Here is a 241,292-nt window from a genome sequence, read left to right as displayed (position 1 = left end):
TAAAATGAACAAAGGTTTCTTGTTTCTAGGAGAGAATGGGCACAGCATGAATAGTTCCTATGATCATTGCTCACATTCCAGTGTGTGTCAAATTTGTAGAATACTGCGTCTAGTCATCGTCCTGTGATGATATAAGCACAGCGATGATTTTCGGCCCTATGGATCAATAGATTTCAAAAAGCAAAGGCTATATAACATGGAAGCAGAACTACCCTCCTGTTAGCCTCCATTGCCGTACATTGATTAATATTTCATTTCTGTTTTTGAATGCAGTTTTGCACCCTCGTCTCCCCAAAAACAGATGGCCACTTTTTTAGACGTAAAACTAATATGGCTGAATTTTATGCCAAAAAAAAAATGCAGGGACAGTGTTAAAGTTAGCACACATATTTGGAATAGAAAACAGAAAATGCAAATGTAAACCTTTTTTGTTAGGGTGGTTATTTATTTAAAAGCACGAGAGAGGTATGTAGCACGTGCTGCATATGAGGCAGTATTTGGAGTAGGTGTTAAGTTGTTTGTTGCATAATATGTTCATTCAGTGTTGGCGGTGGGCACTGGCTTGGAACTCGCCATTATTATTATTTGTGAGGGTGACACAATGCAGCCGTTGGTGTTAGTATGTTCTTAGCGCATACCGCATAGCTTTCTGCATTCAAGTACACCTTTTTAAAAGTTGTCAATGTAGCTTCAGTTCACACAATGTGCTTTATCTTCGATTAGCATCTCATGGCGTTGGTTTCATGAAGCGTAAAGAAGCTTATACTGTATTAATGGATAATCTGAAGTACAGCACAGATTTTTTTTTAACTGCCATCAAGTTCTGAATGTAGCCTGACTTCACTCCCACCTGACCAAAATCACTGACATGCACTGTTTGTAATATTTACACATGCACTTCAAATATTGTTCTTTTTCTCAACTGCAACAATGATAATGGAAATAAAGTGCTAGATTTGTGTCTTGAGGGGTCATATGGATTGTCACAGGGGCTACTTGGATTGAGCTATAGCCTCAAGAGTACATCTGATGATCAGAAATGATCTGAACTTGTATTTTCTACTGAGTATCATGCTTATTATAACCAGTTTATTATAGCTGACTGGGACCACATTCACCCCTTATGGGCAATTTAGAATTTTCAGTTAAAATGGCGCATGTTTTTTATTATGAGGGAGGCAGCCCAAGTACCTATAATAAAACATTCCTAAAAGCACGAGAATAACATTCCACAGAATTTGACCCAAAATTCATACACAGAACACCTGACTCAAGATTATTAATCTTTCGACCCATTTATCCTTGCTAGGGTTATGAGGGGTGCTACAGCCTATCCCACCTGAATTGGTCGCCGGCCAATCGCAGGATTCTAAATTACTGCCCTGTAAATTGTTCCTCAGAAGTGTAGCACAGTTATTAATTCTCCAGGTCTTGGAGCAGATTCCGCAAAGAAAACCAGTCCCTCTAATGCTGCCCACAGATGACCTTGTGTGCAATGGTTTCAAATTACACACACACACGCACACACAGTATTACAGCACAGCTCTGTTGCCATTCCCAAAGGAGAGCTTGTTCCTATTTTAAGCAGTAGGCAGGATATAATGCTGGAAGAGCTCAAGAGGGAGAGAATCAGTATTGTAAAATAGAGAGTCAATTGCATAGCTATGCTGACGACTATTCTATTGAGCGTGAGGGGAAATGCCAGTAAGAATTATAAATCAATGAACTTTGGAATGTGACACATCCTAAATTTGAAAGGAATAAATACACGTTTGCTTGGGAAGGTTAGATCTATTGACACTGGTCGTTGGTCAACAAATTGAGAGGACACAGCTTAAAGTAAACATACTAAACATACCAAAAAAAAACATTTACCTGCACTTAGGCTCACACAAAGTATAAACTTGGCATTAGTGTTGACCTATGTGACCTATTATTTGTATGTGTTCTTTAAAAAACATATTGAATTGCAGGCAAAAGTGGAAGAATAATTATGGAAACAAACAGAGAATCAAAATACACAAATCTTGATTTGCTCAAAATATACAACGACAACTTTATTTCCCGGCATGTTTGCTTTCCTTTGTTTGTGGATTTAATTGCTGAATTATTTCCGAAGGGTTGCCTTCAGGTTTTTGTTGGTGCAAACTCGACTACAATTATTTTGCATAAAATCTGCCTTCATCTGTGCTGTGTGGTGGATGTTTATGATGCTAAGGGCAGTTTAACATTCCTGTGACCTGGTGCATGGTTTTTTATTAAATTAAGCTGTGAAAAAGCATGGAGTACATTTTGAGGAAAAATAGTCTCTACTACTAATGTCTGTTGAGCTTTTTGCTACGATATTATATTAAATAGAATAAATGGTGGGAAACAAAGAAAAGACAAAATGAAAGAAAAAGCCAACAAATGAGGTCAACGAAGCACAGAAAAAAAACAATAGATGAAGACTCAAAAGACGAGTTACAGGAGTGCTGCAGTTCTAGCGTTAGAGACAAATCCCCCTCTTTTTTGTTCCCCCTCATGCTGCTGGTGCTGCATCCACGTGAGGGAACATGCAAATGCAGAGGAAGAGAGGGAGGAAGTGAAGATGTTGGGATGAAGAAGAGGATGGCGATCAGCAGAGGATATTTGACAAAAAGATTACTTCCTCAACTCTGTCATAGCTTTGATTATTTACACATGGATTATAACTGTAATTAAAATACTGTATATCTATGTGGTCATATGAGCACATCCTCATACTAAATTTCAATGTACATGACAGCTCATTGAGGGTTTTATTCAGAACCAGGATAAGCTGGTTTGATGATCTTCGGTTTTATTGAGGAGGCGTTAGAAATAAATCTGTTATGTGACAGTTTCGGCAAGAGGTAATGGGGAGTCAGTCTAGTATTCCATCATCTCACTAAAAATGAGGTCTCATCACTCTTTCATGCTCGGAATAATTCAGCTACTACATCAGTATCATTTTAAACAGGACATGGCGTGCCCTAAAAAGTATTTGCCCTCTTCATAAATACTTAATTTTGTGCATAGTTTCCCTACTAATGATCATCAACAAACATAAATATCCACTGTAGCTACAGTAATGGCACATAATTACATATTCAGTAAGTTCTATGCAAACTATTTCAGAACTTGCCATAAATATGACAAGTTGTCAAATCTGGTGAGGTAGAAAGAATATCTTGTTAAACAGAATAAGACACTTTGTAAAGGGGATGAAGACGTTGCAAAGTAGGCCTTTTTCTGATTCCCATCACCCTTAACATTATATTACTGAAAGTGTTACACAGGCGCTTAAAAATGACTCCTGTTCTTTCTGTGAAAACAAGAATAGAAATACTATACTGTGGCGACATCTACTGGACATTATGTGGAATTACTCACAGCTGTGACAAAAGAGCTGGTCAATTTGACCATCATCGTATTCTCAAACTGCATATTTTATTGCTTAGGTTGACTTCATGAAAATCTAGAAAATTTCATAAAGACGACATTCAACAAATAGCTGCAGATGTAAAGATGCTTGACTAAATTCGTTAAAGTTGGATGATTACGGCAGAAATAATAATAATAATAATAATAATAATAATAATAATAATAATAATAATAATAATAATAATAATAATAATAATAATAATAATAATAATAATAATAATATTCAACAAAACTAGAACATAATGACAAATTTCAACATTGAAGGCTCCCTGTGTCCCAATCTTGTCAGCTAATTTAGACCAAATGCCTGCAGAGGTTTTTCTCAGCCTTACGTGCTCTTTTAATAGACTTGCCCTCTAGTTTCTTGGCACCCACCTGCACGAAGACGAACGTGCCTTGCCTTGTCCAAATAATGTGCTTAAGCAGTGACCTCTAGTGAGTAAAAAGAATAATAAAATGCAATGGTTCATGAATGGTGCATGAGACGCTCAAGTGACAGCACAAGCCCTGACTTTGCAATGCTCCACTACTGCATGGTTCTACTAAAGTCCTTTGTAAACATAAAATTATGAGGTGTTTAAGCTGCTTAAGGTGTTAAATGCTGTTTGACAATTTTCTTTCCCTTTCATTAACAGTTGATAGTGGCAACAAACAAATAAATTCAATATGACTGAAATCAATAAATATTGAACAAAAAAAAACTCATTACCCATTATGCACACTCAACTCAGAGTGGGAAACCTTTTCTGACAGTTTGACAGCAGGCAGTCAACAATATTTGCAGCGAAATGCAACATGAAAAAGAAACTTGTGCCTCAAAAAGGAACGTGCTCAACCATATTCACACTCACTATGGAGCAATGTTACTCAACTTTTACTGAGCCAAGGCATCATTTTACACAAGCAGAATCTCATGACACGGTTCCATCAATCACAATTAGTCATCCAGGTGCTGAAGTAGTAAAGCATCCCCAGACCATCACACTACCACGGCCATGTCGTACTGTTGGTATGATCCTCTTTTAAGGAAATGTTTTGTTTCATGTACACCAGATGGTCTGAAGCAATTCCTGAAATAGTGATGTTTTTATTTACACCGTCAGCTAACACTTAAATTCTGATCAAGGGATTAAGCATCCATCCCAAACACAGTATAATTCCGAAGGCTGCTGCTGAGCACATTTATTGTTCTCGCAACCCACCCCAAAACTCCCTCAACAGTTAGCAAAGCCTGCAATGGATTCTGTGGCACTAAAATGGAAGCTACTGTGACACCACACAAAGACATGCATGTGCATGCACACACACAGACGCATGTAAACAAAGAAAAAAAAATTGTGACTATTCAGAGCCTCTCCTCCTGCTGCTTTGTCCTTAATTGGTTGGCCTGTCTTGTTCTTCCCACATATCTCAGTATTTTTCCTGCTGTGTGTCCTGTTTTCATCCATATTTGAACTCATAGAACAGATTTTGTGTTATGCCGACAAAGACATTTGAGCAAGAAAAACAAGCTGCGTGTTTTAATTATTTTCATTCTGACAATTATGGCAAATAAGTATCTTGTCCTTGGAAATATTTAAACACAAAACTTCTGAATCCTAACTCTGGCTTGTGTTATAATACTGCACTAATGCATACTCTAAAAGTCTCTTCTCATTTATTCATTTTCATTTTTTTTTTTTTTTTAAATCAACACTGAAATCTAATTTACTTTCTAGCTCAATGTGCTTTTATATCCCTACACCACTTGGGGGAATTTTGAAAATGTAGTTGAGCAATTGGTTTTGTTATCAGTCCTCAAGGTCAGAGGTGATTAAAGATGTCTGGGCCACAAAATGACTAAAAAGCAGAAAATCATGTTCGTTAATTTAACGATAGACATTTTTAATTAAGATGACTCGATTAGCTGATTGGTAATTTCAATTTATTTTGGTCCTGACCTTGTCAATTTACTCATTTCTTTTAAGCTCATCCTTCCTCCGAATGTGTTGACGGTTTAAAAAAAAAAGAAAAAAGAAAAAATAACTACGGCAAAAGGGTAATTATAGTGCTGACATGCTGACAGATGCTGAGGGTACAGCATATTTGTAGAACTGATTATTCTAGAATTCCTCCCATTGATCATTCAACTGATTGGCTAAAAAAGGATTTTGCATGATTACACAAGATGCCAAACAAAGTATCCACGTGAGAGTCTGGTACTGTTTTTGCCCACTAGGGGCTGCCATCTACACATGCTACACTTTTGTATCGGTGGATATAAAAGAAGCTTTTGAAAGGTTGGATTGGTGAGTGACATGGGCGTCAGCAAAGTGTAGAGTTGGCTGTTCTAAGATCATGTCAGCAACGGGCTGTTAACTGGCTAATGGTTAGACAGTGTGTGCATTGTCAGTTGTGGCTGTGCAGCAATTGTGTGAATGTGTTTATTACGTTTGGTTGTTATTGTTGTTGCTGAGTAAAGCCATGGAAAATACAATTGTGACTGTCTACCATTGACCAAAGGCTACACTAGAAGATGCAAAGAGCAAAGAATCTGAGAGTATCCAAGTCAATCTCCAGAGTTAAGGCCTAGACAATGTGCTTCATGCCTTTTAGAGAAGAGACAGTAGATTACGACCCAATATAACTTGATATATTTTAATGTAAGTGCATGTCATCCATCTCATTTCGTAAAGTTCACATAAGGTAATAGGTTCAAATCTACTGGAAACGTTGAACTGATCTCTTTTTTAAATTTCATTTGTTAACGTTGACAATGAATATTTCAAGTGAACTTTATAAGCAATTCACTTCTTATCATTACAAGCCTAACCTAAGTTAAATGACTCAGTCATTTAGTGACTCACAAAGTGACTCATGGTTTATTATGCTAAAAAAGTTGGATAATCCTGAGGGAAAAAGTTGGATAATAACAATCAACGTTCTGGAAACGTTCTAATTATATAATAAGTCATTTTGAAATACACCAAATCTTTTATTCAGTCAAACTAGAGAGATGAGTGCACATGAAATGAGAACACATGGAATTTATGATCTGAGGACCATATGATATGCATACTACCCCTAATACCTTCACTATCCTTCTTTCAATTATCCTTTCTAACATCATTAACTTTCAGCCTTGATTTGGAGCGATCTAAAATATTCATAGCATTCCAGCAGGTAATCCCAGTCAAGCAAGTGCGCACAGGAGGGCATGCATACACACATGCATGTGCACACACACAGGTTAACATCTGCTGTGTATTGGGATGTTCAATATTTCAGCAGTACACACATCTCTCCACCAACAGACCTCTGCTGTCAGCAATCAGGGGATGTGTCAAGGCCAAAAAGCACATTCTTGACTTATTAATGCAACAGCAAAAGATGCTGCATGATGGATGACAGAAGAAAATAAGATTTTGGTCTTATGATGAAGGTGGAAATGCATGAGTGGTATATTATTCATGTTTGCTCCATTGTACTAATTATGATAGTTGGGTTAAACTATTTAGGGGGAATGAACTTGATCTTTTTCACTTTTCTTTCAAAGACTCTTGTCTCACAGTGTTTCCATGCGTGAATGTTCCACTTAGGAATGATTTGGAGGAAGCCATCTTGCCAACATAAAAGCAAAATTGTAACATGAGCAGGCAATAAATTTTCAATATATTCTCTTCATACTTTACGACCAAGAGTCAGACAAGCATTTGTGTTGCATAACAGAAATGGTTTCCACTTTTTTGTTACTATTTAAAAAAAACAAAGCAATCCAGGATGAGTAAACAGCACTTTTCAGATCATATACAATATGGAATTGTCAAATTGATACGATGCGCCATTACATTCACTGTGAAGGTGAGGTACGAGCAGATATTTGATATCTGTGGATGCTATGAGTCTCAAATATGATTTCAGCCTGTTCTACAAGTCCGAAGCGAATCCAAAGTCACTTTCCTGATTTAATATTGCCGCTCTCTTGATCTATTCATACAGTACAGTGCGTCTCCATCAATCACACCACAATATATCATCATCATCATGCATCACTGAAAGGAAATGAGAGGCTTGCATATACACCCTCAAGAAGTAGGTAAAGAATAGAGGTAAAACAATTTCAGCTGCTCTTAAAACTTGAGAAACTTTGTGATGAAAAGCGATGAATCAGTCAGGCATTGAAAGGGGATACATTCATTTTAGTGTGTCACTTCAAACGCTGCCAGGAATGCCAAAGGACTGTGGGAAAACAAACAACTGCGTCAAGATAAAATGAGTTTCTCAGTAGGAAGAACAAACAGGAAAAACAGGGAGGGGAGTGGGGATGGGAGGAAAAGGTAACATGGAGGGAAATGTGACTTTTATCCCTCATTCAAAGTGGCAGTGTCATAATTTAATGTGAGCAACAATTTCAACTCAATTTACTTTGCCATTAAAAATGTAATTGCACGACAAGTTGCGATAGTATTTTAAATCAAAACTTTTAATTCAAATTATAGGAAATAATGTAAGGGAGTATAGTAGGGTGTTTATTCTTATGGCCATGGCAATTCATTTGATCTCACTGTTGTAAAATGGGTTTATTTTTTGCAGATAATTTCCAGGACTGCTGTTATACTGACAGGTACATCGCCGAAAAGTTGTGATTTGAAAAAGGAAAACAAAAAACAAACAAATATAAAGCATGGCTTGTTATGTGCATCATTCTTTTTGCCGAACTTGTTAAAAGTTACAGAAATGAACTTTATTTCAAAACTTCAACACAGCTCAGTACAGTAACAAGGATACCTTCAATATACAAATCTACCTCATTTCAGTGCAGGCAGTGTGTGTTTAGTTCTCACAGTCACTGTGTGAATGTGAGTGTGAATGGTGGAATGTCTCTACTGTATATGTGCCCTGTGGTTGATTGATGACCAATCCAAGGTCTGGTCTACCTTTCGCCCAAAGTGATCTGTGGTAGACACCATCTACCCTCACCCTAAGCGCTGTAAGCGGTATATGAAATGGATGGATGGTTTAAATAAAGAGTTCGAAGAAAGAAAACAGTCAGCATGCTCTCCGAGGTTGAACAGAAAGTGCCATCTAGAAGGGTAAAAAAAAAAAATCCAACAACTGGTTCATGAACCTAATGTAAAACTTCATTTTTCCATGACCACTGTTTACTAAACTGCTTGTCCTCATTTGGGTAACAGTAAGCTGTCACTGTAAATATATGCATCTATAAATACAAATATTAAATTAAACATTTTTTTCAGTCGACAGTATAATTAATACATTTTGTGCAAAGCCGCCACCCATCTGCAGCCAGTTGACTATTTTGATAGTTAACACTGCAATATACAAGTTCAGCAATATGCAGCTTCAAAGTAAAAGATTCTGTTATAAAACATGTTTAGGACTTAGGGCTATTGTTTCTATTTATTCTGACCATTACTAATACCTACAGCCACCTACAACCACTTTATGACCTTTACAACACAAGCTGACTTTTGCAATCTGCAGACTATAAACTATGCAGTGTGGCCCACACTGCAAGCCACAGGAGCCACAATTCGAATATAGACACTACAAACCAATTGATTTTAAGAACACGAGACAGCTCCTGGTGGAGGAAGCAACGTATGCTGATTTACTTTAGAGCAGAGGCTATTAGTTTGAGGAGTGTGCTCATATAAACATTCCGCTGCATCTCGTTCAGAGCAGAAATTGGTATCCGGAAAGCAAGAAGGGATGTTGACGTGCAGTACACATCCAATCAACTCAAACCACAAAACATCCCCTTTTGTGTTAATTGAACCACAACGGTCAAGCTCAATTACCATTCTGAAATGAACCTGTTTATTCACGGACATAATTGGCATCCCTTCACATTTACAACTAGCCCTAAATGTTCAAAGTTAAAAGTATAGTCCAGGTGCATGGATGCATTGTCCTTTGAAAGATATCATTAAAAGGAGGTCTAAATGTTTTGTTGCTTCTCATCCTGACCCCGGGTCAGGTACATGCCTGTGTGGACTTTATGTGACTAACAATCTGCCTGTAATTGGCGTTCAAACTTTTGATGAGGCCCCCTCTCCTTCATGTCATTCTCTTTTCTCCTTTTTAAATCATCTTCATCCTCACGCATTTTCAAAGCCTTTATTTCTAGATTTGCATTAGATTTGCATTTATGCTGCGTGCTCGTTTTTGTTTCAAAGGTTGAGGTACTGCATGTTCAATTGGCAAGAATAGAAAAGGGATATCTTGGTGGATCCAAGAACATCTTTACATTTTGGTCTGGCTGCTATTCAGATTGTTTGGCGATAGTTCACAGTGGCTGTAGAGTAATGGAACCTGCGTTTTCGTACAAGACCTAGAAGTAAATTTGATTAGAAAATCTGAGCGTGACAGTGAGAAAAAGCAAGTAAGGAAGACAGAGTGAGTTTACTTCTGGAATGAGCTGTCAAAATGACACAATGTGAACAACATTTGAATATTTTGTTTCAACCTAATTCACTAGTCTTTCTCTTAGGACTTGAGGAAAAATTCAAAACGCAACCTCCAGAGTAGCTTGAATCCATCCATCTGTATTAAATCTTTAGTTTGTATAAATGCATGGCTGTGATGAACAGATAATATACGCCTGTGCCTAATTCATTTATGCAATTTCTTAGAAAATTAATTTACATGTAGCTTGGAAAACCATTCTCCATACTTTGTAAAGAAAGTGCAGCACCCTATTCACCATTACTCTTAAGTAAAATTTTTATTACTATACGTCAACAGAAAATTACATGGAGAAAGAATCTGAAGGGATAAAAAACCTTTGAAATTAGAATTTTCAGGCTGCTTCTTTTAAGAAGAGAGACACGAGAGCAGGAGCACAGACACACGACATCAGCATGTGAACAGAATGAAAATCTTAGTCTAATCAAAAATGGCTGCATCAGGGAAGTTCTTTTCCATCACCATCCAGTCTTGCCCGATGACCACTCCGATGACACAACTCAAAGGTTAGACTAATGTTTGTATGTGTAATATTTGAATATTTAAGCCGAGTAAAGTAATTCATTTATGCAGGATGAATAATATTGACTTTTATTCATGTGCTGAGGAATAAACTGTGCAGACTGTTGAAGATAAACTAGCTTGTTTATGATTGGTTTTTGGCTCTATTGTGCAAATTGATGACCTCTAACTTGTCTTAGTCTTTCATATTTGATTGAGTCTGTGGCTAGAGAGTCTATTCCATCATTACCTTTAGAATCAAGATAAATGGGATGGCATTGCTCCAGAAACTAGAAGAGCTACAACAAACATCGCCCTACATCAATGAGTAATATAATGGGCAAATAGTGGGGAGTGAAGATGTCAATGCCATGCGAAGGTGTTTTTGCTATATTAATTTTACTTTTCATCTTTTGTCAGAGTGCAATAAGTCATGGGAACCCCAAACCTCCTTTAAAAATCTTTTTTTGTCTGTATTTTCTTCTAACAGATGACTGCACTGTGGGCTCTGCTAAATAAACCCTGGACAAGCTGATTTGTATGCTTCCATGAACTTCATAAGCATGCAGCCCACAACACACAGGAAACGCCGCTCACAGTCACTGTGAAGCAACACGGCGGTAAATCTAACGCCGTCACATTCACTCCACGACAGTAGCTTACTTGGGTATGCAAAGGTGCAGGCTGAATGATCTTGGGGGCAATAAATAAAATAAAGGAGCCAGCAGCATCATTATTAACGCCATATCTCATATTCAAAACAACTTCATAATGCATCACTCCTTTGTTTTCTTGTCAAGTGGCTCTCTCATCTGCGCACCCCCAAGTGCTTGTATGTGTTTTATGGTCTGTTTTTTTTCTTACTTTCCATGTGTGGTGTTACCTGAGCTTCTGCTTACTTGTTTGGATGGATATGATCAGAAATATAGTTTTCTGCATGGTGACAGTTTGATCCTTCAACAGATTTATTCAAGTCGTCATTCATTATTTAGAACAATTTTGCAATCGCAATGATGAAAAAGGCTGGAAATAAAGATGATTCAATGTTTTTCTTTGAAACTACAAGATGCTTTAGGGTGTTGTCAGCCTTTTGTCAGATGGGATAAACTCAAGAAAACTTGGCCACCCTGCACGGGATGTTGAAAATGGATGGATGGATGGATGAAACTACAAGATGAAAAATACAACAGTACCAATAGGACCTATGGTCAAGACTCACAAAATGGATACACACTAATTCATTTGTGACTCACCAAATAATACATAGACTAAATAGACAACAATCAATAAAATAAAAATGAATTATAGAACAAAGAGGCAAAACTAATCTGCGCTAATCCATTTTAGTCTCGTTATTGTTTTTCCTCCTCCAGCACCACGTCTCCTTGAGACAATTAGAGGACTGCAGCAATGAGGAAACTAGTCAAGCGTGAAGATATGCATGGACACACACGCTCACACACAAACACACAGTGGACATCAGTGCAGTCTGGTGGGGAGGACAATGGGAGAACAAGAACATTAGCTATCTACCAAAGGGCCCACAAGGCACTTTGAACTGCATTACTATTTCAAGATAATTACTGCACAGTATTCACATCTATTGTCCTTTGTAATGACCCCTGCAACTCACATTTCCCTTCTTCCCAACCTTCTCATAAATCTTCTTACCCTTTCTGTTCCATGTCGTCCTTTTGGTCCATCCCTACTCTTAATATTTGGGCACTAATTTCCCTTCATCTCTTCTACCTGCATAGTGAAACAAGATCCAAGTACCCTGAAAATACTTTGCAGTAATGTATTTTGGTGACTTTAGTTAACTCCTTTTTAGAACTTCTCACAATATGTCGCAGTAGAGTCATACAACACAAAGCAACAATAGGGGAAAAAGCCTCTGACAATCAATACAGGACCAAGCAAATATTCAGGGTGTGACTTAGTACCGAAGGAAAAATAGCATCACACTATTACTCACTCTGTCTTATGTCTTATTAAGTCCACAACCCAGCAATTCTAGAAGAATCAATAATATACAGTACAGTATATAGCGTCTACAAATGAGGTCCCTCATTTCCCTTATTAATAGCATCAAATGTCCTCAAAAGTCCCCACTGTATAATAAAGTTGATTGAACATCACCATTCTCATCAAGGTGACATTTTCAAGATGAGTTGTACGTGGCCCAGGGCCAGTGTTGGAATGGGGCCCCGTGTCCTGGATGTGATGGTCTGTGTGAAGACTTAGCACAAGAGCATTTATCTCAATAAAGACACGATGCCTGAGAGCAGGGCATATTTTTTATCGAGGGAAATTACAATAAATGATAGATTGGGTGGGTAATTAGCTCTTTTTTTAATGGCTCCAGTGATACAAAAGGCGGAACAGTAGGAGAGGACAAGTTTGACACCGGTGAATGGGGGATTTCATGAACATTTTGTGCACTGCTAGACATGTTCGAGGGATCAGAGAATGAAATATGCTAATACCCTAAATGTCAACAGTCTCCAACTTTGAAGGACCTGCTTCAACTTTTCACCTCTGCATAGTAAAATGAATACAAGTCACATTGTATAAAGAAGTGACTGAGCATTTTGTCCTTGTGGTAAAGCAGTTTTAAGACATCATGAACTCTTCGTATTGCCATTACACGGAAAGGACATACAGAGTAGGAAATTATACAATAGTAAAATAGATTTTTTTTTTTTAAATTCCCTTCATCTGAAAAATAATCATGATTATGTTTATAAATTAAGGAGTAAGACCTTTCAGTTTTTGAAACTAGTATTTTTTTTTATGGTGCGGGCGTCTTGTAAGAAATCCCATCAGCATTCACGGGTTGGTCTTTTGATGTGAAGTATGTGACGGAACTTCCTTGGTGTAAGAATTAGTAATACGACTTATTTCTCACTCTACTCATAGGCTTTCGACAGTGTTGAAATGTTGCTGTGGGATTGAAGTGTCAGAAATAACGCCCGAGTTAACCTCATGCTGATTTCAGACATCTGAATATAATGTTCATGAAAAAGGCGTCCCCAGCCAACCTTTCCCTCTCATCACAATCAAGCGGAAGAGAAAGTGACTCTCTCTTGGTTTGCTGTTATCTCTGACGGGATGTCTTTGGTGCACGCAGAGAACATCTATAAAACGCTGCAGCGGTTATAGAGACATAAAGTTGAGGAAAGCAGGATGGGGAAAAGCATAACTTTAAGGCACTTGAACCAGTTTGGGGAGACTGCTACAGTACATGTCGAGCAAAACACATTACAAAAGTATGACATGCAATTGTAGGTCCTTTTTCCAACAAACAAACTAGAGTAAAGGGCTTTGCACAGTCCTAAAGACTTAAAAATCAAAGAGACTTTTATAACACTTGAGGTTTAGTAAGCATCTCCAGATGAGTCTCAAAGATAAAGTAAAGTATATTATTTTTATATTTTAGAGTGGTTAACATGTTTTTGAAGTTGAACACATTAATATTAAAACATGAGTGATGAGTCATACATTTGTCATGTATCATTAATGTCAAGGCCACGTGTATTAATTTTACTTGTGGTGAGAATTGATTACTAAAATATAAACAAATAAAGATCTTATGGTTAATTTAATAAAATGAGAATCATTTTGTTGTGGTTGTCAGATTTCAATACCATGGATTTTACTCAACAGATAGAGTCAACCCCAAAGTTTTATTTTCATTCAAAATACTACAAACATACATTGGAAAAGTATTTTTATGTTTGATTTTGGGAATATCATTTTAAAATGCTTCTTGAGCTGCTCTAACACATGAAATCAAGTTGAATTCATGAGTTTAAAGAACATTTTGTAACCTCAAGCTATTCTTAAAAACCTAATTGTTCTACTTTCAAGTACACTCATAAGCAGAGGAAACCTTCAAATATACATGCACTTGGTCAACAACAGTTAATAGAAAGTTGCATTTCTAACATCTGAAAGGGCCAATCAACATAAAAAGAAACACTCCCTTGACTGACCTAAATCCCTTCATTCTGCCCGATCAATAATTGCTGTTGCAAAATAGGCCATAACAGTTTGATAAACACCTTAGTGTGATTTAATAACAACAAACCCACTGGTTTCACAGTATCTCTGTTTATCTCTTTCCGACAGTTCCTGGAACAAAGTAGCAATGTTCACACTAGAGCGGTTGGTTTTAACTTGAGCTTTAGTGTTGTCCTTGTTTGCTGACACAAACGTTGGACTAATTGTGCTTTTGCATGAGAAGCTAAGTGTTTGTTGCATACATGCTCTTTCTTTCTTTCTGCAGTGCTTTCTGCAGATACCAACCAGCTCTTATACAAGAACAGGTAGACTTTTTTTTTTTTCGTGCTTGTTTCTTCACCGAGCTCTTTTCCTGAGCTAGACTGTCTCCCTAAGCTTTGCTTCTGTGTGTAGTGATGTACCCATTATTTCTTGTCCTCATTTCCAAAACAAATGAGCGACAGTTGTCTGATTAACTTGCTACCCATTGCGGCCATCAGGTGGCAACACAAATCCAGATATGAAATCACAACAAAACAACCCCCCCAACCCAATCTTAAATATGACACCTTCTCCCTGTATCTGGCTCAGTCACTGAATTCCAATTAATTTCTTTTCTCCAGCAAAACTGTTTTTCCACCAACGATAATATCAGTGCAAATAAACAAATAATGTTTCTGTGAGCGATTCAAATGAGACAAAACTGATTCAAAATGAGATTTTTTTTCTGTTGTTTTCATCTATAAATATGTTATCATCTCTAATACATTTTGCATACAGTGCTGTTGATTTTAAGATGAGATGTACACTATATGAATAAAGATGTTTCACAAAAAATGCATTAAGAAACATTTTATGACTTTTAGTAGAGAATGCCTTATATTTTGTTCGGTATTAGTAACTAGTAAATTTTGTACACACGCACACTCTTAGATATTTGTTACTAGTTTGCGTGTCCGTGCATGTGCTCTGCAATGTCCAATGTGGTGAGGTGGAAAAAAAAACCCAATAAATCCAAGGATCATTACTTATTATATAATACAGTAGATCAAATAATATGAGTCCTTTTAAGGTAATGGAATGTGGTGATGAGGCAGTAGTGTGTATTAAACCATAAAAAAGCAAAACTATATATAACATTGAAATGCTTTTAAAAGGAAGAACTTAACTATAAAAAGTTAGAGAAATATCAAGTATGTACTGTATGAGAAGTAATGTAATTCACAAGTTTTTTTTTTGTTATGCAGTCATAAAGTGAATTCAATGAAAGGGGTGGTTTTGAATGGCACATTCAACAGACCCAATTCCACCAAAATTAGATACAGGAATAAAAAGTGAGATGACCTTTCTAGCCACTAATTGTGGCTTATTTGTGTAGTACCTGAGGATTTCTTCAGTCGACTAACAGGAACCAACATTTTAGTCCACAATTCATTTTCTCCCTTCATCCTTTACTTTTTTATTTTTATTTTTAAATACTGCTTGTCATGAAGATCTAGGATAAAGTAGAGCCTTTCCCAGCTGACTTTGATCAAGAAGTCCATTGTAGTGCTCATATAGACAAACAACCATTCACCATGGACACTTTCAAGTCTTCAATACACTTAATGCATGTTTTTAAAATGTAGGGATAATCAAACATAATCGGAGAAACAAGCATGGGGAAAATATGAAAACTCCGCCCAGAAATGCCTAAACCAAAATTTTAATTGCCAAAGCTCGTTACGGTAATGTAGTCCTAATCACTCTATGAGGCCCAATTCATTTGTTTTTTTTTGGTTTATCAACAGCTGTTCCCACCATAGATTACAGACAATTTCTGAAATAATTTTCAGTAGACTTGATTTGGTACTAATGCACATATCCACAATATGTCTTTTTTTTTGTGCCACAGGTCCACTTGTGGTTATATAAAAGCCCATCTCCAGCGAGATTTTATTGAGCCTTCTTGATGAAACGAGGCTTGCGCTGAATACTGAACACGACTTCTGAGTCTGTCAAATACAATAACAATCTGATGTTAAAAGCAGAAATATGCGCTTTTATTGGACTTTAAACGATGCAAGTGATTGCCCTATGGAATTACTTTGCCACCATTCTATGATTGTCATTCTCCTTCCTTACTTGAAACATTACAATCACCGCCCTAGAAACCATACAAAAGGGAAAAAAGGAACTATCCTTCCAAGTCACCACACTTGGATAGTAATCGGCTATATTAAGTCGCTACTGTCCTCCGAAAAATTACTAGAAGGAGCCAGAAATGAATTCTTTAAATAAAGTTCTCAGTCTAAAATGCAAAGGATTTGTGCATAATGGTGAAGAGATTGCATGCTAGCAAATCCGTTAATTTCCCACGAACAGTTAAAGCCTTTGATATTAAAAATCCAGACTTCCAGATGAGAGAAAAATAAGATCATCTCAGCAATGAAAGGGGAGCTAACATGGTATTAGCACCATTATTATTATTATTATTATTATTTTTTGTAAATCAAGGTCAGGTTGATGAATAGTTCTACCAAACTGGGTGGGCCGGACGCTCAGGTTCTGCATGACAATTGGATGAAGTGTCTGAGGCCGAGTCCCTCTTTGATCAACAACCTTGTGGTATAACGCTTTACTCATTTTCAAAGTTTATTCTGTTGTTTGGAACTCATCCAGAGACTTTACCAAGCAATGTTGCATTTGTTAAAAAAACAAAACAAAAACAAAAGACAGACAGACTACCTCATCGATTCGATGTTGCAATAGTTATCTATAGTTAATTTAATAAAAATAATAGCACTATTTTCCATTGAGGGCAACATTAAACTAATCATCACAATAATAAGTCATAATATTTGACAACAGTGGTCTTACGTCCTTTAACTATATAATTAATAAATATGACTACTTTTATTATTTTTGTGGGTTGACCAGCACACAAGCGGATAAAACCAAACAGACGGCAAAGCAATTGCATTTTATAAGAAACACCCACTCATAACCATGCATGTATTTGCAGGCTGACAGAAACTTTAAACATACATCTAAACAATAAGGCAATTAATAAGCGCTTTTGGCTTCAAAACAGAAACACCACATTTTTTTAGACAAACAGGGCAAACATTAATGCAGAAAACATTTTAATGAGGAGCAGTAATAATGCTGGCTAAAAGTCTGACATGTTTGCAAACAGTTGCCACCAAGGTTTGCAGTGGAACATTGATGATAAAAATTCTTGGTTTATGTAGAATGTTCTTGTTAGTGGGTCACGATCTCCTGGCCAAACACCGGTTCGCGACATAATAAATTGGGAATAGGATTTCAACGGTGACCTAAAAAGTGTTAGAAGGAAGGGATATTCTAGCAAGCAGGACAAGGTGCTCCTGTTAATTTCACACAACTTTCAGTGGCTGAATGTATAACACACCATCCATCGTGGTATGTGCGCTGGCAAGCAAAAGAAAATTGATGCACGGTGGGAGTGCAGCCTTATTAAAGCTCGGCTCATCTCGCAGGTTTGAGGCCACTTTATGGCAAGAGGTGGCCAAGTGTCGCTCATGCTGACAGCTAGCCCACCCAATCAAATATTCTGTCAACTTGTCAGTACGACATAGTCACCACTGGGGAGACAGAAAAAAAAAAAAACCAGTGTTCATCCAGACACCTACAGTGCATTAGAAGATCAGGGGGCACTGCAGCTAAAGATGTCACAAGTTGAACGTCAAAGTTGAACACCTTTACATTTTGAACTTGGATTGTGTCAGAATCTGAACAATCATGAAATCTATTTGTTTTCCTTTGAGAATGAAACTTATTACAAATGTCTTTTTTTTGTATGTATGCATGTATGCTATTTGTTTAAGTGAAAGATTAATGAAATATTTGGAATATTTATTTTGGCTAGTTCACTTTTTACTTTTTCAAAAGCAATGTTTCAGCGTTAACATAAAACTAAGCACCTTATAAAGACTATTGAATCAAAGCCTCCTTTTCTCCATAATTAAGCTCATTGTTGGCCTGCACCATTATGAAAGCTTTTTATGCAGACATGGCATATTAATTTTTTGCTGAGCCTTTCCAACGTTAATTTTAATTGGAGGGGAGGATGCAGGTTGTCAGCTCGAGTGCTAATTTGTCTTCTTGTCCACCTCTTGTGTCTCAATATCAGCGGTACAAAGGTCTCGAATGCTCATGTTCTAACACAGCTGAATACAAATACATGTAGAAATGGACTTAATCAAAAGAGGATAAGAAATGGTACCGTCAGTACGTGTGCATTTGGAGGTATCATTTTGTTTCATCTCACACGGCTCCCCGTCTGTGTGCAATTTCAAGGGCTCAGCTGGATGTATGCGTCCTTGCTTTTGAGGAAGGCACCCTACCTGTTGGGGGAATTTGTCGAAACACGGACACCATATGGCATAGACCATGATTAATTCTTATCTGTCATGGGCCAAAACGTCGCACATGCATCGTACACACACGCACTTAAATATAGGGTTGGCGATAAGAACAATCACAAGTATATTGGCTGAACAAAATTCCATGAAGCAAAAAAATTATTTCACAAACGTCATTAAGAATCTCTACTGTATAGTTGGCATAGAAAGATAAAAAAATATACGTGGAAATGGAAAGAGAATAACTATAATTGTTGTCAACTCTAAAATAAAAATAGAGAGTTCTTAACATGAGGTACTGAACAGCCTCATGTCACTGTTGTGAGTAATGACGAGGACTCTCCTGATCAAAAAATTTGGTTTACCACAAGGGCACATTTAAATTATTCAGATATTAAATAGGATTTTAAAAATACAAAGTTCCCCTCAATGACATCTTTTACATCTGTTAAACAAATGTGCGTGTGCGCATGACCTGGCCTCTGTCATACACAAAAAACTACAAGAGCGATGATGCTTGCTTGGAAAGCAGTAGGGGATTCAATTCTCGAGTATTTTTTTAACAAAAGAGCAGCGTGATTGAGTGTGTCTACCTCCTGAATTCAGTATTTAATTTCCTTGCAGTCCCAAGAGCAATGTCTCTGTTTCCAATTTGTCTTCCTCGTGAGATCAGGATCAGGTACATAATGAAGGACTTTGGCTCCATCTTTGCCCTTTTAGTAAATCCCTCATTTTATTTCTTTATAAATTTATAGGTGAATTAGGCATAAATTAAATCAAATACTTTCATAACAGTTCAGTATTGGCAAATATTATTTCAAAAAAGTATAATGATATATTGTATTACCTTGATCTGTTGACACATTTTCCTCTTAGCTGTCAAAGTAAAATAATGGCTGCAAATCCGATCGCAATTTAGTCACTTTTCCATTGCGTCATCCTCTTGAAAGTCCCACGTATCGAGTACGGTAATTGCTCTACAGTGCATTGTGCCATAAACTACGGTGACCAAATGACAATATCTTGGTATTTTCAAAAACAAGAAACATTGCAAGTGGTTTTTGTCACGCGCCTGCACCACCTGCCTCCCAACCGGTAACATTTTTGCAAATCATTCTCAGCCCCAACCCTGCAATCACCGGCATCTGTCCCTGATTGTTAACGGCACTACTTAAACCCTGCACTTCCAGCAAACTGTCAGTTTTGGGTTTCTTGAGGGTGGCAGGGTTATATGAGAAAAGAAAAATGTATGTGTGCCCCCTGGCTTTATTTTGTGTCCCCACTCTTAAAATATGTGTTTAATAGCTAGTGGTAGGTAGATTTTTAGATTGTGAGTTTATGCTCTGACCCAGTATCTGGAACAGTAGGTGGCGGTAATGCCCTGATAGGTGGCCAACCGCCGGACAATCCAAAAAGAAGAAGAATCTCTGTCAGTTTGTCCATGATGCCATCCCTGTGCTCACTGTTCTCTGCCCGGCTGACTCCTGTTGCCAACCTTAACCATATACTGACCTGATTGGCTCAGAACGCCACCCATCCTGACCATGATTCTACGACCTGCTACCAGCTACCCCAGCAATCCAGCCTCCCATTTCCCCAAACATGGTTGTTCAGCCATGTTTGTCACAGTTTTGGCATTTCATTCTGGACATATGAGATTTTCTAATGCAATTTGAAATGATTGAAGTATTAAGGAAATGTATATCAAAAAACTTTTACAAACAATTCCGACAGATGTCAATTGTGCAGATACCTAACATGATCCATTTACCAATACATGCACAAATAATTGGTTCTAAATTTCAAAAGAAGAGTTACAAGCAATAGGGAAAATTATACCTGCATTAAAAAACATGCAGAGGGCCATAAATCCTGTAGAAAGTGAGTAATTAAATAAGAACAGACTGTTTCACTATCGCCTTTATGTCCGTGCTACTTTGATACCTCTGACAGCGGGATTAACTCCCACTATAACAGGCCTCCTGAGGGTCGTTTGCTTAAAATAATCCCCACTTTTTCTTTTATAACACCTCCTGCAGAGAAAAAAGATAAAAGGAGGTGTGGGTGTTAGTGCGGCAATCTATTCTACAGCCCCATTGTGAGAAGCCTAGATTGCGTAGTTATCATGAATGGATGACAGACCAAATTAATTATCCCAATAATATCACATGGTCTACAGTTTTACTGGGATTACTTAGTATAATGTAAAAGAACTATATGACATTGTCTTTCTTAAAAAAAAAAAGAAAAAAAAAAGAAAAATGTTGTACTGGGATAATTCAATGACATACTATATCCATTAGGCCACTGGAGCACATATTAGAACATTGAAATAAATTAACACCCGACGGGATTTACCAAACCTCAAAGAACACGCCAGATGGGACTTGAACCGAGAATCCCTGTTTAAGGAGGCCAGTGTCTTATCCATTACGTACGCCCACTGGGGCACATAAGACTAGGAAAACATTATAGGAATTCAATACAAGCACCCAAAGTACTTTACCAATCAGGGAAGAGATGACACCGCAGTGCCTTATCCGAGAAAGGAAAACATCCCAGACCGTATTTGATCCCGGAGTCTCTAGTTTGGGCCACATTGTACCATATTGACACCCAACTGACTTTACCAATAAAGAACACCCCAGATGGGACTTGAATCCACAATCCCTGGCTTAGGAGGCCAGTGCCTTGTCCATTAGGCCACTGGGGTACACAAAGCCCCAAAATGGATATTAGCAATTCAATAGAAACACCCGATGAAATTTTGTTATTTTTTTAAGGCAAATAAAAACCTGTACACATTTGAAATAATTAAGTTGGATTCATCACATCGTATATGAAAAATCCTTTTGAAAACCCCCCAATATTTTTTTTTGTAGTGAAGGGAAAATAAAGCCTCATATTTGCTTCAAGAACCAGTTGATTTGTTGATTGAGTTTTTTTTACTCCCCTAGATGGCACTGATGGTTTAAAAAGGGGTTTGAGAAATGGCAAGTCAGTGTGCTTTCAGTGCAATGTTGAAGAAGGTGCCGTCTAGAAGTGAAGAAAAACAATTTGTCCATGAATTAAGTTTGAAGTTTCATTTTTCCATCACTAACTGTATGTAAACTCAATTTGCACAATAGAACAATTTAAGTTACAATTCTAATTTGTTTCTAAAATTTAAAATTGTCAGCTGAATTTTTCAAAATTGTTTCGAATGAATCGGAATGATAGGCAAAGCAAAGTTATTCAAACAGCACAGCAAGTAACAAATTAATACTTAAAAACAAAACATTAAACAGCTGTTATATACTTTTTTCAATGTATATAGGTTAGTGCTTGATTTGCTAGCAACATGGTCATGATCACCACCTTACCTATTTATTTCTTACTAGCAGGATATTTTAAATTGCCTGACAGTTTCCATGAAAACCGGCACTTTGGGCTCCTCGAGCATCTTTTATGTGTTATCTTGCTCCACTTGTCATGGTGAATGGCACTTAGAGCTGGAGGGACCCACATTTGACTTTTGATTAAAAAGTGAACTATTTCAAACATTTCATAATATTGTACTGTATGTGGTACTGTGAGAGATGTCTAAAAAAAAAAAAAAAAGATATTAGCAATACAAATTGAATGGCAGTCCCGGAGTGAGGAAACAAGAAGAATCAAACTCACATGCACAAGACTATTTTTAAAAAGAATATCTTTATTTATTGTGTTATTTTATTGGTATTCGTACGTATATACATGGCATCGTTTGTGCTTTTTTTATCAAGAGTAAAATCAAGTCAGAAAACAAACAACTTAAAACCAGGATTGGATAGTTCTCTTTTTTCATTGGATATACTGCAACGACAAACCCGAGTAGGAAAGTTGGTTGGGTGGTGTGTGTGTGTGTTGTCAGGGGGTGGGGGCAAAATAGGAAGTAGGTACGTAGGTAGGTAGGTCGAAAAATAGGTTGACACTTGCAGATGTCCACTAAGCGGAGTGTGAACGTCCAGACTGCGATGTGCTTTTACCAACAGCAGCAAAGGCACCTGTGTATCGCTTTGTAAAAAAACAGAGTCAGTCAGCCTTGGGGCCTTAATCCTACCGAGCACATACTTATTCAGCTCATTGCCCTTCAGGGGTTGGGGGATGACACCTAGATTACGCATCAGTCACATCACACATTTTCATTAAAAATCATTAAATCATGAAAAGCAAACAAAAAAATTCACTAAATATTGTTGTGGAATCTTTAAAGTTGTTTTCTTTTAGTTTGCAGAACTGTTCAAAGGTCAGCGAAGATGGATGTAACATGTTCCAAAAGCAACAATGAAGACGTAAATATTGGGACACAGACTCGAAGGAGCCGCCACACAATTTATCCAAACGGGGTTTGATGTGTTGAATTTTTCCACATGAAGATTGCTTGACCATGACGTGCCGCTACAGAAAAGGGTTTTTCTCAAATAGTCCCACAACGTCGGCATAGAACTGTGTTGGTAAGATGAAGAATTAAGATTCAGGTATGAAGTCCTACCACCAAGTAAAAGATTTTTGGTGGAGTCCCAAGACTTTTAGAAGAAAAGAAATAGTCAGTACTGAGAGATGGCAATATAATGATTTCACACTGGTCGATATTAAGTAAAACACTGAAATTAAGAAGGCTTAAAATTGTAACTGAAAATAACAAAAAATTGTTAAAAAATAACAGGGAATTAAATCAGTGGAAAAGGGGAATACAGGATGACTCTTGGGTTGTGTTCACACTGTACTTAAGGTTGCTTGGTAACAAGCTATATTTTTGGTTAAGACACTCACATTTCCAAAACATTTATTTGTCTATTATAATTCACAAACATGACTTGATAAGTATATTGGGTCAGTATAGTCATCATCATTTTCTATGTTTATTCTTGCCGGTGTGAACGTGAAATCAATCAGTATCATATTATGTGTCTTTTTCCACGTTTGTCCAGACCAGAAAACCAAATGACAAGAGTAAACACAACCTTAAAGTCCATTATGAGACCTGAACTAGTTGTACTGTTGCCCCAGTGTGGTGGTCAAACCAACACCATAACTCTATTTGTCTGCTGCTGGTAACCTGAACCTGGTCATTTAAAAAAAGAAAGATTCGTTTTCTTGAAGACATTTTAAATATAAACCTAAATAATAAATAATGAATGAAAAGGGTCTAGTTTTGTTGTGACATTATTTTGCGACTGAAAGGGGCGAGCGTGGGGTTCAGTCGTACTATAACAATTGGGTGAAAATACCAGGTGGGTAGGAAAGGGAAGGCCTTTCTGGTTTAGCTTGGTCCAGTCGCTAGCCTCAGCTTCCCACGAGATGAAACCAAAAGTGGGAGCTACCTACAGCTTGAACACATGATCCTCAGTTGAGGTTGACCCACGGTCCTTATCTGTGTTCCTGCTGGTGAGGTTGCAGTTAATACCGTTCGCTTTTTAATCATTCGATGAGCACTACACTTTCTTTCAACATTTGTTTTTGTCTGATGACCATTTTTGTCGCACTTAAAACACAACAGCCACACGAGCATTGTATCAGATAGTCCGACTTAGTACGGTTGTGACATCCATGTCCTTAGTGTGACACCTTTGTCAGTTCCACCAAATTCTTCCATTCTTCTGACTAACATGTTGTACTGGCATACTCCAATTTGGTGGGGTAACTGAGCTGATAGTCGATTCTCTCTCATCCCTGATGCAGTTCTTCAGTTGGGACTGTCTTGAAACAAATCCACAGGCCATGGTGGTTGGTGCTGCCAAGATGTTTTCCATTTTATACGACTTGCCAGATTACAGACAACTGGTCTCTTGGCTTGCAATAGCTTGACCACCATTTATGATCCGTGTTGATTCAGTTTGTTGGCTAGCATTAGCTTCTCTCCTGTGGTCCATTGTTTTTCACTTTCCGGTCCGCCTTCTGCTTTCAGCTCCAGAGGCAAAAGTTACTTGTTGTTTGGCAGGTCGAGCCTTTCTCAGCGGGTGATAGGTAGAGCTTGCCGTTGGCGCAGGCACACAGTTCGTACACGCCTGTCTGTTTGGTGTAGGTGGTACCTGCTGCAGCACCTTCCAGTGGGTCCACCGCACTGCCAAGGGGAATGTTGCCCAGCCGGATGGTGTTTGCGTCTAGAAAGATCTGGGAACACAAGGAATTTAAGAAGATGGTTTGAGCTCATAACATTAATTGTCTGGCGGAGCCAACAAAAGAAATAAATTACAGATTAGAACAGATTGACAGTAAGAATGACGAAAATACCAAAAGTGATCACTTAAACCCATATCCCCCTGAGGAGCAAAGATTTGCGAGTGTTTGTGAACGCAGTGAAGGTTGATTTTTCATCAGGGTGTCGCAAACAATCGCAAAGATGTTCATCAGATGTTCGGCAACGGTTTTTCTTGTCAGCAAACATTTTTGACACGTCAAAATGTCTTAGTGACCATACAATTTCTTTTGCTAACCTCGTTGAGCTAAATAAATCTGAGTCTATATTTATAAAGTACCTACTGGTCAAATTGAAGAGATGAAAATATTTTAAGTCAGTAAAGAGACACATGAGCATATTGGAGTCATTGGGTGGACATAAATGAAACGTATTCCCTGGATTATCTTGATATCATGTTCAGCTCATGAAAACAAAAGCATTTTTTGAAAACAATAATACATTTCAATCATATACTGAGAAACCTGCTAGTTCATCTTTTTGAGTGTATGCAGTAGGAGGTGGGAAATACAAAGAGAGGCCGACAACTTGATGGAGAGAGATTGGACAAGTGAGGAATCACATTTGAGAAGCAATTAGTTTAACTAATGATTTCACTCTGGCTGACGGGGCACATCTTGATCTGTTTAAAAAACACACACATCTACGTACATCTGCACTGTCTCACTGTTTCTGCAAGATGAAGTGAAGCAAAATTGCAGTTCCAATTGCATTTTAAATATCAGTGTAGCTAAAAGCAGAACATCCATCAGCTATTAACCAGGATCAAGATACGCGGGTAACCAGAACATTTCAAATGGTCTCAAAGGTTTTAAATTATTAACATCCCCTTTGCAACAATCCCTGTATAATTACATGGGATTCCGCAAACTACATACTCCTTAAGCACTTGTAGATACAGTAATGACCAAGGAAAGGCTTGGGCCACAACTAATTATCATTTATTAATATTATTATTACCATTATTATTATTATTATTATTATTTTTGACCACACTTTTGTCCACTGATCACTGTTTTCCCACCATCCATCCATCATCCATCCATCTATCCGTCCATCCGTCCGTCCATCCAACCATCCGACAAGGATCATTGGGGGCTGTTCTCTTTGCACACCGCAATGACAAAAATTCTGCACACAATGTTCAAACTTTGCCTTTGCAGACCATCAGGTCAAGTTGCCACAAAATGTCATACCCACAAGCACAAAGCTTTCAACAACACAAACATGTGGGAGGTGGTGACACCATCTGAGTTTATTACACAGACCATTTGGCCAACTGAATGTACAGACAGTGAATTGAAGCTGACAACAAACTAAATGATTGGCACACTAAAGGACAGAAATAATGGCCAGTCTGCTTGACCACATATGCACACACACTTCACATACACAAAGAACAATGCTATACTGCACGCACGCACACACACACACGCGCGCACACACACTCAGGACTAAGACGTCGAGTGTGCATGCTCTGTGTTGTATCCAAAAAGAAAGTTGTCTTTGGAAACTAGAAGTTACAAAAGTTGGCCATCACCACAAGGAAGCTTCTCCTTAAGATGACAAATAAGAAAGACCGCCAACGGTTTACTGAAGACAAGCAGACTAAGGACATGGATTAGTGGAACCATCAATACCAACATGTACTGTGACACACTGAAGCAAAACCAGGCATCTGCCAAAATATCAAAACCCAGTCAGTCTATGTACAGATATACGTATATATATACAGTGACTTGCACTGGGCATTCAAATAGAGTCAACAAACTTCACATAGACATGTTCCACCGGAGATTTGATGCCAACTCTCCTGGCTGTGTGGCAGAAACTCTAACCACCATTGAGCCAAGACTATAAATCTATTTGCTCTATTATTTTGTGTGAGCCAGTTCAATTTGAACGAGTCATTGCCATTGGGAGCCCCAGTGACTGTGTACAAAACCTTCCAGCATTTTAATTCACTCAACATTCTGCTGCTTTGCTCACAGGTTAATGGACAAACAGAAGCGGAGCAGCCAAAACACAACACCTCTGTCGAGCAAACACCTCCAAGCTAGTCTTGATAAGCCTTGACATTGTTCCACCAAGCCCTACAGTAACATGAATAAAATATTTCCATTATTAACCTCTCAAACAGCACAAGGAGGAAAACATGTCATCATGTAGTAATGATATGATGTAGCGATAAAGAATGTTTAATTTCTCTTCTATGATTGTTATAAAATGTTACTTAAATTCCCATACAGTTAATACATGATTTTATCAGGATATTAGTTTGAGCCTTGAACAAATTAATTACGTGTATTTACAATTTTTCAATGTAAAGACCGTTTTCAATTTAGAACAACCCACATCTCAGAATGGACTCGGTATATATTTTTCAAAACATCAATTTAAACATTGAATAATAATAATAATAACAATAATAATAACAATAATAATAATTATTATTTTCACCACTGTATGATAGGATGGTAATGAATTAATCAATGAGACAATTGGAGTTGGTGAGAGTAAGACATATTAAGCACAAAATAACAAAAGTGAAGGAAAATAATGAGGACCCGCCAGCTCCAATTTTAATGGAACCCATTGCTCTCTACCTTTAGCCCATTTGGCCCTAATTCCAGCACTGCGTTTCCAAACTTTCTAAACTTTAATGGTCCCTTCTTAAATGCCAGCTGCTGACAACATTGATTTGGCTTTAAGCCTTGCCGTCCCACACACTTTTATTTTGTCCCACAAAATCGACAGAAACATCTATTTGCTGCCATCCTCCTCCACCCCCCACTCATTCCATCCGCCCCTTACATTCTTTCATCATCAGCTTGCCACTGTTCATTTGACAGGGTTAGCAGTCAGTCCAAATTAATATTGGAACATGTAAAAAGGAATTGTAAATTATGGATGCCCTTTTACGGAATCTGTGTGCTGTATGCTTACACGAAAAATGGCTTTGATTAACACACAGTCGTGATTCCAATTTGGGTGAGCCGATTTGACGATGAGGCAACACATGTAATGGTGTGCCGGTGCCGCTTCCCGTAAACTGTAGCTTGAGATTCTAAGTCATTCAGGTTTCATTAAACCAACACAATAAAACCATTAAATTGAAGCCAACTTGATTTCCACCACACTCAATGTCTTCACCACAAAGAAACTATCCGGTTGCCCTTATTTCTACCTTCTTAGATTACTATTTACGGCCCATTCTCATCACATCATCAGCCGCTGACTCATCCCGCCCAGCTAATTGTTGGTTTCATTTGCTAAAATTAGCCAAATAGTTAAAACAGAGCCTCAGAAGAATCTCCCCCTGGCTGTAAGACACTCTTTCAAATCAAATTTTACATGTTTTCAATGGGCAAATTGACACAGAACTATAACAGCAGTTTGATATGCTCTAATCAGACCTCAATGCCTAAAATATTTCGAAGTCTCAGCATATTGTTCATGTCATTTTGAGATCTGGAGTTATTGCATCAAACTGTGCTCATATTTTGGCATATGGCGGTGTTCCCCAAAAAAAAAAAAAAATTACCACGTGCCAACGCTTCTTGACTGATTTATATGGCCAACCCCTTTCACATAACTGCCGTAAAGATTGACAAGTTCAAGTGGCATCATACAGTATGTCCTTCATGCTGGGATTCATTCATTCATTTATAGAGCCTTGGTGTCAAACTTTGCTCCAATCCTTGCGTAAGCCAGCTTTATCATTCATGTTATTGTTCACTTCCTGGGAGACATCCATTAATGCATGCACGACAGGGAGACGGAAAGAAAGAGAATGAGAGACAGAGATAATGGATGAGAGGGGAACAGAGGACAAAAGAATGCATGAAATGCAAAGACAGAGAGAACTGACACAAAAGAGGCGAAAAAAGTCCCCTCCTTCTTCCTATAAAGTGACAGTCATGCTGATGTACAACCCTGGCAGAGGAAAGTTAATTAGATAGGCTGGGTTACTCCGATATGACAGACTGAGAGGATGGAGGAGGAGAACACGTAAAAGAGGTTTTTCCAAACTGTGGGCTGAGCATCTCTAGCAGTGCATTGTTTCTCCTGCAGCCTAAAAATACATCATCAGTCTGAATTTGTTCAAGTCAACTGGGATTGGCTCCACTACCGTGACACCCCTCGGGTCAACGATCTAAAAAAACAACAACAGATCAATGGGTGCTCTCACCGCATGCTAAATTTAAGTCTCACACTTTGTTGTGTACATATAGCGATGAGTTGGTGTACTCTTCCTGATTAAGGGTCAGAGGGTAGAGACAAGAGGTGTGAGAAGCGCATGTGAGGGGAGATGAAAGGATTCCAAGAGGTTGGTAGGAAGGAGGAAATGAGAAATGCGCTTTGGAGAGGATAATCATGCTTGTTTTCTAAGACTTGATATGATGTGCATGTGTGCACAAGCGTGTGCTTGTGTGTGTGTGTGTGTGCACGTGTGTGTAGGAGAGAGCAAGAAACAGGGAGAAAGTGTCTTCCATGTATGATGGAACCTGACAGTGTGTCCAAATGATGAGGCATTCTTCTGTTAATTACAGAACTAATGACACACTGTGCTCGAGTGGACACATGCACGAATGCTCGTGCACACGCACACACATACACTGACAATGGCGGAGCATGAGCTCTTGCTCCCATGTGGCAGGCTGTTATTCAAAGAGACAGACAGTAAGATAGCAAGCTAATAGAACACACACACACATGACGGCAGCAGATGACAGCGAAGCTCATCAGAGCAGCTTTAATGAAGTCACTTTCCCAAATACAAGAGAGGAGGGGAGAAGAAAAGGACAAGGTCACTAGATTGATGATGCTCATTAGCCCAGCAAGGTACTTTAATGAAGGGGGGGCCCTATACTGTCTCGTATTTAAAAGCACACAAACCAGACGAGATAAACACAGACATCACACATAAATTTCATGACATTGTAGAAAGGCTGATCGATTGCACACTGGGTCATGCAAATCCTCTGTGAGGATCAATAAAGGATTATCTCATCTTAAATACTGTATACTCACCTCTCCTTCGGAGGACTGCAGCAGGAGGTCTTTCCTGCATGATGCTGTTAAGTCTCCAACCCCAGCATTGATCTCCACACCTCGAGGTGCCTCCAGGGTTAGCGTCCGAGTTGGAGACTCAAGCCTGGGAAGAAAAAAAAAACACTCCTGCAAATAGTGGATTGGATTATCACCATGGTTGAGTTCACAATGTGAAGGTGCATTAAGCAATGACAGCCAACTATTACAGTCATTGGTGAGGTCATTCATAGTATGCTGAACCTGAGCGAGAGAGAGAGTGTATGAGAGAGAGACAGAGAGAGACAGAGAGACAGAGACAGAAAGAGAGAGAGATGGAGAGAGAAAGAGAGACAGACAGACAGACAGACAGACAGAGACAGAGACAGAGACAGAGACAGAGAGAGAGAGAGAGAGCAAGGCTACCAGGAACCCATGAAATCGTTTGCTGTTTTGTCCTTCTAATATTTAGAGCAGCAATAGGTAAACAATCACATAAAGGTTGTATTGACGATTTTAAGTGTGCTTCAAGTAGCTAACTTTGATAAACAGCATATACCCAGTAATTACAGTGCTAGAAAAAAGGCTTTCAGAGAATAACTTCATACACCGAGTGCAAAAGTAAAAACACAGCATCCTTGTATTGGCGTTTGAGAGCGTAAAGTGTTTTAAAAGACTGTCTCCGTAACTCGATGTGAACGCCGAATACGGAAAAAAAACCAAAACATTCTGAAGTGCTCAAAAGAGCAAAGAATGCAGTTGGTGTTGCTCTCCTTGAAGCGTGCAAGGTCAGTAGCGCTTGACACAAAGTTGAAAACAATATGGGAAGATTAAACGGCGTAGTGGCATTAGATAAGTGCTGCTGTTTCGCTCAAGGGTAAGCTGGCAAATGAAATTGAATAAAAGGTCTTTTTGGCAAAGCAGAGGGAATTACAATTGATGACGGGGGAGTACAATAAATTAAACAGCACATTCACAATAAAATCAAATCGGAAAAACGCTTTGCTACTGGGACACTTGTCGAGATACATTTTGCTCTGAGACACTTTCTCTGGTTCCTTAAACTCTACTCAGTGATTGAGGAGGGAAATAAAACAAGGCAACAAGCAGATTAACCTAATGCATTGTGTCCAATCCGTGGCCATAAGGGGGATTGCTGGCATTATCATCCTAATGTTCATCAATAGTTAAGGTCCCCGGAGTCGACAAATTGTTTATCCTCAGGCTCAGTCGGAAAGGTAGGGTTTCTGCTTTATCTGGACAATTTGCACCATAAGCAGAGAAGCAAGAAGATTCCCTAGGAGAGGTTTTCATTTTGTTTTCCAACGCAAGTACAAAACAAAAAATGGAAATGGGTCTTTCTTGGTCATCAGGTTTGAGAGGTTATTATTATGAAAGCATTCTTCTTTTGATTAGTTGGTGGAAAACACTTAATGTTTCGTTCCTCTTGCCAACATCAATAATCTGACATAACTATGAGTTGTATAATCATAATCGTGTGATGCACAACTTCTGACACGGTGGGCGTGCAGCAACAAGTGTGGGCAAGAATGAAAAAATGCACAGTAAAAATGAAACAAGCATACGAACTATGACAACTGTAGACACATATACTCAAGTTAATAAGACTGGTGAGATGAGCGGCAAAACACAAGGGAAGGCTCAAAAGCAATTGCCTGGCACAAGAAGAAAAACGCAGAAGAGGCCGTAGCTCACGAGACAAGGAGACATCCCCGAAGTCAAACAAAAAGGAGCATAATGCAGTCAATAGAAAACTGCTCATTGAAAGGACCTAAAAATAACTTTAAAGAGGGACAAAGGAGGTAAATGTTCCACAAATCAAAACAGATGTCTTAATAAAATGTCTGACCCGTCCGTCCTTTGTTAAAAATCCCAGAAGAATACAAAATTATATCGTGCGGTGTCTGAAAGAGCATTGGGTTCTTGTAGGCATTTCTGTCTCATGCAAATGAGCCAGTGCTCACCATGCGCTGTTCTGCGGCGAGGTGTGTGCGCAGCATGTCTTTGCGTTATATGATGACTACCGAGTGCGAATCAGAAGAAAAACATCACAGATATGTTTGAACCGGTGTTGAACCCAGAGGAAGACGAACGAGACTTCTGAGCAAGTTCGGTAGTCACGGTACAACACAATGGAGGCTGTCTTTGACATAATAGTGGTTCCAGAGGTGGCAAAAAAAAAAGTTTAGCGAATCAAATAAATTGACCGCAAAAGTTTGTCGACATGAAGTTTTTGCCCTGAGGCGTTGCCATGTAAGCCATCCACACAGCGTTTCTACATAAAACTCCATTCCACTAGCCTATCAGCATATTGTGTTGGTGGAATGTTGCCATGACGACTCTTCTTCAGCTTTCATTTGTTCTTATACTGTCTTTTGGCAGGTGGCAAGTACAGTTGGTGCAATGCCGCCACTTTTTTTTTTTTCTTCTATCATGCTGTAAAGAGGTTGCCACCGGCAGTAATGCATAACTACTTGTACTGCCTTTAGGCGGATAGATAAAATAATTCAAATACAGGACCGGCTAAACTATGAAAACAAAAACTGACTTACTGACCTCCCCCCCCCTAAAAAAAGGTAAATGTATTATAATTAAATGAATACAGCCTTTATTCAGCCTTCTACGTCAACACAAATATGGAGTAAAATGAATTCAATTTATTTAGTTTGGAAGCAGGTGAGAGCAGTGGAGGCGTAGATGAGTCATGAGAAGGTTTATTGGCGGGCCACGGTTCAGCTGCTGTGCAGCGGGGCGCTTCAGAGTGTTATAAAAAGTTTTGGAAGTAAGCACTCCACATTGAGTTTGACTTATTGATCGGTGAAAGATAATAGGGGAAAAAGCAGTCGGGTTATGAAGAAGAGAAACAAAAATACACACGGATCAAATCTTATATGTTAACAGAGAAGAGAGTACCTGTGGACTACCAATTAAAGCTAGTAACCACACTATCATTCACACTCGCATGACTTAAAACATTGTCATGGCAACAGTTTGATTGAGAACAAATGGTTTCTATTTCTATAGTTCTCTGTAGGAAAATGGTGGCGTCATCAAAACTAATTATAGATCAAGCAGAGTTCAGGAAAATGTATCTACTGTGATGTATTGAGAGGGGGTTATAACCCCAACTTAATTTTCTTCTTCAACAGCTATAGGCTCAGAGAAGAAACGTACCAGCAGGCACACACAGGGAAGAGCAATTTTGAGTATCAAACAATTGCATTTGGTTTTCATCCTGTACTCATGCATTCATGGACAAAGAAGGTGTAGATGATAGCTGATTTGATAACTAAGCCATAGAGAGGCTCTGATGAGCATATGCATTTTTACGGCCGAACTATCAAGCGTCTCATCCCTAAGGTGTCACCTTGACACCCTCGCCTCCCGTTCCTTTAAATACCTACACATTATCATGCTCAGCGTTAGATTGGGCATGTTATGAAAATTAACAAATCTCCATTTTGTTAGTGCTTCATTCCCACCAGTAAAGTATTCAGACTACTTTGATGCATAGGTCTTTTGATCAACAAAGAAAAAAAGTATTGGTTTGCAGTATGACAGGTTTAAATATATCCTTGAGCTACTTTTGTATATAAAAAAAAAAAACAAAAAAAAAAAACGCAGCGCATTGGAGAAAAAAAAGAAGAAATAAATTGAAAACCTTAAGAATAAGTATATGTGTGAGTCTGATTGTGTGGACAGCTCACTGTGGACGTTGACCAGAAGAGAGACGAGTTGTTTCAATAAAACGCTTAATTTTGATTGTCGTTATCAGAGAATATAACATTAGTATGGTGTTTGTTAAAGTGCTTGCTAGTAGTGTACAACTGGACTGCACCATTTTGAGGAAAAGTAATGGCACCATTTGGAATAGAGCTAATGCAGGTGTCCATTATGTTGTGACCGGTGAATGTATAAAAAAGGTTCCTCCTAATGGCATTTTATTGCTTTTTAATGGCTCTCAGTGATCAAGGTCTCAGTTCATTAATGTACACTATTAAGGCAGCATGTGAACTTATGGTGTGGACGTGCTACTTTTAAATGCACAAAGCAAAAAAAGATGAGTCTGATATTTCTGTTTATGAATTGGAATGAGATATTCATGAAAACAATTCCTCTCCGTGAATCATGATCTTCACCATCTAAAATATGTCTGAACAATACTGGCCAAGGCAGCGATTGTTTATATTGGATCTTGGTACAGTCAGTCGTCATCCATACTTTTATGGATAACTGCTTATCCTAAAGGCTTTTGAGATGTACAGGGTCTCCCAGAAACGGAAACACTTAAAGCACCCTCGTGGTTGGCAATGATTACTGTGCTTGACACCCAAAAGCCGCATTATCGTTCTTGAATATAAGATGAATCTCTTTTGTATTCATTGTGGTGTGTTTCTATGTAACATTGAAGTGGATGGAGCAGTACAGCGCCCAAAGTAATCAGACTCAGCAAATCCACTGCAAAGTCTGCAGCAGCTCTCCTGAAGGGGCAGTCATAAGAGAAGAAGAGCAACAGAAAGAATTCCAGCAGGTTTCAGACTGACTACTGTGCGTACGTGAAACATTTTACCATTGCTTATATTCAGCAAAGGAAATATAAACAAAAGGACTCTACACTTATTGGGTTTAAATTTAATAGGACGAGACATACCAGAACGTAGGATACACAAAGAATCCATATTTTACTGATAAACCCAAGCAAAACTGGACATTTGTTCAGTCTGCAGTCTGCTCAGCCTACCTCTTTGTGTGTTTTGACACAGGTGTGCTGGAGCCACTTGGCAGCTTTCAAAGCTGGCTTTAGTCTCCACCATGCCGTCAGAACATCTTCACTCGATATAGAGTAAGTTTTGTCCAGCGATTCTTGAGAAACTTTTGGAGCTCTTGATTGTAATACTTCCTGTCTGTTTCCAGTTTCAGATAACTGCCAGCCCTTGTTTGATGCACAGCAGACTTCAGCACTAAATCTGAACCCCTAAACTCATTTCATCCTGCTAAGTTGCTATGCAACTCATAGGTTGTGAGTGGCTCTAACAGCAGTGGAATGTTGTGCGAGAGAGCTTACAGTATTGTTCAGAAATGTTCCAAAAAATACTTTTAAGTGCGAGACTTGGGTAACATCCTTTTTGCCCTTTCGTCTTCAGATCCATTGAAGGCCTCACCACCTTACCATTTGGGACACAAACCTTATAACCTTTTCATGCTAAATGCACTGTCATCTGCCTCAGTGCCTCTGCCACATCCACAAAGGATGTAAAACATATTCAATCTTTTCAAAAAAGCTCTGAATGAGAGCTAGAAAGGCCAGGAATTTGAAGGATCCATCTTCAGATAGATCAAAACCAAATGTAGAAATACGGCATTCCAAAAGCCTCATGATTTGCTCTCGTCACCTGCAAGAAGAAAAGGTTGATGCGCTGCCCCATGAATCTTTCAGGTATACAAAAAAAGAGAGAAGAAAAAACCTCTAGCTGTTTTAAAAGGTTATACAATCCCTTTTTCAGTTAGTGAAGTGACTTGCGGACATTACGGAGAAAACGTGTATTTGTGTGTCTGCCTTGAAAGAGGCAGAGGTAATAATGAAAGTGAAAGCCATCCACTTGAATAATTGCATTACATTTATTGTAACTGGTAATGTGTTAAGCGCATGTCTTAATCTGCGGCCACAGATTATTTTTATAATATGCTGACAGAGTGGTGTTTTGTCTCCTTTTACACAACAAACCTCAACTTTGAAAATGTTTTCTAAATGTGAAATGAATAACTGCGAGAAAACAAAACAAAAAAGGCAATTTCATGCTTTTGCCTCTGATGGGGCACCAAGCTGATAATTTAATCAGTAGTGAAAGACTAGCCACACTCCTCTGCAGGTTCAAGCAATCTAACCGTGGTTCATTTAGTTCACATATTCATTTATTGGTAAAACAGTTTGCAGCTGAACTCTTGTTAATCAACTGCAACAAAAGTGAAGGGAAGTAGAAAGAATGTGACAATAAATTAGATCCTGTGATGCATCCATGAAAATGGTAGCAATGAGTAAGCCTTGGAGTGGAGTGAAGACATGAATACGTGTTTTCCGTTTTCACAAAATGATCAACTTACATTGCACATCACCATAGGGCCTGTACAATATGAGAGTTATGTGATGTAGGGGGAAAAAAAAAAAAAAGAGGCCGCCTGATATATAATGATGGATGACATTTGGACTGAGGTAATAATTACCAATCCATGTATATGCTTAAAATTGAGTTTTTATGTCATTTGTAATTTGCCATGATTGGATGTCCACACGCTAGAGATGAAATGAAATGAAAACTCCACCCATGAGAACATTACACTGCCACAACCCGCTGGGAATGAAAATAGGCCCCTTTAAGGTAGTTTCAAATAATACCACTGAAGTTGGGAGTTGTGTAAAATATATATAAATATATATGTATATAAATATGTATAAACACTATTAACCTACACTACAACCATAAAAATAACATTTTTATTTTCATATAACAGCATATTTCCTTAGACACAACTCTTGAGAATATTTCCCCAAAGACAGAGTTCAAAGAGAAAGTGGCGCATTGTAAAATTTAATGATATCCAATTACTTTGACATGAACCTCACTTTTTAATAAAAAAAAAAAACAAAACAGCCAGGGGCAGCCTTATTCACTGAGTTTTTAAGAGCTAATTAGGTGGCGCTCTTTGCCACCCCACACTACATTCCTTCATCAAGTTCTTCATTGAAAAACCTGCTTAAATTAACGCTTCAACAATCATGTGGAAAATACTTTCCCTCAGATCCTACTATTTAAATAAAAGAAAGGCGAGGGCTCAGACACATTTTAGACACATAATTTGTTAGACCTATGAGTTTGGCCCATTTGAATGTTCCAAGTCACTTGCCGAGAATCTCATTATACGCTACTCATCTCACGAGTTCCCACTGTTCGAAGCTATAAAATGTTTATTAATTGAATATATCTTCCAACCTTGAAATAAGCTTTTGTTGTTTTTCAATCCAGAGGTTGAGAGAGTGGAGGTAGACTGAGTTTCAGTGATGACTCATCTCCCTACTCCCTCTTTTGAAACGATACATTTCTTAATTGGGCCGGTTTGAAAATAGGCCGCCAGGACGCAGGGCCATTAAGTCAAATCGCTTCTGTCCTTAAGAGACCTACCGCAGGAAAACAACTTCAAACATCAAAGAAGAATATTCATTTTGTAATGCGGAGGTCTCAGGGACCTACTACCTATGTGGGATGGAGAGATAGATGGAGGGCAAAAATGAGGTCAGTGCTAGGTGTCTTCAATTTGCTTTTAACAGTATCTCTTGCCATTTGCGAAGGACGTCGAGCCTCGCTGAAGGCTCAACACTTAATAAGTTAATGCATCACAAGTGGGACGCTCGGTGACAGTAATTAGCAGTAATTACGCATCCGCCAGCACCACTCCAGGACTATGAATGAAAAGGCTGAGGGATAAAACAAGATCACTTGCTAGGTTCAAGAGACATATCAAAAAGACAGTAACTCAGAATATAGAAAAAAGGCCCCAAGGGTTTTGTCTACCCATGCAAATGCTCTTCACCAAGGACTGTATACTTATTCCGGATAAATCACATGAGAAAAAGAAAGAGCTATTTAGTTTATGAACTAAGAATATGTAGTCCATTTCTTATGTTTCCATGTGGGAAAATTGCATACATTTTGTATCAACTCTCTCCTGGTTCATGTTAGCACAGATCACTTGATTAAAAATGAAAAAATATATATATTGTGCGGTCATCTAAGATTTCCCATGAGCATAGTCTGAATGGAAATAAAAAAAGAGGGAGTGAGCATGACAATTTACATGGCATTAGTTCATGCTATACACTGGAACCTCAAAAAATGAATGAAGTATAACCTTATGCAATATCTTTTTCTTTTTTCAATTCAGCATTTTGCATCAAATACCTCAAAGGATAAATTTGTTGATAAACTTACAGATGTTTAGCTGATCTTAAAAGGAGCTGGCTGACTTGAGATTTCTATCAAGATGAAACACTGCTTTATAAACTTGAATAAGACTGGATTAATCAACTAAATGTGTTTTTTCACTACCATCAGATTTTTAATGAACGGCCTCAACTATGGGCATCTGCAAGAATACGACGATCAATTTGTTTCAGTGTGATGTTGGAAAATGTGAGCTGCGCCAAATCATAACTAAATCATGTTCAAAATGACTTTGTAAATAATCCCTAACAGCAACGAAAGAACACAATGAGCAATACTATGTCATCTGAAAGCCTCAATTTGAAAGTGAGCACGGAATGTTTTTAGTCAACAAACACGAAGCTGCACTTTGATACTTTTAAACTTTTTTTTTTCTTTAGAAGTATGTTAGCTCTGTTGAATTTGAGTCCCGCTACAGTATTTTCTCGTGTTGACAGACTGAATGCTCTCCGATGCCCTTGAGAAACACGACATATTTAAAATAGAAGAACTGCAAATGGAAGGTTACAGTCTTGGGGATAAGGGCAAAATGGCAAAGAGCTAACTCAAATCAGCGGCTTTGCCTACAGAAGAGTTACATCTCCCTCAAGGGCCTTCTCAGATGCCATCAAGGGTTTAAATGAGAGGAGGAGGAGGAGAAGAAGCAGCAGGACGAGAATGAGGATGGAAGTGTGGATCGCGCTGGGGAGAAACTGACTCAGCAACAGCTTGCTTCTCTCTGATGTGGATCCAAGCATTAGATAGTCACAGACCTGTCTCGCATGTCTCCGAGCATAGCGATGCAGTGGCGTGAGACTACTCAGCTATTGATTTCACTCTCCTCGCTCGGGCAAAGTATTGCTTTCCCCATCCCATGCAGTTGCTTATTTAATGTCCGTACTCTCGAGACCCAGGGCTTTTCCTTTCCAATGAAAACTCTGGTGTCACTTAATGATTTCAATATGATCATTGCTTTAGCAAAGTGATGACTGCTTTATTTATGCTTGTTTGTGCTCCTCTGAGATACCGGCCTTCAAAACCAACAAGCTGGAAGAAAATGATCCTTAGTTTGTGGTGCAAACCATAGTTGATGAATTCAGCAGACAATCAAGTCTGAGCTTTTTAATCAATGAGACATCTAAGAGTAAAGCTTCTCGGCTTAGTTGAATAACAATTTGACTGTCTGTGTTATATGGAAATGAGAAGATTCGTATTTCATTGCTGCTCAGTGAATACCGTAAATTGCATCCCTGCTTCAGAATAGATCATATTTGTAACTAAGTTGTTTACCTGAAGGAAATCCTGCTAAGGGGTGGACATTTGTTATGGCTTTTCACAGGATACTTGTTTACTATAATGATGAGCCACAATTGTTGATGTCCTTAATATAAAACACAAGCATTTTTTTATCCATCTATAAAATGGAGATGGATTTGGCGCAGGGTAGCAACAAAACAATTTCTCATTAATTTTTATTTTTTTTACATTTTCAATACTTTATCAGTCCATATTAAGATGATTTCTTTTGAAGATCTCAAACCATCACACATAATGCACTTTAGTCTCCCTCCCCATATACTTTTGAGGAAGCGGAATATTACGAAAACAAATTACAGTGGTTATCATCACAGCAGAAACTGTGACAATCTTGTGATAGTGGGCTATTTGGAAAAGAGCATTTGGTTGCCACGAGCAGCAACTAAGCTCAAGCACTCTGCGCTTCACTTTTAAGTGTCTGAAACGTCCATCACAGCTGCTATCCTTGGGAGAACTCATTTAACGTTTCAAGTGACAAAGTGATCTGAGCTGCCTCCAGCTCCCTGGTCACTGTGATTGGCAGTCAACACAGTTAAAAGCAGCTAAAAGTCACGCAGAGGAAGGATGGAAATAAAGAGAACCTTTTACTTGAGTTTGTGTCCTATAGTAGCTTAAATGCGGGAGTGGTGGTAGAATTTAGTTTGTATTTTGTACTATGTAAATATCAATTGACATAACAATAACAAAGTGATAAATGTAACAAGTCCTCCTCCCAATGTTTAACATAGTGGAGCAATGTTCATCGTAGCTTCCCTCTCCCATTCTTTGCGCTCACCTTTTTAGCTTGTTTTAAAAAAAAGAACATTAGTCCTTCTACACCTCTTTTTGTCCCTACATATTTTTTGAATATTGAATATTTTATATTTCCTCTGAAATGCATTTGTTTGCTCATTGTCAGGAACATGGAACATGTTCCAATGGGGTTGTGCAAGTTAAAAATCAATTTCAGAAGATGAGGTATACATTGGAGAGCTGCAGGAGAGTGACCCGTATATTATCTATGTTCCTTATTCATAGCAGAGCACTTACTTTAAATCCTGGAATGGCTCTGCCCTCACGTGTGACGTCTGTACGGAATGGCTAAACACAACTCCTTCTGACCCTATGAAACAATACAAGAGACATATTGTGGTTAAAAGAAAAGAAAAATAATTTCCTTCTTTCTGCGTAAGACACCGACTCCATTTTCCAAAATTACAATATGGGTGAAAGTATAATTTGTATTTGAAAAGATTGATATGTGTGCATGGTGAGTATTTTTTGACCCAATAATAAAAAGAACAATGCCAAGAAGAACAATTCCAGCTTGAATGGATAAAAGCACCTGTCACTCTGAGTTTCTCAGTGCCGATGCTGATCTCCTCTTCATCTGCAGAGAACAGAACTCTCTCTCCATCAGGAGTCTTCACCTCAAACCTCTGACACTGGACCTCCACCATCTCTGAGCCTGATCAGGCAGAAAGGAAAATGGGATCTGAGTCAAAGATTTGGAGCACAGGAACTTTCAAAGCGTAAATAATGTACCATGTGGATGGTTTCATGTAAAGTGTCCAAGAGAACCACATAGCGTAAAGGGTTAGCTTAAATGACCCTAGAAAAATGTGAATTCTGAACTGCAATGTGCTAAAAAAAAAGGTTCAGATGCTCATGCCTTGTGTGCTATTGGCGGGTTTATAGCACATCTGCTAAAATTGTAATATTTTACTAATATTTTACGGAATGGTGCTAAATGGTGTGTTCATACATCATAACAGATTGCACTTGCTTTTGGCACTCACTCACCCATCCCTACGAGCCAAGTTACTTCTGCCCCCCCACACTTAAGGCGCACATCTCTAAAAGCTAACCATCATTAAACATGTAGAAAGAAAAAAAATACTCAAGATCTTATTTCATTTCATCATCGTAGCGATTTTTCGGGTTGGAAATAATTGTGTTGAGTTTTTTATCACTTAGATATGAAAGATTTAAAGAAAAAAATGGTCTGATCTTGTTTGATTGATGCCAGAATATTATTTTCCACCACTTCGGTTTTTGTGCGTTGAGCAAGATTGTGAGAGGTCTCTGAAGCCAGACATGATTGATATGATGGTGTTTCTCTCAAATAATCTGTAAATGTTGGAGTATTGCATTCGATCTATGGTTGAGAGTGTGCTATGGATATCACACCCACCCACCACACACATAGACACTTGCTTTTTGTTTTTGCTCGACTAGACTTGCGCTGGCACGACTTTCAAGTTAGATGGAGAAAGAGAGGCTGCTTCAAATTGGAGATGTGCTGTCTCAGACATCCAGCGAGTAGTGTTTCACTGCTCAGCTCTGTCACATAATATAGCTTCCAGAGCGGCTTTCCTTGCATTGGAATGGGTCAGCACATTTTCAAGGGTGTTTTATTCACATCACTTATTTCTTGAGGGTGGATAAAAGATTTTAAGAAAAGCTAAGAAATCCACGAGAGTGGAAAATGGATAAATATATTATGCTTGGAGATGAATGGGGTGAAAGTTTGCAAACAATACACAATGGGGACACATCCTCTCCATCCTCAGTACCAAAGCAATTTTTTCTGCGGCCTCTAATTTGCTGATGTTTAAAAAGAAACAAAAAATAATCGGAATAGAAATAATATCTTTCAAGCCTATCCCAGCTGACTTTGGACGAGAGGCAGGACACACATTGAACTGGTTATTAGCCAATCACAGGGCACCGATAGACGACTAAACAGCCGTTCACACTCATGCCAGTGCTCGGATTTCAACATACAGCTTGAGGGGATTTGCCTTGGTGCCACCACTGCGACACATCTATGTGGAGGAAAAACAATGCTGCTGGTTTGTGGTGATGAGTTGATACGTGTTCACACTTATGATGGGAGCAAAGAGTAGACATAAACAAAATGGTGTCTGTGTGTGTGGGGGGGGGGGGGGGGGACACTGAAGCACAATTGATGTTTGCTCATCTTGTAGTCACCTAATGTCAACTCTGAATTATAAGCAAATCAAAGTGTGACTAGTCATTTTTTTTTACTTCCCTCAGCTACACTAATAGATGGACTAAAGAATTTAATCACTGAAAGAATAGTCCAATTTAAATTTATGATGCACAGTATCTGAATAATTCTGTTGACCAATTTCGATTTTGTAATTAAATTAAAGGGGGCATTAAAATGGTCGCCAAGTAACTTTTCTTTTACTAGTGTACATTAAAGCATTAAGGCCATAATAAAATTATACAGCTTGGCTATGCTGGATTTTTAATTCCAGGCGTTAAATTTGTGTTTGTAGCCATAAAGACATATTATGTGAGAAAAACTTCAGACGATTCAAGAATTCAAAACACAAATAACTGTCTGAAGTGTTAATCATGCAAATAAACACAAAAGCTATCCTACCAAACAGGCACTAATCAACTCCAATTAAAATTGTCTTTACAGTGCTTCATTATGCGATCATTTTACGTTTTCCTTGATTTCTTAATAATTGCTTCTGCCATTGCGTGCCACTCAAGTAAATAAAGAGCCAAATAGCTTTCACCATGTTGAACGCAACACTAAGCGTGTTTATTAAACTTCAGCTGCCTGTCACTGGTTTATAGCATCTTCTATTCAAATCTGTGGCTGCTGCATTCCCGCTAAATTTGAAGAGTTGGCGGCAAACAAAACTCAATGAAATGACTTTAAACTAGTGAGTCAATAGTGGAGTTACTTACTAATTGACTGGTGAAGTGGCTTGTTCTGGAGTGTTTTTAAAACTATATATATTAAAAACAGTGACAGATTTAGTGTAAAAATAAGAATAATCTGCCATTATTTGGAATTATTATGGATTTTTTCTAAAATTGTTAGAGGTCCTGTTTTCAAATCAGACATGATTATTAAACTAGTCATTCTCTCAAATAATCTGTAGAGGCTGCACTGAGCCACACACACAGTTGTTTTGAAGTAAAAATAATAATTGGCCTTTTTTCCATGCATTACAAATGCCACCCTAAAACTGCGGCCTGGGGACGGATCTGTTGTGAATATTTACACTACATCAAGTCATAAATAGCAGTGAAAACACCTTGAAGAGTCAAACAGATCACACTCATTATCTTGTGAAAATGCTTTAAGGTACGAGTGGATTTGAAAACTAACCATCCTGATGACTTATTCAAATGTGTCTGATTTTATCTGTGGATTCATTTAATCATTTATAGAGTAAGTCGAGATGATATGCTTGCCATTTTCGTTGCTGTCAAAAGTATTACATTTCATGAATATTCAGTGACCCTACTGGCTGTATTTGCAAGGTAAGAATTAGTGGTGTGATGAGCATGGCGGCTTGCATATGACGTGCAGCGATGATTTGTGTTTTGTACTGACAAAGGCAGATTGCAGTTATGCGAGTTGTTCACACTAGGCAGCAATGCTGCATACAGTTTAGAATATTTCGGAATCATCTGCTTATGACAAGTTTAAGAGGATTATTTTATCGATTATGTGAGAGAGCTTTATATATTCATACATACTGCATTTGGTAAAAGACTGACCTGGTATTTTCTTTGTGGATGAAATGTTTTTACAAAACTATGTAAAATGGTTTATGTGCAGTGTTTCAAAACATTACTGCTTAAATTCCAGTAAAAATACACTTGAATCAAAAGTTTTTGTTTTTTAACTGTCAAAGTAAAAAGGATATCAATGCCTAGCAGGACTTTTGAAGCATAAAATAAATCGTATTTCATAAAGCAAAAAGTGTAACAATTTAATGGTTTAACAGAGATGCTGAGTTTGTTTTTATTTCACCTCCTCCCAATAACAACAACTAAAGAAAACGTTCTCTAGTGGTGTGAGCAAACACAACTCCTAACTATTCAAGATAAGTGAGGCCAGCCACCGAGTGGATGTCTGAAATTGGAGTGATGAAAGGCAAAACCAATTGCATTATTTTGCCACATCTATGAGGCAACAACATGAAACCATAGGGTCACCACCAGCACCACCGCTTTAATGGAACATTTTTTACTTGTCAAAAAGCAGGGCCAGACCTTTAATCTTTCTGAGTGTTTCTTCAACAAGCCTTAGGAAAGAAACATTCAGATTTTGACCAATTGCAGAGTGTGTGGATGTGTGCGTGTGTGCGTGCGTGTGTGTGTGTGGTGGTGGTGTTATTTAAAATGCTCATAATGTTCAGTAAATCAACAAAAAACCTGAGAGGGGAAGACAAATTAGTGCTGTTACCGGCTTCATTTGTCAATCTGAACTTGAGTCTGCAATGATACAATATGATTTGTTTTTTTTAACAATCTAGTGCTCACAGCATAATCAAGGTACTTAATACGTATACGACACATAACATTTGGTTTTGCTTTGCTATTCTTATTTGTGTTGTTAAACCAACAGCCAACAACGAGATGTAGTTTTACTGCACCAATCGTGCTGTTTTTTTTTTGGTGTCTTGTTTTAGAATCTGTAATTTCTGCATTTGCAAAAACAGTCAATATCAATAAGCTTCTTTTGTCTGAAAAGAATATAAAAAATGTATGGAAATTTAGGGTGCTGTGCAGTCTGGTGTGTTCTGGATGTGACATACAGTAAGTTCAGTTGTAAAGTAATTAAGTGTCATATCTGTCAAGAGGTTGCTTTGTTTTGGAGGAGGTTTGTACAGTAAAAATATTGCATAACCTACAAATTTATTCAAACTACCTACCACATGTGGGCAGTTATTCAACAGAGCCAGCACAAATGTAATGAAGGGAAATTGCTATAAACAGCAGGATTCATTTAGTATTTCCGCACGACTTACTGAGGTCTTGCAATAATAGATAATGACAGCTTACATGTACTTCATTAATTCTGATAAATCATTTTAATATCTGACATATTGCCTCCGTGGAGGTTGATTGCACTTTCACATTTTTATTTTTTTGCTGTTTGCTTTGTGCAATATTATTCCAAGGTTCATAAGAGCATAAGAAATGTGAACCTGAAATATTTTATTTACCATCAAACAGACAATGCACACATGTTATAAAAAAGGTAACTAAGAATCTAAGTGAAATAATAAGTTAAATACTCTGAATATGGCCACTAAAGAGGTCTGATCATTGGTAGTATATTTGGATCATGTCTGATAGAAACAAAGAGAAATTGAACACCGTTTTCCAACAACCTCCTTTGACTGTCATGCGGATTAAGTGTAAAGATGAATCTTGAAAAAAAGAGTCAGTACACTATGCTGTAACTTTATGGCAGTCAATAAAATATTCATTCTCTGACACATTCCAAGCTCATAAAAAAAAAAAATGAAGAAGAAAAAAAAGATGTCTCCCTTTCCCCTTTGTCCTTTAGCTTGATTGATATTGAACAAAGGGAAGCCTTAATACCGAGCTAAAGATTGCATCTTTAAAATGATGAGGTGGCTCTCGACTTTTTCACATAACTATAAAATACGGTATATTTCCATAGGCAGGTCTGGTGGTATAAGTCAGTGGCATTTCATCACTGGTGTATGTGGAGAGAGTGGGCATGTTGTTCCTCTTAAAAATAAATAAATCATTTGTTAGTTTTTTTTTACAGAACGGACATTCTATGAAAACACTAAAGGATTCAATATTATCTACAAACAAATAGAAAGGAATGATTAGGCAATCACCATAACCATTTGTCTTTATTTTCTCAAAATAATAATAATTATAGTTTTTGTTGAAGGACATGTCAGACTGAAAATAAAAACGAACCTAACTGCACAGTATATAACAACCGATGTGAGGATAAGCAAGGTCACGCCTCAAGCGTTATACAGTCGATCGTCCAAACAAGGTTGCAATGTCAGGTCTGCAACTCACTATCAAGCTGAAGGATGTCTCCATGTAGCTGTAGCAGTTAGCTCCTTTCCCACACTTATGGACAACTGATGAAAATATAGTATGGCGTCTAGCAAGGCAGGGTAGTCAATTGACCTCTGCATAATATAAACAGAATGAAAGCTATAGGATCAACAACGGCAGTACATCCACGTCTTTATCGAGTCCTTGGCAGCCTCTTAAAATGTATTTCAGTTCATTAATGCTCCAAGCTATGTATTATTAAATGGCTCATTAAAATGATTGACTTGATCAAGGGCTGGCTTTATAAAATGGGCAAGTTGGGCTGTTTGATGTATTGATTAGATGAGGCAGTGACACAGTATCATACTAATTTCAGCATTATCTTTTTTTCTGCCGCCAATTAAAGGCAGAAAGACCTCACTCTTGCTGAAAATGAGATCGCTGTGAAACATGATTGTTATGTACACCATTTGTTTCTCAGAGGGGGATTTGCAAAGATGTAGATTCATAATTAGAATGTGTGTAATGGAACAATTGAATTTTATGCAAGGCTTTGCAAGTGTTCACTCTCCGCACACTAATCAGAAAGCAATTTTCGCCGACATTCAGCTGCTTAACTGCGACGGCAACCTCATGTTTCAAAAACACAATTGCATTCATTAGGTTCGCTGAATTCTTTATTTTGCACTTACAAATCTGCAAATCTTAACTACAACGGCACATTAAAGCTTTTGCCTTGGGACCATCAATATACTTTTACCACATAGCGCCCATTAACCTTTTGCCTTTCAGTCCCTTAATTTCAGCAATTTTATAATCCTAATTTCCAAGCAACAGCATCGGAGAAATGATCTGAGTAATTCCACCCTGATAAAAGAGAATGTAATTAGTGTGAGAAGTTAAAGATGATGATAGCGATAAAATGGAGTTTAGAAGGCAGTAACAAAGTCGATGGGAAATTAATGCGTTGCATGAAGAGATGAGATCCACATGTGATTAAAAACCATGAACGGTACAAATGACAATCAAGGGAGGGAGCACTTAGACCTTAAAAAGATGGAAATCAAAAACCTACGCTCATTATCAAGAATTATACTTCTTTTTCATACACACAATTTGAAATGAAAAAAAAAAAAAAAGTACTTTTGCAAGTACAGAATGATATATGCACCTTGAATCACAGTATAGACCTCCGCCAAGGTCGATTGCAGTTTTTGCAGTCAGCAGAACGGACTCCGGAAAGAACAAGGCAGTAGATGGCAATGAATAGCCTTTGTTGCAAACTCTCATACAAACACAAAATGGTGAATTTCCACCCTGGTAATAGCGAGCTGACGTGTGGTGGAGCACACACATCGTTATGAATGACAATGTGAGATGAGAAAATGAGCACTGCTTCACAAAACTGCAGGAAAATCATGTGTAGCTTCTTGCAGTCGTGCAAAGTGTCAAACAAAGAAACAGTAATCAAGTACGTTCATGGACATTTGTTACTTTGTTTTTCGTAGTGGACAACACAGACCACGGGTGGCCACACGTGTTCTTCCTCTCCTGACGGTGAGTCATACGTGTTTGTTTCTCCCATGTTTCATGTAAATGAATCATTTTGAAAACTGTGGATGGATCTCAAGTCTCTTGATTGTATATTAAGGAGCTTTCATTTGTTTTGAATGTACATCAAGGTGGATTGAACACTGAAGAGGTTTCTTTGAATAGCTCAAATCAGAGGATCACTAATGTTTCTTTTGTAGTCTTTGACAGCAATGTATTCGAAGTAGCCCTGTACGCCTTATCAATTTTAATTCATATATGTGCATTTGTTTTATGTTGAACAGTATTTAATGCTTGAATAATTTAATTACACTGGCTCATAGTTTCTGTGCAATAAAAGTCTCTAGAATGTCATTATGTCAAATGTAACAGGCCATATCAAGATTTGTAAAATGAAGTTTTAGTGATTCACCGCTATTTATGCATGTCACATACTGTAACAAATAACCAACATATCAACACGGTGTACTTGTGTATGGATATATATTTCAAATAGATAAATGTTAGAATCAATAAAAATAATTGAATGATGGTCAACAAGTTATCAATGCCAATATGACATTCTGGTAGAATTTCTCTCACTTGCAAACGGAAAACAAAACTATCACACATCACAGCGCAAGCCGGCAAAATAATTGGTTCACCACAATCGACACTGTCCCATCTGTTCGAGCGCCCTGTTATCAGGAAAGCCACCTTGATCACAGAGGTGCCCACTCATCCCCTCCATCATCCCCTTGCCATAAAAATACCAAGTTCCCCCGACCAGAAAAATATTCCCGGGAAAAAACAAAAAAATAATCTGCAAATTAAAAAAACAAGTCACACGTCAACCATATGAGATGTTTTGGTCCTGCTGTAAGTGGGCACTGGCAAGTTTGCATTCAGTTGAAGGGTCACTTGTTTGGAGCAAAAAAAAAAAAAGTGTTAGATTCCTCTCCACTTCCCCTTACTTTCCCAGATATTGATGTTGCACAGTCCACTCTTGAGTGGACTATAAGCACTATATAAGCATGGTGTGCTCACCAAGGTGGCGTTCACTGAATGCCTTAAGTATATTTGCTTAAACAAGTCTATTAGTCTTCATGACAATAAGCATTTTATGTAACTTGTCTTGATGAATTTTATTAAATCTAATTCTCACACTTTGTATACATGCACTATAGGAGTCATTGCATAAAGTCAATCTAAACAAAGCAAATCCAAAAGTGTTGGACCCTAATGAGTTGAGGGGCTTTGCTCCAGGGCACGTCAATAGTGCTCCCGCATTACCGCTTACAACTTGCACATTTTTTCAGGTGCAAAGTAATACTGCATTATTTGTGGATGAAACGTGGAGCTGCACGGGCTTGTCCTAACTAAACTCATGTGGCCTGTCGAGCCAAAGAAAAATTAACCACTCTACATGTTTAAGCCCTTCCAGTATTTCTCCTAGTTCCAGAACGTGGGCATTCATTAGCGGTACATGCACTTAAGGAAATGAAAATTCAATAAGACCGGCATGGCATAACACTTAGACACTCACATACATTTTGCTGTTATGATTAACAACCTTGCCAAGATAACAGCGCACAAAAAGCAGAATAAACCTGAGGAATAACCGCTCCGGTCAAATAAAAATACTATTACCGTTTTTTTCCGAGTATAGTGCGCAAAATTTAACGAATTTATTGTCATAAAATCTGGGGTGCGCATTATACATGGGTACACAAAAATTTTAAAAATTTTTTTTTTAAATTTTTTTTTTTAAATTTTTTTTTTTTTTTTTCTTAGAAAACAAAACCAACAACAGGACTGACCGACAAAGTCGTGGAACAAAAAGACAGGGTGACATTACCAAAGACAGGAACAGAAAGCAAACAGACATCATGACAGTAACACATGCAATGATCCGACAGTGAGCGAGGGGCAGACAGGACTTAAATACAAAACACGTTACATCGATTGAGGTGACACAGGAAGAGAGGGGCGACGCGAACAGAAACTATGGCAACCTAGACACAACCGAGACGTGACAAATGTCCCTCGAAATGAAACTTGAAATCACCAAGTTTTGGTTTCCAAGGGTGTTTTTATTCCTCTTCAACGTCTCTCCCATACAGAGCCGCCTTTTTCACGGCCGCACGCCTCTTTCCCGTGCGCGCACGGAGCGCGGTGGTGCGTTTATGGGCAGTCGGAGAAATCAACGCCAACAAAAAAAATTACATCCAGCCTAGTTAAGACCATACCAAAGACTATAAAAATGGGACCCATTGCCTCCCTGCGTGTGTGACGATCATTGGGACTTAAAAAAAAAAAAAAAAAAAATCATAAAAAAAATTTCATAAAAATTGGGTGCGTATTATACATGGGTACAGGCTTTTTTCCAGCCTCAGCATGCCATTTTTAGGGTGCGTATTATACATGGGGGCGCACTATACACGGAAAAAACGGTAATGCTGCACTACAACCGTTTCACTCAACAGTCGAACAACTTGACACATGCTAAGAATATGAATAAGCAAGAGACTAATCAATCAGTGTCCCCCGGAATTTCATCATAAGACTTTTTTTTCCCCCCCAAGAACTTGAGAATCCAAACCTAGAGCCTATCAAAATGTTTGGGATGACCTAGAACAGAGATGGTGAGCAAGTTCATCAGTGATATTATTCGAAACTTAAAGACAATGGACGACAACTGCAAAGCTGTTTTAAATTGAGACATCATGGGGAATGGTCACAGAATAAGCAGAACTTAAACTTGTAATGCTTATGTGATTAGTAGTCCACGATAGTTCATGTCAGTGTTTTATAGTCTCCAACTGTACTCAACTCAATGGGATCTGACCAGGAATACATTTGTCTATTCCTTTTTGATGGCCAGGATTCAACTGCTCATGCTGTAACATCACTACCTAGGTGGGTGAAAGGGTCGGGCTTCAAAAACTCAAAATCCACACATCATCTTTATGGTTGCCTATTAAGAACACAAAAATGAAAGGTTCTCACTCACATAAATGAGCTGACAGGGACGGAGGGAAAGAAGAGAAAGTCGGATGAAAGGAAGTGAGTGAGTGCAATAAAAAATGAGATAAAGTGCCCAAGGCCAACAAGCGTACTCGGAATCTCTTCTGCAGCAGATGCATGCTCAAGGGAGCTCACTTGTTAAGTGTGTTTAACTTACGTTAAGGCACTTAGAAAGTAAACTGTTTCTTTCATCACAAGGAAAACACATCAAATCCATAAAAGCTCCAACAGGACAGCTTCAGCTGTGTTGACAGTACATACTGTATGTACATTAATTGGTTTGGTGGCATAGTGTAGTAACTCTAAACTTTGGTCGCTATAGGTCTGGTGATGTTTAAAGATTGAGGGGAAAAAAAATTAAATATCACAAATTCCTCAGGAATTTCCCCGTGTGGGACAAATAAAGGAATGTCTAATGTAATCTATGTGTTTAAAACAGTTTGCCCACTTTGTCAGCAGATGTCATTTTATAAGATATTTTATATAGAATAAAATTATTATATATATATATATATTCATTTATATGTAATTAATAATTATATTGAAGATTTACTACTGTTATGGTACAGTTCATTATTTTCCATTTGTGTTTGACTTAATCCATCTATAGAGTGATGGACTTAAATGTGGTAAGTGGTTTTGTGAAGAGGAAAAAATGCTGTTTTTGGCTGGGTAATTCCTAAGGGGAACCATTCTCTATATGTTTTTGTTTTTCCATGTGTGAGGGACAGAAACATAAACGTGTTGGCGAGTCAGCAGAAAGGAAGCGAGAAGCAGTGGCAGGCCAAGACCAAGGGGTTTCCAGATAATCCTCCGAAGAATACATTTTTTCCATTCTGTCTTATCAAGGAGCCACTTAGACGTTTAAAGTAATCATGTGTGTGTGTGTGTGTTTTTGTGTCTGAACTCAGAGTATCTGTGTGAAGACAGTTGTCACGAGGCATGTGCAATGCATTTTAATATGGTAGGTCATGCAACACAGTTCATGTCATCCTCTGGCGACCTGACGAAATTGACTGCAGCCTGTCGCGCCAACCAATTTTACAGACTGATTCTGCCTACTCCAAGATAGGCATGCAGACACACTCACATACATCAGCATTAAAGTGGGTTTCTTGGTGAGGAAAGCTGCTTTGGGGAGCTTTAACAGTAGGAAGGGAGCTGTCAGGGATTTCCTACCTTCAAAGTCCAAGAGAAGGTAAGGCTGTACATGTGTGGATGTGGGAGTGCCTGGTCAGCTTATGAAAAGAGATGACTTATAAATACACTCGAGTAGCATTGCACAAGATAAGGGAAATGAAAAAAAAACAACACCTGAATTGCACTTTAAATATGATGTGATTTGGGATGGCATTAATCTTCATGTTATTAAAAACAACAATAAGAATTGTTTGATGGACGGAGATAGATGGATAGATGATAGATAGATGATAGATAGATGATAGATAGATGATAGATAGATAGATAGATGATAGATAGATGATAGATAGATAGATGATAGATAGATGATAGATAGATAATAGATGATAGATAGATAATAGATGATAGATAGATAATAGAAGATAGATAGATAATAGAAGATAGATAGATGATAGATGATAGATGATAGATGATAGATGATAGATGATAGATGATAGATGATAGATGATAGATGATAGATGATAGATGATAGATGATAGATAGATAGATAATATTATTGGCACAAGATCTATAGATTATTCCTGACTATCGAGCACTCGCAAATTTATTTTAAATGTCTCAATTTCTCAAAGGTGTCAAATCCAGGTCCAGAAAGTAAAAACTCAGTCACGGTTTGTGTCCCGGAGCTCCAGCGGGTTGAGAAGAAGCACCTGTAGACTTAGTCAAAGTGTTCCAGGGCTTTTACTTTCTGGGTCTGGATTTGATACTTCTGTAATTGTTTCATCTTCATTTCAGTCTCAATCAGAATAAACTCACTGGCTTGTTAAAGCACTCCAAACAAAATGGTTGGTCTGTATCTTAACTAGCATTGTGAACGAATTCTTTTTAGTGGAGCTTCACATTTGCTTGATGAATCTGTTGCATTTTTTTTTTTTTTACTCCTCAAGATGGAATTGTTGGGGCGGTTAAGAAATGATATTTTATTGTGCTTTCAGCTCAACGTTGAACAGAGAGTACAATCTAAAAAGGACTTGCTTGAAACGTAAAAGTTAAGACTTGAAACTGAGCAATATCACTGTACAAATGGGACTTACTCCACCTCTGGCTTGTTTCAACTTGCTGGTATGATATAAAAAATAGTAAATAGTCATCTTTGGAGATACCCAAGGGTTGGCCCCCAAGGTGCGAATGCAAGTGTCAAAAGTACAAAAGCAAGAGCTCTGAGACTACTAACACACTGACAGCTCATTCTAACCCTTAAGACTTTCTTTAATGTTTTTTGTGTGTGTGTGCGACAGACCTATTAATGCTCTGACTTGTAACCTGTTCTTACTGGGAAACTGAAACTGAACGATAAGCGCAGCAGGGAAGGTGTGGGAGGCAAAATCCACAGCCGCTAGTCAGCAGCCCAATGTGCTAAGAAGAATTCAACGACACTTCTACATCGGGAGTACTATAATTCGTTCTTAAAATAACACTATACACTGTACACTATATGTATTTAATGTCCCATAAAATTAAAACAAATCTACATTATAAAAGTTAGCCCTTTTTTTAAGCCTCAATAAAACAAATACTGTGATTCAAATATTTAAATTTGTTTGTTAAAACTAATCTATACACTATAAAAGTTAGCCTTGTCTTCAAGCCTCCACAAATACTGAGATTCAAATATTTATGTGCCAAATGATCGATGAACTGAATAGTTATTTTCTCATTGCTCATTTTCACTCACACAAACACGCACTCTCACACACGCACACGGCTTAATAGTCATAAACAACACAAATGGCGGCACATCAATCATAACTCTACTGTTGTTGCAGTCTCCTAATTAGCTCATCTCTGTGTACCTTGTTCGTACGACATTATGAGGCTAACCTTTCTAAGTCATTAAACTCTAATACTACTGGTTACTTTAATTTACTTCTCACCAATCTATCAACCAGACAAATGTGCAGGCATGAGCTAGCAAATTCCCATCGAGAAGGGAGACATTTGAACATATCACACTGATCTCTCCCTACAGCTGGATGAATGAAAATGAGTCATACATTGGGCAGACACATTTGTCATTCAACACATTACAGCATACAACTTTCATAACAGATTTGTTCAAAGTCTTTGCATGCTTGCCTGAGTTATTAAATTCTATAGGAAGACGTCATACACGCCACACAAGCTCAGAATTATATCTTCTGAAGAACAATAGGCTTTCACTAATCCAATTAGAGCTGATAAAAATGATTCGGTCAAAGAAAAAAAATTGCTTTCAAGGCTCAGTGAGAAAGCCTAATGGAAACAGATAGTATTTAGTTTAGTAAACAGAGGGGGGTAAATGCATTTAGGAAGTCAAGCAAAAACAAAGCAATATAACTTAATGTCCTTTGAGAAATGATCTATTTTCTTTTATGTGTTTTTGCACACTCTTCGCGTAGTGCGTGTGTGCGCGCGTGTATGTATGTGTGTGTGTTTGCGCGCCTTACCCACTGTGAGTTGACCAGTCAGTTGTCCGTCATCAGTCCTAGCATTGATAGTCACATTTCTATCCGACTGCATGATCAATGGACTGTCCTGCAAAAAGACACAGAGGGGTGTGGTGTCATTAAAATAATTGCTCCACTAATGTTAATTATCGACCTAGATACACATACCACAACACAGATGACCAAATGCATAAGCTCCACCATTTGTTATGCTTCCATCAAGAGCAAAAGTGACAAGTACTGCTTTTGTTTATACTGTGAGGCCCAGGTGGAAGCAGTGACCCATGTGACCTTTTTTCTGATCCCACGGCCGGATTGAGACACTCAAATTCACACTTTTCATCACTCTCTTGATTCTCTTCCATTTGCTCCCTAAAGTTACATGATTTTCTGTTTTGGCTTAGTGATATAGATAAACGTATCTTCCATAAATGTTCCCTTCAGGTTTAAGAAATAAAATACTGGGTACCAGCAATTAGACTACATGTCAGAACACACCATCCAGCATCATAAAGATGACTGAGGAGTTTCAAACTGAAAACATGTTTTTGTAACCAAAAAGTAGTCTAAAATAGCTCATTATTAGCTACCTATTAATCAATTAAATACACTTTGCATGTTATTTTCTATATACCAGTGAATTAAACATCACGGAAAATGATTTTGGTGGATGCAGATGTTTATCCAAAGCATTTTTACATCGGCTGGTGAATTAAATGTGATAATCTTTGTACATCATCTTTCGCTCTGTTTTCAACTTCTTTTTTTTTTTTTTTATCTTTTTACTTTATTTCTTATGATACTCAAATTGCTCCTGAAACACAATAACAGCACATACTTACACCTAAGTGGATGAGGCTGATTGTGCTCCTGACACCACATGAAGCAAAGACACACAAGCATGCAAAGAAAGGATGCCACATTTGACACACGCACGCACACACACACACGCACTAATTAGAGAGGTTTTAATTAAGGTCATGTACATGGTCAAACAGATCATTGCATACACACACAAATGCGCACACAACAGCCACTCAGGCAGACAATAAAATGGTTTGATGCATATAGTGCTTATATGCTCCCAAAAAAAGCATGCACACTGGATTAATTATTTTCAGGAAGGCTTGGGATAAGCTTCACTATATTATCTTTCCACTCTGTTTAAAGCGTATGGCTGCTTTGTGCAGCTTGGCAGATGTAATGTTCTCAACATCATTCCAGCTCAACGGGCAGTGCATATGAGCGGCCCTGATGCCATTCACTAAGTGCATTGCTCAGTCATCTAAAACCATGACTGTATATGGAAAGTCTTATTTCATTAAGCAACCATATGCAAATGAATGGAAATTGTAGTTGTAAATAATGAATATTAAGCAGAAGCTAATTGCTATTTATGCAACACCTGGTTGACACCGAACAATATGACGAATACGAGGATAGAGTCACCATAATTAAATCTACTGTATTGGAAAATGAGGTAGCTGCAATTAATGCCTTTAAAATGTCAGGTATCAGTTATGATTTTTATAGCCCTTATCATTACAGGAACATGTATACCAATATATCATCACTACAAATCAGGGACGCAATGGCCATGGCCTGTGCTTGTTATGTTTACTTCCACTGGGTTAAGGTTAGGGTTAGTTTGGAGTCAATCAGACTTTCATCAAGTATCTCCAGTTGGTTCAAAGTGCTGCAGCACACCTCCTAGAACTCGTAAGAGGGGGTACATAACGACTACTCTGATGTCCCTTTCATTGGCTCCATGTACATTTTAGAGTTCTCAGCATGAGACTTTCTTTTTTTTTTTTACTGTCTTTGTTCTCTATTTTACCCGTGTTTGTTGTTGTATGACTTAATTCCGACATACATTGCTTTAAAGTGCTCTAGATATAAAGTTGAGTGTAAGTTCCTCACTTTCTCTTCTTTTCTTAGTTTTGCCCCAGGAACAGCAATTTGTTTTATGTAACCCCAAGTAAGTAAGTATAACATTGGATTACGGTTTAGGCATTGGTCTGGGCATTCCATCTTAATCAAGCTGATCTGCTTGCTTTTTATTTATTTGGAATTCTTGTTGGAGCATCCATTCCAAGGGCGTTTTCTCGTTGACATAAGTCAACATGACTTTCTGATCCATGGTCCCTGCAATGTAACAAAAAGGCTTGACACCATAATATGGGAAGCGTCCCTTGTATCATGTTTGTGCCATCATGCGTCACTATCTTACATTTGGGGGGGGGGGGGGGGGTGAAAAGCATGGCCTGAGACCCAAAAAGAAAAATCATGCTTTCATCGGTTCATAAAATGTAGCCCCATTTCTCTTCAGGCTGATGTTTTTGACAAATTGTCACCTCTTCAGAACATTTCATCCTTTTTCCAGCAATGGAACTCGGTCGGGGTGGCTTTACATACACGTCTTGAAGTAATACAGACCAATCTTTTTGCTTTAATCAGCTCTTTTCACGCTGCTATTATCGTGAACACAAATGTAAGACCATACCAACCTTTGAAACGAGAAAAAAAATCTATAAAACAAATAAATCCCACATTTTCTTGTCATTGATAGTAGAAGCAATTTGAGGAATCACAAAGACTCAAAGAATCTGACTGTCAACAGATCTGGGGCACTTTTAGCTCAGCTTCACAATGAATATAGATGAGTCTGCCTCAGATAAACCTCGACACAATCCAATGCCATGTTGACAAACAATCCTTTCGAGTAAAAGAGCACTGATTAAAAAACACAAGTATAGACTATCAGACGAACCTGCAGCATTTCTTCATAAAACATGTGGTGATAAGAGGTTGGGTTTTATATTATGATTCAAGACAGAAATATCCTACAGCAGCTACAACCAAACACACGCATGTACGCACATGCACAAATTCACGCACAAACTCTCCCATTGCTTTTTTTTTGCAAAAATGTTTGAAAATACATTGAAAACCCTCACACCTCCATCCAACATTTCATCTCCAGTTTTATCAATAGTAATATGTATGCAGCGTTTTTATTTTTTAAGAATGTAATGTTTTATTTGAAACATTTTTTAATGCCGGTACTATAAAGCAAAAGTACTCACCAGATAAACAATAAAATACAACTTTATTTATACAGGTGGAGCTTGGTTTCCATATAACAATGGGCTTACCAAAAAGATGTAAATGAACATTTGATTTTGAGACATGCGATAAAATATGGCAGAAGAAAGTACTATAATATAAACATAAACACATTACCTGACATGCACTAACTAACATATGGAGTGGAATATAAAACTAACATGTTAAACACCTGAAGTTAACGGCGTTTCCAAAGTAATTATTGCGGAATTGGTCCACCTCTTTGCAGCCATAATTGCTTCCACTCTTCTGGGAAAATTTCTACCAAATGTTGTTGGCATGTGTGTCTGTGGGAATTTAATAGCGCATTTGTGAGGTCAGAGGTCATTGATATTGTTGGTCCTGAGAGAGGACCTGGATCACAATCTGTACTCTGGTTCATCCCAAAGGTGTTTGATGAGGTTGTTCAGTCAAGTTCTTCCAAATGAAAGTCATCCAAGCATGCTTTTATGGCTCTTGCTTTGTGCACTGGGGCACATGCTGTCTTGCTGGAACATAAAAGGCCATCGCTAAACTGTTCCTACAAAGTTGGAAGCATTCCATGATAAAATTGACCAACCCCTTTCCTGACCCCCGCTTGCCTGCACTCGCATATTGTTTAGTAGATGTGTGTCATTACTTTATTTAGCCTACTGCAAGTTTTCCTCATTTTATGAATTGTTACTTGTCATACTACTCCATTATACGGTCGTCATGAATAACTGTGAAGAAACGATAACATCACAGTACCAATCTACATTGCACTTAAATGCATGATTGTGTTTTTGCAAGATTCCCATTCATCATTTGCATAATTTAACATTATTTAAATCTTTTTTTAATCAATCTGCTAAATAGTACTGTTATTCATGCATTTTGCATGTTTAGAGGTTTTGCTCCAATACACCTAACTCAAAGGATCAGAATCATAATCAGAGCTTCCTTGTTTGTGGAGTACAGTTGAAAATATTTGCCTGTTTGGATAGTGAACAGAGGCTGCTAGTGAATACTTCACAAACATACAATAATTGGTGAATACAATATCATTTAACAAAAATATTTTTGCCTGGGAATAGTTTACTGCTATGAATGATTTATTATCAGGCCTCTTTGCATAATCGCCACACATTGTGGCTTCTCGTCTTGTCCATTTTGTTGCTCGTTTGAGCTCAGAATTCTCACTGTATGTTCCGAATTGGATATGTTCTTCCACCGTCATTCTTGAATGCAGCATTGTGGAAAATGTCAGGAAGAAGCAATTTCACAGACTCGCTTCCAAGGTGGCATTCTCACACTTACACATTATGACCCGTATTTTTGTGTGTTTATAAATGCATTGCCAAGTGTGGAAATGGGAGAGACTGAATTACAATAAAAATATATATTTTTTCCATGCTTACTTCACTTTTTATTGTTTTCTTCTCACTCACCTCTCCCTCATTATCCTTCCTTGTTGTTTACACGAAAGAAGAAAAGCAGTATTAACATAAAAATGTTACAAGCACTTGTGAGCTACCATAACATCAGCTCAGTTAATAATTTGATTTGACATTGATTATAGTTGCAGGCATAAGGCTAGGGGCCTCAGGCACTTACTGTAATTAGCGCATGAACAGTGAGATGTGGAGTGTAGGTTCATCGTCATAGCCTCAGGGCACGAGTACAGATGAGCCCAATAACAGCATTCAGCCTGTCCGTCACACTCACTGCTAGAATGCTTCCTGGTTCTAAGCAGACGCACTTGGTTGTGTTGTGTGTAAGCTACATGTTTATCCACATGCTTATTTGTCGTCAAGCCTTGATTAATTTTGCCATTATGGTGAATGACTGTCGTGATTATTGGAAGAACTGAGACTGGTTTTCTTCAATATCCCATCTTGGGGTAATGACAGACAAGGACATCTCTTATAATATCTATGTCCAGTCTACTCTGTACTTTAGTTCACGAAGATAAGAGGTTGGATATGGAAGCAAGGTATTAAGTGTTTTTTTTGGAAGGCTTTGTTGTCTCATTTCCCAAAAGCTGTCGCCACATATTACAATAGGACGTCATGGAAAAAAGGTTTGACTGCAGATCAATATCTGCATCCTCTTGATCTCTTAGGCTCTTCTTCTGACTCCCTTTTTAAGGCATATTTGGTATCAAAGTAGTCTAAAACTATTTAAAAGTAATCAAGTGACACATTTGATGGTACTTGAATTACGTTACCATTATTTCCATAAGCATGAAAAAAAAAAAAAACTTCCATAGAACTGTGATTCATGCCAACTCATTGTCCACTGTGCTTCTCTAGAAAACATGCTTGACAAATATTGCAATTAATGCCAGTCTAAGTTCAGATTCTACCACAACCTGCAGTGATGCCTTTAATTGCATAATTTATCTTTAAAAGAATCGTTGCACCCAATGTTTTTCAAAGCCCATCTCTCCCGCTCCAATCACATCTGCTTGTGTTCTAAATAATGTAACAACAAGTAATAAATGAGTTGGGTGAATCGAGACAGGCAGGGAGGCTGGTTTAAATTGATCTGTTTGGACTTGTAGCTACATAGTTCTCGCTGTAGTTAGACTTAAAAAACAGAATACCAATCAAACAGTGAGTGATTAAACAGCCTGCGGTGTCCCTCTATTCCTCTTTTATTTATTCAGCTAAATTTGCAAGCACTATTAAATAAGTAATGGGCTTGTTGTCGGGTAGCACTAATGTCTTATTTTGGTACCCAATGGCCATATAACTGCAGAAGTAGAGAGAAACATTCCCACATGCTTAATACCCAATAGGAAAAAGTATTTACAATTCCGAAGTTCAGATGCCCTGTCAAACTAATTTCCCAATCTCTGTCTGTCACATCCTAAAAATATTTTAAACTGTACAAAGTTTTGAAAACAATTTTAACATTGCTTATCACCATACAATCTGATTTTTATTCAATGTCAGCTGGTCTGTCTCATTCGAACAATAATGTGACATTTTAAAGACCATTTAAAAGGTGTATTCTCAGGATTTATTTGATAATTAAGGCCCTAATTTGGAAAAGTTTAAATTGACGACAGTGGTTAACAGTTCATCTGTTCTCATAAGTAGGATGAGGTTCATTGAGATTCTACTGTAGTTTGCAATAAATGGAAAGTCTAGGGAGGAAGAAGCAACGAGAAGCAGGGGCCATTTGCTTTTACGCAACATCTTGAACTACAGATGAAGATGCATAAGGATAAAAGACCAACAAGTCCACAATGCAGGAAAAACAGGAGATAAACAACAAGGTGTTTGTCTCAGAAATGAAAAATGCAAACCTCTATGGAAAAAGAAGCATCACCACAGAGCATCTCATGGAAAATAAATTGAAATAGATAGACAACTGCTCATCAGAAATTTGGAGGATGAAATAAAATAAATCTAGCGAGGGAGTCAAACCAAATGCTTTCGGTCTGCAGCAGAAATTAATATTCATATATATTTGATGTGGAGGGTACATCTTTATGACAGTCGCTAATCCTTTAAGATGTTTCCATGCGAAAAGTTGAACCTCGGCAATAGTAGTAGAGACAGTGATATAAAATAGGGTTGACAGCCATTTGATGAATCACTGACAAAATCAACTCTTAGGCTGTGTTATGACAGCAGACGTGTGTTAAATGGTCTGTATCTATACTTAAAAATCAATGCTCATGGAGAACATTTGAGCTTACATTTAAGCTGTCAAAGCTCAAAGCACTTGCTCTACTGGAAGCATTATGATTTTCTGTGTCATTGTGTTGGATCTCACATTACCTTTTTATATCAGGCAATCCAGGACATAATACCTCCTTATAATAACTATGAAAAAAACTAAAATTGTTGAAGACGAGTTGCAATTTCTCCGATTCTTTGTTTTGACTTTATATATTCATTGCTGAAGTCTAAAAAAGTGAGTGACAAACTATGGGACGAGGTCAGCAAAAGGTTAGGTGCATGTGGAGTCCTGTTCACACAGTGAATACAAAAAAGGATCAACAATATGTAAGAAGTGCTGTGGGCAATTATGGTATTAATTTGGCATAACGGTCTCAGAACATTCCATCAGGGTCACCTCTTCCCTCAAACCATCACAGATCAACCAACTACCATTACTATTTCAGTACAGCATGTATTTCTTCAAACAGTACCGGGGGTAAGTGAGTACTAGGCGTTAATTTGAAGGTGATGCTTGGGTACAGGTGATGACACACACACACACATAGACGCTACTGCTCATTGATTGGTTGATATCTCATTGCAATACATCTTCAATATTGTTATTCCATTGGCATGACTGTGATTTCTTTGCTTCAGAGATCGAAGCCAGAACGGATAGAAATGAATACCCACCCAAAGGGGATTTGTTTTTATTTACACTGCATATATTTCATATACCTGCACCTAAGCTGAATAAAGTATCAGTAACATGCACAATTGTGCACTTGGTATAGAAGTCATGAATGAAATAACTCAGTGGCAACAAGGACCGGATTGTCCCATCATGTAAATAAGTTATTATCGATGCGGGGGAAAAAATGACCTTTTGACCTAAATTTGTATCTTGCTGCTGGTCCGGTAATGAATATCTATCCAACAACCAATAGAAACTCATTTTATAATGCTTATCTCCATGTGCTATTCGTACTGTCATTCAACAGTATTTCTACGTAAGGCGATTTCTCCATTTAGTTTGTATTGGACCAGTAAACATAATAGGCACAAAAGCCCGCTACATTGGATTATGAAAAATATGCTGGAAGCAGATAATTTACAATGAAGGCAATCGTGTTAATTTAATTTGCTTGCAAGTCACAATCATGTGGTTAAATTAATAATTGAACTACGTACTATATGTAGTCTGTATCTTTGTGGAAACAGCTCACATGAAATGTGGGCAGGAAGCAGATACTGACTTTCTACCGGTCTTCAAAAAAGTAACCAGTTTAAGAACCTGCTCTACAGCAATGTGCAGTTCATGGGATTTCTTTTAATGTCACATTCTTTTCATCAGATAGTTATTTTTAAAACAAGTCACATTTACTAGGTACACCAATTGGTTCAACTAGTATTGCATTGCACAAAACTAATCGAGATGTTTTTTTTTAAACTTGTTTTGTTATTAAAATTGTATCCCAGCAACATTTGGTGCAGCAGTTGCTTCATTTGTATTTAATCTCCCATCTCAGGTTGTCAATAAACATCGGCCTGGGCATTTTACATCCCCACATCTTCAATATTCTTAGGCTGATTCATGTGCTCCGTTAGATTTCTTGACATTGGCATCCCTGCAGATGAAATCACAGAGTCGTTACCACCGTAATTGTTGGAGGGTGGTTTACAAGTAAGAGACAACAACAAAAGTGGTTCTGTGATGGCCATCATTTGCATGAAAATAGATATGAGCAAATTTCAATCCCTTAGCCCGTATGAACACGCTAGAAATTAAAAATAAAATCTGGTTTATACAAAAATATAGGATTTAGCTGCAGTTCTGTAGAGTCGACAGATTGAACAGTCCGTCAAAGTATTGCAGTATTAGTCTACAGTAGCTAACAAATCACATAGGATAATGAGAGATGGTGTGAAAATAATACAAAGCAATGAATATAATCTGCATCAACATAAGGGAAGGACATAAAGAGATAACGACTAAAAATATTTTATAGTGGATCTGTCTAGTGTTGAATATTATTTTCCTAATATTACAGCTACTGTACATCACTGCATTTTTTCGCAGTAGAACAGCAGGTCACAAACCCATTATAGTTTGGTAGGGAGTTTAATACTCAAAAGAGTTTGCAATACAAGAAATTAAGGGTATCAGAAACTGCACAGAAGTCAACAGAGGACAGAGTACAACCTTTTAAACTGAGGACAGACCGCATCCTTGGAGTGAGACATTCTTTTCAATCAACTTTTCTCAAGCCTCAGTGAACATTTTTTTTACATAATTAAACACAACAATTAGCTAAATACAAGTTGATGAAATGAATGTAACCTTGAAAGATACATATTCCACAGAAGACTGCACAGGTAAATATATATTAAAGGAAGGGACCAGCGATGATGGCCCATTGTTTCCCTTATTATATTATCTCTTTTTGCCTATTCTTTGATCAGAAACATTTTATTAGCTTGCATTTTTAATTATATCAATTTGTTTTGAGAAATGAGTAAAAAACTACTCTTGTAATGCCTCTTTCTGGGTAGTAATATGGCCCCGTCCCCTTCACAATCCATCAAAGATGATACCTTTGAGTGGTGTTAGTTTTGTTTTCACTTTAATTTGTATTTCCCACCTTCTTTGTCATTTAATGTTTACTGTATGTCATGTGGACCCATTATTGCGTGTTGTAGCATACTTGGCCATGACATTTATTAAAGGAGAATAACAGTGCTTGATGGTTATACTATTTCGGCAGCGCATGCTTGCATTATTACCATTTCCAATGAGGGAAATGTCGGCACTATTTGGCCGTTACCGCGTTATGACCACAGGGATCTTGTTTTTTGCGCCTAAATGCGCAGCGTTTTTGTAAGAGACCCATGTGGTTCAACTAAAATGTTTGTGCTCTTGGACTGTCTGCAGTGGTACGGCTGGATGGATGACTGGAGGAGGTGAGGATGTGGACTGAAGAGAGTCATCAACATAGGGGCCCGGAGGAGATGTGGAGTTTGAAAACTAAAGTAAAGGGAATCAAATTAGAACAGGAGATCTGAACCATTCTTTCTGTATGTGTCTACGGTATGTTATTCACCAACGGATACTACGGTTTATTGTTTGGGGTGCTTTGGGTTGAAGAAAAGAGAAAAGACAAGTACATTTTTTATATTTTGTCAATTCATTGTCATTGATATATGTCATTGATTTGTATCCCTTTTTATGATAAATATCCTTTTGCCTTTCCACAATCTGATTTCCCAGAATCTTTAATGTGGAAGATTTCTGGAAAGCCACTTATTTCACGGACACTCATATTAATCACAATTCTTGGAATTAACAAGGTCAGAGCATTTTCTCCGGACAAGATTTAAGATTACAGTATTTTTTTTATGGTGATTGAAGGATGTGAGTGACCTCTGAGACTGTGCCGGGCAGGAGCAGACCATAAATATTCTTCTTCACTTGATCTCTTTTTCTCCTCTCTGAAAGGCTAATATTGCTTCCACTCTGGTGACATTCCAAAAAATCTTGTTAAAAGATAATGAAGGCTATTTTATTTATGTATTTATTTATTTAAAGCTATATTTAATATATTTTATACAAAGCCTATTTAATCAAACCTGGAGTCGGAATCAAATTTTTTAAACTTTATATTTAATTTATCAAGAGTGGAAGAGTCACCGTCTTGTTTGATAAATTCTTAATGTTGTGGGGGATGTGGAAACCCTGGGACATTTGTCAAGCTATCCACGGATATCTGCGTGGAGCAGCCCTCTTGACGTCTGACAACATCTCGCTTATTCTCACAGTGTATTGTAGTACCGTATTTTCCGGACTATAAGATGCACCTGATTATAAACCGCACCAGATAAAATTGGGGGAAAATCTTGTTTTGTTCATATATGAAGTAGTGGCTTATAGTCCGGAAAAAACGGTAATTTCTGTGTTAAGGTTGCAGAAAGAAAACGTCGTGTGAAGAGTGCAAGGTTGACACACTGTTTCATTTAATTAAATTGTATATCTGTTGAACAGATGGAGGAAAGACTTGATATATTGAATAATTTCATGGGATCTAATTAAAAGGTTAACAGAATTTAGGCTTCCCTCAGAGACTAAATTTAAATACAGAGATGGTGCTGCCATGCCAAATTATTAAATAAATGTTGGATTTGAATGAGAGTCAATATTATATCTAACAGAGCGTCCTGAATTGCAATCATTTAGTGCTCCTAGATTTTGTGAGTGGCAGAGGTATGATATGAGAGCCACCTGATTGGATATTAAGGTGGTTCTAATGGTCAAACGGCATTCATTGTAAACATTTAAGGAATCACTGTTAGATATGGCAAAAATCACACGTGATAATTTTAGTTTACCATGTTTCTGCACCTAAGCTGTGGTATTACACTCAACAGTTTTCACTTCACTGCAACAATCCATTTTGAAACTGCTGCCACTCTCCTCTCCGCCAACTGCTACATGCTGAAAAGTAAATACGGGAAGCCCTTGATCTCCTCTATTGTTGTTTCCGTTGTTTGTGTCTTGTACCAATTGATGGGTTCAACGCAACTTGCACTTGCAGCTTGCTGTAGAACAAGTAGAAAATCAACCACCGCACAATAAGGGTGGTGTTGGAATTTTTGCCACAAAGTTCTACCTTGGTTTCATCGGACCATTGTTTGGTATATTTTATCATGATTTGAAACGAGCTGAGAATACATATTTGTCTCTGTGTGTGTGTGACTGACAGGCAAGTAAATAAAGGAAGCATGACACTTTCCACGGGACAAATTGTATCAATAATTTCGAAATAATATTCCGAGATAACGCTTATTGGCAATGCACACTACACAGGGAAGAATAGGCTTTTAAAAAAGTGAAACAAAAAACAATAATCTGCCAAAACAAATTACACACACCATGTGAAAGTCAGAGTTGCTTGACCTGTGGTCTTTGAAAATATTGTACATTTCCTGTTCCAAAAAAGACAACTAAAATAACTTTAAAACAAATAGTCAGCCTGCTGCAATTCCGCTGAGAGAAAGTGCGGATAATGGACGATTAAAGCCAAACAAACTCACAATAACAGCCACACGGTCACAGTGTAACAACTTTAACAGCTCCAAAATGTCCTCCTAAACTGAGGTCTGCATCTGTCTGCTCACATCTACCTAAAATTGTTGACAATATTTCAAAGTCAAAATCAATAGAGACTGGCAAGACGGGAGCCACCTAATTTTTTCTATTAGAAACCTCCAGCATTCAATTAGAGCGGCGGAGTTGGAGAAGTTTCAGCAAGTTCATGTCCCTAGGGAAGAACACTGAAAAGTATAGAGTGGAAAAAGAGTGAATAATAAATCCATTCTTGACAAGGAGAAATGAAGTTATCTCGCCACTATCATCCAACAGCAATCTGTTCCAGGACACTGCATGGGCCGAGGTTCTTTTAATTACAGTTTGAAAAATTTTCCAATCTTACCTATCTTTGTATGTTTAGCATATTGTGTTACATCCCTAGAGAGACACACACTTTTATAAATTACCTCCTTCCATAGCATACTAACATCTATCCCATCGGATCTGTCTGTGACAGCGATTTCCCCCAAGAAAGCAAAGCCCTTATCCAGGCAGTCGACTCCACGTAAATAGGACAGTCTCTCGGGAGGCTGTATGACTACATGGATGAGAAAGGACCCTGAAACTCAAACCAAAAGACATAAGACAGGTGGAGTTTGTGCAGGGGAAAAAATAGTCGTAGATCATTGATAGAAGAAAAGTCTAATAAAAAGCAACAAACAAAGAAAAGCATTGAAGTTGTGTCTTGTGTCAGTTAAGGTTGTTATGTGGTCCCTTTGGGGACAATTACAGACCTGGCGACATGAGTCTGTCTTAGTGAATGTATAGCGAGGATGGGCAATTACTACAGGACCACTGTACACGTTCAGGTCAAGTATTGGGAGAGTCAAGGATTTCGTGATGGTCTGCTCACGTCTTATGGCGCTCCGTGCTAGAGCACTTAAGTCTTATTCAAGTCAGGGGTGTCAAACTCATTTTGTTCGTGGGCCCCATTGTAGTCAGTTTCTTTCGGAGGGCCATTATGACTGTCAACCCAAATAAATGTATGAGCACCTCATATTATATGCAGTAAAAGCTACAAAACAAACTGACAAATACGTAACTCGTTTTCAAATCAGACTAGTAAAAACTGGTCAAATATTTAATAAAAATAATAATAATTAAATGTGAGGACAATTTGCAATTCTAGTAATGACACACAAATTTGATGCACAATTTGTCTTTGTGGGCCACATAAAATTATGTGGTGGGTTGTATCTGGCCCCCGGGCCTTGAGTTTGACACCTGTGCTTTAAGTGATCATTTTTTGATTTTGTACTTGGAACACTTTCTTAGTACGTACCTTCCAGCAATCAGTTCTATTTGATCAAATGTCTTCATTTGTCTCTCCACCAAGATCTTTGTATTGGTTGAGGGATGTCTTTTCAAACTTATCTGTAAGATCTAATGAGGGCAAAGACAAGGTAATAGAGCTAGTACAGGACTCAAACTAGATAGAGAATAACTCGCACATACACATTTAAAATTGGTGTTATTATCTGACTGAATCTCCCAGTTTAGCAATTTCTCCTCTTCTTACCTTGAAAGTGGTCAAGGACTGCAGCTTTAATGATCCTGCCAGCTATTTCCCTCCTCCCGAACTGTTATTGTCACAGAACACATGCCTTTTGTGAGAGGCTCCAAGCGCTGGTTTGAGATGAGTTTCTCAAAGCTGGCAGAAATGTTGGCAACTGAACAGCTTTATTCTCTGTTCACATCATCCTTGCTTCAGGACTTCCAAAGCTTCACCGGTGCCTTTAAATGCCTTCCCAACAGCCCGCTGATTCGAGTTTCCGGCCAAAGTACCATTGTTCTTGGTTCAAAGTTCTGCCTAGCTCTCCATTCATGCAACACAAATACACACTTTAGTGCCAAAGGTGTCACTGCATTTGTCACAGTAGCAGGTGTATAATGACAGAATATAACAAGTATGTATGTCACTCGGAAGAGTGCAGGCCTCAGCCAAGGCTCATTTCTTAAGAAAGTGAAAAAAACGTGGTGCTGTATGACTTCCCTGTGTTTGTTGATCTGTTCATTGACAGAAGTTGGTGAACAGTTGGGCATTTCCAGGACTATATTGGAGGGTAAACAGTACCATCGGTGCCTTCCTCAAATAATGGCAAATGGGTTATACTTGTATAGCGCTTCACATCCCATTCACCTACTGATGACATGCCATTAGGAGCAACTGGGGGTTCTGTGTCTTGCTCAAGGACACTTTGGCATGAAGATTAAACCCCCAACATCTGGATTGTGAGGCAACCACTCTACCACTGAGCCATATCCCCCAAATAATAAAATGAAAAAGAATACCCGCACTCAAATATAATTATTCGCTGAAAAGACCCATCTCAGCCCTTTTAACAGTCTTGATTTTTTTTTTTTTTATTCATTTAGGCTATGTGAACATTATTTTCCAACTTGCACCTGGACTCATTGGAGCCATCTCACCCAACTCCAGCGCTCTGCACAAGAGGCTCCTGCCTGTGCCAGTGTTACAATGATTGATAGTATTATATAAAAATATATATTGTACTGTATAACCTTATACATACCTAGTTTTTTATAGCCTGTTTTTATTTTGATATGTGGGTTTGGTATTGATGTAAGGGTGGTGACTCCTGTGCAGTCCGAGCTACACCAACCAAATCAGTGCCCAGCACTTTCCTGTGAAGGTTCGGAGGATGGAGTTTTTACGAACATACACTCTTTATAGTCACTGACGGCGAAGTGGTACTCTAAATTTGCCTTTGTTGCAGGCAGCATGGATTCACTTCCCACTCAGTGAAGGTGTGAATGGATTCTGTCTCTGTGCTGGACAGTATATGTGTGCCCTGCAACTGATTGGCAACCAGTTGAGGTTGCCTTTCGCCTGAAGTCAGCTGGGATAGATAAAAAGTCAATTAGAACTACATGGACAGTGGTGGCGTAGAACATTCGCACAGTATTGTAAATCCAGTATATCATCTCTTCTTTTACAGAAGCCATCTGTTCCAATTGCACTCATGCTGATGTGTTTCACCTTACATACGTACATATATCTGTCGTCATCTCCCTGCATACTGGGTGTCTAAAGATAATGTAATTGAAAAATGTCCCTCCTAGCAGAATTGGAAATTAGGTGCACTGTGTAGAACACAAGCATGACATAATAATATCCACACATGGACAAAATTGTTGCTACCCTTCTGTTAATAATAAGGAAAAAAAACCAATAGTAATAAAAACAAAGAGAGTTTTAATGAACATTAACCAGTAAAAATCTGATATTGCTTTTGAGTTGCAGTACAGCAGAATTACTTTAAAAAAACAAACGAATGAAAAAGGCACGGACAAACATGATGGTATCTTCAATTTAGTATTGTGTTATTATCCACCATTTTTCCTCCTGTGGCCAGATCCACGGATCCTGGCACCAGTCCCGTGGATCTTAGCTTTCGGAATAATATGTGCAATTGTGTAAAAGGCAATAAACATGCTTCCTATTGGCGCCACCATTTACCCGTATTCATTCATTTCATTCTTCCCATTTGGAGTGGTTGCTTCATTATGCTTTTATTATCCTGTCTTTCATCACCACTCAGGAATCACATTCCTACATGTGTCGCGCTGAGAAATATGCCGTTCTCTGAGTGGACTTGTCACTGTTAGCCATTGTGTGATTGTGTGCACGCGGACTCGTGTGTGAATTACTGTGTAAGTATTTGTACCGTATATCGGCTTTCAACTTATTATAGGTTATAAAAGATCTCCTTCCTTTTAAGGCGTCATTATTAATGTATGATTGTTAGTAAAAGGGATGCATGAATGCCCAATGGAAATGAATCCAATTTGACATCTCTGGGTTAAGTGGACATGTACAAGACAAGTATACCATATCAACACAATGCTTTCCCTAAGTGTTCATTGTTATGTAACTTTGCATTATCAAGGAAGATAAAAATAATTTACCTGTTGATTCTTATTTACACACTAACGGATCTGTTAAAGGGCCTTTTATCATTTTAGGCTGAGGCATAGTTAGGGTACGTGTACAGGAAATTTCAGGATGAGCAGTTATTGGTTTGATTGGGAAAAGAAAATTGAAATAATTCCACTAACAAAGCTTCAACAATAATTAACCTCAGTTTCCAAATCATTTTTTGAGTTTTGTTAAAAGGAGAAGTCACGTATACTACAAAAAGTCAACATGAAACTGTCCCAGCTTTTTTAGAATGTGTTGCAGGCATTACATTTAAATAGAGTGAACATTTGCAAAAAGAAAATCTATCTCAGTTAGATTTGCGGCATCAACCCATTGTACAGTCATTGATTTGTGGTCACTCATTTATCTGCAGCTATCTCTTCCCAGCTTGTCATCTTCATTTCACCCCTTCTTTCTGCCTTTTAAGTGCCTATCTCTCAGTATATCTTCTCATAAAGTAGATTATTGGGTCCTCCAGGAGTTTCATATACTTCCGATTCAGCAAGTTTCCCCTTAACCAGTGCAACCGCTGCATCCTTTATGGTCAATTGTGATAGCTGTTAATGTCCAAATAGGAGACAGTCCATATACTGAAAATGAGGTCATTATCATACAGGAGGTCAATTCTGGTTTCTTTTTTACCTACATATGACATGTACATGAACATACAATTTAGATTTGGTCAAAACTGACCTCGGCCTCTTTTGTGTAAGGAAATTGGACAAGCATCTGATGAGACTGGATATCATGCTAACAATCTAAAAGTTTAATATTTATGATCCATCACTTTATCTACTGTACATGAAGCAAAATAATCTGCTGCCTATTCGGAAAATAGAAAACAATATTCAATCAATATTCAAAGAATTCATCATAGTAATTAGGTTAGAATAGTTTTACAACTTTAACTGGTACTGATTCCTCTCATTTATCTTATAAAGTTGTCATTTATCATATACAAAACTTGTTAAAAAGCAGGTTGATACTTTATAATATTCAACCATATATTTAAGATGGCGACATACACACCAAAACATTTTTAGGCATGTCAAGCAAGTACCAAAACATTAAATTCACATTGTCGTACTGAGTGCAGTAGTCGGCCAAGTTTTGCCACGTCTTTTACACCCAATGTCTGGGTTCTTTGAAAGGACATCGAATTCAATTACATCCTCCAAACTCTCCAATCGATGTTCCACAGCTCCATCTTTTTCTGAAGCCACTCGCACCGATAAACGGCGCAATGGATAAATGGTGTAATGATATCCTAGAGCTGCAATGATCTCATGGCTGGAGCAATGGGAAGAGGTTTGGATTGAAAGACTGATTCTTTTTTTAACTTTTTTACTTTTCCCTCTATTTTCCCGTCCCATCGCACTATAAATGTACAAAACCTGTGTCATTCGTGTAGCTGCCCTAATAACACGAACACACACTTTTACACACTTACCCATTTCAAGGATGCGCTAAGTGCGCACCCATTGTCTATGTTGCCTTCACTAGCAGCATCAATGACAATTCTGGGTGGGTTTGATGGATGGAGGCATTTTGAAACAAATGTCAGAACATGTTGTTGTGCGATACAAAAACCCGCACATGCATCCACAGGCGCACACTTTGGATAGATACCTTCTTGGGAAAGCCTGAATATTTCGTTAAGATTCATTTTTATGACCTATGTATTATTTACATTGACAAACCGAGTCAAAGTAAACTAAATAAGGCTAGTAGTATCAATGTGATAAGAAAAAACGGGGTAACTAAAAAAAAAATATATACACAACACAAACAATATGGTTCCAGATAATCTGAAACAACACTCAGTGCTCATCAAAAATTTAGAAAATAAAAAAAACTGTATTTAAAAAAAGAAAAAAACCCACAGCTTTTAGAATCAAAATAAGAATCTGTTTTATTTCATTAACAATATCTCTGTAAGCACAACCATTTCGATGACAATTTGACTTAGATTGAATTGTGTTGAACTACAACTATACTACTTTAGTGTTTTTAAAAATTAAATACATACATTTGTCAGGAAATGAGTGTGAAAGTCTCATTTGTATTTAGTAGCCTTTTTTGGCAGCATAATTGTATAGTGTAGTATTCGGTACTTGAACTGTATAAGTCTTTTGAAAGATGTTGCATTTGTTTTTTTGACAGATGTGGAGATCAAATTATATTAAACAGAATCCAAATAAAAAAACATCACCAGTGTTCTTCACCCCAAAAAATTAATCATGTACGTGTACTGGGCTCCTCTGGTGGGATCCAGAATTGATTTGAGTCTTTCTTTTCATATGTGCTACCTTTGTGATGTCGTGAAATTGCAATGATGTCACAAACAGAGCAAGTGTATGGACTTGTAACTACTTGAAAATATTAGTATTATACAATTAAGAAAACCTACATTAAACATTAAAGAAAACAATTAAAACCATGCGATAGAAGCACTTTACACTTGTAGGCAAAACCTTACGTTTTCACACTTACCCTTCGGGACTGGATCTCTTTGACGTATAACGGCAAAAGGAATTCAGACACCCCCTCCAGTCTCACCCCTTCTTTAGTCACTCGCAGATTGCCCATTCCTTCCTACAACCAGAGAGAGGGTGATGGTGGTCAGTGCTTGCTTGTGAGAACAGCCACAGGATAATAATAATAACAGAAGAAGAGTGTATGTTTTTCAAGGACATTTTTGGCATGAAGGATCACGTTTGAGGATATGACAATGCGTCAAGTCAAAATACGACTTAAAATTTTTAGGATGGTACGACACATTGAGTGTGTAATAAACTCAATGGAATAGATTGGTGGGAAATTTGAGTGTGACAGTGATGAGTCTAAAGCACCTGGTACAAAAACAATCTTGTTTACTCTCATTTGACATTAGAAAAATCTCTAAAAATGTCTTCAACAAGGACAGAAGCATTGACATCAGTACAGAGAATGACTTTGCTGTCAATATTTGAGCTCACTCTTGTCTCAATTACACGATGAGGCGATAATGACTGACCTGCCACTGTGGCTACGATGAATACAAATGAGTTTGACTTGCTGGGCAATTGACTTTTTTTCCCTCTATAATCACGTTTATTTATTGATGGAAATGACAGATATTTTTTAAAGGAACTGAATGTGGAAAGGTGCTATTGTTAATTATCCTTAATTGCCGGTGCAACAGACCAAAACATCTTTTCAAATTGGAAACTTTAGGCGTGAGAAAGATTAAATGGGAGAATTAAGGGCGAGGAGCTAAAGAAAATTTTAAAGAGAGACAGGCTCAAGAGATGCTTCTATCAAAACAAAATCCTAAGAAAAAAGTTATTGATGGATGGAAAAACGAACCCCCCAAAACGAACGATTTACACGCGTATAGAGTGCTATATAATGCACTATACAATACACTCATGAGCTTCCGTGTTCCACATAAATTTAAGGGTTAAGTTAAGAATAGACCTGACTACTTCGAGTGAATGCTAAACAGCCAAAATAAAATATGACAAAGAAATTATTGAGTGACAGAAGATTCCTTATGCAGTTTAAATTCCATGCACATCAACAACCCGGTCACTTCTCTGACTAGGACTGATATGACCTGAATACTAAGCAGTGTATAAAATATATGACTGGCTATGTTGTTGATGGATGTGTTGGAGCTAATGTTAGGTGATGTGTGCTGGTCTGTGTTAATTTGAAGCTGCATAGTGTGTCTGTGCAGGATGCACTCTGTGTTCTTGACTAAAGTGCATAAGACTTTGTGGAAATGAATTAATAAGCAGCACAGCAGACACAGTAGACAGTAGTCAGTGCCTGCCTGTGGAAGGCATTAAACTAGATGTTCGACCTGCTGTAACTTGTGGATTGTGTCACGGTGTGGGATAACATGCGTGTCATTTTGGAATGGGCAATTTTCAACAAATGGGCTCCAAAACAAATAAACTTCTGTGGCCTTATAGGTCACCGGAGATAACTCAATTAGACATGAAATGTGACAGAGGTTTTGTTCATAGAGGGACGGCAGGTGAAATAAAACATTGTGGGGAGTGATTTCTTAGTTTGTGTGTGTGTGTCCTTGAACATGGCATTATTGGACAGATGGCATTACTCTAGTAAATGACAAAAAATGCAAATGTTAGTGCAATACGCCTACATCGACACTAGCTAATTCAGCATTGTCCCCCCATAGCAAATTAAACAATGGGAGGTAAATGATTCCCAATGTGAAATGAATTACCAATTTTATGACAGAGTGATTCCAGTCCTATTAGAATATATTCCTTTTAAAAAAAAATAACGGTAAAGCCAAAGAAATCTTTTCGTTCCAGAATAAACTGTGGTTCCACTTTACTTAGGATCAAACTAGCAAAGGAGTTTACAAAACTGCATTAGAGATTTTTTTTTTTTTTAAGGTTGACAGCAAAGCAAAGAGTCAAGACTGTGCTGCGTTGAAAGAGGAACACAATACGTCAAAAATGTGCCTCCACTGTAACAGTGTGAATATATGCGAGTTAGTAAACATAGTCATCCTCAAAAATATGTTCAAGAGACCTTTCGACACACCGCGAGGAAGCACTATGTGCAAATAGGAATAGCGTGGGTTTGTTTCAGCTTGTCTGCACACAAAACTGCATGTGATTTATGCATGGAACCCTTTCAGTTTGTGGGTGTGTTTGTTTATGTGACAGTGTGTGTATGCCTCTAGCCAATCCATCAGTGCACTGTACACATGGCAGCATGTAGACAGATGGTGAAGTGTGTGTGCTGAGAGTTTTTGTTTGTGTAAAGAGCTGACAAGGCTGTGGTATTGACATGCATATTTGAAAGTGATTGCCTGCATGTGCTCAACTTTCCTGTATATTTATTTTTTATCTTCACCCACAAGATTAAATGAGTGCATATTAGGCAAGGGTCTTTCATGTGCTGTCAGTCACTGCAGATATATTGGCTAAACATACTGGCTGGGAGAGATGGAGAGTGAAATGTAGAAGAGAAGGGATAAAAGAAAGTGGTCAAATGAACATTTGAGGGGAGCAAACAAACAAAACAGTGAGAGATCTAAAACTCAATGGGAGAGGCACTGACAGATTGAAAATATGAAGGATAGAGCATGATCACTAAAACAAAACAACTTGAAGTACAAGCTTTTCCCAAAGGAAGTGAGCTTCACTGAAACAAGGTCAAGGTAGCTTTTACATCTCAATATAGAAACCTGTTATTCCAAAATGATTTCAGTGACTTCAGTTTGGCTTATTGGCCTTACATTAGTCCTTTTGATTTAAAAGAAGTTACAAATGCTTCCAGCTTGGTAGAAACCGGTCTGCTATATTGGTATTTGCGCTGGCAAAGAAATAAAATATCCCTGGCATTTGGCAAAGTTGAGACCTATAGTATGAAGTATGAGATGCCACAACAATGACAGAAACGTTTTTCCCATCAAAACTAGCTCAATGTCAAACAATGCATTATTTAAAGTTTAAGTAAAAAGGTCATGCCCTCCTCACAGAGTGGAATTGGTTTATAATGTTTATGGTCTGATGCTCTTGTATTTCAATAGATAATGGCAAATGAGAGATTAATCTAGTACTCTAAGGGCTTTCTTGTGGGTCTTCAAAACTGTTCATTCCCTTTTTTCAAACTTGAATGACGTTGGGTTTGTCTAACTGATATTGGGAGGTATCAAGGGCATCTCAATTCCTTTCACTGCATCTTGAAAGACATCTGATGGAATATGTTGCTCCCTGTTGGGAGTCAAGGAAGGTATCTACTTCATCATCCATAAAACGAAAGTAACTGTTCCCTATTTAGAAGAAAAATAATTACATTGCTCTGTGGAGTATTTTTGTTTTGTTTGACAGCAAAGTATAGAATCCATTGCATGACAATCTTACATTGTGGGTGAAATGACAAAGGCCCCACCCAGTTTATTAAATATGTGGCGACCAATAAATGATTCGACCACAGGACAAAGAATCCTTTTCAAATCCCAGTTCAGGGTGTACCCCACCTACAACCCAAACACAACTGTGATAGGCTCCAGCACCCCCGCAACCCTCACGAAGATGAGCAGTTCAGAAAACAGAAGGATGGATATTTTCAATCAAGCATTTTTAGATTATTAAGAACTGGTCAGGTAAACACTTGACTAAAAGTTAACACAAATAAATTGTCTTTCCATTTCAGGCCGTGGGTAGCATACAATGGCTGCAAGTAACAGATGAACATAATCATTTCTCATTGGCCATCTGGCCTTCATTATATCGATTGGTACTGCCCAATTAAGTGTCTATTTTTTTTTCTCTAACATTGTTTGGAACAACAACAGAATTGGTTTTGAAATTTAACAGCCAAGCCCTATATGTCAACGAAAAATAAAGATAAATTACTGCAGTTAATGAACACTGTCAATGAATTCTTCTAAATTGAACCAATTGTACCTTTGCTGTCTAATGTGGAAAGATGATAGACCAAAAATGAGGAAGAGACAAACACGAGTGACTATTTCGCAATACAAAGCTCTGCAAGAACATAATTTGGAAGAATTAACTTACAAATACAGTATCTATTTAGTAATCCAATGATTTGGATGTCACCACAAACTAATTCAGGACAACTATGGAGACCTCAATCGTAAAAACTTTAGTTCTGTGAATATCGATGTCAACGTTAATTCAGCAATAATAATGAAAGAACTGAATCTATGTAAATATGACCTTAAGAGAACATATGCAAGATTGCACTTGATATAATCACAACTTGAGTAGAAGTATTTTTTCTTACTTGAAGAAATGGCAGAGCTATTATGTAACTTTAAAACGAGTAGCCGAAGAAGCCAATGATTTACAATTGCATTACTGTATGGATCACACACAATTCGGCACTGTATAAAATAAATAGTTGAGGGGAATCTGCCACAGAATAGAAGCGTGTCACAGATGCAGGAGCTTTGCACCTCAGTTGATAATTTACATAAATTCCCTTTTGTGTTTTTAAAGTAAAACGTCACATACTGCATGCGTCTAGATTCACCAACGGTCATTATCACACTGGTGGGTGCAGCTCCCATTGCAGCAGTGTCTAAGCAGTCATCTATTTGCACAGCTAAATTATGTACTGTACATGCTGTGTTAGAAAAACACATCAATTCCTTGTTTTTAATCATGTGATGTAGCGTAGCGTCCTGTACTTTTACTGTCTGTACTGTCTGTATGCACACTGGCTCTTATTTGTTGTGTTATCTGTTTACTTATTTATTATTTATTATTACTCTTATTATTTATTGTTTGTGCCTTTTTGTTTATGATGTTTTTTACTTTTTGCGCTATGCTTGCTGGCTCCGTTTTGCTCCTCTTATTTATTGTGTTATCTGTTTATTTATTATTTATTCATCACTCTTACTATTGATTGTTTGAATTTTTGCCTTCTTGTTTTTATATTGTGTCGCGTACTTGTATGTCTATCGTGTTATGTGTCTATGCGTAATTTCGGTCTCTTTGTGTGTTGTGACATGTGGAGAGATTGACAAGAAAGCTAACTTTGACTTTGACTCAACAAAGATGCTTTCGTTGTTTTCCTAAGTGTGACTCTGAAACATGCAAGTCTAGAGCCTTGATTGGGTGAGTGCCTTGCTGAAATACTAAGTCGGCGTCATTAGGTATTCATGGTGTAGACGTTTGAGGAACACAAATACATTCACAGCTAAAATCCTCCGGTCGTAATACAGACGCGCATCTGCGGAATGTGTTGGATAAACAAGTTTGATCCACAGTGCCATCACCATCATATACTATACAGGGCGAAAACGATTTGCCAGATATTACAGCGCACCATCTGAGGGCTTGTGCGGTCCATGTCTTGATGGGTCAACAACAGGTGGTCTTACGCCATACGAGGCAGGTGGCTAAGTGTTATGATGTTGTTTTGACAGTGTGGCAAATCCCTGAAGTTGCTGTCCAAAGTGACTGATCCCTCCCAGAACGCTCAGAGCTCTCATCTGTGGATGACGGAGATCAATGTGGCGCACATGCCAGTAGGCTGTCAACACTTTAGCTGACACACTAGGTAGCACAAACCCCCATGGTGGGCCTCGTTGTATGTATATAAAAAATAACACAGATTTAGTATCACAAGGTACCAGAAAAGGTTTCTTGTAACAAGGACAAAATGACCGCATCAATAAGCAATAGGGTCAAAGTTCTGTTGTGAACAAACGTAAAAATGTATACAAAAATAATCAAATACGCATGCTATTCTATAATAATATCTTCTAATGAAGAACGGCAGTGTCCACCCAGGTTCATATTCTTGTTTTCTAAGTTTGTAACAGTGAATACTAAGATAAGTGACACATTCAACAAAGGTCACAATGATATCAAACCATTGCAGTGACATTCCCCATCAAAATCTGTTTAATTCATTTTTTTGGTCAACATAATTTGACCTTTACAGCAAATTATCTTACTTCATAATGTTCATTATTGAACAAAAAGTAATAAGTGAAATGAGTTGACAGCAGAGGTGCATGTTAAATGGACACTTCTGGAATTACTCAATTAAAAAAAGGCCATACATTGTTTTCTTTTTTTCCTGGTGTTAATGGAGGACAATCACTTAATATGAAAATGTTCAATATATCACATGCTCACATGGACAAGATAAAGAGTATGCTCACCAAGACACAAATTAGTGCCTTGTGCTCACACACAAATATCCCAGAGCAGTAGTGTGTGAAGAAACACAACTTTAGATCATCAGGCCTGAGATTGGATTGGACTCCCAGATGGACAGGTCATCAGTCAAGAGGCTACTGCTGTGTGTGAAACCATGGTTTCCTCGGGTAGTACATTAGTTAACAGGCACAGTTTCTTTTGTAGGCTGTGTTGTTGTTTTTCCTTATCTAACAATTCAGTATTACAGACATACATACTGTATGTCGTATCGCTTCCTTGTTGCTCTGAGATCATCACTTTTCAGTACAACCAGAAACAGAATGTTTGTTCCCCAATAAATTACCCACGAAGGATGGAGGAAGAATTACTTTACTTATGTTTTAAATTGCAGAATATTTTACAGTATACAAGAGTAGGCTACTGCTTCTCTTTGAAAGCAACATGAATTGATAAGAACATTGCTTATAGTTTTCCTATGCATAACATTCGGATTAGCATTAAAAGTACATTCTCAGTATGATGTGTGAAGTAAAACGCTCATACCTGGATCCCATTTGGATTACCATATAGAGCTTATGGTCTTCTCCTCAGCATGCAGTCGGACAATTTCAGATTTGACATCACCAATTACTTCCGTAAGTTACATTTAGGATTGAAAGTATTACATTCCCCTTGGATAATAGACCAAGCATCAGCATTTCTGCGGTAATAACATTTATTACAGTACTGCAAGCATGGTTACTTGAGCAAGTAGAGAATGTCCCATGACATCTAAATTGGGCTGTACAACCAAGCTTAGTCTTTTTTCCACAGCTATGCAAGCCATATTATGATTAATGGTGAATTATTATCAGAATATTTACATAAATGTGCGTTTACTCATCATTTCTCCTGGATGCCAATAACCCAAGGTCCAATAAAAGACATTAGATAGTGTCGAGAGGGGAAATGATCTCCCAGCAGAAGGACATTCAGCACATCAGCCAGACACCAGCCATCCTATTCGGTAACATGAGCACATCTCTTAAGTCCACAAATTCACTTGTATCCATCTAAAATTTCTCCAGCTACTGAAGCGGAGCTTGGCCATGACAGGACCAAAGCCGATCTGCAGCTGATCCCCTCTGCGTCACTGCTCTGTACTCGGTGTAGATGGGATTCTCCTCCAGTGACTACATGGCCAACTAAGCTGTAATAGCGGACTGTGCGTGGAAGCCATCTATCCAAGCGGTGAAACGGTAATTATGGAGCTAAAAAGCTTTACTAGCAGACAGTTCAAGCTTGGTTACGCTTACTACATGTTTCATAGTGCCTATTTTTGCTGGACCACTTTTTACGATCATTCTTTTAGAAATAAGATGACTTAAAAATGTATAATGTTTGTGGTCATCTGTCTTACATGTGGGATGTGACCATGATGATTCACAGAAGCCTCAGATAAGCCAAACCGGAGGGATATCGCTGAGAAGCAAAGTGTGGCTCGGCCGAACACACCCGAAGCTACAAATATAGCCGCTTCACCTGTGATAGCTTTGAAGTGTTCGAACACAAAGCACGTGAAAAAGTGCATGTCAACGGTTGAGTGCGATGGAGCACCTCTGAACCAAAACGGCTCCAAGAAGAAGTAAACATCTAATGGTTAGACCAACAACAGAAATCAGAATTAGACCTCACCAGGTCCAGACTGACGAGATCTAGGTAGGTCTCAACAACGAGTACAGCGCAGGGATGTAGAGGGGATCAGCTGGGGATTGGCTTTGGTCCTGTCATGCATGCCTAGGGGCGCAAGACAGGCTCGCTACGTTGACCATGATACAATTAAGTCACAGGTCAGAAGGCAAAAAGCACTAAGGGAACAGAACGTGTTGCGGACTAAAGCAGTAAATTCGACATGACATAACCACATTTTCCTAAAGTGCAATTAGAAAAATGGGACCGGTGACACGTGCTTGTATATGCCGGGGGGTTGGTTGGATTTTGGATTAGGGACTGTCGTCTCTATTTGAGACAAAGATGGGCCCATACGAAAACATGGCTGTGCACGTTGTTTTATCTTTTAGCCACTGCAGTGACTATATAAAAGATTTTGGACGCTGGATTCTGCTTTTTAAAAAATATTTTCTTGGGGTTGTGTGGTTTAGGGATTAAACAACATAAAATCTTCAAAAAAACTTTTCAATTTAGATTCTTATTTCCAAAATAAGCTTCTGAATCGCTTAAAATGTAGAAAATGATGATGTTTAACCTGAAATAATAAAAAGGAACACATTTGACTAAATTCACAAGTACATAAGATGTCTTCATCGCTTTTAAAATCGTGTGTGTCCTCGTTTTTTTGTTGCTCTGTCATTGTGCCACCTCCAGTGGTGTAACAAAGACTTTGCTAAATAAAAGCCTCAGCCACACAGTGAGAGATGATACAATTAAAGAAAAATAGTTTAAGTTGAACCACACACAAGCAGTTAGCCAAATTGCATTGAGTCATGCGCTTGGCTGAGACAGTCTCATTTCTTTATTGTCACACCCCATATACAGTTTACTTGATAAAGAGGTAGGCAGCCTTTAAAATTAGAACAGTGACTTGCTCTGTCGTCTGATCCCTACTTAATATCAAGCACCATTAAATAATTCAGTTTAAGACATCCGAGCATCTCTCGAAAACACCATCGCTGAAAGTTTTCATTCTGGAATATCCCATTAGAAAATCAGTGAGGGAAATTAGGCAGGACAATGGTTTTAATGAAATGATATGCGGCTGAATGCTTACTTACCACAGTACATCCTTCCTAGTGATTTAACATTGTTTAAAACCTTGGGATAACAACATTTAGACAGCACTGTTGTGCCACTAATTTGACGTACCACTCTATACTTGGGTCAGGAGCTCTGAGAGCATGGCATCATGTCGCATGAAATAAACACGGGAAATAACATGTAAACAAGAACGTCAGCATAAAACTCAGCATAAGCAACTTGATCCCTTAAGACACGGCGAGACAAACACTTAAAGTAGCACACTTGTTCCTATTAGTACACAAACGCACACCCTCACTCTGGGGCCCTGAAAAATGAGCGTGTGTTCATTATTTATCATGTTTAATATCTATGATTGAGTGCCAGCTGAGATAACAAGTAGAAAACTGCTGACTGATGGCTATTTCACATCCCCATACATACATTAAAGACACACTAAATGTAAAATCCCCTTCTTAACACACAAACACACACATGCACGCACACGCACACACACACACAAACTTTAGAGCTTATAGATCTGTACACACTGCAGGGATGCGTTAGGCTCACCGTGTGTGTTTTTTGTGTCATTTTTTTTGACATTTTTACTGAAGATAATAAGACTATAGAGCTGACTAAATCAAATTTCGCTGTCACGGGCGGTTGCGTTTATGCATAAAAGCACAAATCAGGTTTTTATGTTCTTTTCTAACATCAAACTGAAAATGTTGCTGACACTATAAAAATATCTATGCTTTTACAGAGGTGGTTATCTCTAGCTTTGTTTTTTTTCCTCTGTGGACTCAAAGACATTTATAACCTCTTTTGTTTTGTAACTCATTTCAAGAATGTACATATAAAGAGACAATAAAGTCCTATTCCATTAATTGTGACATACTGTATGTACTAGAGACTGAACGTTAATATGACAAATACACAAACCTGTCCCGACAAGCGGTTCATACGAGGCTGTGCCCAATAACCAAGTTGCTTCTGCCCCCTAAAAATGAACAGTCTTTTTTTCTCTTATCTAGATGGATGCATTCAAGATAATAATATATCAAACTCAATGATATAGGTTTTCCTTGCTTTGGATTGCGTGTGCGTGTGTGTTCGTGCGCATGTACTTGTGGCTGTGCACCAAGCACCATATGAATTGACTATCCAAGCAATTAAAGTGTGCCAGGACTCAGTTGTTCTATGGCATTAACCTCTCTTTGTGTATCTGTGAGTATTAAGGTGTACATGAGTGTCTATGCATGTTTGTTTATGTGGTAAAAGTGTGCGTGTCAAAGGAGGACAGTACATTTCACGCCGGAAAAATGTGTGCCCGTGTGTGTATGCAATAAACTCCAGTGTGCAGGTGTGAGCAGCCATAATGATGTTGTGAGGCAGAGGAGCTGAGTAAAGCAGCTTTCAGTACTAATACCGCCTTCAACAGCACACACGGAGCACAGCAAAGTGCAAAGAAAATGATCCAAAAATATACAGTAACAAACCATACCCATCACGTGACAAGCAAATCTCGTGTGATACAAAAAATGAAATATGGAACACATCTTTGTACAGGGTTGCTATTCTTTTACAAGGCACTGATAAGGATTAAGATGCCGATCTTCTCCTGTACTGAAGTGTTAGATTTACCTGATCTGCAACAACAAAAAAACTGTGGCCCACATCTACCACAGAACATTGCTTTTTTATGTTCTTGAGGAAGTGAACAAACCATGGGTGCGACCACTGACACTAACAGTCACTTTTAAAATGCTGCCTTCCTTTCTTTACAGATCACCCACTCATTTCCACTTCATCAGGGAGCAAAACAGATCAGCTCATCATGTCCCTGAGGAGCCTGAAGGCAGAGGGCGGATGGGAGAAGCTGAGACTGCACAATGGGACACCCTTTTCTTTTAACAAACCCTAATAAACACAGGCAAATAAACACACGTACACACTTACTCTGCACATATGGATATGCTTTTTCCCTTGTCCACAGAGAGCTCATCTTATATTTGCTGAATGACTTAAGATACTCTTGGCAAGTGTGAAAATGTACACAAATCTGGTGAGCATGAATGACGACGGCAGCCATGACAGCAAAGTGCAGCCCGGTCACTAATTGAGATCGTGTACCTATTGCCCTTTTCAGCCCAAGAAAATGACAAATTCAAATGGTCCGGCTAAAAATCAGTAAGACAATGCTCCGCATATAGTAATTCGGAAAGCTTTGGCCTTTCTCTCCTGCAGTAATCTGCCTTCATATGCCATTTATATTTACAGTTTGTTTAATGTGAGAAAATCTAATTAATTTCTCCAGTGACAGTATATGATGGTGACATCATATTAATTTGTCAAGTACTTGTTAACCATTGTATCCTTGTGCATTAATTTAATATACAGTGAAATGTAAATGCATGCACAGTTATCAAGTACCGATTATAGATCTCTAGTCTATTGCTTCCGGTACATCATTAGGGCTGCAAAGAACGGGGCTGATGAGACAAGAAAGCCAAATTGGAAATGGTCCCGTTTCTAAAAATGAAGATGTATGTACATAGTTTTATAGCTCTTGAAAGAAAGATATAAATTGCTATGCAAAGTACGTTGAAGGAATAAAACATTTTAGGTACAAAATAACAATTCCATAAATCCAATAATAATAATAGTTTTTTTTTTTTTTTAGTACGCTGTGGCTCTAACCTTAACGTCTCTCTCGATGGTGTTTTGCAAACAACCACATTTAAAAATAATGAAAAAATACTTCACAAATTGATAGTAAAAGTCAACCCTCCATCAAACTGAGACAATTTACCCGCTCACACACACTTTGCTATGCGATCTGTTTGGTGACGAGGGATTAAAACTGCAAAGTTGTAGCACAACCTTGAGCAGGATAAATGGAATGTCAGCTGAAAATGAATATTTCTGCGGCAAATGCTCACATATTTGAAAGAGGAAGGCACACATGAATGCATGAATAGGCTGGCTTCCACTGACACACATCAGCAGGAGCAGGTGCTGAATAAATGCTGGCACAATGTGCATACATGAATATCCTTGCTGACTCACTCTGCCTTTCAAACACAGGTTGAGCCAACGCCTTCCACCAACATTTACTGCCAAAACTTTCTCTTCAAAACCAAATCTCTTTCTGGTCTACCTTTTCAATCAGAACTAATTACGGCAAGGTCTCAACTCTCTCCTCAACTTTATTTATGGAGGAATTTAAATATGCCCACGGGGTGCATGCAGTGTTGTACTTAAAGTTAAAATCAAACTCAACATCCATCCATCCATCCATTTCCTGAGCCGCTTTATCCTCAAAACAATTAATAAATAAAATAAAATCAGTAAACACAATAAAACAATGCCGATTCTCATGCTGAGCCAAAAGCCAAAGAATAAAAATGTGTTTTAGGACGAGTTCTAAAGACTGACAATAAGGGCGCTTGCCAAATATTTAACGAGACATCATTCCAAAGGGAGGGACTGGCAACGGAAAAACCTTGGTCCCCTCTGAATCTCCTCCACTTAATCCTCAATGCCTCCAGTAGCGTCCGGTCCACTGACCTGAGGCCCCGGGCAGTTATGCATTAGTGGAGGAGCTCAGAGAGTAAAGGTTGGGATTGAAAGACAAAAGAAAGAATCTAAAAATAAATTCTAAAATGTACAGAAAATCAAATGAACCAACACGATTTTGTGGTCCACCGAATCAAAGGCTGCAGTCAGGTCCAACAAAATAAGACACGCAGTCTCCAGTGTCATTACCAGGAGGAGGATGTCATTAAAAAATCATAACAGGGCTAGCTCTAATCTATGCAGCATCTTAAAACCTGACCGAAAAACCTCCATGACGTTATGTTTATCCAAAAATTATCTCAGCTGAGTGTACACCACTTTTCTCCTGAATTTTTAAAATAAAAGGCAGCTTGGGAATGACTCTAGAATTCAACACAGCTTGATCAAGGCCAAGTTTTTATTTTATTTTTGAGTAGTGCTGTTGACAACAGCCAAAAACTGACTGACCACTCGAGAGGCTCTCTTCTAAGAAATGAGGAGGAACAGCGTCATAAGGGAAACTGGACAGCTTAAATGCGGCAAACCACATTCTCTAAAAACCTCTAGGAAACAGCTTCAAAAGAATTCAGCACCACCCAAAAAAGGGACATGGACAGAGGGGTCAAATGTGGAGTTTGAAACGAGAGGATTTTATTAAACATTTCAGAGGAAGACTGTCTAAATAGGCTGAGGGGGTGAAGAATAGAGTCAATAGTTTTGAATAGTGCATGTGGATTGAGAAGCTTAGCCTTAATAAAGGTTGACAAATGTTCTCTTTTGGCCTCGTTAATGGTGCTCTGGTAGCAGTGTCAGCAGTCTTAGAATTCCATAAGGTACCTGCAGCTATTTCTTCCACCTATGTTTAACTTTGTAGCACTCCTTTTTAGCTGCACGAGTTGTTTCATTAAACCATGGCTCTAGACACACAATTTATAAAGGTGCTACCAAATCCAGTATAGTTTCTGTAATTGAAGAAAAGCTCAATGAAAGCCTTGGAGAAGCAACCAGCAGTGGCAGGTTTTACTGCAGCACAAGAAAAAGAGCCCGGGTGTATTATCAGAAATCACATTGTCCAAGACTTTCTAATTTAACCCCAGTCGACCATAAGAGTAAGGTCAGGGGTCACCAAATGTGAAATAATCAAGATAGTTACGATTGTACAGGGATTGCTGGTGAGCTGATCATTTTGAATCAGGTGTGGTGAACGTCGAAAACAATGTGTTTAGTAGCCCTTGACGAGCGGAGTTGGTGACCCTTGCTCAATAGTATGTATTTGTCACCACAAACTGAACAAAGACTTTCATCAAATCCCTGCAGCCAGTTACAAATCAGATGATTTGGGGAAAAAATCCATCCGTGATTCCATTTAGTTGTGCAGTACTGTGAGTCCAACTGAAAGGTGTTCTGATGTTCCAACACCTGCCTTCCAACTCATCATCCCTTTACTTTTACTCTGGCAAGCAATAAAATCGATCAGTGGGTCTCTATGGAGCAAGAAAGTAGATGCTTGAAGGGAGATGCTGAGCATGCATGCCATATTGTACATCCTTAATGAATTGTGAAACATTTCATGTCCACTATTTCCACCCCAAAACAGTTCTCTTTAGCATAATGCGCTCGCTGTTTAAATTTAAAAAATTCTAAATCACGTCTTTGAAGTGTAAGCTTTAGCTATATTGTCATAAATCTACTAATGACGATGAAAACAGTTTATTATATGGCTAGCACTTTAATGTATTCATATCATACTTTATTTATTTCACTTTGACTTGTTTTTATTGATGTTGCTTCCCCTTTTCTCGCCTCTTGCCTTTATGACTCCAGTCTTGTGGTTTTCCATATTGTTTTTCACACCGTTAGCCAATGAAATATCCTCTGCTCTTTTTTTTATACCTTGCGCTGGCTGCCATCCCGCAGGCATACATATTTTTTTAACTGCATCCCTCCTTCCTTTGATTTTTTTTTTTACTGCTGCTCTTATATCCTCGTATATATTGAAACATAAGCTAGGTGAAATGCTGCACCATTTGCATACTCTCTCTCTCTCTCTCTCTCTCTCTCTCTCTCTCTCTCTCTCTCTCTCTCTCTGAGTTTTAGCTTTTGGTTCCTTGAGGCGATATGGGATATTGGTGGCTTGGGAGCTGTGACCCTTGGATGAGTCTAGCTTGAAAGTTGATGAACCCAGACTGATTGGCGAACAGTTTTACGAGTTAAAGAAATGTTGCCCTTTGTAGAATGGGATGACAATTATTTTGACAGACTACTAGACTGGAATATGTCACAGCAAATCCAGATGATATATTTTTAATAATAGACTTAAGTATTTTTTAACTGATGACCTTGTGAAAACAGAAATTAATCCATACCATTGGCAGGCATCACACCTGGACAAAACACAGACGCTGGGCTGGGTAAGGTAGCAACTTTTAGTTTCTTGAGCACATTTTCGTAAACATTTTAGAGTAATTCACAAATAGTACAACCTTTCTTTTACCTGACAGCAAACCTTTTAAACCACCCCTAAAAGCGTTCCTCACATAAACTCCCTCATGAGCACTGACCCATATAACATTTTGTCATTTTAATGACACACAGACAGCTCGCCTCTTACCGGAGTGAAATTCATGACTTTGAGGATCCAGATGGTCAGCGCCAGGTTGACAATCATAGTGACGACAAGGAGGAGAATGAAGAAGTACAAGCATCTTTTCCTCCAGCCGTAGATTCCCACCGCAGGGTACATTTGGGCTCCGCACACTGATGACCCCCGCTGGTGCAAGGAGTTTGGCTGCGCTGCCAGAATGTACTGCTCCTGAGTCATCTGAAAGAACAAATGTGTCATAATTTTTGAATGGGGTTGTGAACTATCACACACATACACTGGATTGGACACTTTTGTTGCAGTAGCCTCGGACATTGTATAGCGCAGATGAACAGATTGCAGCCTGCGAGGTCTTCTGGAAAATACTTGCTAAACATGACCGACCTTGCGACCACGAACAAAGAGGTCATAAGATTTACAGATCCTTGGAACACAGCGTAGAAAAATAATCTTGGACAGTACTCGTGCTGATTTACCAAATCTAAATACAAAGACAATATTTTATCATCACATGTAGAAACCCCCAATGCAAAATTCTCATTTCACATTTCTATTGTATCCGTTTATTACATAGTGATAACCATGTCGGATTGTAAAATGGATTTCGAAAAACTATTTTGCCAACACATTTAGATAATGAAGATTGCTTTTAGATGAAGAGGTATCATTGGACAATTATTTTGACAATTGCCATTTTACTAGGTGTCTTATTTATAAGTGAGCCTGCGGGTAAGCAAAGAAAGATGAAAATTCAATACGAGTAGTAGAAACAGAGACAGGAAGGGTGAATATGATGGATAGAGGGAGAGCAGTATTACTGTATTTCCACAAACAGTGGCATTGGCCATATATGTAAACAAATGGCCAAATGGAGGCGTCTAGTCAGGGGAGCCTTATCTAAAACCGTATTTCACAACAAAATAGAAATGACAACACACACACGGACATGCAGAACATTACAGAGCGACCATCTGCTACTCAATCGGGATTTCTAACCGCTGGAAATAATCTACAAATAACATAAGATTGTCCATTGTGCAATGGACAACATTTAGTAAGACTCCACACTTTAATTCAGTCGATAGACTGATTAAGGTGCCTCAGGGCTGTTGCTTTGGTTAGCAATATGATCCAAATGGGATCAGCAGTTAACTCTTTAATATCCATGTGCGAGCAATATCAAGTATCGACTGAAGTAATTAAAGTTACAAGCCATTCCCTGTTCTGGGGGGAAAGAAATAAGGCGTCTTTTCGAGAGAGACATTTATTTGTCTTAAGCGGACGACCAATTGCTCAACTGAATTACCAGTACAATAGAGACAAACTTTGCATGTGACACCTACAAATATAAATGTTCTGTTCTAGACTTAAGTTTGAGTTTTACTAGATGCACAGTAGTGATGTTGCGTCTTTTCCGCTCACATGCTTTCTCTCCAGGAACTACAGCTTCCTCCAACTAAAGGAAAATTGCATTTTAATTGAATTGAAGACTATAAATTGCCAATGGGTGTAAATGTGAGTGTAATTAGTTGTCTCTTTTTATTTGTCAGCCCTGTGATTGACGGATGATCAGTCCCAGGCCTTGCTTCTCTTCTTATGCCAACTGGGATAGACTCCAACTGTTGAGTATCCTACACGAGATCAGCGCATACTGTTATTTACATTGCCTGCCAAAAGACCCTGGGCAGGGTAAGTGTAAGATGGAAGTTTTGACATGCTGCCTTGACTTTCTGTTCTATTTAACGTTTTTCTTGTTACCTGACTGCATGTGTTCATCTTCTTTGTGTGGAGTGCAGAGCCGAAGCAGAGAACCAAGGACACTTAAGAGGAGTGGACCTTTTCTAATTATTTACCTTGATTAACACCGGGCAATTTGGTGACACAAAGTAGTCTCGACTTAAGATCAGGTATTGGGAAGAGTAGGTCTAAGTTGTGGTACTGATGGCATTTCAGATTCTGCACTTTGCTGATATGTGTGGTAAATATATTTTACTTCATTTTACTTCATTCATAAATATGACAACAGAGTTCATGTTTGCACGAGGTTGGGGCCTGGTAAAAAAAAAAAAAAAAAAACGGCTTTGATCCATAATTGACTTCAATTCTATTTTAATATTGACCCGCATGCTTTTCTTACAGCCCTGTTTTTCTTGGATTGTTCATGTTAAATTGTTTGCTTATCTTCAATTTTATTTTGAGGGTCTTCACTGGTTCCCTTTGTCTTAAGTACTCGTTTCACTGAGGCCGTGGAAGCCAGGGAGCAGGGGTGAGTGTGGACCCGAGGGCTGGATAAGAATGAGAAAAAGTAGAAAGAGGGAGGCGAAGGATAAAGCAGACACAGAGGCGAGTGCAGAAAGGCAGACAGAAGTGGATGGCGAGTGGAGAAGAGAGCGAATGAGAGAGTGGGAAGATAAGACACCAGAGAAGGGTTGAGTCCATTAGTTGTCGTGCAGCAGGATTCATCGGTGGCAGGAGAAATGGACGTTGGCTTCAAGGCACCACTATCAGCCTATCTGTGTCCGTCTCCACCTCCACAACTCTCTTTACCGTGTACTTTTGAGAGACACTTTCTCTATCTTCCTATTCACCACCTAATTTCTTGAGCACCTCTTCATCACTGTCTGCCGCACACATATCTCTATTTGCTTAGTCTGCATGTCTAACAAATTAGTACTTTTGCTCTCTCGGTGAAAGGCTGTTTTTGCGATGATTATAACAAGAATAGTTGGGAATCCAAAAATGCTGACGCTTGACTAGTCTCTCGTAAAAACAAAAGAAAAAGCACCGACTTTCCAATTTGTTTTATTGGTCTAAAACACATAAGAACCTATTATCTTCCTCTCTACAGGGACCCTGTTTATCTTAAAAAGGCAGGCCCAAGGTCTTATGTCCTGGCTATGACCCCCTTTCTCAAAATAGGGTAAAGTTAAACTTTTGTAAGGTCGTTGACGATTAACGGGAGAGTCTGGCTTTGTGACAGCAGACACCTGCTGTTCATAAGACCCTTATTATCTCCCCAGATGCTACCGACTCCTCTCAGGGAATCAAGTTAGGTTAATTGGTTAACTAAACTGAATTTCTACGGTACTCTGGGGCTATATTGTATTGGCAAAGTTTCCATCCTCTGAAAGAAAATGCACTTTTCTGTTTATCAAAGCAGCTAGCACAAAGACACACTTGGCCTGAATAAACATGGAAGTTTTATGTGAAAGTCCTTTTTTCAATGTGTGTGCATGTGTGCCTGTTATGTGTGTACACATACATGTGTTGACAATACAATAAATGCATACTTTATAAATGTATTACCTCCATTTAGACAAATCTAATGGAGTACAGTCTAATCCTCCAGTTGTGTAGTAAATCATCTTTATAATGATCCAGTTATATCGAAGGAGAGAGTTGATGATTTATTCTAATGGTTCTCTTACCAGGAGCAATTTGTGTTGGTGCATACAAGTGCATCATCTACCCATAGTAAAAGATTTGCATCACCACCAGTCAGACCACTCCTATCACAAGATGCTTTGCTTTCTAGTGCGTCTGTCTTTACACCGCAGGGGCTTTATTCCACTTCACTTAACACATATAGACGGTGACTGAACTATCATAAAATATCAAGGAATGGACCCATGATGCCATGTGGCAATAAACCAAAACATGTCCAATGGCGCATTGTCATCCTGCATGTTCCACAACATCATGAGTAAATGTCACTGTGCACTGTGATGTGAATATTACAAGACAAGAGACACATACTGCAGTTTCAAAACTTCACTGGATGAAACTTAAGCCTCCATTGAACCTATAAACAATAAGTGGGACTAAATCTATATGCACTTTTGTGGACTAATGTAATTATTAAGACAGAACAGAACAAAACATATATGTCGTTGATTAAATGAAAACTGGGCTAAAGTCTATGGACATTTTAATTCACAGCAAAGTTGAGGAAAAAATTACTATACGTTTTGTTCCCTCGAACATGTTCTTGCGGAATTCAGAGCAAAATCACGCTTGTGTCTTGATCTGTGCTGAAAAATCAAAAGAAAGCAACTTTGGCACATCACTTAACATATTTCACGTTTGTTTCACCGTGTGCGGAAATGTCTCACTTTGGAAAATTTCAATGTAACTACTTAAATTGTGTGAGATATTTGCCCCAACTAACCGCTTCACATCAATCAACAATCAACAACGTCAGACAAAGAAATGAAACTGGCCGGGATTCAAAAATGAATCTGACAAGTCATATTCGGCTTAATGTGCACAGTGTATGCCCGGATTTTGGCAACAGATGATGTAACGAAGTAAATTATGAATTAATGAATGAATAATCAGCAATGTAGAGGCTTGGGAGAGGTTTTAAATATATTCAGACACAATCGGAGCCTTGCGTTTGTGACTACGTACTCTGCAATGTATGACATAGATATTTTATAATTATATATGGTATGATGCACATTTCCGAACAAAAATAACCTAAACACAGACATGCACACAAATGAGAGGGAAAGGTAACGTGGGGATAATAGGATTTAATTTTGCTTTCCATCAAATGTGAAGAATAAAACCAACAGCATTAACTTAACAAAAGGGTAACAATAACAATAAGACAATAAGAATACAGGGTTTTCCCTACTATTTTCTCAAGTCAACTTTATTTCAGATGCATTTACTGTACAAAGCTTTCAAAATCCATTAGGAGAAACGTCAAATCACACGAGCAGCAACCGACAAGGGGTTCTTCAATGCGTTTGTCAGATCGCACCGTCTCATCCCTGCTAGGAATGAGGCTCGGGACATCACCATGTTGAAAAGTTTCATTTTTATGCGAAAGGCTACAGTCTGGCCTGAATTGGACACCGATGCATAGTCACGCTGTCTCATTATGTAACCACAGGAATATTAATGCATTTGGGGTGTGAGGTAAATGTCAAGTCAGACACTTCTGTGTTGAATTCTGCAAAAGAGTGGATAAAAAATATATATACAGTGCACAGTCTTGCACTGTATGTAAATTTGGTATGCAGTCAGACAAGAGGGATAGAGGTGGAGTTGATGGATGAAGAAGAACAAGGCATGCATGAGCAACACACACACACACAAACATAAATCACACGATTTAAGATTCCTAGCTGAGATGTGTAAAGGTGTAATTAGTATGCATGTCTGTTCTTCCTGGCATATGTTAAGTACTGGGGGAAATTCAATGGGCCTGACAATCAGCATAAAACAGCCATACTCTCCTCTCATCTTCTTATATCCAATCAATTGTTGGCCTTCAGATGTCCGACATTCTGTTTATCTTCTATTAGTCGCTTCAGTGTCAGGAACAGCAAATGCAGCATTAGTAGTGGAGATGGCCACTCAAAAGAATCCCTCTTCCTTTGGATGACATTGACAGGGTAAAGTAGTCATTTGGAAATTTGACGCACATTATCTTCTTGGACACACCTCGTACGTAAGAACTAAACTTCTTCACATTCAAATGCACAAGGCACCCTTTGAAAGTCATTGCAGATCGCCGTCTACTAACAATCCTACTTCATTCGTTCACTTTTTAGTGTAATGTGATTCACTATGTCCTCATACATATCATCTTAACCCTAACACTTATTAAATTGTCTTACCAAAGAACTAATAAAAACATTGATTTTTTAAAACAAATGTATATTTAGTTTGAATTAAAGTTGTGTGACTAAATTAGAAATTAAACCAAAAATAACATTGATTTGATTCAAAATCTGTGGGTCACAACTATTGTCTTTCAAGTTAAAGCACATTAACAATCACAGCGCATTCTGTCAACTGATGAGTGTAAGTACAAGATGTGAGCATGTGCATGAGCTATTCCAAAAGTATGTCGATGAGGACTCACACAAGCTAAAGATGCACACAAGCAAGTAAGTAACAGCACAACTGTCTAAAAATACGGACAATTACAATATAAGACTATCTCTCCGGGTGCCATCAAACACAGGAAAACACAAACAGTGTGTGGAAATCAGAACACATGCAAACAAGCTTCCTGTGCGGTGAAGCGTTAACTATTTGAGCTGATTTACAAGAATGCTCTGCAGGCACATTGTGAAGAGAACTTAAAAACATAATATTTTTCTGCCCAAAACAAAACAGCTGTTCCCATTTAAACAAACAATGCCGAATATAAAAAAGCACTGAGGTACAGGAGGAATAAATCACACAAAGAATGTTTTTTCAAATTATGATGATGAATCCATCCATTTTCTAGAATACTTGCCCTTCATTTTTCAAACTTTTTCTCTCTACTCTGCTTCCCCACAAAATCTTTACCAAGGCAATTTTAGAAAGTCTCAGCCCATATTTGCTGACTGTCAAGCAAGACAAGAGCAATACAGTAACTGACAAGCTATTTTTGCCAATCATTAGCTTCAATAAAGACACAATAACAATGCACAATTGTTAGTGAGCTGAAATTGGCCTGTTAAAAAAAGAAAAGAAAAATGAATCGTTTCCCACGGATCAAAAATAAAGAAGAAAGGCTGTTGCAGAGAAGGCTCATTTTTTTTCTTTCTTGTTTTTAATTACACGTGTTTCTCTTCCTCCATTTCAATTCCTTTATCAGTGAAATTTTATGCTGGTCCAACACTGATACGGCGATACAATCCTATTTATAGAAGCTCCTGAGTGACGAGTTGTTCTCATTTGTCTCTGTCTAGATTTATCTGTGGCTATTGATGTCTTTTTTTTCCCCAGGACCCGTGAGACTAATTAGCAGATGGTGCGAATGGACAGGAAATTTGGGAGGTATGACCAGAGAAAAGGAGCATTCATTTTAAACTACTTTTTCTTTTTAAACTGCTTAGATGCATAACATTAGGTGTAGACTGATGACTGAAATTTTTCATTTTGCCCAGTTATTCTTGGCAGCTTAAAGTCTCAAAGGGAAAAATTTACCATAGATCAGGTATGAAAAATAGGTTCTTTTACGAGTAATATCATTAGATTATAAAACGATAGCTCAGTCTGGATTTGTTTGAGCATTCGGCCATTATACAAACATTTTTTTTTTTTTTCCCTCTAGAATCACGGGTGTCAAACTCATTGTTGTTGCAGCCCGCATCATAGTCACAGTTTCCTCGTCTCATTATATACAGTATAGGCTACCTGATGACTAACTAGTTTTGAAATAAGAGACTAGTAAAAACTGTTCAGATATTTAAAAAGATGAATGCTAATGAAAAAACTAGCAACATCTCTATCTTTTCTTTTTTTTTTTAAAGTGAAGATGTTTTGCCTTTGTAGGATTGACACAGAGTAGATGCACAATTTGTCTTCGCGGCCAAACATAATTACACTGCGGGCCAAAGTTTGACACCCCTGCTTTAGATCCAAAAACCTATATTTTGTAAGCAATTAGATTAAATGTTGGACAGACAGGGGACTCTGTTACCATTAAGCACTTGGCTATTTTCGATCATTTCTGTGTGCTCTTTGAATTATGTATCATTCCAAAAGTTCAGGCAACCTCTGAGTCCCTTAAGAAAAAGCACTAAAATGCGAGTACCAGCATAAAGTTTATGGAGACCAACTGTAAATGCAGAGACGGTTGATGAACCGGATGTGGCTCACAGGCCCTACTTTGCCCAGGACAAAGTCCAAAGGGTGCATTTTGTCAATATAATCACTCAAATTATCATGCATTAGAACGAGCTATGAAGCCTTGTTATCACTGCAGTCATGGCTTATTGTGAAACAAACAAACCCAGTGGGGCCCGCTCAATAATAACGATTCAGATGAAAATAGTTTGCTCATCAACATTTTGTTCTTATAGAAAAAGCAGGGCAATTTGTGCTTTTCTGAAGTATGTTCTAAGTGTCTGAGTTACTGCCGCCATTATTCAGCTATTCCTGTGCCAGGCAGAAGACACGCCAAGAGGTTTCCTTGAGAGGTCCTCAAAATACAGTGACTTATGCAACTGTTTTCCCACCACAAAAGTGACACCAGCAGTGACACTTCAGCTGCCACTCAAAGTCAGCCAGCATCCGGTCAGCATATTAAAAACATTTTGCAAGTTGGAACCTACACTGCTTAATTGCCTGGTTTGAAAATTGCGTGTAAATTGTGATTCAAAGAAAGACGCTGTGACTTTGAAGGAAGGGCAAAGAAAACATTCTTTTCTGCTCTTATCTAAAATGGTGGAGAACAACAATAAATGTGGCCTTCCTGAAAGTGTGTGAGTACAAGATACAGACACAAAGGGGAATACACTAAGAGATTGCATGAAGATGGCAAGAACAAGATTCTCCAAGGGCACACTGCGAGAAGTGTAATGGACGCCTGCTGAAAGTGTATGTCACTGTGTGTGTGAGAGCTGGTGTGTGTGTGTGCGCGTGTGTGTTTAAATCTTTGCCAGTGACAGAATCAGCACATAGGCTTTATGACCCTGCTCTGAGCTGGCCTACTCCATCATTGTGCCGTCTCCATGCTTCCTCTTTTTTGTGCAGCATTTTTTTTCACCTCATACAAATACACTACAAATTCTGTTGTATGAGACAGCTCATGGGCTATATAATAATAATAAAATGACCATGTTTGTCTTTGGCAAATTTCAATAACTATGGTTGCTAAGTGATATAAGAGAGTCATTTTCAATCAATCAAATCAATCAATCAATCAATCAACCAACCATGCTACCCAGCTTCATACAGAGTAAAATGGAACCACAACAACAACAAAAAAAAGAGGACAAATTAAGATTATGAAGGCATCCTTTGCTTTTACTGGCAGCTCAACACAGTATTCCCTAAACACCAGTCCGCCATTTTGGTAACAGGCCATGTAGAGAGCCAGAATGTTTTATTTATTTTACAGACCATCACAGCCGCTCCACAGCAAGACAGATTCCAGCAAAGCCTTTGATGTCAGAAGAAACACCGGTCCCTTTTTTTAAATTAGAAAAATAGCAATTAATAATATCGTACTTCATTTAAAACCTGTGATGCCATAATTAAATATTTTCAACAGTTTGTGTCACACTTTGCAATTCAGGGGTCTTTGTGCTGCTTTTCTGTGTACTGCCACCTGGCGGGCCAGCCTAAGACAGATGGATGTACGGTACAACATGGAGAAAGTCTCAGGAGATGTTACCTCCATTTCATAAAGCGACCTCCTGTTTTCAGTACCCTACAGTATCTAGGTTAATAGACGATTTCAAATTCAATCATAATTTATATTACTCGGATGCCAAAGTCAATCTGAATTCGAGAACAAACCACTTCCTTCACTCACCTTACCCATAACCTTGTACACGTTCTTAGGTCATCACAGATTTTTTTCTTCCCTCCATTAAATCACTCAAACATCTAAAATGATACTGCGAAATAAAGTATGTTTGCATAAACATGACAATTTTGAAGCGGAGCGAAATAGATCACTTGGTCATTCTTTACATTGGATCAGTCACTCTACTGCATTATTAAGTGTGTTATTACGCAAAAAGCACAAACCACCAATGGCCCCGCTATCTCTTTCTATCAGAGTGTTTCACATCGCCCACACCTCCTCAGTGTAGTTTATTATTGCCCCTGCACCATTCACATTTTTACTTCTGTGGCCATCATTCACTCCACTTGCATTTCTTTCTGACATCCTAATTGAGTCTTATGTTGTCAGCCCCGCAGCTCTGCTCAAAGCTCCCTTTCACACCCTGAACCAAAGAGTGTGAGTGAGTATGTGGTGCGAATGATGTGTGTGATGTATGTCCGGCAGTCACTCATGTCCAAATTTCTATGTGGACTGCTCGTACGTCAACCGGGGAACACTGCACAATAAATGGATGGAATGAGTGGAATAAACAGGCTGGCAATGTTGGCATGTAATAGAAAAGTAGTTTGAGATAAGAAATTCAATATATTCATCCTAGACTTGTGCTCTCACTCATGCTAGTATTTTATTCTCTTCAAAATTTTTTTTTTTTTTTAAATTACATCTTTATCAATCCAATTATTTTGCCCCTTAGAGAAATGAACTCATTGGGAAATTTGTGCCGTTTGATTACTTTTTGTCGACCTTGGCCCTCATCTGTAGATACAAATACTGCACCCTCTCAGGTGTGCTGTGCTGCACCAAATTGGTTTCTTTGTATTTGACAAACTTGAGCCTTTACTCTCAAAACAGTAGAAAATAAACCACTACAACAAGGCTAGCACGGTTTAATATTGTCGCTATGGTAACTCTTTATCATGCTAAGGACACCATAGAACAAAATGAAGTGAGTGAATTATACAGGCAACAAAAAAATATATAGTATTTTGGAGATATACGCAACAATTAGCGTGAAGCCGTGCCAACAAAAGGCACCACAAAAAAAATATAAAGTTCATGAAAATACATAACTCATGATAACAGCTTTATGAGTGGCCTGTTCTTTACTCATTTTTTCTAGCTTGTGGGTTTGATATTAAAGTACAGCCAAGACAAGTACCCTTGCATCTTCACATGCATCAAGAGGCCATCACCGGCTGTAACAGAGAGAATCCTGTCACTTTACACAAAAAAAAAAAAAAAAAAAATGAAATAGTCTTAGTGATAAATAAACTGGAATTACTGTAAGGTTTTTATTCTTCCATCTGTATGGCCCGGGCTAAAATTGAAGTTATTGCAAAATTGACCCCTGTGGATAATTGTGGAGATGGATTTATTGAATGCATTATTATCATCTTTATTATATTTTTTGCACCGATTTTAAAGCCGCTTTGATTGGCGGTGAATCAAGTCGGTTGCATTCATGCCCACAATGGCACAAACGCCCCTTTTAAACCGTGCCAAATGTGCGTGTCTGTGAAAATATCAAAAGCCAGTTGAGCCTCCCAGTCAGCAGATTAGACTGAAGTTTAAAGAAACATGACATATTGGCAATTTAACTATTTATTCAGTGATCAGGAGCCTATGCAGCGCATGGAAGAACTATAGAGAGCTACAACAGCCTGGCATCTCCTCAGTTACAAATTGAATGTACCAGAAGCTCAATAAAGATTCAACGGAAACAGCAAAATAAGATAGTTTTTATGATTTTTTATGGGCGTGACATACTGAGCTCCGCTGCTCATCGCACAAATGCATGTCCTTTACCAATGTGGCGTTATTTAAATTGGAAACAAATTAAGATTCTAATGGTGTATGATTTATTGCCATAAAGTTACAAAAAAGAAATAATCAACCCCCCAATGTTTTTTTTAAATAGCTATGCACAGATTTAACCATGTGTATGAGCAGCACCTTTGGTGAGCACTTCATTGTCTCACTCAAGGACAATGTAGACTTTGTGATCTTGACTTCTTGACAGTTTGACTCAAGGCTCTGGATCTCACACAAAGACAATAAATAGGAAGAAATGTCTCAGGTAGAAGTGCAAACACATTGTTTTAAGCAGCCATGCTGATGAATGGCACTTCAAGATTTTTTTTTTTTCTTCTCTCAGTTGGGTGTATAATGTGAATCTGCAGTGCGCACAAGCTGGCAAGAAGGTTGGTCCACATTATTTTGAACACCATCGAGGATTGATTGATCAATTGATTGATATTTGAGTACCATGTTTGAAACAGAATACACAAATTACAAAATAAGGCTAATTGAGGATTGATCGAGTGATTGATTGATTGATATGTCTTTACTTCGAACATTTAAAACATGAAAAGAAACAAAATAAAACTTTAAAGTGCCATTTTTTTTAAAGTCACAGAAAAAAATGGATAATTGTGGAGTAGGTAGAAGTTGAAGGTCAATGAATTCTTGTTCATACATCTGAATTGTGCTGAATTTTGAGGATTACTGTATGTTAATCTAGTTGTATATAATAAATGTACACAGGACTCTGGTTTAAAGGAAGTACAAGTGGTCTATTCTACACCCACATGGTGAAATTGAGGCATTTACTAATTTTCAGTTTATAAAAATCCAATATTTATACAGTAGCCGGGACCACAATGGTGTATTTTTCCTAAACTGTGGCTTTAAGGGGTCGGGGAATGGGTTTGTTGCTATATTTAGTTAAATCTGTTCAGTTTAGCATCTTAAAACGCTTACTAATTCTGATGAACATGCTGTTGCCGCACAGACATATTCGGGTTCTCAGCAACAACAAACAGATGCCTTATTCCCAGCATGCAGCATTGACCTGTGCCTGCTGTTACTGCGCAGCAATGACGCATTAATTAGTCTGCTGTTTCAATGGCTTGTTAAGGGACAAATTAGATGAGATACTCGAATAAGGTTGAGGGTGAGGCTGATTTATCGCACTATTACACATTGGGAGTGCCCTTTGACATGCACACAAAATCTCAAAGTTCACAGTAGCCACACTGATTAAACATATCCAGTCCAGCGCAGTTGACGCTCAACATGGCTGATGTATAGTTTTTTCAGTCCCAGAGCAGGCGGCCTAGCTGTGTACGTTATAATCTGACCCAGGTAGGTAGATAGATATGTAAGCAGTTAGTGTTAACAATGACTACGCTGAAGGCATCCACAGTGGAAAAAAGAACACAAATTGGTTATTTTGTGAGAAGAATTAAGAAATGGTAACAATGTTAACTTTGGTGGTTTTCATTGATTTGAAAGTCAAAGTTTGGTACATAAACTTGACTTTGAAGTCAATCATAGTTTTCGCATTTGCAACCAATGAGACAAAACTGAAATATAACTTGATTGTCTTTTGCTAAGGGAGCCATGCCCTGTAATTTAACGTCACACCCGAGTATTACAAATTAAGATTCGTAATAAAAAACTAAATCGAAAACACACTGAATAACAAATGGCATCACTACAAATGCCAAAATAGAAAAGAAAGTTGATTTAAGGTCACAGAGCTGAATCTTTTTTTTATTTTTGTTGTCAGGCAGATATTTGTTGTTGAATTGCTCCAAAAGATATTGTCGTGTACAGGTTTGGAGTTGTTTAGAGAAAGGGTTAACTTTACTTCTTGTTTTAGGAGTAATTGTATCCATCCCAATTATGCTTCCTCTGTTATGCTAATGCATACTTATATTGCGTTTTGTTTGTATTATTTCAGACAATTTTGACATTACAGTCATTGTATTAAGGGTGGATGAACTCACTGAGGTCCCCAATATATACATTATTGACATTTCCAACGCGGCCGTATCAATGCGAAGAAGCATATTTATGTAAAAAGTGAATAAGTCACATCTGAATGGGTTTAATTAAAATGGTGAAGATAAACACAACTGAAAAAGTCATGAAGGCCAGAAGAAAAGAACTGTCAGGAAGTGGAGAAAAATAGATGCAGGAAATTAAAAGGAAAATCATAAAACACCCAAAAGGTGTCGGTTGAACTACAAGGACAAAGAGGATAGAACAACGTCAATATGACAGGGGATGGTACAAGAGAATTAGAAGCGGAAAACAAAAGGGAGACATGGGGGGGGGGGGGGGGGGGAATAGATAGGGTCCATTCCAGTACTGTCACAACAGAGAACACGAGTATGTGTACGTGACAGCCATGTGATCTAAGGTCTTATGTGTCAATGTCCTGCCTCTGCTGCCAGAGCGAACCATTCATCACCTCAACATCTGGTGCCCTTACAGCTCTCTCTTACACACACACACACATGCACACACACTCCGTTGCATCTTTGTGCCATGTCCTCTATCATCCAGCATTCTCTTGTTTATCTTCATCGTCTCTCAGCCACTTGCGAATCATCCTGAATTCCTCTTAACTTTGTTTGTATTGCCATCTATTCGTTCATCCATCCACTGCACCGCTTATTCTCATGACACCACAACACAAATATACAGAAGCATTTCCAAGATACAACAACTTCAAATCAGGATGAAATCATTTACTCCGCATGAAGCCGATGTATTTTTTTTCAATTTGAGATGCTTGTGTTTTGTCGCGCCTCTATATGTTGGTAATGCCAAGGAAGAGTGGAAGATGTACTGACAATCATTCAACCAGAAATTGGAATTTCTCAAACAAAGGAGGACACAGTTCAGCAGTTAAGTATGATATTAGGAAAGAAATGACGGTATTACAATGCTGGAGTCAGCCTGAAATGTCATGTCCAAATTTATCGAATTTTCCAAATGTGTACTATTGGTCAGTCCCTATGTGGGTCAGGTATTTAGAAAAAAATGCTGACCAATCTCAAGTGTTGACAATGGATTGACAATGCCACAATGTCAAACGCGACACTTTTCTTGGAAAGTGATTATTTTGGAAACGTTGCCGCACACACTGGAAAGAAGCGAAAATCAACCAAGGGCTCTTGTGGAAAGTTACATGCAGCAAAACTAAAATTGAACCCTAACATTAAGCACACAGTGTGATTCCCCATGGAGAATGTGAAAAAAAAATGATAATCTTTAGCTGTTGTGTACTGGGAAGAACTGCTGGAATGCCAGAGTCAATAGTAATTGAGCTAATTAAAGAGGGCATGCTGCAGAGAGCAGTTTACCTCTAATAGCTTAACCAAGGCGGAATATACAGGAAAACAAAGATTAGAAATGATGTTAAATACAGTATATAATTAATATATATATATGTTTTTGTAGAGGCAATATATATTAACAGGATCACCTCTGTTTTATTTTGCACTAAATAATGGTTTGCATAATAATTTTTATAATAGTCATTTGTTCGTAACAATCAGTTTTTAGTAGATTGATACACATTTTTTGCACTGAGAATGGATTTTTGACAAGACTCGTTTTATAGAAGCATCCATACTAATGCCTTTCTCTGGAGTGGACATTGTGTGTAGCCACTTTTTGCTTTTGTCACACATAAACCTTGCCGTTAGCGGATGCCTTTATCAAAATGTTTTCGACAATCACTGAAAGCATACAAATTTGAGGCAAATCCATTTTTTTTTCCATTTAGGAGATTACATGCCTGCATTTGCCGAAGCCCAACTGCCCCACAAGGTTATCATCTGCCAAAGCGGAATTAAAAACAGCGCTTTGCGGTGAAACAAAATTGTGTTTATATCTAAGTCACCACAGCACAGACTAAAGTATAGTCATATTAAGTTTGAATCACAATTATTCTAGAATAACATATTCTGATCATTATTTCATGTATTTTTCCAGGCTTAACTATTTGACGCATAGCTTATTTTTTGGTTTGTTCAATTTATTTCCTGGTCGTTATCATCAAAGGCGGATTTGTAATTGCAAAGATGTCATTTGTAATTATTTAGTCATGCTGAAGTACATGTTATATGTGGGATGTGGGTAATTATATAATCACCTACAGTTTAAAGCTGTTTTTAAAGCAGCTGAAATTAGGAAGGTATTGTGATCATAAAATAAAAAAAAATTAAAAAAAATAAAAAACACCTAAGAACCCAACATACGTAAAGACATGCATACGCGCGTACACGGAAGGATAGAGTGCTGTTTGTTGGCAGGGTGCCCGTAACAGGGGAAAAGCAGCAAAGAAACCAATCGGAGAGGAGTAAGCTGCTGTCCTTGGAGTGGACATTTATCACACAGCCTAAAACACACGCACATGAACAGGGAATTAAACACACCACCAGATGTTATGGGCATCATAATACTAGTAGGAACACTGATACAGAGAATGTGCACAAAAATGGAAAAAAAAGTCATTGATTTATGTAGATTTCAAAATGTATTTACTATGCTCAGCAAATACAAAATGGCACGCTCCATATGAGAAAGTACTCCAAGGACTCATGCCTGGCTGAGTGCAGCAAAAATGTCTTTATCCATCAAAGTTAAAAACAAAAACAAAAAAACAATACATAAATAAATGTGCAATGACTGTACAATATTATTTCTGCAAGTCCCTAAATGGAACAAATGTTTTTTGTTTTTTTTTAATATAGAAAAAGGGTTAGTTTGGTGTTAGGGTTTTTATATCTAAAATATGTACCTCGGCTCAATAATGGTTGAGAAACACTGCTCCTCGGGTCTATTTCTTAGACTTGTTGGTATTATGCATGAGGGCAGTTGACCATTTAGGCAAGATGAGGTGATTATTTTCTCTGAACGTTGTGGTTCTACAATAAGGGTCAGAAAACAAAGGAAATGGTTTGAAAAGAATGACACAGGGGGGTATTTCAAAACACAACCCTGCACCCAATGTTTCATCTCATTTCAGCGCAACATTATCCGATGCCTCACAAGTGTCTGGTCTCACACTGGTTGCACCGCCACGGGAAACCAAATCAAAAAGCCAATTTACTTGCAGCTCAGACCACCAAAACACAAACTTTTCTCCAAAGAGACAGCAATAATTAATCATGACTTCGGGCAAAGTAGGAGAATGCTTCCTCATGATGCTCTTACATTGTATACACACACATTTATTGTTGTTGCATTATATTTATATATTGACGTGCCTATTCTACACACTGTACAGTCATTATGAGGATAGATTAGATTGTATTATTTTTTGCAATCTGGCGCTGGATAGGCCCTGGCATAACTGTAATTGTAACTGAATGTATTATCAAACTGTTGGTCCAGTATGGTGTAAATTATGTTTCTGTGTAACTAAAATAAATAAATGAGAGGATAGCACGTACAAAGTTGAGATTTAGCGATGACCAAAAGCACAGAATATTAGTCAAAATGTTATATATTTCTCAAATAAGCTTGTCTAACATCTTACATATGCTGTGGCTAGTTGCACATACTTGCTCTTACAAGCCAATAACATTGAGAATTCCATGAGTGCCTGATTTAGCCAAATTGAAATACGATCTTTGATTCAACGGCTTGCTCTTTTCATTTTAGCTATCTCCCCTCTCGCTCCATGACTAATTAGAGAAAAAGGCCCTGAGCTTTGCACAGAGGAAATGAGGGATGGCTGTAGGGGTTGCAGCTGGTACCAAGAACGAGGGCAGGGAATTGAAGGGATCCAGACAGGACAAACACAGGAGATGGACAGATGAAGGCCAAAGTGAAATAGTGCATGGTCCAGATAGAGCCAGAGGACGGGATAATGACGAGACTTCAACTGGGCGGAAAACTCTCAGTGGATGGGGAGAAGTGAAACTGATTGGATAGAAAAAGACTTATGCAGGGTGGAAAGAGAGCGAGAAAGAGAGAGAGAGAAAGAGAGAGAGAGAAGCAGAGAGCTGCTAGGGGGATAGCAGATGTATGGTGTTGAACATTTGTACTCCATCAGAGATACATTCTTCTGAGGCATACAAGTGATGAACAAAGGCCAGGAAAGCTTGAGAATACGTCTCTTCCTCTGTCCTTTCTCATTTTTACGTCAGCTTCCGCTGGTCTCTTAAGGGGAACATGTAAATACAGTAAGTAAGTCAGTAAGCCTTTATGTAATATGACTGCTTCCCACAAGCATACAATGCAGATGCTTGCATAAATCAAATGAAACCTTCAGTGATGAAATACGATTGTCGGTAATGTGATGGTGGGTCACGTCTGCCTTCTCAAGCAATTGGTTCTTGTACTTGAAGAAAGTTGCAAAGAAAATCTGCTGCTATAGTGAAGTATCAGCCTCAGGCTCTTGTATTGCTTTAAGTTTGGGTAAAGGCATAAGCATGCAATCAAAAAATTTAACATAAAGTCAACCAGGAGAAATGTTAATTTGATCGAAAGTTTGCCTCACTGACGTTATTTTGTGTATTGTGCTTTTTCCACAGGCGACATATAGGTTGTTTAAATTTTTGGTTTAATTCTCAGGTTTTGGTACTGTGTAAATGATGTTGCTCAAAATCCAAAGAAGGCTCAAGGAGTTTATACTCTGCTCAATATCTTCCATCACGGTTTCACGATTGTTGGGATATCTATCAATAGTTAGTAGTTGTTGTTTTTTTCCCCAACTTTTGGGAAACTTTTCCCCCCATTTTAAGGACCAGGCTATAAAGAAGAGAAAGGACCTGGTTGGATTTTATGTGTGAAGGTCTTTATTTGCACACTTGATAATGTTGACAGCACACACGCGCACACTCTCACACATACACACACACGGCTATCACTAGACAAACCCTGAACTCAGACAACAAGTCAAAGCAAATGATTGAACTTCTAACACTCTCAGGACTGACTAAGAGACACAACTTGTATGTATGTTTACTGTTGAAGTCATGCTGGTGTTTGTGAAATGTTGACTTATCAAAACAAGTTCAGATGAAAAAGTCTTGAGGAAAATTCGGGGCTTGACATGTTAAGACTACATTTCTCACTCTATGCTGCAGTCATGGACCCCGCGGCACCCTTGATAACTCCATTTTGTGCATACCGTTTTTACAAGTGTAGTAAAGGAACAAGCCGATCGTAACTCTGCTTTAACTGTGCAAGAGAAGACGTGTCTAACATGATGGAAATTCATTATTGATTTCCGGACGACATACTAGGAGGGGGCAATCATTCTTTGTCCCCCCCTTAGACTGCTTGACTTATGACTTCCAAAGTGTCCTCAACAAAGTGAGCTCCAAAAACTCCTTGAACAGACTTATTCCACACAGTGCATCCCTTTATTAAATGAGAAACATTCTCATTTGCCGTAAAGCAGTTTTAAAAGATGGTTAAATAATTCATGGTTAGATTTTCTCATGCGATTTGTTAAAATGCCTGATTTTTTTAAGAAACTTTTCTTAACTCTCCTTCAAATCTAGCACCTGTGATGCACACAACTGTTTCAGAACTATTGGCAAAACAGCTCCATGCAGGCTGTTTTAGACACAAGCATCTGCTAAACGATAATGATAATATCACACATAATATCTTGTGCCCTCTTTGCATCCATTACAACCTGGTGATCCTGAAAGGGGGATCCTTCCATCTGTGGTCCCTTCTCAAGGTTTCTCATTTTTCCCTGGTAGGGTTTTTTGAGTTTTTCCTTGCCCTTTTGGGAGCTTAAGATCAGGAGATGCTTTGAGAATAATTGTCAACTTTTGTTTTTGTGAAGCCCTTTGAGACTGTTTGTGATTTAGGGCTATACAAATAAACTTGATCACACCAAATGAGACAATGCATTTATTCTTTAACTAAATATGAGGAACTCATGACACATAATTGGCCATCTCGAACAAGAGCAAATCTCCCTTTGCAGCTCACCAGCTCAAACACACAAACATGCAGCACACATGCCAGATGTGCTTGGCTTTCATTCCTGACATCTGGCTTTTCAGGGCTGGAATCATTCCAGACTGTCTTCCACTAGCCGAGGGTCAGCATACGACATATGCAACACTGTTCAGCTCTGTCTCTATGAGCACCATCACTTTTTAATCCTGAGTCTTCTTCCATCCGTGTATCCCAGCTGCTGCCTCCTGCTTTTTCTGGTTCCCAAAACCAATGCATGTTTTATTTTGGGTCACCTACATTTATTCTATTTGTCTGTGATTTCTGTCACAATGTAGGATTTCTACAGCCTAATTTTTGTCTTGCCTCCTCTTATATCTCTAGTGGTTGCTTCTCCCTCTTGTGGCTCTGCTTCTGTTCTGTCTACTCAATAACAGAGCTTGAGGCTTCAAATCTGCAGGAAGGTGAGAGTCTCCCAGGTGTGTGCGCGTGTATGTGTGTGTGCGTGTTTGCGTGTGTGCGTCTGTGTGTGTGATGACGAGCGTCATTACACAGTCATCTGTCAAGTGTATGTGCAATGTCTGCCTATTTCATATAAATGTCACACAACAAAGCAGATGCGAGTTAAACACCTGTTTGAATGAATACAAATACAACTGTTTTGTTTGTTACAATATTGATACAAACATGTATTTTTCATAAGATTGCAAGATAAAGTAAAATTACTCTGTGACCATTAAGACTTAAAAATGTCCAAATATAACAATTATTATTATTCAATTATTTCAGTTGAACACATTAAATTATTATTATTATTATTTGTTAATGTCTTATTTGATGAAGTGCTCTGCAAATCTATGTAGTATTAATGTGCTAAACTTATACATTTACATTGTTTCATCATGCAATAATGTAATGCTATCTTTATTTGCACACCAATGTATTGTATAATATATCAATCAATGTATAGTATAGCAACAGGCGGCCCATGTGTTTTCTAATATCTTGCCATAAAAATTCCACGATACTGTAATAAATTTTCGCTTCATAAGAGGGCTCTGCTCCTTATAGCTCATATTATTGCCGCTCAATATGTTCTACAATGTCAGTCATCTTGCAGATTTTTTTTTTTAAGAGCAGTTCCCCGTTTTATGTTCAGCCACTGTTACCATTTTTAATGGGTCCAACTGAAATGCCAATGCAAAAGCAACAATGGCATAATAGCTTCCTGTGCTTGTTTATTCCCTTGAGTGTCTTACGAGCCCCCTTGCCTCCTTTTATTACTTGCTTCCTTAGTCCCTGCAACTTGAGCAATTGTCGCCAACCAGGTACATTCTTGTTGTTAAGGTGGCAGTAAACATGAACCTGCCCATTGGAAAACGCATAAACAATACGACACAACTGTTAAAATTGACAGCCCGCCTGCTAACTTTGTATGTTGAATAGTCTTTTTTTTTCTTTTTTTTTTTTAAAGCAAAAACGTATACCTTTGTGCAGACAATTACCTAATTAAAACTTCCAGGTCTATCCAAGGTATGGAAACATGCATTATATTCTTGCTTGCAGGCACACACACTATATGTATTGTATAACACGTGCAAACACACACACACACAACGTGATTAAAGAGCAAGGCCATCTGCTACTGTGAGGAGGCTGAAGGGAAAACACAATCTCATTCGATGCAAGCCTTGAGACATGTCATTTACATCCTCTACCAAAACCTCCGGTTTGCCACCTTTCAATCTGCACTTTCCTTTTCTCAAGTTAATGCCACATCCAACCGAAAAATCCATACCCTACCATGATATTTATAGATGACCCCGGGGGTCCCTGATGAAATGAATTAAAATGTGTCAAGCTCCACATGCACTTGAAATGCAATGTCAAGGAATAGTGAATTCCATCTTCCAAAAAGGAGTTGCTTCTGAACGTAAGCTTGAGATATTACAAAAATATTTTTTTTCTTCAGCAACATGTAATACAATTTGGTAAAATATTTTTAGTGCATGATTTTTCCTAATGAAACAAGATCAGGACCAAACAAGGGTGGTGGTGGGTTCTTGAACATGTCATTCAAAATATTTTCCCCCCCCAGACTTGTAGTTTCACCTGCATATGAGAAGGTTCAGATATTCCAATGCATGGATTTAATAGCCTTGCCTTAATAATATAACATTATTGTGAAAATATAGAGGGGCAGTGCTAGGTATCACTTATACTTTCAGAATGGCGACATATGGGCTGCTTCATTACCTGTAATATGACAACAGCTTCCACATGAGACGTGTGTGGGTAAGTGCACGTTTGCGTGTGTGTTTGTGTAGTTGGCCTGCACCTCAATGCCAGTGTTGTCATTAGGTTGCAATCAAAGACTAACAAGCTCCAGATAGCGACCACCAACACACATCCCCCCTGGAGAGAGCACATCCTTGTCCACGTCCATCCACATCTATGAACAGACAAACTCGAGTCAATTTCAGGACCTGTGAAATGAGGCTTTGATATTATCCAACACAACGCATCAAAAGCCAGAGCACCTATACCGAAGTGTAAAACAGTGATGTATTTCTATTAAATATGTTAAATACGTAATGCAACTACATGGACAGATCTAACAAACATGTCCAGATCTGCAAGTAGGAAACTAGTACCGTATATATAAAAACATTATTTTCCCTACAGCAGTAAACTGGTGCTTCTTATAAGGAAAATAAAAGCACCAGTCAATGCTTAATCATCAAGTTCAACACAGTAACAAAAACATATTTGTGTTGTAATCTACTGTTGACTACAAAATGAAACATTACAAACAGACCTTTTGCTTGGCTATAGCTCACACTTAGTTCCCTCTTATGGTCGGTAAAAGAGACAGTATACAGTTAAACCTCAACTAATTCAAAGACATTTGGAGTATCACCAAAGTAACGAGAGAAAATATGTCCTGTCATGAAAATCCAATCATTAACTCGTGACCTCATAGCCAAACCTCACGAGACCTCAATTCAGTCAGTATCAAATTATTTATATGGGCCCCTAATCTGAGAAAGGAAGCTGATGGTACGATGGGTGGGATAAAGCCCAGCTTTTATTCAATGACTATCCAACTGAAATGCCAGGAATGCCTAAAGCAAGCTTGAAACTTAGAATTGACTCGGGGAGATGAGCTAATCAATATGTGCTGTCGCAAAGAGGATTTAAAAGTAAATACAGTTTTTTCCTTTCAGGTATTAGAAACAGGATTATACACTGTTCAGATTTCACAGACTCCAAGTAATTGAACAGACAAAAGATGACAAAGTATTGAATACAAATAACGTGTCGATACAAATAATGTGCCTGCTAACTTTTCTCATACTTCAATAACATTAACTATTTAGTTGCACAGTGGTGGTTTCATAAAAAGGTTTGCACTGTTTGGACATTCTTCAGTTAAAATTATAACTACCGTGAGGTTATTGGCAATAATAAATCAGACAAGTGTCGCTTGTGTCTCATGTGCAGTAATTTAGCAATCAGACCTTTCTACGCTGCTCTGAGTATTTTGGCAAATGCACATCAATAAATGCCCAGTTTAAAGGCTTACTTAAAGGTAAATGCAGCATTTCTGTGACAGGTAATGACTCATTGAGTATGTGCACGATATATATATTCCTTCTTTAACAATACACAGGCTGGGTTTGGCTTGAGTTTCTAAAGTCCTGCCAACTGTTAAGTCTTGTCTTTGTGCCAGTGCCTGCTGTCAGCACCACCTGTGCCATGAAAAGGAAAAAACAACCTTTCCTCAGTCCTTTGTTGAGCAGGACACGTGCGATTTTAACAGCAAGTCAAACATGTGGGTGAGAAATCCATAAAGTGGATGTTCTAAAAAGCTGGTATCAAAATTGGGCAGTTGAAAGATCTTAAGGGATTTTTTTTCGGGGTGGACATTGGAAGTTAAAAGAAGTTCAAAGAAAAAGAGTTCAAATAAAAACAACACTGTGCGCGGTATTTATTTTATTACTATAATAGTGCAGTGCAGATTTGTAGATAATTGCAAGTCTAAGAATAATAGGCTCACCATTTTTCATCCCTGTTTTTGCACACCTTCTTATCCCTCCTGTCTTCAACGCTCATACTCCCATAACAATACTTCACCCATATGTACGACGGAAAGACGTGACCTTATAAAGTCCATAACTCTTCTTCTACTTTTGTCATCATGTGGTTTCTTTGTCTTGGTCTCTTTAGAAGTATGACAATATGCATGTACGAGTGGAGCATAAAAAATAAGGGCTCATTTTCCCAGAGAGTTCAGCCAATATGGCTGACTTAAGATGACCTTTCTCGGGTTTACCAAAGTTCACCTGAGAGAGGACCAAAGACGACTAAAAAGAAGACCTATAAATAAAGAAGAACAATAAAACAGGTTGCCGTTCCTCAAAATCCACACGTGGAAGCCCAACAAATACCCAAACACACGCAAATGCCACTCATTCAGTTCATCTAGTCTCCTAAGCTTAGCTTTACGGTTTGGTTAGGGTTCAATCTAAAATATTTTTGCTATCGTATGGCATTGAGTCAAATAAAACAAAACAAATGTCATCAGCTTGTATCTGTTGAGTCTCATGTTTGAATGTGAACCCGTCCTCGTCTAAAAGCCTATTCCCATTCGTGCTCAAAAATTCTTCCTCTGCTCTCCAAAGTACTGATTACAGTCACTCTTCATGGGACAAATCATCTTCCACAAATGGAGATTCTATTTTTAGGCTAATTTCTTGCTGTTCCTTTCATCCCTTTTGCACAGGCTGCTAGCAGTGTGGCATGTTAGAGGTTGTATAGGACACATTACACCATTTAGAATATCTTGATTTAGACAGCAACACGTGAGTCAGAAAAGCACTTGGAAAACAAACTAGTATTCATATTTATAGATTGAGAATACCCGGTTCTTTAGATAGAAAGATTAAAACACAGCAAGCCAGGGGTTCTTTGGGGAGGTGGGATCAGTTTAAATTACAGTATGAATCCGCCTGTAATGCAATCAAGTGCAAAAAAAGTAATCATCACAAACCTCTGTAGATGTGTATGTACCCGCGTACTTTCCTTTATTGGTTTAGACTTTTACAAGAGAGTGATAACGCAAATCCTTACCCTTTAGAGATAAATAGTAATGCATACAGAGATTTCCTCTGGTCCAAAAGAGGAAGTAAGACACAACGGAAACAAGCCGGAGGCTTTTGATGGCTTAACTCCCTTGGAGATTTGCTCTTTTGCTCCTTCCGTCGCAGAGAGTAAAGCAGACACAATGCATGCCAAGTACATCCACCACCACGGCAACAACACACACACACGTCAAGGGAAACCAATGATAGCAGGTAGCCCAAGTGCTGCCAAAATGGCTTCCCTTTGTTTACAAATTGCAATATCCTTATTTCACAGTGGGCATTGTGAGGAATTGTTTCATTGACAAAGAGGTTACAAGGCCAGTCAGAGTGGTAAAATGGATCACAGCTCTTGGCACACATTTGGCTGGTATCATCACTTTAAACTCTTATGCATTTAGATACCAGTGGTATTGATAAAATAATTGACGTGAAAAGGTTCATAGGAGACTGAAATATTGGCTTTGTTATCTAGCCTGTCCTGCTTCACAGTAATGAACCAAAGTAATAGATCCTAAAAATGTACAAAAAGGATGGTGTGTCAGAAAAGTCTAATACAACATCCAACCCAACTCTGCCATATCTTCATGCATTCCTGGAAGGATTCTCGAGAGAACGCAATCGGCATGGCCTTTGAATGTCTTCATACATGTCTCATCACCAGAAACTCATTTGTGTGAAACGTTTGTTTGTGTTTAAAAGTGTCTTTTGGACACCAGACTTGCAACTTTCTGACACGCATCATATTTGGTGTAGGATAACTAAAATTGGTATAAACAATACATATGAAGTTGGGTGCAACCAAAATTCTCATGTTCGGTACTTTGGTTAGTGGTTGGAGCCTTGAAAAGTGCTGCATAAATAAAGTTTGAATGGCAAGCCGTGCTGTAAATTAACATTCCTTTTGTTCACATGAGGATGAATAAGAGCGCTAAAGAGAACCTTGGGTTGTCTGCACTGTGGAAAAATACTTCATGCATTACATTGCAATACAGTAGTCAAATTTAGCATTTGGGCTGAGCCAAGTGCTGCTATTCATCCATTCACTTGTCCATCTTTACACTCAAGACAAATACAAAAACCTCTAATTTCCTCTGTCTTTCATTGCCCATGTGTTTCTCAAAGAAAGACAGTTAGCTTCCTGATAGCCTGCTGCCTTTCAACGGAAACAGTTTGAATTCTACAGCGAAGAGGAGGAGGAGAGCAAGAAGCTGAGCTGAGGACGGCAGAGAGGAAGATATTGAGAGCTGGAGATCATTAAGTGCATGTTAATTAGCCATTAGATTCACATCGAGGAATGGCTGCCACTCAGACTGAGGCTGCTGCACCAGCTGCATGTGTTTGGGTGTGTGAAGGCCCAATAGGAATCACCATCAATCGCTCAGTCACATTCTGTACATCACTGTTGCACACCACCACTGAGCCTGCAGTTTCTCGCCCACACACTGCAGGCTGTCGATCATCACCTGAAAATAGGCAGTGGATGCTGTAGCTGCGTGCATTTCATGTGCAAATACTGAATACATTTATTTCCAAAATACTAGTGCTGGATGTTGGTGCTTTTGTTATTATTATTATTATTATTATTATTGGGGTGGGATGAGCAAATTATGGTTTCCTTCATCCAGAGGTTCAAGTGAATTGTTTTGGAAGTTTGGGGCAAACCAATAATGGCCCAACGCAAAGACTTAATGAACAAAAGTAATCAGGCTTAGTATTATGTCCTTAAAACAGTTTGCTTAGTTTGTTGACAATTCAATTAATTATGATTAAATATTTCTTGAAGATTTTGTTTTTTGTTATTTCATTTTATATTTTAAAAATCGAAACTACCGAGTAGCATGCGGTAAGGCTACTGATCCTACTCTACCGATGTGACAAATCTCACTATGAGCTGCGGTAGCTGAAATATTTTGCCACAACCAACACATATTATACATTAACAAACATGTTTCAAATTTTACATTCTCTTTACTCCGAACCCTGTTCCGGTTTGCAAAAGGCGGACTTCACACTAGACTTGGCTGATGACCAGCCAGCCACAGGAAAGGTTTTGAGGCAGACAACCATTGACACTCGCATTCAAAACGTCACTGAGTGGGAACTAAAAACACTGTCCAGTGAGTGTACCACTACACTTCTAATGGCTGTCTCAAATTATCTCTTCAAACAAATAATGAGCATTTTGATATGGCGAATGTCAGTAATGATGAGTAATAGGGGGTTTCATGTTTTATACATGTGTCTGAGTGAGTGTGACCGATTCTGTATGTTTTCTTCATCAGTGCGCGAGAGCAGTCAGATTCCCTCATTCCTTAAGTCCCAACAGTTGTGCACAAGTCCAAAAATGCAAGCTTGGATAAGCAACACGCCCCAGTCAAACTTGCATATTTAATGTATGAGAAACTTTCGACGTGAGCCACATTCACGTGTTGGCAGAGAAAGGTGGGCTTCAAACAACTCATTGGATTCCTCGATTGCTTAAAATCATGTGAGCTGTAATTAATAATTAAGCAAACGTGCATGATGTTAAAATATTAATCCTACTTAAACTGCCCGTGTGCACCTGCATAGTACATTTATGCAGACTTCGATGTCCACGACGAGGAAATTACCTAAGACTAGTTCTTTGGGGGAGCCTCATCGTTATTCTTGTGTTCCTCCCAGGTGACTGAGCTCTTTTCCCCATTTATACATCAGAGACAAATACTTCAATTTGTGTTGCCTTATTTGAGTGAGTCACAGCAAGGAACTGCATATGCTTGTTTTTACGATGACCGCCACTTTTAAATAACTGAATGCAACTCCCCGGATACAAATATCATCTATCACAGACTATGTCTATCATGACTATCATTTTTCTCTCTCGCTCTGTCTACTTCCTACCCTCCCTCTCACTCTTATTTGGATTGAACAGAATTGCCTATTGCACGTTCTGAACAAATTAATTTTCAGTATCTCTTCTTTTTCCCCAGCAATCAGACTTTAATACAAACCTCAGCATGCTCCCAACTTCTCTCACAACCAGTCTTGTTAATAACGCATGCTCTTTCTTTGGCAGCCACTGCTGGAGCTTTTGTACATGAATTGATTTTGAATGTAATTGTAGCACAATGATCCACCACCTCTTATCCTTGCTGGATTTGCCAATGTTGGCTAAGTAGCGCTTTTGTTTTATGGTTTCAATGTTTGTGTCTTCGTGATAGTCATTCATTTAGAAAAAGAGAAAACAAAATGTGGTAGACCTCCCTGCTTTTGATGTTGTCATGCAATCTAAGACGAAAAAAAAACTTAGATTGAAATCTCCCTTTTCTATTCTTATAGTTCCTCAACACTTGCAACAGGTTTCATTTCATCTTAAAAAATCTTGGCTTTCCAAATTCCACAAGTAATTGAGCAACATTAAAATCCCATACTGTCCTAGGCCTGTGTTGATCAAAAACATAGCAGCGGTTACAATCATTAAAGCTGCATGTCATACTGTAAACCATTAATGCTGTCCAATATGATTAAGTTCTATTTAATTAAATAAATTAAAAAGTATTGTGCACAAAGCGTAAACATGTCTTAAAATATGAAGTGCATGTGATATTTTATGCATAGGATATTACACTTAAGTCAAATACAATAGAATTTGTCAGCTGTACCGTACAGAATTAAAAGACCAAAAATGAAATAGTAATGTAAATCCACGTCAATGATTCTTAAATATACCACTAGAGGGAGCCCACATATCACTGGTGGTACTTGTACGACACTTAAGAACCTCTGTAAGACGGACGTAGTGTCTTTCAGAAACCGTTTTTATTTTAGTTAATTAAATGTAGTTTATTCAGTTGGGAGAATCTGCAGCAGCAGTCCTCGACAACCATAAGCTTATGGTATTTCCTCAATTAAAACTAGGCTTAAACTAAAATAGTTTAGATGACATCACTCTGACTAAAACATTTTATTTTAATGTTTTTTTAATTGTTCCAGTGAGGAATTTTACGTATTACATACGTCCAGTCTCACTTTTTTTTTTGCAGTTTCGTTGCATTTGGATCTTCTTAGCATTTAAGTTCAAAGTCCAGTCTCACATCTATATTAATCAAAGAAATAGTTTAATACTATTCACATAAGTATTCATTCTTTTTATCTTTAGGCCTCCCCCAAATAGTACTTGACTATTTTAGCTTTTGTGGAAATGTGTTCCATTTGTAGAAGCAGCTGAAAATCATTTCCACTGTGTCACTATGTCATTTTACATCACTGTCCTGTCATGAAGAGTAGTCCCTCTCTGGATATGACAATCCCTTGGTGGGCACATCTGCATGATATCTGTTCTTTTTCCGCTACAAAACCAGACAACCCATCAAGAGACGCTTCCATTTTTCATGAAGTCATCTTCTTCTCAAGAACCATTCGTTCTGTGAAACACTACGGAGAAGTCAACAGCTGCCCATTTTTGTCATCCCTCATGAAAAATGGATGTTAACATTTGTTAGTGATGTCTGCATTGTAAATGGTATCGTGCCAGAAGGATGGCAGCGGAGTATAAATGAATCATTTGTCGTTACTAATGGGACACCATTCATACAATTGTTTGGTTTACTGGCCAGTGAGGCAGGAAAAAGATTGAGATCTCATTCATACTTCCATCGCTTAAGTATTTTCATACATATTTAAAACTCAACGCTAAAGATGATAATCGGCAAGGCATGCAAAGCATGTTTCCATTATTGTATTTAAAAGATTACAAACCACCACTCATAGCGTCATATACATATCAAATGTAAATCTGCCACTTTGTTGGTGAATGGGTTATCAGGCCCTCAGAGGCTGAGTGTATGACATACAGGATATATTACATTAGTGTTTCTGGTATCTGCCGATGAATTCAATACTCCTGTTCTTGTTTTAGCTGTTTTAAATTGCATTGTGTAGCATTTAGCGGGTGGTCTGCACGCACACACCCGATACAATATATATAAGATGACATGTGCCTTGGGATGGGAATCTGATTACAGGAGTCATTTTAGAGCAATATTGCCGAATAGAATTACTGAGAAGGAACACTTTGAATGTGTTGAACTCCTTTTTTCATGGTAGAGTTGTAATGGGTTAAATTGTTTTGCCTAAAAAGGTTTTGGCCGATGCCTACTTAGATGGTGGCCTTGGCTGTGTCTCAAATCAGGGCCTGCATTCAAAGCGTGGCAACAAATTGTGTCTCACAAAGCCTGTCCTGATTTCAAGTGTGAAGGTTCCATCAAATCCAGCTGACAAATGTTTGCTACGCCATCCATCCATCCATCCATCCATCCATCCATCCATCCATCCATCCATCCATCCATCCATCCATCCATCCATCCATCCAGCCATCCATCCATCCATCCATCCATCCATCCAGCCATCCATCCATCCATCCATCCATCCTCTTTGGGTTTTTGAAAAGCACTATATAAATTGAATTATTATATAAGATTATTTTGTGATGGTTTTGATGGATTTTGACCAACTCACATTTGGCTAAAAAACTGTGACGTCAGCAACAGAAGGTGGGCCCACGTGTTCTTGTTTGGATCACAGTTCTAGCTGTGTCATTTAAGTTCTGTAGACCACTCATAGTGCACCTCCAAAAAGTATCCGGGCCTATTACTGGAAGTTTATTTGACGCCTGCTATGTGGTATAAAGCGCCAAGTGCTCCAGCTAGACTTCTCCGGACCCCCTCGTCCTTTATTGCAACTTTCCTCACCTTTAACGGCTGGTCATGAGTCCCTCCCAGCAGTCACAAAGTTTAAGAATCGGTACAGATATTGCAACTTCAAGGACTAAAATGTGCTTTTACTGACCAACTATGATAACGGATGCAGGTTACATATTCACGCTCTCACTCATGCTACAGAGTGAAAATTGGATAGTTAAGGAGGCGAAATCAAAACATACCTTTTTATCTGCTAACTAAATTTACTGAGAGTGAAAAATGTTCTTAAGTTAATCGATATAAGGTTCTCCCAGGATCCACTCAGACCTCATTTCCACAAAGCATTCTATCTTCAATTATGTTTCAATAACTGTATTTCAGCCAAATTGTGACAGAAAGAGAAAATTGTACATTGCTCGCACCGTGTTTATAAAATGATAGTTGAACGAGTCTTGCACATCCAGATGCACTCTGACAGTCACTGCAATGCAAACTCACAACTAGAGTCAGTGCCAGCTGTTTAAGTGACCCATTGCACGATGCATAATGAGCCATGCACGACCCACACAACAATGCGCAAAAAAGCATCCACCCAACCGTTTTCTGCGCCACTTGTCTTGGCTGGGGTCACAGGGAGAGAGTGAGGGAGGTTGGGGAACATTCTGGATGGATCACTTGTCCATCACACGGTCGACATACCCTGAGACAACATTCTGCTTGTTGCACTGGATGGAAGCCAAAGACTACCACGGATTCCCCCAGCAGTCAATCTAACTAATACAGTGGAACATCTAAAGTTAAACACAGATCTTTTCTGAAACTCTGACTACCAACAGTACAAACAGTACAGTACTGAACCTATTACAACACACTTGATAAAACACATTCTAAAGGTATTTGAGCAAAAACAAACATTAAATGAAGAACTCACACCAAAATATGTATGAGTACAATAGTTGCAAAAATCCCTGGTGTTTTTCTCAACTTGCTCTGCATACAAATGTAAATCCCACTCTCTCTTTTTCTTTTAATTGCTATGCCAACACACTTACTTACGCTCCTTACTGTCAAATGCAAAGACCCACCCTTCTTTGGCAGTATTGCCCAATCGCATTCAGACACTTGCTCATTTAATACCATTAAAAAAGTCCACTCAGAGTTTATACTACTCAGACTCACATCAATCCTGTAGCTCAACTACAAGTTCTCTTCTTGTTAGATTACAATAGAATAGTATATATTTTAAGAAAAACAAAAGAGGGTTTTCAATAATGTATTGTATCCAACCTTCAGTTGTGTTACGTGGATTGCTGCAAGAGTTTTGTAAGATCCGTCTTTGAGACCCCGGGGGTTTCTGTGCATGTCTCAGCTATTGCACACAAGGCAAGATGGGAGAGCAGTTGGATGTTTTTCTTTGACACATCAACTGTTCATTTTTCAATAAAGAAGTTACTGATTAATCATGGGTTGTCAGAAACAGACACAAAAGGTTTGATTGAAAAAAAAAAGATGCAATTGATGTATCAAAATTCATTAACTAAATAACACAGAGCGACGATTTTTTTATCGATTGTCATCTTTATGTGGCATTAAATTATTTTAGTTTGAAAATGTGTCATTGTGTAACACATTTTTAGCTTACATGGCCACCAGATGCTATTGTGATAATATTAGAATTTTTGGGAAACACACATTCTGTGCAATCAACCAATAAGTGGCAGTTACATTTCAATTTAAAGCCTATAATTTCAAGACATTGTATCCTGTGTCTATTTAGCTAGGGGGAAACAAACCAGAGAAAGAGTTAATACTGCATTAATAACAACCCTATTGTGTTAAGATCATAATGGCGCCTCAGATGCTTATGCTGGCCCGTAAGCCAAAATTGGAAACTACTTAGTTCTGGGACATGGGGAACGGCCATTACTGAATCCCCTGAGTTGAATACAAACACGAGGCAGCACAGCAGAAGCTCATAAGGAGCCTCTAAAGCTCGAGTTATTGTCTCAAATACATGCAAGGAGTGGTCAAAAATAAGCTGAGGCTTACGAAATAGCCCAGTGGAACAGACTGAATTAGAGTGTCCATCTATTTAAGAACGTACCTGGTGGCTTTGGATTAAACTGTTTATGCAAGTGTAAAATTGGATTGCAGTGATTTCTGGATCACAGCTGCAAAGGCTGTCAGGGCCAAAGTTTAAGAAAAAAACAACATCATATCCACTGGTTACAGCCAAGTTTGTGATCCTTCAAGTTTATGGATATTGAACTAATCTTATAAACGTAGGTACTGCAGTAGGTCATTGTAATTAGTGTCACCCAATTGTGAATGGGGCTTTACCATCACCATTAACATTATCATACTGCAAAAAACATTTTTTGCTGAAAGATGAACAGCAATACAATAGTACAAATTGTCACTGTAAATGCACAAAGCTAACTGTCTCACAAGATTGTTTGGAAAAATATGTTCCCTTCAACTGGAATTGTTTTTTTGCAGTAATAAAAAATAATTTTAAAATCCCAAAATGTATACCACATTAGACTGTTTAGAGTGATTCTTGCTGAAGTATGCAGGGCGAGTTTGTTCAAAAGAGAACAAAACAAAACAATTCCATTGGATTCCATTCATTTTAATAGCCCATAATTTAGCTAGACAAGTTCTATTGTCATGAATCACAATGGAGTTTCTGTAGCAAGTAAAGTATCATTCATTACAATTCTAAACTGCAGTATCTATCTATGTGTATACTGTATGAATGTAGCTTTGGATATTGTATGGAAATTCTGCTTTCTTTGAAAAAAAGGGCCGCAGCTCAAGCAGACGCTGAATAAGAATCACCTCACGCTACATACAAAGTAGTATAGTTGCCAAGCGGGTCTTTGCAATTAGAAACTCACTGATCGAGAGAGCATCAAGAGAAGTGTGCAAGTACAATCATGTATGTCATTTATGTTAATTTGAGCCTTTTAGTGAATATTTGATGATGGGCCGTGTTAGGAGTCACGTTAGCTGCCAATGTACTGCTGCAAGTGGAAGATCAAGTGAGCACAGCGAGAAAGACTAATCACTCTGAACGCAGCTCACATCCACAGCGATCATGATGACATGCCAAGCATTAATGATTCAGAGGCAGAGGCGCTGAAAAGAGCGAAAGAGGGAGCTGAGGGAGGAGACATGCCAGGTGGGAAAGTGTAGGAGGCTGTAGAAAGCCAAAGTTGAATAAGCAGACAGAAAGTGGCAGAGGAGGACGATGCCACAGAGACTTGATGGCTCCCAGCCATTTTGGTTGCTCTGCTCTTTCTGCCTTATTTTTGGAAAGTGTGACCAAACAGAATTTCTGCACAGAGTTGCCCACTCCAGAAGTTAGGACATTTAGAATTTAATACAACAGTAACAACCAATGGTAGGTTCAGACTAACCTTTTCATGGCTCTCAAAAATCATACAGAAGAAGAAAAAACACACCGGTCTACTTTGCATTTGTATACTGATGGAAGATAACAGCGATCGACTAAGTGCTTGATCGATTTCTGGCATTGATCTAATGTGTTGCCAGGACACAGATGCGTGTACTACTTTTGACGGCATAACCAATGGCGGTTCGAGGAGCGCCAGGCCGACCCTGCCCACCTTTTTGTGTGTCCTTTGGAGCAAACAAATATCAGAGCTGCTTGTGTGTGCGTGTGTGTGTTTAAATTTGTGCCCCTCTTAAAAAGCCACTGCTCCCGAACCGGCAAATCCAGTATCATTTGTGGAATGAGAGGGTTCAAGTAGTAGAGTGGTTGTCTCCGAACCCAAAAGTTTCTATACTCAGCATTGTGATCACGTCTAAGCATTTTTTTTTTTAGCAAGCTACTGAAAGCCCAGCTGCTCCTGATGCTGCATCATCTGTAGTTGAATGAGGAGACCTTGAAGGTTAAAAAAAAAAAGTCCGTAGAATCACCACTGGTTATAATTTCAATTTTGTCGTCCAATTGCCTCTATTCTCCATCAGTGCTGCCGGTTTGTGGAAGAGTCACACAAACAAAACAAAAAAAGCACCGAAAGCCAAAAGGAAAAATATTGTAATGATTGGTGGAATATAAAGAAGTATTACAATTGATGCAGTCTGACACTTGTCTAATGCAATGTTTTTTGGTCCCCAATATTCTTGCTGATAATAATTTCTCACTAGCAAGTTGATAAAATGTGCAATTTACCGCCATGAAGTGCGATCCAAGAGACGACTGAGCCCTGCTGGCGTACAGACAAGGTGATGAGGACCTGCAGCCAAGCCTGTCAATGTGATTACATGCACACACGCGCGCAAACACACACACACACACACACACATGCACACGCACACTCAAGCAGCTCTGATATTTGTTTGCGCCAAAGGAAACAGACCACACACAACGCATGCAAAACACACAGTTGCTGCAGCAGCAACAAAGTGGCAATGACACTGTTGGTGGCCTTGTCTTAACCTCCCATTAGATGTGGAGAGACACAACACGATCGCGTTTGACAATTTTGGACAGATTTTTCCTTTGCTTTTTTTTACCATGAAATAAGGACATGAATAGCCGCTAAGTTTCCATAAAGTAAGCAGCCTTACTATTTGGTGTAAGTTTTTACAGAGTTTCTGGTCATTGCAAACTGAGAAACTGCCAGTAAATACGTATATGATTGAGCATAGGTAGGTGACTCAGCTAATCAATGTTTAGAGCTGTTTTCCAGTCTATGCTTTTACACTGATTTGGCCAAAGAGGAATCTTATTCGCTCCCTGTATTGAGCAACTTCTGGTAAATAAATGACTGACTGCAATCTTCTGGGGCATTTTACGAATTTCAGCAATCTGACCATATATGCAAGACAACACATTTCTATTGGAAATGTCAAGTGGCCTAACAGTCAATATTTTCCAAGCTATTGGGAAATCATTTGATGGAAAAATTACCTCCTTAGATAAATATGTGATGTCTTTTCTTTCAAGAATAAAATGGTATAAAAGTTTTAAAGACCTCAGGCCAACAAACACTTTGGTATGTCGTTCACCTTTGTGTTTTAAATAATTTCCCAATGATCCGAAACTACAAATGAGATCATATTTGTCAAGGCCAATTCCCGATCAACTCTAATACTACGGTTGACAGCGGTTGAAGGTCTGTCATCTCCGCTCAGCGCTGCAGAGCTACGGCCGGGATTGAGAAACTCTCAAGCTGTGAACACATTCTCCATGTATGCGTATTATTATTTGATCATTTCTTGTGTTTTGTGCTTTTATGACCCAATTGCTTTGTATAATTGCACTTTACAATAACTATCTAATAAACTGGGTTCACTGAATCAGATATGGTAAACTGCACTTAGGTATATGTATAGCGTTTTCTTTTTTTTTTTATAGCTCTGCCAGGTCCACACTGGGAGGAATTTCGGATTCAGTGTCTTCTCAAGGACACTTTGTCATGGTCACCAGGGTTGAGGATCAATCGCACAACCTTAGCGTTGAAAAAACCGCTGTCATTGGTCACTATGCGTTTCCAACTGAAAGTCAACTTGTCCACCTTACGCCAAACATGAAAGAGCTGCCGGCATCGAGTCCATCAGCATCATGACTGCGTTTGACCTTACCATTAATACTGAGACAGCAATGGACAGCTTTCCAGTGCCTGGGGCATGTTGAGCGGTTGGATAGCTCATTCTTTATGCTAAGCCACATCTGCCTCCACCGATTGAGGACACTCATTTCGGGGATATGACACAACTAAATCCAGTTTTCAACTAAGGATAAAAATAAAAAAAAAACACAGTACTCAACATTTTTTACCATATAGTCCCTAAAAGTGTGCATTTATAAAGTTATTTAAATCAGGTAGTCTATGATTTTTGTGTACAAAGTCAGGGTTGCATTTCACATTGCTGGCACAAGTCATCAGAGCTACTGTTACTTGATACGTAACTACTATAATTTGTGATTAATTAAATTCAATGGAAAGAGCAAAGGCTTCCTGTCAAGTCACATTGTGTTTGCTTGACTGATACACTACGGTCGAATGCCTTATAAATCCACAAGAAGTCATGATTTCAATTATAACAACTATATACAGACAGAAAACATCTTGTTCTCATGCATTTCTTTACAGTCATTAATTGTAATTGCCAAATGATTGCAGGTCATTAAATTTGTCTCGCCATTAGAATTTACGTAATCATTTTACAGATTCTAAGCAGCATCTAAATTGCCATCGCAGAACATCTATTGCATCCTAAAATGCACACAACCAGCGCCTTATGTCTCCGTCCTCTCTGATCAACAGGACCAACGGAAATATTTGTACAGCAGGTTCCATGGCCTACCTTATTTCTATTTAGTGGCTATTATCCTTGCATGTACAGTATACTACGTTTGACCTTTTACCAAACTAAATTTGGAGTTCTGTGGTTAACGGCCATCTCTGCTACCCTACTGTTTCAGCATCACTAAAATTGTGAAAAAGAAGAAGTCTGATGTATTGCAGATTATTTGAACAGCAAGTTGTTTTTAGGCAAATGTTCCATTGAAGAGAAAAACAAAGGCAAAGAAGTCTAATTTCAGTGGAAAGAAAAAAAACATTCATAATGTATCCTGATGAAGAAAAATATTTAGACACTCGAGTGATAGAAGAAAAAATCATTGCGGAGAGATGCACAAAAGCATTTATTTTTTATTCGTCTTCACTCACAGCTGTCTTTTTAGTGCCGCACCACCCCTTGCATATGTAACAAGATATCTTCTTTGCACTTGCACTGCTAAAATGCACAAACATATAAAAGACCTTCTGCTTCCTGTACATGGACAAAATATCAGTGGACAATTTGAAAGCACTGTGATTTTCATGTCAGTTCAGTAGACTCATAAACAGGTTTTATAAAGTCGATAAAGTCGTGTGCCTGCTAACTCGTGTCCTCTATTTATACTGGCACTAAACATGTTTAATTAAAATGTGTAGGTGCTCTAAATGGATTACAACACAAATTGGACATGGCAAAGTCATCCATGGTGGTAAACTCACAAAAGTAAAGATTGAATGAGACGATTAGGCACACTGCATTATGTCATTCAAAGATAAAATGCACTTTTGACACTCTCATACAATTAAAACAACAAATTATATGCCAGATTGCCGGTCTGATTATGCACAGAGATATATTGTACATTGCAGATGGTAATGCAAATGTAAGAGGATGTTTAAATGTTTAGTTCATATTCAAACTGTGTCTTCCAGTAAACTAGGTTTAGGATTTTTTTTTCATCTACACTTGGATATAAAGAAATTACTAATTACTAATAAGACCAAAACCTTTTTTAAATGTAAATGTATTTGTAATAACTTACAGTTTCCCGATTGAATGGCGATGCCCATTTTATCAGATTGGTCAAAGTGAGATAAAGTTCATTTCAATACGATTTTATTGCATATATGCATATTGCATATGGCATGACTGTGATGATGATATTTTTGGGCATAGTCAGTAATTGTCTATATCCAAACAAAAACGAACAAAGAAACAAAGAAAAACACAGAGACACTATCTATACACATAGTTCGGTGTTGCTTACTGTGAAGTTCTTTAAGGTAATCCCTGATTGTTAGGTACCGTAAGTTTCGGACTATAAATTGCGTTTTTTTTCATAGTTTGGGTGGGGGGGGCGACTTATACTCAGGAGCGATTTATATACATATATATGTTTTTTTTCTCTTTTTTGGGCATTTTATGGCTGGTGCGAGTTATACTCTGGTGCGACTTATAGTCCGGAAATTACGGTAATTGATTTTTGTGCTTCACAATGACACTCAAAACACCATTACTGTCAAGTTCTTAAAATATATCATGTTTGCCATGCCCTGAAATGTTCTTTGTCAAAAAAATTGCCTTGACAGTACAAAATGAAACAGGCCATCTGCTCTGTCCCTGTGGCCTTGGCCCAGGTGTCCCACTAAAATCAAAAAAGGGTAAATCTTGGTCGCCTTTGTAGTGTGTATGCTGAGTTGCACAATTCCAAACCACAAAAACACACAGACATCAATAAAATGGCCATGATAAAATGTCAGCACACGCACGCACACACGCACGCAGATAGACAGGAGCACACACGCACGCACGCACGCACACACATGCACTATTGATATGGCCAATTCCTCAGTCTTCGGCTGCAGCAGGCAAAAGACACCAGTCTCAACTAAATATGGCATCCCATATGGGCCAGTTACTATGGCAACCATTGCATGTTTAGCCATGTAGCCCAATATTTGCTCAGCAGACAGTATCCCGTTTGCCTCCGGGCTGGGTAATGACATTGGCCCACCTGCTATATTCTTTACAACAGACAAGATCTATTATAAATGAAGTAAACACTGGTCTTGACACAACCCAGGTCATGTGGCTCGGTTGGCTTCCATGTCTTAACATTTGGCATGGCGCCAGAAATCAAGCAAGATAACTATCAATCATGCAGTACCCTTCATAATATGCTCAGTAAACTAACAAAGAGAATAACCCCTTTTTTGTAATACCGATCCCATAAATAGGGTTAAGGTTGACTGCTGGCAGGTCATTCCTCCCTCTTAACTCCTAAATTCTGAAAGTAGTTCCTGATAAGCCCCTCTCTGCGGGGTCAGGTGTTTTCGTGTTAGAGGGCAGAATTCGATTGCCACTGGTTGTACAATCTCATCTGGATATCTCTCTGCATTGAAATTGCCTCCCTTGAAGAAAAGCCTTGGTTTTCCAGTGAGAGAGAAGCTCCCCGCCTTACCTATCATACTGCCTCCACCAAAAGGTGCTACCCTAATGGAGCAAGAATCAGTTCAGTGTTGTCTGTGTCTTCTCCACACTTGGACTCTAAATGGTGTAGGCAGAAAGTGGACTCATCAGTGAACATAAGAGTGCTTGTGTTGCCAATTTAGCAGGTCAACACAACAAGCAATGGCAAGACCAAAATCGGCTGTTTAATGTTGGCAAAGAAAAACATGTGATTTTTTGTCATTATTATGATTACTTGTAGCACCAACAGTGACTTATGGCAATAGAAAAGTGATTTAGACTGAACTAAATAACTTTTTCTTGTTAGCCGAATAAAGAATTATAACCTCAGTGTAATTTCTGACAAAATGTCCTCTTAACAGTTTTACGATTACTTGAATTGAAGCCACTGTTTATAAGATGGGTGCATAACGCGACAGCTGTAATTATGGTGTAGGCCGAAGTGATTATTTTTGCATCGTGGAGGACCTCATCAAATGAACGTGCAGACAAAGATCAAATAAATTGCACTAAATTAGCTATTTTGCCTAATTACATTTTTTATGCAATTCAGAGACACAAAAGTGATAAAACTAACAATAATGCTAGTTTGGTAAAGTAAGAGGTGACTGTACTGAGTTACTACAGCAATGACCTTCAATCCAATGCAATCGCATTGATGCAACAATTGGGAAACACTGTAATGCCGTTTGCTGTGACTCAATATGGAAAAAAACATATACTGGCCATTCTTTCGGAATACTTTAATTAAGTGTGAAATTTTACGGTCACTCCATGCATGCGTCTGGCTATCTGGAGGGGCCAGTCTGTGATCCATTTCGGGATATCCAGATTAAAAGACAGATACTGCACTGTGCAAGGAAGAGATTGGGTGAAGGGAAGAAGGTCAAAAGGGATAGAAGTGGAGAGACTAATAGATGCAGACAAAGAGCAAGTGGAGGAAGATTAAGTCATTAGGCAGCACCTATACCAAGAAGCCTGGGGTCTATAGGTCAACTTTTAGTCGCAAGTGTCAAGTATCAGGCCACTATCAACTGCACCTTCGCAGGTAATTGCTCTTTGCATGTGTGTGTGTGCGTGTGCGTGTGTGTGTGTGTTAAATGAGTCAATTTGGCTGCATCTGTCCCTCATCCATACAGACATGGAGGCAATTGAAGCTATTTAGCAGGTGACAGAGATAGACACTGCAATGATGGATGAAGAGACTTGCAAGTGAAAAGTGAGCCTCATTTTAGAGAAGGGCTATAAAAATCCATTGAGTACTCCACAGAAGACCTCCAATGTTTTCATATTTCTTCAGTAAAATTCCCACCGTCATCGTATTACATCACATAGGTGTAGTTTGACCACAAAGTTTGTAAGCAGCTTTTCAGTCAGAATTTCAGTGGGAATGTACATTTGACGTACTGTAGTTTGAATTTTGGGGGTAGGCTTTGTAAAAGCATGAGGCACGGGAGAAGGGGAGAAGTAAAAAGAGCAAGACAAAGCAAATGGATGCTTTCAAAGCATGCATTTAAAACAGTCTGTATGGCAACTATTGATTTTACATTCTCTCTAATGGACATTATGAGCCCTGTATATCCATCTAAAGCAATTTAACTATTACTGGGTCACAAGAATCACAGCAGCCATCCAAGGTTAACTCACTAAAAGTAAAAAATTACCTCAACTTTATGGAAGTGTGGAAATGTGGCTTGTTTATTGATGCACCGACTTTGTCCTGTGGTTTAGTTAGCTTCAGTTTGTGTGAGTACATGATCAGGGAAAACAAATACTCATGCAGATATGCTGACATCGCCTAAACGCTACCGTGCTTAGACACGTGCACTTTCATCAACGTTCAGCTCTTGTCAAATGTAATAGAAGACATGGTAGGAAAGACAACAGGATAATAGGATTATTATTCTCGTCTAATCTGTATGAGTCAGCAGCATCCGGTTTGTGTGTGCACATGTCTGTTGCACTTAATTATATTAAACAAATAGCCAATAAGAGAACTGGCAGCACCGAGCCGTGGGTAATAGCTTATACAATATGCATAACATACATTGTGCATTGTTAGTCACATCTTTTCAAGTAGGTTACAGACAGCATTAATGTGTGCCGTTTCCAACAGTCAACACATTACTAGAATATGAAAGAACTAACTCTTTCCAACAGAGTCAACCTTCAGCACATTACCAGAATATCATAGAACTAATGGCCAGTGAATGATCATTGTTTCACTAAAACAGTTGGGTTGTTATTAATGTGGTGTTTGTTCCAAGAAAAGAAAATAGGTCCCAGCTTTTTTCAAGGGAACACTCACTTATTCACTAACAAATTAGTCCTTTTTTCCATTGAAGAAACTCAGTACATTAGTTCATCGAAGTCCTAATGGACCGGGCTACTTTATCAATGTGAGAAGCAAAGACTGATTGGAGCAATGAGCCTCGAAATAGAACCATTCTTGGAACGCCCAAATTGACATTAGCCCAAAAAGTCAATTTGACGTTCTAAGGACCGATTCCAATCCACCTCTGGGGATATTGTAGAAGGGCAAATGCAAAGATAGCCAACATTTGATGAGCATTTAGTCTAAGTGGAGGATGCAAACAAGTCAGCATGTGTTGGCATTCATGCGATGTATTTGTGCACATTTGGTTCAGGACACACATCAGTCGTTGCCATTTGAAGACCTGTCTACCTGATATATTGGACCATTTTATATAATTGGTTACGTCTCCAAATGTACTGCAATATACAGACAAGCACAGCTGAGCTGCAGAGGCCAGGATGACCTACTTCAACATTACATAAAAAAGGAGAGCCGTAAGAGAACACATTTACCATACTCTGAAATAAAATCCAAGCAACAGGAAAGAAGCTTTTGAAACCTGAAAACCATTCCAGATTTTGTCCTTGCCAAGGGCAAACTGGCGTCAAACGATAGCATTTAAAAATGTCCATCTTGTCGTGATAAACAGAGTCAAAGGTAACCAGCCAAGAGATTCCGCTGCTATTACATGCTTAAGGACAGAACATAGGAAAGGGCATAAGGCAGAAAAGAAAGGTTCTTGAACCAACTACTTTGTAAATACTGTTTTTGTTTCCTTCACGGCTGCGCTTTATATTTATCTTATCTTATTTCATATTTATATAGAAATGTCACAAATGACAGGGCAGCAAGGCAACGTTTAACTTGCCAGTAATTTCAATGATAGAAATGCTCCACAATACACTAGTACCAATTTAAACAACTACTATAAACATTTTTAAATGGTGTCCTTGTAAACACTCTGTTTTTCAAAGATGAGTTGTTTTTTAATTTGTTTATGTCCCCAGGAAGCACACAAAGATTTCACTCAATCAGTAAAATACACTGGTAACTTTGCTTACGAGTGATTTGTGACTAGTTAGAGTGAGCACCACTCTAACAAAGTACGTGACAAGAGACATGCTGCTCTGGTTGGGTAGCTGTGGCTAAGGAGTTAGAGTAGGTGAATTGGTGAGGGGTTCTTATCGTGAACCTGTATGCTGGTCTATGCCCTGCTTGTTTTTTGTTGTTGTTGTTGCCGTTTTGCAGGGAACTCATAACTCATAACTTGTATGTCAAGGTACCACTGGTCAGGCAAGTCTATCATACAGTCTGTGATGGTGCAGAAACTTAAATAGGAAACAATTACTTATTCCTCCAGATGCACTAAATTATTGATTGGATTAAAAAACATTAGAATAGTAACTATTAAAAGGCAGCACATGTTCCATCGATGGACATCCAAAAGCCTAACACATCCCAGACAAGAAATAATTGCTTCAGTTTTGATTAGCTTTAGCTTTTGCTCTCAACTAATCTTTGAGGAAATACATTATCAATCACTTTTCTTATGACAAGCGTTGCAGCTGCTGTATGAGAATATATACAACTTCTATGAATGTGTTGATTGAAGGGTGCCAGTAAGTATTCTCCCATTGATTTTATAATATTCCTTTTTTGGGGATAACTTATCAAATTGACAAATGTAGGACAACACTCACACCATGCCAAGCCTTGCTATCTATTATTTGGGTAAGGTATGTATTATTCAGAGCCTTCGCATTTTTTGCCTGCCTATCCCTCCTACAGCTACAACTTCTCCCCATTTCTCACATTTCACATCTCGTCATTGTCTTCTCTATCACTCTCCCCATTCTTTCTCACTCTTGTGTGCTTCAAGTTATCTTCTGTAAAGTACAGTAGATAAGTATCAGTATTTCAGTAGCGGGAGGAGAGGGAGAATAATACACAACATGCTGGAGTGAAGGTCGAGCTGCCTATGTTATCTGAGTGTTTGTCTGACTGTGTGAGTATGTTGGTTGGTTTGTGTGTGTGTGTATGTGATTTATAACCACATCGCCTCTGTCTTTATCGGTATTCTTATCCAAAGCTTGGCAACCTTTCCACAGAGCATATAGACACCATTAGTGTCCAAGTCTGGAGAAGAGAGTCAGAACAGAGTGGCTATAAGAGCTGATATCGCGGTTGCTCTTTGAATCAATTTGAATAATAATAATAATAATAATAATAATAATAATATTTACATGGCTCTTTTGTGGACACTCAAGGACGCTTTACAATGGATCAATTATTCATGTGCTCACACATTCACACTCTACATAAGTAGTCACAGCTGCCCTGCAGCAGGTTGACAGGAAAGGGAATGCCAGTAGGGCCCCTCCGACCACCACCAAACATTTGCACGTGGGCATAAACCAGTCTAAGTGGAACTTACTCTACTATCTTTTATTGTCGCATTGTTTTTCTTCTCTCACCATAGACCAGAAATAACCACTCCATTTGTTAAGTTTTCATCAAGTCTAACATGAAACGTGAATGTGTGTGGCGTCAACATTTATTGTGGCGTTTTCGTGAGACAGGAGAATTCCTTAGCAATCCAATTTATAAATAAGTCATGAGAAATTAACTTGCAATGTGAATTCAGAAGTGAGGCCTGGTGATGTGTGTGGCTCATCTAAGGGTTACTATCAAGGTGTGTGTGTTTTTGCATTCACTTTTTAATAAATCCAATGCAAGCAATTTAACAGAATACTAATAATGCTCATAACAAATGCCTCAGAGACAGTGCACACTAGGAGTCGACCGGGTTGCCGAGCAACACACTGTGCAAGTGGCTCGTCAAATACCCCAACAATTTTGTAACTTACAGCCCATCATTATGATGATTGTACTGTGATTGGCGCTTTAACTCCAAGTCTTATCGACACGTGGAAAAGCTCCTTACAAGTGAAGTATAAAGTCAGTTGGCGGTGATCCTTTTTTTCACTCTTTAATATGATTTAATGTTGACGTTTGACCGCCATTGTAATGTTGGGACCTTATCAATGAGCATATATGGGACAAGTGTGTTTTGCACATTCATTTTGCATGATGATGATCTCACTAGTTAACTAGAATTGTGTTTTTGCCTGAATTGTGATTGGTTGGTTGATATAAGTGCATGTGTGTCTGTGTGCATGTGTGTGAATGTGTATGCATGCACGCAAGATTGTTTTTGTGTGCGTATGTGGGTCTGCATGAGAAATGGCATAGGCATGTGCACCTCGACAAATCTCGCCACAAACATGACTGTGTTGTCATTAATGGCTGACTGCTTTTCTGTATACTCACTATGTAAGAATGTATGTTTTTACAACTTCTTATGCAACCACATGAACTTGCCTGCAAAGCCACACACACACATCCACCAACACAGTATTGGGGCGCTTCTTATTTAGTGATAAAAGGCAAGCCAGAGGGAGCCCAGTAATTGAAGTTCAGCGCACGAGGCTTAGAAGCGCCATGCATATCAATGGTAATAAGAAAAAAGTTATTATTCACCTCAAAGATGCATGAATGCGCACTCAAACTGGAGCAGATATATTGATTCACACAACAAAACTCCCAAATCCACAATCTCGAGCTTTGGAATTTTCCAGCCGAACCAAATTGGAAAGATGATGACAATCAGCACATGGTGCAATTGCATAAGCAAATAATGCTTGAAATTGTTGACTTTCACACTCTGTATCCTGCTGTTCCACTGAATAGATCAGAGCCTTCTGCCTGCCTTGCTCTTTGGATGCATTAAATGTGTTGGCATGAAAGAATTCACAATTCCACTTTGGAACACAAGCAAGAACTGGCGCTCACTCAGAGCCTCCTTATTCATAAATGTTGTCAACTACATGATGGTGAAGCTGGAGCACAGAGATGCAGATCTTACATTTTAACTGTGGATTTTTGCAAAACTTTAATGACTCACAACGATTGAGGTCTATATTGTGATTTGAGGTGAAAACACAGAATTAACCTACCATAATTTCCGCACTATAAGGCGCACCTAAAAACCTCCAATTTTCTCAAAAGCCGACAGTGTGCCTTATAATCAGGTGCGCCACATACATGGACCAATATTGAGCCGCTACAGCAGGTGTGTCCAGAGTGCGGCCCGCGGGCAAAATGTATATATCTTATATATAGACAAAGTTTTAAAATGGCCATTCATTGAAGGCGCACCTTATAATCCGGTGCGCGTTATATATGGACAAAGTTTTAAAATGGGCCATTCATTGAAGGTGCGCCTTATATTCCGGTGCGCCTTATAGTGCGGAAAATACGGTAAAATAGGACAACACAGCACACAAGATGTCCCTTCACGGTCTTTAATGTCATATGACTCACTGATCTTGTTGAAGCATAGCTAATGCTGAATGATATGTTGCTTTTGTTTTAGGAAAGACAACATCGATCATTCTCCCTCTGACAATGGATTGTAGTAATGTCGGACAAGATGCTAACCCTCATCTGTATACAACTTCAAGTTATGTCACCATTTTATGGTACGAGTTTGATTAATTTGCCAGTTGAGCTTTGCAAAGGCCTCTCTGTAATGGATGAATGCCAGAACAGCAGGATCTGGCGTATGTTTCCCTTTCATCCCATCCTGTTCTGTTGCAGACATTGTAGCTTTGCAACATCTGTTAAAGCCTGATGCTAGCAGTATTATTAACCTTATAGAATTATCTGTTTTCAGGATTCCATATGGATTTTAAAAATCGAAAGAGTTGTGGCAATATTTCACTTTACTGGGTTCCATGTAAAATGTAAAGTCGACTTGATATATAATTTTTCGTTGAGAAAGCATTGGAATCCGTGTGTCAATTCGTATGCAAAGCCTAATGTTCTTCCCGACATTCAGTCATTATCTCAGACATGACAATTTATCGACCTGAACTCTATTTAAATATAGTATATATATGAGAGGTCATTTATGGTCCACGCAACCTGCTGCTAATGCAAAAATCCTTATTGTATTGCATATCATAAACGTGCATATTGTCGTCCTGAATCAGATTCAGATGTGGATTGGTAATTTATCAATATGGACTCCTCAGAGACCATCTAGTAATCATACCACATTTTCACTGATGCGCTTGTGTGATTTTGCACTCTCGACATCCATTAATTCAAGTCAGGAAGGACACAAACATCTATCATTACGACTTAAAGACTATGTAATTGTCTGTGTGCAAGTATGGGTGAGAGAGCATGACAAATATTGAATGGATCATTTGTTGGGATTTATTGAATTTAGTGGTATCGCTAATGAAGGTATGTCCACATGTAGAGTAACAATATGGGAGAGTGTTTGCTTAAATTGACCGCTTCAAATTTATGTTGAAGGTCCAGTGGCTTGTAATGAGCAAATATTGGTTCATTTGTTGCTATACTTAATATATGACATTAGTGATAGGTGTATCGATTCCAAGGTACATTTAATTATATATAGATTAGGTATATATACTATTCTCATAAATTATTAATGCTAAGGATGATTTTGGAAATGTACTCTGAGTGCTGCAACATTGACCATATGGAAACTCACAATGTGCTGTTCAGTCATTCAAAGTACACTGAATGGCAACTATTCAAGCAAGATGCGGGAGTTTCGGGCCGATAGGGATTTAAACAAAAAAAATTAACTACAAGTGAATTCACAGAAAGGGAACCCGTTCTGCCTGTCAGAACACTTGCACATTCTCTTGAGCATAACATTAGCAGTGGTAATGTTCCACCTTTAAAAATACTGGGTTAGAAACAACCTAATTTGGACTGAACAAGGTAGTTGGGTCAATTTGCTCAAAACAACCCATTTTTATCGAACATTTTTAACCTCTGGGTGTTGCATATTAGGGGCATCTTTCCATACTAGGAAATATACGACCACGTTGGTATACTGAAATATAGCTTCACATTCCCACCCTGAGATTATGATGGGTGCTAAGAATGTGGCTGCTAAGATAGAGAGCAATTACATGTGGCCTGAAATGATTGCATATAATGACAGGGGGATATGAAGGGAAAAGGAATGAGTTGGAAATGGAATCAGTCGTTTGAATTTTGGAGGGTTGACTGGATGATTAGATGAAGTCTCATGTGGGGAGATAAAAAGGGAGGATGAGCGTCATGTATCTAGAAAACTGAAAGGCTGGATAGAAGTAGCTGTTGTTTGCCAAGATTTGCAGTGTTGACTTAATTAGTCCGAGTTTGTTGTCATGCAAATCCATGAGAATGCCCAGATTTATGAGTCAAGAGTAGGGCTGAAATTAAAGCCATGAAACCACACTGATAACAATGTTGGTCTCTCCGGTTATTATGACAGACTCTCCTTTTACAAGCATGAATACAACTGTATTAACTACAATATTCTAATACTTTTTGGGAATTTGAATGGATTAGTTTTTCTCACATCTCACATTACACGTAAATGTGGTTAATGTAGCCTGGTAATTTCCCAATTTGTGTACAGTACAACAATGGGGTCAACATTTTGTGTTTTACAAACATAATTACAAATGTGCCGCCATAAACCACCCGACCGCACATCATCTCCATTTATGAAATAACACCGTTCTTCACAAGGCAATAACACAGGAAGTGGAGCACATCAAAACAATATTGTTGGAACTTCAAGATTCAGCTTTCAAAAGTAAAAGTAGTTTAAATGAGTCTTCTGGCAGCAAGTCGAAATTTGGAAGCTGGGCCAGAAAATTAAGAAGGTCAAAGCAAATTGAATGGTGTGCTAAAATGTAAGGTCACCTTTGAACATACCTTTTAAGGATGTAAAGAGGTTTAATGAGAAAAGCAGTGTGTGTGTGTGTGTGTGTGTGTGTGTGTGTGTGTGTGTGTGTGTGTCTTGACATTGCTCACAGTGTCAGGGGCCTCTGCTCTGATCCCTCTCTTCACCCTTTTAGGGATTGAGAGGTTCACTCTTCCTTCCCGTTCTCTTTTTCATCTCCACCCCATCACGCCATCCTCTAGGGGAGGGCAAAAAAAGGGGGGAAAGGGCAGCAAGGACTGGCTTTTTATTCATCCATCGCCTCACTTGTCCTTCTCCACCTTCTCATAGCCTCATTCCTTTGCATTTTTCAAGGCCTTATCAGCCCTTTCTAACCTCCAAACCTTGCTTCACTTTCCTCCAACTTATTCTCATTCTTTCCCATCCAATTCAGACCCATGGAAAAATGATGATGCAGCATGCTGTCTTGAATGCAGTTTGCATGTCTTTCTGATGCATGCATGAGTTACACTAACACTCCAATAGCATGAAAACGTGCAGTGGACTCTCTGAAAACATCATTTGTCCATAATACACAATGGAAATGGGAAAAAAATCTGTTCCTGGATTAGATAGTTTCCTTTATTAAACTTGAATTACTACACAGGTTATTAGCTGCTGTACAAGTTTCATACTAACTACACACACACGTAGTATATATGTCAGAACACTTGTGAATGAATATATATATATATCATATATATATATATATATGTCATCAAATGTGTGATTTTTATCTCCTCCTCGGCCATAGACGTAAGAACTGTGGGCGTCAGGCTATTTTTTGTTCAATTTGTAGTTGAGCTGTAATGTGAAGAGCAACTCTCTTCCTCTTTCTCTCACCATCCGTCCTTTGGAACGGACTAAATTTGACAGCTTTCCATTCCCATGAGTTCATGAAATTTCCATCATTGCTACTTCGGGGATGATTAATACTCAAGACTGGGATTGATTGCACAGTATTTTTGACTAGAGGAAAGCCATGAATCAGGTGAGCTCAATCTGCTGGAACTCGTAAGTCAGGAGGATGAAAAATAATATGCATGTTAATAAATGCAAGTCAGAGGACATCTCATATTCTTTTTATTTTTGTGATTTCAATATGTGAATATAAAAGGAGAGCACCATTGCTCTACTTAGTGGGTAAGATTACTTTTTCTCCCCCCAATCAGGTCAAGTACTATAACACGGCAACTGTAATCATCGCAGTAAAACACAGCAATAGAAAACTGATCTCATTTTATTCATTTCAATCCATTTTCCGTTAGTTATTATCTCTTATTTTGCTCTAAAGACAGATTTATTGTCTTCTCGAAATGTATATTTTTTGCTGAGATTCTGCCTTGTCAAAGATGCCAGAGTTAAGCAAAATTCATTCTCTACTGCCAACCATGTTGATGCACTGTGTTTGTGCACGTTGCAGCTGCAGCTGACAGCTCACCAATAAAATGCGAGACCAAATCAGGCAAAATCATGGAATGCCACTGGAAAGCATCAAAACGCCAACGCGTGCTAGAGGATGGCGACGTCAACAAGATATTGCCTTCACTAACTAAGCTGTCATTTGACACATTACGATTTTGATGAATGATGAAGAAGCCAATCTCTTTCAGCTCTTAAGTATAACGTCATCCTGCTGTGACGTCTCACCAAGGTACAAAGCATCTGTCTGCATAAATGTAGTCTGGAATGGTGCTTCCCGCGGCTATGCCAAAGCCAAAGGCCGTGATGTAAATTCATTATCATGTGTCTTAAAGATGAGAAGCCAATCTGTCTGAGAGGTGTCTGGAAGGCTTCGTAATGCCGGCATGACAGAATGAGCGGGATTGAAATGCCAACACAGTCCCTGGAGTGTGCGCGTGTGTGTGTGTGCCGGACTTTTGTGTGAATGAAGTACGCGGAGAGTGTTTATTGTGCAATATATGGATTTAATACACTCCTTAAGATACTTGAAAAACAATGGCATTAGTAAATATTGAGTAAGTAATCACCAGGGTACTGTTACTGTACTTCATATTAATTCATGTATGGTTTTATTTATTTACCTATGGGAAAATGTTTGCAATTGTACTCATCTTTAGCCCTGGGGGAGTACTTGGATAACTCGTGAGGTCCATTATTTGACCCAACTGGAGCAGCAATTACATAGCAAGCAGCCACAAGATATTTGTACAAGCGCAGTAAGTGTTTGCCTGACTAAATGGATGGAGACAAGGTGAAACACAAAAGAATTAAAAGTGGGGGGAAAAATGCCAAAATATGTATACAGGAATACAATAAAGGAATGAGTGTATAAATAGACTGCAAATCTATTTCAATGTGTCTACCCTGCATTTGACTGGGGAAAGCCATGTTGAGCATCAGCTGACGAAGCTCAGAGCTCAGAGGAAATCAGACTCTCGAGATGACTTTTTTGCATGCTGCTCTAGCTGAAACGATTGTTTTTAACTCCGGCTCAGACATACTGTGGAGGAAGCGGGGTTCACTATGAAGGGACAAACCTATGATTTGTGTACTCCAACTACTGTCGTTCACCAAATAGTATTCGTGTAGCTACAAGTTTTCAAGGACTTTCAAAGGATGTGCAGCCAGTGTTGGGAACATCAATATATACAATTTGTGATAGTTACATATTTCTTGCCATTGAATTACTCCGTAAAAAAAAAAAAAAAAATAGTTGTTATGTATTCTTTGCTCTTAAAAAAACATGCAGTTATTTAACAATCCTGATTGGCTTACAATTGATTTTGATTGTACCTCAGCCTGTCATCGTAACAAGAAAATAAAAAAAATATTTAGTTATTTAGTTGGCTAAAGGATGATCCGACGAAAATATATTCCATTGTGTAATAATAAAAATAATGCGTGCAGTAATAATGTAAATGTGATGGAAAATGCAATTAATTAGATTGAGAATATATATACTGTATTTCTTTTACTTTAGTGATGCCCTTACTCCCATCTTTACTACTTTGACAGTAGCTGAGGCTGATCGGCAGAAAAAGTGAGTTTGGCAACTCCAGATGGATCAATTATGGTCAATATTGTTGATGAAAACATATTTAGAGAGCCTAAAAAATAGGAAGCAGTGAATCATCAATCGGGTTACGCGAAGCTATTCCGGGGAATTTGATTATTTGGATTTCGGGGGCCCAATTTGGAGTGAAGAGAAAGAATTATGATTATATAAGCGTGAAAGATCAAAAAAAATCCTGTTTCTGATGCATATACGGTATTATTATAAAACTGGTAGTTTTCCAGAGTATGATTTTATCCTCCAGGCATTGAGAATATCCCCCTTTATCTGCCCATAAGTATGTTTTCAAGCACTGCTTAAGCCATTCATTTGCATCAATTCCATCCCTCTACTGAGCTTGTTTGGTCGAATGACAACTTTCCAAGTAACTCATTAGTTTTTAAAACGGCCAGCAAAAAGAAAATGAGGGTGAATGAGAGGCTGGATGAAAGATGACAACTGGCTGACAAAATGACATTCACTAGGGACAAAAGAGGGAGAGACATGCATGGAGACTGAGGAGAGTAAATAATGATGGGCACGATGTAATGGGGGATTGACACGGTACTGAAGGAGGAGAGGAATATAGACCATGACAGTGATGGGTGGGGTGAAAAAGAAAGTGAAAAATGGAGGAACGGCTTTGTCACTTAAGTAGTTTGTATTTTTCTGCCGCAGCTCCCTGACAACTCACAGAGTGATGGCTACGTGTCTTTCTCATGCAAGGGAAAGGTCTCTTTGTACACACCATTTAGTCAATGTCGATGTGTGTGTCCTGGTGACCACACAAAAACAGATTATATTTTAAGAAGGGTGAATAGTCACCAGGTTTTCTGCCAATTTCTAAGTCCATGACATTCCAATATCGTTGTATAAATGTGCTGTTTTTTGACAAGAGTACATTAAGTCATTAGGTTACACAGCAAGAGGTTTTGGAATTTACATGTGTTCTTTTGCTCCTTGCATTAGATTCAACCAAACAAGCTCACTATGGAATTCAAAGTGTGACATTGTTGTTAAGTCTTGTTCTATTTTGATTAATGCAAAGATGTGAGTTGGTTTTTCTTCTGTATATTTTGACCAGTGTAATTCACATGCTTGGCAGTCTTTAAAGAAGACTTAAAAGGGATTTTTGCTGCAATTTCAAATGGTGTCTCAATTTAATGTCTGTAACATGATGCTTTGCTCAAAATATCCCGTGGCTCAAGAATCACTTTTTGCAATCCTCAACCAGTTTTGCAGGACTAATGAGAGAACCATTTGCTGAACTATGATGAACAGGGGACGGTTGTTTTGAGCCCTGCACAATAAATAAATAAATAAATAAATAAATAAATAAATAAATAAATAAATAAATAAATAAATAAATAAATAAATAAATAAATAAATAAATAAATAATAACTTTTGAAAGTTGATACATCCTGGAGTTACTGTACATGTAACAACGCATTCACACCCACTTTCACACTTGGACTCAATGCATGCATGATTTTGGAATGTGGGAGAAAGCAGGACTTGGAGAAAAAAACACCCACAAGCATAGGACGAACATGCAAGTCTCACCAAGTAAAAGATACAACAAAAAAGCTCACAAGGTGACTGTGATGCTTCCTGACATGATATCCTATTTAATTGGGAGAAAGGCCTTCCGGAACTGCACTGCAGAACATTAAGTGGTGGATGCTCTCGAGACACAGGCTACAATCTTTGAATCGTTGCTTCGAGGAATAAAAAGCTTGATGAGATTTTATATAATCAGCATTTTATCTGTAAACTGAAATAAATTTGCAGGCCATTCAAAGTGTGTCTGCAAATAGCCCCCTGCTGCATATTATATTTTGGATTTCCAGATCATGTTAAATGGCCATTGTACTTCACTTGATTAAAGTAGTGAAGCCCAATTTACAAGTATCACTTTCACGTTCAGGTTTTCACATTACTAAGGTTACTATTTCATATTGCTTCTGCTTTTTCGCAGTAACTCCCAAGGTTAGGAGCGATCTCGGTGAATCAATTTCCCCTGAATTTCAATAACTCGTGTTTGTCTCGAGGTTACAACAATCAGAGAAAATAAGTACTGGCAACATTTACTGTAGGTGCTGATAACACACCTACTGGGAGAATGTCAATACACACACATTATTACACACTGCCGAATCCCTCGACCTTCCCTAATGCAAGGTGTGTTTGGAAGGAGGGAATGCACGCCCTGGATTCTTTCACCTTAAGGTGAAGAGGACACACTTATTTATCACCGAGCTTAGCTCTGTCGCAGGCCGACCTACACACATAAACGTTGGCACGCACGCACACACATGGGTCGACTCAAGACACAAAATCTAGGAAGGAGAGCAGAAAAAGAGAGAGACCCAGCAATGTTGGCTTTCTTTGCAGGGAAGATGAAAGTGAAGATCAAACAAACGTTGCTACATGATCCAGGAAATGTCATCCCACCCCTCACTCAGACACACACAAACATAGAAAGCAACCCCCGTCATACATTTAAATTCTGCATGCTTAAAAGCAAAGATGTCTATACATATATCGGTAATGTGTGTGTGTGTGTCCATGCACTGTATAATGGCATCCATCTTATCCTCTGAGTAATTAATCATAAAGCAACTCAGAATAACTTAAAAACACAAGCATCGTTCTTTTCCCTATAGGGACACAAACAGGGAGCAAAAACAAGGTCACAGCAATATTTCAACGAGTTCTTCAATTACACTTGGCCTTATCACACAAAAATAAACATGGCTTACTGCAACCTTTGGCGTGATAACATCAGCTGTTGATGGCCATTGATGATAAGCTCTTTATTGTCACTTCATCACATTACACAAACATGGAGGACAAAGCAAAAATTCGTTTTTAGGTCACAAAAATTATATATTTTTGTAATATTTCAAAGTGTTTAAGGTAGGGCTGGATAATATTTTGTTCAGCTTAGTTAGGAAATTATTATATATATCAATTTTCTTATTGTTTTGTTTGTATTTGTCTGCAGCAGTTGAAAGTCTGCAAAGAAAGTTTAAAACTACAATTCAAGAGGATGTGCATTTCAAAACACATCTTTGATGCACTATGAGGGTAATAAACCTTTGAGTGTGTTTGTGTGCCTTTAAGAGAGCTGTTGAAGACATGTTGACTCCCTCTCTTCAAAATAATAATAAAACGGTACATTTTCATTTGCATGTTATTCGTATTGGATCTATAGCGAAGGGCTACAATGGGCTTAGAGCATTTACCAAAATTCACTTTTTGCCATTTCTTTATTACCTGCTGGCTTGAACACCCACCAGCCATCAATCACATCGATTTGAGAGCAGTGGGCGTTGGGTGGTCGGCTAGCAAATGGTTTATAGCTCCCAATTATTAATTCTAGAGGCTGGTAGATAAAAGGATTGCATTGGTTGGAAAAGAAATACAGCAACAGAGAAGTCTGCATAATAATGCAACACTTTTTTGGCCTGGTGGTAAAGACCTGTTGGAGGTGGAGATGTTGGAGGAGAGGGAGGGAGTGTGAGAGGATCTGGCATTGAGGGAATAAAGAAATCAATGAATGAAAGGTAAAGTGACGATTGAAAAGGTTACAGAGGACAAAAAGAAAGTCAGACAACATGGCCGCCTGGCATTGGAAATGTACTGACAGCGGATAATTGGATAAAAAAGACTGGTATAAAGGACCAAAAATGGTGTTTATGTGGAGGACAGAAGCAAGCACTTTAGGAAGGAGTGAAGCAATAAGCTGTAAAGCCTCACCTGTCAAAAATAATGGGGCGAGGGGGCTGCGAGCAAGCAACAAAAGTACGGAAAGAGCGATAGGGGTCACAAAGTGAGGTTAAGAGTGAAGCTGAGCCGAGGAGGCATCATGGAAGAAAAATGTCAGCCTGGGAGGAGAAAACAACGGCAAAACAAAGAACCAGAACACAAACAAAAATATACTTTTTAGCAAAGTAAGAATGTCAGTGATGGATAGAACTCCCTATAATTGATGTCGCATTTACTTTTTTAGACAACAAACTCATTAGGACTGAATCAACGGTATGTCTGCGGTTTACAGACAATTAGTGGATCTCGTTTTACCTTGATTACTTCAAGACATCATTTATCAGCAATCTACTCCACACAATCAACATGCCTCTTAACAATGATTATGTTCATCCTTTATGTAGATAAGTATATAGACATCACTTTACCTCTGACAGTCTGAATCCCGCCTGGTACCCTCACATATGAATTCCCATTCTACCTGAAAAGCGGATTATCATGATCATCATTAATAAATAAAATGCCAGCAACGCTAAGCCTGGCTGCATCTGATAAATCCTCCTTGATCCTCACTGGAGTGTAATTAATACAGATGCTGGAGGGTGGGGTGGTGCTAGAAGGTTAGCTTCCACAGGACATGAGTTAATAAGGAGGGAGTGAAGGAGTTGTGAAAACAGACTTACACCCAAGTCTCATCTCTATTTTTAAAAAGTTATCAAAACGCTGAGTAAATGATTTATTACCTAACAGTTTAAGGATTACGATACACCAACATGCACTGTCTCGGGGAGATTGCTCATTTATGTATTGAGAAGATTTTCGCTATGAAAGGATTTATTTCAGATTAATTTCAAAAAAAGAATTATGAGACTGTTGGGCTCAAGGTGTTGGGTTTTCACAACAAAGTGTTCCTTGAAAAGCGCATATCATCATCATCATATTTAATACTCAAATATTTATTATACAAATCAATTTAGACCTGGTTTGAGCAATCCCAAATTTTATTTGTTTGCAATCCAACGTATGGGACTGCTTACACGGACCATTTTTAAAGAAAAATGACTTTAAAACATTTGGAGAGTGATTTGTTGATATCTGAAACTGCAGACATTTTAAAACAGATTGCTATAGGAAACTCAGAGTTATCAAATCTATATGAACCTTAAAAAAAGGACCTCTGTGAAACTGGACAGAGGGTTTTATTCTAGGCAGGTGTGTGACACAACAGTCATGGCAGAACGAATGTGGACCATCAACAACTTCCGGTCCGATACGAAAATGTATGAGCATTTTTGACAATACTGATGCCTGTATTTGAAATTTAAAAAAAAAACATGTTCTCATATTGCAAGACTCATCACACAATACACACCACTACCATCATTAATGATATTAACTTTAAAGTGGATCTCTTGAACAATCATGAGCCTCACTGCAGCCATAGTCACTTGTGGCACTTCTATCGACGGCATCCCCACAGCTCAGCATCTCAATGATTCATGTACGGCTCACAGCGCTCCTTCCTTCATTTTGCAGTATGGCCGCCAGGATCGGGACCAACAAGTTGAGCGACACACACACACAGTCTATAAACTCTGGCAGCATGGACTGTAACTTCTCTCCCCAACATCTGAGTGGGAGGACCCAGACTGTTGAAATTGGCGACCAAAAAATGTTACTTGCTCCAAAGCCAAGGCGTGGAAAACAAAGCAACACAGCTTGGAAATTCTTCCTCTTTGCAGTCATAAGATTTAATTCAGTTTGGCGTATTCATTGGGCATATGTTTAGGGAGTTTGGTTTAAGAGTTATTCTGCACTAGAATAAAAACATAATTTGCATTATTTCCATGTTTTAGAAAGGGCAGTTCTTCCCTCTGGCCAAAGGTAGAAATTGGCAGTAAGTGGAACCGATTAGAAAATGAACTGGAAACATAACAATCGGCACATAATATAAAATGAGGATATCCGACTGCTTCTAAAACTGATGTTTGTAATTTATAAGGTCATGCATTGTTTTTGTTGAACAAGCAGGTGCCATGCAAGGACCCAATACTGTTAACGTTGCTGAAATGATTGGACAATATTGATGACGCTACGCAGTAAATATGTGAGGGGCCTTTAGTAAATGCGCTGTTTGACTTTCCCATGGAAAGAAAGATTAAAAGGATTGGAATATATCTGAAGAATAGGAATTCGATACAGGAGAATGGATCTCGACTTTGACTTGAAGGACGTTCACTTAACTGGGCATCAAACAATGAAACATGGTTGTGTGTATCATAAAGAGCCAAATTACAATACCATCTCCTGGAATAACTAGTAGCATTAAAAGATACCAATTATACTATTTTGTTCATGAATAAAAAGGAAGTAGTTGAGCGGCAATCAACTGTGTGCTCTCTAACAAGAATGAGGCACTCACAAGCGCAAAATACAGGATCTTACCTAAAATGCAGTAGATAATTGGCTTGGTACAATATGCAAGCTCTCCACAGTTTGATTACATTGCAATCCACTAACACATCAACTACCCTCTACCTAAAAAAAAAAAAATTTAAAAAAAGCCCAAACTCTTGCCCTTTGTCACAGGAGGCAATACCACCATTAATAGAAAGTTACAATTGAAGTGAGAGAAGGTGGATTCTGTAATCTAACATGGCAGAGGTCCCTAGTCATACTTCCATCTTGTTACATTTAGTATTAAACATGTCAGCCTGTGGATCCAATTCCTTTTTTTTTCCCTATGAGGAGTCACTTCGGGGTCACCTAAGACTATTTGCTTCTTTATCACTAGTGAGAGTAGTCTTGGTCCCTTTACTCCCTACACAATTTCTAATATACCTGCAGCCATATGTGTGCCTGTTCGCACACTTGCACACGCGTACATTTGCTCATGCACATAATTCAGTCAATCCACCAGGCTGACTGGGAACCATGATTAAATTTTTTTTCATGTTCAACTTTGGCCGTGGTTAATGTTCAGTGGGGTCTCTCACTCCTACAGCGCCAGCCTCCCACCCACCCCCACACACACAGCTGTCAAAAAATTTCAGGTGTCAAATTCTTCTTCTGCATGAAAAATGGAAAACCAACTCCCGCAAAAAAAGTCATCCTTCTTGTCCACTGAGCTGTGCATAGATGCTGGAAATCAGCTTTTGTTCCTTCCAGACCAGTGAAAAATTCAAAATGAAGCCAACTTGCCCAATGTGTCTGGATGAAATGATAAAGCCATCTACTTAGCACAATTTGGAAATAAAAGAGGTTATCTTGGTGAGAATTTAGTGGCTTTTGTTTTGTACAAAAATATGCCACCAATCCATCCGTCCGTCCATCCATCCATCCATCCATCCATCCATCCATCCATCCATCCATCCATCCATCCACTGATATAAATCTGTTCCCGCTTCAATCTTTCGAGAGATTCCTCCAGTTTTTCCATTAGTGAAATGAAATTCATAAAATGCAAGCCGCCTATAAATATACATATGGTAGCTCGCCACATTATAACCCACTGGATTGGCTTGTCCACTAAACGCTAGTCCACCAAAGAGATTGTGTAATTGTGACACAAAAATATGACCATGTAGAAATAAAACAGTCCGACACAATTTAGTAATGTGCACCACCAAACATTTTGAGGAACACTTGTACAATTGCACAATATTGTAATGGTCTCATGATAATCACATTGTTCATTTGCAGTCCCCATCATTGCCTTTTGTTCTATTTTTTGTATTTTCCAATGAGCATTATACTCACATCATGAAACACCGCTTTAATTGGCCAAATTAGAAATTGTCAGATATATTGAAGTAGGAGTCATTTGGCAAATGGGAACCACTCTGTCACTGAAGTCATTAGATAGCATTTCTATTAACTGATGTCTATCTCCTCTCATTGGGTGCTTCTTCTTCTTCCCATCTTCACTCCATAACCCCTCCATCACGCGACATTTTAACATGCCACAAAGCTTCTGAATGCCTCTCATCTAACACTGCGTTTTTGCCACCCTTGCAGGCATTAATGTATCACTGCTCCTCTTTGTTTGAGTCATAGCTTTACTTTTTTGATTTGAACTTTACTCACATCTGTTTTTGGAAAGTTCACCAATGAGGAAGAATAATGCTTTCAGAGCGATTACATTCAAAATGAAGGGCGGTTTGTTCACTGGGCGAATCATAATTCCTTTTTTTTTTTTTTTTTTTAGTTATTACACATCAACAGTGGCTCAAAGAACCTCCAGAAACATATCTAGGGACAAAAAGTAAAACGGCAATAAACACACACAGAGACACACACGCGCGATATGCATACACATTGCATGGCCCTAGTTAAAAGTTAGAGGCGTTTATCTGTAGAGCTGTAATCTGTCACTTCAAGTTTACCACATGATATGCATGACCACACACACACACACACACACTATGAATCATGGATCAACGCCTTAGTGGGGCGTCTAAGAACACGTCCTCCTGCTCCTACTACCCTGGTTGTCGTGCTGTTACACACAAGTGGCAAAGATGTCAAATCCACACAAACACCGCAAGGTGCCTCACAGCATGTCAATGTGCTTTTCCTTTTTCCACTGTTTGCACAACACACATTGGCGCTAATCTCTGTGCGCTTCCAGCATTTAAGTCATACGATTGATTTCAATGTTTGAGCACCACATGGCTTAAAAATTAAATTGCCACTTCAATTATAGAAAAATTCGAGGTGCTGCTCTCCTGTTGATCTTGGCTTGACGTGTGATGCGTTTTTCAGCCTAATTCTCATTTGTGTTCATTTTTTCCAAGATTATTCCAATACATGCAGTTTTTGTTAAATTATTTTATTGATGAAATACAATATATTTGAAATGGACGTGAGGCGAGAACATCATTACAACATAACAGAACAACATAATTTGAAAGTAAAATCGTTTGATAGCTGTAATGTTTACACAATTATATGATTATTGACCACGTTCAGAGCTGAAAGAAACCCAAATAAGTCACTCAAACTCTAAATCTGGACATAGTTGTTATGGAACAAAGTATTACAGTACATTGATTGAGAAACTAAATTAAGTCCATAAATTTTGTCCAATTAAATAAAATGTGATCATGATGACCGCCAAGGAAGAACAAGAGACAGTGGAAATGCTAGAAGGGAATATTTGGCAACTGCCATCCAGTGTGAATTATTCCAGCCATCAATTGGACCAGGGTGGGGTACTTTGGAATGGAGGGTACATTTTGAGCAATCAAGTTGAGGCTTTTGATTTGCCTATTTGAAAACATTTACTTCTGGCATTGGTTCTACATCGCATTAACGTTAATTGTTTGGTGTGTGGGCATTTAGAAATTCTCAGTGTGCCCTGAGTTTTTATTAGTCATTGACAATTAGGGCTTGTTGGCAAAATATCCAACTGTGACAGTTTTTGAATATTCCCGCTTGCTGTACTCAAGGTATTACTTTCTCCAAGCTTCCATGTTGCAGATGATTTGTGCAGGCCATGCTTGTAGTGAGCTGTACTTGTTGGTTATTAAGAACGGCAGCATATTGAGACAACTGGAATTAGGTCAATGAAGCGATCATGGCAGCGCTGCTAAAATGACCTTCATTACATACTGCACTTGTTTGGTTTGAAAATGAAATAAATGTTAAGTTGCTGTCCTTTACTCCTTCCATCATCACTGTCAACACCCTTAACATCTGAGCGTAAGGTGGATGCCAGAGGTCCATTCTCCATACTCATTAGGATGATGATATTAACATAACACCAGTTCAGCACATTTAACTGCTACATACAGGTCATGATGCTATTCTATGAGTTTGAGTTAGATGGATGGACAGATAGAGCATCTTAGGAAGACAGTACAGTGTCAAATACGTTTCGGGTCTGATTTATGTATGCCCAAAGTTGATTGCTCATGCAAATAGATATGGTAACTAACCAGGCGCATTGAGGATTTTGTGCAATTTAAAGGGTGTATTGCTGGTGTCAGGTGAACTCCTGGTATCTTTGCAATCATCTCATTTCAGGAAATTCCCAAACCAGTGTGTTTATTCGCCCATTAACATTGCATCCTCTAAGAGAGTGAGCCATTTTTAACACATACACAACAGGAAAAATATGAATCAGCGGGGAGGGCTTAACTACATGTAAATTGTTTTGAAAGGTCAGACAAATTGATCATGAATTATTGTAGTTGTGCTAGATTGTATTTCACGGCCTTGTGACAATTGGTGCTGATACAGCTGCTGATGCAAAGTACATCCTGTTCCCACACACCCTGGCTTCAATCACACATGGCTTTTATGCAGTCACTAGCTTCGCAAATCTATAGGAGCAATATATTTCTTTTGATGTTAGCTTGTCTTTTATTATTCTGCTTGGCTTTCCCAAATTTCCCATGGAAAAAAAACATTCTTTCTTGGCCAGAAAAATTCCAGATTCCTAAATCGAACATCCCAAACTGCTTCTGGGAAGGTATAGGACTCTAGCAGAAAATTCTGGAGGAGAGTCAAATAATTTTACACAACGTCCATTACAGGAAGGATGTGCACAGTGTGCAATACATAAAAGATGCTGAAGTGCCCTTTGCAGCGTGTCCAATGGATGCTTACAAGCTCCGATGTAGCCAAGTCTGAATTCCCTCTAGTTGACACAGGTGCACTTCTCTGTGTAGCTTATTTAATTAGTTTAAAATTACAGTCGAACAGCCATCCATGCAGGTGTGAAATCTTCACCTTTTTTTTTTTTTTGGCTCTGGAAAATCTGAGCTTGTTACATGGTGCAATGACTCACCAGATCATCACCACCCACAGGATTGGTGTGGAATCGTTTCATATTCTGTTGCTGTTATATCTTGTTCAGATTTTGTGACTTTTTAAATGGACCCCATTTTTCTGAACGATTTGGTTAAATTATGATGTTTTTCATGTCGCTGCGGTCCATTAGGTCCCTAATGTCTTGTCCTGCATCATATGCGGCAGTTGTTTGGAGTTGTATGCTTTTAGAAGCTTTTTTCCGATCGACAATGTGCGATTGTACAACCACAGTTGAAAGTTCCACTTGAACTTGACGGTTTGACTTTAAGCCACGTGCGATGTCAATAATTTGTGACAATTAGACAGAACAATGGTCACTGAGAACTTCACATCACCCCCTCAGCAAGGGCATACCAAATATTTTGCATTCGATATCCGCAGGCCATAGAAGGGGAGGTAGAAGATAGCGAGGACTTGAGGGAGGAGAGCGAGTTGGACCAAGAGGAGGAGATGAGATGAGACCAAAGAGAAGAGGGGGATTAGAGAGCTTAGAGGTCTTATGACCGGAGTTTGAGGAGGTGAGGTCATGCCGAGAAACGCGGGCTTGAACAAAAGAAAAGTAGCCAGGAAGAGAGATGGAGAAAGAGAGAGAGAGACAGAGACAGAGACAGAGAAACACAGAGGGGGGGGGGGGGGGTACAGAGTCAGGGGGAAGGAGTGTGTTGTAGATCCATTATGGCATCCCGTAAGCTTACTCTCCTCTATCCTGCCTCCTGGACTCAATACTATATGTCCCCCGACACACACACATGCACACACACAAAGCAAGTCGCACCACATATTGTAACCTTCCCTGGGGAAGACCACCAGACCAATTCTCTCTATTGATTTTGATGGAGACCTTAGAAGCTGATGCGAAATAGTCACTTTAGACTAAGTGCACCTAAGCTTCAACACAGAGCCATGCTGAGCAATGCTGACTGTCATTAGAATGTGTGCACTTTTGCCTCCCACCAATACAATATTAAAGTAGAAGAGGAACCTCGCCAGGGCTGTGTTAAGTGAAGTCAATGCTATTTAAAAAGGTAGATGCGACATTTAATGACATCTAAGGCGGAGGTGACATGAGTGGGTAAACAGACGCCACTGACACATTCCGTACACAAAACTATTTGCGCAAATGTCTCAAATGTTACATTCAGGAGCAATGTGACAATTTGATGTAAATGCTTGTAAGCTGGTCTGCGAATTTTCTTCTTTCAAAACTGCGGCAAAATAACTCTTGAAACTGATGCCGTTATTCATAGAGATATGTCTGTTCTACAAAAGAGAGGTACAAATGGATTGAATTAATTTTAGACTGTAACAAATGCCTTCAGAACATCATTTTCATCAGTTGTGATGTGCTTGGATTTGAAGTGTAGTTAACGTAGATAATTGACTGGTTAATAAGGCAAATTGTGTCTTTGCAGTACTGCCAAGGATCTTTTGTGTATGAAAAATAAAGCATTTCCTCATCACTTTTTGGTGCTACATATATCAAGGAAGATTTCCCTATTATATTTTGTCGCGGATCTGGAGAATCCACTATTTTCTCACTTGATATCATTTTACCCAAAGTCTGCTTGAGACTATTGTGTGTTATAGAATGTCAATAATTTTTCCACCAAGATTTGTTGAGCGCCAGTTTCATTTTGTGTTTGTTTTTGTTCAAACTGTTGTGAACAGTGGCTCAACTTGGAATGTGCGCACCTGTCCTTCTCACTATTCTCCTACGGGGATTTTGTGTCATGCGGCACTAACCCTGAGATCTCAACAAATTTGCTGCTTGAGGAAACACCACCGTTTTATAATCTCTCCCAGGGCCGGCCTGTCTTTTTACCTCATACCCCAACAGGGTACTGTGTCAAAATGGCTTCAAATATGCTTAAACGTGTGTCTTCTCACATTCGGTGGATGACCTTTGTTCTTCTCTTACAACTTGAAGAACTGGTGTAGGCAGTCACCTATATAGCCAGACAAACCTTTATGGATAGGAACCCTGTATAATATTCAATACATTAATGTAAAATTTCAGCTAAACTATACTGTCTCTCTAATGTTAATTTTCTTAAACACTTTAGTAGGACGTGATAGCAAAACAGGTGAATAGTCTCGACTCCAAGAAACGCTTTGGATAGGCAAGTCTTTTCATTTGACCTTTGAGCAGTAGTGGTTTTGAATAACAGATTGTCACCAAACTGGCATGGATTATATTCCGGATCAACTACCCTACCACAGTCATGCGATATGTCCAGGTGTGTTCTATCCCTCACTCTAAATCTATTTTTGAAAAATTTACATTCAGGGCCCAATCCTAATTATGAGAATGAGGGGGGCTCCCCCATGCAGTTCCCATGAGCAGTGAATGCCTCAATGTGCACATTTTTGACAAATGAATAGATACACCTTCTTTCATGTCACTAGACATCATCAATACACTTTCTACAGTTTTCAGACCTGTCACATCAATCACAGAAGCCAGTGGATGTCCACCTTCACCTAGGGGACAACTAATCATATCATTTCCGACTCAGTCGTATGGGGCAGGTGGGGGATGGACTACTAAAGAGCCTTCAATATAGTCAAGTGAGACGCTTTGGGTGGATGAGTTTCGGTGGGGATTTATCAGGCGGTCACTATGACCCTGGCACACTGGGACAAGACTGTGATATAGCCAATGGCAGAGTGGAATGTTGGTTCAACAAGGGTGGGGACGTTACCAAGCACGAGCAGTCGACTGGAGAGCACAACAAAATCCTTAAGGAGAAAAATTAAAACAAGTATCCAAATTCAAAGGTAAAATGTGAATCCACACAAAATGGTTGGACTGTTTTCCAACTACTCAAAGCAATCATTGTTTTAGAGGATAAAGTTCGTACCATTACAGCAATTTTGTCAGAACAAGACAATATTTCTTGGTTGAAATAATCACAGAAAAACAGCTCTGAACACGTGTGTTGGTTAAAAGGGTGTTTTTTGTTCACTTTTGTTCAGATGGAATTAAATAGAAGACGATGATTACTTTGAGTACTTTTTCCTAAATTGAACACACCTATTCAATTCTAAAATACAAATATGGACAATAGACCATTTTGATCAGGACGGTAAAAGGGGTTGTGTTGCAGGACCAATTTCTCTACTTTTGCGGTTAGATAAGGAAAAACTGAAAAAAATCCAACTCTATTTTTAAGTTCAACAAAACCAAAAAACTCATACCTGATGTTTTCCAATTACCGAACACCAACAACAACTTGAATGACCACTGTCGCGATTTACGCTTATGGACTTTTGAATTGCTTTGAATGTATATTGTTTTTTTCCAATGTCTTGTTTACTCGTGCCTTTTGTTCATGCCATGTCCACTTGTTAGGTTTTTATCACCACCTGGTCTTGACAATTCTGTTCCTTGTGTGTTACAATAACCTGTTTGCTGTGTGTGTTTATTGAGTGGAGGGTTAGTGACATGTTTGTCGTTCATGGGTCTGTACAGTATATTTATACATTTATATCAAATTGTCTCACTTGAAGCATGAAATTTAAATTCTGTCTTGGAAATCAATATTTTGATGCATAAACAACAAAGTAGAGGGTCATTTCCCAAGTTGGTGATTTGTTTTGAGTCGTGTCTAAAGATAAAATATAAATATATCGCTTCCTATTCCAGGATTTGTACTTTAAGTGAAGTTTCCATCAAAGGAGGGAGGGGAGGGGCTGTTCTATGCCTGTAATAAAAGTTTACATGGAATGTAATTGATTACTGCACTAAGTCAGAAATTTCATCGACCCTACTACAAACTCAGTCGAGTAGAATGGCTTGCTTGGGCAATTTGGTATAAAGCTGCTCTAGAAATGGCAGCCAAGCTTAAGGTTTGTGGATATGGACATTTTTCAGCTGGGCCAATGACCCGACACGCTCAATACTTGACTCAAACAGCAACTCCACTTGAGAAGATAAGAATGAGCTGGTAGGAAACTGATGGCGCACAATTGGATCACGTCACCAGTACACTGCAGAACATGTCGACTGTGGTGTTAAGCAGTTGTACGGCATATTCCTTACATACACCAGATGGATCATATATCATAGTCAGGCCCCCTTTTGCAAGGTCATATTCAAACACCTTTCAAGCGTATTACAGCTATGTTAAATTACATTGCAGGGAACTGGTCACTACAGCTACGTTTACTATATATATATACACACACCAGGGGGTGTATGCGTTTACATACACATTGTTTTGGACTTTGGAAAAAAAAAAAGGGGTACTAGGACGAAGGGGACTATTCAAACAACACCTGTGAAATTCAATCACATAAATTGCCAATGTAGGACTTTTTTAGTAATTAAAGTACAGCTCCTGTAAGAGATTAACATTGCGAGTGCTACTCCATGTTATATATGTGAGACTGGAGTATGTCTGAGATCCAACTGTAACTGGCTGTAGTGTTTTATTCCATTTGAAGCTGTTTATGCCGCCTGGTTAAAGTTTGATGAGAGCTCTGGTAGTAAACGAAGAAAGGAAGGACGGTTGCAGAGAGACGCATTGCGGAAAACATCTTGGATTGTGTGGCCGTGCTTTGACCAAATTGACCTCACTTTGACATTTGTGCATGCGTGCATGAGGTTTATCCCCAAAGCTTACTGACAAAATTGTGTTTGTACCTCTTTGTGTGTGTCAATGTGGCGCAGATGAGAGTCTGCGTGATTGGCATACAATTATCAAAGTGTCGGTACACTTGTGCTCTCCTGGGTCGCTCCAATACACACTAGGACTCCAATATGCTGAGAGTTGTTTGAGTGCATGTGGGTGTCAAGGCTAGAGGCCTCCACTCTAAACTTTGGGAAAGATTTACTGAAATCCATCCATCCATTCTCTGTACTGCTCATCCTCACTTGGGTGAGCTAGAGCCTATCCCAACTGACTTTGGGTGAGGTGGAAAACAACCTGAACTGCTATCCAACCACTCAAAATGCACATATTTAGACAAGCAACCATTCACAGTCACATTCACACCTACAAACAGGTTTTCAGTAAACGTATCATGCATGTATGTGCATTGTGGGAGGGAAGATGGGAGCCAGGATTTGAACCCACGACCTCTGAACTGTGTACTAAATGTGCTAACGTGTTACCGTGCCGAAAACAGAGACCATAAAAATGCAAGTTAAAGTATGTTAGGTTTTCTTCAATGCAACCAGCCTGCCCCTATTGCTCCAAAGCAAACTTTTTTCTAATTATTTTTATTTATTTTTTACTTATTGTCTAAATAGTATCCTCGTACAAGCCTAACTCAAAACCACAAAATACTAAAAGGACAATATGAGATTCTTATGTATTTAGTATTGGAAAATGTGACAAATGTAATATATAAAGTGCAAACGTCTTGATTTGACAAAAAGCATTAATCCAACAAGTTTGACAAGTGACGAAAGTTTGAGAATTCTGTCATGACTAGACACACTGTTAATGAAATTCTAAGTTGGTCCATCCAAAGGCAGGACTGTCCTTGACTCAAGTTTGTCATTGTCAAGAAAAGTTTTTGGTTTGTAGTTGTCGGGCTTCAAAATTATAGTGCTTGAGGACACCCCCATAAATTGTCAACGTAAAGTGGATGAAACTGGATGTAACCCAAAGCTGCAACATTTTAGACAAATGAAACCCAAAAAGGCTGCCAAAATGAATACAACTGTGTTTGTACTTTGAAGTATTACTTCCTCTTGCTGGCTGATTCATTATTCTCTCTCCATCCCTGGAAGAAAATATTTCTGCTTTAATTGGGTCATGTCATCTAATTCAATTATATTCTGTTAGAGTTGTGGGTTTTCCTCATAATGACTTGCTCTCATTTATACATGTTGGCTTGTTTTTTTTGTTTTTACCCTGGACAAATGTATGCTATACAAGGGAAAACAAAACAAAACATTAAACTTTTGGTTTATGAGAGTAATGCCTTTGTTAAAGCATCTAATTGTGTGTGAATCTATACAACACCAAATAGTCAGCAAACGTATTTGTAAAGAATAAATAATGCATATTCTAATTCCCTGGTACTTATCTAGCCTGCAGGCATTCTGAGCATAACAACCTGTGCATTAGTTGTTTGGTGCCCTAAAGTGTAACAAACTCTCCCAGCACTCATTGCCAACACTCTGCATACTGTATCATATTTTAAATCCATAGTAAATATTAAAACTTATCAGACATTAAATTTAACACACTTTTGGAAGATGCAATAAAAATAGAGTGTGGCCGATTAGATTTTTTTATTATATTTTTATCACATTTGCTCTAGCTAAGATTTGTGAACCATGAACAAATAAGTACAGTACTTCCTCAGGTAGCATCCCTCACAGGGTAAACCAAAATATGTTTAATGCTGAGTCAGGAAATCTCATGAGATCAATTTTATTGCATGGAGGTAACATTGTAATGGAGCGGAAAATGATCATTGATAAAACACCACTAAATAGGACACCTCCTGATGGTGTCACTGTAGAGTCCCAAAGAGCCATCCTTTTTCTATATCATTTGCCCTCATAAGGCTTATGTGTGAGTTGAAGCAGTTCTTAAACTTAGGCAAGTGGTGAGGTGCACCCTGGACTAGTTGTAGGCAAGTCCCATCAACCCAACCAGGTTTCCTGTTGATGTAAAGTCTCACATTAAAGATTTATGCAGATTCATTCCTCAGAGATAACAACTCAAGTGTTTTAGACACTGTGGTCCAAAATAGAAAAACTAGGTTGAGAAAGGGTGATGTCTCCTTAAAACACAAAATTTGCTCCATACAACTCTTTTTTTTTTTTGTAACATGTACAAAGAACCATACGTAAGAGGTTCAAATAATAATATGACATAAGTGCCCTTATATGGGAGGTGTGCACATAATGGTGTTTTCTTTCCTACAGCCAGTTTATGATGATTTGAATGTTAACAAATATTTTATAGAGCATTTCATATGATTTTCAAACTCAACAATAGCTATTTCCTCTCAATATAATTAATCACCTGATGCATATCTGTCAAACCCGGACTTTCATTGCCTAACATATGTGAAATAATAAGGACTGTTGTTTTGATTCTCCCTAAAAAGTACTGGAAGTTTTTGAAGCCATCCGACTCGCAACATAGCAGACCAAGATACACAATTACCTGCGGGGGAAGCACCATGCCCAAACAAAATTAACTCAAGTCTTTCTCCCCGAAATTAATTTCACGCTATATTTTCCTTCGACATCATTACCGTGTGAATGCGCGCGCTTAAGTGTGGCTCGCAGCTACAATTTGCCTTATCGCAACACAGTGTCACTCCTTTTATTTCACAATGTTCCCCATCTAGGGACGAGATCAAGCGAATCCCATCTTGTGCGCGGAGCAACATGCGTGTGTGTGTGATTGCTTGCAAGAGTACTTTGAATGCAAACATGATAGGGATCAATATGAGGCAAAGGAAGTGAGCGATGGAACGCAAACACAAACATAAAGGTCACAGAGGGCGGTGGAGAGGAGAACTTGCATTGCATTTCAGGACACATTCAGAGATTCCAAATAGCTATGTAAGATGATGACAACGTGCTCTCCTTCTTCCATGTTTAATGCCAACCATCCTTTGTCTTGTTGATGCCTGCAACAATCGCAGTTTATTTTCTTTAACCTTCCTATTCTGCATGCCCTTTCCAGCTCCTCCTCGCGCCTTCGCTTCCCCCCGCCTCACAGGTTGCCTCATCTAATCTCCTCTCATGGTGCCGTTCCCCTCAAACTCTCCTGCGCTCACCTCCGTCTAAAATCAATGACTTACTTGGAACAGGGCTTACTTTGTTTTTGAATTGATCACCCTTACTGCGGGAAATCTTTTGTCAAGATGACTTTCTGAGCTGGTTTAGCTAATTGTACTAATTAATCACACTGCATGTGTCAAGGGGGGTATGAGCCATTGGCAGCACACAAAATTAACCTGATCTAATGGAGAGCTTGCTAAGTGACATCATTTAGCACAATTATAATCAGCACGGTATCTTCCAGAAACCCAGCCGTCAAAATTTGTTTTTCTGTTTGAGGTATGCAGTTATTTACTCATTAATTGGGGCATGCCGTCTATTAAAGCCGAGGACCGAGCAATTAGAAAGAGAAATCGAGGAATGTCCAGCATTTTTTGTTATATGACACGATGGCGAGACAAAGGAAAAGGCCATTGTAAAACGTGCATTTGAACTAAATATCTAAGAATCTATTCTGTTGTTGAAAACAAATGAGTTATTTTTAAACTGAAAGAAAAAAAACAAACATTAAGTAGACATTTGTTGCATCACATGAAGTATGGGCCCCGCTTAACACTTGCATTTGTGGTTCACCTGTGAGGAGTATCCGTTCTCCATGTTGTCTATGAGAGTTCACTTCAGGTTTCTCTCCACGACTAAAAATGTATGAGGTTAGGGGTCAGGGTTAGGGGGCTCTTGAGGGATTGATTGCAATAAATCAATTTTGCTCTGCGTTTTACTTGTGACAAAAGCTCAGTTCACATTACAGGTATTAATCCCCAATTTGTAAAATAAGATTTTTGTGTATGAGCATTCACATCACATATCCGTCTGGCATGTGAGCTAAATGTGTCCCCAAAGTGACAGATGAGCAAATGAAGAGAGGACATCACTCACGTGTTTACAGATGTCTGATATATGTGAGCTGTCCGTTCAGACTGCCGTCGCTTTTAAAAATATATAATACGTATCAAATTTAGGACCACATAGAGTGACCCAAGTCTGATTAAAAAAAATACTCAAAATTAAGCCATTCAGACTGTTATAAACAAAATCAGATACAATTCACACATCCGGTCAGGTCACATTTGCCTTCAGTTTGAACCTAGACAAATGTTGTCCAAGAATGAACTTTAAATGTGCTTACAGTGATGTAGATTACTAAATTCGCTCTGGCTCTTCTTCCTGGTCATTTCACATTGTTGCGACGCATAACATTGTGCTCAATGATAACAGCCCCATTGGCTAATAACAAAATTGACATATTCCAATTTTGTCCACTAGGTTGTTTGAATGACAAACTATAATAGGCCTTCGATATGTCCTTGGAAGACTGGCAGGAACGGAAAGTCATACAGAACACTAAAGACGTTACAAAAAAAAAGAAGATAATAAGACACTTTCATTGTGGATTGATTTCTTCGCATTTTTATGGACACTACACTGTTGTGGGTCCTGCATGGAATAAATCCATTCTAAAAGCTTTCTGTCCAACTGCAGTGAGGACCACTACCTTCTTGTCAGGAGGTGTCATCTTTGCTTTGTTCATTTTCCATTTCCTAATTATTTTGTGACAATGATATGAAAGTGTGTCCGACTTTGGTGAGGCATATCTTGTATTGCATAAAGCACTTTCATGCCACATGTATTGCGGTTTTGAAGCATTGACAAAGGGATTTCTCATTGAAATTACAAAAACGAAATTTAAAAAATAAATGAATAAAAAGAGAAACTCAAAGTCATCCACATTGGGTGCTTTTTTCTTTTTTTTTTTTAGGTGTTTCTGCTCCATTGTTAGGGTCCTCATACACCCCTAAATTCAATTTCATCGCCCCTAAAATTCCCTCCGACCAAGTGTGCATTGAGCACAATGTATGCACAGAGTTAGTATAGTAGTAATAGTAGCTGACTTGTAGTAATATACAGTTGAAGTTTAAGTACTTGGCTTAAATCAAGATTTGTTTAACAAGTATTAGATTTTGTCTATCAATGCCCACAATTGCAAACTACACACAATTATCATCATATTTCCTCATTTTGCTGCATCTAGGCAGTTTTATGTATGTGGCACTTTTTATCTTGATTATAATTTACTGTGGATTACATAATTAAAACTATGTACAACATTTAAAACCATATACAAAGAAAAACATTGAAACTATTCAAAAGCAAAGTCAAGAAATTAAAAAAAAAAAAAGCATTCCTTGAAATCCAGTGAATAAAACACCGCCCACACAAAAGCGCCCTTACAAAGATTTTTCGTATTGACAAAATGTTGAATATGCACCGTGATTGCCGGCCTTGCACCTTTACCGTTCATTACAGTACTTTCCAGTACTCCTCCCACCAACAATTGACTGTCCACTCAGCCCTTTGCCAATCTCCTCATATACTTCAATGAAAAGTCAAGAAAAGAAGGCCTTTTCTGTATGAAGACCATATTGATCATACCACTCAAATTAGAAAGGATAAAAGGTAGTTTTGCTAGTAGAGACAAAAGCCAAGCTAAGAACCTCAACAGCCCCTGCCCCGTGCTTCTTTATTCTTATGTATCCCTCTTCACACCAGTCTTCCTTTTCATCTTATTTGAACTGTAAAATCAATAGAACACTTCTTTGTGAAGAAGCTGTTGAAAAACTGAGGCTGACCACCAGTTGAGGCAATGCTGATGAAAAGTGCTCTTCCTATATATTAAAACCATAACACAGAATGTGTTTCCACAATTCCATTTACCTGATTAATTGGCCATGCTTGTTAGTCACATGGGGAAAACACATGCAAACAAACACGTACAGTTATACCCAGATCAATGATTAAATGCCAGACAATGAAACCATTAACAGAAAGAAAAGCCATCCAGACAGAAGACAAAAAGCGACATTGAAGGGTTACTTCCTGCAGACAGGATTCAGTCTGATCAACACGGACACTGATTGATTGCTATTATTGTAGCTTCTCTACTGCCATTATCAAGTTAGTCAGTGTCCTCAGCAGGGACACTCAGTCTGACGAACAATTCAGAGTGAAAGTATGAATTCATTATGGATACTGCAATGTGACATTTTTTAGAAACAAACATGACTTACAGAGATGTGCAACCTCTGAATGTACCATGACAAAAGTTTAGAGATTTTAAAAAAAACAGATCTAGTTATCTAGCCTTAGTAAAGTGAAAATAATATCTAGTACTAAATTTGGCACAGAACAGAGAATAAAAAAAATAATAATGAATGATTTAAAAAATGTCAAGTACAGCAAATACAATAAGCATTCAGAACTGTGAAAAATAGAGCCATTGGTCCTTTTGTGAAATGCTGTGGGTATGTGACGTCTATCTGTTTGGCACTAAATTTAGCTGGGCGCAGCATTAAACAACTTGGAGCCTCATTATTAACAAATTGTTCACTGTTGTGCGTTCATTGCCACCATGCAGTGACCTTATTGCCTTGCAAGCCATAGCGAAAAACTTCTTGTACGTCAAGTCACAAAAAGAAAAATAATGAAATGGAGGCAAAGAATCTTAAGCACACACATTTGTTAAAGTAGAAGTACTAGAGCCAATTTTCAAGGGGAATGCTGAAGCACATTTTGCCCAATTATTTTGAATGTGCTCTAGATTTGCAAAGTCCTCATTGTTCACGACTTACTTCACACCACTGTGGTCCAACCATAGGAAGTCGAGTACACAAAGGCTTAATGTTGCCTACAATGATGTGCGATGTAAAAATAAATGTATTTATAATAAATGCTTTCTGTCGAAATTCGCTTAAGCTTTATTAAAAATAATATGTATTGAGAATGGATAAATGGTTCTAAATCGGTTGAACAACGTAAGTGTTTTGATTTCAGCATTAAAAGAAAAGTCAGAATATCAGTTTTTTGTTCCGGTACTTGGGTGTATTTTCAGATTCTTTGTAAGTATGATGTGCAAGACAACTAAATTCAGTGTTAGGTATCAATTATCACTTTGCCGTGGTTTAATTTGTGAGTGGCCTGTCATCATGACTCACTCTACTCTTTCCACCCATAATGTCATAGGTTGTGCCTCACAGATACAAAATCAGTTTCTCACACATAATCACACACAAACCACAGAAAAGAAGAGCATGTTGAAAAGGCATGAGGAAGGAAATAGGAGAAAAAATAGCAGTGCAGAATACGGTGCAGTATGTCCCTGCACGAGTTGGTGGTGCAGTGTTTTGCAATTTTCATGACCTGTCAATCACATCCCACTTATTAGGTTTATACGGAGACTACTCTACTTGCTTCTAACCATGGACAATTGCGGACGATTTTCATTTGATACAATACTTGGGGGGTCTTATTTTTTCAATACCAATACTTGTATGTTGTGCTATCTATTTACTTTGTTGTAATAAAACATGACAATAAATAATTCAATTTTCATTTTGTTTATAGTTAAGAAAAGCAGTTCAGAAAATGGTTGCATTTTCTGACACGAAAATTACGTTTTTAGTTGAAACTAAGTCAAATGCTCTTATATATTTTTTTTTTTCGTGAGAAACGTGCCGATATAAAGGTTAAGATATGTATGATGCTATTTAAAATCATATATAATAGTACCACAAAACCTAAGACCATGCCAAAAAACTCAAACTATATATTAGTTCTATTCAAACTCAAGAGGTGAATGACATTTTAAAAAGTATACAAGTAAGACTTAGTCTAACTAGCTTACAGTAACCATCCCCAAAGATGAGTTTGACAAGGCAGACCAAGGCTTGCAGTCCTTGCCTGGCTTCCACTTGATCTTGAAAACCAAGCAGAAAGATGACACACATGCTAATGAAAAAGATGATAAATGTGCTCACCTCCTTGTGAACTAGTGCTGCAGGAGCCTCAATTAATACAGCTCCTCATAGCCAAAAGCCTGACTCAGCATCTGCCTCCTGTCCTGTCTTATGCCACGCATCAACTGTCTTGATACAGTGAAGGTGTCAACAATTTCCCTCCATTAAATGCAAGGCTGATGAAACTTTTTCAAACAACCCTAAATTGACCTTGTGTTTTATCCCACCTGCATGGCAGGTGGGATAAAATGCACCTGATCAACATGAACTTCAGTTTGCTTTCGCACAAGAAAAAAAAATTCTCGTTTAAATGTGACATTCCTGCACACGTCCACCACGTCGTCATAGCGTCAAACCACGTCTTGCAGAAATGAAATGTGAATGAATGCAGTGTGTGAGCTTCAAAGCTGTGAAAACTGATTGTAGCCTTACCTTCAAATTTTGTTGCACAACTTTTCGCGACAATAACTTCAGTGAAACATTTTCTCTAACACTGGATGAAAATTGTGCACCTGTTCACCACTCCTCGTGCGCAAGCCGTCTCAGATTTGAAGAGTGCTTTCTCCTGACTGAACACCACAGCTTTACATCCACAGATGTTTAATAGGATTTAGATCATCGTTAAGAAAATGCCACTTCAGAATAGTGCTTTGTTTTGAGCGGAGTGTTTCGGGACTTCTGTTAAAGGACATATAGCTTGCAGCTTTGGCCTAACGTTTTGAAGCTGGCCAGCATACTTGTTTTTGAGAATGCCTTGAAGTTGTTAGGATTTCAACGCAGCCACCACAAGTCCAAGTTCAACATAACAGAGACTCCTCAATTTTCACTCCAAAGTAGCAACTGTGTTATTTTCTTTGTACATGTGTTTCATTTTACTGCCTGTAGACAAAAAGCTGACAAGACTCGGGGTGGGGAAAAAAAAAAGCTCTGCTTGTATTTCATCTGTCCAAAGGACATTCTAATAGAAGCTTTATGACTAGTGAAGTTATTTCAGTTACCGTATTTTCCGGACTATAAGGCGCACCTAGAAACCTCAAATTTTCTCAAAAGCCGACAGTGCGCCGTATAGTCCGGTGCGCCTTATATATGGACCAAATAGAGAATGATGGATGGATGGAACTTTACCTTTTTAAGTTTACTGATCTATCTGACTGTTTTGTACTTATTAAAGTAAGCTTTGCATGTTTATTTTGTGTGTTGTGTGATATTAACATTATTGATATATTGTTATTGTTTTCACTATTTTAAGTTATTATATTGTGATTGCATTAATGGTGCGCCTTATAGTCTGGTGCGCCTTATATATGGACAAAGTTTTAAAATGGGCCATTCATTGAAGGTGCGCCTTATAGTCCGGAAAATACGGTACGCTCGTGGGTTAAGACTGTTTGTATGACCTGACGGTAGAGTTCCATTAAAATGATCTGCTGTAGATGCCATGTCGGGTGCACATACATACGAGCATGGCTTTGATGATCAACGCAAGATGAAGGTAGTAGAGAAGTGAGGCTACATTCCAATCTTGCTAGTGGTTATAAAAGTACATATTCCACCTTAAGTGGGGTAAGACCAATTTGCAAATATTAAGGAACACTGAAGTATGATAAATGAAATGGTGAAAATAAGAGAATTTAGAGATAATCGCCGATGGTTTCTGTTGATGACTTGAAAGGAGACTTTAATAAAGACTTGAACAACAGCATGATTTGGATTTAATTGAAAAACATCTTGACGACTTGACAGATAATCATTCCATATGACGTACATTTATCTATTTCAGGGACTGTCTTCATGCACGTCACAAGAATTACAAAATTCAGAAAACATTACTGGAGGCCTATTGGAAATAAAAAGCATAATTAAAGAAATGAGAGGTAGAAGCGGCATCCCAGAGGAACAGATGCAGAGGCGAGAGGAAGAGCAGAGGAGGGAGATGAAAGCTAAATGTTCGAGTGTCAAGCCCCAGAGATGGCAGAATGCAGGCTGGCTAAGCGCAAGTCTCTTATGACAAAACTTTTGCGTGTACATACATCATAGCTGTGTGTGTGTGTATACACGTGTCATCACATGATCTTATAATCTTGATCTCAATCCCCAACAGCGGTAAAAGAAGGTAAACAAATGCACTTTAATGTGCTTATGCATGCACGTGCACAATTGCTTGAGTGAACGTGCATGTGCAAAAGAGCACGTGCGTGCCAGTCATGGATATTTAAGATGCCATGTCACATTCAAATCGTTCCTTTGATCAAACATCTTTGTTTTCCCCTACTTTCCTCAAAAGCATTGTAAACTGGATGATGTGAGGTGAACAAATTGGGAGAAGAGAAAGGATTGAGGTTTTTTTTTATTTGAAACAAATTTAAACCATCAAAAATAGAAGTAAACAAAAAAACACAATGTGAGACAAATGTAGAGTATAATAATTGTATATGTATGACGTAATTTAAAAGTATGACTCTTGGAGGATTTTTTTGGTGTACCAGTCATTCATCTCTCCAAACTTGAGTGGGCCTGTAGCAACCACAAAGTGGGCACACACTTAAATAAAGAGGCACGACTCAATGGCCCCAAATTCAAATCTGAGCATTTTGAAAGTCTTTTGACTTTTATCAGTTACTTCATTCAATCCACAAATCGCATCGATGTCACAATTGCGGCCACCTTCTTTTGATAGATGACTCTGCGATTATGATCGAAGTTCGCCTTTAAAAAAACTTTATAGAAATATTGTTGCTGTCCTGCATATAAAATAAGTTAGATTGAACGTCATCAAGTACTCATTTTGCAGAAAAAGATTCAAGGGATGGATGGCTGGATGGAACCTCATTAACTCGCAGTTTAGCCTCTTGGCCCGAACCAGCACCCGCATGCTGCTTTCACACAATGAGTAACTTATCAAGATTTTGTTTATCTTTGAGTCCCACGCACTCAATTGTGTTCTGTTTACAGATTTACAAAAGTTTTCGCATTAAAATTAAGAAGCCGTGACACCTTACTAAAATGCATTTGAGCACAAGTAAAACAAGATCCGGAGGAGGAAGTGGAAGAGTGAATGCTGATGAAGACAGTGATGGAGTGAAAGAAAAACAGATTGACCGAATGGTAAGTAACCTTAAGGGTAGAAAACTAGCAAGCAAGTGAAAAGATAAGTGAGTGTGCGCACGAGGAATGATTTTAAGACTTGAACATTTTGAAGATTTGAAAAATGAACGGTGAGAAATGAGGGGAAAAATATTGAGGAGTTTAGTGAGTGAATTGGAATAGAGATGGCCAAGAAAATATAAGGCTATACTAAAGGTGGACAGTGGGTGTGATTGTGGTAAGCTTTATTGATCCAGGTAGTGACACCCAACCTCCTAACATGGATTACTGAACGACAGCAGGGTCCCGAGTACACAAACAGACCGGGGGTGCACGACAGAAGCGCACACACACGCAAATATGATGACAATTTTTTAGTACTGCCGTGTTGACAGAAAATATGTTTGACCGTATATCCTTGTTTGGGGATTTCAGTCTGAACCGGATGACATTTACACACACGCACAAAATCTCTCTTTCTCTCCCCTCTCACTCTCTTTCTGCCTCACACACACACACACACACGCGCACACGCACACACGTGCACACATATATAGTAGGACACCATTCTTTGTTCTGTGTTCATTGATCCAGAGCTGGGAAAAGTCAGACCACTCAAGCTGTGACACAATCTTGGCTCCCACACACACCTATACTTAAACACGTATATAATATACAGTGCGCACAGCAAGGAAGGAAGGAAGAAGGAAGCCAGTAAAGAAGCCAGTAAATAAGTAAATAAGTAAATAAGTAAATAAGTAAATAAGTAAATAAGTAAATAAGTAAATAAGTAAATAAGTAAATAAGTAAGGAAGTAAGGAAGTAAGGAAGTAAGGAAGTAAGGAAGTAAGGAAGTAAGGAACAGTGGAAGTGGTGGATAAGATGGTGAAAAAGGATGCAAATCACAAAATCACACACGACAAGAAAAGGCAAAGAATAAATTAGCTAATATATAAGAGAAAATACTAAATTATCAAACAAATTCTCACTGTAATCGGAGTTATCTGTGCTTGATGGAAGTGTATGGACCCGTCCGTATGCACGAGTATAAGTGTGTGTGTGCGTGCGTGTGCGTGTGTGTGAGAGAGAGCGAGGCGAAGCAGACACCAATTGCTGTACAAGGCCAGGCCTCCAGTATATAGATCATATCCCAATCACCATATTATTGCCTTCAACTCGGGATGGAAGAGAGATGAACACAACAGTTTTACAGCCTGTTCTCATTCAAAGGCGCGCGCACAGACACACTCCCTGCGTCTCCCCCTCGCTCTCTTTTTTCCATGCCTTTTTGAATTCACGTTACTACTGGTGAATAATACTTCAAAACTAGAACACTGTAAGAGGAAAGAAAATACTCAGAATTGCAAATATGGATGAAAATCATCTGATATGTAACAGATTTCTTTCATCACTAATACATACATATGTGTAACCGAGGAAAAAAAATAGCAAAATATATAAACACTTGTAGGCTAGCAATATGCAGCCACACTGTAATTAGGTGGATTCGAACAAAAAAACTATTTTGGATAAAGAGTAATGAGATGTAAAACAAACTGATTAGGGCAAAAACAACATCTTGGAATAAACCATTTTAAGATGCATTTTAAAAGTTGTAATGTCTACATTTTAAAGACAAATTTTGCAAGTTCATCCTAAGGTGATTTTTAGGCTGATTTCGTCTTTATTACTTTAAATATACTTGGAAAAAAAGTCTCTGAACTTACATTTGCATCACCTCTACTTGACTGCATTATTTCTCATCTTAAAAAAAAGTTTGTTGGGGGTTTGAACTCAGTTTCAACCCATTCACAGAAGAATTTAAGCACTAAAAACAATGTGCCAATGGGGTTTGATGGAAGCAGGAGATACACTTGGATGGTGCATGGCTCAGGAGAAAAAGGGAATCATTACTGTTATTTGTTTATTGGCTTGTTGGCTACCAAACCTTACAAGCTGAGTTCAGGCGAGGCAGACAATAGTGATATTGATCAGGAATCTGTTTAGTTCAGGTCAGCAATATTACGATGTGCCGCTATAGGAATCAAATATATATTGTATCTATTATTGCATTTCACATTCACAACTGCTTCTATATTGTTTGTTATTTACATTATGCTTATGTAATAATAGCTTATACTTGCATTTTACTTTCATTTCTGCTGTTGGATGATAGAAAATTCTTCTGCATCGATTTAGTCTTAATCTGTTGATCAAACAACGAAAGGCAATGTTGAATGTCCTTTGAGTTATGCATTTTTTTGTGATTTTGAAAAACATCTCACGGAAAACAACAATTCTGAAGTCCCACAAAAATCAGTTTCATGTTCGACTTCTGCAAACGAGTCAAGTAAACACAAGTATTTTTTTAGAATTGAATTGTTCATCCATGAAACTTCAGATCTTGGAACGGTGTTTACATTTACTATTCGGTGCAAACAACATAACTATCTTGTTTACCGAACTGTTTCCAATACGCTCCAAAATCATGAAGCTGGCAAACAAACATCTATCAATAGCTGTGAGTCTCTTTGTCGCGCTCACTTTTTTTCCCTCTCTCTTACCACCTCTGGTGCAACTACCTGCTACACAATCGCCAAGCAACAGCATCACACATTGTGATGAAAGTATCAAATTATGACAATTTCGTGGTAAGAAATAAATTGCATAGATATTTGACATGTTCGAGTGCATGTTTATTGTTTGAGGTGTGAGTTGTGGCATTGTCAATGCTACTTTCACACTTTAGCTATTGCTCAAGACTGGGTTTTTTTCCTCTCAGGTCTGACTTCTTTCGTGGTTGCTCACATCACTTTTTAAATGTTTACAGGGTTATACTTGAGTGAAAACAAACTACTGCCCCAATGGACAAACAGAAGACATCTGCTCTGAAATCACTACTTTGAAGCAACATTAAACACACCAGTCGTTTGAAGACACTAACTAGCAAAAATAATGGAAAGGAAAAATTGTCAGGGACGATAGAGGATAGGATGCAAAGAGGTGTCCGATGTTACTTCAGTCCAGAGTTCTTTTTAAAACGGCTTTTCTATTTAAACATGTTTGCATGTAGTCCATAAAGAATATCAGATTACCTTCAAGGTTATCCACACCTCTTTTTTTTTTCCAAACTCCTGTTTGGTGTGATGAAGAGAGAAATTGAATGTGGCAGGAATAAAATGTGTTAAATGTGGCAACAGTCAAGGTAGGAGTCAGGGAGAGACATGGCGGGACACTTACTGTGATGGATCTTTCCTTTGCTCCTGTAAATCTTCATTAGAAGAAACGGAACACTACTTCTCTTGCGAGAGAACACAGTCGATTCAAATGTCACCTTACCTCCGTTTTTTTTGATGAACCGAATTATGTACTATGTAAGAGAAATTTACCAGAACGGACGAGTACATGTTGTCTAATAATGTCGTTGTGTTTAGAATGAGTATAGTAAGATGTGGCCCATCACACAAGGTCATTCTTGTACACAACCTTTTATGTAACTGGGAGAAAAAAAAAAATGTGTTCAACACCTCATGTGGGTTACTCGGAAAGCTGCTCTGCACAACCTTTCCACTTCTATGCCTGTAATAAAATGACAAAAGGAATACCCCTTGGTGTTACCCAGGATTTACGACAATAATCTAAAAACTTACTACCACAACACACTATAAAAATTTAATTACAAAAAGAAATGCAGATTTGCAGTAGTTTGTATAGTGCATTTTATACTCAATGTGATTTACACAATTAACGGTAAATGATTAAAATTACAACAGTTTGCTCATCTGTCTTCCACAATTTGTGGTTTACGCTACCACTCCGTAAAAACGAGTGACCACTCAGCTATTTTCCTTTGTCTTTAAATATTTTACAATTACAAATAACAAAATTTTGTTGGTGGTTATACAACTCGTAAATTAATCTGTAACCAAAAAGCAGTGCTTGTTTTCAAAAAGGTTGCTGAGCACTTATCTAAAGGTCAGCCGCAGGGGGATTCAGTGGGCAACCCTGTTCACTGCATTTCCACCACAAGATGAAACGTCAAGATTTTGGGGTCCCGGCGTGATGACCGTGTAGCTAACATTCTTTGTGTGAGGTCAGATCAAGGCTGGGCTGAAGGAAGTGGCTGTCCATGCCCTCAAAGGGCACTGGAGGTGGAACAAGCCAGTTGGAACACCATCTTGGTTTTATTGCGGTACTGAGTGGAGGAATCAATTTAAACTCTGCTCCTTTCATTTCCTATTACTTTTGTAATTGCAGTGCTCAAAATAAATGAGTACGCCCCTTTGAATTTTTTCTGATCTCGTACCAAACGCAATAACAATTTTAGAATGTTAATGATTATTATTTTTTTATCTATTTATCAGGGTTCGGCAGGAAGATTTAAATGGTTGGGGTGGAGGGGTAAAATCAAGAAACAAGTGAGGAACAAGTGACAGGTCAGGTGTAAAAAAACAGAGAAAAATAGGAAACCTATTATAATTTGGGATATTGCAACAGTGTTTAGGAAGCAAACTGATATCTCTGCACTATTCAAATTTGAAGCAGATTGTGAACCTGACACCGTCCGGATATATTTCCCTGACTGTACGTTGTTTTAGTTTTTTTCATAGATTGGCTGTGAGTGCGACTTAAACTCAGGAGTGGCTTATACCCCATTGCGACTTGTTTTTTTCTTCTTTATTATGTATTTTATGGCTGGTGCGACTTACAGTCCAGAAAATACGGTAAACGGAATTTGTATTGACTGATTTTGCGCTGTACTAACCAAAAGTTGCTATGCCCTACAGATGAATAGACAGATAGATAGATGGATAGATAGATACTAGATTGACATCATTCAAACAGGCACAGTCGAGACAAATGAAGCAACAACAGGGTTAAGGGCAAGATCAAGAGACTTTTCCAGTGAAAAAGAAACTGCATCATGCGTCCCATATCAAAACAAGAGTCTTTCATGTCAAAAAGAAAAGGGAATACGTTATTTTCCCCACAGAGTATTTTCAATTTTGGAAATGAAAGTTGCATGGGCTGCCTGTCGTCCTTTGTGGCATTGAGGCAAAGGTGCAGGAACAAAGATATGAGGAGTTGATTTGCTTCCAGGTTAAGATGAATGCTCCCAAACATCAAGATTCCTTTGCAGCCAATACCTGCACAGATGTCACACCTGAAAGAACTTTTTATTTGAACGGCGGTTGCTGTGATTTGGGAAGCTAGGGACAAGTGATGCTCCTGTGACATTGATTGACAAAATGCTTGTCTTTTATTGCTTTATTTATTCATTATTTTCTTTTCTGGAGAGCAAAGTGGAAAATTCTGTATTGCAGTTCATTTCGCATGGTGGGGTTTTATTACAAAACATGACATTACATTTACATTTCATCAAAGCACTAAATAAAAACATTAAATGATACATGACAGAAGTGTAAAGCACTTTATTTGTCACCTGCTAGTTATTGAGTTGGTTTTAGTTGTTCTAAATGTGAGTGCCCTGACTTAATTCTCTTCTCTTACTAACCTTTTGAGCTTTGGTTTGGAATGAACGACCAAAACAAAAGTCAAAGATAAATGCCTACGGTCGATACTTTTAACTCACTTGAACTAAGCTGTATGTTTATTTCTGTTCAGTCATAAGAGATTAGGTTGAAATTGGTTGTTTTTATGTAAGCTCTGGCTGTATTCAATTAAGAATCTATTGAGATTCCAAATTGCATCTCTTGTGCTTCGTTTTATACCATGGGCTCTCATCTCTCCTCTTTCTGCAGGTATTAGTGCTATTAATATCATTAAATGAGTAAACACTCTCCTCTTTCCCAACTTGATGTCTCTCCTTAACCAATCTCTATCAGTCGAGACAGCACACTTAAGTCCAATTAGTAACATGGCCAAAGCAATAATGCAAGTATGCTCTATTTTTATAGCACAGTTTTTACTACTAAAAACGCAACCTCCTAATGTTCTTACTAGGAAACAATGTTTAGAGCACAGGTGTCAAACTCAAGGCCCGGGGGCCAGATACGGCCCGCCACATCATTTTATGTGGCCCGCAAAGACAAATTGTGCATCAAATTCGTGTGTCATTACCAGAATTGCAAACTGTCTTCACTTTTAATATTATATTTATAATAGTTTGACACCCTTGGTTTAGAGGCTGCACATATACTGTACTGTATTTTTTTTTTTCATTGAACCACAAACATGGTGCGATTGTCAAGAAGGAAGCACTGTCCACTGTGGGTATATTATAATATAAAATAGGAAATGGGCAAAAAATAAAGGAGTGCAAGCTAGAGGGTTACTCTATATCAGTGCTTCTCAAATAGTGGGGCGCGCCCCCCTTGGGGGGCGCGGTGCTATTCCTGGGGGGGCGCGTGTGACCCTGGGGAACAGGCTTTTTTTTTGGCAGTACTAGAATAAAGTGTAATTGCGAATCTTCACAGCAGGGGGCAGTGGCGCTCTCATTGTTACTTCTGTGACGTTTGCGACAGTGCAACATTTTACGACCTACAAGACAAATTAGGATAGTCACGGTGGGGAAGGGGGGGCGCGAATAGTTTTCTTCTTGCTAGGGGGGGCGTAACAGAAAATAATTGAGAAGCACTGCTCTATATGTTGGATCTGTGCCAATTTTTGTGAATGTGATACAATTTGGCATTTTTGATTGGTCATGACATCTTACCAGCTACTTTTGTGACACCTACTTTTTCGACATCATGTCCACTCTTCACCGTTTGGTTCATTTCGCTGTTTGCCCCGCCTCAAAAATGCGGTTACTCACCAGACTCAATCACTGGTACAACGATGAGTCGGGGTTCCCAGGCGAGGATAAACACTACATGTCAGGTTACACAAATGCTTTGTGTCGCAATAAAAAAAGATATTTGTTTTGCGACTAATTCGATTTGGATGATTTGGATTTGTTCTGTGGCAGCGTAGGCAGAAAAATAAAGGCATGTTATTCCCTCAAATCTGAGGTACGCCTTGATCATTTGCCTATATGAATCACACATAGCAATATCTGCCAATATAACTGCAGTGTTGGCAGATTGACCGGCTATACCCAGACAGAGCTGAATATCATTGAAAAATATACCAATCAATTGCTCGTACGCACTCATCCTAAATGCGAATGCTAAATTACAGAATCAGATTATCAAATACAGAAAACAAGTGGAAAATTGTAATCTGTGAAATAATATGGTTAAGTGCATTCAAACTCATTATACTGTTCTTCAACCAGATAATGTTTCAGAATCTTTTTGAACACTTTTATTCAGACAGGCACTGAAGGTAATGTTTACTATTATGCTCCATCTGTTAAAGACTCTAGTTTGTTTATGATCCTGCTAACAAGCAAATGGGTAACGAGTTGAAACAAACCCTACAATTTAAGATCATATCCTCCTATAATGTGTATCCAAGTACCCAATAAAAACAGTCCGATTCATTCTTGTCCTGATTTGCACCAAAGAATGATAAATTACTTAAGGTGTAAAATAAATTAGGAAGAACAGAATTAGGGTTTTCCAAAGTCTGGAGGTTAATAATGTGTTGGCTGATTACTTGCCTGCTATCTCCTCTTGCCTGCTAGATATCTGGGACGAGAAGACAAAGCTTTGAGTACTTCTTTGGGGGGTGCGACTAAGCACCGAATTTAGAGCAAGGACTTGAATCACAACGGATCCTAATATTGGATTGTCAAACTCCCAAAACATCCCTATATCGAAAAACCTGCCATGTCACTCAATCACCGTCAATGCAATGCTTTTCATCTCTCCTTTGGAATCTTTGAAGATCCAGTTCTAGTTTTTTTTTTTTATTTCCTAGCCCTAAAAATAATAAGAAATACACGCCACCTAACTTGCGTTGCTTATATTGCTCTGCCACCTCCCCTTGACACACTGTGGCTCATTTGGCTGATGATGAGCTCTGTTTTGTCCTTGAGAGAGGAAAAAAAAAAATCCCCAGACAAAAAAGGGCACACATTTGTGTGAGTGATATGAATGCGTCATGTGCTTTTAATGCACATGCAGCCTGGCATGGCCTATAAAAGTGGCGGGCATGAGTTTTGCGCTGTCACAGCTGGAGAAGCGATAAGTGACTTGTCAGGAGAGCGAACAGCAAGACGATAGATGCAGGAAGACGAAATATGCTGCTGGTGACTTCATGTAAACATGCTGGGCCATTTCTGTGGCACATATGGCACACCTTTGGAGGAAGCACTCATGTACAGCGCGATAAAGAGCAAATAGTAAACGACTGCTGCAGAAGTCTGTTTAAAATATGTATATGTACATGGGGTTAATTTTTTAGAAAAAATAAGCAAGGTGTAGTCATACATTTGTAGTTAACGATAAACAGGTTACACTGATGAAGAAAATAATTCACCCCCTCCCCAACTCTCCACCCTCGCTAGAAATATAAATCAAATAAATAACGTTGATAATTGTCAACTGTAGAAGTGCATTTCGAAAGTGAAGGCTTTAATTATCTAAAACGTTTCTTATCTTTGTAAACATTGTTAATTGTTTACAACGATTCCAGCCTCTGTTGAGTTTTCAGTCAGAGAAAATCAAATAAGGGGAATCGGGCACAAAAATTAACTACGAAATGTTATTTAATGTTTTTTAATGTTTTTTTGCTCCTACCTTTCTCTCTTCAGTGTTCAGCACTTGGATATGGTTTACTTCTTTTATAGTTTACTTCTAAACACACATTTATATCTTTGCCCAGGACAGTTTTAATCGACCTACTACCACTTCAGTAAATGGTGATTTGTGATTGTTTAGTAAAACCGTGTGTAATTGTTTTTATAAGGACATCCGCGTATTCCAGTGAGTCCATGCTGGCTTCATTTAGTGGTTTGATGCTCAACTGAAGGAGCCCATTAAATAATGCTAATTAAACGAAAATAGCATTGACACAATAATCAGCTAGACTATCCTGGTCTCATTTCTAATCAACAGGACTAAATTGCATATAGTAAAGTCAATGTAATTAACAAAAATAAAAAGAAACCTCATAATCAAGTAGCCAATAGGAGAACACTGAATCATGAAATGAACCAAACACTTTTTCCCCTATTTATCAGGCTGTTTCACACTGGCCATTTAAGTTTTTTTTTTTTTTTTACCTGACTTTTAACCCGTGTGCTTGTGTAAGGTACGGACGCAGTGACAGTTAGATTTCTTTTTCGCATTGGCGGTGTGAATGCATAAAGGTCTGGCTGAAATGGAAAAAAAAAAAAGTCTCATGTAAGCCTCTGATGCGCCACTTTATTGGATATGCAGTGTGAATATAACTCAGTATTCGATATCATCAATTATCAGCCTACAGTAGCTGTGGTAGGAGTAGAGTGGGCGTTTTGGTGAAAGATCGTTTTTAACAAAGATTATTTACTGCTTGAATGTCATTTCAACAATCAGTCAGTACGATAGCTCCCTTGCTGCATCGGAATGACAAATTAAACAGGATCAGGGGAATAATTGTCTCAAGGTAATAAAGGACGCCACCTGCTTGAGCTTACAATTGCGAGGAAAGGTAAAGAAAAATCATACGGTAAGCCCTTTAATTGCTCTTAAATTTAAAATGCACATGATAACATGATAAAAGTATTGGGACATGCATGGCTTATTGTAATAGTGTACACATTTTTATACAGTAATTGAATAATCCTTCAGACAAGATAAATGTCAATCTTGTTAGCATATTTAAAAACCGCCTCACAGGGGCAAGGAAAAAGGATGAAACTTGAACTGTTGTGGTTGAAAGATCAAATAGTGTGTAGCCAGGCTTTACATATAAGCTACTCACACAGTGTTGAAGTGTTAATGATTGTTGGCTTGATTTATTCAACGTGTCAATGTTGGATTGCACTGCCATTATATTAGTCATGCAAGTGACTCATACACTGTAGCATCAAGACTTAATCACGGATATGAGGGAGAGCTACTTTGCCACACGCACCAATAAAATCAACTGGATCATGTCCAAAATCCATTTCAACAGGTTTGGGAAATGATGACAATTGCTGCCCCACCCATCAATGACAAGAGACATCAATGTGATCAATGACGGCTTTACATCATGGCCAAATGGAGTTTTCAAACATTGTGTGTTCTCTCAAGAGCTACAATCATGTGGATCGGACTAGTTTACTTGAAAATGTGTGCACTTCTTGGGCCCTAAAATATTTTTTCTTGCATTGTAAATATACTACAGTATGTTATTAGCTAACTGGAAACGAGCAAAAATGTTCTACTGGACCGCTACCATATATTTTTAAGATGATGTCTAAAATCCTATTGTTGTCATAGAAAGTCAATAACTACAATAATAATAATAATAGTATTACCCTAACATCCACGCAAAGTCATTAGTCATTCAACTACCGCCTTCGTCACTTTAACTACTCTATTCATTGCAGTGTAAATCACTCTACTGGGTTTCAACAGCAACCAGTGGCGGCATTAATTTGGGAGAAAATCTGAAGGCCACTGTGATGTCTAATAAAAAGCAATTTAGTAAAAAATCCATGCATGATTGACATCCAATGAAATACTTGAATTTTTGTTTTTTTATAAACCCAAAACACAAGTATGCACAAGCAGGTAGATGTGGTAGAGGAAAAACGTATATATTTTTGTTTTTTTATTAATCAAAGGACCCAGTCCGAGTCAGTTGAAGGCCAAATACGGCCCATAGACCTCCTGTTGCCTAACACTGGCATAGTTGGTGTCCAGGAGAACAGGATGTGTAATGGTGAGTTTAATGTTTAATTATTATATCGGAAGCAGGATGTGGACCCTGGAGTTCCCTCTTGGTTCATGTTCCCCACCATCATGTTTGCTCTCTGAAGCTTCTTCGGCTTCACAGCTCCAGCTACACTTGTGTCTCTACAAACAAAATCGTGAGTACTTAATTGTACAGTATGTACTGTAAGGATAATGCTTGTATTGATCAAATATCCCAGAGGACTGTTCTTTCTAATCCGCTCATTGCTTCTCGTAATAAGTCAGTAGGATAGAATACCTAAGCGCTGAGCTTAATTTAAAAAAAAAAAAAAAGAATTTAAATGAAAAAATTTACTACTACAGGTGCACCACTAAATTTTCAGTGACCACCTTTATCACATAGGTTTAGTCCAACACTATTTTCTGCGAAACTTTTAATCCGTACTGTGGGTACATAAAAAAAAGTAATTACATGTGCCCTTATCAGCCCATAGCTCATTACCCTCTGCTTTGACCTTCAATGTGTATCGGATGTGATATTAATAATGCTAATAGATGGCATGTAGGTTCATGGCCTCTACAAGCTATTCTTTAAGTACAACTCTGCACCTGTTCCCCAAAGAGGACTAAGTGCACACTTCTGCTTCCAGTATTCATGACACCATGTATTTTCCTGATTCATCATCAAAATCATGCCTAAATAAAGTTTTGTTTGTGTTAAATGAATCGAAATATTTTTGATTAGTCTCCATATGCCGTTATCGGATGTTACTACCTCATCCAAACAATGCTTACAAAAGAAGTTGAATACCATCATTTTAAACTTAACACAATTTAGAAGCTATCGTAACCAAATCTAAAACATAAAATTGAAGCTTTTTTTCAATTCCTGACTGTATCGAAACTGCTAAAAAAAAAAAAAAATCATCGTATTTCCTCTGTGGTTGGAAGGAATGTCATTCCAGCCAATTTGGTTTCAGATCCAAAGTCCTTCACTTTGGAATGCTATTGTGACTGAAATATGTTTGATTCAGCAAGTTTTATTTCCATGTGACATTTTAAAGAAAGAAACTAATTGCTAGTGCCCATATAATAATATATGCATAGTTGTATTAGTATACCAGTCATTTAACTTGTTTATGTGCATCATAAATGCCCTTTAAATATTAATCACAATGTAAAAAGAAAAATAGCTGTGGCTCATTATCAGTACCATAACGTCCGAAAGAGTGGCGATGGCATGCATTAGTTTTGTTAGGTGCTTCACATCAACCTCAGTATGTGAGGAAATGCAGCCCTTTACAATTTATGCAACTTTCACATTGTAGGATTTTATTTGAGCATCAAATTTAGACCTCAGATTTCGTTTTAGAGTTTTATTCAATATTATTTTTGTGCAACATATTCAGAAGTGGCCTTGGAAAGGAGAGAGGAGAAAACAAAAAAAACAAAAAAAACAAAAACAAACAAAAAAAAAAAATCACTGAACCACTAATTGCACCGTTTTGGATGCTCAGTGCCCATAAACGCATGAATGAACTAGCCTCGGGTGGCTACTGAATATAAGGGGTACGAAATCTCGGTGGGTAAACAGCCACCATGCGAATGTTGATTCACTCTGGCTATAGTTTAAAAGGCAATGGATATCTTTTTGCAGACAAATTAATAGGCAGCTTCCAATCATTTAGATGTTCTGAAACTTTACTTGGCAATATTTTGACACACATCCGCTGAGGGATAATATATAAAACTGAAAATAGATTAAAATAAAAACTTGTTTGACTTTTAATCTTGAAAAAAAATCTGTGCAATGTCTTATGTTACTCCTGATCTTTTCCTTTTTGTGCTCAGGTACTGGCAGAAGTTGGCTATTAATCACACCTTTACTTAAAATGTTTACCAGCCCTCGTCTCAAACACATTATCATTATGCACCACCTGCAAAAGCGCTTTGCGAGAGGTAAGCATGGTGGCACCACTTATCACAGTGTGCAGAGATGATCCATATGTAAGGAAATAAAGAGTTGAAAGAAGTTTAGTCACATGTAACATCAGGACTTCTTGTAGCAGGCTGTATGTTAGCATTGGTCATTTAGAAGCTCCAAACCTGCTTTGCTGAATAGATGGTAAATTGATATTTCAAAAATATTATGGCAAATGTGTGCCCCTTTGAGCATTTGAGCCTTACAGATATGCTATTTAAAATGCAAAAATCAGCCGAGACTATCTATCTCAGCGTTTGTATGTTCAATCAAGTCTATATGTGCAGAGCTTCTGTGAAATCAATTTTCAGCGATGACGAGATGAAAGAATGATGTCTCACTCGAGCTATTAAAGAGCTCTTCAAAGACTAGACTTGAGCTTACAAGTGCAAATTTAAATTATTTGTTTTTTACAGATACAACTTGATCTTAATCTTCAATTGGACAAAAATTCATTACGGCCTTGATTGATTCTAATGAATGTAATTGATGGCCCAGCTATTTCTGACCGTCAATAGCACTTAAACTTCCCAAATTGATATTGAAACCTGAAGTGATTTACAAGCAGTGACACTTTAATCACATTCACACACACACCAAAGAAGCCCTTAATATTGTATATTGGGTCTAAAGTGGTATAATCCCAACGTCCCCAAAGTTGTCCTTGTTCATATCCTCTGATTGCATTTATGGAACAAACTCACACACGCACAAACAAACACACACACACACACACAAACTTGCACAAAGAAACTGGATATTTATTTGACAGGAAGGCTGTGTTCCAAATTTTTAAAGCCATATTTGGTAGCAAACCAAATTCTTAATATACCATACTATATTTTACATGTGAATGCACATTTAATTAGGATTATTTATTCTGTGTGAAATTATGGACTTTTCAACGACGATAAACTTCGCTCTTCTCTCTAAAAATTGCTCAGCAGAGGTGAAAGCAGATGCATTCAACAGAGCCAAGGATCTTATACCATCTCAAGAAATAAGCAGAAGAATAGATGGATAGATAGGTGGAAATGGACAAAAATCATTTTTATTCAGCAGACAGGTTGACGCACTCACACTCCGATTGGTTGAAATTTCATTGGCGGACACCCAAAAATGCTCTTTGTGCTTGAAATCTTTACGTTAGGCCACAGGAGCTGTGCCCTAGCCATGCCAACAACTTACTAATGACACCTGGCAAGAGGTTTGGCAGTTTTACTTGAATTAGTTTCTTTTTGTTACTCAGCGTAGCCTATCTGATTTTAATTGAGGGAATAACATGGAAAAAGTCTCTTCAACAATATATATATATTTTTTAATGAGTGCCTTTTTGAAGTATTACACTAAACTTCATTCGCAATAAGCCTTTCAGCACCACCGCATCTATAAAAAGCCTTTAAGAACACCTTACGGGACAATAGGTTGAAAGAAAAATTCCAATATAGTGTGAGTCATAGTTGTTCAGATATACTTTTCCACTGCATGCTACCTACTAACAGCTCCATACTTAAAATTGACACTTGATAGGGCTTACTCTGCAATCAAGAGGTGACAATAGCCTGTGTTGCAATAAACACCAAATACAAAAATGATGAATTTCCATAAAATGTCATGCACAATGCTTGACATTTTATGATAGAGTATGTTACCATGTCCACTTCAAATCAAGTAAATGTCACCAGCTAGCACAAATTATGGCATCAGGACAAACAAAGACAATCAATATGCATTACAGATTACTCAATACAATATGCCCAACAGTTCTTTAGGTTAAGTAGACTGATTAACATTTAAGGTTATTTTTTTTAAATCAGAATGTCGATTTTTATCTTTCGATTGAGCAACCAGCATACCAAAGCAAAGTCAATTTCTTTTCAGACGCGTGATCACATAAAAAGCAGCTTGAAATGTCAAACCCCAAGCGAATGACATCGATTCGATTTGCAGATTTATCCCATTTTTGGTTACCAGTAACAGCAGGCAGCATAGAGGAAAATTAAAATTTCTACACAAAATTATCATCTGCATCACAGTCCCATATGAAATTTGACTTTAAATTACTTAAAAGCATATATCAACATTTTCACAAAGTGCAAGAAAAAGGAGCCACATATTTCTTACCGACTGCCCATGTGGCCTGTGTCTTTGATTGAACAAACATTTCCAAGAGGCGCCACCCCTTTAAATTGCTTACCCGTCCGTCCATAAATGAGCCCCACAAGTACAGGAAGAAAGGTTCCCCAGTAAAATGAAATCTAACCCCAATCTGAATTTAACCAAATTTCTCAACAGACGCTGTAACATCAGATCAAAGTTTTAGAATTTGTTTATATTATGTAACTCAAATTTCCCAGTCAGTTAGTTGCATGTGTGGAAAAACAACATGGAAATGGTTATTTGGGTATTTTGCGATTTATTTAATTATAGCACGTTTGGATTTTAGTGAATAATATTTATCCCAACACAGCCCACACACTCACTGATATAGAAGATAAATGTAGGCTACAGTAGCCCTACATTATTTCTACTTCCTTGCGTACACATTGAAAATCTAAAGACATCCAACACAAGAGACATGTATTAAAATTAAGCCTTGACAAAGTTAGAAATTGTACTTTTGATTGTGCCGTTTGCCCTTCCATTTTTTCACAGTTGGTGGATTCACTAGGGTCACGAATGAGCTGAACTGGAGTCGATCCCAGATCATTTTAAGTAAGGAGTGGGGTACGCTTACCAGCCAATTATAGGACCCACATATATAGACAAACAACAATTTGGCTCACATTGACAACATGCTCTTCACTTTACTCCCCGTGCGTGTTTTTGGAATGGTGGATGAAGCCCGTGGATACGTATGAAGAAAACCCATACAAGCACAAGGAAACAAGCATTCATTTAACAAAATTTAGTTTTTTTTATTAAATTCACAACAACCCTAATATTAGACTGTACAAAGAAATGCATATGCCTTACCCCGGACTATTATTTTATGAGTGTGAGCAGATATTTTGATACATCTTTTGGGTTGATTCTTATTAAATCGTGCACTGTGAAGATATGCCTAATATCATCGCCAAAACTTCTCCGTTGTCTTTATAGCGTGGATAAAAATACTGTATATAGCGTGTTTCTGGTCAGAAGTACCAACACATCACACCCACTCCAGCAGCAAGTAATATCTTTCAAGTGGGTGTTGTGCACTGCACTTGAAAATGATCACGAACTGCTGCTATCACTACACATGAGTGGAGGTTGAAAGAGAAAAACAGCAATGGGGTAGATTATTCCTCCCTATTCACTTCTCCTAAATTCTTGCACATGAATCCGCCCCATTGGACCTTTCCGTCCCGTTATTCAAGCTAAGTATCCCACCGACGCACACAGCAACTCTGTGCAAGCCAAGCATTATTGAAATTCGCCCCACGCACTGAATTGACATACCACGACTGCAATCCGTTTAGTGCCCTAAGCAGAGCGTGATGAGCGTGTTTGGAGAATCCCACCTTTTTTTTATATATATATTTTGTACTAAAATAATCTAGAAGTGGAACGTGGATCTAATATCAGCATACCGGTGACCTAATTCCCCACTTGCAGGTGCGGGTCAAAAAAAAAAAAAAAAAGGGTGGGGAGGAGGGGGGGGGGGTCGCAGTCATCGTCCAACTGGCCACCCGTACATCCATTTACCCAGCATCGCAAGCGCGGTGAATCCTAACTCTGCCCCCGGGGGTGAGCGCATAACAGTCGGCTGAGCGTCTTACCTTGAGCGCTTCTATATCCAAAGATGCTGATCGTTCCATGAGGAGGGCGGTTCGGGCTATGAGTCTACTCTGGAACCAGCATAGAAGTCCTGTGCGATGACCAAAACAAGGAAACTGTACATAGGCCTATAAATAGAATTTGAGAAAAGTTCGGATGCTGTTTAGATTGCCAAACTCTGCTCCAACATCATCCTGATCGCTATCATTACATCGCAGCAATGGAGTCTGAGGAGAGTTGCGTTTTCCTGGGTGGACGTGTTGCTAAAATCTGGACTCCGTCATCCAGCCAAAGTGGTTCAATCTTCACATGCAGAGGATGCGCACTTATCGCCCTTCTTGGTCTCAGTTACAAACCCTCTGCCAGAATGAAGTCTTGATCTCCAGTGACCCGTTGCGGTGCGGTCGGGTGAATGCCGTTACATCCGTGTGGCATGTGCCCGTGCAGCAGTGTTGAAGAGTCCGGGAAGCAGATGATGTTGAGTCTTTAGCGACCATGCGGCAAACCGCCAGAGATAGCAGCTCTTCCACAAATAAGAGGAAGAGAACAGAATGTGAGGGAGCAAGAGAGAGGGAGTGTGTGAGGGAGAAAGGGGGTTGTTGAGGAGACGATGAGAGTAGAACGGCAGAGTTGGTAGACGGAGGAGAGATGGACACAGGCTTAGGCTGTGTACGGTCTAATTTATTCATATTGTGTATGCGTGTGTCCGTGCGTGTGTTAGTGCGCGCGTATGCGCGTGTTTGTGCGTTACCGTAAAAGAAAAACAATCAATTGGCTTTGCATTACTTTTAAAGCTTTCACCTTTTTTAAATTAAATCAGGTTTGTCTTTTGCCACATTTAGAAACAATTTACTTCAGAACTTTATCCATCCTATTCCTGAGGGCTCTGACGTAGAAACAATTATAGGAGCGACATCCGGACGTAGCTGTGAGCTATTTGTTACAACTCTCGCTTCCCGCAGTGATTTATTTGAACGATTTTACGTTTTAAATTATTTTATTATTATTTTTATTATTTTATTATTTTATTATTTTATTATTTTATTATTTTATTATTTTATTATTTTATTATTTTATTATTTTATTATTTTATTATTTTATTATTATTATCATTATTATCGTTATTATTCCTATAATAATTATTATTATTATTATTATTGTTATTATTCCTATTATTATTGTTATTATGAATTATTATGAATTATTATTAATTATTATTAAGAAGAAGAAGGAGACGAAGAAGTTGAGTCGGTGGCTACATGAGGAATGTTTTGAACGTGCACCCCAAACAATGAGAGAACGTTGTCATCTTCCTTACAGTTTCCAGCGCCCACCTGGGGATAAGGAACACAGAAGGATTAGTAATTTTTCAGACAATTATAAGGTGCACTTTGATTTTATAGAGTCGGGCTAATGTATTTAATACTTATGCATTACACATTCAGGTTTGGTGATCACATAAAACCAGAGATATAGCGTGAGGTGAGGCAAATAATATATTGCCTCTAATCTACAGCAGCCATCCTCCCTCAATGTGGCCGTAAAACAGCCTAAGTGTCTGTTTCCAACTGCCCACCTTTGCAAAAATACCAAAAGAAAGAAAACTCCCCCCCATGCATACGATTGTGCTAGACCACAGGTGTCAAACTCAAGGCCCGGGGGCCAGATACGGTCCGCCACATCATTTTATGTGGCCCGCGAAGACAAATTGTGCATCAAATTCGTGTGTCATTACTAGAATTGCAAATTGTCTTCACTTTTAATAATATCCGTTTTTTTAAATAATTGACCAGTTTTTACTTGTCTGATATATGAGGTCCTCATACATTTATCATAATGGCCCTCCGAAAGAAGCTACGACTACAATGCGGCCCGCGAAAAAAATGAGTTTGACACCTCTGTGCTAGACACCAAAATAATATATCTAATATCTCTCATTGTTAGTCTCTGCCAATTCTGTTATTTGGTCTCTTGATTCATTTGCCTGTCTTTCATGTTCAGTTTTCACTCTGTAATGGTGTAAATGTGACTGTGAATAGTTGTCTGTGCTCTGTGATTGACTGACAAGTCCAGGATGTCATCTGCCTTTAGCCTGTCAGTCAAATGAGCTAGGCTCCAGCTCCTGCAACTCTCAACAGGGTAAGTGCATAGAAAATGGAAAGATGGATGCTAATTCTGTCACATATGATATGTTGTCTATAATGATCATTCAAGTTCATCATTTCCTGCGCTGCGAGAAACACAGTCTGCCCCTCAAAGGTTCTTGCATCCTCACACATGGAACTCAGCAATTGCAAACAAATCATCTGTAGCAAACAAGGAACAAAATATAAAGAACTGATGAATGCGGCAACGCGTACATCTGCACTCTAGGTCTTTAGGTCAAACCCGATATTAGTTACATGCAGTAAACACAAAACGTTTGTTCCACCTTTTGATATCGGAGGCTATAATACAAAAAGGTATTCGTAATTTCACCGATTTTCTCAAATGTTAAGATCTTTATTTTTCCCACACGGGAAATCGATGTATTTCTTTTAGTACACCCTTTAAAAACTACATTTTTAATTGGTTTAGATTTTATTTTAATTTGTTTTGAGGACGAGAAGCAATTCAATGTCTTGATTTAAGAAAGCAAAACATATAAATTCATAAACGTACAAATAAGTTGGATATGCTGAGCTAATGGCATTGGACTGAACTTGTCAATTAGACTGGCTCGTTATGCAGTACTGTTCATCTTATTCTCATCTTCCTTGTGCTTTGTAAGTATGTCGCCGCCTGCCGGCCATAGATTATCATTTGACACACTGGAAGAAAAGGGTGAACTGAGGGAGGTAGGGAGGAAAGAAGGGAGGGAGAGCGAGACACCTCTTTGATTTACAAATAGAAATACCATAAGCTACACAGAAGAAGAGCTTTTTTTTTTTATCATTTATTCAACGAGTTTAGCACTTGATAAATCACAAAATTGTACAGCAGTGGGATTAAAGTAGGGAAGAAAATGTGTAGTGCCGGATTTGTGTTTTTACAAGAAAAAGATGGCAATCAATGGCCTTTATTCTGAAGCCACACCGAAACACAAAAGACAAATACCTCTTCCGTGCTACTACAACTAGTTACATCAATTTCACAAGACCACACACATGCTTTGTTTGATTCAACTAAGCAGGGTCCAAAATTGTAGCGCTGAAAAGACATTTTGTCGTGATAATTTCTGTTGACATTTCAAAAGGTGGAAAAGTGTTGCCATAACTACCTTGATCAGTGGCGTAGCCAGGAATTTTTCCAGTAGGGGCGCGCGCCCACAGGAAAAAAAATCGAACATCACCCACGCCGTTCGCTGATCGCTAAAACAATATCCGGGTCCGGGAGGCAAACGGTGAATGGATAACATTGCGCACATAGAATAGTGCAAGCACCTTCGCGCAAGACCGAAAGAAAAAAACGGCATGAAAATGAATAATCGAAAAAGCTCGATTGTCTTTCAACCGGGGCGCAGGGAGTCCTAACCGGGGTGCCGCCCTGGCTCGGCTACGCCACTGACCTTGATTGCCTGCATTATGATGGCCTGCTTTCCATGCTGGTTTTGACCTGTCTGCTGAAATATGTAAAATGTTAAATTCCTCTATTTGTAAATTTTTTTTTTAGAGATGTTCAATACCACATTATTTATTCAGACCGATCTCAGTACGAGTTGCAGACTACTGATACCACTAGTACTTTTGGTACATAAAATGTATACCCAAAAAACAATGACCGATACTTTTAAAGAACGACCTGGTTAATCCCAATAAGGCATTTATATAATCTTCTCATTTCTAATTTCTAGTTCCTGATCGTAGAACGGCCACAAGAAGTTGACCAATACAAGTATCAGCAATCGTCGCGAGGACCGATTCCTAGAAATAAGGCTGATAACGACACCAATACCTGGTTTCGGTACTCGCCCAGCCCTACTTCTTTATTGCATGTTAAACTGTTTCACAGTCAGTGTTACTGATGTTGCAAAAATATTCCCATGTATTCCTGGTAAAAACATAAAACAAAACGAAAGAGCAGATCGCAGCAAAACCTCCATGATACATTTTGCATTTCATTGCTTGGAAGAGACTCCACATCACCATTAATTCTTCATGCTCCCTTTGCTTTTACCCCTCTTGCCAGTCACGTAGCTTGACTGTTGCGTCAGATGTATAAAATGAAACATTCATGTTACATACATACTATATAAATGGCATACTTGATAAACATGCACAACGATGGGCCAACTGAGCAACACTCCGCAGAACACAGAGGAGCATTTGTTGTGGGAGTCAGTGGAAGATAACGAACATTGTATTAATGACTATCTCGCTCGTTCTCTGCATGGCTTCCTTTGTTTTTATGCCTCTCTGCTTTTTTCTTTCTTTTACACTCGCTTCTCACAGAGTCTCTCTTCAGGCTTCTCAACCTTTCTTGCTTTCCCTGCAATCCCACCATTTCCTGATATCTTCCTCCCTCCCCGCTCCCTCCTTTTTGATGTTGTGCTCGCTCAACCGCTTTCGCTTACTCACACTCATATACGCCACACACAAACATCAGCTTGCTTTCAATAAACAATGTGCTGTCTTTCGGGAGACATTTTTCTAAAGGCTTTGTCATATTTATTCAGAAGGGAGTGACTGACCTCAAATTCAGCCACATGTTCCTGTGCCAGCACCATGACATCACCGACCCTACGCCTTTCTCTTGCCTCTATGTCCCTAGGCTTCCTTCCTCTTGCATGTTCAAACGCCATAAACAGTTTCTTTCCCTTAATTCACTTGGAATGTTACCTCAAGCTGCTTGCTCACATATGCAAATGTTACATCATCATCACTTCAATGCCAAAACTCATCAAAAACAGACTTCTAATTTAGTTACTTGTGTTATGGAAATGGGGAAAATGAAATGAAAATACTAAAATGAAAGAATAAATGAGACATGGGTTACAACAAGTAAGAAGACCTGTCTTTGTTTACCCCCCATGGGAACATTCAGTATAGCCCACTGAGAAGAGTTGGTAGCACCTTTGCATAATTTGTCAGTGACACTTTAACCAGATTACTCAAATGTAATATAGATAAGGAAGTTAGTTGTTTTTTTTTCCTTTCTTTCTAAGTACTTTAAGACTTTGGGGGTAAATGCCATTGAATTAGTCTAGTGGCACCAGTGCCATCAATTCAATGCTGATTTGCACAGAGAAATTGTGTTCTTTTCAGGACTTCTTTTTTTCATATACTTTATTTAATGTGGAAATTACTTTGAAATATTCTGTTTAGTGCATGCATTACAATTAAGCGGTTGGGTGTTCAAATTCGGGCTCTGGCTTTCCTGTGTGGAGTTTGCACGTACTCTCTGTGCCCGCCTGGGTTTTCCTTGAGTGCCTGGGTTTCCTCCCACATTCCAAAACGTTGCAGCATAGGTTAACTTATGCCCCCAAATTGTTTGTAAGTGTGGATAATAGTATGAATGGTTGTTTGTTTATACTACATATGTGTCCTGCTATTGGTTTGCAACCAGTTTAGGATTTTCCACGCCTCTCGCACCTCTCGACAGTGAAGGAAAAGTACTGTAAGTGGTACAGAGAATGGATGGATACTTTATACGCTGCAGCATATCGGATCAATGTGTCAATATCATGAAACTACATCATGCCTCTTCAGGACTGTGGGAAGAATATGTGGTGTAAAATACAATCTAATTGGATTGTTATGAAGTACAATATTGCTCAGTAGTTTTCAATTCTGTATCATTGCTTTTCTGCCGTAAGGTACAGTTTATTCTTGCAAATATATTTTCATTCATTATTAGTTAAGTTATGCAAATAATTCTTTTTTTCATTTTGACAGTTAGCTCAGATAATTAAACTAACATATACTAAAGGTGAGGCTTTGTTTGAATTATTAATCTGATCAGACAGAAATAAAAAAATATATAAATGCTAATAGGGCTATAATAAAGCACTCAAGTCTTGTAGCTGCTTGACAAGATTTGGGCTAGGAAAAATAAAAAGACATGAATGAGATTGTTAGCTTGAACACGCAAAGTAGATAACATAATTCACACTTTTGTTTTAAATAACCTTTATTGTCGTTGAATAAAGCACAACTAATTGTGATCAATCAAATTAAGACAGAGGATACGGGTATCTGTAAAAATTCAAAATGGGACTGCTGAGCTAGTATATGGGTCAGGTCTGAACTCTGCTGAGTGCCATTGTAGTTATTTCTACAACAACAATAATATAATAATATAATAATATAATAATATAATAATATAATAATATAATAATATAATAATATAATAATATAATAATATAATAATATAATAATATAATAATATAATAATATAATAATATAATAATATAATAATATAATAATATAATAATAATATAATAATATAATAATATAATAATATAATAAAATAATAAAATAATAAAATAATATAATAATATAATAATATAATAATATAATAATATAATAATATAATAGTATAATAATAATAATCTTTCATTAAAAAGAACATTTCGAAAAGATAAAAGTAAACATCAATGAAAATTAGCTTTTCATTTGGTAAAGAAAATGGACAGAAGGACCGATTGATATTGATAACAAAAACAAAAACAAAAAAGAACTACAATACCCAGAAATGTTAGCGAGTAAATCCCCTTTCGCCAATTGGTCAAAGCAGCGCCCAATCACCTGGCTTAGACGTTTCCTCGGAACCAGAGCATCTTTCCGTCATGGCGTTTGTTTGGGTGAAATGCTTTGCTAACCTCCCGATCCTGTATGTTTTCTTTCTTATGATGCTGTATTTGCCGTCTGGAGGAGGACAGAAGAAAAAGGAGGTAAGGTTTTACCTTCGGAATGTATTTCATTTAAGAGAATATTGTCTTGTCTCTCGATCATTTAGGTTGAATCCGCTGGTGGTCCGTCAAGCAGACGTTGACAGCAAGGAGCAATGATCCCGAATTATTGATTGACTGCTTAGTTTGAATAATCTCAATTCTACCTGAAAATTACATTTTGCAGTGTTGCATAGAAAGGTTTCTGTCGTGCTCTCTGCATGATTTGCATTCAATCGTGGGCCACTGCTGGCAAGATGCTTTGATTGATAAATGTGCATAATACAGTAGCATGCTGCTCATATTGCGGAAAAGCATTGCTCAAGAAGCCACGATTACAGTAAATTGGGATTTATTGAGAATGGCTTCAATAAAACATTCATAAAACTGATCAAACACAGAACATTTGTGTACACTGGCTTCTTTGTGCTGTCTTGTGACAATTGATTATTTCAAAGATTAGTTGATGTATGTGAAACAGGCATTAACGGATGGCTCTTTCTAGTACAATTCCAGTAATAGAAGTATTACATTTTTGGGACAATTATACATTAACATTTATTTTAAGATTAATACCAGGGATATGTAACATTGGTATTAAAAATATGCAGTATGGAAATACGTTTTGTGCATATCTATCCATCCATTTACTATACCGCTTGTCCCCACACCATGAGGGTTGCGGGCGTGCTGGAGCCTATCCCAGCAGTCATTGGGCAGTTGACGGAGGACACCCTGCACCGGTTGCCAGCCAATCGGAGGGCACACAGAGATGAACAACCATCCACAGTCGCACTCACAACTAGGGGCAATTTGGAACGCTCAATCGGCCTACCAAGCATGTTTTTGGGATGTGGAACGAGAAAACATGGGTACCTGGAGAAAATGCGAACTCCACGCAGGGCGGGCCGGAGGTGGAATCAAACCCGCACCTTCTTAACAGTGAGGCGGAAGTGCTAACCAGTGCGATTTTGGGCACATCATAGTGTGTAATTTTCTCTCCATACACCCATTAAACTGCTTGCTATTTGCAGTTAACTAATGTCGTCATATATGTACGGGTGAAATGGGTACTTGAGTGGTCAAGTCAAGTCAAGTTTATTTGTATAGCCCTAAATCACAAGCAGTCTCAAAGGGCTTCACATAGACAAAAATAGACAATTATTCTCAAAGCATCCCCTGATCTTAAGCTCCTGTGATTCAGCTACCTTGTAAAGATCGGGGTGCACTTTATGCGCACGCCATCTCCACATTTAGGGCTCGGCAGCATGTCTACATTTGGTTTAATACATACCAATCTTTAAAAGTCTACTGGAATGACGTCAAGTATTACCTTTCTAATTTATCCAGTTATACAAGTGTCTGCAAAGCAATCAACTCACCAAAACTCCTTTTGACATGCTCGCCAGCCTATTGCATTCTTTTCCTCCTGTCCAAAGACTGCTGGGATAAGCTCCAGCACACATGCAAACCTTGTGAGGATATAGTGGTCCGGATGATGGATACAATGGATGGAAGTACCCGTCTTTGGAAATTATGGTATCACGTTATTTTTGCCACCAAAATTCACAATATGGTGCTGATACCAGTACTTGGTGCAAAACTAGTTGTCTATTATTAATTGATTTTTATTGTCCTACAACCAAGTCTGAGCAAGTATTTTCCAACGTGTTTATTGCCATTCAATGAAATTGGCAGTGAAACAGAAAGGCAGTGGATGGGGACTTTTCCCCAGCAGCACATGATTTAGTGCATTGAAAGTTCATCATATTTCATCAGAAAAAATGCCAAGAAACATGATGGGCTGCCCACTTCTCTCTCTATTTCTCCCGTAAGAACCCCTCCTTCTTAACTTACACTTATTGCCATTAAGATTTTTGCACTGTTCAGCGGAAAAAAAAATGATCTGGAAACTATTACCCTTAGCCCTTGCGTTGACCACACGTCACTAATAAAATGCCAATGTTTTCGGCATTATAAAACAATTTCATTCTTTTGTAAGCAGACTTTTGGTCTTTTATTAATTCAATTTCCGTGGTATTTTGAACGTTTGTGTTCCAACGGTAAGTCCATCATGGGCATTATTGTACTGCTCCATTCATCAAACTGTAATTGTTTCAACAACATTGCATTAAACATCACTGCATTGTTGTGTCATCAGCACATTTCTTCTGAATTAACTTTGCATATAAATAGAAAACTGATGAAGTTTCCAAATAGAATGGAGTATATAAATTCGGTATTGACAGAACACTTTGTGTACATGCATAATTGAATGCAAAGTTAACAAAGTCAACAGCATTTAAGAGGGGGAACCTTGAACAAACACATAAGCAATGATTAGGTTCTGTTAAAAAGCATTCTTTTAAGAGATTGAGCCATTAACTACAGAGGCAGATTTATTTATATAGGACATTTCATAGCATCTCTATCTATTTCTGTCTGTCTGTCTGTCTGTCTGTCTATAAGCACACGTACACACGCACAAATGTATGATATGTGTTACACAAAAAAGTTTCCAATTATTGTATTGGTTTGTAGAAGCAGAAAGTTATCAGTATCTGTGGTTAAAAAGAAAAGAAAAAAGTCGGTTATTGTGCATCCTAGTAACAATTGAGTCCGAAGGGTTAAGGCGAGGGTTCGGCATTGAGATTCTGGCAGACAGTAGAAAAGAAATGAAACCAATTTTTGCAAAGGAACTTAGGGCAGCAGCGCTAGACCCTTGCCTCTCTAAATCCTGTTATATACCCCTCAGGAAAGGGAGGAAATAGTCATGGAGAGCAAAGAATATTTATAGCCCTTCAACACTTGCTCGTTCATCACTTCAGCTTTGCTAGATATAATATCTGGCTTGTGTTGTGCTTCTGTCTTAAGGCTGACTACTGCACAAATAAAGAACCAATGTAAGCACTTCCTATATTAAGGCATCTGGAGTCAGCAAGGGGCAAAGAGAGGACAAAATGTCCAAGGCAGATGCAGGCAGTGGATATCTTGAGACTTGTATATTTATAAAGCGACAGTTTGCAAAGTACTGTTCCTGATTTTGCTTCCAGGGACCAATACAATCGTTAAAATAAAGCCGTAATAAACTACAGAGTAAGGTTTTCATTATCAGGTCATAATCCGAGCTACCTGCTGAGTTTAGATTGTGGCTGAGAAATCTTTGACACTCTGCAAGCACTATTGACTTTTGGTTTCATCTCAGACTTGACATAATCAAGTGTTTTCTTTGCCTGTTATGTTTGTAGCATGTAGGTTTTTGTTCTAACATTCATAGTTTGTGATATGAACAGAAAAAAAAAAAAATTCAGAGAAAACCCGGAAACATCCAAAATTGTTGAATTAATTGATAAAGGTGAAAAACAATAATCGAAACAACAGTATTTAAAGTTGTGACACAAATGTCTTGAATAGAAGAAGCTCAATGTAATAATATATATAAAATATATATAATATATATTTAATGGAGACACTGTTTGGGGTAGATAATTGATGATGTTGCCATTGTCTGAATTTTAAAATTCAAATTCCATAGTGTAGCCATAATACATGCCTCTAGTAGGATAAATTGAATAGTGATGAATAGAACTGCTTTTACATGAGACATAAAACCGAATTTAGATTGTAAGGCATGTTCCTGTGACTGAATCACACTTATCTTCTTTTTGGTGGTGATTATTTAATGGGGATAGAAGTGAGAGTAGTACCTACCTATAAATGATGTGAAATTGTGCATTTCACAAAATGTCAAACATCTCCAGCAAATATATTCAAAAGTATCCTGAAATGATAACTCATTATATCAGATCTGATTTGTTGGAATTGTTCTAATGGCAGAAGAAGGGACCTCGAGTATGTATGGTTGTGTTATCTTGTAGATCTTCCTCACGTCAACGTCCCTAGGTTATGTCTCTGATCTACTTATACTTCCACTGTCTTGTCAGTCATGCTTTATATTGTAATGTATTTTCCTTTTGGTGAATTTTACCTCTACATGTGATAAGAGGAGTAGCTTGATGATTTTTTTCTCAAATTAAATATTGTCTATCAAAAGATGTTTTTTTTTCCAGTTCATTGTTACAAAACATGAATGCTAAAAGACAAGAATTAATTGAAATCCCAAGGTGTATGTATAAAATAGGATTGCTTTTTTCGGTTTGCCTGTCTGAGCATCGCTCAGTGGATTTAAACCCAATCAAAGAGGAACATGGGAGCAGTTTGGGGGTACTTTGTCAGCTCAACAATGTTAGCAGCCTCGCACCTCTCCTATTCCCTATTTCCTTGTTTTCGGCTAAAAGTCTTTGCAAGCTGAGCTTCTACCGCCCCCGCTTTAAAATTCATTTTCGAGATTGTGATTTTTCTGTGTAGGAAACTTGAATTGTGGTTCCGTGGATTTGCGGGTGCTGTTGTGAATGTTCACTTATCACCTGCACTTCAGCAGCAGTTGCTTATTGCACAAAGGAGGACAAAATATCCTTTCATGACTTTCCTCTCTCTTTCTTCTTCTGCCTCACTTTCTGTTTGCCTGTTGTGAAATGGGTCTCTCTGTATTTCACGCTCCCACTCCTCTCTTACGCATGCAGTATTCAGTCACTCGGTTGATTCTCTCCATCGCTTTCTGCTCGTGAAAATAAATGTGTATGTTTCAAGTGTACAACAGATGAATATTGTATCTTCTCCCTTCATTCCGTCACTTTAGTGGCAATCCAAGCCAAACTATAGTTAAAAAGTGCTTCTAATTCACTCAGGATTTGTTTGGATGATCGCGCTCATTAGGTATAGTTTTGTGAATTATTGATGCAGTAGTACCGGGGTTGTTCTCTAGTGACGGATGCCTTGCAAGTCACTTTACTCCTCTGTTGTTCCTCCTTCTCCCAAATGACGTCCTTTGCCCAGTTTATGAGTTGTTAGTCTAAACTAGTTAAACACTTTGATTAACATTACCTTCGTGGAATAGGAACTAAGCAGAAACATTCACCATTTACCCCCCCGAGAAAATCAATCTCTCGGTGTTATATGAGCCCTGAGCAACTGTGATGCAATTTTCAGTGACAAAATAGCCAACCGAGATGGATAAAATCATGTGGATTTGCTGTTTAATTCATACTCCACAAACTCAGTATTATTCAGAATACCACATTTAAACATCAAGTAGATCAACTTCTAAATACTGTATAAGACTATTATAATTTATTAGTGAGTGTAGTGATTGGCCACTGATCATGATGGGTTAATTTCTATGAAAAAGTTCTTGATCAGCATATGTCGGTCATGGACTCTCATTGCCGACCACATTCTGAGCAGCCTGCAGTCGATTAAAGACCATCTTGTGTGTACTGGTAATGTCTCAGATGGGGATTCTGTATTGGCCGACTCAAGTGACCCGACTCAGATGCACACAAATGTCTTAAGATATCCTAACCTCATCCTGTTGTTACAAATGCTAAGAAGTGACTGGTATTTCAATTGCCACTACTAATAAAGACAAGGCTGTTTTAAAAATTTGAGGCGAATTTCAAATAAAGTTTGTACTTGTCATGATAAGTATATAGCATAGTCATAAAGCAATAGAAAAACACAGATAATACGAGTGATAAAAAGTGTATGAATAAACTATGACGAGCCCAGCAGCTGTGACATCCTCAGCATCCCTTTACTCACTTTTATGGGCTGCTCGTGGCTTCTCTCCTGCATGAGCAACTGCTGCCCTCTCCTCTTTCTTTTTCTGAGGGAAACATAAAAAATACACCCCAGCAGTCAGTCCTCCTGGTGGGATTGTACCAAATAGATGCAAACGGCTTTGTGTCGGTCGGCCACCTGTGGTGCGGCAGCCTCAGCTATACAAGTAAACTCCGGTTTGTGTCATACTGCCTTCAATTCGAAACCAGTATGGGGGGGGGAATCTATATCGGCACCATTTTCTGGTCAATACACAGTGGAAACCCTCTGAAGTTGTGGAATATTGCCTTTGGAAAAAAGAACTTTCTACAGTCACAAAACATTTGAAGCACATTCATGTGTCATTACTTGAGTGCAGCAACCGTCAGGTTTTTTTGTTTGTTTTTTACCTTGGCTTTTTTTGCATCATTCAGTCTGACAATTTAGACTGCTGCAATGGATGACTTTTGCAGGAAGAGAAAATCAACTAGCATCAAAGTCTAAATGAACTGTATGTTTTGGCTTTTTTGTTTTTGCGAAAGTTCTGCCAAAATAAGGAATGTTAAGCCAATATTATTACTTTCTTACACCAAACATGACTGCATGTTAAGCCAGCAAAGTCACATTCAAAGTAATTGATGAAATAATTTGATGTTCTTATGTTTTACAGACAGTTTTACAAACTTAAAGTTGTGTGATAATGTTAAAAATGACCCCAGGTTGCAGATTTATATTTTGTATGACAAATAATGCTTTATTTGGAAGTCAAAAGTTTTTTGTTCCATTTACCTATCTTTAGTTGTATATATCAGCTCTGTTGACTTTTCTCCCCAGTTCCTTTTGCGAGTTTGCCAAGATAAACATCTTGAAGGCCATTTACTAGTTTTACCAAACGCACACTGTTAGCAATTTCATATTGTGATCAGTCATGAAACTTCAGAATTCTTCCTGACCTATAAAAGAATAAGACAGTTCTTTTAGCCACTTTATCTTTTGCTACCACTTCTGCTGACCTCAACACTTTTGCATTCTCATTCTTCACCCCTCACTTTGCAGCCTTGTCCCGCAGGCTTTTGCCCCCCCCCCCCTCCTTTTTCCCTCCCGCTTGTTGTCCCCACCTCCCAACCCCTTCTTCCAAAGGGAGACAAGTGTCGAGCGTTTCTATATCGCTGATATGAGCGAGTGTGATTTCCTATTGTGCACCCCATACGTCACGCGTGCGTGTGTGTGTATGTGTGTTGATGTAAGCAGGAAAGTGTGTTTGTGTGTGTGTCTGGCTTTTGGCTGATAAGGCGTCACACTCTTATCCTCCCGGACAGCCTTGCGTTGCTGTGACACTTCAAACTGAACACATCTTCCAAAACTTTCACTCAGCTTCACATGATCAAAATACATAACTACACGTTTACACACACTGCTCGTATATGACAGTCACACACAGTGCTGACTATGTTTCATTCAAAGGTTTAAATGGAACGATGAAGTTTTGCTGGGTGTCCATGTTGCCTGTCACCATAATCTGGACAGCGATATTTATTTAGGGAATGTCATGAAATGATGTCCTGATTTTAAACTTAATTTTATGCAGTCATTGTCACCATGGTAACCCTGATGCATATTATACAATACAAGCTGTTGCTGGATTCATTTTAAGAGTTGCAGTCTTCCTTCAAGGGAAGCAAGTTAGTACTTTTCCATTAGTTTGGAAAAGCACTACGCCTAAACCTAGCGGTGCATCTAGCTTCAAAATGAGACCATATAACACACACGGCAATGCAATAATATCCAAATGCAAATATCTTTATTTTAGTATTAAGCTGGAGACAGGGTAAAACAAAAAAAAGTATGGATATACAGCAAGTCACAACTATACACAGTTTTGTTAAACTAATATCACACAAACATTTGTGGGCCTTCCACCAACTCATTTCCATTTGCTTGTTGCATCTCTCTAATAAACTGACATTCCCCCCAAATATAAAAAAAAGTATTGAAATAAAATTGAGGGAAAAATAAAAACGACTCTGTAGGTACCGAACTGCAAGCATGCATGTTCATCTACTTGTGAAGATCAGGGTTTTCAGTTTGAATCATTCAAAAATAACATTTTCTTGACACTATCCAAATTCTTCAAATAACATCAGAAAAGGCTTAACGTCTGAACTGCAGACATCACTGAAATAAACAAGAAGCAAGAAGAAAGACTCTTTCAACCATGCTTGACAGATCACGTCTCTAATGAGGAGTTTGATTGCGGATGATCATTGCACTCCTCATTTCAACGAAGCAACTGGTGGCCACACCCCCTCCCAGCTGTTCCCATTGCTGACCAGCCAATTATTCTTGGCGCAGCACGACAGGGAATCTGATCAAGCTCTCTCGCTCGCTATCTATCACTACAGTACTTAACCAAGGCAAACTTGGCTTTCACCATTGTTGCAAGTTACCATAGCCTCTTAAACTGTCTTTTAGAGTATTCCTAAGAGGAGGTTTTTATCCCCCCCACACAGATAGTAAAAAGGGACGTTCTCGCCAGCAGCTTTTCTTGAGTGACGTTATTGCCGGCTCATTGTAAAGAGCTTTCGCTCTTTAGTCAGCGTGGTGGCCCATTCATGTCTAACCGCCTCATCAAGCTAAGGTCGCAATAAAACATTGGCTGATGTGGCTTCAGGTCATTATATCAGACCTTTTATCGCTTGTCTTTGTTTTAACATGTTCCAAATGCCAAATCCACAGAGGTAGATTTAACCCTGTAATGGACGTCTTAATTCCCTCATTCACGGTCATTTTTGCACTTTACCGACCATGAAAAAGTACTTACATTTGCATTCCGGCTTCTAGTTATTCCATCACAAATTGCTTGCCATTAACAGATTTGACAATGTCACTCACTGTTGGTTTAAGTCCAGTTCATGCCATTCAGCGGAAGGTTTTTGTTTTGTAAAAGGTTTTACAGTGTACAGTGAAAGTCACAGCACAAAGTGAGAAAAGATGTCAATCTTTGGATTGAATAAATCGAGCTATCATTGGCAGCAGTAAACCCGACCAATTGTTTTCTGTAGTTGTAAATCAAACCTCTTCAAGGGTCAAGAGGACTCTAAGACAAATCCACTTTACAGAACTCTTTTCGTATAGCAATACTCTTGGGATGTACGATGTGAATCATTCTCTTGAGGTCATGTCACATCTCACTCAGGTTTAGATCAAGACCTTGACTGGGCCACTCCAGAAGGACCATTTTCTTCTGTTGAAGCTATTCAGTTGTTGATTTAGTGCACACACTCACACTCACTGTTTTAAGATAGTGATCGCGTGATAGTTGGAGACCCAACCGGCCCGTATGTACAGTTCTATGTTTCACAACAGTAATAAACTATACTTATAATTCCTGCTGCTGAAACGTATAAGCCTCCACTCCATCGTCAAAATGCACTGAGGGGTTCGTACGGCATAGCGTCACTGAATAAGGGCCGATCGAGGAAGCCGCCTCACATGTGCACACACCGCCCTTTTTAAAATAACAGTATAAATATCAAGACACTAATATGTATTTATGTATTTATTTACATTGGAAGGATTTAACCGGACGACACGTGTCACAGTCAGGCTTACGCATTTGTGCGGCAGACTGCTCTGAGTTGGAGCACTTTGATTATTATTTTCTATTTATTTTAAGTACCAGTATTTAGACATTATGGTATCATATTATTTTCGCCAACCAAAATGATATGAGTACCGATACTTGGTGCAAGACTACTTTAAATACACATTGAGATTTGACAGATTGAGAACATCCCATTTTCTCATGTGGAGTTTTAGAGGGTCATATGCAAATGGAATCCTTTAATCAGTCGAAAATCTAAGCCATTTAAACAGCTTAAAGTTTGTTAATTAAACACTCTTCTTTCACTCTTTAATTTGATATTGGGTAGATTTAGATGGATGTGCTTTTGCTGTTGTTGTGGTGTGGCTTAATGAAATCATCGGACCACCCACAGTCGACCCATGCTGCTTGAATTATTAAGTAGAATGCAAAATATGTTTATATTGTTTGTGTTATGTCATTGAATGCCTAGTATGTAGAAGTTATCATAGTAAACAAACAAATAACACATCACTAACTAATTGCTATATTCTTACATGTACATTTTATTATAGCCTGGAAACGTTCAAAATATTCCTTGTTAACTGTAACTATAAGTAACTTATAATCAGATCTGTGAAAATCCTTGAGGGAGTTTGTTTAGTATATAGATGTGGCTACCGTCTATTATACAGGATAATTACATTTTTACATGTGGACAATTTTTTATGAGTTTGATTTGTGGCTTTCGATTACATATGCAATAATAAAACTGGTAATAGAAAACAGCAATCCATAGTCTGGCTTGTCAAATCAGCTGGCCTTGCAAACTGAACCTTGTTTGTGTGGATTTATTTTAAAACCATCTGTTTTGATTTCTTTTTATAAACCAAATCTTAAATGTATTTCTTTATTTCATTCTGCTTTTTTGTTGGGTTTATAATTAGGTTTTCTTCCTTTGTTGATGTCTGCCTATACATTTTTTTTCTATCATCTTCCTTTTTCATCCACTCTTATCTCTTCCTAAATAGTCTTCAAACCAGGCAATGAAAGCCAAGTCTATTTGACAGAGCACACATCTGATACTGCTGACAGAAACCCAGCTGCATTAATATGTGGCTGCAAAATGAAAAAAAAAATAGACAAAATCTTCCCACCTGAGGTTGATGGGCAGAATGGTGTATGGACAATGGCAGTAGAGAAATCCTTTGATTCGCAATATTTGTTATTTGCCAGCTAGGATGACAAATCTCCTCCCATCACTGACAGCTCGTGTTATTTCTGGAAATGGCAGCTTGTGGGAAGCCAAACTTGAAGCTAGAAAGATGAAGTTTTGTTCTAATTCAATAGAGTTGAAAAATGGAAAGAAAAACAGAGACAAACACAAGAAAATGTAGTTGGCGTAAGGATCTGAAAATCATGAATATATTTATAGATTTAAAAAAAAAACGTGGGGAAATCACACATTATATGAGGATCTGAGAAACATGAACATCAAAAATCACGGATATTTGTGTTAATAGTTTTGAGAGCACAGTGAGCCAATAATTGAACAAATGCTGTTAGGTTTCCATTTGAGAGGTGCACAGAACAAGCTTCTGATTTTTAGAAAATCCAATGGTGCCCCTGTTCAGTGATTTAGCTACCACAGAAATATATCTTAAACCATCTCAAATAGAATAATGAACAGAAAGTAAGAAATCAAAAAAGCTGAAACCGGTGACAGCATGAACCACAACAGTACTTGTTTCTTCTCTAAACCTGGTATATTTTAATGTGTAGGCCTACCACTGTCAATAAATAAATCATTGTAGATCAGAATAGCGATACAGTTCTAAAACATTGTATTGAATGAATTAAAAAAGTAAAAAAGGCTATGTTGTCAAAATATAAAGAAAATAGTCATGTTTTTTAGAGCCTTTCTCGTGGCGTGTTTTTGTTTTGCCTGTGATCCAAATGTTCCTGACAAAACATTTAGAATGTTCCTGAGAAATGGTGTAAAGCGCATCTCTGCCCATTCAATGTTCAGTGCAACAATCTACAATCATTTTTCATTTCTAATCTTAGCCACAAAGTTAATGTTTTGTTTCTTCCCCTTTATTTCCAGAACCTCCTGTCTGAAAAGGTGGACCAGATGATGGAGTGGTCTTCTCGTCGCTCTGTTGTACGAATGAACGGTGACAAGTTCCGTCGTTTTGTCAAAGCCCCGCCCAGGAACTACTCTGTCATCGTCATGTTTACGGCATTGCAGCCTCAAAGGCAGTGTTCCGTTTGTCGGTATGTGCACCTACACAAAAGCTCAAGCTGGCATCATGCTTGCGTTCTGGCAGTACTTACAGTCGGCACCATTCATCCATCTTTCTGTCAGTTGAATGACTTGCGTCAGTCAACCCTGAAGGACTCGGGATATTAGACAGGAGACGCTTTGCTGAAGCATAGCACAATATTAGACAATAATAATAGGAAATGCTTTCACTGGTAATTGTCTGTTTATAAGATTCGCCCAAAAGTTACAATCAGATTAGCTTTGGAATGTATCTCATTTATTCGTTTCATGAGTCAAAACAGTGGAAATCTTTGGAATTACCAGATTTTTAAGTAGCAAAGAGAGGGCCGTACCTAATTGTTGTTGATTGTATGAATTCATTCAGTGGTAAATGCTTTGAGATGGCGAGAGATATGGTAAGTTCAATATTTGATGTCGTGGATAGTTTAGACACTCTCGATGAACCAGTGGACAATTCCCTTACTGCAATAGACTGCCACCGAGCGAGATGTATACGGAAGATGGTCTAAATGATAAATACTTGGCCTCTAGTACAGATTTAGACTTACCGACCAATCACGATAATGATGGTTGATAATGTCATCGTCTGGCTCAATGTGACAGTGGCTTCAAGCACCGATAGCATAGACTAGCAGGAGATGGTTAAGAAAAATTGCCAGATCAATGATTTGAACTTGGTTTGACTTTATGCTTGGAAAGTGAGCAAAGATGTTATTTGCAAGCTGAGGCGCATGACAGTGCCTTCAAAGGAAAGTATCAATTGGTGCTCCCATTTAAAAACAAAATGTGTGATCGATCCAAACGCACAGTCAGGAAGAATAAATTGTCCTACGACTACCCTCAAATGCCCTACTACCAAACTGCATAGTACATATACGTTTGGTGCAAAAAAATTGGTACAAAACATTGTACATAGAGTCTTTTCAGGTAACGGCTGTGTTGGCCAACACATTTGTGGCCGCCATGCCAGTACTGACACATCCAGACCCTGTATAGTCCCAATTAAATACGATAAGTTGCAATAATTATTTCACATTTACTATCTTTTATTATATTACTTCTATCAATTTGCTATCACAAAATGAACTTCGGATCATTGCTATATTTGCTTGTGTCTGGGTTTGTCCTCATTCCGGTTGTTTGTCACACCTAAATGTTCTAGGCAAGCAAATGAGGAGTACCAGGTCCTAGCAAACTCATGGCGCTACTCATCTGCTTTCTCAAACAAGCTCTTCTTCACCGTAGTGGACTATGATGAAGGAGCAGATGTTTTCCAACAGGTTTGTATTGTATATGTCCTTGCATTCTACAATTGCTACGTATATTGTTTGGCAAAATGCATACAGTATACTCCACACATTGGATTTGTCCTTGTGTTCAAACCATCCAAGGCTCTTGAGGCATTTGCTTGTTGACACATCTCATGACACAACACAAATGTATTATTATTATTTTGTTACTGATGCATTACAAAGATCAGGGACAAACGGGCTTGCATCAGGGACTCTCATAACCCATATTTCTGAAGGGTACCCAGAGGACATTCTGAGAGACATGAACACCTTCCCCATGTCTTCAAATGCAGTTTTTGTTTTGTTTTGTTTTGTAATGGCTTGATCCATGCTCACAGTCATTAAAAATGACCGACAGAGTTTTTAGGACATAATTTAAAATATAACCATGAATTAATGCAAATGAGGCCATTTTGTCTAGATAAATTATAGATACATGATCAGCAAAGCAATAAGTGAAGATATTAAGACAAAATGAAGCTTTTGAGGGTTCTCATGTTATGTGGCAGACTGTTTGTCATGCTGAAGACCAGCTTTGGTGCAACAGGTCCTGGAGGCATTGAAGGCATCAAAGCGATGATCAAATCAGAAGATTATTGCCGCATCTTGGAGCAAAATGTGCGAGCCAGTGTCTTATAAACAGATCTTAGGCTGAATGGAAAACCACCCAGCAGCATGAAAACATAGAAAAAAGAAGCAATGAGTAAATAAGTATTGAAATCCTTTGGAGAAGTAACACTTTCTACTGAAAAAAAAAAGACTTGTGAAAACTTTAAATAGCTTCAACACAGTAATATAATTGTTTGATGTGGTTAGCAGACATTCAGAAAGACTTTTGCCTTTGCTTTGTCGTTCTTTCTATTTTGTTTTAATCTGGATGTAAATTTGATGGAATTATGTCAGCAGTTAAAATGATATAATGCTGATGTTGCACAATAAATAAATAAATATAATCAAAGTTATTTACATGTTTTGTTCACTATGCTTGATTTCAATATTTGCAGGAATTGTGGAGATACAATCACACACAACTTGCATAATACTTTGATTGTTGATTTTCTGTTTTCATTTCTAGCTGAACATGAACAGCGCGCCAACATTCATGCATTTTCCAGCAAAGGGAAAGCCGAAAAGAGCAGACACATTTGACCTACAGAGGATTGGCTTTGCTTCAGAGCAGCTGGCCAAGTGGATTGCAGACCGCACAGATGTCCAGGTATGTTACACACATGAGGAGTGCTTAGGAGCGGAGCGAAGGAACTCATTTCACTGCTAAATGGATGCTTTGGGGTGTTGATAAGCCAAAACCAAATGGTCCTCTTACAATAGTTTTACTTTTTGTACAGTTTCAGCAAGAGTAAAAAAATTGCTTGATGTCCTTCTCTCTAGATCCGTGTCTTCCGTCCTCCTAATTATTCAGGGACCATTGCTTTGGCTCTGTTAGTCTCTCTTGTTGGAGGTCTACTATACCTGAGAAGAAACAACTTGGAATTCATATACAACAAAACCGGATGGGCCATGGCAGCACTGGTATGGACAACAGCTCTCACTACTTAAAATTAATCAAATGTCATTTTTTTTTAATAGCGTTTCTTCTCTCTCCCATTTTGACTCAGTGTGTTGTTTTTGCTATGACTTCTGGTCAGATGTGGAATCACATCAGAGGTCCTCCCTATGCTCACAAAAACCCACAGAATGGACAAGTGGTAAGTGTGTATTGCTCGCAGACATCCACATGCACAAAAATACACACAAAAAAAAATGATACGCTCCCATCGGGACCTTTTCTTTCCTTTCATCCTATCTGCCAGCCCTCTTGAGTAAAACTGCACTTGGTAGTGTTGCCACCTGCTAGCAGGTCAGCACTGAGCCAGCATGCCTGAGTCTGTTCTACAGCTAGTATGAGCAGTTACTTTGACTTTCGAGACCGATCAGAGTCATCTTGTACAAAGCCTGTGAGTCATGTCTTTTTGCCACAGGAGCTCTTTTTTTACTTTTCCTCTCAGTTTTCTGTCTCTTACTGGACAGGTGATGTGAATTATTTTAAGGTTATTTTCAAATGTTTAAAAAAATAAATCAATCAAAATGGAGTCATTAAAAAAACAGATAGAGGCCATGCCGCATACACGCAATAAAAATCTGGTCTGGGTAGCACTAGCCTGCAGTGTGAACTTCGCTTTGAACATGCACAATATGGCGTGGCATTTTCTTACAGGGAGGTCCCTGAAAAAGACCTTGCTTGAATGGCATTATTAGTAGCTCCAAAGTCTTTATGTACTTTTCAGCATTAATAGTCCCTTTATAGATGTGCCAAAGTTAAGGCCAGAGTTTGACTGACAAAAGCGAAAACTCGTAAATTGCAGGGGTCACTCAGAAAGTGATTAAAATTGCCTATTATAATAGTTTAAACCATAAATACAGTATAACTATGATCTCAAAATACTTGGAGGTAGTACCAGGAGAGGTTCCCCCAATATAGGCAAATAAGCGAGTACACAAATGCTGAAAAGCAAATATACAAGAGTCCACTGTAGTGAAATGATAACTATGCATACAATCAATTCTTCTTCAATTCCAGTCACATAGAGTACAAGCTAAGCTTCAACGATCCACTTTCTCGGGAGCCTCACCCAAACATTCAGCCAAAATAGCAACAGATATTGCTTTCGTCGCTCTTGTGCAAATGGCCTTCCTAATTTTATTTATGATCATTTTCCACCTTTCTTCTGAGCTATCCTGAAATCTCACTTTCCCTTCATTCTCGCAGTCGCTGGTTTGCATCTGCCAGACAATATTAAAAAGATATCTCTCTTCTCCCTCCTACTTTTGTGTTACTTCCTTTTACATTCCTCTCTAATCTTCCACTTCCCTCCCCATTTGCATCAGCTTCCTCAGACAGTATAATCAGGGGTGTCAAACTCATTTTCGTCGCGGGCCACTTTGTAGTCACAGCTTCCCTCAGAGGGCCGTCATGGCAGTGAAACCAAATAAATGTTTAATCATGTCAGCATATTATAACATAGATTACAAATTGATGGATTACTAGTTCTGAAACCAAGGGTAATAGTTTGTTTAGTACTTGTTCAAGTTACTGTTACAAAAAAATCTCAACAAAATTAGTTATTACACATGACAATTGGAAATTTTGATACAGATTTTTGCATAGATCATGAAAGACACAATTTGCTTTTGCAGGCCAATAAATCGATCGGGCCAGATCAGGCACCCGGCCTTGAGTTTGACACCTGTAGTGTAATTTCTAGGTACACTTTATTGAAAGGATTGTTGAAGTCATAAATAGTAATAGTGGGCAGATATTGTGTCATTTGCCTGAAGTTCAGCACTGTGCAGGCACACACACACACACACACACACAGACAAACACACACGCACGATGAGACAGAAACATAATTGTAGATAGAGTGGCACACCTACAAACAAATAAGCTGTGCGTGATCCAGTGGAATGAATGAAAAGGGTAGAAGCAAAATCAGTCACATTTGCAAGAATGCATGGAGCATGGCTTTTCTAATTAAGCAGTACCAAATAGACAATATAGATGCATCCTTTTTAATATTCAAGTCCGCCTTTCTGGCTTCCTATCAACCACTTCTTTGTTTACACACTATTAGCTGAGGACATTATTACCATATTTCCAACTGATTTCACATGATGGGGTAAACCATTTCTGCAATTGTTACGGTCACAGAAAAGCAGGTTTTTTTCATCCCACACATCAAAACACTTTTATTGCCTCCTGAATAGAAGATTTCTAGCTTGTAGAAGGACACCACTGTGTTTTTATGTTAGCCAGCATGGGCAGTAAGCTATTTGTGTGCGTGCGCGAATTATTACTGTTTGTATTAATAACCTCTAAGAAGAAGAATTGTTTAGCATTCCTCACTTCCTGGTTGCAGATGTAAAGACTGTATTTGTATATGTTGTAATGAATGTGGACTTCGGTTTTGCGTCACTGAGCTCTTTTTGTCTTCGCTCTCGCTTTTTTTTTTTTTTTTAGCTTTAACCAGCGGGGTATTGGAAAATTAGTCCAAGGTGACTTTTTCCTGACTGACAAAACTTTGTTCTTAATTGGGGTAATAGAATCCATTACAGTTAGAGCTTCAGAACTAAGGTCACTAAGGTCATCAACAGAAGCTGCAGGCTTGGTAACAGTGGGAAAGCCAGAGTGAATAATGTACAGGTGTTTTCATCGATATAGCGCTTTTCTAATTACCTCTCCTCCACTTTTTTTCAAATTAGCATGGGCTGATGTTTTAAATAAAACAGTATTCATCAGATAGGGCAATATCAGGCACCACTACCTTTGAAATATGAAAACCTTTGGAAATAATTGTATCCAATATATGCCCCTGGTTATGCATTGAATCTAAAGCTCAAAATTGTCCCGGAGATTCAAGAGTTGTATCTATAGTATTTTCCATCTTTCAGATTGTCAGTATGAAAGTTAAAAGTGACCCACTAACACAGCACACCCTCCTCCAAGTTCATCTTTGCCGACGTTTTATTTTCCCCTTTTGCTGTCTGAGTGCCTTCTGACCTTTTGCAAATGAAACAGACTCACACACACATCCACATTCCCCAAACACATGATAGTCTCGAAAGGGAGGAATGTGGCTATTTGAAAAGGTTACATGGCCTCTGGCTATTAACGGCCAACACTGTTGTGGTTTGGATTAAGAGGAAAGCAGTAACCATAAACACACAGCACACTTAATGCCCACTATGTACCGTTTCTTGGTATTTATCTTGCTGCCTTTGACATGAGATAGAGCAAATATAAATTACAACTTACTCCAATGCACCTGTTCTTAGCCTTTAAAATGATGGCCTTTAAAATGGGGTGTACATCTAGCTGCATGTGTTGATATGCGTTTTTGTTTATCCACCTCAAGTGCAATTTCCTTTTTTGTTTTACAGTTCAAAGCTTTCCATTCCAGTGACAAGTTTTCCCTAAACAGTCCTTTTCAGAAGCACATGCATTTATCTACTAGTTTTTATTATAGAGTGGACATGTGTGAATAAAAAGGCTGAAGCACACATTCAGCATTGCACACTAATGAATAGAATTCCCACATTCTAATGCATCAGATTAATTGGAAGTGCCTGGCCATGGATTGAGGAATTTTTCATTCCAAGCACTGCTCTTCCTTTAAGGCTCTATATGCACTTGTTTACTTGTTTGTATGAAACATTGGTAGCAAATATTCATAATAAAATCATATTATGTAAATCTTCCCCGACTCAAGGTATTTCTTAGTTTGTTTTTCATATCTACTACTTGATTTTATTTATTCAAGTTGCGTAAATGCATTTCACTGAATTACGGTTGGCATGGTAAAGTATGAATTGTCGCGTTAACTAGTGTTTGTTCCTTATGGTTTAAAATGTAATTAGCATATTTTTTATTTTATTCATCAATTCTTGATACTGGTTAAATTTGAGGTGGTGCAGATGTGTCGCAGTGCACCAAAAAGTCAAATATATCTATGCGATGCTTCCTTGTCATGCAATTCACAGGAATTCCCTCCCACTCCCAGTAAATTTCAGAGATAAAGTATTTTTGTGTATTTGAAGTGGCTGCACTATATAAAGGCCTGTCTGGTTGCACATACTGGAGAAGCTTAGTAATGGCTTTGTGAATTGTAAACTACAGTTTTCATTAGACATTTTGTGACAAGTAAGAGACTTGCATTGTTTAGTTGAACTCATGTTTATTTGAGGAGTAAAAGTTCTTCAACGTTACAAATGATTGCAAATGACTTTTTGGGTCAGTATACATTTGGATTTGTGGCTTAGCGGTTGGCTTTTTAAATTCCTAGAAACTTTGCTGTTACGCTTGACAAAAAAGTTTCTTCTCAGCACTCTCATTATATTAAGAAAACTAATTATCTTTACCCATTACAGAACACATCATGCTATTAAAACAATTTAATCGCAATTCTGCGGCTTATTAATAGAAGAATCAAACAGCATCTTCCAAACCTCTTGTCGTGCCACCAGAAACAACCTTTTGTTCTTGTGCAAATAAGGATTGCTTTGTTGGCTGCAGAGTAAGAAAGGCATTTTGATAACAATTCAAAAGCCCCATCTTGTACAAGACAACACTGTCTGCAGGAAAGACAATAGTATCAGCTTTAGGCCTGAGCCTTTGTGGATTTTATGTCCGCTTTCAAGTGAAAACATTCTTAATTTCCCTCCAGTGAAGCAAGAAATATCTGACCACCCTTCTACTCCTTCTTTGTCATCACTCCATTCTCACCCATGTCTGATAGGAAAAGAAATAAACACCAGGGCAGTCAAGTGGAGAAACGGACGTAAGATGTGCTGTAAAGCAGGGTGCTAATAATCTGTAGAGGCTTAAAGGACTATTGGACCTCCATTCAACCGTTTTCTCCTTTCCATGGACTACTCCTTGGTCTGTCTTTGTGCCTTTCCCTCATCACGTATGAATTGACAGCAATGAAGTTAGAATGAATTCTCCTACGTCTTGTGTAGCTCTTTATGAAGCAAGGAATAATTATTGGGTACTTGAACGGGTAGAGTGAAAGAGAAAATCAGAGGATTTCGCAACCAATCAGCTAAAACTAGCAATGATGAAGGCAGGTAGGCTGTCTGTAAATACCATCCCTTACTTCTACCTTTATTGTGAGATTAAACTCTTTCAATCCCTTTTCAATGTCCAGAGTATAGTCTCGCATTAAATTCTGAAGACCATAGTGTAAAAATAAAAAAAAAAAGAAAATTCTGCGTAGATCCCATTGTTTTAGGCTTTTTACAAATAACATGGTCTTGGATGTACGCCAATGTTATTGTTTTAGTCAGGGGTCGCCACGGTGAGTTACTCGCACGGTACGCTAAGCCCAGTATTTATGGCAGATTTTGCGGTGTCCCCCAGCTTTTTCTCATTTTATCAAAGTTTTTACAACATGAAGGTCAGTCAGTGCATTGGCAATTTAACGACAGCAGATCGGAATACATGTGAGGCTCTTATGAGGGCACATCAGCAGCACATAACAGTCAATAGATGTTTCCTTTAGGTGTCAAGATCTTGAATAGAATACATATGTAAGTGTTCCCGTAGGTCTCCATTCAACTCTGCCCACTCAGAAAAATAAATTCACCTTTTTACACCTACCCAGTACAAGCATGAAATCTTTATGATTCACAAGCATAGCCAACGCTTGCTCTCCCTGTGTTGAATATATACATTACTGTATATTATATACACTTTCCACTGTGTTTAATTTAATTTAATTATTGTGATAGAAGTCACGCAGTGGCATAAAACTGGAACATATAATTTATAAGGTTTTCATGTTTATTTAGTCCTGCTATGAATCAAATGTGAGTTTACTTGTATTTGTTTTAACCTTGCTATCACTCTACCTCTTTGTCTTACAGAGTTATATTCATGGCAGCAGTCAGGCTCAGTTTGTGGCAGAGTCTCACATCATCCTTCTCCTGAGTATCCTTTAGCCAATATGTTTGTCTGTATACATCTAGAATGCAGCAAATTGCAAATCAATTAAACAACCTGTGCGGTCTACGACAGCTCATTTGCTCAGCAAATGTATTTGATTCTCCACGCTGTGTTTGTTTCTTAATTTGCTTGCACACAGCCCACCGTTTTATTTCAGAAACAACAGCCAAATACTGTCAGTTATATTTGTTTACTCAGAATGAAAGCTTGGCCATCAGATTGTTCACTCCGTAGGGGGGCCACCTCCTCTGCCACTGTGTATGAAGACAGCCTCTAACCTCTGTGTTTCATTTGTTCTAAATTCTCTATGATAAATTGCGGCTGTTTACGTCTTTGAAGTAAAATCTCTGTTGGCGTTTCTGTTTTTGCACTGTTGTATACTTTGTGCTACTGCATGTGTGTTGCCATTGTGGTTGTCCTCATGGCAAACAAGCAGTTCAAGGTCGCACCTGCTGCAGCGCTACATTTGCTTGCCTCTGCTCATCCCCCTTATTTTGTCCGTTTATTGCCCTACCAACTCAATTGAAATGATCACAAAGGTGAAACACACACAGGCGTGTTCTTACCAGTATTTGGCATGTGTGTGCGTGTTTTTGTGTAGAGAGCATTATCTTTATTCAAATGTTTCTCCATGCTCGAAATTGCGCCTGTGTTGCTGCACTGTAGCTCCAATTTAATAGTTAGTAAATTTGTGATCCACTTCAAAATTTTCACAAGAGCACGTTTCATTTACTGTATAAAGAATTTGTAATATTAGAATATATATATTTTTTTAAATTCCACTAACCATTATATACTTTCAGGTTCGGGCTTTTGTACTGGATTATAAGTCAGTGTTATTGTGTGTATATTGAGCAGGAGCTGTTTCGGTTCTGCTAAACATTACTCTGTAGGTTTTCACCAATTTTTCTTGGAGCAGTATACAAGATTTGAGTGTATGGTTTCCTTGACAACCATTCACCAGATGCTGCCATCACCATGGGGATGGTGCTGCTCAATGAAGCTGCTACTTCCAAGGGAGATGTCGGCAAAAGGAGAAGTAAGTAAAGCCTACCGTTACTGATCGGGGTTTTTTTGTCTTTGACAAGTAATGTGTGGCAAGGTTAAGGAAAAGTGGAAACAGGATAAGCAGTAAGTTGTTAACCTCACATGCAGTTCAAAATGTCTTAGAGGGGATCAGATCAATGTTGACGATGACATTCTTTTGTCTGTTACTTGTTAGGCTACTTGTTTTCTCACACCAGGTTGATGACCAGATGAAAATGCTTCATCAACCACTCTAAGCTAAACTTAATACAACAAATGTCCTTTGAGATCCCTCTTATTTTTGTGCTCACTATCTTATGTTTTGCTACTTATTATATACTTATGTATTATGATGTGCCCTGATATTTACATCTTTCCCATGTCAGATATATTGCCCCCATGCATCTGCAGGTGTAACGTCTTATTTTGTGGAGCCAATCAATGACCTGATTCATCAATCAGTAAATTAAAGACATTACGGTCGATTGCAAGATTTGCATAAAATCCAAAATGTTGGCCACGCCAAACCAATCAGATTGCTATAAAGTCTAGTGACTATGAAATACATGCCAGCCTATCGAATTGTTCAACCTTAAACACGAAAACCATCAATTTAAGCATTCCACTTAGCCAGTTTTGATTAAAGAGCACATGAAAGCCTGCTTGAATCCTTTTTACTTTCCCTCAAAAAGGCACCAAAGCTATTCTCCAATCTAGAGAAGCAAGATGAAAGAAAAATCCAAATTATTTGGCTTCAATTCTGATGACATTTAATGAGAGGCACTCAGAGTAATCTCATTATAATTATTTGTGAAAGTTGCGGCACACAACAAGGACACTTTAAAGATAGAAGGAAAATATAAATGCTGAAAAAAAACTTTTACTGTGATATTCTGAATCAGATTTACACAAAACTAGAGGAAAACTTTGAAGGCATATGAAAACAGATGTAAACTGCTTAGAAGAATGAATGAGTCTTCCAAATTAAATCAAGTTTATAAAATATTCTCTAAATGGACTTGGAGTTGCTTGCATTTCTACCAACTACGCTAAAAACAAAAAAAAATGAAGTAAATCTTGCAAATACCACCTGTTGATAATGTTGATCAACTGTAGATTAATTATTTTTAGATTTAGAAATAATTTAATATTTCTTTAAATTGGATTTTAGTTTTGGAGTGGTTCACATTTTATATGAGATAAATCCAACCCAAGTCCCACTCAATTAACAAAATTGCAGGTCTAGCTATACAAAAATACTCCACATAGATGACAAGTAAAATTATTTGAAACCATTTACGCATGCATAATATCCACCAAGGAAAAATATTCACACTCATTCCATTTTCATTGTAATTTCTATCCTCCACCAAAACTCCCATTTGCCCTTTGAAAACTCATCTGGCTCTCGTGTGGTTTAAAAATAACACCAAAATTTGCTGTTTGTTACAAAGATGACTCATGTAGACAGCATTAACACATCTTGCACATCATTTTAAAGCAACAATGCAATGTAGTGACAAACATCATCCCGCTGAGGCATCTTGTGTCTATTGTAGAAGAGTTCATTATATTTATCTTCTTAATAAGATGACTTTGTTTGTATTCGCTGGCCCATGTTTAGGAAATAAATTACATTTGTCTGTGCCATTATATTCAGATTTTAATTAACATACGTAAGTAATGAGTCACTGTTGGGATTGCTGAAAGATGACCAGCAGTATCCCTCCAGGTTTCCATGTTGGTGCTTAATCCAAATTTAATTGTTTTCACCCCTGTAGTTATTTTCTTTGCTTGATACAGCAGCTAACCCACAATTATGGATCAGAACTCTAAGAACCACACACTTTGTAGTTGTTTAACAAACCGGAAACATGTAATTATTCATGAAATAGTACAGCAAATATTTGGTAGATACTGTACAAGAACTTGCAAACTAACAACACAAATATTTCCGGTTTATCTCTCTGAATTAGGTTAACAATTTATGTTGTTGGTGATAAAGGAAATGCAAGTGTTGCTTTCAGAATTACTGGATTAGAAATAATGTATCTCCTTGCCTAAATATGTTGGACAAGCTAATGCTTGTGCTTTATATGCATAATAATGACCACCAAGGACATGAGAAGGTAATCTGCTGAAAAACAAGACGATGATGATCGTTATTTAGTTATGAAACTTGGACATTTTATTAAACAATGTCCTGATGTCTCGTTCAGTGATCTCTGGTGTCAGAGTTCTCTCAAATTATAGCAATCTTTGAATGTCTGCTTCTTATCCGTTGCAGTTATCTGTTTGGTTGGCCTCGGACTGGTGGTGTTTTTCTTCAGCTTCCTACTTTCTATTTTCAGGTCGAAGTATCACGGATACCCTTACAGGTAACTGCAGTCACCAATCTGTTTTATGGATCTGTCATTTTATTAAGCTTGGGGTAGCGTGCCGTTAGCCCAAATTAAAATAGCACGCATAAATCAATGACATAGGCAACTACGACGTCGTTCAATTTGATTAAAAACCTTGCCAAAGCAGAGTCCTCAACTACACGTTTTAGGGCCAAGGACTTTTCTCTAGAGACCAGCTTTGACTCTGTTTGTGACATTTTGTTGTACACATAATGTTCCCTCCTGAACATAAGCGAATGAATTAAAAAAATAAGAATGGCACTTTGCTGTAGCAGTTTGTACTCGAGGTCAACACTGTATGACGAAACAAATACAGGCCACTGAAAGCGTACAAAGGCAAACACTAAAACTGATACCAGGAAAGATAAATAAGTGCACTTGAATCCTCTTGGTACATGTAGCTTTAAAAACAACCACAAGTCTTTCTTCCAGCTCCCTTGTAGGACTTTTAGTCTCATGACTGTTACCAAGTGGAATAAATGCACTGAGGGAAGCTATGGCTTGTAAGAGAGATGTTTTGAGCCAATAAGTCTTAAATTATCATGCTGTTAGAAAAAAGTGCTACCAGTCGGAGTGCTTTTCTATTGCCGAGTACCCTCAGATTTGTTCATGATCAGATGCGCATTTGATACTCTTCGCTTTTGTGTTGTGACAGATTCAACTAGTTTTCATTGAAGCATACATGTCATCATAATACAAAAAAGATCACTATATTCTGCAATACATTTTCAACCAATAATAAGCCTGACATATTGAAGATTCTTTTTGAAGGGGGGAAAAAACAGCGGAGGTTATATTTCCTGAATTTAATCTTTTCAATGCTATTCGACAGTTAAGTATTCACTATTCAGTTTCTTCTTGTCAGTAATATGCACTTATTTCACCTCCTCGCTGTCTGTTTTTGCCCGTGTTATGGAACAAACCCTCCCCCTTGTCTTTCAGTTTCCTTATTAAGTGAAAGAAGGAGCTGTAGGTCAGAGAATGACCCAAGTGGTAGGTGAGAGAAGTGGACAAGATACTTGAAGAGGCGGACACAGCCTAGCTATTGAATCTTCGGTTTGTGTTATGCTTTTAAGTTATTTAAATATTAATATCTGTAACCTAATAAATAGTAGTCACGTTGTTTTTGTTATTGTCATAGTGGTTGTTGTTGTTATCATCTCTGCTAGCTGATTAGATAAAGCCCTTCCTTACAATAGAAAATAAAGGCATTTGTCACAACTCTATCTTTGTCATTTCTTATCATTTCTGCCAGCATTCAAATAATGCATTAAACTTGTCATATTCTCTGATGCAGCAATATTTCACTCTTGTCTCCACATCATATCTAAACTTTTAATATCGGCCCTTACTTTTCTGTCGGAGTCAAAACACAATCCATTTGAAGTTTTTCTCAACCTGCAGCTGCCCTGATATCCTCATGCTTTGTTCATGTTGTGATTTATATTAAAAAAAAAAAAAAAAAATGAACAGCCACTTTTAATTTAGTCTCTTAATTATTGCTACAGCCACTCAGAAATCTACATTGATTTGCATTCTGTTCACAACTTTTCTGCAAGTGGATTTATTTGACTTTTTACTGACTAAGACCCTTGAGGCATACAGAAAAACACGCATGAAGTGAAACATTGAGTGGGTTGTGTGCAGCATTGAAACCATTTATGTAACTTGTTGTGAGTGGGCAAGAATAACAATGGCGTGACGAATAGACTATTTTTGACAATTGTAATAAGAATATTCACGATTGTTCCATTTAAGCCCCAAATCATTTGGACCTTTCCAACATGTAAAGTGAGTGTTAAGAATGAATTTGATGTGAGAACTCTGGGGCGGTTATCATTGTTCCATTGTTTCTTGTCCTTTATAATGTCGAGAAAATAAATGAAGTGAAATGGCATCTACAAGGGGGACTATCAGATGGAGCAAAATCAGTGTATTAGTCAACAGTTACATACCAGAAAGGTCATTTGTACCTGCTGCGCACCAAAAGTCTGTAATTAGCATTCTCTTAATCCTTAGAAGTAGAATATGTTCGGCAAGCATAAAACTTCCATATTTTACATACAGTATGAGTTACTGATGTTGATTATTAGGTATTAAATCTAAAACTATCTCTAATGCTCGAAACTAATAAGTGATCTTATTTTCTTTAAATGAAGATAGCTGAAAAACATTTGTGTGTCAATTTTACACTCTGCTCAACCCGTGAAAGGCCATGCGGGTGCAGACGTGTGTGCTTGTATAAAAGCAAAAGAAAACTTTTGAGAGAAGTCAAGACTGCCAGAGCAATCAATGCAAAGATGGAGTGCTGGATTTAGGGAATAATGTGAAGCAGCGCTACTGCTGCAAATGAACAGAAAATGTCTTCTAGTCATATTTTGTATTGACCGTGGGGGTAAAGGGTAACCAAGAAAAATATGATCAGACGCAATTTCTGAAAAACTGAATGCTGTAACCAGAAAATAAAAATGCTATGTTAAGATAACTGATATGAAATCGCTGTTGGAAAAATATTTCAAACCCAGAGGAGATAGTGTTTATTGATGACTAGTGGAAAGGCCTTGCATAAATCTATCTGAACTAGTCCTTGCTCTGTCCAAAGAAAGTAGAAATAGAAGTAATAGTTTTGGATAAGGCCATCAAAAAAATCTTTTTGGAATCGATTATCCAATCGATTATTCCATTGATTACTTGAGGCATCAGCTCAGATGGATGGTGTATTGATGCATCCACAATAATCAGGAGTTTAACACCAAAAACAAGATAATTGCTGACTTTTGGAAAATCACAACCCTTCAGTGTCTCACCTCAAAAGGAGCGTGTTGTATCTACCTAGTCAGTCTACAGTGTAGGATTAATGGGGAGCTCATGCACACAAACATCTATTGGATCCTTTTTTTTTTTTTTTTTTTAAATATCAGACACTTTAATGGCATCTGATTGTAACAGAAGTAAAAATTGGACAAACACGAACATTGTACCTTGAGTGACCACTAATCAGTAAAATAACTATAATTTGAAGTCAACTGTGGCAAGACCGGCTCGAACAGACAACCGTAATAAATGGGGGTTCACTGTAGCTACACCACCAGCTTCCAAATCCCAAGTCTTTACACACAAGCTGTATACTTTTTCCCCCCTTGGATTGCTTGACAATACAGAGATGGTGCAGCAGGCTGCCATCTGCTGCCTTTCAGCGTCTTCTCTGCAGTGACCTCTGTGTCAGCATCCTATCGAGCCTGACAAACTTTGACAAAAGTCCTGCTGTTTATCCGTTTAAGGTCTGATGCCACCTCGCTGTGGCGCCTCATCTCATCAGTCTGTGTACGCTTTCTTCAGGCTGCTCAAATAATTATCATCTGGATTCTGCTTCGGTTGTTGCTGTTGGGTTGCATCACTGTTTGTGTGGGTGGATGGGTGTGCAATCACATGTGCATCCGTAGCATTTGGGCACGATTCTATACAGATAGAGCATCACACATTCCAGAACTCAAACAAAACCTTTATAACATGAAACACTTGTGAATTCTCTTTTCTCCCAAAATGTGCCTGTACAAATACGATCATTCTGCTAATTTACATTTTCCCCACTGTTTTTTGAGACACCCACATACTGTAAGAATAATGATAGCTCTACTTTACGTACGTGCATGAACTCTGGCTTCCTTATTTAGAAATCTGACTGGATCATGCTATAATAGCAGAACCAAATTGTAACATTTTGTCATTTACTGACCTTCTGTATGCACAAAATGTGTCTAATTAATTTGAAATGATTCACCAGTGTGGGCGCAAAGGGCTGAGACCTGAAGTAGTGCGAGTCATGCAGTTGGCCAAGCAAGAATGTTTAGATCTGTGCACAGTGCCCCCCGCCCCCTAACAGAAGCACCATCAAAGCACAAGCCCATGCATGCTGGTCCAGCAGCTTAAACGCTTCAAGAATCTTTGAAATCCCCTCCCCTCACATGGCAGCTATTCCGAACAACCCAAAACGGTCCTAGTCACCCCATCATTTATTTGGTAAACAACAACCAGCTGGACTTTTAAACTTAAACATGTATCTGATGTGTGGAAGGTTTGTTCTTCGGTTCTCTTATTCCGTTTTTTATTCATTTATTTCACTTTCTATTAATGATGTAGAAGATTTCAGTCAGCTCTCACCCACGCCTTGAGTAGGCTTAATGATAATGTAATGGTTGCTAATTGATAGGAATAATATGTAGCAGGAATCCAATGTATTCCACCCATCGGTTCCCACAGGACCATCGCGCGCTTCTATCCATCCCCACAAACAATTACGTATCCCCATCTGACTTCAAAGCGCAAAATTTGCAAAAAGTTAGTAGCCATCCTCGGAGCTAATTTTCTTCCACAAACAAACTGTCAAAACACACATTGCATACAACAACCAGAGGGCTCTGAGATCATCATCACCGACATAGCAGCTTTAAAAAGAAGTGCTTATTTAGGAAAGAGACCTTCAAAGAGCTGCCTTCAAAGTGCTTTTAATTATTACTGGGAGATTCTCTCAGTCTCTGCTGTCATTCTGCTTTCGCGCGAGCTCGGTATTCCCGCATTTTCTTGTTGTTCTCATTTTTTCACATTGGATTGTATTTACACTCAATGATTTTGACCACGCTCGCTAATGATGTGGAACCTACGCTTGTGCATTAGTAGTACCTCAATAGGCAACCAGACAATGGTAGCATTTGCAAACAAGAGTACGACTCACTGCCACCGGTTGAGCATGCAAGAGCAAATCAAAGACACTCTCCTTATATTTTTGATACACATTGGCTTCCGGTCCATTTAAGATGTGACTTCAAGGTTCTTCTATTAACCTATAAATCGCTGCATGGCTTAGCGCCTTCATATCTCGTCGACCTAGTTGTTCCTTATGTTCCGTCTCGTAACCTTCGTTCGCAAAACGCTACCCTTTTAGCGACACCGAGGGCTAAGAAAATGTCTGCAGGCTCTAGAGCATTTTCTATTCGGGCTCCAGAGCTTTGGAATGCCCTACCAATGGATATTAGGACTGCTACCTCAGTAGAAACATTTAAGACACGTTTAAAGACACATTTCTATGACATGGCCTTTAACTAACCTGTAGTGGCCGATTCGGCTGGAGTTTGTTTTCTCTCCCTCTCCACCCCCTCCCTCCCCCCTCCCCGGCCGGGGAGGTGGTTAGGTGGTACCCATGCTGACAGCGGCTATCTGGATTCTCGTGGCTAATTCAGGATAGGGGAACTGCAGCTCAACCTCCTCGAAGAGCACTGCCAGGACAATTGAGGGCTCCTTTCGGCAGCCCTCTGCTGTGACATGGACATCCACTTTTTATTTAATTGATTTTCATGTTGTATCATTTGTGCCCTCTCTGCATCCATTTCAACCTGGTGATCCTGAAAGGGGGATCCTTCCATCTGTGGTCCCTTCTCAAGGTTTCTCATTTTCCCCCTGCTAGGGGTTTTTAAGTTTTTCCTTGCCCTTTTGGGAGCTTAAGATCAGGGGATGCTTTGAGAATAATTGTCAATTTCTGTCTATGTGAAGCCCTTTGAGACTGCTTGTGATTTAGGGCTATACAAAATAAACTTGACTATACACACTTAAATAGAAGCAGGACCACGCTCTCATGCAATAATTGTGCTCAAGGGCACCCCGAGAGGAGACCAAGAGTTGCGATTTATTTAGCCCGCAGCACAATCCTAACTAAATTTGGCACAGATCCACCACCCTATATTTCCAACTCCAAAGTCTTTACGGATTAGCCACCTCTGCACAAATTGCTTCTACAGCCACTTTGTTTGTTATTTTCTTGTTGCGAATAAACAGTTTTTCCCAAGACACTTTTTTGTGTAAAAACAATCTAAAGTAATATCCACACTGTCATTCCCTACGGTCGCACCGTCCACTAAAAATAACTGACATCAGACTCACTTTGATAGTGACAGCATTGTCGTTTTGAAAATCATTGAGCACGATAAAAGTTACACAGCTGCTTACGCTGCAGATATCAACGTTCAAAACCATGACTAGTGTTATCTGAAAATGAATAACAGCAAAGATTCAGAGTGCACACTTTATAAAGTCGTTTTCAATAAATACAAAAGCAAAGTTGTCAAAGTTCTGCTTTAATATTTCTTGCTGGCCTGGAGCAAACTAACATCCACAGCTCTGCAATTATCCCTGACACATTTGACATGTGAATTGTGTGATTCTTTTGCTATCGGAAGGGTGTTTCTATTATATGCAATGGCAAAGCAATTTACGACAATATTGTGCTTAGATTATTTGTCTATAGGAATAGACAGACTGTTGTTTACATTGTGGGTGTGTATGAACAGATTTTTCACAAAGGTTCACAAAACTATAAGTAGTGGCATTTCATTAAATTTGCAGAAATGTTCTGGATCACATTTTCCCACGCTATCTAAACATGCAAAATTAGCCATCGAAAATCTGTCTCATATAAAAAAGTTGAAAGCTGACCAGCACCATTTAATCTTAACTAGATCTACACTTACTAGCAGACTGCCCATCGTGGCATCATTTGATGTTCTATTTTCCACTCCTGCAAAACCAAACAACTATGTTGAACTGTGAAGGGGGAAAAAATATTCATTGCAGGAACGGACAAATGCCATTTTATCACAATTAACCTCATCGCCATTGAAGCCAATTACGACCCCATGCATCTTTACATCCTTATACATGTCCGTTCCCATTATTTCTCAGGCCGCTGCTATTAGAGCTTCAATTGTGCTTGAAAGTGGGCATAAAATATGATTGCGTGTCACAAGCCCAAAGAGAGAATGTCTCACGAGAGGAATGATGTCAGCTACGAACAATCCTGTCACAGACACAAAATGTAAGCCAATTTATTATTGGGTTTTTTTCCCCCTCATCATTATTCTGTTTCACAACAAACCTGCCTTTCAGCATGTACATACGCTTTGCCCATTATTGCAGTCAGAGAGAAAAAGACAAGAAATGGAACCTGCTGTTAATGACCATGTGAGTGTGTCTAGTGCAACTGTTGCTGCTTAAGTATGACAGCTTTTGGAGGATTGGATGGTTTATTTTTGTGACACTTTAGGATGGTAAGATAAATAATGCAAAATTGATAGCATTTTTTTTTTATTAAAAATGAATTTTTCCATACAAATAATTGGGTGATAAATTAGTTGAAGCAACTAATTCTGACATTTTTACAAGAGAAAAAATAGTTTATCCAAATTCAAATGTATCTTTTTAAAACAAAATAAGAATGATTGCTTTTGTCTTTGGATTCTCCTTATTCTTCTCCCTAAATGTGCAAATCAAACACCAAGACAGTTTTGTGCATTTGTAAGACAGGATCTTGAGTGTGCCCAGTTAGTAGCACAGCTCTGTTTGCGTGATGAATCGAGTTGGAGGAGCCTTTTGTAAGTCAAGCCCTAAGAGAAGAAAAGCGGACCAAAATGGCCTTTCCTTCAACTGCTGGCTTTTGCTTCCACTTCTCTGTGGGACATTCACATAATTGCTCACATAATTCACGGTGTTCAGCGCCGTAATTGTGGCCGAGCACTCAGGAGACATTTACATTTGCTTGAGTCAAAACCCCTTGCTGAACATTTCTTGGAATATATTATTAGATTAGAGATCTAACCGTTGACTCGCATTTGCACTGTGAAAACTAAACTTTGAATTTCTTCTCTTCTTTTCACTTTCTGATTTTACCATCATGAAGCAGTATAAAGTATAAATGTAAATCTTTTTTTTTTTATTTTGATTATCTATAATGAGGAGGTTCTGATTCCGATGGCATTTCCTTCGATGTGTGCATTACACATTAAAATGGGGTGGCGATATAAATAAAGGTTGTTTATGCTGAACGCATTTTCATCACTTTTATTTGGACTAGCTGTGTGAGCGAGAGAGAATGTTCAGTGGTTTAAAAAAAAAAAAAAAAAAAAAGCCTTTGCCAATTTCTAAGCATGAACAGCATGAAGCATTTATTTATTTTTTAATTTGTATTATTTATTTTTGCCTCTGCGGCTATTCTTTTGTTTAATAACAGATTTCAAATGGGCAAAGCAGTTATTTTTTATGATGTCCATGTGCAAATCACTCAGGTTACTACCTGTATCCTGGAGCAAAATAGAATCGTTTAAAACATGACACACACCTAAGAAAGGAAAGGCTATCTACATTATATATTATTTTGATATTCTATTATATTATTGGCAGAAATACAAGAAAAAGGAATTTGGTGTCAAGCATTCAATCTAAGAGGCGGTAGAACCAAATTCGAAAGATACTGCGAGAGCCATCACAACACATTTCTAGAGACTAAGGACATGACTCCAATTCAACTCTTTTCCTGAATGGAAGTACGCAGGTTCAATCATCTGGCGACACCAGTGCTTGAAAGCTACCAATACCAAATGAGACATTTGTGTTTTTTACGAGTTCACTCGTTACCGACCTCTCTGATGGACAAATAGATGTTCACATGTGTTGCGGCAGCCTCATGCTTTGCATGTTCTCCCTGTACCTGTGTGGGTTTCAGAGAGCTGTCTGCCAATTTGGCAAAGACGTACAACGAACCATGGGCCTGCACAAAAATCAGGCTCGACTAGCGTTTGCGCCTTGCCTCGAGTGTGCTGCCTTGTTTCATTTAACATGTTTGATTTTTTTTTTAATAGTTTAAACAGAAAGAAAATGCATATATAAAGCGAGTGGCTATAAAAGGCAGGCTTGGGTCAACTCTGAACATCCGCCACCAAATAAAGATGGTGTATGTGGTGGTATAGATAGGTACCCCTGAAGGTCCGACCGGTTTATTTACGCTGTGATACCGGCTGGAGTCGACCAGTGACAGTTTGACAAACACAGCTTATTACAGAAATGGTTTTATCAATGCTTTTATAGTGCCTTCCCTGTCAAGGATCATGTGTTGGCTTCTAAGTGTGTATTTCTGCCTGTGTATGAGGGGGGGGGGGGGGGGGGGGGGGAACAAAAAAACATTAGAGTGGGACTGCGTAGCACAGTGCTCTAGAGTAAGCCAGATAATAAACACTTAATGTGATTTTATACTTCTATTTTCTCTTCTCTAGTGGGACACGAGAGGGGAAGGAAATCGACAGAGTAATCAATAGAAATGCGAGGACTGAACACACTGGTGGGTTTGTAAATAAATAAAATAAAACTTTTTCCACTCAGACATATCTCATTATGTTTAAATTGCTGTTTGGAGTTCTGGAATCCAACCTAATGTGTCAGGCAATGATCCTGCTACTTTGTGACACAAGCTCCCACATGTATGTGGCCTAATTAAGGGAGCATCACTGGCCCTGGAAACATTTTGTAGTGTAGCTTTTTACATAGCTGACCTTCATGCAGCTGGGGCAAGCTCAATTTCGAGCCAATAGTCCATCCTCAATCACCCTATGATTGACTGCTGACCAGTCAACGATGTCGTCCACTTGTCACCAGCTGGCTTAGGCTCCAGCCCCCACAAACATAATAATCATTATGTTGGAATTATACACACATCATAAAGATGTACCACAGTGTCGGGTCAAGGAGTGTCATGTTTATGCACGTATATAAACGTGCCGCACAAATGAAGAGGTCATCTTTGAGCATTAGTTGATGGTGTCAAGTGTTGTGCCTGTCAAAGATGTCCCCAATGGTGTGTCCAAATACTTCAAGGTGTTTAGGTTCTATCAGATAAGTGGCTGTTTTTTTTTTTTTTTTGTCTGTCACTATTTTTTTTTCTCCCTTTCCATCTGCATCTGGTCCCTGTACGTGATTTTGGCACTGCAATCCACCAAGGCTGCACTTTATAAGAAATTCTGTTCAGAACCTTTATTGACAAATTTTCCTTGAACTTGTAGATAATGTGGTTCTCTAGACTTGATCTTCAATACTCACTGGAGCCAATTTTGAAGGGACTTGAAAATTACCAATTCCAAATCTAGTGCCATGGTCTTGTGTGGACTGCCTTATCTGAGTCAGGGATGAGATCGTGCCCCAAGTGAAGGACTTTAAGTAACTCTGTCTTTTTTATAAGCTCTTCATTTTCAGAATGTCCCCCGCCTAATCTGTCATGAAATGTGGGTCATGGCCGGAAGAACAAGATCTAGGATATAAGCAACCTAAATGACTTTGATCCACAATGTTTCTGGACTGTCCCTTTGAGATCAGCTAAGACGCTCACTCATCCGGGCAGGGCTCAGAAAATAGGAGCCATCTCGAGGAGCCAGATAAGGTGTCTGGGACTTCTGGTGCGAATGCCTCTTGGAGGTCTTCCTGATACAATGTCCTAGGGACTTCTCACCAGGAGAAGGCCTAAGGCACAACGACTTACTGAAGAGTACCATGAGATCTTCCCGGGACAGCAGGACAAAGTGACTGTGGACTGGGAAGTCTGGGCCTCTCCACTTGGGTTGCTTCCCCTGTGACACGACCCCAGATAAGTCATAGAAAATAGATGGAAGGTTGGGTTATACTTGATGGCTCGTGATCCTCGGTAAAATATTGTGCTTTGCACCGTGGGTTTCTGATGCATCATCTGCAGAGTGTATTTTAAGTGACTCATCTCTTTTTCAGACATTGCCATTTAAGTGTGGGGACAACAAAGACGCAGCCTTGTAGGACCAAGAGCACCTGGCGGAAGTCAAAAAAGCCCCATAAGCACGGGTCAGCAAACACGTGACCTGGCATGCTTGTACTTTAATAACGGCACTACACAATAACGACTCTCTGAAGGGCATCGCAAACAACAAGGCTCACTAGGCCTTACAGATAATTGGATGCAGCATAAGAGTAGATACAGGTGAGCTCGCCTTTTCCACTCCGCTTCTGAACCGGACTTTATAGACCCATCACTTTTATTGGCGCACAAAAGCACTTTTATCAAAAGAGAATTATAAAACGTGTATAACTGGTGCATTACTTTGTAGTGCAGCCTGTTGTGCCAAATGTCTATTGTGTACTATGAAGCAAAGGCAATTTTGACAACCTATTTTGATAAAAGCAGTATTGATATTAGGTTCACTTTCCAATTCAGCGTCCTTGTAGTAACCTTTTCCAGACGCAAGAAAAGACATACTGGATTTTGACCAAATGCAAATGAACATCATTTGACCCAATGGAAATAAGTAATGATTGAACATCTTGACAACAATTGTTATTCATTCTGTCCATTCGGCTCTATCGCTCAGTGAGTCCCAAGCGGGGAGCTGGCGCGCACTAACATGCCATGAAAGCTCATCAGGGGTGCCACTGGAATTTATTCTATTTCACTGAATTCGAGTTTATCAATAAATTATAACAAATGATATACTATAAATGAGTCTGAGTAAAATTAAGAAAGTATGTCACATTTGTACCAGGTTTGTTTAAAAGAGGGAGACTCATAACAGGTATATATTTCTGGGGCAAATCTTTCTTCTAAATTGGGTTGACAATATTGCTTCACATTTCTTGAGCAAAACTATACATTGTTAAGGCAACTTTTCTTGAATTTTGAACTGTTTTTGCTATCTTTTGAACACATGGAACATCTTCCCACTTGATACTTAATTAGCTGTCAGTTGTTTGACCATAAACTTACCATGAATGTTCTATTTTCCCTGCAGAACCCTTCCTGTCAGCATTTTTGACATGTTTTTTAGCACCTAATCAACATACTGTGTTCCCCTGAGGGTTTTGCCAGATGCTACAGGTGCATTCAAATCCCAGCTTTAATAAGGAGCGGGAGATGTCACCTTTGTTGTTTCCAACGCATTCAAATATGATGCATGTCTGTACTTTGCACCATTGGACTTTCATAAAGACATTGGGTGCCCGATCCAGCATGTACCATGTTCGCTCACAAAGTTTGTAGGGATAGGTTATAAGGGTTAAAAAAAATAAATGGATGGATGGATGGATGGATGGATGGATGGATGGTTATACAATATGGAGTAAATATAGTGAAACTAATTCCAAATAACTGTGGGACAAGAGGTACACACGTAAATGAAAATGCAGCAAGATAAGCTACAATAAAATGACAAAAGTAATCTAAACTAAACCTCATGGAAAACAGTTGCAAAATGAGCAGGTTCTGATTGTTTTACACTGTACATGCATTGTAGTGTGGTTAGTTACACACAATGGTTAAAATGGCAGCCATGTTGTTGCACAGAAAATATGGATCAGCCATGAATGAAGTAACTTTAGCCCTCACAATGAGATGCTCCAAGGCAAAATAGCTAGAAAGCCCACAGAGCTCTCTATAATAATCTGCCCGGATAGAAATATGATGACAGCATCCAAGACTCTAAGCCACCATTGTAGTTTTTAACAAAAGCTTTTGTTGGCTTAAAATATGACAGGGTTTATTCTGTAATTGGGGGTTCATTCAAGCCCCCTTTCAATTTGTGTTAATTTTTACTTTCTTTCCTTGCTATTCGCCAGTCTACTAGTGTTGGGAAAGTGAATTTACTACATGAAAGAATTTAAAGCTCAATTCCCCTGGTTTCCTTCTCATTCATGCACATACAGGACATTATTTGGACTAGTTTTCATTCCTCTCCTTGGCTGTGCATAGTACCTCCAGTCCACCAAAATGTACTCCCTGCTTTCACGGCAGATCACGATGTCATCTGCAGACATCGTGGTCCGTGAGGATTTCAGTGTAACCGCATTTGTCCATTACTATTGCAAAGAGGAAGAGGCTCAAGGTTTATCTGTGTCTCCTGATTTCACCAGTCACTCATTTCAATTGTATTTTAGATATCAAATCCTAGTTGGAAGAGATGATTTTCCATCACAACCATGATAAAACTGAAGTTTTAGTTATCAGTCCTGAGGCAACTCTAAAGTAATGTGCAAGCTCAATCGACATCAATCACCAAGTGAAAAACCTTTGTGTTATTTTAAACTGAGTTCATGTATATACGTATATCTCACTCTAAATTGTTTTTTATAACATGAATATAGCAAGACGCCCTTCATTCCTTTCTCTCTGTCCAGCACAGAGATGCTTATGCAGTTTATCTGTAATCAGATTGATTACTATAATTTCCTGCTTAGCGATTTCCGAGAAAGCAGCGCTGTAAGTGTATGCAGTGTTCAAGAAGTTGATTCAAGAAGTTTATTGGCCATGTTTGGGCATGCCAAACAAGGAATTTGACTCTGGTAGATCGCAGCCTCTGTTCAACATTTAGGTGGCTAATGACATTCAGGACATGTGCGAAAATTGACAATTATTCTCAAACATCCCCTGATCTTAAAGCACTTCTCAATTTTACCCTGAGCATACTGGGAATTCACATAGCACACAGTAGCTACTTTATTTCTACTTCGCCCTTCGTACTACTCTTACGACTCCTTCAGTTATTCAGGTAGATCAAACTAATAAACGAAAAAATGTGAGCAAAGATTTTTTTTTCTGCATCTGGTAACAGTTTGTGTGCGTGGATTCTCATTTAGACACGTCAAGGAAACAAGCTAACTGAGAAGAAAAAAAAAACCCACAGGTATCAGAACCACATTGCAGACTGGCTGACAGACATAATTTGAAAACATTTTTGAAAATAATACTTCACTAGTTACATTTCATTCAAATTTTTACTCATGTATCAACATAAGGACAGAAAAAAAATCAATTGTGACCACAAAGACTTGTCGTAGAATGTCAACCTTTTATCGTTGCAGCGTAGTGATAAAAGGTCACATTTACTCAAAGAGATATTCTCATCCAAACATTTAATGGTTTACAAATGAACAAAGTCTACATTTACAAAGTATTTCTTAGTTGTTGTCAACCAATCACACAATATCATGCAACATATTGAATTTGGAGATAGGCTGTGTTTGCATGGATGATGACAGTCACAGCAAATAGAAATTCATATTGGATTCAATGTTATAAGGTTCACTGAGATAAACCGTCTGAATAATGCCTCTCATTGTGCACGTTTCTTTTTCAGTCAGACTCATTTTATCTACTATGAATGACCACATTAAGGCCATGGGAGGGCTCGGGATTGGAAAATGATGTTTTCTTTTACTCAAGTAACGCAACTCCGCTGGAAATTGTTTTTTCTCCCTGAAGCCCACAAATAGGTCGAAACAAAGAGCAAACAAGATGGACAGAAAGACTGTTTTGTTTCACGGGTGACTGCAGTTTTGCTTTGGTTTCCTCCTCAGTGCCTGCTGGATAGGAAATACTTTTCCACCTCATCTCTAAAGGCTCTGACACAGGAGCATACCCACTAAGACACACACTCACACATGCACAGACACAATACATTTATCACAGTGCCTTGCTCAAATGCTCTCACTGCCTTTCACAAGCTGGCAGAGGTAAACAGACATTTAAATTGCATGCTGACTCGATGATCAACCACTAATCAAGGACTAATACGCTCTTTAGGGCTCTTTAGTTACTGATAATACACTGCATAAATGGTAGCTGCCCCATATTCATGAGGACATAAAGAGATGGACATTGGAATTTTCATTGTGATCTGATCTAATGTACTACTCTCACATCCTCCAGCGCCTTAGCACCGTCATTAGTTCTCTGGGTGCGCCTCTCTTTTTCATGCAAAGCCGTGTGTGTAATAGTAATCTTATCGTATTCTGTTCTATGCAAATAACCATAATCAGGCATGTGGATGTGAGGCTAATCACAAGAATGCACAAACACAACATTAAGGTAGAATTGCCTACGGGTGGTTGAGGGCCATCTCCACTTACCTTCCTTTTGTGCAAGATCACACACATGCTCGTGTTCCTTCTTTTTCTTCACTGTCTTTGTGGGTTTGTTTGAAGTGCATAGTTTATATGGGGCTGCTTTCATTAGTGGAAATTGCAGATGAGAGTGGATGGTGCATCAGGAAAAACAGGTCCTGGAAAGAAAGCAACTAAATTAATCTCTACAGCTATTCACTTTACCAGCACTACTCAAGCTCATGACTTAAAGCAATCGTGTCATGATTGCTTGCATAACAATTCTACCTAGTGAGTGCATTTTTCTGCTCATCACCTTTAAACTCAATTAATGAAGAGGATGTTACTTCCAAATGTACAGTATATTTAACATAATAATAGTAATTATAGTAGAAGTGTTAGTGTAGTGTGTGAATTTAGGTAATGTATCATTGCAAAATTCACTGAAATATCAATTAGCACCCCCCAGAAAATATAACTATAATTTCCTACATAGTGTAACACAATTTTAATAAAATCAGAGAAAACTCATTCAGTCTCATTTCTTAACGGCTGCAACTTAACATTTTTGGGCTGCTGCATCACATTTTTAGGTTCTGGGAGAATTCTTCACCCGATTATTTTAGCTTCAATGCTCACTATGCTAATAGTAACCACCAGAAGATTGCATATTCTCAGTTAAACTACTTAATGCAAGGTGTCCAAACTTTTTGCAAAGGGGGCAGATTTGGTTAGATGAAAATGTTTAGGGGTCGACCATTCGGACTAACATTCCTCGAACCATTGCCATTGTAAATAGACTTGGAAATATGTAACTGTATTATTTGCTGTCTGCATTGTTTTATTATTGTTATTATTGTATTAATGAGAAGGGTGATATTGGTGTTTCAACTGCAGTAAACAGGCCAGGTTGTATCATGTCAGATTTTTAATCCAAATTAAATCATTCTCCGTTTTATCTTATTTATTTTAACTTCATACATAACAAATCATAAATTAATAATAATCACAAACTTTTTTTTTTTTTGCAATCACTGTGAGGGCACGGCGCGGACGCGCAGTCGTGTTTGCAGAGTTACTAGTAATTAATCAGAGCTCTCACCAGTAGTCCGTGGATCATTTTGCCTTTTCCTTGTGCAGACATTTAAATGAGGAAATGTTTGTACACTGATAATCTTGCAGACGGACAGCTGTGTGCGCGTGAACTAGGAAAGGACGCACCCGATCATGAGCGCTCGCACCCAATCATGAGCGCTCGATCCTTTGCGCGTGCCTGTGCGTGCGCGTTTCATTTCTGTGGCTCGCTCTGGGGCGCGCAGGTCCCCGCGACGGTGCCCGAGGGCCACATATTGATTTAATGACACGATGCTTCGGGCCGGTCATAATTTAAACACTGGCCGGATTTGAGTAAGGCGATGCAAGCCATCAGGAAAGGCCACAGCGACACAATGGCCTACCTCAACTCACTTATCTAATTATTAAGAGACCTAATCTAACACCATAGAAGTCAGTTTATCCAGTGTACATTACATAAAACACACAATCAGGTTTTGTATAAAGGACAAATTAATTTACCAAATCGGATACTATGTGTCCCATACCATAAAGAGTAAATGAGTGATTGACAAATATACACATTTTTATTGTGTGCAGAGGTGTCAAATGCAGGTTCAGAAAAAAGAAACACTCACACAGTTTGGTTTCAGCCACTGATGCTTCTAATTAGCCGGCGGATAAATAAACTACACGTGGTTGAAAAATTAATAAAACTAAATTTATAGACAAAAAAAAGAGTGAAGAGAATGATAATGACGATTCAAATTACGTATTACCATTCCCGAGGTCCCACTATAAACTCTTGGAATTGAAGTGCAGTAAAAGGAAACAGGTATATTGGTTGGCTTGGCATGAAAGATTGCTGTCAAGACAAAATCTCCCCAGCAGAGCTTATCTGCAGAGAGCTAACAAAATAGTGTTGACAGAAACGCTATGATACGTAAACAGTAGAGTGCAGCAGTTATGTAAATGGAGTTCACCTGAAATGACCACAGAAATATACAAAGTTATTGTTTTATACCGATACATAAGTACAATTACGCGCCAGCTTCTAAAACTAAAAGTATCAGGTCAAACTTCCTAAATAAGAAAATATATGTAATCCATCATTCAGGTAAATGTCATCCCTAGGTTAAAATATTTCTCTGCACTTTTTATTGCCACTTAAGTTAGAGCAAACAAACTACTAATTGCAGATCTCTGTTATGGATAGCACACAGACTGTTTACATTCACCTTGTTGCCTACTGTAAAGGACACATAACTGAAGCATGAGATTAGATGCACATCTTGAGGTACAGCCACATCCAATATAATGGCATAGTAATAAATACAGACACACACACGCGTTTTTAAATAGCCCTATGCTGCTGAATAATCCTCTTTACCTTTTCTTTTTTTTTTACATTGATAAATCCTGATAACATCTCACCATCTGCGGGCCTAAACCATTTGTTTAACATTTGCATATCAGACACACAACCACACAACATTTTTGGGAATGCACACAGTTGTGCTCCGGCAGAAGTATCTGAACCGAAGCCGGGAGCGACGGCTTAAGCCGTATATCAAATACAGATGGATTTATCGCAAAAGTAGAAAATATGAGGTTTTTTTCCACTGCACAATACAATAAGCCACAAACAGAATTTCATGCTGCATACTATCACAATCAATCACTGTATGGCGGCGGGTTACACTCCAAACTACCGAAAGAGTTCCCACCTTGAAAAAAAAACAGGTGTATAATGTCAGGGCTACAGGGGTATTTACCCGTCGAAGTACAATACCACCATGTCTCTGGTGGAACATGTTCTGAGTGGAGTTTTTCAAGGGATTTCCTTCCACATTAAAAAAGCACCGATTGGGTAATTGACTCTAATAGCCCTATTTTGGTGCTCAGTGGAAGTCTAGCGCAAAGAACAGTCCAACTGAGTGCATGGGTGAAGTTTTCTTTCGATTTGTTTTTTTCCTGCTCACATGCAGATAGAGAGGGCATTTGCGCTGTTATGGGATGGAGCGCAGACGAGTCCTGACTAATTCAAACAGCCCCCCTTCATTCCCATTATAATCAGGGCGGGGAAGAAATATGCAACATAGCCTTAGATAGACAGGAAATATCTAAAAAAAAATCTTGGCCACTTGTTATCAGTTATCAGAAGAAAAGAAAGCATTCTATCATAACCAAAAGGCCTGTCTTTTTCCAAGTCTTTTTTTATAACCATACAAGATTGCTTTTGATACTCACACTAGATTGAAGCTCTTATAGCTTTATTTTTTTTAATACATTTATAAAGCTGTCATTGGATTCCTCTTACCCATACTTACTTTAGAATGGGCCAATGGTGATGTCATATTTCACAGAGCTGTTTTTAATACAGTTGGCGAAGGATCAATTCTCCCTCAACGTATGGTTCACAGTCACCCTGTGATTGACTGGTGCTCGATCTATGTTTCAGTTCTTAGTAAGCTGGGATGGATTCCAGTTCAGCCCCTCCTGCACAAGCTAAAAAGCATAGATCAATAACTTTATTTCACTTTTCACATTTCGATCCCTGTCAAAATCTGTTTATTTACCTAACTTTGTTGGACTTGGAAGAATATGAGGGCCTTATGAAGTATTCAAAAGTAAGCTTTGACACAAGCTCATACTTGCAAAAACAATCCCTTTGTACACAACGGAAATGTAAATCCTGATTTGATTCATATTGCAGCAAAGGCCCCCGTGTACACACAACGGGAGGTTCGCGGGTGTGCATCTGCACAAACTGGAATACAGAAATGTCATTGATACGTTTTCTTGTAGCATACGCCAATTGGTATTACCAATAAAGTGTAGAACCTCTTTTAGAAAACACAAGCGTCAGACCAAGTGAAGAGTATCAGGTGAGCAGCACTAATTATGTTGATAACATGTGGCTAATGCTTTCTTTGTAATGCGACACATCTGATCCCTCATTATACCACCGTTGTGGCTTTGCGGGTGTTGCTGTTTGCTGCCTCACGCTGCGGTGACTGATTATCATGATGTCACTGCCATCTTCTCCTACATTCTTATTAATCACACTTGATCGCACCGCTTGCGTTATGAAGCATCATCTCTCTTCACTTGTTCCTCTCCAGTGTCTTCTGTGTTTTTGTCATCAGACCCCCGTGGGTTTTCTGCCGAGCTCCCCGCTGAATCACGTTCCGCATTTTGGAGGCCTTTGTGCAGTGTGCCAAACACAACTGTCTAATCATTTGTTGATGGAAGTGGCACATTTCATTTACAGCTCAGCCAGACTTAATGATCAAACAAGTCTCACTGGAGTTGCAGGACTATTAAATTGTAGGGTATGAAGGACAGTGAGTTATAATCTAAGATTTGAGAATTTTTTATTTAGTAGTTAAGAATAGGTGACTCACCAGCAATCACAATTTGAAACTTTCTGTATTATCACACTTTCACATGAATCCTCACACCCACCACATGGAAGTGTACCCCTTCAAACATTTATCGTTTCGAAAGCTTATGTAATACAAGATGTACCGATGTGCGACATGAGGTGGCACGGCTCAGTGGTAGAGTGGAAGTTGGGGTTGGATTCCCAGTTAATGTGGAAAAAAGTGTCCTTTAGCAAGATACTGGTTTTGTGTTTTCACTATTTCCATCGCTTTTGCAATCCTGAGTTGCACAATTTACATGTTTCTCTTCAAACCCTGCACAAATGATCCTGACTACCTATTTATTAAACCAATTCGACGCTTGTCTTTATACAATCATAAAAGAATGCGGGTCCTATTTATTATTTTGTAATCTGCAGTATTTTCTTCAGCTGATTAAATAAAGCCAATTTTGAAAAATTGATTTTGATTTTGATGCATAGCTTTGTTGTCATTGTTGCATCTGGTTATAAAATTCTTTTAAAGTTGTCAGTTTGCAATAGAAAGGATGCAATAATGTTTTATAAGTAAGGTAATAAACATTTAGTATTATTTGGTGGGTTTTGAGCGAGCACTCTTAATCCTGGTTTTATCATTAGCAGGATATTCAAGCCTTAAACATAACTATAAAGCAAAAAGAAGCACAAATTATGCAGGGGGTGAATGTTTTTTTAAAAAAAATTGCCTTTAACAGCGCATCATGAGATGACAGACAGCAGTAATCCATATTGGTGTACGTGCATGAGTGTGTGGATTGTGCATAAGGAATAATGCAAAGTCGACTAGCGGGGGAGCAAGAGAACGCGATTATGAGACCAAACAAATGCAGCTGGGAAAAACATTCATCAGAGCAGATGAGCTGCACCGTAGGTGTCGTGTGTCTCAGTGTGCATCCATTTTAATGTGCAAGACAGCGCAGCTAGATTACACACACACACACTTGCGCACACGCACACACACAGGCTGCACAGTTTCATTCATATGGACAGCAATGTGTGTGACTGTCAAATGGATAAATATTGTAATATCCCACTCCTTCTCATACATACATACCTGAAGCAGATAATAAACAGTTATCGCATCACAATTCATGTCCATGCACAAACTCACAAATACTGCTTTGCTTTCATATTTGAATGAAATATTTCATCATTTGTAACTTCTTCAATCTTTTATTGTTTTGCCCGTGTCATGTTTTTTATTCGGTCATGCTGCAGTGTAATATCTTTCTCTTCCAAACAACTATATATTTTTTATCATTATTCTTCAAGCACTGATCAAAATACAAATACACACACACCAAAATAGAATTATGCCCTAATACTTCATGATTATATCAATTTGTACCTTTGCACAAGAGCTGAGATGATAAATAGCTGCTTAGGGAAATGCTGTGGGGAAACTATTCCTTAGAGAATTAGGTGAAGTGTCTTTTTAGTGAGGCAAAGTATCCTCTTGTGTCATTTTTTTAATTGACTCCATCTCTATGATCAGTGCGTTAAGGCTCTGTTGTTATCAATTTAGTTTTCTTTCCAAGGACAAGAATGAACTTTAATATTCCCATCTCCTTTATGTTGTTTCCTAGGATCAAATGTTTATACAGGGTTTTTATCTGAATCTGAATGGCTCATCTTATCCTTGAATTGTTCAACTGCTTTCTTTTTTTCTGCCAGATATATTGTGAGCCTCTTTTATGAATAATGTAAAGCCGAGGTCTTTTGAGAACAAGTACGATACAGCCATTAGCATGTATTAGCATTGAAAGGTGCCGCTTAAATAAAACCCATCGGTCTTTCACGTACTTTAGAAGGATCCATATCGTGAGTGCAGGTATTTAAATGTTTATCAGAGTAGGCATGAAATGGTGACGAGAACCGGTGGTGCAAGGACATTTGCAGGCGGTGATTGTGTAAACCGCGTGCGTGTGTGTGTGTGTGTGTTTGTGCGAGCGTTGCCTCGCAATTGATGCTCTGCATCCCCATAATCATCACTCATGCTTCTGCGGCTTTCCACACTGAGTGGCACAGCCATATCACAGACTATTAGCGAGGGAGTGAGCCTCTCCATGACTTTGTTTATGCCGTTGTGTTATTGTGTCTGTGGATGCTCTTGGATGCGTAAAGGGTATATTTGTGACCTGCAATGGCCGACTGGATGACATCAGGCTTTTGCCAGTAAACTTGTCCATACAGAAGTTCCGTCAGGACGCATTGAAACTGAATTTTTAACAAAAGCTTTTTCAACCTCAAGGACCACTTGAATTCGTGTTTTCAAAGAATGTACTCCTACAATGTAGCAAAATGTGTCTCAACACCCGACAGCACTTGGACTTAAGTATTCATGACGATTTATATTCAAATTGCCACATTAAACACATTAAAAAGTCAGTGGTTGCCCTCTTAATGACAATGCTTGGCACTGGTGACACATTTCAGCATGCTTTGTCTGTTTTGATGACATTGAAGCCTCTTGTTGGCACACGGTGTCCACGACGTGTCATGTCCCACATGATGGGTGGTTTGAATACTGTGGCCTGGAGCATCCTTGCTATCCTTGCTCTTGTCATGGATTTCATTCAGCACATTTGGCTGAACATCAGCTCCCTTCAGGATTCAGTGACACGCAGAAAATGTTCCCTTCCCTTTCCTTGCCTGCCAAATCTCAGCACTCAACGGCAGCAAAGCCAAGCCTGTCAACATTTGCAAACTATCTGAGTGTGTTTGTGGAGGTTGCACACAATGATATGTAAAGGAAGCATCAGTGTAACTTTTGTATTCATATTTGAAGAGCTATTTTCTGAAAGGCCATGACTGCATTGTTATTCTCTTAAAACAAATTATTATAAGTGGGTAATTTTCCGCGGATGCACGACGTGAAACAGATTTATGGTTATTCACAATTAATTTTGACATTTCCACCAGCAAATGATCATGAAATTGATGCTGCTGTCTTGCATATTGATTAACCAGCAGCATGTGTGCAATCATTTCCTTAATCATTTTCTTTTGCTTGAGTATCTACAAAAAGGAAGCATCGTATTAGTGGTGTACACCTGTAGCAGTTGTACACATTCTTGATTTCTCTTTAATCAATATTATAGTGAGCACCGTTTGATATTGATGAGTTGTCATCCCAATATATACTGATATTAAATCATCGCCCAACCCTAATATAAGTAAATGTTTCAAAATATATTACAAGCCAATAGTGTAACTCTTGAAGAACGTCTCTTCATCCGCTGTCAATCAAACAGCCCGTGGCAACTGTCTATCATATCAGACATGTCAGACAGCAGACAGACCACACAAACACGCACACACACGCACACACACAGTATTTTGCTTCTTCCTCACACACAACAACTAAAAGTAGTTAGCTGTTACATAGTTTTTAAAACCATATTCAGGAGAGAATAATTTCTATCGTGAGGAGGAAAGAAACTCTCCAAACTAGTCTATCATATCAAACCGCACTGATTTGTAACCAACAAAACATCTGGCTGTGTCAAATCGTACGTGTAACTTAAAGTCCTTATATAGTTTTTCGACAAGTCATTTTTTTCTTTCTCTTCCCTCTAGCTCTTCTCACCCACGCAGCGTGAGCTGTTTCAGAGAACATTATTATAATATGATGAGCACTGGCAGGTTAAGACCCCATAAAGTGAGAAATGACTTCTACAGGTCAGGTTGTTTAAACAGACTAGTAATGCAAAATACTGTTCCTCTATTTTCAGAGTTTCATTTGCACATTTTGAAATTAGTCACAACATATTGTCACAAATCGAAAATGTGGCTTTACACTGATTGTACAGTAGGCTGAGTGTAAGTCCTGCTTAGGTTTAGATTGTAATTACTCGCGTTCTTTTTTAAAAAGAAGTCACATCCTATGTTTTTCCGCTTTTCAGGAAAACACTTCAAGCATTACTGTGTGGCCCCATAACAAAATTAGCATCTTCTGGAAGCCAAGCATCTGGGATTTGTGCAAATCCAGTGTTGCTATTTTTACTCACTACTTATTATGTGCCTGAGGTCTGCTCCGGTGTCAGAAATTAGGAAGAAAATAGACACAAAACTGTGCTCGTGTAGGAAAATGTGTGCATGTGCGGTGTTATTATTCATCCATGACGGAATTTACATTGTCCTCTAAGTCAGCAGGGAGCGGCAATAAAGGCACGTACCTGTGTGCGTGCATGTGTGTGTTTGCTGCACTGTGGTCTACTTGACCCCTTCTCCACCTCTTTCCTTGTCTTCCAGCCTTCATTACCATTCCCACGTTTCACACAGCTGCTGTCAGCCCACACAGTGATGCAAATACAGTAGCGCACGTACCAAAACGACGGGATGGCCGTGCGTTGTGCTTGCACGAATGAGTAAGTGTGAGAGAGGCAAGACGGGCCACTGTCCATGTGATCACAGTCAAGCTGAGAACAAGTAGGGAACATATTTACGTTTCCAAATGAGTATGTTGATATCTCATTGTTCAATCAAATGGGGGCGGGTTATACATCATCACTGTCAATCACGATTAGGGTGGAGAGATGAGCCAAGTCACAAACAAATCATCACTTGCAACAGTGACTGCCAAGTTGACAATAATTCAACAAATGCAAGAAAACACTGCCCTTTGTTTCGTTTCCTGGTCTCTTCGAATGCTATAGAATGCTGAACTCAATCGGCAGTCCAGGATTTTAGTTCACTGGTCAGCGTTCTGCGCTGTCAAACCAAGGAAATGTTGATGGCCAGGGGGTTCAATCCCCGACTTGGGTACATGCTGCAAGAGTAGAATGCCACCAGTTACTCATATCTGCCTCCAACACTGGATGAACGTGACTCCATGGTATACCAAATAATTAACTATTGAAGAATGTATACACAGTCTACTTCTTCTGGCCTTTACGCTTTTGAGTTCTTCTTCTTAAGTGTTTTATCTCGGAATCTACCCGTGCAAGTTCCGACTCATTTTGACATGCTGCAAAAGTGGCGTTGAAATGTCATATAAAATTCTGTGAATAAGCTATGACGTTTTTTTTTGGGGGGGGGGGGGGGGGGGGTTGAAAAGTACTTGGGATGGTCAAGAGAATAAATGTGTTGCTAACCGTTGTCTCTGTCTTGGATGTCAAACAAGATCAAATCTAAAATAAGTCGTCATCAATTATAAAATAAAACATGGCACACTTCTTTGTACCACTCAAGTATATGACTGGAAAATAATGTTAAGGTTTTATGATGGTGTCAGTTTGATTCTGGGTCAGAGTATTCCATTTTCCATTTGTTCATCCGGCAAGCCTTAGAGGTAGACTAGCATCCTAGAATAATTATGTGCTACCTCTACCATATTTACAGGACACTGACCAAATTACTTATAAAGTACTGGACGGTATATTATCACACATGGGCAGCAGGCTTTTGTTTTCTGTTGTGCACTCAACTGAGAGCCGGTACATGTATTATGTATTTGTCTTGAGGTGAATAGATGAGGTGGGCACAGCAGCTCCTATTAACCTGCCATTTCACAGTCCACAAAGTACAATAATCGTGTGGCTGAAGACAAACATGCACACGCACGTGCACACAGCTATTTGCCATCCCTTTAACACATTTAACAAAGGGGAGGAGGTGATTGCTTCGACTCCCCCCCCATGTAATCACACCATCTGAAAGGGGCCTCAAAGGCAATCCCACACACTTGCACATAGAATGCTCTATATCATCTTTCCTTCTGGATTTGGTCATTATGACACATTACATCCAATTCAAGTTGTTACTGTTAGGGTGAGACAACAAATAACCTCCGTTATGTATGTGTGTTGTGTGTGTCATACACGATCAACCCACCAGCGAGAGACATATTTAACTTCACATGCCGCCATTGTCCACAATGGTTGTCATCTTCAAGTGGAAAAATGATTGATGGTGTGCGGGTAGGTTGATAAATAGGTGGAGAGCCAAATGGATAAAAAGGTGGGCAGATGGGTGGATGAATAGCTATGCAAATGGTCGGCTACCCATCCACATATTGCGTGTAGATGGACGACTGGTTGGTAACTAAATGATTGTGTAGGTTGACAAAGGGCTAGGTCACAACATAAATTGATAAAGATGTGTCACATGCATTTTCGCAGAGGTAGAGGATTGCACACAGAAGATGACCTTTTGCTTTTTGCAAAGTATAGCGAACAAATTGCTACATAAAGGAGGTGCATCATCCTGGCCAATTCAAGAAAAAGCCCAACGACTCAAAGTAAAAATCAAGTGAAGAAAAAAAACTGCACCGTATCTGAGTAAATTAGAGGTTCACAATACATGGGAAATCACACCATTTTTTCCCAAGCGCATGTAATTATAGGTGTCACATTTAGACAGACAGAGTAGATATTGAGCCATTTAAATGACTTGTGACAGCATCCAACTGAAAATTATTCCTGGTTTAACATTTGATGATCCACAACAAGCTGGTTGCGGTTCAGTTCTGCGCAATGAAGTGTGACATGGAAATCAAATCATCAAAGTGGTGGACCAGTGGTTAACGCTGCCGCTTCTCATTTGCAGCACCGAGTAAGCATCCCAGCTGGCAATAATGTACAAGTCAACAGTGTGGGGCCGGTGAGACAAATGTATGCTGCTAAGTCACGAGACTTTGCTGTCGCGTATCACTTGAAGCAGATAAACGATGAGGGAAAGAAAGAGGGAAGAAGCAAGTGGCACATGTTGTTTGATTGAAGATTTATTCATCCTTTATTCAGATGCTAACACCACTGCTAACATCTGAATAAAACTTAATTGAGAATTTATTTAAAAAAAACTTTTTTAGAGCACCTCAGCAACAGAGGCCATGGTTGGGGATGAAGTCAGATGACGCAGTTTTTTCTTCTCTCTCCATCATGGATGAATCAAGAGGTGGACAGTCACTTTGATGCAGTGTCCACTGTAATACGGCAGCACTGTCATCCAATGGCCAATTAATGGCCAATCTACATTCCCATCCTTAGCTATGGTGACAATTGAGGGTAGTGACCAAGAGGACAAGATCCTGGATAGAAGCTGCTAAAATGAGCTTCCTCTGCAGGGAGTCTTGGCTCGCCCTTTGCAACAGGGTGAAGGGCTCAGTTATTAGGGACGAGTAGGGCCACTGTGCCTCTACCAATTCTGGTGACTCAGCCAATTAGGCTACACTTACACGATGTTCCCGGTGACTACGGCAACCCCGTTTGCCTGAAACCTAATGTTGCCTGGGATTTTGACCACCACCTTCATTCTTATTCTTTTTTTTTTTTTCACGGCCTATCACAATATGTGTGAAGTGCCTTGTGGGGATGTGGCTGCTGAATCCTGGAGGTTCAAAGGTGCAAGAGGATTCCTCTTGCAGTTTAACACAGATATCAGTATGTTCCCTCTTGACCCATCACGTTCTGATTGGCTCACTCATGCATATACATTCTGTCAGGGCGAGATGAAACATGGATGCCATAAAACTCCCTTGCCAAACCCGGCTCCAGAGTCCGCATCAGCATAAGCTCACGTAGTGGCGCTCAGTAAATAATAATTTTCTAATTCACTAATCCATCTCGTGGACCAAAGCACGCAGAGGGAATGGCCTCCAACTTGTGTTAAGCCCCAGCAAGTGCTGTTGCATGCGTCGTGTTTTACGACAGACAACAAGGTTTCCCATGAAAATGTTTAAAAATCCCCCTGCGTTCACTCACAATCATCCTGTTTTATCCTGAAAGCAACATAGTGTAAACCAAACCATGGCCACAACCAGTTAAAGCAATGGCTGATCACAACGTTGTTTTATGTGTGTGCGTGTTTGTCCTTATACAACTTCTCCAGCCAAAGCAATTAGAGGAGGAGCTCCAAGTGAGGGGAAAAAAAAAAGTTGGTGCAGAGCCAAATGTTTTTTCTTTACAAGGTGAGATTGCCAATTGCAGAGCATGCACATTACGGTGTTTTCAGTCTAGCACAAGTATAGTCATAAAAAACATCAACAAAATATCAAATTGCCATCATTTTTTCTCCACTCCAGTGTGTTTCTTCCCTCTTCAAGGAAAAACATCAAAAGAGAAATGCCAATGGATGTATCAGAAACACGCTCTGATATTGTGTCACGATAGGAATGGGATTTATGCTCGATGAATTCTCATCGGTACAGATGGGGCTTGGTGATTGGGATTTCCCACATTGATAGGATCCTTGTTGTATTTCTTAGTCCTCATTTTAAGATAAACACAGCAGCCTCTGCCCCTCAGCACGCGGCAACCTTGCAAACTCCTCTCTGGAGAACCACTAAAGTCTGTGATGCGTATGGAGTTTACTGTCGGGGTGATTTGAGCAACTTGTGTTTCTATGGTAATTCATGCAGTAATTGCTCCTTTGGCGCCTTGGTCAGGTTATGAAGATGTACCTGCTGGTGTTCAAATCACTTTGGTGTAAAAAAAAATAAAAAATAAAAGGCCCCTTGTGTGATAGGCATCATATACCTGACTTTACAGAATGAAGCTTAAGAATTGCCCTTCTTTCTCACATTTTTGCTCTTTCCATTCTTGTTTTCATTTCTCGTTTTGCCAAATTCTTCCTTGTACCCGCTTACCAATTCCTTTGCTATTAGCCTCCTCCTACCTGTGCACAGTTCCAATTCTCCACACATCTTCTTTTCTCCTCTGATTACCCTTTCCTCCATTGCATCTTTTCTCTATTATGTTCCTGTGATTACACTGCACTACACCTTCATTTGTTTTCCCACATTTGCTTTTGTTCTGAAGGTAACACTCTCACTGTCTATCTCTTCTGTAGCACTTCTCTCCTCAGCCTATTTCCTTTCCAATCTCTCTACCTTCTCCAAGGGTCGCTCATCCGAGCCAAACATTTTCATTCTCCACCAACCTTCCTCGTCTATGCTGGCCTTCTACCGGACCTGCAGATTTGATGCCTACTTCAATGTCGCTGTTGTTTTTGTGAACCCACACTAAAATCTATACTGCACTAGACCCTCAGCCAATTCTCTTGTCTCACTCAGTAGCTCATTTGTCTTTTTTTGCGATATCTACTCACCATTTTTGCCCCCTCACATTCCTCCCACAGCCTTATCCCGCTCTCCCACTTCTTGATTATTTTAGTGTAATCATCATAACTATGCCCGTGTTCATAAATGCTGAAGCCCAAGCAGAGGCACGAACTCGTTTTGAACCAAATTGTTTCATAATGCTGCCATCTGTTGGAGAGAAGTTGCACAAGAAGCATAGGGTTTTAAAATAAGTACTAGATCAGTCAATTCACACAGCCAGGCAAAGAAAAAAAAATCATGTTTACACAAAACTAACATGGTATAATTTAATTGTCTGGTTCTTAATTTGTTCTTATTGTGAGGCAATGGTACTGTAACACGTCTGTCATGCAATGTGCAGAGAAATTTGTGCTTGTAACGTAATCGTCCCTAAGGAACTTTGGGCGGCAACTGTGTAGGCTCCAGGGCCAAATACAAATCTTGTGTCTGTATCTTAGGCGAGAGCGCTGACTTGAAGTCAACTTTACACAAACCTACGCAGTCAAGCAAGACAAGCAAAACAAACTCCACGTAGAAAGGCCACAAAGTCACTTAACAGCACTCCAAAATGAATTCAGCCAAGGGCATTCTCAAATGTGTTGCAGCGACAATTCTTGACTTTTATGTGTTTACTTTTGAAAGTGCATTAAATACACCAGGTCGCAATGTAGATGAGATTTCACCGAAAGAACGGTGGACTCAAGTTCTAAATGTTATGGAGGAAAAAAAAACCTACAATGTACTTTTGAAGAAGGAAATGGTTTGATAGTAACATGCGGTATTGACAGAATAACATTGAGATGCAATAGATGGATTGATTGAAAACTACATACAGCCATGATGTTTATTTATATGTAAATATTCTTGATATTATGTGATTATATTATATTTCATCCCTTTGTCCACACTTAGCTGAGCTTGTAGTTAAGCTAGAGCTGGATAAAGCAGAGAGCCTCCAAATGTGTTCAGGACTCAGAGAATTTTGACTTAAATGGTTTGTGGGATATACGCATAAAAAAAAAAAGATTTGATAATCTAATGATGTTATGCATGGATCTTGATACGGTGCTACTTTTACCGAGAGCTGGGTTGAATCCATTTCCATGGTTTAGGATGATGTCATCATAAGGGATTGGGCTGTTCTTGGTGAAAGGCCAGAGGCAACTTGTTTGGAGGCTCAAATA

The 241,292-nt window shown here is 38.5% G+C and overlaps 2 protein-coding genes and 1 non-coding gene across 11 annotated transcripts; 1 reads left to right on the top strand and 2 right to left on the bottom strand.

Moving 5' to 3' along the window:
- Nucleotides 1-21,440: 21,440 nt before the first annotated feature.
- Nucleotides 21,441-21,513, bottom strand: trnar-ccu (transfer RNA arginine (anticodon CCU)). The gene has a single exon. It is a non-coding gene; the product is annotated as a tRNA-Arg (tRNA).
- A 996-nt stretch (nucleotides 21,514-22,509) lies between these two features.
- Nucleotides 22,510-182,032, bottom strand: LOC133151956 (zeta-sarcoglycan). Of its 7 annotated transcripts, none has more exons than XM_061275404.1 (9): nucleotides 181,268-182,032; nucleotides 109,142-109,255; nucleotides 87,783-87,992; nucleotides 72,702-72,803; nucleotides 54,362-54,449; nucleotides 40,690-40,812; nucleotides 40,395-40,467; nucleotides 30,055-30,178; nucleotides 22,510-24,935 (listed from the first exon to the last, which is right to left on the bottom strand). In XM_061275404.1, the coding sequence occupies exons 3-9, from the start codon at nucleotides 87,990-87,992 to the stop codon at nucleotides 24,726-24,728; spliced, it is 930 nt and encodes a 309-aa protein (XP_061131388.1). In that variant the 5' UTR covers nucleotides 109,142-109,255; nucleotides 181,268-182,032; the 3' UTR covers nucleotides 22,510-24,725. The 7 variants fall into 7 exon arrangements, with proteins under 7 accessions (XP_061131388.1, XP_061131387.1, XP_061131389.1 ...); XM_061275403.1 differs by lacking the exon at nucleotides 109,142-109,255 and having other exon boundaries at nucleotides 181,268-181,393; nucleotides 181,477-182,032; XM_061275405.1 differs by lacking the exon at nucleotides 181,268-182,032 and adding an exon at nucleotides 111,857-112,095.
- A 5,962-nt stretch (nucleotides 182,033-187,994) lies between these two features.
- Nucleotides 187,995-213,106, top strand: tusc3 (tumor suppressor candidate 3). Of its 3 annotated transcripts, none has more exons than XM_061275300.1 (10): nucleotides 187,995-188,136; nucleotides 199,482-199,651; nucleotides 200,824-200,941; nucleotides 202,029-202,169; nucleotides 202,343-202,483; nucleotides 202,570-202,659; nucleotides 208,376-208,439; nucleotides 209,419-209,493; nucleotides 211,832-211,858; nucleotides 212,825-213,106. In XM_061275300.1, exons 1-10 carry the CDS (start codon nucleotides 188,032-188,034, stop codon nucleotides 212,881-212,883), a joined length of 990 nt encoding a protein of 329 aa, XP_061131284.1. In that variant the 5' UTR covers nucleotides 187,995-188,031; the 3' UTR covers nucleotides 212,884-213,106. The 3 variants fall into 3 exon arrangements, with proteins under 3 accessions (XP_061131284.1, XP_061131283.1, XP_061131285.1); XM_061275299.1 differs by having other exon boundaries at nucleotides 211,768-211,858; XM_061275301.1 differs by lacking the exons at nucleotides 208,376-208,439; nucleotides 209,419-209,493; nucleotides 211,832-211,858; nucleotides 212,825-213,106 and adding an exon at nucleotides 205,892-206,124.
- Nucleotides 213,107-241,292: the final 28,186 nt, after the last annotated feature.

Source organism: Syngnathus typhle, linkage group LG3 (assembly GCF_033458585.1).
Source record: "Syngnathus typhle isolate RoL2023-S1 ecotype Sweden linkage group LG3, RoL_Styp_1.0, whole genome shotgun sequence".
Classification (NCBI taxonomy): domain Eukaryota; kingdom Metazoa; phylum Chordata; class Actinopteri; order Syngnathiformes; family Syngnathidae; genus Syngnathus; species Syngnathus typhle.
This window is presented reverse-complemented; position numbering and strand designations above follow the sequence as displayed.

Bases quoted from the DNA above. Each gene is read 5' to 3' on its own strand.
- LOC133151956 (XM_061275402.1), bottom strand. From the start codon at position 181,306: ATGGAACGATCAGCATCTTTGGATATAGAAGCGCTCAAG. The intron at 40,468-40,689 runs GTGCTTTTATCC...ATTGTTTCATAG, and splicing joins TGAGAAACTCAGAGTGACAG to GGTCAGAAGGAGTTGTGTTT. The intron at 30,179-40,394 runs GTAAGTGCTCTG...TTTTCTTCCCAG, and splicing joins GAGCCATTCCAGGATTTAAA to GCTTGAGTCTCCAACTCGGA.
- tusc3 (XM_061275299.1), top strand. From the start codon at position 188,032: ATGGCGTTTGTTTGGGTGAAATGCTTTGCTAACCTCCCGATCCTGTAT. The intron at 202,660-208,375 runs GTAAGTGTGTAT...TTTGTCTTACAG, and splicing joins ACCCACAGAATGGACAAGTG to AGTTATATTCATGGCAGCAG. The intron at 208,440-209,418 runs GTATCCTTTAGC...ACCATTCACCAG, and splicing joins TCACATCATCCTTCTCCTGA to ATGCTGCCATCACCATGGGG.